Here is a 288,358-nt window from a genome sequence, read left to right on the forward strand (position 1 = left end):
TACTCCCTCCTCAAAATATATTACCTCCTCCACACTACTACACCCTCCTCCTTGCTACTACTCCCTCCTCCAAACATAGTACCTCCTCCACACTACCACACCCTCCTCCATGATACTACTCCCTCCTCCAAATATATTACCTTCTCCACACTACTACACCCTCCTCCATGCTACTGCCCCCTCCTCCAAATATATTACCTCCTCCCCACTACCACACCCTCCTCCATGATACTACTCTCTCCTCCAAACATATTACCTCCTCCACACTACTACACCCTCCTTCATGCTACTAATACCTCCGCCAAACATAGTACCTCCTCCACACTACCACACCCTCCTCCATGATACTGTTCACTCCTCCAAATATATTGCCTTCTCCACACTACCACACCCTCCTCCATGCTACTACTCTCTCCTCCAAATATATTACCTCCTCCACACTACTACACCCTCCCTCATGCTACTAATCCCTTCTCCAAATATATGACCTCTTCCACACTACCACACCCTCCTCCATGCTACTACTCCCTCCTCCAAATATATTACCTCTTCCACACTACTACACCCTCCTTAATGCTATTACCCCCTCCTCCAAATATATTACCTCCTCCACACTACTACACCCTCCTTAATGCTACTACCTCTCCTCCAAATATATTACCTCCTCCACACTACTACACCCTCCTTAATGCTACTACTCCCTCCTCAAAATATATTACCTTGTCCACACTACCACACCCTCCTCCATGCTACTGCTCCCTCCTCCAAATATATTACCTCCTCCCCACTACTACACCCTCCTCCTTGCTACTACTCCCTCCTCCAAATATATTACCTCCTCCACACTACCACACCCTCCTCCATGCTACTACTCCCTCCGCCAAACATATTACCTCCTCCACACTACCACAACCTCCTTTCTGCTACTACTCCCTCCTCCAAATATATTACCTCCTGCACACTACTACACCCTCCTTCATGCTACTAATCCCTCTGCCAAATATATTACCTCCTCCACACTACTACACCCTCCTCCATGCTACTGCTCCCTCCTCCAAATATATTACCTCCTGCACACTACCACAACCTCTTTCATGCTACTAATCCCTCCGCCAAATATATTACCTCCTCCACACTACTACACCCTCCTTCATGCTACTAATCCCTCCGCCAAACATATTACCTCCTCCACACTACCACACCCTCTTTCATGCTACTAATCCCTTCTCCAAATATATGTCCTCCTCCACACTACCACACCCTCCTCCATGCTACTGCTCCCCCTCCAAATATATTACCTCCTCCACAGTCCTACACTCTCCTCCACACTACTACTCTCTCCTCTATGCTACTACTCCCTCCTCAAAATATATTACCTCGTCCACACTACCACACCCTCCTCCATGCTACTGCTCCCTCCTCCAAATATATTACCTCCTCACCACTACTACACCCTCCTCCTTGCTACTACTCCCTCCTCCAAATATATTACCTCCTCCACACTACCACACCCTCCTCCATGCTACTACTCCCTCCTCAAAATATATTACCTCCTCCACACTACTACACCCTCCTTAATGCTACTACTCTCTCCTCAAAATATATTACCTCGTCCACACTACCACACCCTCCTCCATGCTACTGCCCCCTCCTCCAAATATATTACCTCCTCCCCACTACCACACCCTCCTCCATGATACTACTCTCTCCTCCAAACATATTACCTCCTCCACACTACTACACCCTCCTTCATGCTACTAATACCTCCGCCAAACATAGTACCTCCTCCACACTACCACACCCTCCTCCATGATACTGTTCACTCCTCCAAATATATTGCCTTCTCCACACTACCACACCCTCCTCCATGCTACTACTCTCTCCTCCAAATATATTACCTCCTCCACACTACTACACCCTCCCTCATGCTACTAATCCCTTCTCCAAATATATGACCTCTTCCACACTACCACACCCTCCTCCATGCTACTACTCCCTCCTCCAAATATATTACCTCTTCCACACTACTACACCCTCCTTAATGCTATTACCCCCTCCTCCAAATATATTACCTCCTCCACACTACTACACCCTCCTTAATGCTACTACCTCTCCTCCAAATATATTACCTCCTCCACACTACTACACCCTCCTTAATGCTACTACTCCCTCCTCAAAATATATTACCTCGTCCACACTACCACACCCTCCTCCATGCTACTGCTCCCTCCTCCAAATATATTACCTCCTCCCCACTACTACACCCTCCTCCTTGCTACTACTCCCTCCTCCAAATATATTACCTCCTCCACACTACCACACCCTCCTCCATGCTACTACTCCCTCCGCCAAACATATTACCTCCTCCACACTACCACAACCTCCTTTCTGCTACTACTCCCTCCTCCAAATATATTACCTCCTGCACACTACTACACCCTCCTTCATGCTACTAATCCCTCTGCCAAATATATTACCTCCTCCACACTACTACACCCTCCTCCATGCTACTGCTCCCTCCTCCAAATATATTACCTCCTGCACACTACCACAACCTCTTTCATGCTACTAATCCCTCCGCCAAATATATTACCTCCTCCACACTACTACACCCTCCTTCATGCTACTAATCCCTCCGCCAAACATATTACCTCCTCCACACTACCACACCCTCTTTCATGCTACTAATCCCTTCTCCAAATATATGTCCTCCTCCACACTACCACACCCTCCTCCATGCTACTGCTCCCCCTCCAAATATATTACCTCCTCCACAGTCCTACACTCTCCTCCACACTACTACTCTCTCCTCTATGCTACTACTCCCTCCTCAAAATATATTACCTCGTCCACACTACCACACCCTCCTCCATGCTACTGCTCCCTCCTCCAAATATATTACCTCCTCCCCACTACTACACCCTCCTCCTTGCTACTACTCCCTCCTCCAAATATATTACCTCCTCCACACTACCACACCCTCCTCCATGCTACTACTCCCTCCTCAAAATATATTACCTCCTCCCCACTACTACACCCTCCTCCTTGCTACTACTCCCTCCTCCAAATATATTACCTCCTCCACACTATCACACCCTCCTCCATGCTACTACTCCCTCCTCAAAATATATTACCTCCTCCACACTACTACACCCTCCTTAATGCTACTACTCCCTCCTCAAAATATATTACCTCCTCCACACTACCACACCCTCCTCCATGCTACTACTCCCTCCTCAAAATATATTACCTCCTCCACACTACTACACCCTCCTTAATGCTACTACTCCCTCCTCAAAATATATTACCTCGTCCACACTACCACACCCTCCTCCATGCTACTGCTCCCTCCTCCAAATATATTACCTCCTCCCCACTACTACACCCTCCTCCTTGCTACTACTCCCTCCTCCAAATATATTACCTCCTCCACACTACCACACCCTCCTCCAAATATATGAACACCTCCAAACTACTATTCCTCACCTCGTTCTTCCCAAATCACACCCCATTCACTCCCACAACCACTTCACATTCACTCCCTACACTTCCTCCAATAAGTTCACTCGCTAGTCTCTCACACACACAGACTTGCAATGCAGTACCACTTCACTCATCAACCAATATCGCACTTGCTCTAAAATTCCCCTCTGCACTCTTGTCCAGCATGCTTTCTATTGCGGGTCTCTTGGTCCACCAACCCTTCATCCTCTGGCCTCATCCTAACAACCCACAACTTCCTGGTTACTGGGATTTCGTTTAACCCATCCCTGTCTTCTTGTTGCTTGTATGGTCCTGGCCAATCCTGCTCTTTCTTCCAGACCTAGGAGGTGCTACATACAACAAGTGGTTTATATGGCTTGTTCCGCCCTTCCACCTTTCTCTGCGCAGCGCCACTGAGGAACAACAATGGGGGTTAATGTTGTACAGTGTGCAAGTTCATAATAGGGAAGCCTGACCTTGCTTCCCCCAAGGTAAGTACAGTTTTTGTGGGTGATGGGCCGCCTGGTCTTAGTTCCTTGTCTAGGGGGGTTTCAGCATCTTCTCTGCACTTCTCTTCAGTCCTGGGGATCCGCGTGCGGCATGCAGAGTGTATAGCGTGGCCAATTGCTGCGTTGTTTCTTCTGTTGGTATCTTGCTCAGGGGGCCATGTTCCTTTTAGTTCTGAAAGGGAGAGAAAGAACCCGGTGAGAATGTATAATAAGTGGTATGGAGCGATGCATTTGAGTACTGCCCAAATATAAACAGGTACATGAGGAGGGCAATAGGAGCTGGGACTCTCTCAAAAGCAATTGTCACCCTCAGCGGTAGGACTGGCTCTGGCTCTGACCCTGGTAGGTGTCCCACCCCAGGCTGAGAGGGGTTCCTGTCCCTTCTAGACAGGGCCAGGTTACTGACCTTGTCACATAAGTGAGACAGCGATGTCTTCAGAAGCAGCTGTTTCTGCAGAGCGTGAGCCAGCAAGAGATGTATTTACAATGTGCAGACTGAATGCAAACAAGACCACCTGAAACCAAGCTCAATGGCACCGACATACAAAATGTGCAGCGTCCCATGAGTTTTTGCTTGTGGCAGTTGCACTTCCATAACCCAACCACCCGAGATCAGGCATCTTTTGGTCATGCCTGCGACTTTGACCATGCCTTTTTTTAGTGCACCCTCTTGATTTCCCATCCCATTTAAAAAAACTGAACACACAGACATACTCAAACGCGCAGGCGCGCGCGCTCACAAACACATACGCACACTCTAGCGGCAGGATAGATGAGAAATGTACATGTACATTTATATTAAAATGGAGATTCACGTTGTGCTCAAGTTTGGGTTTTGTTCAAAACCAAACTAAAAGCCTTCCTCCGAGATACCCTGTTAACCTGCCTCCGATCTGCCTGCTAGCTAACAATTTTCCTTCGCTTCTACCCTGCCTCTGTCCCTCACTTCCTCTGCCTCCGCCCTAGCATGTCAACCATCATGGTCGCATCCTGAGCACAGCTGACCGTACCGCCTACCTGCACTTAAAAATGTCCAATGTTGGTTGTCCTTAATCTATGGATGGCCACGTATGTATTGTCCCGGGTGACTATTCCATTTACTCCCCTCCACAACCTGGTCAGAATGTCCCTGAAACTTGCCCTATTCTAAGAAGCTCATTGCTTTCTGTCAAATATTATTTCTTATCTATTGTACCTAGTTTTGTGATCAAAAGAGCATTGTTCCTTCTGTATACAAATAAATACATAGTATTGGGGTTAGGTTGGAGGTTAGGGTTGCTGTTAGGGTTGAAGATAGGGGTAGACCTTATGGCAGGATTCATGTTAGAGTTAGGGTTTGTGTTAGGGTTGGCGTTAGTCTTATGGTTAGAGATGGGGCAGTCTACATGGAAGGGGTAGGTTGATAGCTAAGGTAGGGGCAGTGTACCCAGAGAACTGGCCTTGTCCCCTGGTAGTCACATTAAGCTTTCGGTTGCTTCTTTGAGTTAGGGCAAAGGGTACGATTAGGCTTGGAATTGGACTTGGGGCTGGGGACGAAGTTAGGGTTCGAGTTAGAGTCACAGTTATGGTCAAGTTTATAGTCAATATCAGAGCTTGGGGAAGGGCCATCTACACTTGCAATGAACATCTGCATTGGATCACTCGAATGTGGCGAACAGTACTGATGGGCAATGTTTGATCGGCCGGTCTGTGGTGGCAAAGTTCAGCCCATTCTGTGCCCAATCTGTCCTTAATGGAGCACTAAGGACAGGCATGTGCCTAATTGGTTTCTAAGACTTCTGAAGTTTTGTGGTAAATATAGGCCAATGAACGCTTGCAGAAGCACCAGTTTCCCCAGGAAGTGCAGGTGCTCTGCTGCCCTGCCTTTGGGGCGGGGCACCCAGAATGGACCCAAGCCTCAGCCTTGTCGAGTCCATGTTGCTCGATAACATTTTATTTCTTTCAGTGCTGTTGGGCCTCTATTTTGTGGACCAGGGAAAAGCATGTAGAGGAAAAGAGGCAAACAGCATTAGAAAAAAAGGTGGCCTCGTGACAAGGCCATTAACCGTGCCCAGAGCAGAAGTTCCGCGGCGAGGAGGAATTGAAATGAGGAAGAAGCAAATGGGCCTGAAACATGTGCATGGGAGCTTGGCTAGGGAGGCAGATGCATAAAAGCCCTACAGGTCAATTCAGTTCCAGTGAAAGCCCTACGGGTCAATTCAGTTCCAGTTAAAGCCCTACGGGTCAATTCAGTTCCAGTGAAAGCCCTACGGGTCAATTCATTTCCAGTTAAAGCACTACGGGTCAATTCATTTCCAGTTAAAGTCCTACAGGTCAATTCAGTTCCAGTGAAAGCCCTACGGGTCAATTTATTCCCAGTTAAAGCCCTACGGGTCAATTTGCACTTCCAGTTAAAGCCCTATGGGTCAATTTCCAGTTCCAGTTAAAGCCCTATGGGCAGGGTCAGAATGGGCAATAAAACTTCTCGGGCACCAATGAAAAAGTGTCCCACAGATGCAAATGGCTATTCATTCCTTTTGTGACACTGTTTCAAGGGTATCAAAGGGAGAGTTTTTTGATAAATTGCGATGCAAATTGTGCATTTTAAAGAATATTTATTCAGCAACACTGGTAAAATCTATTAGCAGCAAGGCGAAGTAACTCATCAAACTGGCGCACAGTGGGCAAAAACGTGGCCCACGTTGACCAAAAAATAAACGGGATCACGCTAGCATTTTGTGTTTTTGGTTCGGCCAAAGGCCTATTGCACTATGAGCCAGTCCGAACGCGCCTAGGGTTCCATTCAGTTCCAGTTAAATCCGTACTGGCCCATTCAGTTTCAGTTAAAGCCCTACGGGTCAATTTCCAGTTCCAGTTAAAGCCCTACTGCTACGGGTCCATCCAGTTCCAGTTAAAGCCCTACGGCTACGGGTCCATCCAGTTCAGGTTAAAGCCCTACGTGTCTATTCAGTTCCAGTTAAAGCCATACGGGTCAATTTCCAGTTCCAGTTAAAGCCCTACGGCTGCGGGTCCATTCAGTTTCAGTTAAAGCCCTATGGTTACGGGTCCATTCAGCTCCAGTTAAAGCCCTACGGATCCATTCAGTTACGGTTACGGGTCCATTCAGCTCCAGTTAAAGCCCTACTGCTACGGGTCCATTCAGTTCCTGTTAAAGCCCTACGGGTCCATTTCCAGTTCCATCCACTCAATAGTTGGGAATAGACAGGAAACAGACACAGAGATGTCGACACCTGCTGCGCTTTCTTCATTCTCCGGCACACCCACCCTTCCGATTAATGTACCCTGTGCGAGTCAGTGTAACTTCCTTTAGTACAAACAATGAACGCACATCAATAAGAAATCACGAATTACAGGTTCTTTGTGAACCGGAGACTCTTAACAGAACGGGTTGTGTGCGTGGTGCATGTGTGTGGCTGTGTGCATGTCTTTGCATGCGTGTCTGACTAGGTGGAGTCACAGTTCGAGGGCGCTCCATCACTGTGACAGCTGTCCTAGACACCTTGCAACGTGTCCTGTCCAGCTAAGAACATGTGAAGGGTCGAAATGAGCAACCACAAGAACTATTTCCAAATTGGTAAGGACAATTCACTACAGCGAGGAGGCTTAGGGTTACCTAAAGCAGAGCTTAATTCGTGAAAAAATAAAGTGCCAGGGCCAAAATTATTTGCAGCATGCCAGGGACGGGAGCTCCTGTCTACTGTTGCCACCAGCACGGATGGGAGATCCTGCCCACTGTTGCCACCAGCAGGGATGGGAGCTCCTGCACCCTGTTGCCACCAGCAGGGATGAAAGCTCCTGCCCACTGTTGCCACCAGCAGAGATAGGAGCTCCTGCCCCCTGTTGCCACAAGCAGGGATGGGAGATCCTGCCCACTGTTGCCCCCAGTAGGGATGGAAGCTCCTGCCCCCTGTTGCCACCAGCAGGGATGGGAGCTCCTGCCCACTGTTGCCCCCAGCAGGGAAGGGAGCTCATGCCCACTGTTGCCACCAGCAGAGATAGGAGATCCTGCCCCCTGTTGCCACAAGTAGGGATGGGAGCTCCTGCCCACTGTTGCCACCAGCAGGGAAGGGAGCTCATGCCCACTATTGCCACCAGCAGGGATGGGAGCTCCTGCCCACTATTGCCACCTACCAAGGGTCCTAAATTAAAAGACCTTTTCACTAAAACAATGGGGGAGTCGAAGGGTGCAACTCCCTGAATATTTTTTTTTCAAACGCATTTTAAAGGTCTCAAGAGAAAAAGACCTTTACAATACTGTTTTTACGACGAATAGAAAATCGGGCATTGTAAATTGGTCTTTTTCTCTTGAGACCTTTAAAGTCACGTTGTTTTAGATAGAACCCACCCAGGACCTCTCCGCACATGGGTAGCAGCCTCCCACTGGCCTATTGGGGGTGATGGATGCACTGACTATGGCAGGTGTGTGATTTCGAAATATCCACTCGACATCATTTACTTGTGTCATGATATGAGACAAATGTTTAAATGATTCTAACACAGTCATCGTTCCATTTTGCTGTGGTTCTATAGGTGGCTATGGGTGTCGAGTGGAACGTATTGAGATGAAGCCACAGAACAAAGAGCAAGAATGCTTTTATCCTAGGGTAAATTGATGTACACGTACAGGCACATTCATTACCAAACCGATGAACTCCTGCCAAACTCTGCAGAAAAATCATCTTAAATAGGTTGGCACTCAGGACAGAGACGCCCTCGGCAATGGCCAAACCATGGCTTTGCCCCTGAAATAGTGCTGCTGGCCGGTGACTGCCTGGTTTTGCCATCCCACCCTGCCATAGATTGCTTCTGATTATTACAGTAACGGAGCTGCAGCCACCAGGCAAGCAGGCTGACTGGAGCAGTGTCCCGGCATGGCCTGCAGGAGCACCCAGCATGGTCCCCTTCCAAATCATTACTATTTATGAAAATGTGCAACTAGCCCTGCCATGTGAGAGTGGGTCATGCAGTTTAAAAACCACAATGAGCTGAGCCAGGATGCAGAAGCACGTGGCAACTGCACAGGGTTGTTGGTTGCTGTGTGACTGACTGTTAAATACATTTGACAAAACAAAACATTACAATCAAACTGAGTCTGAGATAATAAGTGCCGGGGCTCAGAAATAAGTGCCAGGGCTGAGCACTGGTAAGCACCCCCACAAATGAAGCACTGCCTAAAGCTGAGACACTGAGAGGAACACAGCCTATATGCAATCCAGTATAGATGAATGCATTGTTAGAAGATTTGCGCAGACATGCGCTAGTTTGCAGGCGATGGGTTCTCTTTCAAACTGAAGGGTTAGTTTATGCATCAGACAATACAAAGAGTGCATCAGTTCTTTACTCCTTTTAGTCACATAAGGGATATCATGTTGATTGTTTCCATCTTCTTAAAAAAGACCTTATAGAGCCTGAAGGGAAATGACATCATGATGTGAGTGTCAGTCACACATTCGTCATGTAAAATAAATCAAAGGTTCATGTTAGTCCGTAAATGAATCACACATCCTCACATGTAGTTTAGTTTCAGATGTATTGTTGTCTCAGTTTGTCTGTGTATCTTGAGTTCATTGATTGATCTTGTCGTTTCAATTGGTTGCCTCTACTCGTGGGTCATCACACTGATATTCTGTGCCGTTCACTGTGATTTGATTGCAGAAATAAAAGTGACGTACAACTACAAAGTGTGATAAATATTGCATGAACAAATATCGAAATGCCTTTTAATGTGCACATTGTAAACATACCTATTTTCTGCAGGGACCCCTTGACCCCTGTTTACCTCTCCTACTCCTAATTTCTCCTTGTCTCCCTCCCCTTTATCACAATGTTAACCTAAATCTGTTTTTGTACACCCAAAACCCACCCTTGTCGTTTCATTTTCTTTTCTTTATTTCAGTAGTTTTTCTGCTTTGATGTATTTCTTACCCACCCTGTTATTTCATGCAATGTTTTTTCCTCTTTGTAAATTCATTCTTTATTATTGTGTGCAATATTATCACTGTAGACCATTCTGTGGGTCATCAGGAGGTTCTTTACTGACTCCATTGAAGACTAAAAGAAGGAGGAAAGGATAAAAAATGCTGTAGCTATTCAGCGTTTGTATCATTTTAGTTTTATTATCATAGACTGTTTGATATAATATATAGAGTGTATGCTTGCGCTTATCCACTTACCACAATACTGAAGCCTTTAATACATCCGGTCATTAGCACAGGTATTTCCCCTAATTGCCTGGAAGGGTGCATGTCTACTTAGACCTTTAACATGGAAAAAGGGTGTGAGTTCATCCAGGTCTCAAATATGCATTTTAGATCAAAGTCAATGGTGGAATTTCAGGTGCAGGTAAGTGTTTGTATGTTATTAATCTATAAAGCACTTTGGCCAAAGTGCTGATCAAAACAAATTCAACAAACATTACAAAATTCAAGTATTTTTTATTTATTTATTTATCCATTTATACAGCGCTCCAAGCCCGAAGACATTTAGGTGCATTTGTTGACAGACAACAAGCAGTGTGAGTTGCCATAGTTACACAGATTCATGAATGATTGGGTAGTGTATACAGTAAAATACAGTTCAAGGTGATCATGAAATGTCAAGTTATTCTGGTCATTATTATAATACAAAAAGAACACTGTGAAGAGAATAGAAAGGAGCAATGAGTGATAGCTAAGAGTCAGAAATTATTTGAGGTGAGAAACCGAGACAGAGTGTTCAGGAAGACAAGAGGAAAACCAGTGAAGGGCGGAGTCAGAAAACCCAAACGAAGATAGAGTAGAGAGAAGGCCAGGATGATCTTCAGTGTCAAATGCTGCAGGTAGATCGAGAAGGATAAGGATAGAGGGAAGCTTTGACTGGAGGACAGAGAGAAGAGAGTTGAAAGACTTAATGTGGTTGCCATAGAATGCTGAGGTCGAAGGCCAGATTGCTAGGGAGAAAGTGGTGAATTAGAGTCGAGATAGGAGGACATTTGCGTATAGAACACCCGTTCAATTATCTTTCCGAGGAAAGGGAGGAGAGAGATGGGACGAAATGGAGAGGGGGATGTGGGATCGAGGGAAGGGCTGACAGTAGCCTTCTTGAAAGTGGATGGAAAAATAGAGTAGAGGAAGGAAATAATAAGGGAGTTCAAGTAAGGTCATAGGAAAGGGTACATTTTTACGATCAGAATGGAGTGAATAGGATCAGCGGGGGAAGCAGTAGGATGAGCATGAATAAGGAAGTGAGAAGTGTTGGAGAAAAGGATAAAGCAAGAGAAGGAATGGTTGGGGGCTGGAAGAGCAGGTTTGGAGACCTTGTCGAAGAAGAATGTGGCGAAGTCTGATGGGGAGAGTATTGATTTATGAAAATTACAGGGAAGGCAATGTATTTTTCCCCAAAAAAACACATGCAGAATGTGCTATTGATAACAGAGCAGAGGACATAGGCCCTTGACAATGGGGTGAGAGAATGTGACGTGAAGACCAGATGTTGCGGGGGAGCTTGGAAACTTAAACCAGGGTCGAGGACAGGACAGAATGACATAGGAATGGGTAGGTGGAGAAAGTGATGTATTACGGATTGAGGGGTGACGGAAAAGTGGGCATACAGTCTTTATAATGAAAATTATATGTAGACATGCACATGTAACAAATCTTTTATAACGAAAATGTATGTGGGGGTGTGGTAAAGGGTGATATCTAGTGGGGAAATTCTAGTCTGGCCGAAGGGAGACATGGCGAACGTTGACAGGACCTCTAGGATTGAGAACAGTTTTCGAAACGAGAGGGATGACAGTAGCTGTCCTATAGGATGAGGGAAAACTGTCATTATCAAGAGAAGAGTTGAAGAGGAACACAAGATGTGGAGCAACACTGGAGATATGTGCTTCACGGTGTGCAGGGACAGTGGATCAGCAGGGGCACAGGAGGGGATAGCCCTGAGGAGTAGGGCAATAATCTCATCAAGGTTGGTGGGGACAAAGGAAGACATAGTAGTGGCAGATGAGGGTAGGCGTGGTGGAGAAAAGTGAGCACGAGCATGGGAAATAAGGGAGGGTTCAGGGGAGCAGAAAGGATTTGATTAAGCAGGCAGAAAAGTCGCAGAGGGTGTGGAGAGTGTGAAAGGATGGGATCATAATAGTAAGCTTTTTTGACAATTAGAGTGAGGAGTCATAGGAGGAGTGCAGAGAGGAGAGAGATTGCTGGCAAGGGTTTTGTTTCCACTTACATTCTGCTTGGTGCAGAGTAGAGCGGCGTGACAGACGTTCAGCAGAGAGCCAAGCTTGAGGGGACTGTCACGAGTGTTGAAAACACTTCGAAGGATGGAATTTACAATGTTAGTGTTCAGGGAGGGTACTGCTTGATCAGGAGAAAGAAGAGAAAAATGTGTACGTCAGGGAAAGAGTAGGATTAAAGGCAGAAAGATTGTGACGCTAGCAGAGAAGGTTAAGGGAAGAGAGCAGAATAGGTGAGGAGGGAAAAGGAAAAAGAGAGAAGCAAATGGTTGGAAGGGAGAGATATTGAATCAGAGAGAAGATGAATAGAAGAAATAGAAAGGGGAACCAAAACTATGTGATGGGGAGAAGAAAGCTGAGAGAGATAGTAGGAATGCCACAGAAGGAGAAATGGTGAGGATGATTGGGAGGGTGAAAGATGAAGATTAAAGTCTCCTAGGAGATAAAAAGGATGAGAAGAAGGGAGACGGGCAGATAAGAGTTGAGATCATTGCAGAAGGAGGCAAGAGGCCCGGGAGGACAATGGTTGATAAGAAATGTCAAAGAATGAGGTTTAAAGAAGGAAAGGAAGAAAGAAAAAAAAAAGGAAGAAAGAAAGATTCAAATGAGGGAAACCGAGGTAAAGACAGAGAGCCATGGATTGGTTTGTATGAACTGTTGCATAATATACCAGTCCTGCGGCCTTGAGCAGAGGTCCGAGGGGAAAGCGAACATTTGGTGGCAGAAGACAAAACCTAGGCAGGAGTAGTGGGGTCTGAAGGGAGAATCCACATTTCGGGGGGGAGTTGGGCATAGAGATGGGTGTTAAGTCAGAAGAAGGGATCAAGTATTGAGTATTAAGTAGACATTTGAGCTCGAGAACAATGATGGTAGTGCGGTGTGTTGTAATGTGCTTGGTGTGAATGCAGGTGCTTGAGAATGTTTGGCTGTGAGTGTAGGAATGCTTGCAGTGAACGTTCCACTGCTTGTCAGTTGGAGAGCCCCAGCCTGGGTGATGGGACCCAGTGGTTCATACTTGCCATCTTAAAGGGACTTTGTGTAACATGGAATAAAGCTGGCTAATGGAACCCACCCAAGATGTCTAAGGCTCTTTGATTATTACATAGATGAATGCTTAAAAAACAATTTGTCCATATTACAATTAAATGACACTTCTTTGTTTCCTACTTTCCAATCTCTGCACATGTAGCAGGCTGTAAATATCTATCCTAAACTTGTTTTCTCTGCCTAGTCGCCAGCTCTGTTTTTTCTCTTACAGTGTATCACCCACCAGCGGGTGGATTCTACATGTTTTTTTCAGTTCCCTACAGCTTGGCAGAGATGAAGGGAGAGGCAGACTTCGATCTTAGGAGCATTCAGGATTCAAGTGTTGCACTTCTCTTATCTCTACATAAGTATATACCCATGTTTACTAAAATAATTAAATACAACTGATGTTTTCATTTCTTTTCCATTTTACACGCAGGTCTTTGGAAACATATGGTTACATTTATGATGTTACTACTGAAGGCGAGCGTCCCCCAGATAGCACGATCCTCCCCACAATGAGACACAATAATGGACTCTCCCAAGATGGGAAAAAGGCTAAGACAAAGTGCAGGTGAGCTTAAATGGGAGTTTATCAATCAGAATAGGGCATGCAAAGGACTCTGCAAACTCCGAGAGCGCTCTGTCTGACAATAGGAAAGACAGGCGTATATATTTACAAAAAACGTCATGCTATAGGGGGCACAAGTTCGTGGGGATTGGGTGGCGATGTCTAACTATAGGTGCTGCTGCGATGTGGTATGCCGTGGTCGGTGGACGTCACTGGTTACCCTCGTGGGCTGGGCCAGGCAGGTCAGCTGGGTTCATCCGGACGGTGTTGTTGTGCCAGCCGTGACCAGTGTCAGTGATGAACGTCTTCCCTGGCTTTCTGCCCTAAGGCCACGCACACCGCAGTCATTCAACATTGCAATATTATCTTCCCCGATAAATCTTCCAATAGGTTATTCTACAGGTTAATGCAACACAGGAGGAATGCACCTAGAGTGGGGTATTTTAGTGATACATCAATACCTGGTTACCATCGTCCTGTTGACCAGGTATCATAGGTCGTGAGGTTGGGTTTCAGGGCAAGGGATGGGCTGCCCGAGTTATCATGTCTCATTAGAAGTCATTATGAATGTGTTCCTGTAGTGTTGCTATAATATTGGGTGTCCTAATTTTACAGGGGCCATTAACCTAAGGTGAGCCGGTGGGTCGTGGAGCCCAAGAAAGGACGCCTTCGGATCTGTGTTTTAAGGCCGGGGTTTACTGCTTGGTTGTAAATAATTCAGGTGGCAGGCCGTGGCCTTGGGTGCTGCAGGGGGAATGTGAATGTTTGAAGCAGCTCCAGCCGAATTGGGGGAGGTGGAGCAGAGCAGCACAGGCCTCTGCTTTTTCGTCTGGCAGGCTTCACTGGGGGGAAGGGGGAATGGCCTTGCATGTGCTCACAAAGGTATTTTCCTCGTGTGTTGCAGATTTAAGTGGAAGAGCCATAAACATTCATATAATATACAATACTCATTGAGTCTTTTCAAAGCTTATGTTTTTGACATTGTTAGTGCCTTTTACATGGCCATTTCAAATGCGTTACCTATATGCTAATTATGTAACAACCACAACATTTTGTTACATTTCTATACATGCGCGGTAAGCGAAATAGTAGTAAGGTTGGTGGAGCACGCAGGAACAACCCGCTAATAAGACTGATGGCAGTGACACATGGTGAGCTTGGACATACATATTGTTCATTTTCGTGCACCACTTACATGAGCTCCCAATAGGGCTGTATTTGTCTTCCTTTGCACTCTAGCAGCATTAGTTCAGTTATGGCATGGGACCTTGGGGTGCAGTCTTCTCGGCGAAACATAGAACTTGAAAACCCCGGGACACTTTTACCATTTGCGCATAGCTACGGGGATGTGGGTACTTCACCCCGAATGTCATATAAGCACACATTCTGCCATCTTCATGGATTTTACAGGTTTTTAGTCAGAAAGGTCATGGAGAGAAGGGTTTCATTGCTCATTAGTTTTTGGGGGCTCTGCATTTGTCAGGGGACCATTTTACAGTTCTTTTCCACCCCGGGCCGCTGGCCGGGTCATACTGAGAACAGTGATACACTGCGGAAGGTGAATGTTACAATGTTTGCATCTAGCTCTAGCTCATGTCCGTCTGTTCGTGGGAACGGGCTCTCAGCGGATCTGCCAGAGAGCTGCGGCCACCGGGATAAGTGACACTCTCCAAGGGTGGGGGCCGCGCTGTGGTGCACAGGGCTCAAACCATCTTGATTTCACAAAATGATTTCCAGGGCCTAGCTAAATACAGCATGTTTGGTCAATGTCTTCAGCCAGTGGCCCACCCACCACCTGGGCCCTGGTGGCAGGGGGAATCCCCGACGAGCCATGGACTTCACAAGGGGCAGGGGCTGCAGGGGAAGGGGGCCTCTTGGACCAATCCTCCCATACACTACTTTTAAAATGTTTTTCAACAAATTGTTATTTTTGTGAAAAGTTTATTATGAACTAACTATAACACAGTTAAACCTTTTTTTTTTTAAACAGCATTTTGTTCTAAATTGGCAAAAGCGTCAAATGCAGGTGAAATATACATGGATTTCTATAACACAAGGACTGGCAACTGGTTAGTGCTTCCACATTGATCATGTCCAGGACTTATAGCATGTGCAGCTCATCACACATGGTGCATGAACCCCAATGCCCCCAAAGAAACAGCTTGCATGGGAATTCCAGGGTAAATTATTATTATTTTTTTTTTCAAACTTTATTTCTTATTTTCAACAAGAAAGAAACATATCAAGTACAACGCAAATGTTACAAGGACAGCAGGCTATCATCCAGGTATCAACATAAACCTGAATCAAAGAATACAATAAACAATAACCTCGAAATACATATTAACCCCAACACATTTAAAAAGTAGCCATGAGCGGTGGCCTGACATTCCCAAACATAACAGACAACACAAAACAAGAGAACATAACACCACAAGCACCCTCTCCCCAAAACGTATCCATTAGACGTGATGCAAACCCATTCTATTACACAATTCCGATCAAGATGGTTTACCCATAAAAATCATTGAAATTCCCCCATTGTTCATCATAACATGCCTCTTTGCATTGCTTATAAAACATAGTCTTCTCATATTTAGATAGGGGAAATTATTATTCAAATTAGGAAACTAAGAATGAAGCAGCAGAGACATTCACTGGAGCCAACTGCTGATATGGTGACCAGTTTAGGGTAAGTGGACTCATCCACTCGATCATAGAATGGTTAAAGGCGTAATAGACTCCTTGGGACTTGACAGATACTGAGGACGTGTGATCCAATGGTCAAGTTGCTAACTTTATCCAGAAGATCTTTGCCCAAATCCCAGCTCCCCTGCTTCAGCACCATTGGTGTGATCCCGCTGGTGGAACTTAAACTGCTCTGTGGTACGCATCATCCTCCCCCAAAAAGTGGAAAAGGGTGCTTTTTTGAAGTGTAAAAACGGAGGTTTGCCTCTTTGAAAACCTAACAAAAGTGTTGTTTTTAGGTGCATGCTGGAGGTTGGGAATAACCAGGGCTTTGAACTTGCAAGATGTATAAACTCCATAGCTGGGCTTCACAGGCCCCAGGTCATCCACCAAGAGAGTGGAGGCTAGCTCAGGGGCAACGTGCTCGCCTTGGAAGACGACACAGAGCAACACAGGTCCCATCCCGGATCCGTGCTTAGAAACCTCTTGGTTTTAAGCACGTTATAAATAACCCATCATATCATATCAATGGCCCCTTTCCCTGACAAGTCACTGGGAAAGGGCCATTAGCATCCCAAAGCCCCTCAGATAGATTATTCTCCACAGTAAATGCCTGCATCACATACACCTGAAACAGTGTAATACCTGCACCGTTACATATTCTGTTCAGAAGATGCTTGCGTGAAATATGGCAATACACAGAGATGTCTGGTTGTCTTATACAGGTAAGATATTTTAATGCATCAGGGTGTTGTAATTATTTACACACTCCTTGATTTCGGCAATGTGGGGTGTTTCAAATGAATGTTGAAAACAAGGAAAGGGGTTGTTTTATACAAATGGGGATGAGCATGGGTTATCCTTAACCTCTAACCCATTTCCCCAGGCTCAGTTCCTCCATTTTCCAGAAGCGTGAGCACTTAGATATTGATTGAATGCTAAGGTTCTGCACGGTTTAAGAACCTGAGGGTTCGGTTCTGGATGGGAGAACTAAAGAGCGATGTTTAGCTATGCATGTCTCTTCACAAACTCATTAACACACATCTCAGCAGCAAGTAACTTACCCACCTGGGATGCCTCAATCAGCCAGTGCCACCTAACATTATGCACCTTCGACATATTTTAACATTTTGTTTTATTCTGTTATGGTTAAAAAGTGACCTTCCACAAAAAAAAAATATCAATAAACAACAATAACACTGAAGAGGTATACAGTAAAAACACATATAGATCATATTAGAAGAAACACCATTAATTCAAGCTATCCAACCCTATTAAAAATTCTTCAAACGCTAATTTGAATCATTATTTGAAGTTGGAAACAATTCATGAATAAATCTCACTCCAGCTCTGTTCAATGAGACTAAATCTCTCCTAAAGATTTGATTGCAAAAACCTTAAGCACTAAGAAAAAAGGAATTGTAAAAAAATGTATCAAAAATGCAATTTTCTGGGCATGTAAACAAGGACCTCAAAGCAATAAATGCTCCATAGTTTCCAGAGACTCAAGAGCTTTACATGACCTACATGCATGATGGATGTGGCCCAAACCTCTTCGTAGACCAACAATTTTAAAGGTCACACAAGTATTGAATTGAAAACGCAGAAATCTTCCCGTAAAATACTAGTTAGGACATTTGATTAAGTACTAAGGTAGGGCATTTTGCTTTCCCGTACTCACAAAAGATTTAAAGAAGCTGTGTTTTTGAGTCAGAACTGGGGTATGTAACCAATCAAGCACCCATAAGACGTTCTTGATAATTTGAGGGCTCATTATAAGAAGGGATTCGTCCACACCAAGATCTGATAGGATCAGGTTACAACCAGCAATGAACTGTGATCATCTATTTAATTATTTGTATACTTGTAGAGCATAGGCATCGAGGCCCTGATTACTTACGGAGAGGGAAAGGGAAGGGAGAGGAAGGGGAGGAGCAGTGAGGCAAAAGGGTAGGACTGGTACAGTAGGTACCAACCTTTTATGAAATTATAATAATGTGGACAATGTACACATTAAAGTCCTACTAAAATTGATATGCAGTGAATTCAGGACCAACACAAATATCTTCGAGGGGATAAAAAAGTAGCTGCCACCTGCACAGAGGAAAAGACCTAATACGCACCTTATTATAACAGTATGTACACTGGCAAGTTTAGGACTTTTCTCCAAAGAATTCCTTCTAACTTAATAAGTGAATGCTTAGTAATAGATCAGTTGTATCAAATCATTGTATACATCACAAATGCAAGGAAACGCAAACAGACAAAGTATTCTTGAGGCTAGCTATGTAGTGAATAGATTGCGGCATGCACCAACATATACATATATAGGAGCAAGTAAAGAATGGATGTTTCCACGACGTGTCATAGCAGAGCTGGACCAAAGAAGGAAGGCTTTTTCCAGTGTGTCACAGTTGAAAAACAACAGAATTACAGAAGTGAATCTCAGACAGGCGAGGCTGGATTAGCCCCAAGAAACCAAGGTCTTATCGGACTGGGATGAGCAGCCATTAGTTAAAATCATGTGAAAGAATGAAACTCATGTTCAGAAGGCATGGATGAAAACAAGGAAGACATCAGAGTTTCATTAAATAGTAGTATTTAAATGCACCAGAGCTCAGATTTGTGGTCTTCAGTCACGTGGATGGATGGAACTGGATAAACATGATGAACCACACCTACGCAGAGAGGCAGAGTGTGCCTCTACTCCCCTGTATTCTCCAGAGCAAAGAACATTTCCAAGGCCAAGTTCAAAGCCTTAATTGACGTACAGACTACTGAGGTGATGATAGATGATATGATAATTGGTGGGAAGCTATGGTTAGGACCAGCTCACCAGCACCTGGAAGTCCAGCCTGTGGGCTGCTAACATGGGTGGAAAAGTACTGACGGATGTAATGGTGCCAACCAATTGTAGGGGGCCGCGTAATTAAGAGCCATATCATTTGTATAACCAATAGGACGTTGTGTATTTAGTGACTTTCATAGTGACTTGTTTGAAGGATGGGGTTAGTAGTCCCACCTGATGTTGAAGATCCTATCACTTTCTAGAACGTATACCTAGATGTTCCCTCTAAGCCTATCACGTTTGCCACTAGGTTTTTGTAGTTTGCCACATAGGATAACGTTAGTAATTATGTAGGTTGATGACATCAATGATGAGTTTTTGCTATAAGGATCATGTTTCTTGTTAAAAGCACTGAGAGACCATGCTTTGAGATGTCCGTTGACGTCCGTTGTACTCCCTGTTTTAGATAATTGATAATAAAACAGTCAACTTTGCCAACCTCCTGAGTTGTTTTGATTATTGATGTTTGAGTAACTTCTGCATCCCCATTCATCTCAAGGTATAGCTACCTCGTCTTAAAGGGCTGGGTCAGCTGTCCTGGTTCAGATTCTCTTTCATTTGTATGCTGTTTCTCACTAAGACCGTTTTTTTCTTATTGCTCTTTCGTCTTTCGGCAATACTAGCAATTCCTCATCACAGTTTATAGATTTACCCCATTCTTAGTAACATGGGAACAGAGATTCCCTAAACATTTCTTAGATTACTTTTCATTCCACCACAACGACTTAATAATTCGATTTAGACTTGTATTCCTTATTAGGAAGACCTGCACAACACAGTCATGTTGTATTAGACCATCTTTGATGAACACAGGCTCTTGTGATTTTTCATCCACAGTAAGTTTATAGACAAGTGTGTTTGAAGCTGAGTTGTTTCCATCTCATTAAAGCTATTTTTGGAGGAAAATCCCTCTGCACCATCTTGATCAGTTACATTTAATGTACTCGATGAATGCCGGCCCAATTGCGTATTTCTTGGACCGATGCGAAGTTGGCATTTAAGGAAATTGTATGAGGCTCTGTGTCCTCGCCCATGGTTTTATAGAGGATTATCGAGGAATTAAGAACAAAATTCAATGCACAAATGGAAGCCGAGTCCAACTCACCCTATTTGGACTTAAGATCTGTAAGTGTATCCAAAGATCAAATTGAATGATCACATGGTGGTGTATGGTGCTGGAATCACACTGGTAACCTTGAAAGAGGGGAGGACGCCTCACCAGTTACTTGAATTCAGCCGGCTAAAGCCTCTTCATAATGGAGACCAGAGTCAAGCTCATTAGTTGGATGGAGTTGCGGTGGGGTTGTGTTTGACGCAAACAAGCGCACAGGACTATGGGAGGGAATATCATTTGGAACACAGTGAGAATGAGAATCCTGATTGTCAGGAAGAAAACTCGATGAAGGAGTGGGGAGAAAAATATCTGTGATTAAAGATTTTAGTTTTTTGTTTGTCACTGAGACGAATTCCCTTTCTTCTCGAGCAGGACTGGTTACACACTTGGGTTCATTTGTGTGACATAAACATTGAGAGTATTGTAATTTTGATATGTCTGTCTTGCTCCATAGGTTGTATGAACTATAGCGCTTACGGGTCATCCTGAGAGTGATAAATAATAAGGTATAAAAATACTCACCACTCCAAACACTGACAACTGCTACAACTGCGCTTTGCCTTGCACTTGTCCGCATCCGCGCTCTGCGACGCCATGCACATTTCTATAGGCAGAGTTCTGCTAGCAGATGTAACCAATCAGAATAAGACCAGCAACTGCATTTCTCCCACAAGAAATCAGCAGACTGCAAACAACAACTGCACTTGCTTTGCACTTGTCCTCATCCGCGCTCTGCGACGCCATGCACATTTCTAGAGGCAGAGTTCTGGTAGCAGGTGTAACCAATCAGAAAAAGACCAGCAACTGCGTTTCTCCCACAAGAAATCAGCAGACTGCAAACAACAACTGCACTTGCTTTGCACTTGTTTGTGAGACAATTATTCTATCTCATTCCATTCCCCTTAGTTTTCATTTGAAACACGTTCGTGGTATAAAGAATTATATTTTGACCACCTCCTTACTGACAAGTTATCTTAAAGTGCCCTTCGCTTCTTAGTCCATGATAATTTACATTTTGCTGGGTTTATTACACTGTGAATATATAGAGGTGAGACCTGAACAGCTAATGCGTCCCTTGGCACAATGTTACATTTTTTCCCTGCACTTTGTTTGCATAGGCACAACCAGTAACAACCACCATGTAAGGGATGTGGCTGTTATTTTCCATGCACCCGGCCCTGACCCATAAAGCAGCTAGAACTTTTTTTTTTTTATCTGTTCATTGTTAATAATACAGTGAGGACCAGTAACAAAATTACGGAAAAACATGTGGTCTATTCAAAGAGATGTTGATGTTAATTTATATAGGAGGTAACATTTCTATTCTTTCGTTAGTAACAATTTTTAAATAATCAGTAAAAATGTACATCATTCCAGTGCAAGATATGAACACATATCATTTCTCCTCTTTGTGCTGAGAAATCTCATGGTTTATTTGGCTGAAATAATGCCATTTATATCCACTTCATGTATGCATTTAGCATTTTCAGAGGTGGGCAGTTTAAACTATGGTACCCAGTTCTGGATGGGGCGTTTTACGTCACTGTGACATGTGAGTACACTCATATTTTCTTTCTGCCATGGGCACCCATGCTACATATTCTATCTGAACGATACTGTGAGGAATTCGTCCATCCGCAAAGGGAGTGTGTGCTCGCCTGTTTTTTTTTTTTTTATTGTGTAATGAAATGTTTGATGAGAGATCAACCTCAGAAACAGTGTGGGGCTAATCTGCACACCTTTTTCTATGCTCGCTGCACAACAAACACATACTCACGTGTACTCTGGGTGGACACAGCTTACAGGTGCAGTACACCTGTCATGTTCAGTTGGAATGTGACAGCCAGTAGTACATGAAAGCAGCAAGCGGAAGAGGGCAACACATTCCTTCTGCCATGGCCAGACTATTTAAATATCAATGGCTCCATGGATCCACACTAACCTTTGTCCGCCTGCTGGTGGCAGTGAATACTGATGAGACTTAATTGAAGCAGGCCTGGGGGAGGGCTGGTTACAGGACTAACAAAGGACTGAATACCCATGTAGGGTGCATTTAAAGGCCCCAAACAGAAATCCCTTCCACAAGAATGGCAGGCATTTAAACCCTGCAACAAAAATTGCCTGACTTTTTCTTTTGCCTTTCACCTGAATGGCAGGCATTTAAACACTGCAACACAAATGGCCTGGCTTTTACTTTTGCCTTTCACATGAATAGCAGGCATTTAAACACTGCAACAAAAAAGGTCAGGCTTTTGCTTTTGTTTAATGTAAAGCTAAAGAGCCATGTGGAACGGGGTGTACCTGTCATTATCAAAGGACAAGCATCCATTTGATTTACAAAAGAAGGGGGAATCAAAGAATCCTGTAACATGGAAAACAGGATTTTTAAACATTGAAAGCAAAAATGGCCTGCACATCTGTTTGCAAATAAAACGGCTTTTAAAAGCCAAAATGGGAAAAATATCACTGCTGACAGAAAAATGTCAGGAAAGCAAAACATGATGTGTGGGCTGACCAAAGCAATGCATATTATGTTTCATCCACCAAACTCCAGTGACATTTGAAGAGACACTTGGTGCAGGAAAAAACCTGTTTCTGGCTGAGGGCAGAAACTTCACAAAGGAAACTCCACTTCTAGCTGGATGTCACATATCCCATCTAATTACCCCACAATAAAATCTGGTGCTGTTAAAAGCATCAACATTCAGTATGCTCCAGACCTACTGACTAGGGAAGCAAGGCCTTCAAGAGAAAGCCATCGTTGGCTGGAGCATGACTAAAAGGTGTGAATCCTTGCTGCAACCACTTCAAAGAGACTCATAAAAACCTCTGATCACAGGTTCACCCAGGGGGAGAGATGGTGGTGTGGGAAGGAGCAGCCTACCCCTTTGCAGCACAGAAACACTCACAATTAATTTAATAGACTATTTTCATTTTAGACATTTTTGCGCAGCAACCATACTGTGGATTAATTTCAGTTTTGGAGGTATAAAATACATCTACCTGTAAATCTTGGTACTGTAATGGCCATTTAGACTAGGTTTCTGGCTGATCTGAACATGTTACAAATGTGAGCAGTGTTGAAAAGGTGGAAAATGAAATTAGGAGTATGCTTGATAACTTACATATTCATAACTGTTGTACAATTTATGAAAATGACAAAAATGTGACACATGGCCATGCTACATCATACACATTTGGCGATCAGCTTATCTAATTCCCCATGATCAGATACAACAGAAAATATGTTTCCTTGGGCAGTTGCTAGTACAATTATGAAGTTGTGATACATAATACGTTTTTGCCAAAAAGTTGAAAGGAGAACAAAGGATGATGACAAATGGAAAAAGACAAATGTTGCTCCAAACCCCTAAACCAATCCTGACTGGGGGCAGAGAGAGAGGGTAACTGTCCGATCCTAGTGGCAGGGAATATTGCAGGGTACTTCCCCTAGATTGTAATATTGGTGGTGTCATTTCTGCTATATAAGGGGGACTGCACTAGGACTGGGACACGCAATAACTGGGAGACAGAAAAAGGAGGACAACGGAGAGAAGGCTGCTGAAACTTATCATCTTTGAGAGTGGAGTGACCAGACCCCCGTCCTATATTTCCAGAATGTCTTGAGAGGCAGCTGGCTTTCCTGAACTTTAAACAAAGGCTTGTTATCTAATTAGCAATAACTCCAGCCCTAAATTGATTAAGCCCTTCATTCTTGGAGTATTTCATTCGATATTTCCCCATTGAAAATTCCCCATTGAAAACCCCAATTGCCGGTGCATTTCAGTCATCTGCCCATTGAAGAATATTTTGTTTGCCCATGTATTTCAATTATCTACCCATAGAATAATCTCTTGTATGCCTGTGTATGTTAGCATATACCCATTGAAATATCACTCATTTGTCTGTGTATATCCTTAGTATTTTTGTAAGTAAAGTAATTACTACCCCCATTGAATTTCACGGAATCAGGATTGCTGTAATTTGAAACTAGCAATCTTTTTCCCAGTGTTTTGATTAATTGTTATAGTTATAAAGTGTTGCCCAAAAGAAGTAATCCCATAGTGGCCTGAGAAACAAATATGTCCCTGTGTTTAAATTGGGCCATGATAAACGAATTTCCATTTGCAACTGTATTTTCTCTTTGCATCTCTCATCCTGAACCAAACCCGATTCGCCTTCTGTGAGCTACCCCCTTTCCCAGAGCCTAACTGTCATTTGCAGCCTCAGTAAAAACGAATTCCATTTGCATTTTTTTTTCTCATTGAAACTAAGCTTAACATCCCAAAACTCATTTTCCGCTTTTGTTCCTCTTTTCTGTTGTGTGGTCAAAACTATTTTTTATTTGCATTCCCTTTCCATTACACATGTGTTGCATATTCTAAAAATCGATTTCTGCATTGTATGCTGATTGCTATTTCTGAAAAGCTCTGCCTGTCTTTCTTAACATAAGCAAGCAAATTCCCTGTTTTTCCATCTCTTTCCCCTAGCAGTTGTGAGAAAAAATAGAAAACCCCATTCTTCCATTGGCACTCCAAAAACTGATTTTCCCCTGCTTTGCTGGCTGCCACGCAGCAGTATTCCTACTCCATGCCACGGCCTTCCATTCAAAGGAATCAAGTCCAATTGATGTTTGGGTGTTGAGTGTCACACGCGGAGTGCTTAACCTTCATGCAATCATTTTGAGTTGAATTGGTTTTGTCTTGCTTTGTCATTAAAAAAGAAAGTAGTATCCCAGCATCATAATTTAGTTGCCTTCTAAAAGCCTTTGTATTTGTGTGGCCACAACATTGGGGGCTGATGTAATTGGTTGATTTTCCTTTGACCTTATATAATAAATTAATAAATATCTTATTGGTACACAACGGCCTGGGTCCTAGTCCATTATCACACGGGGTGTTTGTGGAGGTCGGGTGCGAGACGGGTTGGAGGCCTACTCAAAAGAATTCATAGTTTACCAAAATAAAAAAGAAAGCGTTTTATTGTGTGCCATATTCATTTCAGAAGATGGAGTTCCCTGGATTGCGTGTGCTGTGTAATAGACTGTGACACCCAACACCCTTTTCATATGCATCTGTGTCAACTTGAAGTCAGCTCCCACCGCTTAGTATGAAGGGCAGTGTATGTCACGACCAGGACAACTGTTTACAGTGGCCATCCTCACATGGGGACACCATTCAGGAAGGTACGAGTATGTGATTTGATGGAGGCAGAAAGTCTGTTCTCGCCATAACTTCAAGGGAGACCTGTGCTTTGAGCAGGAGCCACAGAGAGCTCAATTAACCAGGGAGACACTTTGATCCACAACAGACAGGAAGATGGGTGGGCCTTAGTAGTACATGTTGTCACCACTTTACCTTTCTTGTTGCAAAGCATTCTGGTTATGACCTTACATATGAAAGAAGTTTGTTAGTGGGGACCCTGGATGGTTCATTAAGGTAGGCTTAGCCTGCACCAATCACTGGGGCGGGCCCATTTGGCTTTAAAAGAGGGTTGAGCCCCTCTTTTGGTAGATCATCTGAAGACTTTGCAAGGAGTAAAAAGAAAGAAACATTTTGGACCCTTGCTAAAGGTACTGTCTGCCTTACGATTTCCGCCAGTGAACGAAGGCCAGGATTTCCAAAAGGGAAGCAAGATCCCTCCCCTAAACATCTCCCAGGGAACAGAGGGAGATACCGGACTCAGAGGTCCCGTCCAGCAGCTCCAGAACCGGTGCCCAGCCAGCATACAGCCTCCCTTGCTGGTTCTGCCTGCCAGCTTCCTGGGTGGGAAGTGCCAGAGAGTCTATGAAGAAAGGACAAGGGCGTTGCTTGCAACACTCTCCTTAGCTTTGGGCTGTCCACCTTAAGGGACGACACGAGCCAGAAAAGAAGCTGGGATGAGTGCACCGATAAGCACCAACTAGTATCAACTTTAAAGGACATTGTAAAGGCAGTCAAGCCCCTCGACCTGCAACCAACTGCACAGCTGACTGTTGTCATGCTGCAGTCAGTCACACTGTCCTAGATACCTTGACCAGTGATTCAGACCCACCAACCAGCACTGAGACAATGATTCCTGACCATGAGCCGCTGTGTAGGCCAGCCTGCAGCCATTTATCCAGCCTCAATCGCCAAACTGCCTGCCGTCTGATACCCGCAGCTGTCTCCTGTCTTGAACTCTGTTGCAGAACCCTCAAAGTGCCCTGAAACTGACTCAATGCTGTTGAGCGCCAAGAACATCTACAAACACTAGTGACATTTTACGACCCATTGCTCCCTTTATGCTGAGACCAAGTATCCTTGAACATTGTGATTAATTACTTTACCAACTACGTTCCTTTCAGTATCCAGAGTGCATCCCCTTTCCTTCCTGAAATGTTCTGTCCTCTGCATTCCTTTACAGGGTGGGTTGTATTTTGTAGTGTGCTAGAACTGTCTGTTGTGATAACAATAAAGTAGATATTTTCATACAACCTTAACTGGACAGTTGCACTAATCAACAATCCACAACCTTGCTGAGATAAACCTGCCATTCCATCTACGTTACCAAAATTGGACCAGGACAGTGGCCGAATTGGATGGGATCGGTCGGAAGGTGTGCTCCTCTACTTCTTTTAATTAAGTTTTACAGTTCCTATACTTTTATTTTTAAAAAGAAACCGTTCCAGAATGGTTTTGTTTTTTAAAATAATAGTGTAGGAAGAAGTTGAAACTTTCACATTCAGTGCACTGCACTGAGCATTCCTCTAAACAGCAGGAGCATGTGTTTTGGGGTTTGCATTGTACGTGGCAGGGTGTGTGGCGATGGGGTTTGTGGGGAGTAGTGCAGGCCAGTAGGGAACACAGTTCCACTAATTCTTTTCGTACACTTCGACCACTGGACCAGGAGGTTTATAATTTACTTGTGTTTACAATCTGTTCTGATCCCTTCTGGTGTACAAGAGGTGTGGGGCTGATTGATGGCTTAGAAACCGATATTCACTCCTGGACCACTAGTGCCCTGGAAGTTGATTTGTCACATTGGTGGCAAGCATTTGGATCAGCTGGAGCCTTGTGCACTGCGTAGTCACCCAACGATAAAAGTACTGTTGCAGGCAACATTTAGTCACTGCTAGTTAACAGTAATAGTCATGGATCTTGACATGGAGACTGTAAAAGGCATGACCAAGGATGTCTTGCGCATTTTATGTGAAGAGAGGAGACTTCCCCACAGGACTAAGGTTAAAAACCCTGAGTTGCTGACCAGCCTCCAAGCTTAGTTAGAAGCAAGGGCGGTTGGGGAGAAGACCCCAGGTGACGTAGAAGACTTTCCGAAGGGGGAAAAGGATGAGGATGACCGTATGAACAGTTTTTCTCGACAATCAGCCCACCGGGGGCAAGTGTGGTTTCTCAACACTTGAGAGTGTCAGTGAGGACAGCGGCTAGTGTGGCATACCTCATGGCCCAGACCTCAGCACAGTCTCTAAGTGGCCCAGTAATTGTTCCAGCTGCTAATATGGAGAGGAGACTAGCGCTAGAGGAACAGAAACAGCAGGACAAGGTCACCATAGAGTGGGACCGGGCCGCCATAGAGCTGCACAAGCAGGTGCTTGATGAAAAGAAGGAGGGCAACAGATCCACCTCTAGCGAAAGCAACAGGAGTGGCTCAAACCAGAGTGCCCGGGAAAAGCTCCGGCAGCACATCCCCAATGACTTAGTGCAGGCTTACGAAATGGGGAAGGATATTTTCTGACTGGTTTGAAGCGCTCAAGCTTGCTTTTCAGCTACAGAAGGTAGATGAGGTAATGTGGGGTGCAACCTGATGAGTCGCTTACCGACACAAGTGACAGATGCAATTCTTCAGTTTACTCATGAGGAAAGGCCCATAACAGTATTCCAAGAGATTCAGAGAGCTCAGAAAGAAAAGTGGGCAGACATTTGAAGCGTTAACATGCTTGTTGAAATATCTGAGCGGGTGGGTGGCTGACAACAAGTTGACACATTTAAAGGGATGAACAATTTGATTGCATGTGTTGAAAAATTGCAAAGTTGACCTACACCAGCATCTAGTGTACAGGACTATCACAGAACCTAAGGAGCTTGCAAAGGTTCCCGACAGGTTTGTAAGTACTCGAGTCTGGAAAAAGGCTCAGGCGAGCACACCCAAACTGGAAGAGAAATCGGTGGACAAAAAAGTAAACAAGGATGGGAAGGACAAAGGTCCAACCAAATCCTATTCAAAGTCAGGTCCCCAAAAGAACGAATGAAACCTCCAAGCTCTAGTTCAGCCGTGCACACCGAAAATAATAACGCAGGCACACTAACACTGGGACACCTGCATTCTCACCACCAAAAGGTTGTTTTGTGTGTAGGAAGCTGGGCCATATGAAAGGGGATTAGACTCATGGAGGAGGCCATCATTAGTGTGGGCCTCTTAGAGGAGGACTTCCCACTAGACTAGGGAGTGGCTGAATGGGGATTGGTTACATTGAGTGGGAATGGTACCAGGTCTCCAGAAGAGATGCCAGTTCCCAAACATACTCAACTCTATCTAGAAAATGTGTATATTTAATCGACACAAAACTCCTGCCGTCGAGACACCGCAGCTAGCGTCACTGCTGTCACTCAGAAGTGGGTACAGCCAGGCCAGTATACTGATGGGCCTGATTATAGCGTAAGTGGGTTTGATGGAAAGAGTATGTGCTCCTTGACGATAGTAGAGTTCAGCTGGTGAGGTGAAACAACCCAGCTCTGTGCAGCAGTGAAAGACTCCATCCCTGTCCCATGTCTGTTGGGTAATAATCTTCCTGATCCCGAAATAGTCACAACGGAATTACAATCAAAGCCATATTTGCCAGGTATGTGGTCATTCATATGTTCCCAAAATGCACTTGGATTTCATGCAAAGCAGCCAGTAACCCACAGTCAGGGCTGGCCTTCTTGAGTAATTGGCTCATCCAGGGCCCGCGGTCAGAGAGGCCACATGTAGGAGTGTGTTTTGTAGAGGAGATGTGCAGCTTCTAGATAGGCTATGTTTTCTGCCTATCCCTGGCAAGCTCGTGATGTCGCCTCCCAAGCCCAGTGAGGCTGGCTGATAAATCATCTCCTCTGCAATACAGCAGACAATGCACAGCGGGGGCTCCCTTAAGACTCTCTCTGCTTTCTTTCAATGGGATGCTTTTTATAAAAGAGGGCTCATTCCAGTAACCATTATTTTATGCTGAAAGTACACAAAAAGCACCAGTTATGTACTCAAATCTATGTCTTCTTTCAAGACAATGACAATACGTTACACACAACTTCTAAACTCACCTACTTTCATGCAGGTTTAATTGAAACACCAAAGTGTTTTTTGTTTTTTTTTTTGTAGAATGCCACATTTTCCTCACCTCATGCATGAAGCACGCCTTTGTCATGCAACGAAAAACAACCAGGTTCCCCTTTTCACAAATTATGTTTTGTTGTCTATCTCAAAACTGCATTTACAAAAACCACTGTGGTTTTTTTAGCCCCGTGCTGAATTCATTTCTGGTATTTGTGGTCTTCCAGTCACGACTGAACAATAACACCACAGTTGTACTCTTTTTGTTTAGCATATTTCTACAGGGAATGTACATATTTGTAAAGTAACATATTATGAATTGTGTACTTTTCAAGTCCTGTTCGTGATTGTTTGTTGAACCCCAATATGAGGGTGAGGCGGAGAACAGAGGAGAGAGCAAATGACCACGATGCTTCGTCAAGGATGTGTGATTAGTGGCCACTGGCCTGGAGACGTTGTTGCTCTGGTCATGGCCATGTGCTGATTTTATTAACCTTTGACGAGCTGTGACATTGCTTACTCTCACTGCCTCAAGAGCTCACAGGTAAATAGCTTCCACGTCAATCACACTATTAGGCAGTTCTCCAATAGAGTCACTGCTCACCGTCTGCCCCAGGTCCTGTGCCTGCCCTGCTGTTCTTGCGATCTGTGGTCGCAGGGAGAGACATTAGGTATTTAACTCACCATAGGTTTTAGACATAATAAAAGTATAACTTGGGGACTAATTTGACTGTCAAAATAATCCTCATCTGTACGTTCTGAAGTAAAAGCCTATTGCTAGTTTCGACAATATGGTCAAATGGATACAGCATAAACCTTAAAGCAATAAAGACACTTCTGCAAACCACCTGCAGTCAGCAAAACACTATCCTTGTGTTTTTTCTTCACTGCACTGTAAGGACAAATGGTATTATAAGCCAAATTTGTAAAAAAAAACCTGGGGCAATCAATATTTCTACCAACTACAGTTGGGAAGATATGTGTTTAAGTGGAGTGTTCTCCAGTCTTGGCTTTGCCACTTAACCGAAGTGGGTGTTCCTCGGTGCCTTTTCTGCCAAAATTGGAAATCCATATGAATGGTTCAGCCCACACCCTCCAATACTCCATGAAACCCTCACTCATGATAGTGCACTCTAAATTATAATACCAGTGACCATTCATATTTTGAACACCGCAAAGATTTGTCACGTGGCTTACTCCGGGCAGCGTCTTTTGATGTAACTTGCCATTATCCCCTCTCAAGTATCAGACTCATTCTGTGGCATCATTTTCTGTGATGTCACTGATTTTCCTATATCTGAAATCTAGGGGGCCCCGAAGAGGTCCCTCCCACACTGGAGTGCTTTTTTTTATCAACGATGTCTCATTCCAGCAGCCATTGTTTACTACAGGGCCTTTGGCTTTGGTGATATGAACTGCAATCAGGGCATTGTGTGCTGAAAGCACACATGCTGAGTGAGCCAAATTGAACCAGAGAGAGTTACTTACAATGTTCAGAATGGATTTAAATAGAACAACCAGAGATGCTGACTGACCCAAAATACATATTGGAACATCCCATGATATTCCAGTATGCCTGCTGGCCTATAGGGCAGGCCCAGTGAGAGCAGGCAGCCCTTGTCAAAGCTGTATCGTCCTGCCCCCGATAGGCCACATCCATCACTCTTTAGGCAACACCTAGTTCGTAGGGTAAACCCTCTCGTTAGAGCCCCCCCCCCCTCACTTAAAGCTCTATAAGCCACCATTCAGCTGAGAAGTATGAAAAACAAGGACTAAGCCCTGGGTGGAGGGGGGCACTAAACTCCTGCACTTCAGAGTCAGCAATGTGAATCTGTGCATTCATGATTCCTGTTCCCAAATGGATTACTTGTACGAGTGCTGACATCCCGACTCACTGTACAAACTGTCCTGCGGGCAAAGATTCTTCCTCGGGAACTTCCACCATCAGTCGTCTGCATCCCCTCCTCTCTCTTCGCCACTCATCACGTGCTCCCGAGCATGCGCTCTCTATAAAGAACTTAGAATAAACCTGTGGCCATTGGTACCTCCGGCTTTTGCCCTGTAATAACTCTTCCTTCCATAACATGTTACTGAGAATGGTGTGATCCTCCGACTTTGTCCCCAACATGCATTATCTGATCATGCTTACATGATAACGTGTCTTGCACATTTCGGTGCAAAGTTCAACGGCTGTACAGCAACAGTCCCACGCACCCTGAAAATAACTCACCTCTCCTCTTCGAATGCAAGACTTACTTCCATGTTCTCCTTCACTCGCCTTCCACGAGGTTCTCCTCGAAACATCACTGTCACAGTCCAAAAAAGGAAAGATCACTTGAGTCTCAGTGATGATCATTCTGTGTACTTTTGAAGAAGAAATATTAAAAAGCATTACATCATAATACACGGTATAAGGAATGTTTGGAAGACTGTGTCCCCTTTAAATTGTCAGTGAATATAAATGTTGCCATTTAAGACAAACATGAGTCTGTCTGAAGACTGGTCATTCATAAAAGGAAAAGAGCTGTCACCAGTAGACCAGTAAAGACCCTCATACTTTGACCTTTGCAGGACAGGGTACACACAATGATGACCTAATTCACAGGTAGGTGGGGCATGCACAGAAAGGATTCCACTTGACCCGCATGACAGGACCTGCATGCCACCAAAAAAGTAATCAGCTATAACTCATGGGTACATATCACACTCCATCTAAATGTAAGATAGCCGTATGCCCCAGCAAGGCACGACCTCCCACCCACACTCATCTGCAACCATCCGCTACTCAATCTCATATCACACACCACATGTTCCCACTAGAATGCAGCTAAATCCCACGACACAAATTCGGTCTAGCTGGACACATAATCAGTCTCCTGGACTCGCATACTCTCCCACAGGCCAGTTCTACATGGGTCGCTAGCCAGGAATTAGCCACCCTGACTCAGCTTTATTCTGACTAAAATGCACACACACATTCTAAAGTCCTCTAACCATGTTCTCATACCTCGGACTTCGGTCTTCCAAGGGTGTTCAACTACAGCGCCTTGAGGCCATAACAGTGGCACTAGGCGCTATGCAAATGACATATTACATTACATGCAATAATAATGTAATACGATAAGAGGAGTTGCTACACCCAAAAAGGTACATGAATGCTATACATACTTCTGTAGGTGCAGGAGACAAATGCCCCTGGGGGATGTGGCGCATTGCTTCATCAGCAGCCCTCTACAAGGTTCTGTAAAACCTATCAATTATTGTCCAATATAGTTTGAACAATATGGTTGTAAGATGCATTCTAGGGCTCTATTTTTAAAATAATTCTTGGGAAGGTTTAGCCCATAGCTGCCCTTTTAAAGAGTGACCTGCTAGGGGCGATCACTTGATCCTTGCCAGAGCACATTTTCACGACTCCCATAATTTAAGTGAAAAGACACTAGTGAGTGACTGTGACGGGAGCCCATTTCATGAGATGTGCCAATTATTTTACATTGGTTATCTGGCCCTGCTGAATGGCAAGCCTCACCCAGTAACGCCGGCAGAGGATAACAGCTAGGACTGTCGTATTTATGGGTTCACTTTCACTGAAGGCCATTATGTACTCTCAGGCTAGCAAAAGGCACTGGAGAACATGTAATCGTGGAGGCCACTCCTGACACATTTCGTCAGGCTTTTTTAATAAGAGAGTCTGGGGTGTGTTGAGCAAAGTGTCAGGCAGTGCCGCACACACCCTGCACGTACATTGAGGAAAGTCAACTTTCGATTATGGGGCGCACGAACAGGGAGAATTGGAACCTCCCTAGAGAAGACACTCCCTGAGCGGTGCTTAATTGACACAAGCAAACACAGCTCTGTCTTCCAAGGGCAGGGACTGACTCAGGTGACCTTCGTCTAACCCTACTAAAAACTCTCCAACACTCCGTATACCCTCCTTCCAAAACTGAAGAAACCAGACACACACCTCTACACAAAAACTGCAAACTGCAAACTACAAGCACTCTACTGATTCTCTACAACACCCAAGACGCACATAAACCACCCATATACAACACGCGCCAACCACACAGCAACATGGACCAACTCAAAACAAACCAGACACACACCTCTGCCACAAAAACAAAAACTGCAAACTACAAGCACTCTACTGACTCTCTACAACACCCAAGACGCGCATAAACCACCCATATACAACACGCGACAAACACAAAGCAACATGGACCAACTCAAAACAAACCAGACACACACCTCTGCCACAAAAACAAAAACTGCAAACTACAAGCACTCTACTGACTCTCTACAACACCCAAGACGCGCATAAACCACCCATATACAACACGTGCCAACCACAAAACAACGTAGACGAACTAAAAACAAACCAGCACACAGTGACTGGTTTTTCCGAACGGAAGCTACCAACATCACATACAAGCTCTGTAGCGCTTTTCCCTCTCTATCCCACTAACACATAGCAACCCCTCCCCTTTACACATCCCCCCGGGTCGGCTGGAGGCCATAAAAATGGCAACGGTGCATGGTAGAAATCATACTAACATCAAATATTGCCCCGCAGCAATTTAGCATAGTTCATTTGCGAGTTGGGGCCACTCAGATCTTACCTTATTGCAGAGTAGGAGTCACACAAACAGTTTGGTCTGGATGCACTCATAACCACACTAGTTTATTGATTGGTTCCTGGTACTGGCCCTCCTTGGAAACCAGGTGTCTGGCTGCATTAATCAATGCCACGCAGAGTCCAGTGGGATCTTAGTGAGCCTACCAATTTATTAAGTTTACAATATAATCCCTGGAAAAATAACACATATGTCCCTTTAACTAAAATACTTAAGTGCTTAACTAGCTACTGTGAGGTCTAATGAAGAGGTGTGTATGATACTGTTTGATATACATTTCTCCATTTATAACTTAAAACAGTGGTCTTCAAAGTCTTTTGGCCTGGGCCCCCCTGAGCAAAATTTGTGCTCGCCAGGCCCCTCCAAAAAGGCCAAATGGACAGTAAATCCAAATGGCTATGAACTATTGCGTGCTGTCACTGCACCCTAATCCCAGTAGGGTGCCTGGGCTCCCCCACCTGCTCCCATCATAAGCTCTGGGCTCCCTCATCCCACTCCTAGCCCAGTCGCTGGGCTCTTCCCACCACACCACAGACCCTGGCCTCTCCCGACCCTGCTCCCACCAATTCCCCTTGGCTCACCCTGCTCCCACCACTCTGCCATGGCTCCCCCCATCCTCCTCCCAGCACAGTCTCTGGGTTCGCCCAACCGACTCCCAGCACAGTCCCAGGGCCAGTGGTGGCTGGTGAATTATTTAAGTGGAGGGGCATAATTATTTTTCCCAGATATGCCACAGCATCCAAGTATAACGAGACAGCCCGAGCCAAACAAGGGAAATTCAGGGCGGTTCTCCCCCATGACATTTTTTTAAATAATGGGTTAAAGTGTTGCATTTTAGAGCATACTTTTAAAAAACATTCTGCAAAAAGCCAAACAGTTTGCAATTGGTACTGGGGGGCACAGGGTGGAAGCATTGTATTTTTTACTGGACATCTATGATAGATGTACAGTAAAATAAAATACCATCCCTGTCCCCTGGGCTCCACAGCACCCCAGAAGGAGAGCTGATTTAAGCAGGTGGGCAGGGAATTGTGCAACAAAGGCATTTTTAAAAGGCCTTTGTTGTACAATCCCCCCCACTCTTCAAAATCAGCTCCACGGACCAACACAAATGCACACACACACATTCACACACAGCATTCACACAGCAAGCACTCTATCATTCACACAAGCAATCATCATCACATACTCCCTCATAACACAAGCATACACGCATCCATACACATACATAAATACAAAATAAATTAACATAAACGTACCTTTTGCCCCTGTCCGGAAGTTTCCTCCCCAGCACTCCAGCTCCTGCATCATGAACAGGAATCGGGAAGCAAAAGCCGTAATGCCCAGTCACACATGGGGTACAAGAGGTCACGTGCATGTGGGTGCTGAAATGCCTTGATCCAGACTGCCCTGTCTGTATGTGCACCGAGACGCATGAGCTCCCCCTTGCACATACAGACATACAGCTCCCCAGCCTGCATTTCCAATGAACTATACAAGGCTGACAAAGCAAAGTGCCCGAGCCTTGCATGGCTCAGTGAGTATGTACGGCTGGGGAACCGAACTGTCAAAGAGAAACAGTGTTTCCTTTTGACAGTTCAGCCAGCCCAGGAGCACTCCCTCAGCTGGAAAAAGCAGCATAGGGAGCACTCACTCGGTTCCTCCATAATAGGCGAGGGGGCCACTGGGTCGATGCCGCCTCACCCATTATGGACGAGCCGCACCTGACCAGGACTTCCCCCAGCCCCACTTTTCTTTCCTCCATTTCTTTTCAGGCTGGGTCTCGTAACCCCCACCCCTGGGAATGCGGCCACACTCCCTCCCCAGGTGATCTCTCCACAATCTGAATACCTCTGACTTAAAAGCATTAGGTCCCATGTTTCCAAGTAAAAGCACAAAAAGTGCATTTCGAGGATTGAAATTTCAGCAACTCACTCACTAGGTGAGCAATTCACAGCAGCAAAGACTGCTACTAAACAGACTCACACTCACTATAGAAGTGTAAATTACACAAATGCACAAATTGCTCCAATGTCCCTGCACCTTAATGAATGAACAGTAGGTTGGTTCCTGGATAAGGTGATTTTTATTTTGTTTTTCTATTTGTTTGGGACCTGGTGTTTTCACTAGAAATACATTTGTAAGTTAAATAACAGTATTTTTTATATTTTAAAAAAACTGTATAGTGCATTTGGTTAACAAAACCTTAGGCACATCGCACATTCATAATAACACACTTAATTAAATCACCCATTATACAACATTTAAATCAAAGTAAATCATTTCATAGGATTACATTACATAATCACACATTTCATAAAATCAGTTCTGATAAACATTATGCATCTCATGATGACATTTCTTAAAATGGTTCTTTAAAACCAATATATTATTTACTTATGTCCTGTGTTAATGTTAAAAGCCGTTATACTTTATGTAATTCTAACAGGGCAGGGTGTGTTTGATGTCAGCTAAATGAGTATATTCAAAAACGTGATCCATAACTGGTCTGCTGCTGCTGTAATCACAATGGATTCTGTGCAGTACAGTGTATTCCAAAGTGGGTCCGTTTCTATGCATTCTATACGGTCCACACATTTCCCATAGGCCTTATAATATTGTGCCTTTATCCTTATGCAACATGTTAATATGTGCCTGTCAGTTTCGATCTCCATACGGCATAATCTACATTTGCTTTCCATTAATTGTATGTTTGTCCAAGTAGCCCGGTATTCAACTGTGGCGAGTAAGTGAAGCCGGAGATGTATAATGAATCGTTTTCGTGCCAGGATGGAGAATTTAGGTACAGAGTGATTTCGGTGGAACCCCTTGTGAGACAAAGGTCCCATATATTTTCTTTTGTGCTACTTCATCCACGGTCTTGCTTCTATCCCAGTCTCTTGCCTGTAGCTTTAGGATTTGGTCTCTGTTCAGCTGATCACACATGCAGTCCCTGGATATGTCCAGGGAATGTAATAGCAGATCAGCCATACGTTCTAATTCCTGCATGAATAAGTTGATTCGATTAGCAGGAGGTTTGCTGGCTATAAAGCTCAAAGGTTTGTTAGTGTTTGTTAATGGATGTTTCAGTTGGAATTATATCCAGGTGGTTACAAGTGAGCAGAGACCAATCTCTTCTCTCAGTGCTTCCACCAGGACCGCGCTGGGTAAGTACAGAATTGATCGCAGGTCCCTTGCCTCAGATTTTTGTTCCATTCAATCTGTTTCCCAGGGACAGCATGCAATCCGTATAGAACAGCAGGTACTATACTCATACGATATATATGGTCAGAAGACTTTCAATGCTGTTCGCCCCTCACAGCTCATGTATCTTTTAATTACCATCAATTATTTCCAATTCTTAAGACTGATGATGTGTTTATAAAAATGGTTGGCTTTGAGCGGAAAGCCCAGGTAGATGTAACTTTCCACAACCATAAGCTTATCTTTCCCGAGCCTCCAAGTAAATGTGGGCTTGCTAGAGAGTTTCCCTGCTAGACACATGATTTATTTTTTGGTGCTAATTACCATATGATTTGCACCAGTGTACACTGCAGACCTAAGGCGGTTTGGCCAATATGGTCATATCGTCCGCATATTCGAGCCACGAGACTGATACCCCATTAATCCTTGGTGAAAAATATCTAACATTCTGGGGGGGCGTTGCCATATCCGAAGTATAAATATTGGAAAGAAGGGGTGCTAAAACACACCCCTGTTTCAATCCTTGGTTCATGAGAATTAAACTGGTAAATTCTCCCTCACGAGTGAGTGGGACAGTAACTGTGGTTTTTGTGTTTAGCAATTTCAAGAAATGGAGTCATTGTGGATTGATTCCCTAACCAGTTAGCTTATCCCACAATCTCTGTCAAGGTACTAAATTGAAAGCCTTACTATATTCAATGAAGCAGGCATAGATGTTAGAATTTGGGGTGCTTCTTGCTTCTGCCATTACATATTTTATTTTATACATGTGTTGTCAAGTGTTCCGTGCGTCTTCCTGAATCCGGTCTGGAGTAGCTTCAGTAATTCCTATGTCAGGGCCCATGCATTCAGTTGTCTAAGTAGAACACTTGTCTGTCGCGCGCCTGTCTCCAATATTGTGAATTGGGATCAATAGCGATTGTGTCCAGCTATCAGGAAGCCCACCACGTTTTTCTTTTTGGATAAACAGCTCATATAACACCATAGCCCAAAAGTCGGGGTTTGCCTTCATGACTGCATTTGCCAGTCCGTCTGGACCTGGGGCGCAGGAAGATTTCAATTTTTCAATTATATTTATTAGTGTATCTACATCAAAATATGGATCAACAATTTTGGTGGTAAATATGTTTTCATCCCTAAGAGGTTTAACTGCGTTGTCTTTGAAGCATAAGGTTGCAACATAATTAGCCCAGCCGCTCTCAGATACCCCCTGTAATTCAATGGGCTAATTCCTTGCCAACTGTTCCCTATACTTGCCCAGAATCTTCTGTTGTCATTACTTTTTAGTATTTTATAGAGAGTTAAACAATTTGCATTATTCAGAGAGTGTTTATGATTTCTCACCCAATGTTTGTATTGGGTAGTTATCAGGGTGAGTCTGCAGTTAAGTACGCTTGTCTACGAAGAAGAGCTCTGGCTTGTCGATATTTGATGTTAGTTTGTGAAATGAGAGGATCCTATTTTTCCCTATTAGGTTTAAGGTTATTGTTATTTATTTTATGTATTACGTTGGGTGTAAAATCAATAACACAGGACATCATCAGTTCTATGTCCCAACTTGTCTTTCTAACCAGGCATAAAGAAGGATACTGTTTTTAGTCATTGATTACACTTAAGGTCCTTTCGGTCCATATTATCCTGTTACCAGTGGCATTATTTGTTTATTTATTTATTACATTCATAAAGCGCGTAAGGCGGCCCGGAGTCATCGTGGCACTGTTACAGCAGTGCTTACTGGGTTACAAAGAGGAGACATTAGCACCTGTCTGTGGCTTTTAGTTACATTGAGCCAGATACCAGACAGGCCAAGGTTATATTAACAAAGAAACGGAAAAGTGTGCAGAGGTACAGACAAAATGGTTCAGGGCATTGATACTAACATTAGGAAAAAGAAATGCCTTCTCAAATACGGATTCCAGCCTTGTATTCCAAGCGAGCGTTGTGTGATCACTTTCCGTATTGTGGGCTATATGCATATATATGCTCACTACTTCTGTACATTTCTGGATTTACAAACACATAGTCAAGTGTTGACCTAGCCTGACCGATAGTCCAAGTATAATTACATTCAGGTAGGCTACTGCTGGTTCTTGGTAGACAAATGAGATCATTGGCCTCCAAAACGTTCTGCCACCCTCAGTCTCGGATGTCAAAGTCCCGGACTGGGCCAGTTTCGTACTTATCCTTGTTAGGGTTGTACTGCATGACGATGTGTAGATCATGTATGTTAAAATCCACTGCTATTACTGCTTTGACAATAGGTTGTCTAGTGTACTACTCTAAAGGTATAATTGTCCTGGGAGGATAGCTCAGCGGCAACGTGCACGCCTTGGAAGCAAAACGACACGCAGCAACACAGGTTTGATACCCGCAGCAACACAGGTTTGATACCCGGTCCGTTCTTAGAAACCTCTGGGTGTTTAAGCGCGTAATAAATACGCAACTAAGACAAAATATAGATATATATATATAAATAAAAAAAAACGATTACTCAACTAAATAAACAAAACCAATTCCTGTAACAACGCCTCGATGCCTGCGGGCTGTGTGAGTGCTTTAAAAATGTAAAATAAGAAAATAAATAAATATAATCCCAACCAGCTGTTGGATTTGTTTTGAGGCTAAACTGTTTGGCGGGTCATAGATGTTTATACTTATTACTCGTTGTTTAGTCTGATGATCGAGCAAAGAAGCAGATAATACCTGTGGAAGACAGGTCCAAGGAGAATCTGCTGCGTGCACCTAATGCTGAACCTCCTGATGGCCGATCTCTAGATGATCTGTGTGCATGCTTACAGAATATACTCTATCCATCTATGTTAACATCTGTGGTGAGCCAGGTTTCCTGTAATAGCAAAGCATCAGATTTAGGCAAGTGAGCAAGGCCCATAGCTTGGGTCAGGAACGATCTGTGCCCACTTGTATTCCAGCTTAGCCATGTCAGATGTAAAGGAACCTTTCACTGTCAGACTGCGGTAGTGGGTACAATCTAACAAAACCATGTCCCTACCCTAGGCTTGGTGTATACATTTTTAACCATATGGGAAGACACCACCAGTAAGGAGTTGCGCTCCGAATAATGATTAATACGAGTAGGTAAGGGTTGAAATGACACTCTTAATCGATCATTCGGTACGGGTTCCACCTGCTACCTACATATAATTAGTCTAATATGATATGTATATGGTTCTGCAATTGATATGTAAGAATGTATTCTTGTGTATCTGATATTTGAAAGGTTGATTTAATTCAACTGATACAAATTTTAGAAAAATGAGTCTAAAACCCAACGCCTCCAGTTCAGCAGAGTGTGCTTTTATCAAAGCAACACTTAGAGGAGATACCAGTTCCAGTGACACCCAATTAGTCATGCTGTTATGCTTTGGGATTCTGAGTTATGTCCGTGGGACAAATTAATGTCAGGTGACTGATTTGAGATAACATTTCCAATGTAATTTTTCATTTTAACAAACGGCTGCAGTTCGTTGGGTATATCTCCTCTATCTTGACCCATTTTCCCAGTGACTTCACATCTTCGCCCGTGATGTTTTTTCTACTAGCCATTTGGGCTAGTGCCGGATGTTCCCCCAATCACGTCTGGGATGATGACTGCAGATGATCAAGACACCCATGCTGGACCTGGATCTCTTGTTGTTGTAAGAGGATCCGGTGAATAATTTCGGATATGGGAGCAGCAGGAGGTGCGGCAAAAATGGGGCGATTAAGATGAACATTAGACGTATGTATCCATTCATCGATTGGTCCATATTGGTGTACCTTCTGTGGCATTGCATTTCCAGCTTTATGAGTCTTGGGCTTAGAGGTGTGCATGGGTGGCACGAGTAACCCCCTCGGCATCCCGTGTTCTTTCGCAGCGACATTTGATACCATTTTTCCTTTTTTAGCTCTTGCGCGTTTGGCAATTAGGCTCTTATTGCAAATAGGTAATGTTGGAAGGGAAATCGGAATAGGGATGTTGGCGTGTGAGATTTCTTTTGCTGAATAAGGTGTCAGCGAGACTTCCTCCTAGTCCCAATCAGTTTCCGCCATTTTCCGGCATTGTTTCTTTGTATGTCCTATGCGTGTCCAGGTCCAATATAGATAGATTTCTGCTCCCTATATTTGTGTTTCCATGGTCAGTTTCATTCAGAAGCAGTGAATCTTTCAAGATTAGGCCTACTACCCTAGTAAATATCTGTTTAAATTCACGTTGTTCTTTTGCAAGGGTTGCACATAATGCCATTACAGCCTCGACACTGGCACAATTGCATTTATCTTTGATGTCCAATTTCTGTTGTTATTCAAAGGTGCCACTCTCTGTGCCACTTGAAAAGCAGTCCGATGACTGTGAAGGGGATGCCATTGTGGTCACATCTGGAGTGGCACATCGATTCGTGCCTGTGAGGGTATCAAGACCCTCAGAGGTCTGTGTAGGTCTATTTGCATTTCCCAGGGAGTTGCGTTTGAGTCCGATGGACATTCTCAGCAAGGAGTTGTTGTTGTGGATTAGAGGTGGAGAACCAGAGACTGAGAAGTGGGAGGGGAAGGAGACAACTACTTGGTTGTTCGAGGCAGAAACTGGCAGCATAGTTTCCAAAAAGGAAGTCATTACTGGTTGATTTCCTGAGATCTCTGCCACTTTCTTCCTTTTACCATCTTTGGTGTTTGGCTCAGGGCTGCGTGTTCACTTGCCGACACGGGCAGTGGCGCTGCGTGATCCATATTTGCACGCCTTCGCTCAGATGATGTTTTAAACAAGATCAAATGTCTGTCAGTTCGATGTTCGTGTCACTGACTGCTCTGGACATCACTGAGTGTAATGAACCCCTTAAGTGCCAGGAGGAGTATGCTTAAGGATGTGTCGAGTAATAGCAGTAAGCCCAATCAGCCACACTGGTGGTTCAGCAGGCTACCTCCGACTACAGGCAGAAGGGCCTCTTGCTCAAACTGATACTCAGTAGATTGCCACTCTGACTGAAATCCACTTTATATTAGCTTGCAACCAGCTCAAAGGGTTAGACCCCAGAGTTGCTGGTCATGAGCTTATCTATAGCTTGCTTACAACTTATATAGGGTGACCAAATTTTCTTCTTTTTTAAAACCGGGAAAGCCCATAGACATAGAAGTGGGACTAAAGTAAACACAAATAAAACTGTAGTCCTACTTTATTGTCGCTGGCCTATTGTAGGGGTGTGCTCACAGGTACACTCCTATCATTGGAGGAGAGTGGCCGTGGAGAGAAAGGGGGAGGAAATAGAGGCGTGAAAAGCATTCACACCCCCATTCACGCGCAGGACGAGTTGGCCCGGACCGATTTCGGGATTTCGAAATCGGGACCTGGCAAAAACCGGAACCGTAGCCCCCCACCCTTACAATCCCGGGATGGGGTTTATAAAATGAAAAAAAACTCACAGGACACAGGGACGGAGGGCGATTTCCCGGGACTGTCCCGAGAAAACCGAGATGTCTGGTCCCCCTAAGCTTAAATAGTATCAGAAGCAAGACTGGGGAGAAAAAAGCACATAGTAATGTAACCAAACAGGCTATACAATTATTGCAGCGCTGTGTTTTGAAATAGTTGAGGTCTCTTCGACATGCAAGTTCTGCCAGGTTTTCCCGTATTGCCTACGCAAAGTAAAGCAGTGTGCACACGAAACAGAAATATCGACACTAAATTGCTAGATTCTCTAGTATGCCGACTGCAATCACTCAGTTGAGCTCCTCAAGCTCTTCACACCGGCTGTCGGTAGACAGTGTTCCAGCTCACATCTCCACTCCTGCGGGAAGGTGTAGGCTCCCCATTTCCATCCACCGGCCATCCGTGCATCGCTTGGCTCTTACTTGCATTACTTTTGCTTCATTCATGCAGGACAACGGGAGCCGGGAGCCGGTAAGCACCAGGCAGCAGATACCAGGCACTAGAGGAATGAACCTAGCAGCGTTAGTGTGTGTCAAGCCGCATTGATGCCGTGTCTCTGTAACACTGTATCAGCCACTTCCAACACACCTCCTCCTCCTTGCCTACACACCTCCTGTCTATTTCCCTTGCATGCATTACAAATGCATAGACACATTACAATAGAGTGGGTTTTGTGGGCTTGGGCCGGAAGATATTTGAGTTGAGGATAGATATGAGTTGGGGACAATACGCATCTACAGGGGAGAAGGAATGAGAATATACATGCGGGAGAGCGGGCGAAGTAGGGGGAGTGTCAAGGTAATGTGGGCTCATTTAAGGAGATGGAGCTTGAAGCCCTGAATGAATGAAGCTTAAATGAAAATGATTATTCAGATGTAAATATACACTCCGTGATCATGTAAAACAAGTCCCTGAAACAGGAGTAGAAATACAAGTGAGGCTGTTATGACAAATAGCAGCAAAAGTAACCTGGACAAACAAAAAAATGGAAGTCAATATGCGTAGAAAAATACCTGATAACATTGTGGCATCTAAAAATAGCAATAGAGGGCGGATGACCCTCTCAAACTCACCAAATCTGCAGTCTGAATACACACAAATGAGATACATGCGACTGCGTAGAGCATTCTGTAATCTCCGCAAAGTAGAAAGGACCCACCTGCACGATCTGCCATGCAATGGTGGCGTGCACGTTTCACGTGATGATGTCATCTACAATAACCTGTAATCCAGACCCAATCACAGTAGTGAAAACTTAAAAGCCATATCGTTTTTCTATGGAGGCACACAAGACTACAAAGATGTCATGAGTATATCTTCCCCAATATCTCAAACACGTATGCCATAGTGATCATAAGATCAGATTTAAATTTGAACATGAAACAACTTGCACATGGATGCACCTTGATTAGTCCCGTCAAGGCGCCTGTAAACTACAAGTAGTCCTGATTCTTAAACCTAAAAACATCTACGGCAGAATTAATCATGACAAAAATTGACCAAATGACGGAGTTAATATGTGAGCACCCAGACGTGGTCAAAGAGTGCCTACGTAGAAAGGACTGCAATGCGTAAAACTCCAGCTTCTCTATTCTTAATGCGCTCCTTGGTAAGCGACCCCATTATATGGAGAAATTCCCTCAATCTTTTTAGAGGGAGCAGTTTCTAAGGTTTCAGTTAAATCTGATCCCCACGGGGCAAATTAGTTTCATAAGAGAAGGTTGTCCCAGAATTTTGCACATAATGCAGCGATAAGTCCGCCCAAACATTAGAACATCTTTTAATGGAATGCTTTGCGCTCCAATCTTTAAGAGTATATTGTTTTGGGAAATGTGTACCTCATGGTAAGTGGAATAGCACCAGAGAGCTTTGGTATAGGCTGTTGGATGGAAATTAAAACACTCAGTCAATCTCTGTTTTAAAAATGTTAGCAACTATGAATTTGATCACATTGAAATTATGATTATTTTAAGAATTGTTTAACTGCTTTGAATCATGTTTGTTATGTGAAATATATGAGATGATATTATATATGTGATATTTGTGAATGTTTTATAATGGACAACTGTTATTTGCTTAATTGTGTAAGGGTACTACTTTAATCAATTCAAAAAAATAAATAAAAAAATAACTAAAGCATGAATTCTGTGAGATCAATTCTAACAGTGTCCTAATTACTGAGATGCCCCTGCATATTCTTCCAGACGTGGCATCCACTTAACTGCCCCCAGGACAAGGTTTTGTGGTAAGGAGGTGCAAAGAGTATTAACATTCACTGTGAACAAAATATCTACCCATGCCCAAATGAATGGATTTTATGATATGCCAGAAATTACTGGTGTCCTTAATCTGTGGTCATGCCTTTTTTTTAATCACTGGCTGTACAAAATCGTATCTATTTCAAGAGGTAGGTAGTATATCCTAGTGACTGCAACAACTGGTCCACTCACTGGAAGAGTGGGATTTTAGGCACTTAGATAACAACAAAAAAATTCGTCACAGTACGCTGTGTTGTAAACAATAATCTCCTGGACATGTCAAGAATCCAACCTTGTCTCTCGGCAAACTCTAACTTTTTGGTAGGTTTGTATTGTATTTCAAATGTAGGATTTAGAGCCCATTGAGCATAAATCCTATTAGCTCTCTGCGGTCTCATCTTCATAGTCACCGGTGTTGAGTGCTCCGCCCTTGCCTGCAGGGTGTATAGTGATATTGCTGTATAATGATGTATTCAAGGCTATCACACCTCTTTTCAAATTGTTATGTCTGGGGTATTTAAATGAAATGTTAAGGCCCTTCAATATAGCCTTCTGAAACATGTCAATAGAGGGAATGGTTACAGGCGGCATACATTTGCTGTCAGGTGTAAACTCTACATAAGTCTAATTTTCAAGAGAAGAGGATTCATTTATATCAAGAGTGGTTTCTTCAACAAATAAATGTATTTTTAGTATACGATTAAATCGAAATAGATCTACCTTCGATTCAAATAAGTTGCTACTATAGGTAGGAACAACACTAAGCCCCTTTGAGAGTGTGGCGATGTTTTGCTAATTGAGCCTGCTTATTTGTATATCCCACCCGTTTTTGACCTTCAAAATCCTGCACCCTAAAAGTCCTCCTCAGATTCTACTTTCAAATAATCTTTGGTGCTCTCTGCACGCCAGCAGCTACGATGATAGGTTTGATGGAAGGTTTACTTGCAAACATGAGACTGATACTTCCCAACTATATGGTGTCATCCGCAGAAGAAGTGAACCACCAAAAGTAGTGCAGCTGTGACCCCGGAGGGGGAAAGCGTACGCACGAGCAGAGCAACGTGCAACCCATTTTTCAAGGGTTGTGGCCATGCTCTTTGAGAGCTAATTGGGTTGAAAGAGATTTCAGTTTAGCTGTATGATATGATATGATAGGTTATGTATAACGTGCTTAATAGCCAGAGGTTTCTAAGCGCGGAGGTGCTCCGTGTCGTCTTGCTTCCAAGGCGATCATGTTGCCACTGAGCTATCCTCCCAAGACTGTAACTGCTATTGGGTGCCATTGGGTGGGAAACTGGAGAAATGTGCTTTAACTCTTACAAAGATCAGTTCTGAAATGGTGAAAAAGGTTGCAAAAAGTTGTGTGAACTCTGCTCCCGACCGTTCCCGCTCACTTCGACCACTGGTTGTCATCAATGATTCTCTGTATAGGCTGCCCTGGCCGCATTGTACTTTGTTTTCTCTCTGACTGCATACTTTCCGCAGACTTTCTTAGGAAGTATTTTAATGATCACTTGTGCTTGTTTCATTGAGTGAGTCATGGCTTTTTGTGGGCAGCTCTTTAGTGTGTGAGTCATGAACTCCAGATGTTGTTTAATACGTTGCTGCCAGCTGAAATGTTAAATATTTCCTAAAGAAAAAGAAAATCCTGTTGTTTTCGAGTGCATCTGGATGCTCAAAAACATGCAAAAAGCGGTGGCCTATGTAGCAACCTTTCGCGCCTAGAAACACTTGTGCACAGGCGCTTTATTTTTTGATTTTTTTTTTATTCTACAAAAGTAGGCTTTTCACAAATAAGAAACAAATACAGAGGAGATAAAAAAAAGAAAAAAAGGATACAATCTTATCATAATTAAAAAGAAAAGGAAATTATTGCATTTGTTATCACTTAATCATGAGAGTAATAAAAAGGAAAAACAAAAAAGAAAAGCAAATAGCAATGATCCTATTAATCCTTAAAAACGCATGAGAAAGCATACAACCGTAAAATCAGTTTGACCGAGTTGCCCCACATAAGACTAAGCCAAAACATTTCCGTCAGAGTCGCTTCGCCCAAGTACCTCAGCCTCGGCTGCCTACAGCCCGAGCAAGTCATGTGTTTTAGTGTTTCAACAGAGTTCGTCTTGTTATGTTATGTTATTATACTTATACCGCGCCAAAGCCCGTAGGCATCCAGGCGCTGAGAGACGGATAGATGGGTGAGTAAGATTACACAGGAAACATTTGTACTAGTCGAAGAGGGTCGTTTTCAACTGCTTCTGAAAAATCATGTTGCGTCTTGCAAAATCTACAATGATTGTCTGCAATTGATTTGTCCCACTTTGATCTTCTTTCCAGGGTTGCAAACTGATTAAGGCGAAATCGCATATGGGTACCCCAGATCTTTGGGCAAGGAAATAGAGAGATATGCGCCAGGATATCCCCCCCCCCCCCCGCTTTCTTCTAAACCTTGCATGCTGCCTATATAATGTTACATTTCCTAATAAATCAGCGGTTTCAGCCCAATCAGCAGTGCCTAATAAATCAGCGGTTTCAGCCCAATCAGCAGTGCCTAATAAATCAGCGGTTTCAGCCCAATCAGCAGTATATAGTTTACGCTTGACTACACCCGGCACACCCCTCAGCTCTTCCTGTGAAGAGCCAATCCTAGCGAGTATGCCACACATGCTATGCTTAAACTGTGTAAGGGTTATAGCTGATTGCGTTGTTGACAATTCACCCAGGGGTTGATAGAGAGAATTAGTCAGGGGTGATGCTTCATTTTCGCATACTCTGCCAATTTCTACCATAAGGCCCCCGCCGCTAAGGAGGTGCGGCCCAGCTCGTATCTAACGACAACGTTTGGCAAACGGTTACCCAGGAGGCTGTTCCAGAGGGAGGCCCCAGCTGAAGGAAGAGATCTACCACCATCTCGTTGCTTGGAGAGTCGACTGACCCTGAGGAGTTGGAGGCGGATGAGGGAAGAGCACGAGAAGGAAGATATTTAGGAAGCGAGAGTTGAAGGTATTGAGGCCCCGAGCCCTAGAAGGCCTTGTGGACAATGCATAGGGTTTTAAACTTAATCCTCGCAGCCACTGGGAGCAATTTCAGAGATTTCAGTCCTGGGGAGATACGATCCCTGTACTTGAGGCCAAGGACAAGTCTTGCAGTCCTGTTCTGGATGAGTTGCAAAGGGCAGAGAGAAGAGGCAGGCAGATTTAGAAAGAGGCTGTTGCAGTAATCCAGCCTAGAGAGAACCAGCGCTCTGGAGACAGTGAGATTCTGGGGGAAGGAGAGGAAAGTAAGAATACCTCTGAGGAGGTGCAGCTGGTAGTGTGACTTCTTAGAGACGTCAGAGATGGTGCAATATTTTGTAGGTAAAACCTAATCAGGGGTACCAGGGAGAAGCGACACAGTTGGGAATAGACCTTCTGCATCTTCGCCAGTAGGGTAGTGAAACCCTCTTTGAAAAGGGTAATGCACACCCTCCCTGGAAAGATTGTTGGCAAGATTGATACCCAGGTACCTCATTGCCGTCACCCTTGGAATAGGTTGCTCTCCAACCCTCCAGCAGTAAGTCTTGGGATTCCTCGTAGAAGAGAAGAAGACCCCCCTAGATTTCTGGCCGTTGACCTGGAGATTGTTCTGTACTGCATATTGAAAAAAATAATTACAGTTTTCTGTGAAGGCCAATCAGTGTTTTGCCGAAAAGAATACTCTCATTGGCAAAAGCGAGCCAGTCTAGAACCAAGTTACCCATCTTAACAGCGTTGGTAGTGCCCAACTCCCACTAAGCTGCGATGTTGGACACATACAGATTGAGGGTTGGCGCAACCACACAGCCCAGCCTCAGCCCCACAAATGTGAGGACAGGGGCAGAGGTTGACCCGTCTCTCGTCAACCTGACTCTCAGTGATGACTCCCTGTTTAATGCTGCCAAAATCTGCACAATTCTCAGTGGGACCTTCCCCTCGATAATCTTCCTCCAAAGCAACTCTCTGCCGACCGCATCGAAGGCACTGGACATGTCAATGGATGCCATATAGACAGTGCCCACTGCCCCCATTTCTACGGCCTCAGAGAGGTGCGATATGTTTGTACCATTTAGGGAGGTGCCCATACCCGAACGGAAGCCCACCTGGTACTCAGACAAAAGCTTGAGGTTCTTAACAGGCGCGTTATTAATGTCATATCATATCATGACCTCAGAAAGATGAACTACTGGGAAGGAGGTTCCCTGGAAAAGAAGAGGTGATCCTGAAAGGACAGAGCTCTGGCAACACGTGATCAACCTACTGAGCCACCTGCACCCAGTTGAATATCAGTAATCAACCAACATTGGGTATCCAATTTAAGCCACAATAAATATTATTTTGTATTCACGCATACCACACTCCTAGTTCCCTCTAAGTGCATTTCAAATGCAGGGGGAATAGCTATCACTCGGGATATGCAGACACAGCATGTGTGCATAGGGTGATGTGAAAAGCAGATGGGGTTTAAGCATGATGCCTCAATATAAGGGTGGCACAAGCACTATGGGCAGAGTGTGTTGCATGAACAAATGTCAGAGAAGGGTGTGTGCACTGAGAAAGTGTCCCACATTGTGCACTTGGGTAACATGTTTCTAATTTGCTCAATTCAAGAGACATGTGGATGTTTGCGTGTCACACACCTTCTAGGCAGCGCAAGCTCCAATGCTGTCAGACCCGTCCATGGTTCTACCAGGAAGGGATTTACTAATACAGCACATCTGTACAACAGACAGAGGCCAGAATGCACCGGTGCACTGGGAGATGGTGACCCTGCGATTAGTGGGACTTGCAGGAATCGCACTCTTAATATGTGGTGTCCTCCAGCCGAGGTGAGAACTCACGAAGCACAAAGTTACCAAATGCCTCCTGTTCTGCAGAGAGCACAAGGATTGGTAGTGATAAAGCACCTCTATTACTAAACCAGCAGTGATCCCGATCATAAAGGCGAAACAGGCACGGTCCGACAGGCATACGGCCTTCACCATTTAGGACAGCACAGGCTGAGGGCAGGCTCTGCGCATCAAGAGGCATGTGAGCTGGTACGGGGGCCACCCCAACCACAATAGTACTCTGTCACCAAAATAAAAGAAGGCCCACTCAAAGTTTTACAATAATAGGATATTTAAACTACCACAAATGCACACAACTAATAAAACACCGCTGAGCCACCTCTGTTAGGGAAAACACCGAGAAAGCAGACTTTTAGAATAACGGGGCACTCTCAGTTTGTAGACAGGGATTCCAGCGTCGAAATGTCTAAGGTAGGAAAGGGTACTGAAAAGTCGCTAAGAGCATTTAAGGAGGTGCAGGTGGACATGACCTTTTGAAATTCCTTTAGTTTCTTGTGGCTCAACAGCGTCAAGCCAGGCTTCTAGGAGCTTTCTGAGGCAGTGATTCAGCATCAGGGTGGAGAACTGAGTAACTGGGTCCAACACATGGTATGGTAGAACTTTCAGCAACGCCACGCGGCATGAAGAGGTTTGGGAGGGGCATGTGATGTCTGCATCGGTGTAGCTCTCAAGCGGTTCGAAGCAGGAAACTCATCCAGGGCTGTTGCTTGGCTTCTGGGTTGCTGGGAGGCCCTGTCGACAGTCGGCAGCCACAATGTGGACCCTTGGTTCTGCTCTTCCATGCCACGAAGGTGATCAGAGAGCACCTGCAGGAACTGCGACTTCCAGAGGGTTGGATCTTGGCTCCAGTGTTAAGGAAACATGTAAGGCCATGGTCCTCAAGTCACCCTGAATATGCCTCTGGCATGAATGGGGGAAAGAGCTGGGCAAGGGCCTGACTCTTGCTTTCAAGTCTCTGGTCTTCACTTCTGTGGCAATGGCCTTTGGGGCAGACTGCACTCCAAACCAGTTTCCACGTGTCTCCTTCCTCTTCAAGTGCCCAAAGATGAATCCATTAAGCTAAGATCCACTCCTATATAAGCAAAATTCTGCATCAGATGGGTCCACGGGAAGCCTGGCATTAATGGTCCAATTCTGGCTGCTATTACAAGTGCCCTGTGCCTGTTTATGTCATACCCATAGGGAATTGTCTGCAGGAAGTGAGAGGGGTAGAACGTTTGAGTGCCCTACCAAAATCATAGATGGTGAGGTCCCTCTGTAGTCTGGCCCTCTCCTCTGGGCTATTCTACTTCTGTTCCTTCCTCTATCTACCAACATCGAAAGGAATCCAGTAATATTCAGGCTGATGTCAGAGGGCTTTCATGATAACAGTACCGTCTTTGAAGCATTGCTTCCCAGAGGACCTCCCACTGAGTGTTGCAGTCCCTTGGAGTCAGGTGAGAACCCTTTTCAGGAAGATCAAATAGAGGGCTTCCTGGGCTGGACCCAGCATGGTTGTTGTGGGTACACCGACCCAGACTGGTTAACACATGCCAGGCCCTGTCATGACTGAGTCACTGTTCATCAAACCTACAATGAATAACATCAAATGCCTTTGGGTTTATAGTTGTGTAATCTCAGAAGGCACCATGTCAAAACTAGATATGTGTATATTTGGAATTTATTAGCTTGCACCATGCTGCTGGGGTAGACAACTGTGCTATTATGAAGCAGAGGGGCAAAGAGGTAAAAATCCACATCTGCCGGTTGAAACGTTGTCCTCTTACCAGCAGTGTTCAGTAATCCAAATTCGGCCTTTGAACCTGCCCTGAATCCACTGCAGGGCAGCTGCTGGGAATGTCAGGTAACAGCAAGGTGCATGTGTGCATTATGCTTTCTGGCATGGAACATTATCAAAGTGGAGTCTGATTAGCAGATCTCACTTTCAGAAACAGAATTTCCTGCATCATTTTATTCATAAACATTACAGAAGCTCAGGTTATCCGATCTTACCAATGGCTTTTATGTTGTGCTAATATGCGTATATGCTGCACCAAATCCCCACTGTAGTAGTGTCAGAGTGCCTACGTGTGTCCATGAGTGGACTTCCTGTGCCCCCACAAGGCGTCTCCAGACCTTAGTCTGCCTGAGGAAAGAAAATGATGTAGGGATGGATGGGGAGATAAGTGGGTGTGAAAGCAGGATATACATGCTACAAACACAGGGGGGAGGAATACAGCAGGGAATGAAAAAGAGAAGGCGGTAATGGGGGGAAAACGATTGAATAAGAATTTAGAAAAATGACATGGGGAACATTCCGTCTATGCACGAGGATGTGCAAGAGCTATTTTGTAATTCCCCTTCTCCTGGGAAAGAGTAATTAACCTAAGGGGGTGATGAGCAGGTGCGTACTGTGTGTGGCATGGAAGCAAGTCACCCTAGGCATGATTAGCTGTGAAATAGGGTCTGCTATCCTCTGCCACTCAGAATGGTGTCTGCATGGGCAGCTCACGAGTAAAGTACTGGTGTCTTACACAGCGGCAGTCTGCGCTTCTCAAATTCCAATTCTGAAACAGGGTCCACTGAAACTATTACTCTGCTTCCTGATATCATATAATGCACCTCTACTATTTTTGGGCAGCCTTGCAGTTTATTATTTGGACAAAATGCAGATGGAGGGGGCCTAATGGGGTAGAGGGAGAGGCAGGGGTTGAATCATGTTGTATTGGTAGTGCAAGCCTGTAGGGTATCTCTACATATTATCCCCACCAAAAATATCGCCGTATATTTGGTCATCTGGAACGCAATAGGCAATATTTTTGGGGGGGATAATTTGGGGGAGCAGGGTTTGCAGGGGTGTCCCCCGCAGGGTCCATGCCTCAATATCGCTGCAAAAATATGGCGATGTTTTGTATCGCGATATTCTTTCAGGGATATTAACACATGGAACAAGCCTGAAGTACACAGGTCCTGAGTGCTAGAATGTTTCTATGTGGGTTCTGGCAGTTGTTATTCCCCTCCATATTGATATGGAGGGGAATAAACCAAGATGTGTTATGTGACAGTTCTAGGACCCCGTGGGAAGCGCTAATCTGGAGGGGGCTCACAGGGTGAGGGATATGTTATGGAATTATAGTCGCAGCAGGCATTGCAGAGGGTTCTGAATCGCTTCCAAAGAAGTTAAGGTGGTCGAGGTCTTGCTTTCAGGCATAACGTTTCCATGTGTTTGGGGTTCCATGTGAGTAGTGGAAGGTTGCTGAAAGGTGGAGCATTACATCGGGAAGGCAGAGCGGTTGCAGGCTCTCAGTGAGTCCTGCCATTGGAGTGTAAGGCTTAGCTGAGCCAGTACCGTTCGAGTTTGTCCTTGTGGTGGAAAGAAAGATGTCCCAGCCTTTTGTTATCTATTCGGATGAGATGATCTCACTGTTTAGGGTTTCAAATTACATCATATGGTGATCATGGGGTGTGGATGGGGTCGTCAATCTGATGGGGAGAACATCTTTTTGGAACTGACTCAACTAAGTACATTCTCCAAATGTTCTTGATTAAGGATTGTGTTTAGGTGTTCTGGATGTGTCAGCAAGGTTGGTCCAAAAGGGTCTTATCTTGATTCTGTCATGGTCTGTGAGGTTTGTGCTTTGGGTGGACTTTGAGTGCAAGCTTGTGAGGGTTCTTTTTTTGCTTTATTGTGTTTTAATCAATCAATGATCTTTCATAAACATATACAAAGAATTATAATTTCAAATATAAAATATCATTAGTATAACATCGCAATAATATTAAATGAAAACGTATTCGTATCCACATTAAAAACATAAGAAGGAAGCACAATAAATTCACACTGAGGTTTTCTTTAAAAAAATCATCCATCCTCACTAACACCTAATTCATCCAGCATTCTTATGACTTCAGCAGTTAAAAAGGATCCATTACCAGTATTCAATCGATTTCAAATGTCATCAGTTGAACTCTCTTCTCTAAGTAACATGAAGCAGCTCAGGTATCACGTCCTGATTTCCAAAAGCATAGGACATTCACTCACATGCCTTAGCGTTTGTATCGCTCAATGATCTCCACAATAGCTACAGGCAGGCATCAATGGGTTGCGTCATTTATCTCGTGCATATAAGATTATAAGATTTCCCCAGTATAGAAGAGATTATGGAACTGCAGAAACTGTGCTCTCATTTTAGAACAAGGAAATTGCACCAAACATTCGGCAGCGTACCTAGAGGTTTATCTGTTGTAGAGAAAATAGAAGGTACCTTTAAACTCCTGAACCTTGATATAGTATGGATCCTGTCTAGTTCCTTCATCCTTTTCTAAGTCCTAGAGGATTGGTAATCATATCATCTTGTTGTTTATCACCGTTATACAAGACATCATCTACATACCTCCCTAATGTCCCCAACATGCTCTGGGGATTGGCAAACATGTCCTTATAAAAATCACTGTAAAGAGAAATCTTGTCAGGTGACCAGATTGTCCCCAGTAGAGTTACCACTCGCCATTGAAACCAGAATTGTAAGGAGGGCAGGCCTAATTCATACTTACAGAGGCAATGGACACTGAAGGGAGACGATTGAGCAACTTTTTCCGGGTGCGACCTTCAAACATGTGTCATGGCAATTCCAATGAAGATATATCTATTTCCTAACCATACAACATCTTAGGTACTTTCCAATATAGTATTGCAGTAATGTTTTGATAGAGACCTTGCAATACTTGCAATACAGTATGTTCTTCATTTGATACGGTAGTTGGTCAATCTTACTATTGATTTGCTTAATAATTCTCTCCTTATTTGTATACATGGGGAGATGAAAACCCAAATATATGGTCTCCTATACTACTTGAATTTCAAAACCACTGATAGTCCTTTTGAATGTACCTTTGTGTATTTTAAATGTATTTAAAGGTTTTTAGAAATGTATTGATTACGAATTGATTATGGATTGATTATGAATTGTAATATTATGTGAAAAATGTTTTAACTAATGTCATTTAACCAATGTGTTTTTTTTTACAAAGGTTTGAATTAACTCAATGCAAATAAACAAATACATAAATAAATAAATAAATAAATAAATAACCTATTTTCATTGTATTCCTTCCAAACTGGATTGTGTTAGATTTCTTGTGATTAATTGCTAAATCATTCAGTCTTGCATAATCACTCAGGGCATATAGTAGCCATTGGACACCAATTGGAGTTGCATCGAGATGGACAACATCATCGGCATATGCCAGCCAATGAACACATAATCCTCACATTTTCAGACTAATCTACCCCACACCTTGCATGGCTTCCTTCAGGTCTGCCAACTATAGATTAACGAGGCAGGGCGCAAGATTGCAGCCCTTCCTCAAGCCTATTGAAATTCTGATATTTTCCAATAGATTACCACAAGAATCCAGCCTTATTTATATTGAGGTATCAGTGTGGATAGATTCCAATATTGACAGGAGTGAGGAAGTGATCCCCCAATTTTTCAATGGTTTGGACTTTAGACTTTGGCCACTTTTCCTTTTAAGAGAGAAGTTGATAGGCCATTTAAAATGGTTGACATTCCTTTCTTAAAGCCTTTTTGTACTTTTGACAAGATTCCTCTATCCAGGGCCTAAGATTCTACATGTTCCAAGACTTACCTTCCTACACACCCTGCTATAGTGTGCACACTTTCTTTTACTATTGTACAGTTGGTCCCTTCCTTGATGAGTCTGAGGTTTTTTGATCTTCTTAGTAGGCTGTGGAGAGGTTCTCCATTTGCTCAGGACAAAGAATTAGTGGACCTTCGACTGTAGTGACACTGAAAACCATAAGTTCATTTTGATTGGGTGTAGTTTATGTGACACGTGGATAACAAGCACTGGTGGGGGTGCGGTTGACTCGTGGGTGAGAATGTACACAATGAAGGTATTATGCACGTAGTTCCCACATGAGAGCCGAATTTCTGATGATCTCCAAGAGGAGGGTGTGGTTCCCTCTAGTCCGACGGTCGATGAATATTTAGCAAGGATTTTGTAGCTGATAGTGTGGGAATTGTTTGGAAATGTCCAGACTCATGAATGCACTTGGTCTGTTTGTGTCTGCCTTGTTTTTTATTGTGCCTCGTGTGGAAGAGGGGTGTGGATTATGTTCCCCAGTCACTTCTGAACTTGTGTTGTGATTTGTGTAAGATGTCGATTCCCACGTGGTCCCGAAGTTTTTGGTAGATGAATTATTTTCCGACGTTTTGGCGTTTGGGGGGTGCGTTAGTGATGGGGTAATACCTTACAGAGTCAGCAAGGTTAGCTGTGATTCTTTCATGAAGCTGATCACTGCTCATAGTTTTGAAGATTCAGGAAGACGCCTTGTTCTATTGATGAGTTGAGGAGTGGTTGGACTTGTGCAGGGCAAGCCCCGGCTGTTTGCTTATGGCCTTGCTGATATTTGGGGAGCATTTTGGCTTTGAGTTATACCTCTGGGTTGCTGGGGTGACATGCGTATGAATTCTTGCCTCAAGAAGGGGTGAAAACTGTGCCATGCACTTCCCATAGCTGGCTCCCCCGGCTGCAATTACTCAGAACAATTGCTGCCCCCCCCCCCCTGGCACTTCTCCTTCTCCCACCCATGCATTTGCACGATCTGAACGACAGAAGGCCTAGTAAGATCGTTGTTTCGTCCTCCCTACCTTGTCTTGTTGCACCTAGAAACACTTGTGTACAGGCGTGTTATAAATTACTCATCATATCATATCATATCATGTAAGAATTGGCAAGGAAACACCAGAGCACACAAGGTGGTATAGAGTGATAAAGTCACCCAGGAAATGGTCGCCACCAAACATGCACTCTCAAGCAACTCAAGCACTTTCCCCAAAGATTCTAGGACGGGAGTATATAATAGTAAACTATGCCCATCCTAGAATGGTATTACCCAAATTGATCGTTTATATCGTTTATAAATGATCGTAGGGTAAATCTGGCTGAATTTGGCCAGTACCATTCGTTCATTTGTCAACAATCAGTCTAGGTAATCACTACCAAACATGAGAAGCGGGGGCTGTGGGGGTGTCCCCCGCTCCACAGGTTTGGTAGTGATGGATTTTTGGGGTACGAGGCGTGTCCACCACTTCCGGAAGTTTGGAGGCGGGGGACGGGAAGAAAAAAAAAGCAGACCCTGCAGCGTCGGATCCAACCTGCGTAGGAGGGATGGATCTGACGCCGCAGGATTAGAAGATGAGCAGACGGTGAAAAGGTAAGTAGGGGGTTGGTGGGAGAGTGTATGGAGGTGGGTGTTTTTTTTTTAGTTTGGGCCGATTCGGCCACGACCAAACTGTATACATCCCCTAAAATATGTGCGGGAAGGCTTTTAGAGATGCAGGAAAAAAGGTTGTCTACCAGGCGACTTTTTCCCTCGGTGACATTATCACATGGAACCCACAAGGTGTGCATGAATTCGGGCCTTCCTTGGTTAATCTTCACCAGTTCATTTTATACAATCATTTCCCATTTTTTGCCCAGGATACTCGTTCGTTCTTTTCACGTGAGCATGAGTGTTTCTGGAGAGTGCATTCAGGCGTCCCGGATATATGGCACTTCTAGTGGCAGATACTCAGGGCGGTATTCATGGCTGAGTCACTGTTTATTCTGGCATGTTCTCTGCAGTGTTGGGAACATTCACAGACATCTAGACTCTGTTCATGACAACACTGTTGCAAATAACTACTAAACATTTATCACAAAATGCATACTGCTTTTGTCTAGGGGATCCAGTCGATCATTAAAGATTTACTTCAGGGCACATACCAAATAAACGTTTTTATCACTCTTTCCTGTGAAAGTGTCCTGAATCCTTCCTTTTGATGATGAATTGTAAGGTCAGAATATTCCAAGAGTAAAAAAAACACAACCACCGACGAGAACTTGAAAATTACACTGAACAACTGACAATACTCAGCCTCGGGACTTATGCTAATGGACGCAAAGAAATTGTCATAAGCAAACACGTGCCTGAATGCATTTCGTTGTATTCTGTATTGAACAATCTTTGCTCAGTTTCATCAAGCTCATTGCAGGATGATGCCAGATCTTCTGTCAGCAGAGCGCAAACTTTTCAGCACACGCCAGCAGCTCCTCTTCTTTGGCACGGATGTGGACAGGGTCCTTTCTTCTTTCTTGCTCACCCGCAGCTCCAGCTGCTCTCCCACCACAACGGAGGCTCCCACAGTTGTGACAGCCTAACAGTTCAACTCGCCCTGGGCTTCACAGGTCCAACAGGACATAAGCCGGCGGCCCAGCTTCCTCTCAGGTCCCACCACGTCTGCCTCCTCACAAGAAGGGTCCCGTGCTGATCTGTCGGCCTGCCTGTTGCTCTCTTTGCTGTTCCTTTAGTCTCCATTTATACGCCTACAACCACTTGACAGTTGCAGATGTGGAGTCTCATTTGTGATTGCCTGACTGTAGTTAAAGGGATATGCCTCGCCTTTAAAACACTCTACAGACATCTTCCTTGTCCCGGTACTAGAGTGGTGAAATTATGTTTTAGTGTTCATCACCCCTAGTCGCCTCTTGCTCATCCCAGTACTTGGGTAGTGAAATAAGGTTTAGTGCTCAATACTCTCAGTCGTCGACTCTTCCTCGTTCCAGTACTGTCAGATGTCAAATGTGGCAAAATGAGGTGAGTTGTATTACAATGGTCTAAAAAGGCCGGGAGAGGGTTATGGTGGTCATCACTAGGGAAAGGGGATCCATGTCTCGCCTACCTCACCCTTAACCTTTTCTTCTTCACCCTCTTTCTGGTGCTTCTGGATTGGTAAGGTTTCCTGTCATTTTCTTGGTCAGTGGGACCAGAATAACAAAACCCCATGACTGCATCTGGGATAGAGGGTTCTTCAAGTCGGAATCTTAATCAACACACCAATTGCAAAATCAAAATGGTGGTGTACATCCTTCAATGCCCTTGCGGCCCTCGCAGTCTTCTATATGTGGGTAAAACCATAAGGCCAGTGAAACTGAGAATATCGGAACATCGTTCCTGCATCCACAATCAGGTCACAGATAAACCACTGGTGGACCACTACAAATGGATGCAACATACTGACAAGGACCTGTTTTGGTTCATGCTACAAGGAATCAACCTCAATCAAAGAGGAGGCGATCTGGAAAAAAGGTTGAGATGTCTGGAACAAAAATGGATCTACAGATTGGACATTGTCCAACGAGGTCTAAATGTAGCCATTGAATGGAGTGGGATTCTAAGCAGATAAAGATTTCAAACCAAGATAAACTGAGCCAGGGATTTCCTGCATTTGCACAGCTTCACACAGCTCTAAACGGTGTGACACCCGTTAGACATGGGGAAATTGACTTATGTCTAGAAACAGTAACGATGAACATCACTAATATTCACACGTTATGCGGGAAATAAATATCAGCACTTGCAGAAAAAAAGGGTTTTCCAAAGACTATACTATGCTTAGATCTGTACAGAAACTATGTTTCAAAGACTTTAAAAGTAATGTTGAACATCGCAAAGATCGACACATGAAACAGTGAGATACATTGCACCAGTCAAATGGGGATACTCCAAATTCTGTGATGAGATGTGTAAATGTTTTCAATGATTATACCATACATAGGTGTGTACTCAGATAATATGTTAATGCTTTCAAAATTAGATTGTACCAAACATTGAAACAGACACTCTTGACGAGTGCGTTTCGCTGGGTTTTGCCTCAAGGTTACTGGGCACCAATCGAGAATGGGCGGTATTCTCCTTATAAACATAAAAAATCAAAATATATTGATGAAGGTTCCACACATGCACAGACGCCGCCAATAAACGCTTTACGCTGAGGCCATTCACTGGGGGCCAGAACCAGGGTATTGGTCCCTCACTCACCTTCTGTGTAGAGTTTAGGACTAAAAACCGAATATGGCATTGTGTACATCGATTGGGCCGTACATACATTATGGATCGTCGACCTCCGATAGCTCTACAACATACATATTCCATAGTTGTATGTTATATATGCACATTAATGACCCAACAAATAATGATGATCGCAGTGCGAAAAATAAAAATTAAAATAAATGAAACTAAAATTAGATGTAGAATGGTCTGCCACCCCTTAATTCACTTGGACATTTTGTAGGCATATTGATAATAAATACTCTGGACACAGAGCACAAACCCCATCCACTATCTAACTGTTGTAATTACAGAGCACAGGCAGTGAGGAATCGCTCTGAGCACTCCCGTCCTGATGAAGGCCATTATGATTCAAGCCGATGAAATCCAATAGGCCGAAACACTTCCGTGTCGACAATTATTTTGTTGTTTAAATGTGCTAAAAAATTGACAAAAAGAAACTGGATGTTCTTTGTACATTGTGTCATTGTTACCCCTGACAGTGCAAGGGAGATCTGTTATAAATCATCAAATGTTTCAAAAAGCATGATTTGTCAAAATTGTCGATGTTTTATAGGATTGGTTTTAGGCACACTATAATCTGTGGATATGGTATGGCATGTATATGTCTTAAAAAATTACACTGCTATATAAGAAATACACAATAACTGTTCTTAAATAAATTGTTGGAGTTAATGTATTCTCCCTAAACATGTGGTCTTGTCCAGATTTGCCCTGACTACCTGTTTTCTGACATATTGTAATATACCTGGAATAGTTAGGGAATAGCCAGGGGCCTCCCCTTTTTCTAGACATTCTTCATGAAAGGGAAATGCAGAGTACCGCGTCTCGTCTGAGGACATCTCATCCCCATTCCCCGAGGACCCTCTACGCAGGTGATCCTGCCTCACTTCTCCACCCCCAGGATCCAAAAGCAATGGCCTTTCCCTGGCCACCTGAGAAGGCGATCCCAGGGAAATAGATGTGAATATGCCCTCAGGATTCCCACAGTACACAACACTGCTAGGGAAATGCAGAAATGAAGTCATTTGTACAGCAAATTGAAATAATATATTCTTGTAAGACTAGCCTTTGCACTCATACAGATCAAACCTGCTTCAATCAAGTTGCTTGCAAAGCAAATCAGCAGAGCTTTGCACAGAAAGGGCATTGTCCGTCTGTAATTGGATTCAAGGCAAAGGAAAGGGAAGTAATTTTAGACGCGTTGTTTTATGGAAGCTCGATAACACTCTGTGCCTCACTGTGTCTCACCAAACTGAAGCCTCTGGGATACTTTCTAGTCTGCTTTGCGGCACAAAGAGATGGGTCCCGCTCCTTTTGTAAATCCTTTGGATAATGACGAGTGCTATGAAGCTTAATTACCATCACTGAGAAGCCCCTGACCTCAGAGCAGTTTACTATTAAGAAGGGTCTTTGGAGGAGAAGGCAGCCGATTTGCTGGAAATTAAAATTATTAACTGTGTTATCCAACCAACTGCTGGAGCAAGGAGGTGTGAAGAGGTCAGGAGCATGTTTGTAAGTTAAGGTGAGGAAGAACTCAAGAGATTTTTCTCAGCACCCTTTACCCACCCTCCCCCATAATTAAGCATTTACATTTCAGGAGATTAATACATTATTAAAGAAAGGAGGAGTTTCCTGTAATGTTGCAAGCAAATTTCGCAAAGGTGCACATGTTTTAAAAGTGCAGTATTTTCTGCAGAGTACAGTCCTGACACGAATATTCACATGTGTTCTAAACAGAAGTTGCTGTAGTCTAGTGTGTAATTACTCCGCTTTGGTCCTGGCAATCCGAGTTCCAATCTTGGTTTTAGGGACAGACGCAGAACGGTTAATGGGCACGAGTAGATATACCCGGATCCGAGACCCAGGGAGATATTTTTTGCCGGATCTCGGATCCGGGAAGATCCGGTCCAATGACCAGTGCTGGCTGCACTCCAGTTTGGATACATAATGTGCTCAAATGCGTGTACACTTTTTGAAACCCGTAGTCAACCTCTTTTAAGATAAAATATGATTGCATTTGTATTTCATGAGTGGACACTGAACATAGTCCGCAATTACTCTTAACCCATGTGGACTCAATGAAGATATGAACATTTCTTGCAAAACGTGTTTTTTCTCTTCTCTTTCTCTGGTCTAAAGACACTCGGCAAACCCTTTTTTCGAGGCAAGCCTCAACAGCAGCGCATTCCTCAGGGCATCAAACTCCCCAATCTAAAGAAATAATACCCACACCTTGTTTGTTCTCGAGCCCGAATTCGGGGAAAGGCTTTCACGGTGAGGCATAAAGAGACAATCAAAAGTCAGCTCCCACGCACGCACGTGCACACCTGTCTGGGCTGCTTGTGTTATGAAACCTCTCCTCCAAAACAAAGAGGGGGCTGCAGGCAAACTCCAGGAGGGCCAAGCACTGCCCCGGATCATGCAGTATTAAGGCAGGCTTGGGCTCGCTCTGCAGGGCGCCTGGCTGACAGGTTATTTATTTCAGAAAATGCCCTTTTTACCTCTCAAGTTCTTCCAGGCATGCTTTGGCAAAAGGCAGGCGAACCGCTCACAGTGGGATGTCTCTGCATGTTCCAACACACGCTGCTGGAGTGAGTCCACTGTTTAGGTGCAGAGGTTGGCATTCTGCATTGTTGGTGTACCTTAGCTCACCACAGGGCAGGGTTTCTCCAACTCCAGGACAAGAGGGGTGGACTCCTGACGGGTTTTTAGGACGTCCATCATTAATATTCATGAGATACATTTGCATACATGGATTTTTAATGTGCGCACCTTTTGCCACATGATTATTAATGAGGCCTGGAGCTGGGCCACCCTGTTATAGGGCAATAGCCTTCGGGAGAGATGAGACACCTGCAATAGAATGTGCCCTGATTGGTGTGAAAGTGCACTGGAGCGATCGGTGCCCTCGGTTTATGGTGGCAACTCCCACATCGGCAAGGCCTATGCAATCAGTGTCTGTTAGTGTGGCATGCATCATGCTGCGTGCAACACGTATTACCTAACAAAGGCACGGCACTATTACATCAGAGCAGGAGTAACTTTGAACTCGTGGAATTGCCTCTTACTTATCTCCTTTCATTAGATGTTGCTATTTTTCCAAACTTTGCTCCATTCTAGCATTCCACATGGGCGGCATTCGTAAACGCTGCATTTAATTTGCACTTTGCATTTACACCTAGGGTGAAAATTGCATTGATGAAAAAAAAGCATTCTTTCGATGTGTTTTTGCACCAGACAATGTTTGCACTGGCGCAACAATGCACTGAAAGAGTATGTCTTTAGCACGAGGAAAGGACAAGTGCAAAGTGTCTGTAATAGCACCCCCAATATGAATGCCTCTTCAGAGCTGACCTGACCGATCGAGCCCCGGGGAAAGCTTGCCAAGAGCTGGTCCCATAGAACATGAGAGACTCTTCCCCAGCTCTTCCTTTCTATCAAAGGCATGAGCTCTCCTGAAAATTGCCCTGTTTTCCAAAAGGACAGTCGGTTTTGAGAAAGGATTGTATTACAGCAACTTTACACCACCGCAAATGCAATTGCCACCAGAGCAAATTAGCACTTGTGAAAAAAACATATTCTTTCAATGCATGTTTGCACCAGAACATTACTTGCCCTAGTCCCAGTCCTTTGCCCACCTATAGTTTCGTTCATACTGGTGAAGGCCCTCTCTCAAGACCCATGATGCCTGAGTGGACTCATTCCCCTGCACTCACCCCAGCTTCAACAAACTCAAAGCTAAACAGAGAGAAAGCTCTGTCCTTTGCCGCTGACACTCCCTCTGCAGGAAGCACAGCGCGACTTCCCCTCACTGTCATGGAGCTGCTGCTCCAGTCCAATATGGCCGCCACCATCACCGACACCAGAGACCTACACGACCTGAGCTGTTCCAGTCCAGCATCACAGCCAAATCTCTCCCATGCCGCTCCTGATTGGTCCCAACTCCATCTTAATCTGGCCTGCGATCCAATCCGGCAGGCAAAGCCGACCCTTTCTAAAGGCCCTCTTTGAAGTCCCATGATGCTTGTCTGGGTCTGTCTGAACATGGACGGTACCACCGACTACACGATCATGCCACGCATGTATGTGTCTGACCTGACTGTGCTTCCCCCTTCCTTGCGCTTCTTACCCAGACTCATACTGCACTCCCTCTTCATATTACCAACTACTTTCCTTCCACCCCTGATGCTGGTACTTACCCCTCCTCCCATTTGCACTAGACCATGCGCTGACACTGCTTCTTCACTCGCTAGTGTCACACGACCCATCTTACTGCCATGTCTAGGACCTACCAGACTCTACAGGCTTGCCACCCATACCCACACCCCTTCAGCTCCCATCTCCCTGCCTCCCCTATTGAATACTAGAAAAGCACACCTTCGCTCTCACACTACCACTCCCCTATTGCCTGACTGCATGATTATTCCTTCCATCAGGAACCCACCCTCCCCATCACCCTCCTTAAAATATTCATTAATCAATGCAAGATCCGTCATGGCGCATGCCGCTGACATTCACAACCACATCACCTCGAAAAACCTAGATATCCTCGCCATCACAGAAATCTGGCTTCATGCAGCTGCAGGCCCACTCTCTGTTGCCATCCCCCGAGGATACTCTATTCTTAATTGATCGATTGATTGATAGTTTATTTGTATAGCGCCTATACACTGTCATGATCTCTGCTTCCAAAAGGTCAGGGTTTTCCCAACTCCCTTGGAAGCAGATCCATAACCCAGGTTCCGAGTGCCAACCAGTCCCAATTGGGACCTTTTGGACCCAGTCCTGGCGCCAGTGGCACCAGGCTCATAAATATGCCCAGTCCCAGCGCTGGAAGCGCCGGGCTCATAATGCTTGGGTGGACTTACCTGCAGCAGACCATGCTGCTTACTTGCCTGCCAGTTGAGCCTCTGATCCTCTTCTGTTTGGAACTACTTTTCCTGTTGGGTGGGGCAGGAGCCACTCCCTAGATTCAGAACACTGGAACTCTTCTGGAAAGCAGGAACTCTTTTCTTACCTAGGCGTGGCTGTGGAAGGAGACACCTAAGCACTACAGGAGGCTATTTAAACCACACCCGATGGATGAATCTTGCTTTGCGTTATTCTGCATCCTCTGCAGCAGAACGCTCATCGTGTCTTCTGCATCTGATCCTGGGCCTAAGGGAAAAGGTTTACCATCCTGAATCCAGTCTTCAGCAACACCTATAAAGACAAGAAAGAACAGGTTAGCATTACGGTCTTCAGTGACAGCTCTTCACTTACCTGGTCCATCGGCTGTCACCAACGCCTCGCGCTGCATTCCGGCATCTGAAAGACAAAGGCTTACCTACTCTTCGTGCGCTCCGGAGGCCTTCGGCGCTGCATCCCGCATCTGAAAGACAAAACAAGGTGCGTTTAAAGACATTGGGGAACTTTAATACTCACGTGCCATTACTCCTTTCCACATCTAACCCAGTGGGTATTCCGACACCCTGCAGCCGCTCCGAACTTGTACCTGCAAAATAAAAAAACAGAGCGCATCGTGAAGCAGGCAACAAGCGCTTACTTACGTGCTTCCAGGCGCTTCTATTCATCACACGGGCTCCATTTTCAACTCACTTCAGCCCGTCATCCGCCATCGCCGGAACTCTGCAAAACAAGAAGACATCATTACTAAAGACTTTAAAGACATTAGAATTACTCGAAACTTACCGTTCGTGCAGTAAACGACGGACAACAGTCCTCTGAAGTCAAGAGGCCTGCTCCCCTTATCCAGTGAAGAAACTGGTCACAGCACCCTGCCCCGAGGCAGATGGAGAGCACGGCGTTCACTTACCTAAGGTGAGAGCGTTAACCTTTGGGGTTCTACAGGAGAAGAGAAAGGGAGGAAGAGAGAGACACTCAATAACCCAGTTCCTTAATCCCATATTTTCTATCTGCAGACATCTTACCCTTAGAGTCAGACATACAGTGCACAGAGGTCCAGCCCAAAGAGCCAGCCGTGTGTTACACATCACCTTTGAAGATACGGTATACGCCCAGTCAAGACCGGCGCCTCTACGGGAATCAGGTGAGCGTTACAGAACGCAAAGCCTACCACAAATCTCCCGTCCAGGCGCTATGGAAACCTCGGATACCGACCAGCTAGCCCAGTTACTTGGGGAACTAAGGGCAGAAGTGCATGCAGCCCGTCAGGAAACAAACGCTCTAAGAAGGGAACTGATTATTTCCAAGGAGCGAACAGATGATCTCGCTAGACAATTGCTACAGTCACAAGCCGGACAGACCCCGTTACCCGCATCTGGGGGAAATCTTCCTTCTACATCCTCTATGAATCCAGTGCAGATCAACCTACCTGGGAATGTACCTCAGGCTCCGCCCGAACGATTTTCTGGTGACCCAAAGAGGTTTGCAGTATTTATCAATCAGTGCCGGTTGCATTTCTTATGCCGGCCAGCAGCCTTTCCAACTGATCAAGCTAAAGTAGCTTTCGTGCTTTCGTACCTTAGTGGCAATGCGGCAGACTGGTCGATCCCTCTAGTAAATCAAGATGATCCGGTCCTCCATGATTTTCAAGCTTTTCAGCTCAGTATGGAAAAACTGTTCGCAAGACATTCACAGGGGCAGGCCTTGGACAATGAGCTTCTTTCGTTGCAACAAGGTAATCAAGACCTTTTGGCTTATATTGCGTCTTTCAACAGACTGATAGTGGAAACTCAATGGCCTGAGGACAAAAGGATTACGCTGTTTTATAGAGGTCTACGTGGAGAGCTCAAAGATGTGTTAGCCCAAGTAGTGAATCCCCCACAAGATTGTTCGGACTATATAGACTTAGTCGTTCAAATAGATCACAGACTGCAGAACAGGAAGGCCGATCATTCCAAGTTTGATGCTCGAGTATTTTCCAAACCGCCAACTCCTTCCAAAGGAGTAGACTCCGGGGAACCCATGCAAATAGGGGGTCTGAAAGGTCCTCTAACACAAAAGGAGCGGGAAAGGAGAAAACAGTTGCAATTATGCCTCTATTGCGGAAACTCAGGGCACTTTCTTCGGGACTGTCCGGTGAAACCGGCCAAGAAGGCAGTAGGAGCTGCAGTTACCAAAGTTACAAACTCTGAGCAGGGAAACGACCTTGCCCGACAAGAATAGAGGTCCTCTTGCCGAGCGTGAAAACCAGTTCCGTGACCTCGCATTTCGTGATACCTATGGTCCTCATTAGCCCTGATAATCCGGATCGATTACATGCAATTGAAGCTTACGTCGACAGCGGTGCCATCGGCAATTATGTGGATCATGAAATGGTTTTGAGGATGAATCTAACTCTTTGTCCCAAGGCTGTAAAGGACGTCATTACTACGGTGGATGGTACGGAGATAGCCTCCGGGCCAGTAACGCATACCACTCAAGAAGTGACGCTAGTAAGTCAAGATGGACACCATGAGAATATCGTGTTCGATGTGATCAAGGCCCCTCAGTTTCAGATTATTCTAGGAATACCTTGGTTAGAAAAACACAATCCTCTGATCGATTGGCGAGCAAGAACGGTCCAGTTTCCAGAATGTGTCTCTACTTGTCACCCTCCACCTGGTGTTGCACTGGCAGCAATTTCTTCAGAGACTCCCCAGTTACCTCCCGAATACCTAGAATACCAAGATGTTTTCCGGAAGGATCAGGCTAACTCTCTACCTACTCATAGGTCTTATGACTGCCAGATAGACCTGATACCTGGATCTACTCCTCCTTGTAGTAGAATTTATGCCCTCACCGAGCCTGAGAACCTTCACCTTCGACAATACCTGGATCAATACCTGGCAAATGGGTTTATTCGTCCTTCCAAGTCCCCTGCTTCTTCAGCTTTGTTCTTCGTTCCAAAAAAGGAAGGAGACCTTAGAACTTGTATAGATTATCGCTCCCTGAACCAGATCACCGTTAAGAATAGATATCCGTTACCTTTGATCCCTGAACTCCTGGACCAAGTCAGAAAAGCATGCATATATACAAAGCTGGATCTTAGAGGAGCTTACCACTTGGTAAGAGTAAAAGAGGGCAATGAATGGAAGACGGCCTTCCGCACCAAGTATGGGCTATTTGAATATCAGGTCATGCCCTTCGGACTTTGCAATGCCCCGGCCGCCTTTCAATATTTTATGAACGATGTCCTCAGAGAGCTCATAGATGTGTGTGTTGTTGTTTACATTGACGACATCCTCGTTTATTCTTCATCGGAATCTGAACATCGGAAACACGTGAAAATGGTCCTCGAAAGATTGCGTCAACACAAACTTTTCGCTAAGTTGGAAAAATGTGTTTTCAACGTGACTGAAGTTGAATTCTTGGGATTCATATTATCACCTGGCGGAGTGCGTATGGATTCAAAGAAGGTCGATGCAGTTCTCAAGTGGCCATCACCATCCTCCGTAAAAGGTGTGCAAAGCATGTTAGGCTTCGCTAACTTTTACCGCAGGTTTATCCCCGAATTCTCTCGAATAGTCCAGCCCATCACTGCCTTGTTAAAGAAAAACAAACGTTTTGAATGGTCTACCGAGGCGGAACAAGCTTTCCAGGATTTGAAGACTAAATTTATCTCTGCACCAATCTTAAAACACCCTCGCCCCGAACTCCCCTACATCGTGGAAACTGATGCTTCAAGCCTTGCCATGGGGGCAGTTCTATCACAAAAGGACCCGGTAACCAATCAGTTGCATCCCGTGGGATTTTGGTCCCGCAAATTCTCGCCTCCTGAAATCAATTACACGATTACTGACAAGGAACTTCTGGCTATCAAGTCTGCCTTTAAGGCTTGGCGGCATTATCTGCTGGGGGCCCGACACACCGTTACTGTGATTACGGATCACCGAAACCTGCAATATTTGAAAACCGCAAAAGCCCAATCCTCTAGACAACTCCGTTGGGCATTATTCTTTGCCGAGTTTGACTTCATAATTACCTATCGACCTGGTACAAAGAACGGTAAAGCTGATGCCCTTTCTCGGATGGGAGTGGAAGAACACTTGATCAACCCTAAACCTGTACCAATCATTCCCGAACAAAGAATTCTGGGTGTAATCGCCACAGAATCCATAGAGGAAGTTAAGGATAAAGCCAGGCAACTTGTAACTCCAGCAGACATACATAATTGGCATCTGCAGGGAAAGGACTTTGCAGTAAAGGACAACTTATTGTATTTCCAAGAACGATTATACCTACCCAGCACAGATTTACAGAAAAAAGTAATCTCTTGTTATCACGATTCTTTAATGGAAGGACATCCCGGTATGGCCAAGACCTCAGAAAAGATCAAGCGCTACTTCTGGTGGCCGTCTTGGAAAAAAGATATCAGAGACTTTATAATGTCCTGTGGAGTATGCGCCCAAAACAAGAGTCAAAAGGAAAGACCAGCAGGCCTCTTACGCCCTATTGACATCCCACCTCGCCCTTGCCATACGCTTTCTATGGACTTCATCACCGATCTACCTCCATGCTCCGGATACAATACGATTCTAGTAATCGTGGACTTATTCTCCAAGATGGCGCATTTCATTCCGCTCAAAGGCTTGCCAACAGCAGCAACTCTGGCCCGAGAATTTCTCGAAAACATCGTCCGACTGCACAGTTTTCCTTCGGTTCCAAATTCGGATCGAGGTAGTCAATTTATTTCTCATTTTTGGCGAAGTTGCTGTCGGTCGGCTCAAATTGATGTGAGACTATCAACCAGTCACCACCCTCAGACTGACGGACAAACCGAGAGGACCAATCAAACTCTGGAACAGTATTTACGCTGCATGCTGCAACAAACTGAAAAAACTTGGAAAGACATCCTTTGGATAGCCGAATATGCCTACAATAACTCTGTCCATTCGGGAACTGGGAAAACCCTGTTTTTTCTTTTGTACGGCAGCCACCCTCGAACCTCGGAGTTGGATCCCCTCCAAGATCTTGAAACACCAGCAGTAGACTACCTGCATTCTACAATCACCCAAGCCTTTAAGGAAGCTGTTTCTCACCTTCAAAGGGCTAAAGAACAATACAAGAAAGGAGCAGATCAACATCGGAAGGAAGCCCCTCAATATCAAGTAGGGGATCAAGTCTGGTTATCCACCAAGTATCTACCTCTAAAAGGGCCACGCACATTCAACCCAAGATACCTTGGTCCCTATTCCATCACTACCATAGTAAACCCAGTAGCGGTCAATTTGGACTTGCCCCCGCACATGAAGATACATCCGGTCTTCCACGTCTCTCTATTAAAACCCGTGCAACCTCAAACCCGACTAACTAAATCTCCAAAACCTATCCTAGTTGATGGAGAACTCGAGTTTGAAGTCAAAAGCATTCTGGACTCCAAGATCTCCAAATCTAAACTATTTTACCTAATTGACTGGAAAGGCTACGGCCCCCAAGAGAGATCCTGGGAACCTGCTGAATATGTCCACGCTCCTCGCCTAATCAAAAGATTTCACTGAACATTTCCTGACAAGCCAAAACCCCCGGAGAAGCCCGGTTTGGGAGGGGCCTTGAGGGGGGGTACTGTCATGATCTCTGCTTCCAAAAGGTCAGGGTTTTCCCAACTCCCTTGGAAGCAGATCCATAACCCAGGTTCCGAGTGCCAACCAGTCCCAATTGGGACCTTTTGGACCAAGTCCTGGCGCCAGTGGCACCAGGCTCATAAATATGCCCAGTCCCAGCGCTGGAAGCGCCGGGCTCATAATGCTTGGGTGGACTTACCTGCAGCAGACCATGCTGCTTACTTGCCTGCCAGTTGAGCCTCTGATCCTCTTCTGTTTGGAACTACTTTTCCTGTTGGGTGGGGCAGGAGCCACTCCCTAGATTCAGAACACTGGAACTCTTCTGGAAAGCAGGAACTCTTTTCTTACCTAGGCGTGGCTGTGGAAGGAGACACCTAAGCACTACAGGAGGCTATTTAAACCACACCCGATGGATGAATCTTGCTTTGCGTTATTCTGCATCCTCTGCAGCAGAACGCTCATCGTGTCTTCTGCATCTGATCCTGGGCCTAAGGGAAAAGGTTTACCATCCTGAATCCAGTCTTCAGCAACACCTATAAAGACAAGAAAGAACAGGTTAGCATTACGGTCTTCAGTGACAGCTCTTAACTTACCTGGTCCATCGGCTGTCACCAACGCCTCGCGCTGCATTCCGGCATCTGAAAGACAAAGGCTTACCTACTCTTCGTGCGCTCCGGAGGTCTTCACACTGCATTCCGGCATCTGAAAGACAAAAGCTTACCAACTCTTTGCACGCTCCGGAGGCCTTCGGAGCTGCATCCCGCATCTGAAAGACAAAACAAGGTGCGTTTAAAGACATTGGGGAACTTTAATACTCACGTGCCATTACTCCTTTCCACATCTAACCCAGTGGGTATTCCGGCACCCTGCAGCCGCTCCGAACTTGTACCTGCAAAATAAAAAGACAGTTAGAGCGCATCGTGAAGCAGGCAACAAGCGCTTACTTACGTGCTTCCAGGCGCTTCTATTCATCACACGGGCTCCATTTTCAACTCACTTCAGCCCGTCATCCGCCATCGCCGGAACTCTGCAAAACAAGAAGACATCATTACTAAAGACTTTAAAGACATTAGAATTACTCTAAACTTACCGTTCGTGCAGTAAACGACGGACAACAGTCCTCTGAAGTCAAGAGGCCTGCTCCCCTTATCCAGTGAAGAAACTGGTTACAGCACCCTGCCCCGAGGCAGATGGAGAGCACGGCGTTCACTTACCTAAGGTGAGAGTGTTAACCTTTGGGGTTCTACAGGAGAAGAGAAAGGGAGGAAGAGAGAGACACTCAATAACCCAGTTCCTTAATCCCATATTTTCTATCTGCAGACATCTTACCCTTAGAGTCAGACATACAGTGCACAGAGGTCCAGCCCAAAGAGCCAGCCGTGTGTTACACATCACCTTTGAAGATACGGTATACGCCCAGTCAAGACCGGCGCCTCTACGGGAATCAGGTGAGCGTTACATACACAATGTGTTTCAAAGCAAGGGAAGGAGCAAGGGAAAGTACAATGACATTCTTGCAAGGCCTTGATACATTAAGAATGTAAAAAATTACTATTGTACTAGGCCTGGTGACATTTCTGGTAGAAACGGAGAGTTGACAAGAGGTGGGGGAAGGGGGCAAGAGGGAGGAGGGAGGAGTAGGAGAACAAAACAAGCAAGTATTGTACTAGGCCTGATGACATTTCTGGTAGTGCTGGAAGGGGAGGGGAGGAAAAAAAGCAGGGGGGGGAGACCAGACAAGCAACTATCATACTAGGTCAGAGGACATTTCAGATAGAGTAAGTGCAAAGAATATAGTAATGGGGAAGGGGGAGAGGGGAGTGGATAGAGAGAGGAAGAGAAGTCTGAGAAAAGGTGGGTGTGGTGAAAGAGAAGTAGAGTCAAGCAGGAGGGTCAGGGGGGAACAAGTACAAAAGGCAGGCAAACAGACATGCAGGGTGGGCAACTCAAATGGCACAGAAGTTTTGCATATAAAATATCCAGATTTGAAACTAAGTTCAGTGCATAAACACAGGTTCGAATAGCAACCAGGATCAGAAGCAAGCATCATGTGAAATAACGCAGTGCAATCAGAAGTGCAGACATGGGAGAAAGCAGAGAAGGAAACTGAGAGTCACAAGAGGGTGAAGTGTGTCCGGAAGGAGGGAATAATGGAGGGGTGTTATGGAAGTCCGAATTTCATAGTGAAGTGAGGTAGCCGCATCATGGAAGTCCAAGTGCAGGGGTGGCAAGAAAATACCTTGAGCAGCATTCTGGTAGCAGACAGGGAGCAGACAGGGGCCTTAGGAGTGGGCCTTTAGCGGGGGCCGACCAAGCCTACTGGCTCTCGATAGGCTGATGAAATGGGAGCCTCACCCAATCAGGCAGCAGATATAGGCACCACCACTGCAGTGCTCGAGGTGCGGGCCGGGCCTCCATCTTGGAATGGCCTCCTCAATGAGCAGGTGTACAAAGAGAAGAACAATGTGCTCCAAACAGGTGATCGACAGATGTAAAAAAATGTTATTGTGGAGCGCATTGCAACAAGAACGCTCATTTAGGCCTGACAAGTATTTGATATAAAAGAAACAGCACGAAAGTGTGCACAGCTGACAAAGCCTGAGGGGCTTACCTTCGTTTCATGATGATTCATAGTGCATCAGCTGCCTCCCGGTGTAGACGGAGAGGCAATGCTTCAGGCCAACGTGCTATGGTCTTGCTGGGGGAATAGGGGAGGGAGAAAAATGGTGAGGGATGCAGGGGCCAGAAGTAGGTGTTCGCTGAGGAGGCGGCCAAGCCTACCGGCTCCCAATAGGCTGATGAAATGGGGGCCTCACCCAATCAGGCAGCAGCTACAGGCACCAGCACTCCGGTGCTCAAGGCGTGGTCCGAGCCGCAATCTTGGAATGGCCTCCTCAATGAGCAGGTGTTGAAAGCGATGAACAATGTGCTCCAAAAAGGTGATCCCCACGTGTAAAAACTATTTTCTTGTGGAGGGCATTGCAACAAGAATGCTCATTTAGACCCAACAAGGAGTTGATATAAAAGAAACAGCGCAAACGTATGCACAGCTGACAAAGCCCCAAAGGGGTTTACCTTCATTTCATGATGATTCGTAGTGCATCAGCTGGGTCCCGGTGTAGAGGGAGAGGCGATGCTGAAGGCCAACGTGCTACGGTCTTGCTGGGGGAAGAGGGGATGTCGTAGTGCATGTCTAATGCACAGAGGTGGTGGCGTAGCACACATCTATAAATATTCTATCCCCATCCAAGCACTCGCCTACAGCCCCAACCCAACTATGACTTCCTATTGACTAAACTCTGGCTCTCCCCTACAACCACTATCTCCATCCACCTACTCTACCACCCACCAAGGCCCTCCCACTCCTTGAAGAGGAGTTCCTACAGCTCCTCACCATGGATCTCAAGCCCACCTCTGAGCTCCTCCTCCTGGGATATTTCAACCTTGGCTTCTATGATCCCTCTGACAAAGATGCTCTCTCCTTAGTCAACACCCTGAGCTCCCTGCGGTGCACTCAGCACATTCACTCATACTCCTGCTCATTAGGTCGCACACTCCACTGGTTAGTAGACCTCAAGGGCAACAGCCTTATTACCTCCAACACACTTTGTCCTTGGTCAGACCAGCACATCATCTCCTTCACCATTCCTTCCGAATCTCAAACAAACAGTACCCATATTGCATTACCCCCTGCACTATCAGGTTGCACTCGCAACCTTACCAGAAGCCGCCTCCTCCCATTATTAGCCACCAATATCACTGCCTCCCACCTCCACATGGCCAAGCTAGCCCTGCTCATCAATCACTATAACAAGCTATCCGCATTGAAACAGCGCACAGCCAAAACTTCCACCCACAAACATGGTTCACCCAGACGTCCAATCCAACAACAAAAGTAGCGGGCCGTCAAAGCTGAATGAAAAAGAAAACTTCCACCACCAACAAAATATGATTCGTCTCCATCGCCAAAAATACAAACAAGCCATTCACATTGCCACAGCTTCTGCCTATAACGACAGAATCTTCAAAGCTAATTCTGACTCACACGAACTCCTTGCCATCCTGCATGAGCTTGAAACCCCTTCTAACCCACCTGCTACAAGCCAAAATCCAAAGTTAACAATTCAACATCTGCACCAAGACCCTGTTAACTGCACCCCCACTACCCAATACATCCCCACCTTCAGTCCCTCCTTTCAAATTTTGCCTCGCTACTGAATCAGAAACAGCCCACCTCATTAAGTCTCAAACCCTCACGATGCATAGGCAATGTCATCCCTGCCCCTCTCATCCAGCACTGCGCTGAAGCCCTAGTTCCTATTATCACTGCCATTATTAACATATCCTTTGCATCTGGATCCGTCCCCGTTAGTCTCAAAGAAGCTTGGATTTCACCCCTTCTCAAAAAGCCCTTGCTCGATTCATCTATCCCATCGTTTGCGCCTCGAAACACATTGTGCATAGGTGCATTATAAATGCCCAAGAAATAAATAAATAAATACACCCTACCAACTACCGTCCAGTCACTGCAGTGCCCTTCCTATGAAAGGTACTGGATAGAGCTGCTTATCTCCAGATCCAACACTATCTAGAGCAACAGAGCATCCTTAGCCTCAACCAGTCTGTCTTCCGCCCTGGAGTTGGCACTGAATCATCGTTGTTAGACTTAAAAACCCAACTTGATGACATCAGAGATGCTGGAAAATCTGCCCTCCTCCTTGTAGACCTATACAGTGCCTTTGACTTAGTTAACCACCAAACCCTCTGCCATCACCTGCCTAACGGTGCTAACTTCTCCCCTGAAGCAACCAAGTGTATCGCCTCATTTCTCGCAGACAGATGTGCTTGCGTCTTCGCTGAGAATACCGTTGCCCCTCCAGCCCCAGTCTCCTGTGGGGTCCTTCTCCATGCTCTATTACATCTACACAAGACCCCTCTTTGACCTTCTGGATTCTATCAGTATCACTGTTGCCAACTAAGCTGACCACACGCAAATCGACATCCCCCTTACTGGCAACTATCTCCAAGACACTGTCGTACTGAGATCCATTTACGACACCATCCAAACCTGGATGGCATCACACCAACTCTGCCCAAATGTTGACTAGACGGAAATCCTCATTTTTTTAGCTCTCAGTCTTTTCTTTCTAAACTCGATTCAGCCTAATTAGCCTTCCAAATTGACAAATTCAACATTCTGGTCTCACCAGCAGTTAATTCCGTGGATGTCTACCTTAACCGCTCCCTCAATATGACTCAAAGTCAACGCCATTGCTTGTCTGCAGCCCACACCATTAAGCTACTAAACACCAGCAAACCCTTCCTCTCTGCAAACCATCACCCACGCCTTTATTGGATCAAGACTCGACTACTATAATGCACTCTTCATGGGCACCACAGAAAGAAACCTTTGTAAACAACACCCTCCGTGCTGCCCTCAATCTCTCCAAATGTGACCACATCGCAGCAACCAGAAAAAAGGTTCATTGGCTCCCGATCTGGGAACGGATCAAATTTAAAGTTCTTAACATCAGAGACAGATACTTTACAAACTCTGCTCCCTCATACCGGGTTCGAAGACTCTAACGCAAGCCCCATTCGTCCTGTATGGCCTCCCTACAGCCATCTTCTATCCAGCCCAAATTCAAGCGGAGTAGAGCAGGAGGAGCCAGCTTCCCAGTTATCGCTGCAAGGCCTTGGAACTCACTACTTTTGCACCCACGTGCCATATCCTTTGATTGGCCCTCCAGAAAACAGCTAAAAACCTGGCTGTTCAAGCAATCACTCTCAGCTAAACTCTTGGGTTCATGTGCTCCTGGAACACTCTGCTTTGAATCAGCATACCTTTCAATACGGCTTTCTTGAAGGACTTTTCTTTCCTATTGTACCCTGTTCTGTAACCAGTGCCTTGATGCCCTTGGGTTTAGAGCGCTGCTACAAATGCATAAATAAATAAATAAATAAATAAATAGATAAATTGATTAATAAATAAATAAGATGTGGTGTGCTTGAACTAGTAGTGCGGCAAGGGGCAAAGACAAAACACACGTTAGGTCTAATGGTAAAAAGGGGGCCTGTCAAAAGACTAGAGGAGAGGAGAAGATTGTGAGTGAGTCGCTTGGAGCTTGGACGATGGCCTGATTCGCTATTATCCTGCAGGGCACACTTTTTTCATTTTTGTTCTTTTTTATTCAAACCTCTTGGTGACCTGCCTGGTGCCATTCAAAGCAATTTCCCTTTCATGTACATCAGCAAGCATTAAAACCCTTGGCTCTTAAATGCTAGTTGCTAATATTACCCAACCTAATATCACTCATTATATTAACCTAGGAATGGATACACGAATGAGGCAGCCAAAGTGGGATTTAAAGTCGCCAACTGTGGGCTAAAAAATGATCTCTGCCTCCAGGACTTAACCCTGCAAACTATCTCTTAACCGACAGGACTATTTTTACTAATAATTTCTTTTGTCGCTCTCCATTTTTTAAAAGTATTTTGCAATGAAGGGGCAAAGAAACAATGTTCTTTTCCCCACAGCTCTGTATGTTCGATAACATCGCAGGAATGGGCTTCCATCCTGGAAGGACTCAGTAAGGGAAACCGCAGTTGAGGGTAGCTACATCAGCGCCTAGAGGCCTCTTTTCACAATAGTGCTAACATAAATAAAGGCAAGCAAGAAGTGAAATTTAAAAATATAGAATGCTTGCTCTTCCGGTAGTCACTAGGGGCGGGCCTTCGAGTGTTTCAACTGAAAGGACATTCGGTCAATCAAATCTTTATTTCATTCGGATTCCTCCCTTAAACAGACAACGGCCCATCCTTTGGGGGGCCTGCACACTTATTCCTGGTGGCCCTCCCCACCTCCAATTAGATGGAGGTCCACCTCATGTACACCTGCCTGGGGCAGCAATCTGCCCGCAGGGAGGGCTACAAGGGGTGCCCCCCCTTTCCACCTGGTGTGGGAGGGGGAGGGCCACCACCCTTTCAGCCAACTGCCCCCAGGGGTCTGCACATATGTGCCCCCATGCTTTGGGGGCCAGGGGGGAGAGGGCTGCTTACTGTAAGCAGCCTCCACCTCCCCCCCGCATTCAAAGACATCCCTGGTGTCTAGTGGGCATTGCTGGGTGCGGATCGAGCGCTCTGCGCCAGATCCGCGCCCGATCCGCACCCGATCCGCACCCAGCAATGCCCTCACAAAAGATGTTGTTGGAAAGGTGAGAATCTCCCCTTTACAATGACACCTCCCTTGATCTCCGGCTTGAAATACAGAAGGAGATCGAGGAGGAGAAAGGTGGAGACTCACCTTTCATTTTCACTGCAGCAGCCTGAAATGGCTGCTGCGGTGAAAATTACGTTCACGTCGGCGTGCTTTACGCACGCTGCCGTGAAACTGAAGGTAATCCAGCCCCCTGGCAGTGAGGTGGGACCTACCCCTCACATAGCCCGGGGGTTGGATTGCTGTTTTCAGCGATCCCTGCTTTGCAGGGATCGCTCAAAATGGAGTGCCAAAAAGGACGAGCTATCTCATCCTTGGCACCATGGAGGGAATTCCAAGGACAAAATACCTCGTCCTTGGCACTTGAGGGGTTAAATACAAAAATCAACATTACGCATGCACAAAGTGCTGCAGAGAATCAACCGTTCAATAATTGTACAGACGCTGAAACGTAAGTAGACTAAGTCATCATAGAAGCTGGCTATACGTAGTGAATAGAATGCAGGCAAAGCCGCCACTGTATAGAAGCTGGACATTGGTATCATGAATTTTAGTAAGTCAGGATTCATGAAGAGGGAAGAGAAAATCTATGTTGCAGCAAGAATAAGCAGAATCGTAGAGCTGCATGGCAAGCCTCTTTGGCCTGAAGTCAAGACTGAAGCAACTAAGGTCGGTTATATATTCTGGAAAGGAGCGAACGTGCAAGGATGAAACATCTCTTGTTAAGATGCAAAGAAAGAACACCAAGAGTGCCAAGTTCAAGTCATTTAAGACATTTAAAACCTGCAAAAGGGATCAAATCGTGGTCTCCTATCATGTGAGCCAAGGATGAAAATAGAGTTCGAACTTGGGGTCCTAGAACACGATAGTGAGTGCCCGCACTCCCATGTACTCTCAGAGGCAAGGATACTTTGCAAGGCCAATTTCAAAGACTTTCTTCATTGCAGAAGGCTTGGGTGATGAGAGATGCTGGGCTAATTGGGTGGGAAGGTAGAGTCTGGCCCATCTCCTTGCACCTGGTCCTGGGCTTATGTGCTGCTAAGTGAACCGAATGTTCCAGACTGGCACAAGCAAGTCAACCAATTATAGTGGTCCATATAACAAAGGACCTTATAGTTTTAGAACCAATGAGAAACTGTGTATCTAATGTTTCTGAAGATGACATTTTTTAGAGGTAGACATATGTAGTCCAACGGACACTGGGCAGCCAATCATAATCCCAGTTCCTATAGATGATATACTTAGATGTTCCCCTTAAGCCAATTCCGATCCCCAGTAGGTTTTTCATTATTTGCCACGTAGTATGACGTCACCTCTGATGTATTTTTAGTATAACATCTATGTTGTGTGAAAAGATCGCTGAGAGAAATTGAGCTTAAGTCAGTTGATGTTTGTTGTAACTCCCTGTTTTAGATAATTGTTAATAAAACAGTACTTTGCCGTCTTCCTGAATTGGTTTAGTTATTTGGACTTGGACTTAATCTGTGTGATCTCATCCATTAGTTGCACGTTCCTAAAGCGCCTTAAGTGTATGTGGTAGCAGAGGAGGGTTCAAAAGATCTAAACTAGTTCCTCACCAGATTTTTTTGGACGATCGGGCATCCTCCAGCATTAGCTGAAAGATCGCTGAGTTTCCTGTGGAGAGCGGGCGTATAGAAATAAACTTGCAAGAAGAACCGAGACGGTGGGCCGGTCCCCCTTTGAAGAAATCCCTGCCCGGTTTCCATGGCGCTCTGCAGATGGAAGGCAAAGTGGTCAGAATGGAGGAGGAGACGATACCGAAGGCCTCGAGTCGATTAACGAATGGTGAGTAGACTAAAGGGAATGGCAAATAAGAGGACGAGAGTGTGATCATTTTGAGTAATGGGAAATAATTTTAGAGAAAAGATAGACTGCCTAGAGATTCCTAATTCAAGGGAATTAGAAGGAGACATTTCAAATCCCAAACGGGTTAGGGCGAAATATAAAACGCATTGTCAGGACTATGTAAGGTGATGTCTCAAACCCTGTACAGTGTAAAAAAGTAAAGGTGAGGGAAGAACTGGACACCGTGTTTTATAAAGTGTAAATGTCTGACTAGTCTAGAGATTGGGAAGAATTGAAAAAGTAACAGTGAGTAAAGATAAAGTGTAGTAAAACGATCTGCACCAAACAAAAGAATAGATAGGCCATTCAAACAAAAGGATTGAGAAGCGATTGATGGTGCTTGCTCATATTAGTTGTATTAAAACCATTGAAAATCGGTGATTTAAGCCAAGGTAAAAGGTTTATTTAATGATCTGATAAGTATCAACAGCCAATTGAGACTTGTCATTATGGGGGATACTCCTCTCATGCACCTATGCCAGGCACTACCTAAACATAGGCCCAAGCTCAAACAGTACAGTGCAGAAGGGGTAAAGGGCACAGCAGTTAAATGTTCATGTCGTGGCTACAAGGGGGATTGTTGTCAAGAGCGGTATTGCAACACATGACCACATACTTGCACGCTGCATAAACAGGGATGAAATGAGAGAAAAGAGTTGCAATTTTAGAGTTCTGGAAGATGTATCAAGAGGAAAGAGAAGACCCACCACCTGAGGAGTGGATGCCTAATCAGCATAAGGAGGAAGGCGTTGAGCCCTCAGCTCCTCTTACCTTGCCTGAAGCAAATAGTGTTGCTATGGAAGAGATAGGAGTGTATCCTTTAAGGGAACTAAGAGCAGTGACGGGGTACAATAATCCGATATATGAAACCCCCGCTTACAGTAGCAATGATAGTCCGGAAGAGAATTAAAGAAATGAAGATATTTTTAAATACATACAAGACAGGAAGGAAGAAGTGAGTGATCAAACTTGTCGGCAATAATAGACAGGGAAATCAAGTGATGGAAAGAAGAAACCGATAGGCTGAGGAGGTGGTGCTCGTACAAAACGAATGGATGGGAGGACAATATTACTCAAGATAGATGCGAATAGTATCGAGGAAGTTAGGCGAAGAGAAGATAATGGTGAACAAGAAAGGAAGCATAAAGAATGGGAGAAAAGATTTTAAGAGCAGAAAAGAAAAAGCAGGGAGCGACAAGAGCAGATATATCAAGAAGAGCAAGAGAAAATCGAAGAACGGGCAGAAGAACAAAGACAGTATGAAAACAGACAAAGAGCGATAGAAGAAAGGGATAGAAAGTAAAGAGAGAAAGAGCAAGCACAAAGACTAAGGGACAAAAGATTGCAGAGGGTAAGCGAAGAAGAGGAAAGAAGGGAAGGAGTAAGGAGAGCAAAAGAACAGAGGCAACCGGAAGAAAGAATTAGAAGGGATGCAAGAAAGCAAAGGGAAGTAGATGACAAAATAGAACGACAGAGGAGACAGCACGGTTTTGACACCAGTCTCATTCGCAAAGAACAAAAGAGGCTCAGTCCAGAAATATGATGGGACAGAGTGGAAGAGATTCTCCCGATAAAGAAAGTAATGCCAGCAGCAGCTAGAGTAGCATTAGAAGAAAAAAGATTTGATGCAGAAAGCATTGTAGAAAGGATTGATAAGGTCTATCAAGAGTTAAGATGAGGTGTATGGAGCTCGAGGAAATGATGATCGATCCCCAGTACCTCAATCAGGAAGTGAGGAGGGAAACCTGTTTGGTGATGAACGTCTGGCATTGTCTTTGAGCAGACTGAACTTAGACAAGGGTGAGGGGGATGATAGTCACACTAGTTGGGGACTAGACATGTCAGGTGAGGAAAGAGAGAAAGGTCTTGCGTCAGGAGGAGGGAACGCATGCACCCCTGAAGGAAGCTTGCAAATGGATAAGGCTGTATATGGAACAACCTAATGATAGAATACCAGCTCCCACAGCATATCCTGAGTGTCCCGAGGACGATCAAATAGTGAGGATGGAGAGTCGTCACTATATGTAAGCAGGTTAAGGTCATTACCGACTAAGAGACAGACAGGGATGATTATCCCTGCCATGGATAGACTAATAGTGGGATATAACTATGGGATGGGATTCACACAGTTCCCCTTATTGGAGAAAGGGGGAGTATGGCTGCAATACATTACATGGCCACAGATGGACAAGGATAACTTAAGATGTAAGCTGCCTAGTTTGACTTCGGGGGCTGGGAAATGGATATATGAATTAGAGAAAATGACAGGAGATAATACACTCACCATAGGGAACATAAAAGCTCTCCTGGCAGCTATTCTTGGAGAGAGAGCTGATGACACATGGAGAAGAGCGGGATATTCTAGTGTAACTGCACAAAACACAGCTCACAATGGAGCCTCATTTAATAATTGTAGAGCAGACGTTTGGAGGGCTCTCGGGGTACAGTACCCTGATACATCAAATATGGGTGCAATTATGACATGTAAAATGAAAGAAGATGAAGACCCTATTGCTTAAATTCAGGATATTTAGGAGAAATGGCAGCTTGAAACTCGTGAGCCATGGGAAAAGACAGTGGTGTTATTTTATAATTTTTTATGTCAAAGGTTGCCTGAGCCACTACAGATGCAGATGAAAAAACAAGTGGGGATGGAAGTGAAGCCATGGGCTGGGATACAGTTGACAATAGTACATCATTGTCGGTTATTACAAGAGAAAAACAAGAAGAAAGATGGGAATTGGAAAATTGAGGAAGCCAAGTTAGTTCAGAAAAAATGGACACAATTTGCAATAGATTGGGCAGTACTGACAAGCGGAGAATGATTGGGAATGCAGAAAGCAATAGGTACATTGCAGGCAAATAATTCACGCCCGTTGGACCAAGGTGGGTATGGGTTTATGCCACGAGGCAGAGTTATGGGTTAAAGAGGAAGAGGAGGCAGATTTCAGAATAACCAAGGTGGATTTCAAAATATACAGAATGAGAACCAGAGGACTCAGGAAGGATATAATCAAGGAGGGTAATCAGAAGCGTTCCTCCAGTATGTTGGAATTGTGGAATGACGGGACATATTGCTTGCATTTGTGGGAGCCAAAGGAGTGTACAAAATGGCCAATTTTCCAGAGTGGGACAGCTTATTCTCCACCATACAGCACACAGACGAGAGGGTTTTGCCCAGGATCACACATCTTATCAGGGACAAGCACTGCAGGTACAGCATGTACAACAGCAGGGACAAGTACAAATGAATCCACCACAAGGACAGTCACAACAAGCCCCTATGCAGACACAGCAGTATGCAAACACAGGACAAGTATTGACACCCAGAGTTGTGGAAACATAAAAATTGACATGAGGCCGGGAAGCCCAAATGGAAAACACACCAACACAGGTTACAAAGGACCATATAAAGCGCTTTATTTCAAAGTATCAAGTATCAAAGTATCAAAGTCAATTGACATGCGAATAGCTATTCGGCTCTCTGACTCACATACGAACCTTCAACGATAAGGTTCGTACCGCAAGTGGGAGAGACCGAATATCTGGATGCTCTGTCTTTTATACATCTTGTACCACATTGGCCGGCCCTCTTGCAGATTAATCATTCCTGGAACTGTGGCTAGGGTTCGTAGCCAGGTCGAACATACGTTTTAGATCAGTTCCGCTGATACAGTTACAGATTTACAAGAGGTTGAACAGGGGACAGAGTCTTAGTTCATGACCCTAATAAATAGCCTGCGGACATATTGTTTATTCATGTGTGCGGAGGTCACCATGGCCGAAGTCTTTACTCGCAATGTCATTCGGCCTCCATTTTGTGGTTCGGGGTGACTTCCACACTGCAAGGATACCTAAAATGGCGGCTAGATCCAAGATGGCGGCTTACACAATACATTGAGGTCAAGACCTTGCCGCGGAACCTATGTTCACAGTGTTCTTTTAGACAGCTTGGCGTAGGCCAACATACATTTAAACAATGCGATTGGGGTCACAATATTATACCGATTTCCACAGACCCTCCTTTTGGCCTATGCCAAGTGCTAAAACACAATTTCTCTAGTACTTTTGAAAATACTTAAAGGCCTTATCATTTATAGGTTCCGCATCATTGTCCGAAACATCAATAGCCATAAGGTCGTTCACGAGAACTTCTTGCAACATAAACTCTTTAGAGGCTGTCTTCGGGGTGTATATTTTACGCCCTATTGCACTCATTACCTGAGCACAACATCCCCCCATCATTCCGCATATACTTGGGAGGCATTGAAAACAACAACAAAGGAATAACAGAGTCCCTAAAATACCTAAAATAACGGAAAGCACCTTCCACCCCCAAGATCGCAGAGAATCCCAAAACCAAGTACTAAGGCTCCAGTCTCCTACAGGGATATGGACTTCAGAACTGAGAGTGTGTAAGTTCTGAATTGCTTTGAATATGGTTGGTGAAGAATCTGGTACGAAAACGCAGCAAGCGGACCCCACTAATTTGCATACTCCACCTCGTTCAGCTAAAATGACATCTAATGCCATTCGATTTTGTAATGCTACCAATCTTATCGCCTTTTGCTCTAAGGTCATATTGTAGAGTATGTCTGTGGTCCGGTTGATCGTTTTCTCCAATACCCTCGCTAGTCCCCTAATGTTTTCCGAATTTGCTATTTGCCCCCAGAAAGGGACTACTGATTTGGCTATATCCCCGAACACTTGTCCGGGGGTATCTCCATCGCTATCTCGCCGTGGGCGAGCCTTAGATACCTCTAAGGTACTGACCACAAATACACCTGGTAATAATATCCCTAAGTAACAAGTTCCCTGCCAATCTTTAGGCAACCAGGGAAAAGCTAAACTACCACAAACAAAATAAACGGGTCCCCCTACATACAAAGGCCTATTTTCCCCAGTCAAGTTTACAATATTTACACAAAGCTCAAAATCTCCCATTGGCCTAGTGCCATTTCGTTGTACACAGAAAGGGACAGAATCAGGATTGTGATTTATAGAATAAGAAGGAGGCATGGCATCCTTATTGCCTATCGGAGCCATCTTGAAAGATATTAGATTTTGAAAAGGAAAAGAAAGTTTATCAGACGGCCTAATAGAAGCGATGTTAGGTCTACTCCTATTTGCGAAAAGCGAGCATCCCAGGGGAGTCAATTCACGTCTCTCAAATTCGTTCAAATTAGTGCCATCGAAGTTCCCTGAGATGCTATCATTCCATCGGCCAAAGAAAAGTGCTCTAAGAGAAGCATAGCAGGAGGTCGTCAGAGGTAAGGGGTGTATATTCCATCCCAGTCCCTTGTTCCCATGTTGTGGCAAATGCGTGCAAACCCAACAATTGCTCTTATTAAGTATTGCATGCGTAGCATTCATCACTATCATCAGAGTGTTATTATGATATTTCTGTCTATGCCGAGAGTCCCTAGGGGACAGAGTATGAAGGTGTACAGAGGGAGTCAAAACAGTTGGTACAATTTCGGTCGGTAGCAAAGGCTTCAAAGGATAAATGTCTTCAAAGTACCATAGTCCCACGGCAGCAGTTGCAAAACTAACAATTATAAAAACAAGGACACAACAGTACGTTTTCAGGGCCCAGGAGCATTGTCCATTGTTCGAATTGGTCACCTCTTTGTTAGAAAGTTCGATACGAGGAGCAGTGGCGAAAGCGGCAGGCATCGTGCTTGTCCCGATTGTCGGCCCCAAATGTTCGTTTGCTGGCGGCACTTCGGCCGAGCGACTTCTTAGTCCTTCCCAACCCTAGCCAACAGAACCCTCCTTTTTTCTTTGTTCACAAAAAGAAAAAGATATCAGTATTTCAATCACTTTTTCCCTTCCGATGCACGACGGTCGTGCAACAACTTTTCCCGTGATCGAAGATTGTACCTGATGGTACCCAAGTTTGCTGAATCCAGAGGCAAAGTATCGTCGCTCCCTGAGGGGAGCGTCACGTTAGTGGCGACGGAAGTCGCAGAACTTGAAACAAAACTTTCCGGAAGTGATTGATCCAAAGAGTGTGGAGACAAGATGGACGGTTCCCCGAGCTTCTCGGGCTCAGAGGACTTCTCCGATGCACTCACAGCGCTGACTGCTACTCCGAGATCAGAGATCGTAGCATCAGCGAGGGGTTCTGTTTCTTCTGTAGCGTGTGGCGTCGGGTGAGGAATCTTCTTCAGATGCGTTGCATGTATCCAATGTTTCTTGCCCGCCACTCGGACTGCCGTTCGGGTGACCAATAGGACCTGGTAGGGTCCACGCCAGCGAGGCGCGAGACAGGAAGACCTTTCGTAGGCCTTGACCAAGACCCAGCTGCCCGGCAATATATCGTGTCCTGGGCCCGAAACCGTACAGGTAAGGCAGCATTCACCTGGTGGTAAATGAAATACAGATTTTTAGTCAATTGGTTACAGTAGTCTACGAATAATACATTTTCCACATCCCTCAGGGCTTTAGGTTTAGGGAGACCCCAAATATTGGCGGGTCTTCCCATCACTATTTCAAATGGAGAGAGCCCAGTTCTAGTCTGGGGTGTGGTGCGCATTGCTAACAAAACAATAGGTAAGGCATCTGGCCATTTCAATTTAGTATCAGCACATGTTTTTGCAAGTTTATTCTTTAGTATACCATTGTGTCTTTCTACCAACCCCGCACTTTGAGGGTGCCTAGCTGAATGAAAACGTTTCTCTATTCCCAAGGCAACACATATTTGCAACATTACGGCTGCGATGAAGTGGGGCCCATTGTCCGACCAGATTATCCTCGGGAGCCCAAAACGAGGAAAATATTCTTTGACCAAGATCTTTGCGGTCGTCATGGCGGTGGCATCTTTGACGGGGAAAGCCTCGACCCATTTGCTAAAAGCACAAATAATAATGAGAACATATTTCAAGTTGTTACAACGCTCCATTTCAATAAAATCAAGGTGAATGGTTTCGAAGGGAACAGAGGGAGGTCCGAAACTTCCCCTTGGAGCCACTGTCCCTTTACCCACATTATGCTGCAAGCAGATTATACAATTCTGGACATATCTTTTTGCTATTTCCAAAATCTTATCATTCACCCAAACCTGCTGCAGTATTTTCACAATCTGTTGAGCACACACATGTGTTGGGCCGTGTGCCATCGTAATCATTGCAATCACATAAGAATCTGGAAGCAACCATTTCCCGTTAGATGCGTCCACCCAACACCCTTCGTTATCCAATTTCCCCATGCCTTCAGCCCACTTCCTAGATTCATCATCAGTGGCATCAGTCTGAATATCCCGTACAGACCCAATGCCTTCATCTATTATACAACCATCTCTCACTTCCCTCGTGATATACATGTCTGTGCTAAGGTCTGTGGCTGTTTGTCTAGCTATCGAATCTGCAAAAGCATTTCCTTTGCCCACATCGTCTATGACCTTTCGATGAGCTGCACATTTCATAATCGCTAGCTGTTTAGGGAGTGAGAGTGCCGAGAGTAACTGTACTATTAGGGGACCATGCTGAATCTTGGTCCCATGTGAGGTCAGAAACCCTCTTTCCGACCACAATTTTCCGAAGTTGTGAGCCACCCCAAAGGCGTACTGACTATCCGTATAAATATTAACTCTAAGCCCTTGGGAGAGTTCACAAGCACGGGTCAGTGCTATAATCTCTGCGGCCTGCGCAGAGTTGTGCAGAATCCTTTTAGTCTCTATGACCTTATTCAAGGTCGTAACCGCATAGGCAGCTGTGGATGTGCCATTCGGAAGTTTAAAGCAGGAGCCATCACAAAACAGCTCCCCTTCCGCATTTTCCAAAGAAATATCTGAGAGATCTATTCTGCCCTTCGTTTCTTGTTCGGTGGCATATAGGCAGTCATGTGATCCATCATCACCGCAAGCAGTAGTTTGCGGGAGAGGCAAAAGTTCAGCCGGATTAAGAACACAACACCTTTTAATTTGAATATGAGGAGCAAATAGAACTAATTCATACCTGGTCAACCGGGCAGAAGTAAGGTGTTGTGTTTGAGTTTTGTTCAGTAGAATATCAACAGAGTGAGGTACCATCAAAATCAAATCGTGGCCTAGAACCATCCCCTCACTCTGTTTTACAGACGCAGCAGCAGCAGCAACAGCGCGCAGACATCGCGGCAAAGCACATGCAACAGGATCAAGGGCGGAGGAATAATAGCCGCACGGCCTATTCTTCCCTCCATGTTCCTGTGTTAACACAGACAAAGCACATCCATTACACTCATGCACAAACAAAACAAAGGCCTTATCGTAATTTGGTGTACCCAGAACCGGTGCTGAACACAGCGCGGCTTTGAGAAGCTCAAATGATCGTTGTTGTTCCGATTCCCATGGCAGTGGCAGAGAAATGCCCTTCTTCGTCAAAGCCAACATCGGTTTTACCACTAGGGCAAAGTTTGGGATCCACATTCTACAGTAGGACGCCATCCCTATCAGGGCTCTGACTTCCTTCTGCGTTTTTGGGACAGACATGCCAGAAATGTGTTTGATTCGTTCAGGTGTCAATCTTCTCCCCTCCTTTGACAGGAGGTAGCCTAAATAGGCAACCTCCTGGCAACAATATTGAAATTTTTTAAGAGAAGCTTTGTGACCATTTTCAGCTAAATGAACAAGCAACAATATGGTGCCTTCTCTACAAGTTTCCTCAGAGTCTGCAGCCAGGAGCAAATCATCTACATATTGAAGCAGCGTACAAGTAGGTGGCAATTCAAGGGTGTCGAGCTGCTCTTTTAAAGCCCTACTATAGATACTAGGACTTTCAGTATACCCTTGAGGCGCCCTAGTGAATGTAAACGAGCGTCCCCCCAAGGTGAACGCGAACAAATACCTGCTCTCCTCATGTATCGGAATACTAAAGAAGGCGTTTTTTAAATCCACGACACTAAAGTGCGTAGCCGTAGCAGGGATCATTGTTAAAATCGTCGTTACATCAGGCACGATTGGAAATTGTGGGGCCACTACCCGGTTAATAGCGCGAAGATCTATTATAAACCGGTACGGAATATCATTGTCGCCTTTTTTATATACTGGCAAGATCGGGCTGTTACATAAGCTACCTGTAATCTCTTCGATCACTCCACGATGTACAAAATCGGAGACAATGCATTTCAAGGCGCGCTCGCCTTCAATTGAAATCCTATATTGCGGAATGCGCGGTAGCTTGACCCCATGTTTTAATACTATTCTTACAGGGTCAATGTGTAAAATCCCGACATCATTGTCGTCTATTGCCCACAAGCATTCTGGGACAATATCAAATTCAGGAGGTAGAGGTCGGGTCAAATATTGGGAGTTAAAGGGTTGCTGAGGTGAAACTGTCAATCTTATTCCATCAGGGGAACAATGAATCACTGCATTCAGTTTCTTCAACAAATTCAACCCCAGCAAATTTTCTCCACAGTTTGAAGTAAGAAGAAAAGGGCACTGGTCAGTAAAAGGACCCAAAGAGACAGACACCGGCGCAGAGACCGGACAAACAGTTGGTATGCCAGAAAACCCTATAGAAACATTTGATTGCCCTGACAGGGGAATGTTTGGAACCCGAGAATGGTCAATGGAGCACTTCTGTGCTCCAGTGTCGATCAAGAATTGGTGTTTCCTATTCCCTACCAACAGTTCAACATAGGGGCCCTTCTGAATAACAGGAATAGGTCGTGGTTCCAAACGCTGCTTCGGGCAATCCTAGTAAGGCAGAACTTCATCAAAGGGAAGTTCCTCAGAAAGATAGACGGCAGAAGGGTGATCAAATATATTTCTCGAGTCCATACTCGGAGTCTGATTTTCCTGTGAAAAAGGTTGCTGGGGATTTCGTAGAAGCTGACCCCTATCAGGGCCCCCTGCTCCAGGCCGGCCCCGTGGTCGCCTACCCATACCTCCAAATGTGCCTCCTGACCTCTGGCTGAGGGCAGGGCATTGTGCTCGCCAGTGACCTTCCTGGCGGCAATAAGCACACTGATTAATGTTTGGAGGAGTATTTCCTCTCGGAATGTACTGACCTCTGGTTTGCGTCGTACCTCCTCTAGGGTTTCTAACTATTTGTTGCAATAATACCTTAGTTTTCAGGTCACCCCTTCTTTTTTCGATTTTCTCTTTTTCGTTATTAACCCGATTCTCATAATACTGAGCCATGTGCAAAACCTCTGACTGAGATTTTGCCTGCCAAGCGCTCTCCGAGGACATAATCTGTGACTGGATGTCAGGCAACAATCCACGCACGAATTTGTCCACAAACAACCTCTTCCCCGACTCGGTACCCAAATCCTGTCCACTAAAGTCGGAGAATATTCGTTCGAACCTATTAAAGAACTCGGTGGTACCTTCGGTTTTCCCTTGGACACAGGCAGTAAGCTTGTCCCAAATAATCCTTTTTTCTGGAATTATAGTTTTTAATTTGGCAACTATTCTATCGGGTAAAGTGAGTATTACCTGGGGTGGTTTCTCACCAGCTGGTCGTTCCCCATCTAGTCTAGTTAGATTTACCCATGTATCCCCTAACCCCGGCACATCATCTACTGTCCGTATCTGTTTCCATACATCGACAGGCAAAAGTACTGGAAACAATAAATCCATGTCACTTAAGGTGAACACAGAAGACTGCAAAACGGATTCGATTTCCTTATAAAACCCTGTCGGGTTCTTCCTAATATCTGGTACCGATTGTCTGATCGTGTTCACTTCCTGTCGAGAGAACGGGACGTGAACAAACTGTGATACATAGTGTGCTGGGATATCCACCGCGGGAGTACCAGTCGCCGCGTTGGCGGGGATTTCTACTTTTGGGACAAGGGTCGGAGGGACCTCTCTCATAGGCAACTGAGATACCGGGACCTCCGACCGCTTACTGAGTAATAAGGCCAAATCGAGCGCTAAGGCAGCTGTAGAGGTGTCGGGCGAAAAAGCTCTTTTACAAATACCAACTAATTCTATGGGGCAACCAACCTTCTTTCTTGTACATTCTTCCTGTAAGTGCTGTACCATCACTTGAATTACCTTCCTTTGCATATCTACTGTATATTGGCTGTAGGTATCGTATACCTCATCCAACGGTATCGATGAATCCGAGATCCATCTGACCGCATCTCTAGTACAAATTCGTACTTCCTCGGGTGCTGATCTTCGGCACGAAAGGAACCGTTTCTGCATATATATTCTATCGTCTTCATCATCCTCATTTCGCAATCTTTCAAAATCCTGTCTAAATTCAAACAGTCTATCGACATGTCCATGTACTTTCTGTTCGGTATCCCTCGAGAGTGCTAGATCGTTCAGATCTCTCACTCCTTGTGGGAGATCCGAAGTCTGCAATCTACCCCACATTACACCTAAGTGAATCCCCAGCCCTTCAATAAAAACGTTTTTCTCGGGAAAATCGTGCAAATTAGACAATGTTGAAAATGCATCGTTTTGATCACCCTTTTCCATGCAATGTTTAGCCCAAGCAAATAGTTCCTGTTTCCTGCCCGCAGGAACAGTACTACGGGTCACAATTTTCGACCTTGCACCAAGGTCTAATTCAGTAGATACGGGACTCCCCGAAATCGGAAGGATAGGGGGGCCTAACTGAGGTACAGAGGAAAGAGGTAGTGTAGCAGACGGAATAGACGGAGAAGCGACAGCCAAAGAACCGGAAACAGCAGGCTGCGCAGAGGGAGTAAGAATAGCAACGGGAGCAATAACAGGGACGGGCAAAGCGCCCGCACCAGGAGCATATGGAGGTGGCGCTGAAGAGTCAGGCCTCCGTTCATTTAATATCTTTTCAATAAACTCCTCAGAAACATGAAAATCTTTAGAAGGGTAAATTTTCTGGACTCCGAGCGAGAAAGCTCTATCCATTCTCTGGGTTTCATCTAATCGTTTTTCCTTGTCATATAATAATGCCTTTTCGGCATTCGTTTTATGACGTCGTGCATGCTTATCCCTACTCTTAAGCTGCTGTAATGCTTCCTTTTTCCAATTTTGTAACACATCGAAGGCCGCTGGCCTAGCCTTCTTTTTAAGCAGAATCGACTCTAAGTATTCAATACGGGGGATCTCAAAACTACCGTTGATTGGCCACTGAAATTCGGAGGCATTTCTGGTCTGTCTGTGCCAAATATCATTAAATAAAATACTACCAATGCCATACTTACAGTACATAGTACACGCCGGCGACCCCTCCTGTGGTGCCGGACGGCTAAATTCAAAGGATTGTCGATCGCTGCGGAATAGAGCCCTAAAGCAGCTAGACAATTTCCCAGGCATTTCTCAAAGACTTGGTGTTACCTGGTTCAATAATTGTGTCTGCAGATACAATACTTCAAATTCAAATGTCAGGGTTAAATTAAGAGCCGGGTCACGACTACACCTGACCAAATTCAAATGTCAGGGTTAAATTAAGAGCCTTACGACTGCACCTGACCAAACCTAAGGAGGACCGTACGGTTTACAAAGGACTTCAACTAACGAATTTTACCTGCGTTTAGTGGTTTTCGGCAAATCTGCCCACCTCGGATTTGGACCCTCGTCAAGATGCCGTGTCAGACCGCACGACTATCGCCCAAGGATCGGATCGTGCAGCGCTGCCGAGGTATCGCGTCTCGATCGGTCGGGCCCGCAGAATCACACCGTCCGATCCCGATTCGATAGTCTGCGTCAACCTTCAATGATCCGGCATCAATCTTGAGGGTCCCTATTCGGGCGCCAACTGTGGAAACATAAAAATTGACATGAGGCCGGGAAGCCCAAATGGAAAACACACCAACACAGGTTACAAAGGACCATATAAAGCGCTTTATTTCAAAGTATCAAGTATCAAAGTATCAAAGTCAATTGACATGCGAATAGCTATTCGGCTCTCTGACTCACATACGAACCTTCAACGATAAGGTTCGTACCGCAAGTGGGAGAGACCGAATATCTGGATGCTCTGTCTTTTATACATCTTGTACCACATTGGCCGGCCCTCTTGCAGATTAATCATTCCTGGAACTGTGGCTAGGGTTCGTAGCCAGGTCGAACATACGTTTTAGATCAGTTCCGCTGATACAGTTACAGATTTACAAGAGGTTGAACAGGGGACAGAGTCTTAGTTCATGACCCTAATAAATAGCCTGCGGACATATTGTTTATTCATGTGTGCGGAGGTCACCATGGCCGAAGTCTTTACTCGCAATGTCATTCGGCCTCCATTTTGTGGTTCGGGGTGACTTCCACACAGCAAGGATACCTAAAATGGCGGCTAGATCCAAGATGGCGGCTTACACAATACATTGAGGTCAAGACCTTGCCGCGGAACCTATGTTCACAGTGTTCTTTTAGACAGCTTGGCGTAGGCCAACATACATTTAAACAATGCGATTGGGGTCACAATATTATACCGATTTCCACAGAGTAGGAGGTGTCACTGTGGAAGTGGACATCCTTTCACAGGGATGCGGATGAGCTTGAATCCACAATAGGACAGCTCACAGGGTGACTTGATATGTTCAGTACTATCTGTGATACCAGACCCCCAAGATGAACCAAGGGTTAATGTGACGATAGGAGGCAAATCCTTTTCTTTTCTTGTAGACACTGGAGCAACTTGTTTGTGTATACGAGAGAGAAAATATCCAATGGCATATATTGCCATGAATGCTCAACGGTGCTCTGGAGCTATGAGTCGAGTTCCTTTTACTGATATATTACCAGTCCCCATAGGAGAATGTGACATGTCCATTCCCCTGTTATACTCACGACAGACACTGGTAAAATTTTGGGAGGAGATTTAATGATGAAACTTAACATGACGATTTCATTTACTGATCAAGGAATAGTGTGCTCAACTCCAGGAATACACCATTTAAACATGGGAGAGTTCATACTGGCGTTCACAGGGCAAGTGGCTATGCGAGGCATTCCAGTAGATCCAGAGATTTTTCTATATTGGGTGAGCACTTTACTGACGTGGCTACCTGGCCTGGTGGGAAAGATTGTGAGAATACCTGATGAGTTTAAATTTAGACCGCAAATACCCATGGATAAGGAGGATGGACTAATTATTCCTATACAGTTGGAAGCAGCTATAGTACGAAATGAAATGGCAATGCTTAAAGGAGTAGATAATGAGGGTAAACCATGGACAACAGTGATAGCTCTTCAAGAGGGGTACAGATTGACTGACATAACTGATGACGATATGTTCAGGGAAGACCGAAGCGATGATGAAGTAGTGTTCTTCATGAACATTATGTACTGGATAAGGATAGAGAAAAGAGAAGTCCCACAGCAAATGGCGATAATGCGGCAGCGACCAGTATTCTTTCAGGAGGATCTTGAAAAGGTACCGAGTGCCCTATGAACCACAGGCCCTTATGACATAGGTTTATTGAAGGGGGTAGGGGAGGTTAAAATTAAGCATAAGCGAGGGGCAATTTTATCCCAAACAAAACAGTACCCCATGTCACAAGGAGCTGATGAAGGTATATTTCAGACTATTTCAGCACTGATGAATCAAGGTATTCTGTTGCCATCAGAGACATCATGTAATATTGCGGTATAACTGATTAAAAAATCTAAAGGAGGGTCGTGGAGATTTATCCAGGAATTTAGAACTCTTAACCAGATTGCAGATGCTGAGTTTCATTTAGTTCCTAATCCGGTGACAATATTATGTAGTATCCCAGTAGAAGCTCAATACTTCATGGTGATCATTTTGGAAAATGCGTTTTTCTCGATCCTGCTGCATCAGGACTCCAAGATTTGACTTAATTTAGGTTTTTCCAAAAAAGACTAAAACATACTACGCTGCCTCAAGGGTACTGTGAGTCCCCATTAATCTTTAACCGAGTCCTTCAGATGGATTTAGGCAATATTGATCTTCAAATTGAGGTGATACAATATGTAGATGATCTATTGATTTGCAGCAAAACAGAGGACGAGTGCAGACAGAACTCTATCCGATTAATGAATATTCTAGCAGACAATCATTATAAGGTCAATAAGGAGAAGTTACACTACTGTCAAGAAGAGGTGTTATACATAGGTCAGTTGGTTTTGCATAGGGGAAAGAAAGTGACACCTGAGAGAGCTGAGGCAATCATGTAAACATCAAAATCGAACACAGTGAGACAAATGCAACAGTTTCAGGGTTGGTGTAATTACGTTAGAGCTTGGGTGTTTGATTATAGCATGTAAACGAGGCCACTTCTACAAGCATTAAAGAAAGCACAAGTTGGTAAAACAAAGCTAGAGTGGACTGGAGAAATGGAGAAAGGATTTGAAGAATTGAAAAAAGCAATTTGTGTAGCCCCAGTTTTAGGGATTCCCAATTATGCTGAGGACTTATATTTGTTTTCACACACAGATGGGTCAGTAATGAGAGCAGTGCTTACATAAAGAACCAAAATAAGGTAAAAACCTTTGGCATATTACAGTGGGATTTTAGACCCAGTTATGAGAGGACACTTCCCTTGCGAACAGTCTTTGGCAGCTGCCGCATTTGCAATTATAAGTACACAAATATTGGCATGGGCTGCTCTATGACCCTCTTCATTGTTGGCATCCCAAAGAGCTTCTGTTTCTGAGGTAATGATTTCCAACACAGCGATTAAAATTTTAAGATGTAAAATAGTGAACCCAGCCACATTCATAGCTGAGTCAGTAGAAGAAGATGATCGTGTGCATGACTGTGCCAATTATCCTGAATTTTATGATGATATACCCCGTGTGAAGGAAAATGCTTTGGCGGCAGGGAAGATTGTTTTTATTGGTGGTTCTTCTAAAATTGATCAGACTAGTGGGGAAAGACATTCAGGCGCAGCAGTAGTAAGACACAGATTAAATGGAGAATTCGAAGTAGTAGCAAGTGCAAGGCTATCGTCCCATTTTTCAGCGCAAGCAGCAGAATTAGTAGCGCTTATTGTTGCACTTGAGAAAACATGAGGGCAGGAAGTGACGGTGTACAGTGACTCTGCCTATGTATATACAGGGATGGCACATTGGAAAAGGAGGGGCTACCTTTGCACAGACGGCACCGTGGTGCAACATGCTTCTTTATTGGAGAGACTCATCAATGCACTACAACTCCAAGTAGCCATAGCAGTTGTAAAATGCGCAGCACATACTAAGCAAACAGATTTGATATTTTGTGGGAACAAAGCTGCAGATATAGAAGCCACAAGGGTTGCATATTCCCCAGAAATGTCTAGTTTTGATACCAAAGATATTAAAGAAAATGTAGTTAAAACCATGTTATTACAGGAAGGGTTTAACAGGTTGTCAATAGCCCAATTAATAGAGATTCAGGGAATTTTTGAGAGATTCTTGAACCACAGAAAGAGCAAGAACTGTAGAAACGAAGGGGTGTTCTTTATTCCCCACAGAAGTTTTATGGCAGCAGGATAGCACTGGAAAGACAGTGATGCCAGTAACTTTATTAAAGGTTGCACTTGAAACATTACCATGCGCATGTAATTAGAGAAAGTCTTGCTGCTAGTATTGCCGAAGACTGGTTTATTCCTAATTTATTGGAACACGTTGCCCTTTGGAATCAGCCAGGATCAGACCACTATCTCACCGTGCATGAACTAGAGACAGGGCAACACATGAATAAGAGTGATGCTCAGAGCATAGCAAAACCTTCAGGTGGTGAGATGCATGAATATTTGACATGTATGACCACTAGTATTTCTTTCATTTCAGACCAAGTCAAGCATCAGGGGGATCGGTCTAAGAGCACGGAGGAAGATATTTTATTTTGGCAACCAATCCAAGTAAACTATTACCACCACCTAAGTTATATGCTGAGGACCTAGTGTTGATTCAAATGTTTACCAGGAAGTGGAATGAGACACGTTTTCATGGCCATTTCATTGTTGAAGTGTCCCCTTCTGTAGTTAAAATACAAGGAAGAAGAGCTTGGTTGCACCTGAGCAGTGTGAAGATTTATGAATGCAAAACCTTCCCTCCCACCGTTACCGATCCAGAAGCAAGACAAGAAGAAGAATTTCTGTGTGTGCAGACCTGATCAATGACGAAGAAGAAGGACAATAAAACAATAAGTGATTAATGTGTACTTTATTTGGACTGGAATTCAATAGACACCCCTTATACTTATTTTAGCAGGGAGTGCGGGGACTTGCAGAGAATTCCAGGAAATTTGAAATGAACTTTTAGAAATATATTGAAGCAGAAAATAATGCATCAGAGTTCTGTATAAATGTCAGTTCTTGATCAGAAATTGGAAACAAGACCAATATCCAGATTAATTTAGTGGAGAATATTTGTTTTAAGTAATCAAACAAATGATGCCTGCCGATAGTGACATTCATCAGCTTGTGGATGCTGTCTTTTTGTTCAAACCTCAATCTTAGACTGCTCTTGTTAGAAGCAATGTTAATACTCACATTTTTTACAGGATCCTAAAAACAGTCCAGTGATAAGAAGACTCCTTAGTTATTTTGTTAATTTGAATTTATCAAGTGCACAACAGCCCTGGGGCATCATGGCACTGTTACAGAATCCTTGCGTGGTACAGTCAATGAAAAAAAGTGCATGTTACAGTATACATGGAGCAATAATACATATTATAACAATAATTATTGGTATAATTGAACACATTTTACAGTTGCAAATAAAAAGGAATTTGATAATTGTATTAAAAATGATTAATGGAGAAGATGACATGATTAAAGAGAATGAACAAACTCAGCAAGCAGTAGGTTGGCGCGAGAAATGGATGCCCAGATTTGTATGTATGATACACATTTGCATCATTGTTCTCATTGGGCTTCATTCTGAGGTGGGCGCAAAGGGATACCTGGCACCGCTAATGACATTGGTGCCGGTAATCCCTTTGCGCCCTATTCCGAGGTCCTTTAGCGGGCCCCTCCCTTAACACCTGGTTTTACCAGGTGTTATGGACGGGACCCGTTAAGGGATATCGGGGTCAATAACGGTACCGCAATTTGCAGTACCATTATTGACGCCTTCCCCCTTCCCATTGAGCCCTATGGGGACTCAAATGGGAATGGGGAATGGCATTTACAATGGGGACTTACCGGTCCCGTCAAGGTCGGACTGGACCGGTAAGTCCCCATTGAACGAGGGTGGACACGGTCCCGTTATTGGTGCTAGTCATGGCGCTAATAGCGCTAATAGCGCCATGACTAGCACCAACCTCGTAATGAGGCCCTTTGTCTTTCTGCTCCTCATCTTTCACAGTCTCTATCATCTTAGTACTTCAGCTGAAGATGCAGTTCCTATGGTTCTCCCCACTGTGAAAACAAATAAGGACAGACTTTTTGATTTCTATATGTATATTGGGAGACACAAAAGAGATGCAGAAGAAGATAGTGCAGTGATGAATACCTATCTAGATAATAAAGCTCACCTAGGGAATAACATGTGGTATCAACACATGAAAAAGGTGGGTGCAAAAGCATCTAATGAGGGTTGCTATGTCTGCTTTCTCATCCCTTATGCCATGAATACAGTAAGGACTTTCATTGCAAAGGAGGTTCCAGAGCACGATGTGAAGTGCCTCAGCCATCTTTCAACATGTACTACTGAAGGACAGTTCCAAGGAAGTCAGGTGACTTTGCTACGTAGATCAAAATGGTTGTTTCCATACCAGGATGACTACATCAAGACTCTACAAATGGAGATGGAGCCTGGATGGAAAAGCAATATGCTTGTGTATCCTGCCACCAGGACAGGATGAGGTGATCATTGAAGAAATGAAGAGGATGAATTGCCCTGATGTGACAGAAGTAGCTGGATCACCTGGATGTTGGCAAGGAACTCAATTATTGATCTATGGATGAGTGAATTCCATGAAGGGATGGGAAGAAGGAATGATGTCCTGTGCAGCTCATCTGCTCAAAACAGATTACATACAAGAAGTACAGAAGGTGTATGATGGATGCTTAAAGTCATGGGCCAAGCACTCCAAACTGTTGACATGGGTAGAAGACGAATCATGCCCAGTAGTTGTAATCCCATTGGTTAATGCAACACTATGTTACAAAGACTGAAATAACCATGTGGGATATAACAAAGAATGCAAGACTATAATTGACATTTCTAAGATAGGAGATGGGGCAGCCGTACTTATGGATCGATATTGGGCTTCTAGATCTAGAGCCTATATGAGGTTGCCCAAGGATTGCGGCGGAGTATGTTCCTTGGCGCTCATCCACGTTCTAGCATTAGTGATTCCTCAAAGCGATCTGAACATTGGTGAATTTCCAAAGGTGGATGCCTACTTGGGGAAAAGAAGATCTCTTGAACTTCTCACAATGAACAAAATGGAACACTGACAGAGGCCATTACGTTGTTGAAAAACCTGCATAACAAGATGGAAGATCAGATGGATGACATTGAAGATGACAGTTAGTTTGCCTCCCTGTTCTCGTGGACTCCACAGTTGTTGGAAAACATATTCAAAATTCTTGGAGTAATATTGGTTCTGGTGAAGTGTGGATTCTCTGTAGTCAGGATAGTGATCGCCCAATGCAAGAAAATGGCAAAGAAAATAGTAGGGATGAAGATCATGATCGATGTCAAACCTTAACCAAACGCCAAGGAGCTTACTGATGACGCTGTCAGGAAATACATCGAGGCCAGCACTGTAGCACCTGAGGGAGCGAAGTTCCTGTAACCAAAGAATAATAAGAATCAAGTGGGATGAGGGGTGTATTGTACCCTGAGTGGACAATGTAATTACATGACCTGGACTGTAGAAGAACCTGCCAAATCAGCAGGCACCCGGAGGGGGGTGATCAAGATATGGACACCAAAAAACACTTCTTCAAGAGAAAATATCAGGATGTGGAAGCAATTGTGGAGGTGGTCGAGGACTAAACCAGAGGAGGGGAATGTAGAGGGGCAGCAGCATACCTCTGCAGGAAACCCAACTCCCCTAGCTCAGGGGAAGCCTGAGATCATGCCGTGTTTGACACCAGCACTTATGCCAATACTGCAACGTATGTTTGAAAGAAGATACCCATTGAGACAACCCTATCGAATGTATCCCCGAAGGGACGACAATTTGAGGGAGGAACTCCCTGAAGGAATATAAAAAAGAGCAAAGAATGAAGCCTGTGACGTCATCAGAGAGTATGAACAACATCTCAGGATACTGGCTGAAGAGGATGTATGGATCCTACAGAAACTAATGACGAAGTAATGATTTAAGAGAACCTTTAAATATTAAGAAAGAAGATTTCATGTGTACAATGTGCTGCAGAGAATCAACCGTTCACTATTTGTACAGATGCTGAAACGCAAGTAGACTAAGTTATCATAAAAGCTGCCTATATGTAGTGAATAGAATGCAGGCAAACCTGCCATTGTATTGAAGCTGGACATCGGTATCACGAATTTAAGTAAGCCAGGACCCATGAAGTGTGAAGAAATAAAACTATGTTGCAGCAAGTATAAGCTGAACCATAGAGCTGCATGGCAAGGCTGTTTGGCATGAAGTTAAGCAAGAAGCAACCAAGGTTGGTTATCTATTCTGGAAAGGAGCGAATGTGCGAAGGATGAATCATCTCTTGTTAAGGTGCAAAGAAAGAACACCAAGAGTGCCAAGTTTAATTCATTTAAGACATTTAAAACCTGCAAAATCACCAAATCGTTGACTCCTTTTCACGGGAGCAAAGGATGAAAATGGAGTTCCAACCTGGAGTCCTAGAACACGATAGTGAGTGCTTGCATTCCCATGTATTCTCAGAGACAAGGATACTTTGCAAGGCCAAGTTCAAAGACAATCTTCATGTCAGAAGGCTTGGGCGATGAGAGATGTTGGGCTAATTGGGTGGGGAAGTAGAGTCCGACCCATCTCCTTGCACCTGGGTGTGGGCTTACGTGCTGGTAAGTGAACCGAATGTTCCCGACTGACACAAGCATGCCAACCAATTGTAGTGGTCCATATAACAAAGGACCTTATAGTTTGAGAACCAATGAGAAACTGTGTATCTAATGTTTCATAAGATGACATGTTTAAGAGGTAGGCATATGTAGTCCACCTGACAGTGGCAGCCAATTACAATCCTAGTTCCTATAGATGGTATACTTAGATGTTTCCCTTAAGCCAATCCCGATCCCCAGTAGGTTTTTCATTATTTGCCACGTAGTATGACGTCACCTCTGATGTATTTTTAGTATAAAGTCTATGTTGTGTGAAAAGATCACTGAGCGAAATCGAGTGTACGTCCGTTGTTGTTCGTTGTAACTCCCTGTTTTAGATCATTTTTAATAAAACAGTACTTTGCCATCTTCCTGAGTTGGTTTGATTATTTGGACCACTTGAAGTTAATCTGTGTGATCCCATCCATTACATGCACATTCCTAAAGGGCCCTAAACTCAGTGGGGACAGGCCAGCAGGGAGCATAGTTCCACTACTTCTTTTCGTACACTTCCGACCACTGGGGCTGTTGACCCACACACCCTTTCTCTGAGGCATGGAGGCTTAATGTCTGTTATGGATTCCTTGGGCCCATTAGACCAATCCACAGGGTATTTTGTATCACAAAGAGATGCTAATGATCGGGAGTTGTTAGTCACTAAATGCTGAGCGGAGTAGGTAAGACTTTGACCTTGTCATGACGGTGGTATTGATCTGGGCAGGGCAGGCTTTTGTCCTCTGTCACTGCAGTTTGTTGGTGCTGGCTCGTAATGATTGTTTAAACTTAGACAATTCGCCCTCATAGGTGAGAAATTTTACGGGCTTTCACTGTAGCACCTCTTTCCCAGGGGTGCCACGGGCTGAGCATCATGCCAAAATGTTACACTCTGCCTTTAAATTCCACAATTTGGGAGGGTATATGCCCTCCCAAGCCAGTGGTTGGCTCCACCACTGCTGAACAGGCTTATTTCACGTGTGCTCAAATGCTTGTCTGAAATGAACATTAGCGATCCATTAAAATTATATATATATACACACATAAATGATACATACGTGATCACGCACTCAGTGCCGCGTGAAACACGTGGTGCCGTAGGACTTATCCCATGGCGTCCTGCCACTGTTGTCTTTTTTGTTGCTATCCTTTTTTTAAATAACTTTAATAAACTCGTGTCAATTGTGATGTGAGTTGCACATTTCTTTGGGACTGCTTTGGAGATGTCTGTTGTCCCACTGGGAGTGCGGTTTTCTTTCCTCTTTGTTTGTTGATATATATATATATATATGGTAAAACGAGGAGAGGGGCGCACTCCAGTTCCCTGTACAACCTTCTCAGCCACTGGTGTTCTCCTCCGACCGGTTTCTGTGCTCTTACACGTCATCAGGGAGGCAGTTTTAACTTGCAGCTCACAGCAAGTGCGGGTGATGATAATCAATGATGATGTCTGCTGCAAGGGCTTCTGGTAGATGCAGTCATCAGGTTATCAAGGAAAAAGCTCACATACATACAGTAAGTAGCAGCTTTGAAACAGAGCAATCATTTGTCTGCATAAAGATAATCAGTTAGGTTATGAACTCTTTCTGCTACTACTTCTGCTTTTTGCTTACTTCTCTGTCCCTGTATATGTTCATATTTGTATGTGTTGTTGTCTCTTTGTGTTTTGTCTGTATTAAGTAGAATTATGTATTAAGTGGGTTTTATTAGCTACTTATTACATGTTAGATTATGAATATTGCACCTTCATCATGTATACTGCACACACTGCCTAAGTTTCTGCATGAGTTGCTTAGTATACTGGATAGAACTTCATAATAGAATGCTATTTATATCAATGCATTGCTTAATGCACTAATTAGCTCATGATATTTATTCAAATGATCCTTGACACTTTTTGGTCAACATTATAAGAATCCCTCCTACAGAGTTTTCATGAAAAGTAAATGCACATGTGATGTCATCAGTGATGTCATCAATGACATTTGTGATGTCATCTTTGATGTCCTGGGTGCTAGTGTTAGCAGTGCACGGTGGCGCGAGTTATGGTTGCTTAGCTTACCATAACTGGCGAATTTCTGGGGTTTTTCGGTTTTACTTGGAACCATAATGTCCCTTTAACAAAGTTTTTTTACAGAATTTGATAGGTTTTTAGTAGCACAACTTAACCATAACGTCCCTTTAACAAAGTTTTTTCACTGAATTTCATGGGTTTTTAGTAGCGCAACTTAACCATAATGTCCCTTTAACAAAGTTTTTTTATTAGCACGCAAACAATATGCAAAGATAGAGTGTAAAAAGTAATTTCTCAGAGATGGCTGTACACAGAATGTTGAAAACTAAGAATTTATGGTCGTTTACAGTGAAGGTCAGCTGCTTCCATTTTTTGCTCGCGTGCCGGAGAGGCTATAAGGCTCTATTGTTTTTTTACCTTGACAGACAGGGATCGTGCTAAAAGACTTATTTTGAAGGAGTGTTGCAAAAACGTAAGACAAGATAAGGATGAAATTTCTGAAACGAAACCACTTTTATATATTATATCACTATGAGAAAGATCGTTGGCACAGACGGAGTCGTATTTTGGGACTGCACTACGCTTAGACATTGGAAAATGCCAATATAATGTAAGTAACCCTTTAGATTATTTTATACCGAAATATAACAATAGCGTGGCGTTAAAGCCCGGTTAACTTGTACTTGTTCGTTCAATGTGGCATAGTGTTTTCTACCGCACACTGTCACTGCCGAATTGGTCCCCTGTCGCTTAGAGGGCTCTGAAAAAGGCACAGGACAGAGGGTGGGTTAATGGGAATAAGTTAACATACTCCATTGCACTATCCTCGCTAACAAATAGTTTCACACCCGAATAAATAAAATGAAAATTTTTAATGAAGATCGGCTGGTGAGACTAATTTATGTTTTTTAAAACAGGTACGTCCTTCTGTACTGTCAATGCCACGATTTTCAGACCCCGGCCAACGCATTTTTTAACTGCCAGGTGCAGCTACTTCTAAACCACTTCATGACCCTCACCATTTTAAGGGACAATCGCCGAGGACCAATATGCCCTTACGCAGGACTAGCGGCTAGAAGCAACATACCAACCATTATGGTGGTCTAATGCCTCGTTGTTGGAACAGCCTTCCGATTATCAGTGCGACCATAGTGCTTCTTTTATCATAAACCAGCACCCTGTGTACCGCAAAGGAACAGCGTGTGACTCAAGATGAACTTTTGCGGATCGACAGCAAAGACAAATGCAAATCGTTGAATATTCTCTAAACATTTGATGTCAAATAAAAGTACTTTACGAAATGTACAATCTTGCTGTTTGCTTTTAAATCACAGTTTCATATTCCGAATTGTTGCGCGCTGTGTTGTGAGATGATCTGAGTTGTTTTCCGGGTTCTGTGTTAAGTCGCATAGGACTGGAGACGACTGGGCACGTTTGGCTACGCACCCTGTACCATCACGGAGAGAGACGGGTAATATGAATGCTTTGATAATGTCAGGCTTAGGGGCGGGAGATATGATTTAGTGTTGCAAAAGCTGGTCAGCCAGGTCGGTGGGGCAAGTGATAGGATTTTCACATAATGTCGGCGCACAGCAGACTGATTTATCGTTTGTTTAGTGGACAAAAAGTCGGGTAAGGCCCATAGGAAATTGTAATGTCAACGGACAAAAGGGGTTCATAGAACACTTTCAACCTGACAATGAACAATACGAACAGCGTTCTCAGAACACCCACATTTTGTTTAATTGCAAACATTACCTCCACGTCCACTCTTCCTCGTCCCAGTACTTACTTCATGAGGCCCCTGCCTCCGACACAGGACCTTCTTCTATTTCTTTAAATTCCTATAACTCCTCCCCCACATCCACATCACTCAGTTTCATATTACCAAGCCGGAGCATGGGACCTTCCCCGCAGGGAGGGTGAGGAGGGTCGTCAGTACTGTGACAAGGCAGAGTAGGACTAGGAGTAATGAAGATTACCGGTAAGTAATCAGAGCATTTCAGGACACCGCGAGTGTTCTTAGAACACATTCAACTTGCCAGAGTACAATACGGACAGCGTCCTCAGGACACCCCCATTTTGTTTATGTACGAACATTTAAGGACACTGCGAGTGTTCTTAGCTCAATTTTAGCTTACTTGCGAACAAAACGGACACATACTCCGTACTCAGAACACCCCACCATTTAGTTTATATAGAACATTTCAGAACAGCCGTGTTGTCCGCAGACAAATCGAACACAACAAAAATGTCTAGCATATAAAAAAAAGAACATTGAACCTATCTCATACTCCCCCACCCTCCCCAAACACTCTTACACACCAACACACTCCACTAAATACAATTTTGTCCGCGAATGCGATGCCGGGCGCCACAGAAAATCTGACGCGCTTCACGCACCACACCGTCCAATCAGCGAACACGTCACATGTCCACTCGGCCAATCAGGGCACTGTCCGCGGAGCGAACCGGGAAGTCCGTCCGTGGAGCGAACGGAGATATCACTAATTTTTTTGCCTTACATTTTGATCATTTAAAAAAAAACTACTGGATGGATTTACACCAAATTTGCAAAAGCACGCTTTCGGGACCAAACCCCCGCTCCTGCCGCACATTTGGTGTAAATCCGTCCAGCGGTTTGGGCTGTAGGCGTGCGCAAAGTTTTTTCCCATTATGTCCATGGGAAAAAACAAAAGTTTTGGGAGCCCCCCTATAACTTTGCCCCCCCTGGACCAAACCTCTCCAAACTTTGCAAGAAAAATCAGAGTGGGCCATATACTTTTTTTGCAAAGTCTGGTGAGGATTCGTCTAGAGGGAGCGAAGTTATAAGCCACCCAAAAAATGACCTTCCCACGGAAACACCAACTTAACCATAACTACATGGACGCTAACGCGTCCATGTAATATTCACTGAAAAACTTTTGTTAAAGGGAAGTTATGGTTAAGTTGTGCTACTAAAAACATGTGAAATTCAGTAAAAAAAACTTTGTTAAAGGGACGTTATGGTTCAAAGTAAAACCGAAAAAACCCTGAAGCAGCCTTGATGGTGCATGTTATAACTAGTGTTTCTGGGGTACATGATGGCAAAAGCCAGAGCACTGCTGATTGTGTCACGTGTGCTCAGTGACCCTATTGGGAGTCTAATGCAACCGTAGAGCACTAGGTCAGGAGTGGATCAGTCCCAGAAATGTTTCCACTCTACGGTGATATTTAGGCTGGTTACAAGGCTGCCTGCTTGTGATATATTCATTCTGATTTCTGGCACTTATGTACCTTGTAAAGACAAACTGCAACATTTATATGTCACTGATCGACTATACGTTATATGTGTTTTAGTCATTGGCTTTTGTCACCTATATTTATCACAGAACAATGACGTGATTACCACCCAGTGACATCATGTTGTTCCTTTATATTTATTGGTGTTTTGTTTGCAACATGCATATTTGAAAACGTCCACATTCTGGCTTATCACCATAGGGTGAGTAGAGCCTTATCTGTAACCTTGCCACCATCAATCGGGTTGGATGTCCCCCCTCAGTGCCCACTTGGGGTTGTCGCCAACTTTGTACACCCACATGCTTCTGTTATCCATCATTGAAGCTATGTTGCCACTCGCAGGGGCCACACACATACGGGTTATATTCACTCTTGATGTGTCCATTTGCTATTGGTCGAACACTCCCAACCAATAGCCATGGGTGTCACTCACCCTTGAGCTACACACTCACCCCTGCACTCAGCCGGCACCCCATTGGCTGGATGTCTCACTGGGTAAGTGCTTTTAACAAATGGCAGTTACACTCCTCGGCAGAACCCATTGCCGCGAGGAGTGCAGTCACCATTGATGGGCACGGCTAAGTCACGCTGCTATTCTTGCCCTTTTTATGGGTGTTTCTCTCAACAAAGCAGATGGTCCAAGTACCTCCAGCTCTCCCTACTTTCCTCACCGGCATTTTCTTAAATGACTCGAGGGGCTCTTAATGCACTTTAGATGTATTTATGCATTTCCGCCACGATAGTGTGGCTGCGCACCGCTGCAGCACTTCTTTAGGTAAAAACTGTAGTTTTGAGACCACGTTGTGGGCAGCATGTGATACTTCCATACTCACCTCGCATAGATGATTTAGATACTATGTCATGAGTAGACATTCTCTGCATTGGCGAACTCCATGGCCACACGGGACACCCGCACGTGTTACTGCCTCTCCCACTACGCTTGCTTTGCAAGCATTTTTAACCACCTATTAAAACCCCGTTCTTAACACTTTGGACTATAGTAAGAGGCACCTCCCAGCCTATAGTTCACCTCAGTGTTCACACTTGATCCCTGCAGTCAGCAGGGTAGTCTGACAGATAGCCCAAATAATAGGAGGCTATGACCATTTCACCGTGCTTAGTAGACACCCACACCACTGGTGTCCCTAGTTTTTGGTCTAACACGTACCACACCCGCACAATCCCATGCTGGATGTGATTTGGACCATGCTTTTTACAGACACGGTCCCCCCCCCCGAGTTTGAAGATAACGGTTTGTTAACCTTTTTCTCTCACAGCTCCTAGAGACTCAAGGCTGTTTTTATTTGCCTTTGTGACCCGATTTTATGAGTCCCTCCATGTCACGTGCTGACATGCATCTCGGAGTCCGGTACCCATAACAGGACTCCCAGCACAGCGTCCCCGCTGCACCACAGCAGACGGTAAGCTGTTCCTTTGAAATACACGACTGGTATATTTTAGGCACTAATCAGTCATTATTCATTAATATTTGAATTAATCATTGATTCCCTGAGATCCTGACAGCTATCCCTTCCCCCACAGATTACCCTTGCAGACAGCACCACTACCAGTGATTATCCTGATGAAGGCCACCACCACCTCGGGCTCTCACCCAGCCTAGTTTGGCCGAACACTTCCGTGTCGATGTTTTATGGCACAACTCCTGTGTATATGTGTTTATAGATAGTGTTGTGTACACTATTGTGTTTAGTACCCCGGACCTACCACAGTCCTGGGCTGCACCCTGTAAAAATGCTATGTCACTACTCACCTGTACTGCATACTCGTGCATCACTGTGGAAACTGTTCCTCGACAATAGAAGAGGACGATACTCACCTGTATTTCCCTTGTAAAATAAACGTCTGTCCAAAAACGTTTGTGCTTATTGAAAGTCTTGTAAATGTTTAAATATATTAATCGGTGCAAAATTGTTTTGGAGGCAAAATAAAATAGCTTCAAAACTAGACAGCTGTCCACGGATCTCTCACCCTGATTTCTAGCATTTTGCAACAGGTTCCCTCCTGGGCATATCAGGACTCCGCCAGGCGCCCTTTATGTATTCTTCAGTAAAATGCATAGACGCAATAAGATTTTCCAACATTTCTATTTGCATTTTTTGTTATAGTAATGGGAATCTTGCAGCGTTCATGCACCGTTCCAGGCACTGGAACGGTTGATAACAGCCCAGTAGCCCTAGTAATCAGCCCAAGCGAAGCGAGGGTGGATAACGAGGTCTCTGGACCTTTGCCCTCCATTTCAGCCTCTAAAATGGGGGATGAATGCCATTACCAGCCTAGGTTTGCAAAGTGGTAACCCATGCTACTAAAAAATAGGATTTCTCGTCCTATATCGGGACGCAGCGTGCCGGTTTAGGAATAAAATCCTTTTCCAAGATGGCCACCATGGAAAGTGAAAGCACCAGTTCCATACAGGGCCGATCTTCCCTTTCCATGGCAGCCTCCAAAAGGCAAAAGAAATCCCTCTAACCATATTAACACAAGCATATTTTTCTTCCCTTTCAAATCTGTCCTAATTGCGAATAACTTTACGACAAAGCCAGTCCCAGGTGGACATGACCACTTTAATACTATGTTTTGTCCCTTCTGGTCATGGCCAGTAGCCCCATTGTCCGGATCATGACCTTATACCATGACCCCAACATTCGGGCCACTGCCCATGACTACAGCCTACCCCTCAGGCACTAAAAAATAAAGATGCTTCTCGATCCTTGTCATTGAGCCTTATGCAAATTTGCTGTAAATCCACCCACGTTTTATTTTTTCAAAACTGTCAAAATAATACACAAATCATTTGTCATATGAGCTGTGTACAAAATTCCAACAAACTTTGTAAACTCATTCGAATTTACGTCTGAAATATTCCAACCATGATCATCACCCCTCACCTCCCCAAACATTATTACATAAGTTTCACAAGTGCAATGCTCACAAAATATTATTGTCCCGAGGGTTTGACCATGTATTTTTGTACATACGTTGATTTATCGCAAACATTTCCACATCAGTTTACCGCATTTCTCCTCTTTGAGAAACGTACAAAATCAGGAAACAGGGCGCGTCCATCTTGTGCTATTGTTAACCATTGCTGCATCGGCCTAGGGTAAACTGGCCGGACGTCACTAAATCATATGCCCCGCCCCTGACCCTCACATAACCAACCCTAGTGATAATGAACACCTTTTTCAGTGACGTTCCTCTTCAGCATAGCCAAATGCGCCCATAACCACCTACGCGACATGACGCAGAACCCAAAAATCAACACACAGTGACTAACAACATACCACGTCACAATTCAAATTATTAAACCACTCTTTAAAAGAAAACAATAACAGTATACAATTTGTAACATACTTTTATTTCACAATAAACTCTCTGAGAAAATCCGACTGTTCCCACATTCAATCAAATTGCAAATTTGTTTCTTCGCACGTGATCAAAAATGTTTATTGTGAGACACACGTTCTTCTTTTTCCATACACAAAGTGTTCGTTTTTGATGAAGGAACTGCTTCGGTCCCACAGTGAATTCCAGGGCGTCTGCATCAATTTACGCCTAGACCACCATTAAAGATGTTATGTTACTCCTAATCGCTAGTGCAGCCTATGGCCACATGGACGCTGGCCGATCTTCCCACAAAACAGTCACAGTAATCCAGCCGTTGACGACTATGTGCACCTGACGAATGAAGAACCCATCAGTTGGCCCCTGGAATCCATGTCAATCGCAGTAAGGCAGCATGTAGCTATTTGGAAAACATAACAGAAAATGTGTATCAATAACTGACCTTTATTACACTTTATTGCAATATATGTATTATTTTCTTAATTCGGTATAGAGTTTAAACAAACGATTAGCACACACATCAAACAATCTCATAAAAGACAAAAAGAACCTAGAAACTGATTCACAACTGCATATAGTCATACGTGACTTTTTAAAGAAATATTAGCGTTGAACCTGGGTGAATCTAGTTATAGTCGACATACACCTACATTCTGCACTTCCCATAACCACATAAAAAAGACAACCACACAGAAAAGTAGTACTTGAGTTACATTGCCAAAATTAATCTTCAGATAATAATAGGTTAAAGCTCGTTCCGGTATACAGTCGTCAAAAGCAAACTTACATAATATTCACCGTCTGCATTGTATTTGCTATAATCAGTCCGTAATGCTCAATCTGCTTGCATCAAAGAATCTTCATGAACTGAATTCACATGTTCCGTACACACTTTGGAATGCATAACCTTATCAAATGTTCTTTATTACAAACCTCCTCTCACTGACTCTTCACGGAAAAATCCCTTTCTCTCAAGGTCAAAAAACAATTGACACTTCTACTTTCTGTCCCATGCGTGGGCTGCCTTAGCTCGCAACCAAAAAATCAAAGTTGCTTACCTTCACTCAGAATCTAAATACATTCTCACTTTGCAACAACACGACTCAACGCACCCATGAGAACTCGTATTGTCATACACGTGCACGGCCGCTGTTTCCATCAAACACTGCAGGTGGCTGCCTCAGATGCCTAACTCTAGGGGGCACCAATCTGACTCCAATATTATTTTACCTACATTGTAACACAGACACATTACTCCTTCACTGGTATTTTACGCACAATATATTGAGGAATACCTCCAAATAGGGTGGCCAACTTTGTCACATCCCTTTGCGGAACAAAAGGTGGTGATGATGTCACGGCGTCATTCACCTGGCAGAATCCATGCATTGCACCCGAAGCTACTGACATGACTGGCCTGCAAGCCTGTCACGTCAGTAGCTGCAGTTGCAATGCAATACAATAGGACTCTTATTTACAGATTAGCTGCCACTTGCCAGCCACTGTTATTCCCATTCGAGGGAAATGTATGTATATGACCCCCTCCCCACTCGGCCCCAACCCCCAGCATGACTAATTGTGACTCCTAACTTACTCTGTTAGATAACAAATTGTGCTCGAACAGAGCAAGTCGGGACAACCTGCGTCCCGCAGAGCCACTCGGCAAACTGTGCAACACAGGCACCAATTGTGGGACCATCCCGCAAATTACGGGACAGTTGCCCACCCTACCTCCAAATATACCGTATGACTTTCATGACAAAAAAACACCACTTTTTTTGCTTTTTGCTGCCACATCCCGTCCCATCCTCATCAACCCTCATCTCCCAGACAGTATTTGATAAATTTAACAAGTGCAATGTTGTGTTTTTTTATATGTTTTTGCAGCGATGTCCGCGGACACCAAAACACGGATCAAAGATGGCGGGCGCATCGGAACAATCTGCCGCACTTGACGCCCTTCACCATCCAATAAGCAAATGCGTCACATGTCCGCGGACATGACACACACGATTACCCAATCGGTGTCCTGCCTGCGGAGCGAACAGGGAAGTGTGTCTGCGGAGCGGACATAGATATCACACATTTCTTTAGACCTACTTTTTGATAGTTTAAAAAAAACTACTGATGTATTTTCACCAAATTTAGAAAAGCACGCGTTCGGGACCAAACCACTGCTCCTGCCGCAAATTTAGTGAAAATCCGTCCAGCGGTTTGATCTGTAGCCGTGCGCAAAGTTTTTCCCCCATTCAGTCTATGGGAAAAAATAAGTTTTGGGACCTCCCCTATAACTTCACCCCCACTAGACCAAACCTCACCAAACTTTGCAATTAAATTCAGAGTGGGCCAAAGTTTGGTGAGGATTCGTTCAGGGGGAGCGGAGATAAAGCCACCCAAAAAGTGCTCTTCCTATGGAAACAGCAACTTAACCATAATTACACGGCCACTACCGTGGCCCCTTCGGCCATGCACCCAAGACTCTAGGCCCTGGCCACAACCTCCGCAGCATGACATACCCATAGAATCAAACATCTATCAAATATCCGCAAATCTACAGTTTGTGTACTGTTTGATTTGTATAGTTTGTATGTGAAGTTTTGGCTACGTCATGTAATTAAGATTGTAGAGTTTGGTAACAAGCACTGCATTATAACATATCCATGGAAGTAAACATTTTGGATTGTGGTGTATGGTTAGATGTTTGTTTCAATGGTTGTGTTATGGAGCAGAATGTGTGAGTTGAATTATAATATACTTACTCTTTGATTTTATGTAATTGGATATATTTTTGTTATGACTTGGGTAACTGGAGCAGATAGTCTTTTTCAATTTCTGTGATAAAAGAAAAGATCATGTTAGTGTAGGTAGTTTATAACGAGTTATTGCATTGCATAATAGACATTTCTGCTTTATTTCGACCCTCATATTTAGTACTTTACAAACCAGTGTACTGTGCAATTTGCTCAGTTACTGTGTTTGTTTCTTAAATCATTGGGTCTGTGGGAAAATAATCCATGTTGGATTAAAAAAAACCTTTTTTTGTTATGGTACAAAACATTTCTTTCTTTGTTTTCAGTGTTTATTTGTTGTTTTTTTCAGTGTTTATTTGTTGTTTCTGGCTAATGTTTTATCTGTTGGGTTGTTGCAGATTGTTAGATACCTGTTGGCGAATTCTAACTGTTTATTTCTTCTTATATTTTACTGGTATTAATTTATCTGTATGGTTGTTGCAGAGTCTTGGGGCAGTTAGATATCTGTTGGTGTATTCTAACTGGTTATAGTTTTTTATTTATATTTTCAAGTTACTCATCTATCTGTTGGGTTGTTGCAGATTTTTGGGGCAGTTAGATACCTGTTTGCGTATTCTAACTGTTTATTTCTTCTTATATTTTAGTGGCATTGATTTATCTGTTTGGTTGTTGCAGAATCTTGGGGCAGTTAGATACCTGTTGGCGTATTCTAACTGTTTATAGTTTTCTAATTTAAGTTTTATTAATGCTTATGCACAGATTAGTTATTAGATTTTGGTTATAAGAATATTAAATAAACGTTTACAAGATTTGCTGGTAATCTCTGCTTTAAAGTAATGGTACTATCATTACATTCAAACCATCCACAATTTTTTTTAAATATATGCAGTGTAGTGACCTGCATTGGTTGTGGCTCCTACGTGGTAGATTATACCTATTGTTGTGAAGGTTTCTTGCAGTTGCTTTTGGTACCATCTGCTTTGTAACTTAAAAGCATTAGTATTACGTATTTACTATGTGTTTGTATTTGTAAGATGGAGCTATTACCTGAATTGCAGGTAGTACATAATCTGCCATGGTTTGCATTTTGTATAAGTTGTTGAAATGGAATCGATTCACAGTTAGGTAAGGATACATACACGAAGCGTTCATTAGGGATTTGTTCCTGTGCCACATTGTTGCAGAGAGTGCATGTATGTTTCCACATGTATGAAATCTTGAAGATTTCATTTATAGGTATGTTTTTATTTTCCCGTACTTGTAGTAAGTACATTAAAAATTCTTGTGGATCTTCTTGTGAGTTTATAGTAAATTTCACCATTCCAGCACAGTAGTCCAATTCTTGTCTTATTCCATGAACACTGTATGTGTTGTCAGGATTGTTGCTTGCATTTCTATGAAGGACTAACATTTGCAAAAACAATTGGTATGTATTGTGTAGGTAAATGTTGTCAGCAATTGGTGGCCGCACCGTGGAACGACCTTAAGTGCGCTTCATGGATGTCATACCAAAGCTGTAAGAACCAGGCTTCCCACGACTCAGCACCATTTTGCACTGGTTGCAGGTCACCTTATTCACACGTGCTTTTGGCACTCCACCATGAATGGTAAACAACCGTCACACCCAAGACTCACGGCGAGTGCTGGTTGTAGGGACTTCCACTACCTCATCCTCTTCATCCTCTTCATCCTCCTCCTCCACATCCTCACGCCTTTTCCCCTCTGCAGGCCCTTGGGAAGTGGTGGTGGTGGAGGGGGTGGGGGTGCTGATGCCGAGGCTGAAGCAATTTGAGATGCCATCAAGAACCAGGAAGCAAAAGCAGCAAAAGCAGCAAAAACAGGTGACTCTGCCAGGTTAATCTGCAATTCTGGAAAGACAATGCTCTGTCAGGTAGCCAGAAGCACAATGAGGATCAGCTCTTGGGTGTGGCCTTTTAAAGGGGTGATGGTGCGCGCTTCGCGGACAGCCAGGACGCCCGCGGACACTTCGAACACCCCAAAAAGGCTCAAAAGTTCCAGAAAGTATGTAGAATACCAGGGTCATTGTCTGGGACATGTGCAATGGTGATTTTTTACTGTAAAATACTTTGGATTGTCCAACAAAGTACTTTTAGAATGTTTGGGGACCCAGACAGTGACCACAAATCAGGACACATGCTCAGCGTGGGTGCGGTCACATGATAATGTCACGAACACGTCCACGAATAGGACGGGTGTCCGCAGGACACCAAATGCATAGGAACGGTCATGCACATGTGTGCGGGTGTTCTACGGACAGTGTTCGCGTCCTCAAATTAATTAAAAGTGCAACACACATGAGATGGACAGTTACGGACAGGCGTGATGTTCGTAGGACTTATGGGTGTGTTGTGCATGTGCGTAGATGTTCTACGGACAGCACGGACAGGTATAGTGTCCTTAGGACACCTCCATTTTGGTTAATTGAGGACATTCCGCACACCGAGTGTGTTCTAAGAACAGTTCCATGTTGCTTGTGGACAGCACAGACAGGTATAGTGTCCTTAGGACACCTCCGTTTTGGTTAATTGCAGACATTCAGGACACTGAGTATGTTCTAGGAACAGTTCCATGTTGATTGCGGAAAGTACGGACAGGTATAGTGTCCTTAGGACACCCCCATTTTGGTTAATTGCAGACATCCCGGACACCCACGCTGTCCGCGGACACCCCAACAGCCTTTTTTTAAAAAAATAAGGCACAAAGGACTGAATTAGAACAAACATAATATTTTTTTATTACATACAGATATAAAATGTATGCAAGAGACGGGAAGCAGAAACTGACACAAATACATGAGAATTAGGGGTTTGGAGAAGATTGATGGGAGGGGATGAAGCGATGGAAGTCTCATCATAACATTTTTCTTGGTGGTGAGGGTTTGGGGATAGTTGACTGGGACATGGAGAGGGGAAACAGGTGCACGTGGGACAATGATATTTATTTTTTTCTTTTATGTGGTCCTCCACAAAATGTTTTAAAAGATTGAAATTTTCCATAAGCATATCCATTTTTTGTTCCATGCACTGCAGAATATTTTCTAATGTCTCCTTTGCTATATTATTTTCAATGTTTGTATGGTCTGTTGAAAGAAATATATATATGTTAAGTACACATAAAGTAATAATTATTAATTTGCTTATATAGAGAAGTGTCTACCATTAGTATCACTGTCTTCAGTCATTTCCTCACGTGGGAAATTTTCTTCAAGCCATTCCAAAGTACTGGACATTTCTGTGTAAAAAAAAATTAATATTACTTTTAGTGTACCTAATACAGAAAGTTTAGAAATATATAAGAAAAATGAGCTTTACTTACTAGTTTCTGGTAAGTTTTGTTGTTACTGTTGTGTAGGTCTGCTGTTGCTTCTTGCTGTGCAGTTTCTGTGAGGTATTTATTTTGGAGGCATATCTTTTTTGTTTTGGTATATTCCATTTTAGTGTATATGCTATTTAAATGGACGGTTGATGTGTTACATGAATAGGTCCCACTTCTTCTTATTATTGCATATAATGTGTTTATGTGCTGCCTTTTGAACTTGTTCAGTGTTTATATGGCATGAAAGAACAATTTAAGATACCCCCTGAGTTTATGAGTAGTGTGATGTTGTCTGCGTCCATCCGCGGGCATACGCACAGTCCGAGGACATCTAATCACTAGCAGGGGGTTCAGTATATTCTATGTTACATGTATATAAAGGGAATCCTAGTAACAGCTATCAAATTCAGACTATCAATATGTATATTGAGTAAAAAAAATGTTTATAAACGGAGGTTATGGTTAAGTTGGTTAAGTTGTTAGTGGACCCTAAGTGAATTATTGTAAGAACATATTTGAAGTATAAGTCTACAAATACAGTACTTTTTGAATTTTTTGTTCCTAACTATTACTGGCCAAGATATATCACTAAACGAAAAAAGAGTGAGTCAGACATGTGATGTCATCCGTGATGTCATCAATGGCATTTGTGATGTCATCTTTGATGTCCTGGGTGTTAGTCTTAGCAATGCACGGTGGTGGCATGAGTTATGGTTGCTTAGCTTACCATAACTAGTGACTTTCAGGGGTTTTTCGGTTTTACTTTGAACCATAACGTCCCTTTAACAACGTATTTTTACTGAATATATATTTTTTTTTTTGAAGAGGGCTGGAGAAGCCTACCACCTCCTGCCCCTCCTATGACATTCATGACACGCAGGTCCGGGAAGCAACGTAATCACCCATTCTATTTTGGACCGATTCCTCACTGCCCCATGATTAACAAGTATGTCGAGAGATACCCCTTCAGCCAAGCATATCCTGTCAACCAGCCCTACACACCAAGTGCGGTGCAAATTTACCCCAGCATGGATGAAGAGCAACACGCCATGATCACAGACACCTCCATTAACAATCTCGATTAAAAGCACTGAAAAGCCATGCTGCTGACGTCGTTAGAGACACCCCAACATAGCAGCATTAGACATGAAGCACACGGGCCATCCGCAGTTTGGGACACAAACCTGCACTCGAATACAAGAAGAAAATGAGCGTACAGTTCTTTAGTTAGAGGACAGACACAAATACATACTCTCACTGCTTTTATTATTTTGCTGTTAGCCAAATGCAGCCACACAGAAACTGCAAGCAAGAGATCCTGAGCAAATCTTGCAGATGCTTACATGTGAATAAACCTATGGAACTGCAGGAGCACCTATGGGACATGACTGAACCAAGTGTGACTAACCTATGGAGTATGTAGTTTAGCAGGGATACTGAATAATCTGCTTTACAGTGGTTTAGGAAAATTACAGCAGATGGTAGACCCCTCAGCTAGAGCCATGCTGAGCTGAATTCAGGCTGGACAGAGAGCCAGGCATTTGAGACAGGACCCGCTGCCAATGCCAAAAGATACCAATGACATTCTGATCCACAGACGACAAAGGCACGAGCTGCAATAAATGCGAATCATTCCTCATAATTCAGAGCTGCACAGCTCAAATTCGTGGTCTCTGAACACGTGACGCAGCAAAAGCAGAAAATGGACAGTTACCAATGCTGGGAAAGAGAGCTTGTCTCAGGCTGCTGTGGGATGTTTTTACCCATGCATCCAAGGCCTACCATAAAACTGTGCAGTACTGGCATTGAAAACATCATGATGGCCAGAACTCCCCAGAGAGTGCACAGGGAAAACATGAAGAATAGGCTGCCACCCATTTTTGCCTATGTTGTGAGCACAGGAGGGCACTGCCTAAAACCACCATTGGGCTACACACACAGTAGCCTGAAACCATTGGGAATGGCAATGCTGATTGCCAAAAGCAACCCAGAACTGTGGGGAATTCATTTTCTTAATGTCAAAAATTGATGCAATACTGGTGCTCACCACTATCAGAAAGCCAGCGTTTTAAAACCACCAGACTTTTGTGTAAAACTGAACAAATGAACCCAAACCAGGCCAAGGAAAGACTTGCTAAGAGGTGGATACAATGTAAAACTATATTCTGAAATGACTTGAATGAAGTAATTATTTAATGTATATATAAAAAATAGCTGGGGATGTCAGCAGCTTAATTGAAATTGGATTTAAAACCACTAAAATCGAAATGTTTAAATTAAATGAGTGGCCTACTTTTGAGTGTCACATAGTTTGCAACTGTTAAATGTCATGGATTTAAACTTAGAATCAGCATTCTAGCTGCATGTGTAAAAATTGTAAGTTTGATTTCAACTGGGAACAAACAGGACATTTAGCTGAAGCTTGGCTTAAAGAAACTAAATTCTGCCTGACAACTACCCCCGACAGGAGTTGAACTGGCTCAACAACTCTTCCCAGGCCTGGCTGCATCCTGCTGCCCCCACCAAAAGGAGATCACACCTCTCTGATTGAATTAAGGGAGGGGTACCTGCAGACTGCAGGAAATTGAAGAAAGCCCTGTCCTGGACTCAGGCAAATGTTATATTGGGGGGGGGTCGTAAATGGCTTCCTCTTGGGAGAAACTGGGAGGGGCAGTGCCTCTGCTAGCAAGCTGAGCTTGGGGGAAGTGGACAAACCAGAAACTCCACCATGTGCTTGGGGGAAACCTCACCTCTTTGGGCCAGAGCATAATTTAAAACAAGATGGATAATTCATAGTACGGACTTGTCAGAATTATATAAGTAATATCATTATTCTTTTGATTTTTCTGGGCACGTTTTAAGAGGTGTTAGGACCCTGTGGTGTATTCTGGGGGGTTGCTAGCGGAAAATAGGGTCTTACTCCAAATGTCTGCATGTTAAAAATCTGACACTTCATCAATTAATGTCCATACTCCTTGCGCACATTTGTGTAATTTTTGGTAAATGTCCGATATTGGTAAACCGACCAAAAAGCACAAAATGTTGTCATTTCTGAATCCCAGCTCGCAGGAACATGGGGCTTGAACAGAGACCTGTCTTAATTCTTCTGTAATATGTACATGTAATGTAAACCACTTGTGTATCTGGGAAATATGTAGTTGAATCAAATATAGATTTGTGGGCAAATTGACCAGGGGAGGATCCTCTGACCCATAAACAGACCTCATCAGGATGACAATCCATTTCCTTCCCCCAATCACGGGAGAGGGGAGAATTGGGCCAATGACAAGTAGAGAGGGGCAAGCTCAGTTATGCCACGCACACACCCACTTTCTAAACACATAAAAGCAGGCAGTGCAGGACAGGTGGGGACATTCACTTTCCACTTTCTTGCGAGACGCTTTGCCGGGAGACTTCAGACTTCACATCCAGAGATCCAGACTTCAAATCCATCAATCTCCAGAACCTGTACCAGAAATTAACTCCAGAATTTGTAGCAGAGAGGCCTGAATCCACAAGCTGAATCCTCTTCAGCAGGCCTCAGAACCAACCAAACTATTCAACAGCCAGGCGAGCTGTTTGAATTTTTTGCCAAGAACTTTTGCAAGAACCTGTAGCAGTATCCAGAAAGCAGTGCTGTATCCGGAACCAGAGAGAACCACAAACCAGACCGTTGTGAGCAGAACCGGTGCTTGACAGACCCAGAGAGCAGAGCTGACCCAGATAGCCGGGACTTCAGAACCACCCGCCGGAAGTCTTGACGGCTTATTTCAAAAATATAGTGTGAGTACTCACTGTGCAAAACCAATCTCTTAGTTTAAAATAATCTAATCCAAACTATTTTAGCCTATTAGAACTGCCTCGTGTCATTCTGTCATTTTTAAAGCTGAAAACTGTCACCTGTCATTTTGAACTTTTACATTTCTAATCCGAAAAACTACCTTCACAAAATTGTCCGTATCTCCGGACCCGTTTGTGCTAGGAGCGAAATAGAAGATTCTAAGCTTTCCAACGAACCTAGAACCAACTTGCTACTCCTTATAGGGCCTCCGGAATTACGCTCGACGCACGTGATTAAATTTGCCGCGATTTGACATTTTGCACAATTTCAGCCACGTGTAAAAATCAGCAGCTCCTTGCTTTCCTTTGCTAAAATTCGTTTTAACCTGCTAGTTACTCATAGAGTATTGCTAAATGAAGCCTGAACTAATATAAACTAGATATCGCCCACTCTGAACCTCTAGAGGGAATTAAAAGCATTTTTAGCACATTTCTCACTTCATTGTCTTCACATTCAAAGCATTTTGGGCCTGTGTTTCAAACTCATACCTGTTTTCCTCTAAGCGTGCTAGGGGGGAACTGAATTATATTTGATTGCATTCCTGAGACCTGTGTGTCTCCTTTCCATCTCCCTATATTGCATAAAGGGGGGGGGGAGTGAATTGTCAAGGAAAAGTGATTACACTGTCTTTTGTTGAAGCCATATCAAGTTATTTTCTGTACTGCATTTCATTCATCATTGTGTTTCCTTGAACCATATAAAGCATTCTTTCCCACCTTATTCTTCTGTTCCTATTCATAAGTAACCAATAACTGTGCTACTGTAGGATTACCTCTTGCTGATTACTGCTCATATTCACAATTGTACTATCCATTATCAATTTATTTATAGAAGTGTGATATCTATATATATTGTTTAATTTTTCAAATAAACCTTTTCAATTTGCAAAACAAGCCTACTTCTTGGCTCAGTGGGGTCAAGGGGGATTCTAAGAGAGGGATTTTATACAAGGGTTCATCATCCAGATTATAACTTGCCATAAAAATACATACATAAGGGCTTCCCTTGGGCATCCCAGACAAGGCACTGACTTAGTGGGATTGCTTGATTGGAGTCACTTACACTACTAGACAGAAGACCGCAACAAATATGTTACAATACGAGAAAGTGTTGCACTGAGCAGAGGAGCACTCTAATAGACTAAGGTGGTACACGCAAGTTACAATGCTGACACATAGGCACTTTTATTACCTTGAAAAGGTACACCAAGAGCTGAGAACCTTTGCGGTTATCAGGCCTGGGGATGTCAGCTCTAGCCAAGCACAGTTCACTATCCTAGGGGTGGGTAGCAGCGGGCAAGAACCAATGGTATGTCCACCACACTGCAACAATGTTATAGTTCTATTTTGGGAATGGACAAGGCCAGACACCTGACATGCGCGGGCCAGTAGAATAACATATATAGTGTCCACTATAGGTGGTAAAGTACTGAATTGGGAGGGCCGACAGGTTTTCTGGAGAAGTGCCCAAATGGTGACGTGGTGCTGATGCCACATTAGAGTAAAACCGGACTGCGCGCCAAGAACAAACGAGACGTACATGGATTTCTCCTGTTCGTGTGATGATCCCTGTTGGTTTTGTCTGTATTAAACCGCAGTTTAAGCTTGCCATTGACTGAGTCCTCTGTTTATCCTGGGGAAGGTGTCGGGACTTCCAAGAGTCCACGGACTCCCAGTGGCTCTCTGGCATACCTGGGCGTTCTTAGCATGTTCAATAAGTAATTGTATTAATCTTATGGACAATCATGATACTGGTGAAGCGCAAAGTGCACATTTTTTCACCAAACTCATCTTGTTTAGCCACATAAGGGTTAACCACATACCACTCGACCCGCAGCTGGCACGTTTTATATACTTTGCCCCAGTGCAATAGGACACAGTTCACCCTTAACCATATTTTCTTGCTAACAATAACTGTCCTAAGGCTTTTAACTTTCAGTGTGATTGCACATGGCCCGCTTACGTAATTTAGCAAATAGAGGATGGTCCAAATAAACAGGATCTTCTTTGAACTACTGATTGTGACCTACATTCCCCTGATGCCTGCCTCCCTAAAAGACCTACTAATTGATGCAGCCACATACAGACCTGTGCCTCAGGCCTCATGTTCATTACCACCTAACAAATGACTAACCCCCCTCTAACGATTTCAATACAAAGAGCGAGATAACATCTGCTCCCTTGCGGGACTGTAAACCTTGTCCTGTTCATACGCTGAACCTTCTAGGTAACTCATTCTTCTTTGCGTCAAGAATGTCCCTGCTACTTAGAATTCATGTGCAGCAGCTAACCACGGAACAAAGCACCCCATTGTGTGGTTTGTGTTTGTGTTGCATTTGCTGCTTTAATATTGTATCCTTCTACGTGCGTGAAGATCTAATATGTATAAATTCTAAACAATTGTAACACTAAAAGTAACATATCCCATCCATAATTGACTCCCGTCGATACATATGGATTTTGGACATTGTACCAGTTTGCTGCCATTCGCCAGTCATCAATTTGGTGTGAGCATTATCCCTCGTATTAATGGGGACTCTCCTTGACCACCCCGACAGCTTCCCACATAGCTCTCTATTTCCTTAAACACAATGGGGGTCATTACGAGTATGGAGGTAGCCATGGTGCTATTAGCGCCATGGCTGCCTCCATACCGCAATCCGGGCCCGGGTTCCTCGAATGAGGAATTACCGGGCCATCGCAACCTTGGCGGACCCAGTAATTCCCCGTCCGAGGAACCCGGACCCGGTCCATCCCCACTCCCATTCGAGCCCCCATAGGGCTCAATGGGAATGGGGATGGAGCTAACAACGGGCCCGTTGATGATGGGCCCGTTGTTAGCTCCCAGGTCCCCTCGCGGGACCCGGTAAGGACGCCTGGTTTTTGCAGGCGCCCATTGCGGGTCCCGCGAGGAGACCTTGTAGTAGGGCGGAACGGGTTTACCGGCACCGGCACCTTTACTGGTGCCGGTAAACCCGTTCCGCCAACCTTATAGTGAGCCCCAATCCCTCAATTAATTCATAGTATACCTCTGCTGCACCCATACACACTCCATTTAGACAAGAGTGACTAGCAGGGTCTTAACCACCCTCCCATATATATGTACATATATTATTATTAATTTTTGTATAGTGCCCGGCGGCCCTGGGGCATCGTAGCGCTTGTTACAGAAGGCTTGTTGATTACATTCTTTAGTTACAAAGTTACAGATGTGCAGGCACGATTACAGGTTCCTTACAAGGTTACAGTAGAACAATGACTTGGTTTGGCATGAGTTCAAGTAGTTATGCAGAGTACTTAATTAAACAGTTTAGTTTTGAGCATGTTTCTAAAGACAGTATATGATTGTAAAGGATGAAATACACACACATATAATAGCACCTCCAAAATTCTCCCACATTTTTGGACTACGGTCTTTCAAGGGCATCCAACCAAAAGCAGGGTGAGACCATAATCCTAATGAAAAGCATTACAACACATGATAAAATGAATGAATGAATGACAATAAAAATGCCAACCCCTCCCCCTTCGCCCCATCCCTTCTCGCTCCAACCTCGTCCGTCTCCCCACTGTCCATCCCTCCAGCATCATGAACATTGCCCTATGGAATGCCCGTTCCATCTGCAATAAAGCCACCGTGGCTCTTGACCTTTTCTTCCGACTCAACCTCCACTTCCTCTGCATCACTGAGACCTGGATCCCCCCTTCAACTCCACTGTTCCTGCATCTCTCTCCACCCCTTCTTCCTCCTCCTCTCACATCCCACGCCCCTCCGGTCGCGGAGGCAGTGTCGGCCTCCTCTTTCACCCTAAATATATCTCCTCATCTCCCACCATTCCTCTTCCCACCTTCTCCTCCTTCGAATTTCTCCATAAATCCTTTACTCACCCCCACGCTATCTCCTTCTTAATCATCTACAAACCCCCTGGCCCCTCTCTTCCTTCTATGATGACCTTGACCATCTTCTCTCCCTCATTCCTCCCTCCCCTACTCCTCTCTCTGTCCTTGGCGACTTCAACCTCCCTCTCTCTACCTCATCTCATCCCTCCCCTCTCCTTACTCGACTCCTACCTCCTCTCTCCACTTCCAACCCCCCCCCCACGCACTCCTCTGGCTGCACTCTCGATCTCATCTTACTCTCATCTCACTCTTCCTCCCCTGTTTCGTCCCTCCCCAACTATCTCTCTGATCACGCCCTTCTCTCCTTCACCCTCACCCCTCGTTCCTCCTCTCTGTCCTCCACCACTCCCTCATCTCCCTCCTTCTCACGTCGCGATCTTCGCAATTTTAACCCTTCTCTCTTCCTCGACTCCTGCACCTCATCCCTCCCCCTCTCCCTCACTTCTCACCCCTCTCCGCTGATGACGCCCTTTCCTCCCTGTCCTCCTCTATATCCTCCAGCCTCGACCAACTCTATCCTCTCACTTCCTTCTCACCCTCTCGCAAACCTTCCCAACCCTGGCTCTCCTCTCACCTTCAGTTAATGCATCGCCTCCTCTGTCACCTTGAAAGACGCTGGCTCAAATCCCCTTCTCTAGCTAACCAATCCTCATACTTCTCTTATCACTCTCTCTACGACTCTTGCCTTACATCTGCCAAGCACTCCTTTTACTCTAACCTCCTCCACTCACAAGCTTCTCACCCCCGCTGTATCTTCCAGACCCTCTCTTGTCTTCTCTCCCCTCCTACTTCTGACCCTTCAACTAACTCCCCCCTCTCTCCCTCTGACTTTGCCAACTTCTTCTCTTCCAAAATTCTCTCTCTTCGCCAGACCATCCTCACCTCTCCTTCTTTTCCCCCTCCCCCCAACCCTCCCTTACCACCTCTGCTATTATATCCACTTTCTCTCCTATCACCCCAGCCTGTGTCTCCCATCTCCTGTCCTAAACTCACCCCACTGCTGACCCCTCTGATCCTATCCCCACCTTCCTCATCCCCAAAGTCTACCCTCTCCTACCTAACCGCCTTCTTTAACATCTGTCTCTCCTCTGCCTCCTTTCCCTCAGCTTTCAAACATGCCACCATCATCCCTATTCTGAAAAAGCCCTCTGCTAACCCTCTTCTCACCTCCACCTTGCGACCAATCTCCCTTCTCCCCTTCATCTCTAAGCTCCTCAAGCACCTAGCATACTCTCAACTCTCATCTTTCACCTCCTCCCACGCCCTCCTCCCCCCCTCTCAGTCTGGGTTCCGCCCTAAACACTCCACTGAGACTGCCTTCACTCACATACTTAATTCCCTCCTCTCTGCACGCTACGCCAAACAATGTTCACTTCTAATCCTCCTTGAACTCTCTGCTGCTTTTGACACTGTTGACCACCCCTTACTTCTCAGCACTCTGTCCTCCTTTGGCTTCAAAGGCACTGCCCTCTCCTGGCTCTCCTCTTACCTCTCCAACCGATCTTTCGCGGTCTCCTGGGGTGGCCGTACCTCTGACAGCCTCCCCCTGAGCTATGGAGTCCTTCAGAGTTCTGTACTTGGACCCTTTCTCTTCTCTCTCTATACCTCCCTTCTCGCCACTGTCATCACTTCCTTCGGCATCTCTCACCACTTCTACGCCGATGACACCCAACTCTTCCTCTCCTTCTCTTCCTTCACCTCTGACCTCCACCACACTCTTTCTTCCTGCCTCACCGCCATAAAAAACTGGATGTCTTCCCACTTTCTTTCCCTCAACACTGACAAGACTGAAGTACTTTTCTTCCCTCCTAACACTACCTCCCCACCCCCCCTTCATCTACTTTCCCCCTTCCAATCTCCCCATCTCGTCCCACGCCCGCAATCTTGGCCTCCACCTGGACTCCTCTCTCTCCTTTTCTAACCATATCTCCCTAACGTCTCGCGCCTGTCGGCACCACCTGTTCAACATCTGTAAGATCCGCTCCTCCCTCACCTTCCACGCTTCTAAACTCCTAATTTCCTCCCTTATTTTCTCCCGCCTTTTCTACTGCTCCTCTCTTCTTTTTGGTCTCCCCGCCTCTCACCTGACTCCGCTAAAATCCATCCACCACTCCTCCATCCGTACTCTATGTCTTCTCGGTCCTCGTGACTCCATCTCTGCCTCTCTCTCTCAACTCGGCTGGCTTCCCTTCCTCTCACAACTGAAATTTCAATTCCTCTGTCTTGTCTACAAATCTCTCCATGACCTCACCCCCCACCATCTCTCTTCCCTCCTCTCATTTTACCATCCCTCCCGTTCTCTCCAGTCCACTGATCTCTACCTTCTCACAGTTCCCCCTGCCCCTTGCGCTCCTTCCAACTCCTGGCCCCCCTCCACTGGAACTCCCTACCTCTCTCCATCCGCTCCTCCACCCCCTACTCATCCTTCCGTTCCTCCCTGAAATCCCTTCTTCTCCAATCCCCTCCCTGACTCTCTCCTTACCCCCCTCTCCCCTCCCCAAACCCCTACCCGCCTCCACTCACCTCCCCCTCCTCCCACTGACCTCACTGGACACTGCCACCTAGAGGGCAAGAGGCCACCTGGGATTCTCCCCCCTCTTCCCTCCCCGTCTCCCACTCTGCTAGCATGGAACCTGATTCTCATACCCTTAACCTTCCCCCTCCCCCTCCTCCTCCCCTCCCCTTGAGTAAATTGTTCCATATACTGTACTTCTGGTTTGTTTCACGTTTGTAATAAGCTTCTTTAAATTATGTATCTTGTTGTTACTCTGTAAAGCGCTTTGGCGTAAAGCGCTATATACATTCAATAAACATAAACATACCTGGCTCCTGCATTTCCTCCACTCCACCCCCCACCACTGTGTTTTACAAGTGTACTACAAAGACTGAAAGAACATGCTTTTTAGACTATCGCCATTACTTCCAGTTATTGTCCGCCACAGCATGCAGCTTTGTGCGCCCCTTTGTAATCAACCACCATTTGCACCTCTTGAGGGGCATGCAAAAGACTGAAACCTCCCTTCCTGCTCACCCATTACAAACATACAGCTGTGCCTGCAGCAATTTAACATCAACCGGTTGCCTGCTGATCACTGCAGGAGCAGTAGGGCAATGTGGTGGTTACTGACATAAACAACAGCAAACCAGAGGCAGCAAGGTAGCTCAGTGTGCTGCACATTACAGCAGATCGAGCAGGGCCGAGGGTTCAATCCTCAATGAGGGGGCATCAAAAACAAACGTGGCCTTAGCCTGCTATCCAGGAACGGTTCTCAGATGACAATAAGTAAGAGAACGATGGCTCTTTACCAAAAGGTAGAAGAAGAACGTTGTACCCGTTCCTGCTCACTTCGACCTCTACATCCACTGCGATGGATGATAGGATTATTGTCCTGGGTTGTGCACGGGGTGGTTTAGTGGATTGGGGCAATTGCTAGAGTTGATATGTATTTGCAGTTGGGCTGCCATAGACTTCTTTTGGAAATTCGATGCAGTGTAGAAATGAGAGATGGGTCCGAAGTTGCAGCCCATTTTAAGGTTCCGATGCATTATCTGAGAAGGGGCGAGATAATGGGGGAAGAGTTTTAACCAAACTTCAGCAATCTAATCCTGGCGGACTCAAGGCGCATAAGGGTTATAGGTCACAGCCGCAAGTGCCCAGAGTTTGTGCAGAGGAGGCTCTGCTGAGATCGCGGCTAGTCTTGAGAAAATAAAACGGACCCTTTAAACAAATAGCAAAGACCTCCCGCAATGTGTGTACATAGCACTGTCCACAAGGGGCTTAACTTGTTAACAAACCTGAAACGCGGACCACTGGGGAAATGACATCCGCCGTAAAGTCGTGTTTACACCGTTTAAACCGCTGTCATCAAACCCAGCGCATTGCACGAAAAAGTGTGCACGGGTGGGGTGGCTCGAGGGGAAAAGATAACCAGCAAAAAAACAACACTCAGGAACTTGGCCATTCAAAGGTCTCCTAGAGAAAGCAGTCAACAGAATAAGTGAGGGTGCTGGTAGTGGGGAACATAGTTTAAATGTCTATTATTTGTAAAGTGCCCCCTAATTGCAAGTTGGGAGATACTCCTTAGGTAAGTACTGCATTTGGGTAAATGTTGGTTGGCACCTTACACAAAATTTTCTGAGTTCTTGAGCGGGGAGACCAAGAAAGTCGCAGCGGTGCGGTAACATATCATTCCCCATGCAGTAAATACCCTCTTGCAATTCTACCTTATAAGGAGGTGGTATTTCAGGATTGAAAATACCACTGCTCTCATGATGAGTGGTTGGGGAGCTGTGAGGAATTCGACCATTCGCACAGGGGTGTGAGCTCGTTCGGGACTTTTTGAAATGTTAAATGAAATTGAATGATGGTAGCTCAACCTCCAGAAAATGTGTGGGGCTAAACCGCACACATTTTCCTATGCTCAAGTGATGACATACACATAGACCCGTGTGCTCTGGGTGGACACAGCCTACAGGTGCAGTCCCCCCTGTCATATTTAGTTGGGATCTGACATCTAAGAAGGGGGAGGGCCAAAACCTTCCTCCTGCCATGGCCAGCCTAATTAACTATCAAAGGCTCCATGGATCCACCCTGTCAGTTGGTTTACCCTCTGCAGATGGTGGCAGCAATTAGTATAATTACCATACTAATAGATTATACTTCAAACAGACCTACAGGGGACCTGGTTGCAGAGACTAAAACAAAAGAGACAAGAAACCCCACCACCCCTTTCATATGTACTGTGTCAACCTGAAGTCAGCTCCGGCCCCTCAGTATCAAGGGCAGTGAAGTGTCATGTCTGGGACTGCATGTTTACAGTAGTCATCCCCAGAAGGGGACCCCATTCAGAATGTATGAGTATGTGGATTGATGGAGACAGAAAGTTTGTTCTCGCCGCAGCTTCAAGGGAGACTTGCTGCTTTAATCAGGAACTACAGAAAGCTGCATTAACTAGAGAAACCCTTTGATCCAGAACAGACGGGAAGATGAGTCGGACTTAGTATTACATGTTTTCACCCCTTTACCTTTTCTGTTGCAAAACACTATGGTTATGACGTCAGGCATACAGGAGATTGTTGGTGGGGACCCAGGATTGGTTCATTGAGGTAGGCTTAGCCTAAACCAATCACTGTGGCCCATTTGTCTTTTAAGGAGGGCTGTGCTCCTCTTTTGGGCAGATCATCTGACAACTTCACAAGGAGTAACAAGAACTCATTTAGACCTGGGCTGAAGGTACAGTCGGCCCTACAGCTTCGGCCCATGAAGGAAGTCCCAGATTTCCAAGATGGAAGCACGATCACTGCCCTAAAGATCTCCCAGGGAATGAAGGGAGATATTGAACCCAGAGGACCCTCCAAGTAGTTCCAGAACCGGTACACCCAGCCAGCACACAGCATGCTCTGCTAGGTTCTGCAGCAAACTTCCAAGGTGGGAAGTGCTGGAGAGTCACTAGACCAAACCAAGGACAAGGCCATTGCCTGCAACACTCTCCTCAGCTTTGGGACGTCCGCCTTAAAGGACGACACTAGCCCAGTGAAGAAGCTAGGCGGAGTGCAACGACAAACATCAACCATCTTCTGCCTTAAAGAACATTTTTGAGCCATTTGAGCCCCTGAAGCTGCAACCAACTGCACTGCTGACTGTTCTCACACCACAGTCACTCACGTTGTCTGAGACGCTTCAACCAGTGCTTCAGACCCACCAACGCGCACTGAGTCAATGATACCTGACCCAGAGCCGCCGTGTAGGACAGCCTGCAGCCGTCCGGAAAGCCTCGCTCGCCGAACTGACTGCCGCCTGATACCCGCAGCTGTCTCCCACTTTGAACTCTGTCGCAGAAGCTGCAAAACGCCCTGAAACAGACTCTACACTGTTGAGCTCCAAGAACTTCTACAAGCAGAAGGCACATTGTGATTCTGTCCGCCTGATGACATTTTATGACCCATTGCTATATTTGTGTTAAAATCAAGTACCTTGAACTTTTGGGATTAATTACTTTACCAACTACCCTCCTGTCAGTATCCAGAGTGTATCCCTTTTCCTTTCATGAAACTGTCTGTCCTCTGCATTCCTTTACAGGGTGGCCTGTATTTTGTAGTGTTGCTAGAACTGTCCGTTGGATGATAATACAATAGATATGTGTATACAACTTTGACTGGACAGTCCCTTTTATCATTGGGTAAACATTTATTTTTGCTGTGTTGCAACTAACCAACGATCCACGACCTTGCAGAGATAAGCCTGCCAGTCTGTCCATGTTACCAAATCTGGTTTCCAATCTGTTCTGATCCCTTCTAGTGTACAAGAGGTGTGGGTCTAATTGATGGTTTAGAAACCGATATGCATCCCTGGACCACGGTTACCCCAGATGTTGATTCGTCACATGGGCCATCTGTAAGTAAGTAATGCAGGGGGTGTGGAGGTCCCAAGCTTTGGCAGTCTGGGCCCCACCAACTCCCCACAGTTCAGAAAACTCCTGAAAGCCAATCAATGATAGAGTGTTAAGAAGAGCAGAGAAGACAAGCACCAGGTACACACCACTGCCATTCCTCAGGCTGGCCTCGTACTCACACTCGCTCGAAGCTCAACTCCTACCTACTATAGTGATAGTGTCACTCATGATGTTATCTCTAAACATCCTAAGTCTGCTACCCTCGAATTGGCTTCGGCATCTTCTCTGCCTAAAGACTCCACTGATGACGACCAACGAGGCTGAAACATGTCGGGCGCTGTGTGGTGCAGAAGTGGTGTGACCTAAGAGTTTTAGAGGGACTGCTTTGCAAATGGCCTGTTCCTTTTTGTAATAGCACGGCAGGCTGAAAAAACAGTGGGCTGGGCGGTTGCCCTGACACATGCCAGTGATTATGAATAATTAAAATCCTTGCAGCCATCAAACTTCCGTTTTTAACATCTCCTTCTGGCCAGCGCGCCCGTGAAATGGTTGGGAGTGATTTAAACTCCAACCTGGGTCGCTGTGAGTCGTGCTCTGGCGCGGAAAGGCTGCCAGGCACTCTGCCAGTCCCTTGCCCATCCGCGTTCCTCGCGGTGGCATTTTTAATTAAATCTCCCTGGCGCTGCTCTTGAAGAGGCTGGTTAGTGGATTCAGTCCCTGCATCGAGTGAAGGAGCAGTTCGGGAGGTAGGGGGTTAACTCCTCCAAGACAGAGGTTCTGTTTGATGTTCCTCGCCGAGAGCACGAGCTCGTAATTGGGACCTTTCACTCGGCTTTTACTGCTCAGATGTTGCGCTTCAGAACAACACAAGGTAAACAGATTGTCAAAAAAGGGCATTTCCGCTGCCCACAGCAGGCGTGCCAGGACACGCAATGTTTTCCGATGCGAGGCAGGGAGACAGGGTGACTCAGGGGCAACCACGGCGGGGTGGGGGAGCCCCGGTAGAGGGGACCTGGAGGACTCAGGAGCAGCACTGCGGGGGAGGAGCCGCCCCAGCACAGGGGCCCCGCAGGACTCAGGAGCAGCCACTGTGGGGTGAGGGAGGAGCCCCGGTAGAGGCGGGTCACTGGGGGACTCAGGGCAACCACGACGGGGTGGGGGAGCCCCGGTGGAGGGGCCCCGGGGGACTCAGGAGAGGCCACTCCCGTGGTAGGGGAAGAACCCCAGCAGAAGGGACCCACATGACTCAGGAGCAGCAACTGCGGGGGAGGAGCCGCCCCAGCACAGGGGCCCCTCAGGAGCAACTGCGGTGGGGTGGAGGAGCCCCGGTAGAGGCGGGGCACTGGGGGACTCAGGGCAACCACGGCGGGGTGGGGGAGCCCCGGTAGAGGGGCCCCGGGGGACTCAGGAGAGGCCACTGCGTGGTGGGGGAGGAACCCCAGCAAAAGGGCCCCGCAGGACTCAGGAGCAACCATGGCGGGGTGGAGGAGCACCCGTAAAGGGGACATGGAGGACTCAGGAGCAGCCACTGCGGGGGAGGAGCCCCAGCAGAGGGGCCCCGCAGGACTCAGGAGCAACTGCGGTGGGGTGGAGGCGCCCCGGTAGAGGAGCACTGGGGGACTCAGGAGCAGCCATGTCAGGGTGGGGTAGGAGCCCCAGCAGAGGGGCCCTGGAGAACTGAGGAGCAGCCACTGCGGGGTGGGGGAGGAGCCCCAGCAGAGGGGCCCTGGAGGACGCAGGAGCAGCCACTGCTGGGCGGGGGAGGGGCCCCAGCAGAGGGGCCCTGGAGAACTGAGGAGCAGCCACTGCAGGGTGGGGGAGGAGCCCCAGCAGAGGGGCCCTGGAGGACGCAGGAGCAGCCACTGCTGGGGGGGGAGGAGCCCCCGCAGAGGTGCCCTGGAGGACGCAGGAACAGCCAGGGGGGGAGGAGCCCCGGCAGAGGGGTCCTGGAGGACTCAGGAGCAACTGCGGCGGCGTGGAGGAGCCCCGGTAGAGGGTCACTGGGGGACTCAGGAGCAGCCATGTCAGGGTGGGGTAGGAGCCCCAGCAGAGGGGCCCTGGAGAACTGAGGAGCAGCCACTGCGGGGTGGGGGAGGAGCCCCAGCAGAGGGGCCCTGGAGGACGCAGGAGCAGCCACTGCTGGGCGGGGGAGGGGCCCCAGCAGAGGGGCCCTGGAGAACTGAGGAGCAGCCACTGCAGGGTGGGGGAGGAGCCCCAGCAGAGGGGCCCTGGAGGACGCAGGAGCAGCCACTGCTGGGGGGGGAGGAGCCCCCGCAGAGGTGCCCTGGAGGACTCACGAGCAGCCACGGCAGGGTGGGGGAGGAGCCCCAGCAGAGGGGCCCTGGAGGACTCAGGAGCAGCCACTGCGGGGTGGGGGAGGAGCCCCAGCAGAGGGGCCCTGGAGGACGCAGGAGCAGCCACTGCTGGGGGGGGGGAGGAGCCCCAGCAGAGGGGCCCTGGAGAACTGAGGAGCAGCCACTGCGGGGTGGGGGAGGAGCCCCAGCAGAGGGGCCCTGGAGGACGCAGGAGCAGCCACTGCTGGGGGGGGGGAGGAGCCCCCGCAGAGGGGCCCTGGAGGACTCACGAGCAGCCACGGCAGGGTGGGGGAGGAGCCCCAGCAGAGGGGCCCTGGAGGACTCAGGAGCAGCCACTGCGGGAGAGGAGGAGCCCCGGCAGAGGGGCCCTGGAGGACTCAGGAGCAGCCACTGGGGGGTGGGGGAGGAACCCCAGCAGAGGGGCCCTGGAGGACTCAGGAGCAGCCACGGCTGGGTGGGGAAACAGCCCCAGCAGAGGGGCCCTGGAGGACTTAGGAGCAGCCACTGCGGGGGAGAAGGAGCCCCAGCAGAGGGGCCCTGGAGGACGCAGGAGCAGCCACTGGGGGGGGGAGCCCCGGCAGAGGGGCCCTGGAGGTCTCAGGAGCAGCCACGGCGGGATGGGGGAGGAGCCCCAGCATAGGGGCCCGGGAGAACGCAGGAGCAGCCACTGCTGTGGGGGGAGGAACCCCAGCCGAGGGGCCCCGTAGGACTCAGGAGCAGCCACTGCAGGGTGGAGGAGCCCCAGCAGAGGGGCCCCGCAGGACACAGGAGCAACCGCAGCGGGGTGGAGGAGGAGCCCCTGTAGAGGGGCCCTGGGTGGCTCAGGATCAGCCACTGTGGGGTGGGGGAGGAGCCCCAGCAGAGGGGCCCAGTAGGAGTCAGGAGCAGCCACTGCGGGGTGGAGGAGCCCCAGCAGAGGGGCCCTGGAGGACTCAGAAGCTGCCACTGCAGGGCGGAGGAGAACCCAGCAGAGGAGGCCTGTTTGGCTCAGGATTGGCCACTACAGGGTGGAGGAGCCCCAAGTATGGGGCCTTGGTTGTCTCAAGAGTGGCCAGTTCAGGGAGGAGGAGTCCCACGTAGGGGGGGCCTTGGTGACTCAAGAGTGGCCACTGCAGGGTGGAGGAGGTGCCCCAGTAGAGTCAGGCCCGGCTGATGCAGGAGTGGCTACTGCAGGGTGTAGGAGCCCCAAGTAGGGGGCTCTGGGTGACTGAGAGTGGCCACTGCGGGGTGGAGGAGTCCCAAATAGGGGTGCCCTGGGTGACTCAGGAGTGGCCACTGTAGGGTGGAGGAGCCTGAAGTAGGGGGCCCTGGGTGGCTCAGGATTGGCCACTGCGGGATGGAGGAGGTGCCCCAGTGAATTGGGCCTGTGTGACGCAGGAGTGGTCACAGCGGGGTGGAGGAGGTGCCCCAGTATAGTCGGGCCCGAGTTACGCAGGAGTGGCTAGTGCGGGGTGGAGGAGCCCCACTTAGGGGGCATTGGGTGACTCAGGAATGGCCACTGCAGATGGTAGAGTCAGGCCTGGGTGACTCAGGAGTGGCCACTGCGGGGCGGAGGAGCCCCAAGTATGGGGCCTTGGGTGACTCAGGAGTGGCCACTGCGGCGTGGATGAGCCCCACGTAGGGGGCATTGGGTGACTCAGGAATGGCCACTGCAGATGGTAGAGTCAGGCCTGGGTGACTCAGGAGTGGCCACTGCGGGGCAGAGGAGCCCCAAGTAGGGGGCCTTGGGTGACTCGGGAGTGGCCACTCCGTGGTGGAGGAGTCCCAAATAGTGGTGCCCTGGGTGACTCAGGAGTGGCCACTGCGGGGTGGAGGAGCCCCAAGTAGGGGGCTATTGGTGACTCAGGAATGGCCACTGCGGGGTGGACGAGGTGCCCCAGTCGAGCTGGCCCCGGGTGACGCAGAAGTGGCCACTGTGGGGTGGAGGAGGGGCCACAGTAGAGTCAGGCCAGAGTGACGCAGAAGTGGCTAGTGCCAGGTAGAGGAGGTGCCCCAGTGGCTTCGGGCACGGCTGACTCAGGAGTGGCTACTGCAGGGTGTAGGAGCCCCAAGTAGGGGCCTCTGGGCGATTCAGGAGTGGCCACTGCAGGGTGAAGGAGGCTGAGGTAGGGGGACCCCTGGTGACTCGGGATTGGCCACTGCGGGGTGGAGGAGGTGCCCCAGTAGAGTTGGGCCCGGGTGACTCAGGATTGGCCACTGCGGGGTGGAGGAGGTGCCCCAGTAGAGTCAGGCCCTGGTGACTCAGAAGTGGCCACTGTGTGGTGGAGGAGCACCAGTATATGGGGCCTGGGTGGAACAGGAGTTCCCACTGTGGGTTGGAGGAGATGCCCCACTAGAGTCAGGCCTGGGTTACTCAGGAGTGGCCCCTGCGGGGTGGAGGAGGTGCCCCAGTAGAGTCTGGCCCGGTTGACTCAGGATTAACCACTGCAGGGTGGAGGAGACCCAAGTAGGGGGCCCTGGGTGACTCAGGAATGGCCACTGCAGGGTGGAAGAGGTGTCCCAGTAGAGTCAGGCCCGAGTGACGCAGGAGTGGCCCGTGCAGGGTGGAGGAGCCCAACGTAGGTGGGCCTGGGTGACTCAGGAGTGGCCACTGCGGGTTGGAGGAGTTGCTGGACAAACAGCTGAAGGCTGGCCTACAAGGCGGCTCAGGGTCAGATATTGTTGTCTCAGTGATGATCGGTGCTTCTGAAGCACTTTTCAATACGTCTCGGATGTCTTTATGCTCTGGCGGTTTGACAATAGCATTGCCATCGGTTGCAGATCGAGAAACTCGACTGGCTCGAAAATGTCCTTTAATGTGGACGTCGGTAGATGCTCGCCGAGGCCCTTCTCCCAGCTTCTTCAATGGGCTTGTTTCGTCCTTCAAGGTGGACGGCCCAAAGTTGAGTAGTGTGTTCCAAGTTGGTTGTAGGTTCCGAGACCTTCTGGCACTTCCTATCCAGGAAACTTGCTGCAGAGCCTAGCAGGGCGCTCTGTGGGCTGGCTGGTTACTGGTTCTGAAGTGGCTGAAGGGTCCTCGGAGTTCTGCATCTCCCTCTGTTCCCTGGGAGATGTTTAGGGGATGGATCTTGCTTCCCTCTTTGCATCCCCTGGCCTTCCTTCACTGGCGAAAGCTGTAAGGCAGACTGTACCCACAGCCAGGGTCCAAGGATGAGTTCTTCTTGCTGCTTCTTGTGAAGCCTTCAGATGATAGGGGGCTTAGCCCTCTTTGAAAGCATAGTGGGCCATAGTGATTGGTGTAGGCTAAGCCTACCTTAAAGAACCAATCCTGTGCTCCCTATCACAATCTCCCGTATGCGTGAGGCCATTGCAACAGGAAAGTTAAGGGGGTGAAAACAGGAACAAGGTGTGCCCCAGAACTAAAATGGCAGAAACGTTCTCTCAGCAGAAAGATCTCTGGCCACACTCCCTTGTGATACTAAGCTCCATCCATATTCCTGTTTGTTGTTAATCATAGCGTCTCTCTGGTTAATGGTCCTCTCTGTGGTCCCTGTTAAAGTGGCAGGTCTCCCTTGAAGCTGCGGCAAGAAAAGACTCTCTGGCTCCTGCCACCCACATTCTTCTACCTTATGAATAGAGTCACCCTAGCAGGGTTGCTTACTGTAAACAGCAGTCCTAGAAATAACAAATCACTGTCATTGATACTGAGTGCAGGAGCTGGCTTCAGGTTGGCAAAGTTACATATGAAAGGTTGTTGGGTTTCCTGTCTCCTTTGTTAACCTCTGCATCCAGGCCCAATGAGAACCTGTTAGAAGTACCCTTTATTGGTATGTTAATTGCTGCCACCAGCTGCAGGGCCTTACAAAAAAAGCAGTGTGGATCCATAGAGCCTTTGGTAGTTAGGCTGCCCGTGGCAGTGGGAAGCTTGGTCGTTCCCCTTCCTGGAGATGACATAGTGCAATCCTGGCTGTCACATTCCAACTAAATATGACAGGGTGGGCTGTGCCTGTTGGTTGTGTCGACCCAGAATACATGGGTCTATGCATGTGTCCTGGAGTGAGTTTAGAGATTGGTCTGACGTCATTCCATTTTATTACAAATTTCAAAAAGGCCAGGTGAGCACACGCCCACCATGCGGATGGTTGAATACTTCACAGTGGGTAACAAAGGAGTGGCCACTGAGGAAGTGGGATAGAGAGAGACTGCACTGGGGATGGGGGGTGACTTAGGAGTGGCCACTGCAGGGTGGAAGGCCCTCCATTAAAGGGGCATGGGTCAACACTAGAGTGCCTGCTACTGAGTGGAGGATCCCCCAGTAGAGGGGGCCCTGGGTGACTCAGGAGTGGCCACTGCAGGGTGGAGGAACCCCCAGTAGGGTGGGGTGGAGGAGCCCCCAGTAGAGGGTGCTCTCAGTGACACAGGAGTGGGATCTGTGTTGTGGAGGAGCCCCCAGTAGAGGGTGCCTGGGCGATTCAGGAGTGGCCACTGTGGGATGGAAGAACTCCCAGTAGAGGTGCCCTGGGTGATGCAGGAGTGGCCACTGTGGGGCAGAGGAGCCCCCAGTAGAGGGTGCCTGGGCGATTCAGGAGTGGCCAGTGTGGGATGGAAGAACTCCCCGTAGAGGGGCCCTGGGTGATGCAGGAGTGGCCACTGTGGGGTGGAGGAGCACCCAGTAGACGGTGCCTGGGCGACTCAGGAGTGGCTACTGTGGGGTGGAGGAGCCCCCAGTAGAGGGGGCCTGGGTAACTCAGGAGTGGCGACTGTGGGGTGGAGGAGCCCTCAGGAGAGGGTGCCTGGGTGACTCGGGAGTGGCCACTTTGGGGTGGAGGAGCCCCCAGTAGAGGGTGCCTGGGCGATTCAGGAGTGGCCAGTGTGGGATGGAAGAACTCCCAGTAGAGGGACCCTGGGTGATGCAGGAGTGGTCACTGAGGGGTCGAGGAGCCCCCAGTAGAGGGTGCCTGGGCAACTCAGGAGTGGCCACTGTGGGGTGGAGGAGCCCCCAGTAGAGGGGCCCTGACTGATGCAGGAGTGGCCACTGTGGGGTGGAGGAGCCCCAAGTAGAGCGTGCCTGGGCGACTCAGGAGTGGCCACTGTGGAGTGGAGAAGTCCCCAGTAGAGGGGGCCTGGGTGACTCAGGAGTGGCGACTGTGGGGTGGAGGAGCCCCCAGTAGCGGGGCCCTGGGTGACACAGGAGTGGTATCTGTGGGATGGAGGAGCCCCCAGTAGAGGGGGCCTGGGTGACTCAGGAGTGGCCACTGTGGGGTGGAGGAGCCCCCAGTAGAGGGTGCCTGGGCGACTCAGGAGTGGCCACTGTGGGATGGAAGAACTCCCAGTAGAGGGTCCCTGGGTGATGCAGGAGTGGCCACTGTGGGGTGGAGGAGCCCCCAGTAGAGGGTGCCTGGGCAACTCAGGAGTGGCCACTGTGGGGTGGAGGAGCCCCCAGTAGAGGGGCCCTGGGTGATACAGGAGTGGCCACTGTGGGGTGGAGGAGATCCCAGTAGAGGGTGCCTGGGAGACTCAGGAGTGGCCACTGTGGGGTGTGGGAGCCCCCAGTAGAGGGGGCCTGGGTGACTCAGGAGTGGTGACTGTGGGGTGGAGGAGCCCCCGGTAGAGGGTGCCTGGGGGACTCAGGAGTGGCCACTGTGGGATGGACAAACTCCCAGTAGAGGGGCCCTGGGTGATGCAGGAGTGGCCACTGCAGGGGGGAGGAGCCCCCAGTAGAGGGGCCCTGGGTGATGCAGGAGTGGCCACTGTGGGGTGGAGGAGCCCCCAGTAGAGGGGCCCTGACTGATGCAGGAGTGGCCACTGTGGGGTGGAGGAGCCCCAAGTAGAGCGTGCCTGGGCGACTCAGGAGTGGCCACTGTGGAGTGGAGAAGTCCCCAGTAGAGGGGGCCTGGGTGACTCAGGAGTGGCGACTGTGGGATGGAGGAGCCCCCAGTAGAGGGGGCCTGGGTGACTCAGGAGTGGCCACTGTGGGGTGGAGGAGCCCCCAGTAGAGGGTGCCTGGGCGACTCAGGAGTGGCCACTGTGGGATGGAAGAACTCCCAGTAGAGGGTCCCTGGGTGATGCAGGAGTGGCCACTGTGGGGTGGAGGAGCCCCCAGTAGAGGGTGCCTGGGCAACTCAGGAGTGGCCACTGTGGGGTGGAGGAGCCCCCAGTAGAGGGGGCCTGGGTGACTCAGGAGTGGCCACTGTGGGGTGGATGAGCCCCCAGTAGAGGGTGCCTGGGCGACTCAGGAGTGGCCACTGTGGGATGGTAGAACTCCCAGTAGAGGGGCCCTGGGTGATACAGGAGTGGCCACTGTGGGGTGGAGGAGATCCCAGTAGAGGGTGCCTGGGAGACTCAGGAGTGGCCACTGTGGGGTGTGGGAGCCCCCAGTAGAGGGGGCCTGGGTGACTCAGGAGTGGTGACTGTGGGGTGGAGGAGCCCCCGGTAGAGGGTGCCTGGGGGACTCAGGAGTGGCCACTGTGGGATGGACAAACTCCCAGTAGAGGGGCCCTGGGTGATGCAGGAGTGGCCACTGCAGGGGGGAGGAGCCCCCAGTAGCGGGGCCCTGGGTGACTCAGGAGTGGCCACTGTGGGGTGGAGGAGCCCCCAGTAGAGGGGGCCTCGGTGACTCAGGGTGGCAACTGTGGGATCGAAGAACTCCCAGTAGAGGGGCCCTGGGTGATGCAGGAGTGGCCACTGTGGGGTGGAGGAGCCCCCAGTAGCGGGCCCGAGGTTGACGCAGGAGTGGCCACTGCAGAGTGGATGCGCCCTCAGTAGGGGGCCCTGGGTGACACAGGAGTGACTACTGAGGAGGGGGGTAGAGAGAGCCTGCACAGGGGGGTGACTCAGGAGTGGCAATTGCGGAGGTGAGGGATCCCCCATTCGTGGGGAAAAGGGTGACTCAGGAGTGGCCATTGCAGGGTGGAAGAGCCCGCCAGAGGGGTGGGGCAGCATGGGTGACTCAGGAGTGGCCAATGCAGGGTGGAGGAGCCCCCAGTAGTGACCCATGAGTGGCATGTGGGGTAGAGGAGCCCCCAATAGGGGGACAGTGGGTGACAAAGGAGTGGCCACTGAGGAAGGGGGATACAGGGAGCCTGCACTGGGGGTGGGCTCAGTGGCGTCGCTAGGGTGGGACTGGGGGGCCGAGGACTAACACAAACATTTTCCATATGTAGAAATGACACCCTAATCCAACCCCACACCTCGATAGGTTTTTGAAGTTTACCACATATGATGATGTCATAGATTATGCATCAAGCATTATATAAACTATGCAGGACTAAAACACATTGTGATCCTGCATGAGTTGAGTTGATGAGTGTATATTTGCCCTGCTTTACTTATTTCAATTAAAGCAGTGTTTTACCATCTCCTTTGAGACTGTCCGGTTATTGAGTCTGAAGTATTTACTTGGTAATTTCATCCAACACAACAAATGCTTCAAGGTGCTAAAGCACAGCACCTTCAGCCAGGGACCAATTCTGAGCTCTTCTTGCTACTCCTTGCAAAGTCTTCAGATGGTCTGCCCAAAAGAGGGGCTCAGCCCACTTTTAATGCCAAATGTGCCACAGTGATTGGTGGAGGTTAAGCCTCCCTTATTTAATCAATCCTGGGTCTCCAGCAACAATCTCCTGTATGCATGAGGTCATAACCAGGATGCTTTGCAACAGAAAAGATGAAGGGGTGAAAACATGCAACACTAAGTCCCACCCATCTTCCTGTCTGTTGTGGATCAAAGGGTCTCTCTGGTTAATTGATATTTCTGTGATTCCTGATTAAAGTGGCAGATCCCCCCTGAAGCTGTGGCGTAACCAGACTTTCTGGCTTCAGCAAACCACATTCTCGTACCGTCTGAATGCGGTCCCTCTGCAGGGATGACTACTGTAAACAGCTTAAGATTTAGAAGAAATTAGTATAAGATAGTATGCAGTCCCTGTCATTCTATGGTGGTCAAATAATCCAGTGAAGAACCTCGCCCAGCAGCAGGTCTTGGCTTGGACTGACACTCACCAGTCAGTCAAGTTTTCAAGGGTTTCGGGGAGATACGCCAAGTTAGACTCCTGAGCCATGGCCTTGTTTTTTTCCAGAGAACAATAAGTTACTTTTACTCATTATTTGTATAGTTTGAAAAAAATATATATTTTTCTTTTATTGTTCATTTGACCTTGCCATGTATTATAAAAGGTGCCAACTGTTCTCCAATTAGAAGGCACATGCTTTAGTACCACCCCTTCTTGGGCTTTCTCAAGGCACCATGGCAGTATGCAGTTTGGTCTGGCTGAGTGCGTCTATTTGGATTTGGTACATCTGTGCCACATTGATTCTATTCACATTATTATCAGTGAAACACTTTAGTGACCTCATTCAAGGTTTGATAATCACATGTGGGTATCCAGTTATAATTTTGAAAAAAAAAGTTTCTAAACACAAAACTTTCTAATACAAAGTTTCGAGAAAAAAACATTTCAAATGCATTTTTTTTTAATGTTAAAGGGTTTAGTTTAGTTTCGTATAGTAAAATAAGTGGGTTTTTTTGTTAAAAAACGGTGGTTTGGGGGCCCCGCCCCATAACAAAATGCATTCAAACATTGTTTTTTTCGATGCTTTGTTGTCGAAACTTTTGTATTTTGAAACTTTGACTGTCGAAAAAGTCACTATAAACCTTACATGAGGTACATAGAAATGAGTACATCACATTTTCTGACTGATCATTTCATTGCATTGTATCAGGGTTTACAATTATTATATAACATTCCTCAAATGATGTCCACATTGGAATAGCATTTGTTAATTTGCAATAAAATACCCCCTGGCCTAAATGCCAAGGACATTTAGGCCAAGCCACGATGCAGTATAGATCTGCACTCTCAGCTTGTCCCAGCCAGCTCACCCGATCAGGCCCAGCTTCTTTGCATTCTGAGACTTGTAGTCCAGCTGTAAAATGGGCAGGGCAAAACTACAAGTTTAGGGCCTACTTGACATAAGTCTACTGCAGACCTCTGCTGTGCATTAACCCCGGGCTACTAATATGAGACACTGGTCAATCAATAAGAAGGGTGCTTTAACAACCATTAAAGGCCTCATGGCGTATTATGCTGTTTGACATTTTAATGAAAACAAGTAGCGAAGGGAAGTTAACAGTAGCTAAGAAAAGTGTGCAATCCTAGGCAATAACACCCCAGGGCGTGCAGTAGAGGATATTTATCCAACACATTCATTTATACAATGGCTTTTTTTCTCATATTGCACTGAATGCAGGCATTAAGCACAGCCCACTCACACAGTTCGTTCAAGGGGTGAAGCCAGGATTCAACAATCGGTCGGTATCAACAGTTGGCATGAAACTTCAAAACTCTCTTCGGCAGTGGTCTAAGTGAGCGGGAACTGTGCGGAACAGCTTTCTGCTACTATTATAGCTTTATAGACCTGCAGCGAGGGCCGTACCGGGTGTTATGGGCCCTGAAGACCGAGTTAATGGCCAGAAGGAAGTGAGGGCCTTTAACGAGGTATGAGGGAGCATAACGCCCGGTACGGCCCGAGCTGCAGGTCTATAAATCTATTAGAACACCCTCAGGGCCCGATTCTGAACTTGGCGCAGTAAATGTGCTAAAGAGCAGGATTCACGGCGCCAAATCAGTACGCCCAGGCTCCACCAGTATTTTCAAGTGGACCTGGGCGGCCTCGTAGCGCACGACAGTGCGCCTTCAGGATTGCGCCTGTTTGTCATAACGGGCACAATCCTGAAATCTTAGCAGCATTTTTGTAAAATAACGACATATTCGTTATTTTACAAAAATGCTCCTGAGAACATGGGTGTATATGAACACCTTCATATACACCAAAGCAAGCAGCTTCCACGTTGTATCCTGCAATGTTGAAGCTGCTTACTTTGGGGTGTATTGAAGTGTTCATATGCACCGCGGGTGTATATACACCAAAGCAAGCAGCTTCCACGTTGCAAAATACAACGTTGAAGCTGCTTTCTTTGCAAACACCCGATTTGCGGGCTGTAATCAATCTGCAGGCTTTATCAGTCCGTATAGCCCGCAGATGGACCAATCAGCTTCCCAGAAACACTGCTAGGGTGTTCTAATAGTTGTTACTGTTAAGAGTTCCACTACTTTTTGCAACGACTTTCACCACTCTTCTTTGTAAAGTTAAAGCCCACTTCTCCACTTTACCACCATTGGCTGTCAACCAGCATGACTGCAACCCTTGAAAAATGTTTGGACATTTCTCCCTTCCTGCCTAATCTGTACCCCACCGGCCATTTTTTGGTACACTTCTACCCAGGGGTCAAGTCCTAAAAAGAAAAGTGGGAGGACTCATTAACATACCATTTGAATCTGGGGTCACCAGAAATTAGCACATCAAGATGCCTTCTGAAAAAAAGAGGGGCGGCTCCCGAAAAAAGTGGGGGAACTCCGTCCACACGCGTCTACCCTCCACTTGAGCTCTGCTTCTACCCCTGCTCTTGGGGCGTAAAAGTTTTTAGAGGAAGCCCACCAACTAGTTTGCAAGGCATCAATTTCAGACGGACGCTGGGCAAAATCTGCACAATTAAACTGATTTAGAAGGCGCTTAATACCGTAGAGGTTTCTAAGCGCGACAGGGTTTCGAACCTGTGTTGCTCTGGGTTCTCTTGCTTCTAAGAGGAGCGCGTGGTCACTGAGCTATAGTAGCCATGCCAAGCCACAGTAACTGACACTAGACCAACTGAGCTACCCTATATCCGTCGGCCCAAGAACCAACCAAACCAGTTGCATGTTGATGTGGCCCTGTAAAGCTGAAATGCGTATGGGGGTGCTTTGGTTGCCAAGATGAAATGTTATGGTTTGTTAACAGTCTTTCATCCGCCATATCACCCCTGTGGCAGTTTCAGGGTAACTAGGCTTGTCTGTTCTAAAGGAGTGGAACATTCTGTAATAGCGCCTAGAGGACAGGACAACACAGTACGCGGCTTGGGCGCACTGGTTTTCACAGTAAGTCTCCATTAATTGTAGGGTTATACAAAGAGTTTCGGCCAAGAAAAACGGTGATTAGGGCCTTAGGCCGCACGCGCCTTTGAAGGCCGAACAAGCGTGACTGGGACTGCTTGAGGAGCTGGGGGTTGCCTCACAGAAGGCCGGGCACGTCCAGCGCAACTAGGGCGGGTGCAAGAGGGGAGACGAAAGAGCGAGTTGAACGTGTTTGCCACCCTTTTGCAAAGGCCAAAAGAAGGGTCGTGAGTTCCTTCGCGATGCAGAGGGGCGGGGATCCCAGAAGTCTCAGGCTCTGCAGTAAACCTTCTGCCCCGGGGCCAGGGATAACTTGTTTTTGCTTTATCCGCCTTTTGCGTTTTCTCTTATAAGGGTGAAATGCGAGTTTTGACCTCAATTCAGGTACTTAAAAGTGTTGCAGGTCCAGGGTGGCGAAAGGTCACTTGGCTTTAGTGACCTGGTGACGTGCGTCAGACTGAGGGCACCGGGCGCCAATCACAGTGCTTCAGGAGAACCATGCTGACCAATAGCGAGCAAGGGCCTGGATGGCTGATGTTGCAGAGCCCGCCTATTTCGGTCGTTATTATCTAATAATGGTCCAGTGGCAGGAAATTGTTTAAGTGCCAACGGAAGTGGGGAGGGGAACAAGTGCACAGGTACACAACCCATTACATAAACAACAATATCGTGAGGCAAACCACGAACTACAGACAGGCTGTCTTTCCTTCTGTCTCCTGTAACTAAGTAAGCCTTGCTTGTAAAAGTGCCACGATGGAAAAAGGCTGATTTGTGCGATTTATAGATGTAAATAATAAATAAATAAATGAATTAAACAAACACAACAGCTTGGGGGTTACATTTTATCCAGATATTCTTCCATGTTGTCAAGGTCAGAGTTGAAGCCGGCCTTTTATGTTTCAAAGACTTTGGACAACAGGGGCCAAAGCGTCCATGGCGTTTTGCCATGAAGGGTAGCAGGACTGGCGTTGGGAATGGAGGCCAGAGGGTCGCTGACCAGAGAATCTGGAGTAAAGTGGGGAAAAAGCAGACAGAGCCACCAGCTTCATTATTTTATTTTATTTATTTATTCCCATTTGTTCAGCCCGCAACAGCCCGGAGGCATCGTGGCGCTTGTTACAGACAGATTTTCTTAGTTACCGGTAAATTTGACTTCTGCATTCTTCATTACAGACCATAAAGGGAGCAATGCATGCAGTAGGCTAGGTGAAGAGGGAGATTTTGAGGGGTTTTTTCCGGAAGGCAAGGAGAGAGTTTCCAGCTCTGATGTCTGCGGGTAGAGAGTTCCATAACTTAGTGACTATGTAGGGGAAGCCCAGCCCTCCAGCTTTAGCCTTGTTGCTGTGTGGGGTGTGTAGTTGGTTGGCATCTGCCTAAGCTAAAGGATTCCACATCCTGTGGGGGAGATGGGCGGAGCCTTAGCAGGTGTGCTGATGGGCGCAGCCAGGAGTCAGTGGTCCGTCCAGGAAGAGCGTGTGGTGAGGATGTGCAAAGCAGCAGGTGTCTGGAGACGGAGGCACCCAAGGTATTGCCACCAATGTGGGTCAAAGTCCAGAAAAAGACAGGTGCATCTGCTAGCTGGGGGACCCAAACACATGTTGAAAGAACCCAAGAAGAGGGGGATGTCAGAGAAGGTGCAGGAAGCAGGACCACCGTCACCTGGGGGCCTGTGCAATGTACTGAAGTGTTGGGGTCCAGGTGGCGGCTGCAGGGCGCTTTCTCAAACGCTTCTTATGCATCTCACACCGACTGATGGAGGCCTGGGCGTGCAGACAGCATGTGCCCGCAATGCTCGCCGCTGCTGTTGGCGGTCTCCGGTGGCCGCCGCCCGTGAGCCCCCCACCCCCGTGCTACAGAGACACAGAGACAGCAGTGTTGCCAGTGTGGGCTCCCCGGTGATTGTGATGTCACCGGGAACGCCCCGTTTATTTAACAGCGCACGCGACGGAGTGAACGTCACCCGTCGCGTGCGTGCCCTTAAAGGGCCAACGCCACACTCCTCCTTTTCCATAACAACAAATTGGAAACAGGAGGGACTAACTATCACACATCTATAAAGCACACAACTCTGTCAGTTTCAGCAAAAAAAACCATTTATTCACCGTCACCCTGGATCCCCCCCGGGTACCTGTCCTGGCCTGACCATTAACCCCCGGTCAGCCACCCCAGCTCAGTCCGTAACATAGTCTGTGAGACGGGCAGGTTTCCCACGCCCTGTTCTCAGGGGGTACCTCCTGCCAGCGTCCCTGGCCGGTGTCTCTGGACCGGGTCTGCCTCAAGCCGGAGATTCCACTGCGGGACTTTCTCCCCCACCTTCATCCAGAGCGCCTTCCCCCTCTCGGCTGTCCGGGCTGTCCACTCTGGGGTCGCCGATTCTCCTGAAGAATGAAGCATTCCTGATTACCGACGACGTCCCGTCCGAGGCTGTTACCATAGAACCCTTGACTGCCACAACATCTAAGGGAGCGGGTTCATACGTGAGGGACAGCTTTCCATGTGGGTGGCGATTCCTCACCAGCACCTCATCTCCCAGCGCGATGTGTGGGGGTCTAAGGCCCCTCCGGATGTTTTCCATCTGTGTCCTGATTTGTCTGTCCTCTTCGACCTGTTCATTGTCAATGACGGCAGGGTCCCTGTCCCCTACCTCCGGTATGACGTCTCTCGGGCATCTCTGGAAAAGTGCCTCTGCCGGGGCCACACCCGTTGAAGAGTGAGGTGTGGTCCGATATCCCCGCAGGAAGACGTATAAGGCCCTCCGCAAGCACTCTCCTTTTCCATGGGCGATCCTGAACACTTTGTTGAGGGTGGGCCATCATGCGCTCGGCCTCCCCGTTGGCCCGAGGCCACAGTGGGGTGACCCGCCAGTGTTGAATTCCATACTCCCTCATGAGCTCGGCAAAGCTCTCGCCTTGGAATGGTGCCCCGTTGTCGGAGCACAACACAGAGGGTAGGCCATGGGTGGCAAAGATCTTCTCCAGCGCCACCACCACGTTCTCAAATGCTACGGACTCTATGACCTCGACCTCCGGGTATCGAGACCACTCGTCCACCACAACTAGGAAGTGAGTACCTCTCGACGTGGACCCGGAGTCGGCGTGCACCACTTCCCATGGCCAGGTCCCTCTGGGCATTGCTTCAATGGATGGTTCTTTCTGGGCCGGTGCTGCAGCCTGGCACCATACGCACGACGCCACAAACGCTTCCACCTTCCGCTCGAGTTCAGGAAACCACACCTTCTGACGGAGGCGAGCTTTGGTTTTGGGGGCCCCTTGGTGACCCTGGTGCGCCAAGGCGATGACCTGTGCCACTTTGGCCTGGGGCACCACGATCCTTTCCCCTCTCAGCAGCAGCCCCGACTCTGAGAATGTCAGTTCTTCTCTTACTCTCCACAACTGCTCGAGAGCCATTCTGGCATCAAATGTCCTGCGTTCCACAGCCTCCAGCACTGTCTTCCAGGTCCCCTTTTGCATGGCTTCCTTCAGGATGGCGAAACATTTGTCGCTTTTTGACGCAACCTCAAGCTCCTCCACCTGCATGGAGTTTGGGGTGGCAGTCTCCACGACCAGGCGGACGTGCTCGTCGGCCTCCTCCGCTGATGCCGACTCCTGCGAGTCCCCTCTGGGGTGTCGAGAGAGGTAGTCTGCCGCGTTGTTAGCCCCTGGACGATATATCAACGACACTCCATACTCGAGCAAAGCGAGCATCCAGCGCTCTATTCTCACTGGTGGACGGGATGACGAGCCCGCCATGATCGGCAACAACGGCTTGTGGTCCGTGACCACAGTCACTGGGCGCCCCAGAATGTAGAGGCGGAAATGTCGGCTTCCCTCTCAATCTGGGAGTATCTTTGCTCGGTGTCGGAGAGGGCCTTACTGGCATATGCTATGGGTCGAATCTCCTGGTCATTCCCCACTTGCGTAAGCACTGCCCCCAGTCCATATGGGCTGGCGTCCACCACGATCTCTGTCTGCAGGCTCGGGTCGAAGAACGCCATGGTGTCGTCCGCCGCCAAAGCCCCTCTGATATCGTCAAATGCCGCCTGCTCCAGGGGGCCCCACTGCCAGGTGATGTCCTTCTTGGTGAGCGATCTCAACGGCTCTGAGCGGGATGCCAGGTTCCTGATGAAACGGCCACAGTAAGTAACCATGCCCAAGATGCTCCTCACCTCTGCGACATTCTCTGGCAGACGCGCCTCTTTGATGTCCCTCACTTTGCGGGGATCTGGCGACACCCCATCCGCCTTAAATACGAACCCAAAGAATTCGATCGTTGTTTTCAGAAATTCACACTTGTCCTTGTGCAGGGTGAGGCCCAGCGAGCGCAGTCGTTCAAAGGTCTTGGCCAGGCGTGCCAGATGCTCCGTCTCCGATCTGGCATACACCAAGATGTCGTCGCTAATATTAAGGACTCCATCGAGATCCGCTAATGCCCCTCTTATGATGTTTTGAAAGACCTCCGCTGCGGAGGACACCCCAAAGCTCAATCTCTTGTATCGGTAAAGACCTCGATGGGTGGTAAATTTTGTTATATAGCGGGACTCGGGGTGCAGGACCACCTGATGATAGCCTGCTCTCAGGTCGAGCTTGGAAAAGAACTTCGCCCCTTGCAGTTCCGCTATAATGTCATCGATGGTAGGGGTTAGGTGTCGCTCCCTCTTTATGGCCTTATTGGGAAGCCGCATGTCCACACAGATCCTCACCGCATCTGGCTGTTTAGGCTTGCGTGCGATGACAATGGTAGACACCCACGGGGTGGGGCCCTCAACCTTGTCAATGATGTCCAACCCCACTAGATTGTCTAGTTCTCGATCCACCAGATCCCTGAGATGAAAAGGAACTCGTCGGTGCTTCAGCGCCACTGGCTGGATTGACTCATCGATGTGGAGCCGGACCGGCTCACCCACCAGCTGTCCAATGCCCTCAAACAGGGAGCCATGTTTGGCCAGGAGCACCTGAATGTCGTCTAAGTACACTGAGTAAGCGAATGTGACGATTCCCAGTGCCTCAGCCGCGGCACAGCAAAGCAGGGTGTTGTCGCTCACCGGTGTGACATAGAACCTGGCCCGGATGTATGAGTCACCATATAGTACATCAGCCACGAATACTCCGTCCAGAGGCAGGGGCCGATCCCCGCCGAAGGCGAATATGCGTGCTCTCGGCGCAGTCAGCATGGGCGGGGCCTGCATGGTATCATAATGCTGTCGGGCCATCACATTCACGGATGCGCTGGTGTCTACTAGCATCGGCACAGAGTCACCATTAACAAGCACGTTGCACCTGGGCTGTCTCTTGGAGCGGGATTTTAGCATGCTCACACTGGACACAAAGAACACGTTTTCCTCGTCCTCTTCCTCCTCCTCCTCGTCCTGAGGGGCCCCTTCGTCACCTTGGTCTACCTGGGCAACGTTGGACGTCCTTTGGGGCCGGAAGAAGCCGGCTCGAACTGGCCCCCTCGGCACAACCTTGGGAGCTGCAGACCTGCACATCCTGGCGAAGTGGTCAGCGCCTCCGCATCTACCGCACTTAACCCCACTTGCAGGGCATTCCGCGGGGTGCGGGAGATCGTATCCACACTTCGGGCACGAGGAATTAGTCCCCGGCGGGCGCGGGCTCTGAGTGTTCATGGGGCGCCTCGATCCGCGGCCTCTTCCGACCGCGCAGACCTCCTCCATCTTGCCTGGGCGGGCACCAGCTTCCATCCTGGTCGCCCGCAATTCCGACACTTCGTGGCACCTTCCCAATTCTAGGATGCGAGGAAGGGTGATGCCAGGCTCGCGCAATATCTGGCGCCTCAGTTTCCCAGAGCTACACCCTTGAATGAGTTGGTTGCGAATCATTACTTCAGGGTTGTTCCACGCACATGGCTCTGCCAATCTCCGCAGCCGCCCATAGAACACATCCAGAGTCTCGTCATCCTTTTGTCGAGCCGTTCCCATGAGAAAACGTTCATAGTCCGCATTGGCCATTGGCAGAAAGTGATTATGTAGTGCCTCCTTCGCCGCCGCAAACGACCCATCCACCGGCTGCAGGGACAGGAATACCTCATGCACTGCTGGACCAGCGGAGTACAGGAGAGTGGCCAGCTTGCCGTCGTCACTTGTCTCCATCGTGGCCCTGAAATACATCTCCAGCCTATCCATCCACATCTTCCACCTCTGTCCCAGGCTTGATGGAGCACCCGAGGTATCAAACTCAGGCATTGGCTGTAGGGACCCAGGTGGTTTCGGCGGGGGAACAGGCGGAGGCACAGGAGCAGCAGCAGGAGCCGCAGCAGCAGCAGCTTGATCCATGGTGGACAGCGCACAGGCACCCCAGAGGTTAAAATGGATGGGGCCGCAACTCACCACCAGCCGTCAGCCTCCAGGAGTAGTACGAATTCTGCCCCACGCCAGGCGTGTTCCTCTCAGAAGTGTCACTCCAGCCAGCAAGCAGACAATGAAGTGTCCAAAAAGTGAGCAGGGGAAGAGACCCCTAGTATAATCAGCAGGTTTCCCATAGAGTCTCATCCATCTGCTCGGTAAAAGCAGTGAAAATGTCAATGATTCCTTCTGAAACCGACATGTGCTGTCTCCAGCGACCATCCGCCGCTGAAGTTTCCAAAAATTGTGTCCGGATGGCTCACCGACGCTCCGTTGTGAAGCCGTGAATCTCCGAGGCCTACTGATCAAAATGGCCGCCGGCCGCATGTGTCGCTTCCTTCTCCGCGGTCAGAATTCGTCGGAGCGTTCACGTAAGATCATCTACGCTCCAGACGAATATCCCCGCCTGTTCCAGGAAGTGATCCCGCCTTCGTCGCCACTGTTGGCGGTCTCCGGTGTCCGCCTCCCGTGAGCCCCCCACCCCCGTGCTACAGAGACACGGAGACAGCAGTGTTGCCAGTGTGGGCTCCCCAGTGATTGTGATGTCACCGGGAACGCCCCATTTATTTAACAGCGCACGCGGCGGAGTGAACGTCACCCCGTCGCGTGCGTGCCCTTAAAGGGCCAACGCCACAGCTGCCACCACCACAGGAGGCTGCACTGCTAGTGGAGGCAGAGTGGCCCTGCTAGGCAACGGTGCCACTGGACTCCTTGAACACATCAACGTGCCGCAGCCTAAAGTGCTTGCACGTGGAGGAGGAGCCACAGCAGTCTTACTGGTGTTACCCAATTAATTGCGCCCTGGAAGAGGTTGCATATAGCACTGCCTGCCGCTGCCCTGACAGGACCTTCCTGCGTCCACCTCCTGAGGCAGTCCCACACCCATGAACAGAATGCCAGCGATGTCGTGGGTGGGGAATTCTTCAGACCTGACTTCACCCACTTGAGCAAAGCCTGAGCCTGCCTTGCCCACTCCACACAGGCAGGCAATGGTGCAGTGGCCTCAGTCTTGGCCTCGTGACCCACCTGCTGGGGGCCGCCGCCCGGAGTTAATTGGACATCTGTGTCACACCACTACCACCGCCTCTTCATGCCTCGGCCCTTTGTCTCCCAGTAACTCGGGCTATCTCTCCCAGTGGCTCCTGGAACATTCGCTCCTCCTCGAAACCTTCAAAGTCAAAGCACTCGCCAACCTTCGGCAGGTACTCCTCAAATGCTCTGAAAACAACACAACCTGCTCTCCTCAACCACTATCTGTCTACCCTCCTCAAACGATGTCTCCCCCCACAGCATCCACCCTCTTCCCCAGCTCGACCACTGCCTTCTCCTCCTGCAGCTCCCTCTCCAACACAATCTGCCCTGCTCCTCTGGCTCCCACTCTAGCTTAGCCATGGGCACAGAAGAGGAGGAGTGGAAGCTGTCCAGCTCCTCGTCTTTTCCCATTCCCCATAAATAAACGGATACACTTCCTAGAGATTTCAAGGTGCCCGAGGAGTCCAGTGGGGCGTAAAGCCGCAAAGTGCAGCGCCCCCGCATGTGCCCAAGGTGTCCACATGCAGAAAACAAAATAAGCGACAGCGGTAAACAAAGGGACTCTCACATGATGGATAGCTGGGAAAGGCCTCTTGGACACTCAAACATTAGGAAAGCTGACCGACCTCAGCGCAGTAAGACACATCAGGTCCACACACATAGGCTTCTCTGTAAAAACAGGAAAGGGAAGGTGTACACCTCAGGTCCACAAACACAGATTTCTCTGTAAACACTCGAAAGGGAAGGTGTACAACTCAGGTCCACACACAAAGGTTTCTCGGTAAACACAGGAAAGGGAAGATGTACACCTCAGTTCCACACACAAAGGTTTCTCTGTAAACACAGCAGAGGGAAGGTGTACACCTCAGGCCCTCACACAAAGGTTTCTCTGTTACACCTCAGGTCCACACACAAAGGTTTCTCTGTAAACAGAGGAGAGGGAAGGTGTACACCTCAGGCCCACACACAAAGGTTTCTCTGTTACACCTCAGGTCCACATACAAAGGTTTCTCTGTAAACACAGGAAAGGGAAGGTGTACACCGCAGGTCCACACACACAGGCTTCTCTGTAAACACAGGAAAGGGAAGGTGTACAGCTCAGGTCCACAAACACATATTACTCTGTAAAAACTCGAAAGGGAAGGCTTACAACTCAGGTCCACACACAAAGGTTTCTCTTCAAACACAGGAGAGGGAAGGTGTACAACTCAGGTCCACACACAAAGGTTTCTCGGTAAACACAGGAAAGGGAATGTGTCACCTCAGGTCCACACACAACGGTTTCTCTGCAAACACAGGAGAGGGAAGGTGTACACCTCAGGCCCACACACAAAGGTTTCTCTGTTACACCTCAGGTCCACATACAAAGGTTTCTCAGTAAACAAAGGAAAGGGAAGGTGTACACCTCAGGTCCACACACAAAGGTTTCTCTGTAAACACAGGAGAGGGAAGGTGTACACCTCAGGTCCACACACAAAAGTTTCTCGGTAAACACAGGAAAGGGAAGGTGTACACCTGAGGTCCACACACCAAGGTTTCTCTGTAAACACAGGAGAGGGAAGGTGTACACCTCAGGCCCACACACAAAGGTTTCTCTGTTACACCTCAGGTTCACACACAAAGGTTTCTCTGTAAACACAGGAAAGGGAAGGTGTACACCTCAGGTCCACACACAAAGTTTCCTCGGTAAACACAGGAGAGGCAAGGTGTACACCTCAGGTCCACACACAAAGGTTTCTCTGTAAACACAGGAGAGAGCAGGTGTACACCTCAGGTCCACACACAAAGGTTTCTCGCTAAACACAGGAAAGGGAAGGTGTACACCTCAGGTCTACACACACAGGTTTCACGGCAAACACAGGAAAGGGAAGGTGTAGACCTCAGGTACACACACACACAGGTTTCTCTGTAAACACAGGAGAGGCAAGGTGTACACCTCAGGTCCACACACAAAGGTTTCTCTGTAAACACAGGAGAGAGAAGGTGTACACCTCAGGTCCACACACAAAGGTTTCTCGCTAAACACAGGAAAGGGAAGGTGTACACCTCAGGTCTACACACACAGGTTTCTCGGTAAGCACAGGAGAGGGAAGGTGTACACCTCAGGTCCACACACAAAGGTTTTTCGGTAAACACAGGATAGGGAAGGTGTACACCTCAGGTCCACACACCAAGGTTTCTCTGTAAACACAGGAGAGGGAAGGTGTACACCTCAGGCCCACACACAAAGGTTTCTCTGTTACACCTCAGGTCCACACACAAAGGTTTCTCTGTAAACACAGGAAAGGGAAGGTGTACACCGCAGGTCCACACACAAAGTTTCCTCGGTAAACACAGGAGAGGCAAGGTGTACACCTCAGGTCCACACACAAAGGTTTCTCTGTAAACACAGGAGAGAGAAGGTGTACACCTCATGTCCACACACAAAGGTTTCTCTGTAAACACAGGAGAGAGAAGGTGTACACCTCAGGTCTACACACACAGGTTTCTCGGTAAACACAGGAAAGGCAAGGTGTAGACCTCAGGTACACACACACAGGTTTCTCTGTAAACACAGGAGAGAGAATGTGTACACCTCAGGTCCACACACAAAGGTTTCTCGGTAAACACAGGAAAGGGAAGGTGTACACCTCAGGTCCACACACCAAAGTTTCTCTGTAAACACAGGAGAGGGAAGGTGTACACCTCAGGCCCACACACAAAGGTTTCTCTGCTACACCTCGGGTCCACACACAAAGGTTTCTCTGTAAACACAGGAAATGGAAGGTGTACACCTCAGGTCCACACACAAAGTTTCCTCGGTAAACAGAGGAGAGGCAAGGTGTACACCTCAGGTCCACACACAAAGGTTTCTCTGTAAACACAGGAGAGAGAAGGTGTACACCTCAGGTCTACACACACAGGTTTCTCTGTAAACACAGGAAAGGCAAGGTGTAGACCTCAGGTACACACACACAGGTTTCTCTGTAAACACAGCAGAGGGAAGGTGTACACCTCAGGCCCTCACACAAAGGTTTCTCTGTTACACCTCAGGTCCACACACAAAGGTTTCTCTGTAAACAGAGGAGAGGGAAGGTGTACACCTCAGGCCCACACACAAAGGTTTCTCTGTTACACCTCAGGTCCACATACAAAGGTTTCTCTGTAAACACAGGAAAGGGAAGGTGTACACCGCAGGTCCACACACACAGGCTTCTCTGTAAACACAGGAAAGGGAAGGTGTACAGCTCAGGTCCACAAACACATATTACTCTGTAAAAACTCGAAAGGGAAGGCTTACAACTCAGGTCCACACACAAAGGTTTCTCTTCAAACACAGGAGAGGGAAGGTGTACAACTCAGGTCCACACACAAAGGTTTCTCGGTAAACACAGGAAAGGGAATGTGTCACCTCAGGTCCACACACAACGGTTTCTCTGCAAACACAGGAGAGGGAAGGTGTACACCTCAGGCCCACACACAAAGGTTTCTCTGTTACACCTCAGGTCCACATACAAAGGTTTCTCAGTAAACAAAGGAAAGGGAAGGTGTACACCTCAGGTCCACACACAAAGGTTTCTCTGTAAACACAGGAGAGGGAAGGTGTACACCTCAGGTCCACACACAAAAGTTTCTCGGTAAACACAGGAAAGGGAAGGTGTACACCTGAGGTCCACACACCAAGGTTTCTCTGTAAACATAGGAGAGGGAAGGTGTACACCTCAGGCCCACACACAAAGGTTTCTCTGTTACACCTCAGGTTCACACACAAAGGTTTTTCTGTAAACACAGGAAAGGGAAGGTGTACACCTCAGGTCCACACACAAAGTTTCCTCGGTAAACACAGGAGAGGCAAGGTGTACACCTCAGGTCCACACACAAAGGTTTCTCTGTAAACACAGGAGAGAGCAGGTGTACACCTCAGGTCCACACACAAAGGTTTCTCGCTAAACACAGGAAAGGGAAGGTGTACACCTCAGGTCTACACACACAGGTTTCACGGCAAACACAGGAAAGGGAAGGTGTAGACCTCAGGTACACACACACACAGGTTTCTCTGTAAACACAGGAGATGCAAGGTGTACACCTCAGGTCCACACACAAAGGTTTCTCTGGAAACACAGGAGAGAGAAGCTGTACACCTCAGGTCCACACACAAAGGTTTCTCGCTAAACACAGGAAAGGGAAGGTGTACACCTCAGGTCTACACACACAGGTTTCTCGGTAAGCACAGGAGAGGGAAGGTGTACACCTCAGGTCCACACACAAAGGTTTTTCGGTAAACACAGGATAGGGAAGGTGTACACCTCAGGTCCACACACCAAGGTTTCTCTGTAAACACAGGAGAGGGAAGGTGTACACCTCAGGCCCACACACAAAGGTTTCTCTGTTACACCTCAGGTCCACACACAAAGGTTTCTCTGTAAACACAGGAAAGGGAAGGTGTACACCGCAGGTCCACACACAAAGTTTCCTCGGTAAACACAGGAGAGGCAAGGTGTACACCTCAGGTCCACACACAAAGGTTTCTCTGTAAACACAGGAGAGAGAAGGTGTACACCTCATGTCCACACACAAAGGTTTCTCTGTAAACACAGGAGAGAGAAGGTGTACACCTCAGGTCTACACACACAGGTTTCTCGGTAAACACAGGAAAGGCAAGGTGTAGACCTCAGGTACACACACACAGGTTTCTCTGTAAACACAGGAGAGAGAATGTGTACACCTCAGGTCCACACACAAAGGTTTCTCGGTAAACACAGGAAAGGGAAGGTGTACACCTCAGGTCCACACACCAAAGTTTCTCTGTAAACACAGGAGAGGGAAGGTGTACACCTCAGGCCCACACACAAAGGTTTCTCTGCTACACCTCGGGTCCACACACAAAGGTTTCTCTGTAAACACAGGAAATGGAAGGTGTACACCTCAGGTCCACACACAAAGTTTCCTCGGTAAACAGAGGAGAGGCAAGGTGTACACCTCAGGTCCACACACAAAGGTTTCTCTGTAAACACAGGAGAGAGAAGGTGTACACCTCAGGTCTACACACACAGGTTTCTCTGTAAACACAGGAAAGGCAAGGTGTAGACCTCAGGTACACACACACAGGTTTCTCTGTAAACACAGGAAAGGGAAGGTGTACACCTCAGGTCCACACACAAAGGTTTCTCTGTAAACACAGGAGAGAGAAGGTGTACACTTCAGGTCCACACACAAAGGTTTCTCGCTAAACACAGGAAAGGGAAGGTGTACACCTCAGGTCTACACACACAGGTTTCTCGGTAAACACAGGAAAGGGAAGGTGGACACCTCAGGCCCACACACAAAGGTTTCTCTGTAAACACAGGAAAGGCAAGGTGTAGCCCTCAGGTACACACACACAGGTTTTTCTGTAAACACAGGAAAGGGAAGGTGTACACCTCAGGTCCACACATAAAGGTTTCTCTATAAACACAGGAAAGGCAAGGTGTAGACCTCAGGTACACACACAAAGGTTTCTTTGTTACACCTCATGTCCACACACAAATGTGTCTTGTTAAACACAGGAAAAGGGAAGGTGTACACCTCAGGTCCACACACAAAGGTTTCTCGCTAAACACAAGAAAGGGAAGGTGCACACCTCAGGTCCACACACAAAGGTTTCTCTGTTACACCTCAGGTCCACACACAAAGGTTTCTCGCTAAACACAGGAAAGGGAAGGTGTACACCTCAGGTACACACACACACAGGTTTCTCTGTAAACACAGGAAAGGGAAGGTGTACACCTCAGGTCCACACACAAAGGTTTCTCTGTAAACACAGGAAAGGCAAGGTGTAGACCTCAGGTACACACACACACACAGGTTTCTCTGTAAACACAGGAAAGGGAAGGTGTACACCTCAGGTCCACACACAAAAGTTTCTCTGTAAACACAGGAAAGGCAAGGTGTAGACCTCAGGTACACACACAAAGCTTTCTTTGTTACACCTCATGTCCACACACAAAGGTTTCTTGTTAAACACAGGAAAAAGGAAGGTGTACACCTCAGGTCCAGACACAAAGGTTTCTCTGTAAACATACGAAAGGCAAGGTGTACACCTCAGTTCCACACACAAAGGTTTCTCGCTAAACACAGGAAAGGGAAGGTGTACACCTCAGGTCCACACACAAAGGTTTCTCTGTAAACTCAGGAAAGGCAAGGTGTACACCTCAGGTCCACACACAAAGGTTTCTCGCTAAACATAGGAAAGGGAAGGTGTACACCTCAGGTCCACACACAAGGGTTTCTCTGTAAACACAGGAAAGGGAAGGTGTTGGGAAGTCTGTTCTATTTTTGTTTTTACATTTTTGGGGTGATACAAAAGAAACGAGAAAGAATAAGGTGAACTTTTTGTTATATACAAAGGGTGTAAGTATGAAAAGGGAAGCTTAGACAGCAAGCCTAAAGAACGCTCACAAATAGACAAAAGTGGATAAAACGGACCAAGAAACACCAAACACCCATCCACTAACAAACTCTTCCAAAAGACTCCTAAAGTTTCCTAAACTTGCCAGGAGCAGGCAAATTACCTCTGAAACCACCAATTTGTGAGCCTGCCCTGTCCACCTCATAACTTAATAGCCAAACAAAATGCACAAATGAAGGAACAAACAGCCTGGGCCGTTGAAAGTTCCTCTCACCTGTTTCAGAATGACTCAGAGCCTCTGATTGGCTGGTCGAACTCCCCCTCTTCAATCTTGGGCGTTGCAATTGAATGATGGGCCTTGGGACCGGCGTTAGGGTTCGATCCTTGTCAAATCCAGTGTGAATTGCACTCAAACCCACCAAGAATAGCTGAAATGCCGTCAAGTTCCATCACTGCTATCTCCAATGATGCCTTGTATATTAGGAACTCCAATACTTCTTGACACACAACCAAGATGGTGGCATGGCTTGACCGGGTCGCCCTTTGCTAACTAATTGACGCCGCTGATAGAAGTTAAGATTGCGTTCCTGTTGCACCATCGCAACATTGTTAGGTAGTTGGGAACAACACTCAGGATGGACGTGCCAGCTAAAGAAAGACATTTTAGGGTGAGGATGTGTGTAGCTTGCCCATCCCACCCCTCAATCGCTCAATGCACTGGGCTTCATTGCGACTATGGCAGTGCAGCAGAGAATGGACCTAAAGTGGGGGTTACTCATGCACCCGCCACTTTAACGCAACACTGTATTACAAGATTTGGTGCTAAAGTGGGGGTTGTACCTCCAGCAAAAAATCATCAGAACCACTGCAGCAGAATTACCGCTCTCGGTAATTCCATAAAATTCCTTATAGAGTCCTATGGAGTTAGAACATGATGACTGACACCACTCTGAGGGGATATCGTCTGGGTTGATGCTACCCAGGCGTCTAGAAGGACCTTATGTGGATATCTCACATGTGTTCGTAGTCATTCGTTATCCCGTTTCAGTTTTCAGATTTATTTGATAAAATGATGGGAAACCAAGCAACCAAGTAACAGGGTTCATCTATTTAACAATAGATACTGAGAAAAGATTTAAGGAACTCCCAGACCAATATATTTACTAATCCTTTCCCGCCAGATCATCCTCAGAACAACAGGCAAAGGCAACTGATGTGGGCAACCACCTTGTCAATGCAAGCTATGTTTTTTTAAAGAAACTTAAGCAATGTATACATCATAGAGCCTAGGAAAAATAAATATTGTGTGTACCGTGGAGCTTAGGAGGACAGAATCAAACAACAATACATATGCTCTACATTCTAGGTCACCCAAACACTCTCAGGGGTTTCCCATATAGATCTCAGAACCAGGGGTGGACTTTGAACCAAAAGAGGGCCTGAAAAAAATGTTCAAAGTGGCTCCATATAACACATTTTCAGCAGACCTAACCCTTTTCCTATGAGAAAATGTGACAATAAAATAGGTTACCACACAAGAGGCCCAGGGTGCAGAGGCCTAGCGGGAAATCTCCAGAGTCCCCTTTAGGCCAGCCTGCCCCCTGCCCAGGGTGCAGAGGCCTAGCGGGAAATCTCCAGAGTCCACTTTAGACCAGTCCATCCCCTGCCCAGGGTGCAGATGCCTACCAGGAAATCTCCAGAGTCCCCTTTAGGCCAGTCCATCCCCTGCCCAGGGTGCAGATGCCTACCAGGAAATCTCCAGAGTCCCCTTTAGGCCAGTCCATCCCCTGCCCAGGGTGCAGATGCCTACCGGGAAATCTCCAGAGTCCCCTATAGGCCAGTCCACCCCCTGCCCAGGGTGCAGAGGCCTACCAGGAAATCTCTAGAGTCCCCTATAGGCCAGTCCACCCCCTGCCCAGGGTGCAGAGGCCTACCAGGAAATCTCCAGAGTCCCCTTTAGGCCAGTCCGCCCCTGGCCAGGGTGCAGAGGCCTAGCAGGCAGAACAGCCTAGCAGTGCCCCCGAAAACACAAAGATATGGAGCACATATAAGAGCAATAGACCTACGGGCAGGGGAATACACACATATATAAAATAACCTAATATGATATGATAAGAATATCCAAAAACACTTGCAATTGCGGTTGTTTTTTTGGTAGAAACTGGTCCCTGAAGATGGGCCACCAGAACAAAATCATCGGATAACACAAAAATGCCCATGTCTAAAGAATAAATGCTTCACTTTTATTAAATACGAAGATGTGTTCTAATTTTAAGATTTAATGGATGAATTGAAAAAAATTAAAACTGAAAAGGTATAAGGAGTGACTGCAAACACATGTGAGATATCCACGCAAGGTCCTTCCAGGCACCTGGGTAGCACCAACCTAGGCCACATCCTCTAGCACATTACTCACCCCCACAGTGCAAGTGGGGCCACTCTGGCTACAGGCCCAACACATATCCACCATAGCAGTAGAGTTCAGAGGTTATTTGAGAACACAATCAAACAGCTGTGCCCACTCAACCAGAATTATCCAGCTAACACCACTGTGCCCCCACTCGTAATCCTGTGATAACTCCAGGGGACAGTGCGGCCATAGTGGTAATCGATTGTGGCTGCAATTTCGCACATGTGGTGCCTGATTACTGCCAAACCCATAAAGAGCCTCACTGTCCTTAATACATATTTTCTTTGAATGCAGACACCAAACTCTGAAAGCAACACAAGAGTGGGGCACAAAGAGTACGGCATCAACACAAGGAATGTTTGGGTGCTTAGACCCTGAGACCACCTCCCAGGACGTTATTCCTCGGCCGAACAGGAGTGTAGGCGCTGCTTACGGATTTTAACATACTGAAAATGACATTTGTGACAAAATACCGAACACTTTCTCATGAATGCCAGCAACAATATATTGCTGCACTTGGCATTAGTCACACATTTGAAGACAAGGGCATGGGCCCTTAGTTGGGCAGGCTCAGTGTCAGGTCATATGTTGCAGCCCAGCCTGCATTTGTGGAGTGCCTGGGTCTAACGACGCTGGCCCCGCCTCAGGTTCACTCCTGTTCCAACCCCATTATGGGAGTACATTTGGGTGTACACAAGGCGTAAAATAAATGCAAAAGTGGTCTATGCAAGGTTTAATGCCTCGTTTACAGCTCTGGGCTATCCTGTAGAATTTGTGAGGCAGAGCTGGGCGTGGAGTGCGGGCGGAATCCCCGATTGAGAATCCTATGGAACATGTCAGCTTTTTACACCTGATCCGCGCAGGTGGATTCCATAGGAGTCCCTATGGATGCCTCGCAATACGCTCAGACGTGGCGGGATGCATTGACGGTTGATTGTGTTGCAATGTTATGCACACCTGCAAAGCAAACAATCAAAATTGCACGGTGGGGACTGCATGCACGGAAGTGCTTTCGTGTGCGGCCCATTTCGGGGTACAACCAAATTGCCTCCTAGGGGTTTGCACTAGGCCACACCAGAATGCATGTGCAACAATGGTAGAGTTCTATTATCAACTCTGTTAATGCTTATTTCATTAACCACATAAAATGCACAGAACAGGTTAGGGATTTTGTTTAATAATGAGAAAAGGCTGGATGAATGCCAGCAATCCACACAGCACCTTGAAAATATGATATTACGATCTACACACCTGTCACCGCTCCGCATCCCACCATCCTGCCGCGAGGCCCGCAATTTCACATTCTGGAAATACCGCACAGACAGTAAAGGTCAAAAGTGATCGATGGCTTCTCCCTTGCATTCGCTGCAATCAGTTGATCAGTATTGATTTCTAAACCAAGGAAGCAAAAGATTAAGTATTATCGATCGGCTAAATTAGGTTTGTGCACCATCAGGCATCGTCCCCTGGAAAGGAGGGAAATGGGGGGTGGGGGGGGGGGTAAAGGGATTCTATGATTCAAAGTTATGTCTGCACTCTGTGCAAAGTTTTCTGCTGGTGTTGCAGTTCCAGGAAAGTCCACATTTCAGTATGTTAACAGAAGGACCCCGTTAGCAACTTTGCAAGTCGATTTCTAAAGTTAAAATAAGCAGACATCCGCTGCTAGCGGCTACGTTGGCAATGGCTCGACTTTGGTAACACATCGATGGCCCCTCGGTCCCACTGTGGTGGTCTAAGTGTTGGGAAATCGTGGTGGCTGAAAAAGTAACAGCCATTCGCACAGGAAACCTGAACTACTTCCTGAATATAAGGGCAGCCTTTATAGATTATTCCGAACAATTCCCGGGCCTCACCAGAAGACCCCCGTTAACCCGTTGGCTACAAGGCTAAGCCGAATGGAAGGGGGAGAGGAGGGACAAGAGTACAATAAATTATACCATGTACTTCTGTCGCTGGCCATGTTAATGTGACCGTACTGTTACAAATTGCTTTGATGTTGACAATGTGTATTCATTTAATACAATTCCAATAAAACGTTTAATAGAAAAATAAACAAAAACAAACCTCATACGTTTACATTTGAATTTTATTGGAGGGAGCGAAATTATTTTCACAAATATTCCAGAGCGACTGAGCATAACGCCGGTGCCCACACCAACCAGGGGAGGTTCGGTGGGGTTCTCCCCCAAGAAAATCTTTTGAATAATGGGTTACAATGGTGAATTTTACAGCACATTTTAAGTGAAAAGTTGGGGAAAAGCCAGACAGTTTGTAATTGGTTTTGTAGGATAACAAAATCCAATAGATGCAAGTCACCAACAGTGCACAGGAACATTTGTCAATGCATTTACATGATGCCGCTTCCCACAGTATATCCCAGTATGATTATAAATGTTCACGCTGGATGTGCCCATACATTTCCATGCTGGCTGCACAACTATAGGCCAGTAATTATGCTATAAGAAAACATGTCCATGCTGTATCTGCCAATGTATGGCGGCATCCCCATGTAAGAACATACTCCTGTTGGCTTTGCCAATAAAAAGGCCATTCCACTGTATGAAAACATGTCCAAACTGGCATCACCAAAATTCCAGTCTAGCCTCATAATAACATTTATTATGTTTGCTTTATCATAGATGCCCAATATAAAATGCCATGACATAGTAACATATTATAGGTAGACTTGCTGCACCAAAATGCAGTCTAGCCTCATAATACACTTATCATGCTTGTTTTGATCATAGATGGTGTGACAAATCAACTTCCAGGGCACCAGTTGTCCAAGGATGAATATCGGTTTCTAAACCATCATTCAACCCCACACCTCTAGTACAGCAGAAAGGATCCGAACAGATTGGAATACAAGTGAATTATAAGACCTCCTTGTCCAATGTTGGTAACGTGGACGAAACGGCAGGCTTATCTTCGCAAGGTCGTGGATCATTGGTTAGTTGCAACACAGCGAAAATACAATTATTACCCAATGATAAAAGGGACTGTCCAGTCAAGGTTGTATACAAATATCTACTTTATTAATACTACAACAGACAGTTCTAGCACACTACAAATAGAACCCACCCTGTAAAGGAACAAAGAGAACTGACAGTTTCACGAAGTAAAGGGAAGCACTCTGGATACTGACAGGATGGTAGCTGGTAAAATAGTCAGTCTTACTGTTCAAGGTTATTTGGTTTCAGCACCAAGAGGACAAAGGGTTGTAATTCTCTCTAGGGGCCTTCAGAGAAGGACCAGGCAGGCAGAACCACAATGTACCTGGTGCTGAAGACATTTTTGGTGCTCGGCAGTGTAGAGGGGGTTCCAGGGAGCTTTGCGGCCTTTGAGACAGTGTTAGTGGTGGGAGATAGCTGCGGGTACCAGGTGGCAGGCAGTTCGGCAAGCAGGACTGGACGGATGTCTGCAGGCTGTCCGGCGCAGTGGCTCGGGCCAATAATCGTTATCTCTGTGCTGGTTGGCAGATCTGGAATGCTGGTCGAGGCATCTCGGATGGCTCTGGTGACTGCGACGTGACCACAGTCAAATGTGCAGCCAGATGCGGTTCGAGGACTCGACTGTCTTGAAAATATCCTTAAAAGATGGACGCTGGATAATGCTTGTGTGGCACCCCTAGCTTCTTCGCAGGGCTCGTGTCCTTTCAAGGCAGATGGGCCAAAGCTCAGGAGAGTGTTTGCAGGAAACGGCCTTATCCTTAGTTCAGATACTCTCTGGCACTTCCCACCTAGGAAGCTGCTGGCAGAACCTAGGAGGGCACGCTGTGCTCTAGCTGGGTGCCAGTTCTGGAGCTGTTGGACTGGTCTCTGAGTCTGGTATCTCCCTCTGTTCCCTGGGAGATGTTTAGGGGAGGGATTTTGCTTCCCTCTTAGAACTCCTGGCCTTCCTTCCCTGGCAGTAGATGCAAGGTAGACTGTACATTCAGCTCGGGTCCCCACCAACAATCATCTGTTATGCATGAGGTCGGTCAGGATCAGAGTGCTCTGCAACAGGACAAACAAGGGGGTGATAACCTATACCTAAATCCCACCCATATCCCTTTGGTTGTAGATCAAAGTGTCTCTCTGGTTAACTGAGCCCCCGAGACTCTTGATTAAAGTGCAGGGTTCCCTTGAAGTTTGTGCTGGGAGCAGACTTCCTGTCTCCCCCAAACCACAGACTTCTCCCCTCTGAAAGGGGTCAGCTCTGCAGGGAATTTCCTACGGTAAATAGTGGACCCAGACATGCATTTCACTGTCTTCCATACAGAGGGGTGGGAACTAGCCTCAAGTTGACACATTGAATACCAAAGGTTTGAGCATATGGCCCTTTAGTAACGTGCATGCAATTGCAATAGAGGGGATCGCAGAGTAATTCTGAGTATAAATAATAAAACCAACTCAGGAAGATGGCAAAGGTACTGCTTTATTAACAGTGATCTAAAACAGGGAGGTTACAACAGACATCACGGACGTTCGCTCAGGCTCTCGATGATTTTCTCTTAAAAACATCCTTATGTGCAAAAAATACGTCAGAATGGACATCATACTACGTGGCAAATAATAGAAAACCTATCAAAGGATGTGATAGGTTTAAGGAGAACATCTAAGTATACATTGCATAGGGACCAGGATTGTGATTGACTGCCCTCTGTCAGGTGGACAACATATGCCTATCTCTAATAACATGTCATCTTTAACACTATTAGCTACACAGTTTATCATTGGTCTTCACACTATAAGGCCATTCATTATACGGCCCTCTACAATTGGTTGGTAGACTCGTGCCATGTCTAGACCATTTGGTTTACTTAGCAGCACGTAAACTCAAACCCAGGTGCCAGGAGGTGGACTTGACTTGCATCTCCCTACCCAATTAGCCCAACATCTCTCATCGCCCAAGCCTTCTGCCATAAAGATTGTCTTTGAACTTGGCCTTGCAAAGTATCCTTGTCTGTGGGAATATATGGGAGTGCAGGCTCTCACTATCGTTGTTCTAGGACTTCAAGCTCAACTCTATTTCTATCCTTGGCTCACGTGACAGGAGACCACAATTTGGTCCATTTTGCAGCCTTTAAATGTCTTAAATGAAAAAAAACTTGGCACTCTTGGTGTTCTTTCTTTGCACCTTAACAGGGGATGTTTCATCCTTCGCACATTCACTGCTTTCAAGAATAAATAACCGACCTTGGCTGCTCCAGTTTTAATACCAGGTCAGGCTTCCTCGTCAGGCGCTTCCACGATGTAGGCTATCTTGCTGCGACACAATTCTCGACCTTTCCTCTGCACCGGTCTGGGATTACTAAATTCATGACACTGATGTCCATCTCCTATACAATGGCGGTTTTACCTGCAGTCTATTCACTACATATAGCCAGCTTCTATGATGACTTACTCTACTTGCTTTTCAGCGTCTGTCCAATTATTGAACAGTTGATTTTCTGCACCACTTCGCACACATGCAATATTCTTTTTGCATATGAAACTTTACTCGATTCTTAATTTAGTTTCAATTTCTGTAAGATCCATGCATTCGTTTCAGCCAGTATTCTCGTGGCATCACACATGTCTCTTGTGACGTCAATAGCTTCTCTTGTCGCTCCATTTCATATTCCTTCAGGGAGTGCCTCCCCAGATTGTCTTCTCTTCGGGGATAGATTTGATAGGGTTTCCTCAGTGGGTACCATCTTTAGTATATCCGCTGCGGTATTGGCACAACTGCTGATGTCAAACATGGTATGATCTCAGACTTGAAACATATAGGAGGCAGGGGCGGGATATCCTGCAGAGGCATGTAACTGCTCCTCTACAGGGTGTTAACCCCGCCTTTCCTGTTATCTATTTCGGCAACTAAGCCCCTTCAGGCTTGCTTCAATTACCTCTCATTAGTATGCACTGCCACCAGCAGGAGGACAAAGGAAAGCAGATCCATGAGCCCTTTGGTATTTAAATTAGGCTGCCCATGCTGGAGGAAGGTGTGCCTTCACCATCCTTGCGATGCTTTTATGTACCCGGGCCTGTCACATTCCAGCTGAATATGACAGGGGAAGGCAGGGCGTGTAGGTTGTGTGTTCCCGGAGTACATGTGACTATACGTTTTGCGCGGAAATTAGATGGGCTGTCTGTGGAATGGCCTCACACAGTCCTCGCAGGTTGATATCCCATCATTCATTTTAATTTATCAAAAAATTAAATAGCCCAGGTGAGCGCACTCCCCCCATCCGGATGGTCGAATTGATCACAGATGGCCTTTAAGTAAATGTAATGCTACGGTAAGAAATAGCAAGACTGGCTGCACCAAAATGCCAGTCAAGTTACATAATACTGCTTGCCTTATCATAGTTGCCCAGTACAAATTGTCATGTCACAATAAGAAGTGGCTAGACTGGTTGCCCCAGAAATCCACTATAGCCATGTAATAATGTTTATTATGCTTACTTTTTCATTGATTCTCAGTAAAACAATGTCATGTAGTAAGAAATGGCTAGACTGCCTGCACCAAAATGCCAGTCTAGACCTGTAATTACACTTATCACGCAAAAAAATGTCATGCCACAGTAAGTAATTTGTTTTGCTTTTTATTCTGTATTTATTTATAACACACTCCAGGCAGGGTGAGCTGCATTTAGGAGCATATCTTAATTTATAGGGTTAATAGTTTAATAGGTACATACGCAAGGCTAGGTCACTGGAACAGATGGGGTTTGAGAGCTTTCCTGAATAGAATTAAAGAGGGTGTGTTTCTTATTTCAAGGGGCAGTGAATTCCAAAGACGTGGGTCATATACTGAAAATTGCTTATCGCCCCTAAAAACACACTGAGATTGTGGGGCAACAAGTAATTTCATGTCATCCGATCTAAGTGATCTGGTGGTGCGGTAGTAAGACATCTTATCAACCAAATAGAAAGGTGCCAATCCATTTAGATATTTATAGACCAAGCATGCAATCTTAAAACCCATCCTTGGATCCACTGCTAACCAGTGTAATGAGCAACAAAGGTTACAGACAGGAGTACATTTGGATGTTCCTAAAACCAGCGAACTGCTGCATTTTGTGCAACCTGTAGTCTCTGCGGCTGGTTCTTCAGGATACCTAACAGAATAGCACTGGCATAATCCAACTTTGAGTTTACAACTGATCCCACCGCTCCTGGGATATCTGGTGGGGCCAGATAGGGAAGGACTGGTTGCGACCCCAGGCCCATACACGCAGTACAAACCACTTCCCTCTAGCTAACAGCGGCTCCATCCATGCTAAAACACCAGCGTGGGGGCTACACCTTAGCACGCCCCTCACTGCACCATCAAGACACACAGGCCCTAGCCAAGAACCGAAGGGATCAGCCCTCAACGGAAATTGATGCACATGGCAACCAACCGCGGGCCAATCCACGCGGTCAAACACCGCTCCTCACCCGCTTCAGGGTGTTCCCTACCTGCATGCTGAGCAGTCATGGATGGACACTAGGGGGACCATCCATGGCCGCCCTGCGCTACCCGCCCATCCCAACCCAGAGCCCACACAATGGTCAATTCACACCACAATGAGACCTACCAGGCCACTCATAGCCCCCTTGACCTTTGGGGTCAAGGGGGTTATGAAATAAAACACTTGGGTTATTAACGCCTTACTGATACAGCCCAATACATGCCTTCAATTCTAATCTGGAGACTCACCTGGGCACCAACAGTCCCAACCATACAGACATTCTGCTCCAACCCAGCTCGCTAGCGCAACTGCCCCTAACGCATTCCCCCTCCTTTTTCAATACAGAGGCTAACCAGAACGCCATACTCAGGACCCAACAGGCCCCTGTAGCACAAGGCCAACTGGCCACCCGCAATCAGGACCACCTTGGCCCTGCTGCACCAGGCAAACCTGCCACTCGCACCTTGGACCTATCAGGACCCTGCTCTACGGTAAGCACCTATACGGACGACCTAACATATAACTGCCAGTAAGACTGCCCCTATATTAACGCATACACTTTCTTCTCCACTCCTTGTGTGCAATTTCTTGACATCCACTGTTATATGATGCATTATTTTATGATTGTAGCATTAGTTGTTGGTTCCTTGACCATGTCACTAACACGGCTCACATTTCACGCTCCACTCACGGCTCACCACACATTGTGTCATACCTATATTTCTAACTGAATACTATTATACCATGTGTTAACTATAATGCAAAACCTTGTTTCTTTGAAAAATGAACCTCTGTAACCACCAAAACCTAACTTGTATTAATACCAATTATTGATTCACGTATACCACTGTACTTGCACTTGATACTTGAAAAACCCTCACCACTACACACATTGCACAGCCTTGAGAAAGACCGTAGGTCGAAACACGTCTTGGCTTTCTAGACATGCAAACAGCATAATGTGTATATTCTGATGTGCACAACCATATCTGCCAATCCTTGGCAAAATATCATAACTAAACCAACAAACCATTAAAATCGACCAAGATCAAGCCTGCCACAGTGTCTTGTCTTATTGGAGACCCAACTAAGATATTAATATACCATCTTGCATCCACCTTATCCAGCGGCCAAGGTAACAGGGATTCCACAAACAAACCTTTAAATTACCAAACCGTTGGCACGGTGGGAGCACCGTCACACAGGAAACCCAACTACAGGCTGCTGGAAATATAGTGTTCGGGGACAATGTCAAAAGATCAGCGCGGTGGTCCACAGTTCCCCCAAGCTCCCAAACTTCTGAATTGCCTTGTGGAGATAAGCCTGCTGTTCCGTCCACGTTACCAAAATTTGACAAGGAAATTTATAATTAACTTGTGTTTCCAATCTGTTTGGATCCCTTTTGGTGTACTACAGGTGTGGGGCTGATTGATGGATTAGATACTGATATTCATCCCTGGACCACTGGTGCCCCGGAAGTTAATTCGTCATATCGGTGGCAAGCAGTCAAATCAGTTGGAGCCTTGTGCACAGCTTAGTCACGCAACGATAAAAGTACTGTTGCAGGCAATGTTTAATCACTGCTAGGTATTAGTACTAGTCATGGATCTCGATATGGAGATTGTAAATGGCAGAAGCAAGGATCCCCTGCATGTCTTATGTCAAGAGAGGGGCTTCCACACAGCACTAAGGTTAATACACCTGAGTTGCTGACCAGCCTCCAAGCTTGGGTAGAAGTAAGGGCAGTTGGGGAGAAGTCCCCAGGGGACGGGCTATGCACTTGTACCCAAATGGACAAGATATTCCGGAGGAGGAAAATGACGAGAAGGACCGCTGTAGAGGAGGTCCCAGATATGGCCTGCACCCCAGCCACCCATTTTGAAGTACCAGGAACGTACACACCAAGATATGTGACGTATGATGAGCAAATAAATCAGCAGAGAGCCGCACTAGGGCTCTGCCCAGTGCCCGTCAGAAGAGCAACACCTTTTGAAGTGCCAATAACCAGACAACCATGGGCAGTAAGGTATCCATTGAGACAACCGTATCAGCAGCTGACACGAACTGGAGACTACTTACAAACTGTCCCAGAAGAGACCCAAAGGGCCTTAATTGAAGGCAAATGGTGATGACACAAGGGCCCGGACAGACTCACTGATGAAAGAAACAGTAACCAAAAGGATGACACACAAAGACGAAATGTATGAAAATAACGTAGTAGACATAGAAGAAGAGACAATGTTGAAATACAAAGAAACGTAACTGTAATGCAGGATTCAGGTTCCAGCCAAAGGCAAGACAGGAGGCCAGAATCTAAACTCAGCAAGAGGCAGCTCATGCCTGGGAAGTCGAGGTCAAACCAAGTGAGGGAGGCAGACAGTAACTTCGGAGAATCGAAACTTAAAAACAGAGCAGCCTGCCTCGCGAAGGTCGAGATAAGGCGGCCCAGGCAGGTGGCAGGCCTAAACGAGAATTAAATGCACAAATAGAAGGAAAAAGAAGCAGATTCACGGTGTACTAACAGATGACCAGCCGAGAGCAAAGAGGTACCAACGTCTGATGTCACCCAAAAGCAGAAGATACCATAACTTTTCGTGACAAGAAGCTACAGTTTCGAGGCCATCCTCAGCCAACTAATTGACACATAGCCCTAAAGTACTGATTGATGGAAGGGAGGCAGGGTGAACTATGGGGCATGCCACATCTGGGTGACCATTCTACATGCTGCTAATTAAAGTGGAGATTTATGCTTAGGGTTGTAGCCAGCCCAATCACAGTGGGACAAATAATCTAAGGTCCTATACATAGTACAACCAATGAGACGTTGTACTCTTAGTGACGTCTACAAGAGTAGTGTTAGAAGTAAGGGCTTAGACACCCACCTGATAGTGTCTATCCAATCCCCTCAATCCGTTACAATATACAGATATATCACCTATACTTAAGTTACCTTTTCCAACCAATAGAATTGCATGACAAACTTATGAGTGTTACACGTCAATGAAGACAAATTGTTGCTATAACTATTGCTTTTGAATGAAGATTGGGGGGAGTTGAAGCGAGATGGGCGATCGAATCACTGTCGATTTCCATGTTTCCCCATTTTTTCTACTTATCATTAAACGGACTTCCCTTGGCCAAACCATTGAGTTGTCCTTATTGATTGGTATTGGAGTAAGAGAATCCCGCACCCCATCCACCTCAAGGTGCAGCTATCTCGTCTTAAAATACTCGAGGGTGAGCTCTGATCCTATGGGCCGGTCAGAGGTCACTCCGCCTGCCTGTACACTTGGTAGCAGAGAGGATGGTTATGACCATCAATTATTGATTATTGATTATTTATTAAAATAAGACACCTATTGACCGTCGACACGAAGTAACTCTAGGTCTTCGGCAATATGACGAGTCCTTGGCCATTTTGCTGAGTAGACTGTGAAGTTTCCCGTGGACAATGGTAGTATGAATTGATCCAAAACTGCAGTGGGCCTGAAGGGTCCCGTTTTAAAAACATAGCCCTTCCCATTCCTACGGGCAGCGGATCAGGCGAAAGACTGAAGGAAGCGGTAACAAAGGCAGTGATCTCGAGGATCCAGAGAGGAACGATGCTAACGGTGAGTGAAACAAAAATTGAATGTTTTGGCAAATGTCATATGCTTTAGAACAAGTAAAAAGAAAAAGTAACGGAGGGAGGTGGAGAAAACAAAATAGTCAGAAGTAGAGAAGACTGTATATATGTAATGGGATAATGACTCAAGAATAATTGAATAAACAGAGGTTACCGGGGTAGACACCCGAGAAGAGATAGGATACCGGGGCAGACACCTGAGAAGAGAGAGGATACCAGGGCGGACACCTGAGAAAGAGAGAGGATACGGCTTATTCCTGCACTTTAATATAGCGGTCAGAAGAAACGTGAACTCAGAGCCCCACATATTAGGGGACGACTAGGCTACCACCATGTTTAAAGACTTTGTGAACGGGGTTCGTTTAAACTCCATGTCGGGGTAAAAATTAGAGGCAGAGATATTTGTGTCCAGCTGGTGTCTGTCTAGTCTGTTAAATGTCTGTCGTACATGTTCTGTTATGTGTCACATGTAAGGAATTGTGTCTCTTTGTTGTTTAGAACTGATTAGGATTACATGTGATTCTATAGTTGAGAGGGAATCGCACACAAATGTATGTTTTTGAGTAAATTGGTGAGTTAAAAAAAGAAAGTTTTGGCGGGAAAAAATTGGTTTGGAGCTTGCAGTGTTTGGTGCTGGCTCATATTGTTGGCAGTGTTAAAGTTGCATGAAAGCATTGAAAAGTGGCGTATAAGAGGAAAATAGAACAGATCTAAGCATGGAAGACATTACTCCGTTAGCGCACTTATGTAAGCAACTGCCGAAACATGCACCCAAGCTTAAAAAATATAGCACCGAGTGGGTTAAGTGTACCGCCCACAAGATGTTTATGCCGTGGCCACTAAATGGGTCCTTATCAAAAGCCGTCTGTCTTACAGCATATGACGACTTACTTGCATGCCACATATACAGGCAAGAAGCTAGAAAAACGCCTTGTTGTTATAGAACTTTGGAAATTGTTCGAAAAGTCAAAGGAGGAAGAGTCACCTACAGACTGGATATTAAATGTATGCACGGAGGGGGATGAGACGACTACCGGGCCACCTGCCCCGCCTGAAACAGAACCCGAGGGAAGTAAGCCTGAGGAACTTTACCCATTGAGAGAGTTTAAAGCAGTCACAGGGTATAGCAACCCTGCCTATGAGTCACCTACTTACAGTAGTGATGAAAATCGAGGGAAGGATCAGGATAAGAATCTTACCTCTGCGGTCCTGAGGGACAAGGAGAGACGCGATGATGAAAGAAAGGATCAGGCACAGACTAGTGCATCTCTCGATAAGGAGAGAGAGGGAAAGAAGTGCAAAGGAAGTAAAAGCAGAACCGATGAGATAGCATTTCCAAAAGACGAATGGATGGGAGGACAAATATTATTGAAACTCGATGGAAAAGGAAGTGATGATGTGAGACCTAAAGAGAGGTTTGATGAGGCACAGAGAAGGGAGAAACAGAAGGAGTTAAGGGATGAAAGGATAAGAAGGAAAGATAGGCTGAGGCGAGAACAGCTATATCGCGAAGAGCAAGAAAAGCAGCTCGATCGCAAACCGAGAGCAGCCGATGACCACGACAGACAGAAACAACAAAGGTTAGAAGAAGAGCAAAGGTTACGTGAAAAGAGGATAAGGAGACGAAGAGATGAGGAAGTTCGAAGGCAGATGAACGTAGAAATTAAAGGAGAAGGGAAGAAGATGATGTTAGAGAAGAGGCGAGGAAACGCAAAGAATTTGATGATGATATTGAACCTAAGCGCAGTCAGAGGGCACGCGATCTCGAATATTTGGAGAGGGAAGTTAAAAAACCCAATTCCGTTGTAGACTGGGAAGTCATTGAAGAATTCTTTCCTGCGTACGATTCAGTACCAGGCACAGCTAGGGCAAATATCGAAGATGACTTTGACACCAGAAGCATTGGGGATATGATCGATAAAATATATGATGAAATGGGGCTAGAACAAATATCTTAAGGAGAGGCGGAAGACGAGCACTTGGAAAGCACTCAGCTGTACGACACTGAGGATGTTACCCAAAGTAGTGGGAGTAGGAAGCTGTCCCTGGACAGATTAGAAATCAGTAAAAATGATGATGACACAAGGAGTTGCGTGAATTGGGAACAATCAATGTCTGACTCCGAAGAGGAGATGGATCGCGAACCAAATGAAGAAGGGAGACGGCGCGAAAAATGGCTCCCAAGGGATAAAGGGGTACGATGGTCAGACGCTAGCGAGTCTGCCTCGAGGACATCAGAGTCTGCCGCACAGTCCTACCGACATGAAGGAACACCCCATGGTCAGAGGGGGGTGTCGTCACCAGCCTATGTAGACAGATTGAGGACATTGCCAGGTAGACGGCGAGGCAGGAATATCATCCCTGCGATAGACAGGAGAGCTATGAGAGAATGAAGGCTGCGCATTCCAATTTCCGCTACTAGAAAAGGGGGGAGCAAGGCAACAAAATATTCCATGGCCATACATGGATCGAGAAAACCTGAAAAACAAGCTTCCAATGATGACATGGGGAGCCGAGAAGTGGATACATGAGAAAATGAGGGGGGGGGAGTCATGCTCACAATAGGGGACATTAAAGGTCTCCTGATAGCCATACTTGGTGAGAGAGCAGACGATGTGCCATTTAACAATTGCAGAGCAGCAGTATGGAAAGCGCTACGAGTGCTTTACCCAGAAACTTCCGAGATGGGAGCTATAATGACTCGAAAAATGAAGGAGTCAGAAGATCCGTTAATTTATATCCAGAATTTCCAAGACGCGTGGATACTCGAAACGCATGAATCTTGGACGAAATCTATACCAGTGTTTTACCACATATTGTGCCAAGGGTTGCCAGAACCGGTGCAGAAACAGCTCAAGAAATTGGTAGGAGTTGAGGTTGTCCCTTGTGCTAAAATAAGTTAACTATCGCACATTACTGTAGATTGTTGCAAGAAAAGAATCGGAAAAAGGAGGCAACTCGAAAGGGTGAGGAAGCGAAGCTGGTGCAAAATAAATTATCAAAGTATTCTCTCGAAGGAGCCATGCTAACTAACCCAGCTGAACAAAACATGCAGCAAGTGGCTAATCCACAACAGAACAACCAGAGTAACGTAGCACTGTAACCGAGGGGAAGAGGATTTACAGGAAGAGGATGGCAGAGCAATCAGGGAGGTTTCCAAGGTAATCAAAGAGGCTTTCAAAACGTGCAATGGGTAACCCAGATATGTCAAGTGGAAAAATAATCCGAACACCGCCAGTATGTTGGCTATGTGGAATGACAGGGCATTTGGCCCGCACGTGCAGAAGTCAAGGCGCGTGGCAAAATTGCCAAGGAATGGGAGCAGGCACGGCGAATCCACCTGCAGTCTCACAACAGGGAGGTGAACAGAATCACACGGTGCAGCAGCAGCGCCAGGCGTGCAGCAAGGTGTGCAACAAGGGGTTCAACAACCGAACATGGGAAATTTGCCACAAGGGCAATCCCAACAGGCACCCCTGCAACCTTTTCAGGGCACAAACTCTGGAAGGGGAGGCAACCCTGGGAATGGAGAAAATCCACAAGTGTACATATGGCCGAACTTATATATGAACTAGGACAGCTCACTGGGAACCCTGATGTGCTCTATCCTATCAGTGACACCAGACCCTAATAGGGAACCTAGGGTGAATGTCGTCATAGGGGTAAAGAATATTCCATCCTAGTTGACACGGGTGCAACACGCTTGTGCATACGAGAAGGCAAGTTTTCCATGTCCAGCTGTGAAAACAAAATCAAAATATTGAGTCTAAGTACCCCAAAAAGGAAATACACCGAACACAGGTTACAAAGGAACATACAAAGTACTTTATTTTATACTGAATCCAGTTATGAAGAACAGAGCAAAATCAGATAGCTATCGGCCCTCAGTGCAACACAACGAACTCCAGCGTGGTTCAGTGTGTTCAGTGAGAGACGCTGTACATTAGAATGCATTGGTCTTTTATATTCTTCATGAGCACGATGTCCAGCCCTACTTCGGGTTAATATTCCGCTAATACATCACCGATCTAGGGTTCATGCCGAGTTTCGCACATCCACATATAACTGGTTTGCTTTTAACACGTATATCAACAAGCCTATATGGCAACTGTGTATTCTAGGATTTTCCATGCAGGTCTTCTCAAACATTAATACAATGTAGTTAAACAAGTGTTCTACGTTCAGTATTTGAATACATTGTTCTTAACATATGCTCGCGGATTAGTTTCATTGCACGAGTAATCCTTTACACACAGGTCAACGAAGGACAAGGTCTCATTTCACGACCTCAACAAGTGGCCTGGAGGCAAGTTACATATTAGCTACATACAGAGGTCAAGACAGCCATGTTGTATTTCGGAATGACATCGTCCACCATTTTAACTCACAGGGTGACTTTACAAAGCAAACCTAAAATGGCGGATTGACCTAAAATGGCGGTTTACATTGATTTTAAGGTCAGGACCTTGCAACACAGATTTCTTCGCAAGCGATTTACGAGCAGCTTGGCGTAGGCCAATATACATATATTTATTGCAATAGGAGGCACAATATAATTTCTCTTTTGACATGGCGAGCCCATAGATACTCAGAGTTTCACAGGAGCTCCCAGTCGAGTTCCCTCTACAGACGCACTCCCAGTCTCCGTAGGAGAGTGCGAAATGAATGTACCTTTGTTGTATTCACGTCAGACCCCAGTAAACATTTTGGGTCGAGACTTAATGACAAAATTGAACATGACAATCTCGTTCATGGAGGAGGGCATAGTATGCTCCACTCCAGGAATGCATTATTCAAATTTGTGCGAAATGATTAGAGCATATTCAGGACACAGAGAGCTATAGCGCTGGAGCCAGAAATGTTCGCATATGGCATGCGTGTACGTATGGCGGGATGCCAGGTCTTGCAGACAAGGTCATGAGAACCCCTGATGAGTCTTTATTCAGACCTAGAATACCTATGCATGAAGAGGAGGCACAAGTATTTCCCTTGATGATACATGCTGCAGCAGTGCAAGGGGAAAGTATCATTGGTCGAAGGCTACGATGATGAAGGCAGACAATGGTGCGCGATTATCGCCATTGAAGAAGGGTATCGAGTGACTGACATCACTGATGACGATCTGTTTGAAGAGCAACCAGACTCAGAAGAGACAAGGGTGGAAGTGAGTGTCATCTTCTGGGTAAAAATGATCAAAAGAGAAGTGCCTCAGAGAATGATGTTGGCACTGACACGTCCGGAATACTTTGATGACGACATGGCCCAGGTGCCTGTCTCAGTATGGACTACAGGACCCTATGACATAGGCCTCCTGAAGGGGGTGGGAGAAGTGAAAATTAAACTGAGAGGCGGATGAAGGGATTGCAAAGACAATTTCTGCCATGATGGACCAGGGCATCTTAGTGACGTCAGAGTCTCCATGTAATACAGTGATTTATCCTATCAAAAAATCAAAGGGAGGGTCTTGGCGTTTAATCCAGGATTAATGAGCATGAAATGACATTGTTGAGGCCAAGTTCCCTCTATCCCTAACCCGTCTACAATCCTATGTAATATAGCCATCGAGGCAAAATATTTCATGTTGATTGACTTGAAAAATGCCTTTTTCTCAAACCCGTTGCACCGTGACTCACAAGATCTGATGTCATTTACATTCAGACAAATGCGTCTGAAAAGCACGAGGTTGCCACAGGGGTACTGTGAGTCCCCGTCCATTTTCAACAGAGTCCTACAGATGGACCTAAGCAATATTGGATTAGAAAGTGTTGTCTTGCAGTATGTGGACGACATCTTAATATGCAGCACCACAGAGGAGCAATGCAGGCGCAATTCTGTACAGCTATTGAATATACTGGCTGAGAAAGGTTATGAGGTTGACAAGGAAAAGTTACAATATTGTCAACAAGAGGTGCTATACATAGGCCAGCTAATCTCACATGAAGGAAAAAAGGTGACCCCAGAAAGGGCTGAAGCCATTTTGAACACGGCTAAGCCACACACGCTAAAGCAAATGCAGAGCTTTCTAAGCCTGTGTAACTATGTTAGAGTGTGGGTTTTCGATTACAGCTCGTATACCAAGCCCTTGCTTCAGGCCCTAAAGAAGGCCCAGGTGACAAAGGAAAAGATCGAATGGTCTGAGTCGATGGAAAAGGGGTTTGCGGAACTCAAGAGAGCGATTTGTACGGCTCCAGTTCTCTGAATTCCTAATTATGCAGAGGAATTCTACCTGTTCTCGCACACAGATGGCAGCGTTATGATGGTAGTGCTCACTCAAAAAACCTCATTGGGGTACAAGCCCCAGGCATATTACAGTGGGAACCTGGACCCAGTAATGAAAGACCAATTCCCATGCAAACAAAGTTTAGCTGCCTCAGCGTTCGCCATAGAGAAGGCGACAACCATTGTAATGGGATGTTCCATGACGTTATGCGTCGAACACTCATTATTTGCCATTTTAGAGAAACCAAAGGGCACATTGACATCTCAGAGAGCTTCTGCTTATGAAGTGATCATATCAAATCCATCGATCAAAATAATTCGATGTAAAATAGTGAACCCAACTACATTCATAGCAGAGCCAGTCACTGAAGGGGAGCCGATACATGACTGTGCAAACTATGAAGAATTCTATGATGAAATCCCCAGGGTAAAAGAAAATGCCCTGGCAGGAGGAGAGATCATTTTTATTGACGGTTCTTCAAGAATCTTTCAAGAAGACGGACAAAGATATACAGGCGTTGCTGTAATGAAACACATAGCAAACGGAGTATTTTGTGTACTCATCAGTGCACGAATACCATCTCAATACTCAGCACAGGCTGCAGAATTATTGGCGTTGATACTCACCATTGAGAATCACTCAGACCAGGACGTAACGGTGTACAGTGACTCCGCCTATGTGACGTCGACAGTGCATGCGGGTTTAGCTCGCTGGAAAAGGAGGGGCTATCTCCGAGCAGACGGCACACCAGTGCAGCACACAGCCTTATTGGACAGGCTGATTAAGGCACTACAGCTCCAAGTGGGCATAGCGGTCGTGAAATGCGCCACCCATACAAAAAGGACAGATTTTGTGTCACCCGGAAATCACGCAGCAGACACGGACTGAATTATCTGTCAGCAATTCACCGCTGGGCACATATTAAAAGTAATGAGAGGAGTTATTCCCAGGCCAAATGGGCCCTTTCAGCATCTGTATGTTGATTACGTCGACATGATTCAAGTATGCAACGGGTACAGATACTTAATTGTTGTGGTGTGTCCATTCTCTAGGTGCATAGAAGCAGGTCCATGTACACACCCAGACTCTACCTGTGCGGCCAAATTCCCAGTGAGGGCAGTGTTCCCTAGATGGGGGGTGTGTGAAGTGATGAGATCAGATAATGGGGCTCATTTTGTAAATGCAGTCTTTGAACAGATTAGCTTGCTGCATGGTATAAAGCACAAGTTCTCATCAGCGTATCATCCAGAAGGTAATGGGATTAGTGAGAGGCTCAATGGCTTGTTAAAGGAAAGGATAGCCAAGTTGAAGCTTACTCTAAAGAAGGGATGATTGCACTGTCTTCCATTGGCATTGTATGCTCTTCGGAACCAACCAGGCTCCACCATCCGCTTACGCCGCACGAGATAGTCACAGGAAGGTGAATGAATACTCCCCTAACCCCTTGAGACAGAGTTAGATGTGATGCACATCCAACCTGAGAGGTCCTGGGATCCGAAATGCAAAAGTACCTGAACTGCATGACAACAGGCCTTGCTGTAATTTCAGACCAGCTGCAGCGACAACAAAAAGGGTTAAGCACAACACAAAACACAGAGGGGGATGCTGCAACAGACCCAGCTCAAGGTTTACGTGTTCCACACGTCTTCCCTGGAGATGCTGTGTTGGTGAAGAACCATATGAGGAAAAGGTGGGACAAGCCAAGATTCAATGGTCCTTTCATCGTGGAGGACTGCACTCTGTCAGCTGTGAAACTATTGGGCAGAAGAGCATGAATTTTTCTCAATGACATTAAGCCCTATATTGGAGAAAGCCCCCTACCTGCACCCCACTGCGAAGAGACCACAGACAACGGGGAAGAACCACAGCTAGTGCAGACGAGATCCATGACGAGGAAGAAGGATGCATGAGCAGTAAAGCAAGACAAAGACCCTTGCGCAAATTGTAGCTTAAATTGGACATTTCCTCTAAGCACAAAAGAGTACAAGGACATAAAAATGGACACTCTGTGCATCCTAGTTGCAGGGTGAAGAAGATAATTGTGCATGTAAGCCACAGCACGTTGATGACACAAACTTTTGAACCAAATCACACTTAAGCCTTGTTGAAGAAAAAAAATATAACAAACTTTGACCAAGGACCTTTACATTGAAAGCGAAATACAGTATCCTGATTCATGCTCTACCAAGACTTTGTTTGGCAGCACTTAGGGTGTCCCCCAGCAGAGACATCACAAAGGACGTACTCACCTACTTTCACATAGTATTGGCATCGCATCCGTCGCTTGTGGGAAGGGTCACCAGTGTCACAGACTTTATAGAAGATCCTGCCAATGAGAAGGTAAACTGGCACCTGCTTACTGTCATTACGGAAGCCTTCATTTTACTCCCGGCGTACAGTGAAAAGGACACAAATGCTTCCACCGCAGACGATTCTAGATGAACTCATCAATACACTTTTCTTTCGCATAATCGAAGACTGTCCCTCTATTGTCAGAAGAACAACAGACACTCTGACCTTCATTCAAGATCCAGCAAACGCTGAACATTTGAGCCAATTGCTGAACATAATTAGTTATTTAGTTGCACTCCACGCAGCAGGACAGTGCAAGCATTGTTCCCAACAAGAGAAGAGCCTATAATCCTGAACCCAGCAAGGCAGGGCAAATGTCCCTGTCACTCGAAGACAGCAGACTGGTACATAATGTCCTTTTTCGCCTAGTCACTGACTTTCCAGACAGGGTGGGGAGACCTATCGAGGTTGACGTCCTCATCTTCATCAGACATCCAGCTAATATCGCACAGATGGGAATGCTCCTCCATGGCATAATGTTACAAGTGGAGCTTTCTAACTTTTGGAGAGAGTATCTGAGGAGATTCTGAAGAAACTTTCCGCCGAGGGACAGATTGAGGAAGCAGAATCAAAACCTTTGTTTGTTGTATTTGTTGATTTGTTGATATTTTCCCCATTTCTTCACATTGATCATTGTCCAGCATGTCCTCGGACTGAAGCAGATTCAGGGGGGTGGACTGGGAACTCACTTATTTTGAACATGCACAGTAAAAGTGACTTATCGAGGAAACCCGGAGACAAGGTCGGCACGAAAGATATTAAGACAAAGCACTGACACATACACGCGCACACACACTGAATATACACGAATATACACCAACCAGGCCTAGTGTCCATAACAACAGAACCTCAAACGAAAGCTACAGAAAAGACGAGACTGCCTATCCAAAAGGTCTTCACAGGAGATGGTGAAAAAAAACGAAATGAAGTAAGAGGAGAGTCAACAGAAGCAGTACTGACAGACGCCCTGCGGAAAACAGAAGTGGCCGCAGCAGGACTCTCCGCAAGGACACAAATGTTTGTAGATCTTCTACTAGTAAACATAGCCAGAGTAAGAAAACTACAAGAGGAACTGAAGAACAAAACAACAGAGGCTGTACTATCCAGCACGCATATTCCAACGCAAGGGACAAGTACCAGGCCTACCATACAGCCATACACCGGACCAGTGTTAGGCTGGTTAGCATGGGCACTTGCATGCAGCAGAGAAAAGATGCATGAGGACCAGGAAAGAGCAGCCAGACTCTTGTCCACTCAAGTGGTGCAGATGAATAGACCTGCACTGTGGACCAGGACATCTGAGAAACCTCCAACAAGAAAAAAACACACAGATGCATTTGGGGATGTAGTTATAGCAAATTACAGGAAGACACTAAGACTCAAGACAAACCTGCATGACGATAACAATGAACTGAATGACTACCTAGACAGCACAGCACATCTAGGGAACAACATTTGGTACCAGCACATGAAAGAAGTTGGAAGGCAGACTTCAGAAGAAGAATGCTTCGTTTGTGCACTTCGACCATACAGCATGGGGAAATCCAAGATCTTCGTGGCTGTAGAAATTCATTTCCCGACAGCCCATTGTCTGTCACATATAGCAATGTGCAACACCAGAGGCCAGCTCATGGGGAAGGATGCCACATTGATGTGTGCAACTGAAACAGATTACCCCGATGAAGATGATTATGTTCAAGACATTAAGACGAGAAATAGAGCCCATACTAGGAATCACGTGATCAGGTATGAAAAGCCTGAAGTTAAAGGAACAGGAACGAGATGGGAAATAAACCCAAGACTGAACGTCCAAGGAAAGACCCCAGAAGAGGCTCAAATTTGGAAGAACAGAGGCCAAATGCAGATTTGGGGAACAGTGCTTTCCCCCAACGGATGGGAAGAAGGAGTGGTAATCTGCCGAGCATGGATGGTCCTTGGAGCACGCAAAGAAGCAATAGAAAACTCACAGAGGTTGTGCAAACCTCTATGGCCGAGACTCACAAGATCACTGACATGGGTCGAAGACAGAGGAGGACCCTTGCAGATAGTGCCACTGGAAAGCCCAAAATTGTGCTTCAGGAACAATGGCACAAGGAAGATGGGACAGAATCAGAACTGTGGATGAATATTTAAAGCTCCAGGAATGACTCACGGAATTGCAGTAATTATGGATCATTATTGCGCGTGTGGATCCAAAACATACATAAGACTGCCGAGAAACTGGGGAGGCATATGCACAATAGTGAACGTCCATGTCAACCACTAGTGATCCCGAAAAGCTACCTGAATATTGACAGTTTCCAGAAAGCAGATGCTGACCTGAGGAAAAGGAGATCTGTGTAACTGGTATTCCGATTGAAGAGAGAGAATTACTTCTCTGCCAAATCAGAAGAAGCATTCCATGCAATCCCATATGAACACAGGCTGTTCAGCCTCACCTCATCAGTGTTCACAACAATCCTCATGCCAAGATTCAAGGTTGGAGCTGTTAAGTGACTTCAATTCAGCACTCCAACTAAGTCAATGCCTAGTCTGGGATGCCCAAGGGAAGCCCTTATTTATATATTTTTATGACAAGTTCATAGATCTGGATGATAAACCCTTGTATAACACCCCTCTCTTTGAATCCCCCTGACCTCACTGAGCCAAGAAGTAGGTTTGTTTTACAATTTAAAAGATTTATTTGAAAAATTAAACAATATATTTATCACACTTTTATTTGATAGCACACTTATGAATATAATGGTGATCAACAATGGGTAATGTTACAATAGCACACTCTTTTCAATCAGTGAGGAGTTAGTATAGAAAGGATAAGGTAGCAGAGAATACTTTTATGGTTTCAAGGAAAAGCAATGATGGAAAGAATACAGCACAGAAATAAACTGATATGGTTTCAACAAGAGATAATATGATCACTTTTTCTCTTGACAATTCAGTCCCCCCTATGCAATATAAAGAGATGGAAAAGAAAGCACACAGTTTTCAGGATTGCAAACAAAATGCAATACAATTCAGTTCCCCCCTAGCAAGCTTAGAGCAACAGGAATGATTTTAAAACACAGGCAAAAATACTTCTAAATGTGATTTGCAAAGAAGTGAAATATGCTAAAAATGATTTTAATTCCCGATAGGAGATTCAGGGTAGGTGACAGCATTTTTTTTTAAAATTAGTTCAGGTCAACACTAGCAAGGATACATGAGGGATTATCAGGTTGAAAACAAATTTCAGCAATGCAAGCAAGGGACAGCCATTTTTTAACGTGTGGTGAGATTGATCTAGTTTGCAATTCCCGGCACTTTTTTCGAGTGCGTAAAGCGTGATTATGGAAAAACAAAAACTGGAAAGTCTGTGCTGTGCTTGTTGGAAAGCTTAGGTTCTTAGCTTTAAAATGAAAGTTAAATCTCGCTTCTAGGACGTGCGGTTCAAAAGATACGGACAATTTAGTGGAGGTAGTTTCTCAAATTAAAGTAAAGCTCAGAATGACAAATGACACTTTCACAGATTTGAAATCATAGAATGGACACACGATTTCTATGATGCAGTTCTAGATAGGTGGAAATGGTTTAAATTTGATTATTTTAAACTAAGAGATTGGTTCTGCACAGTTCTGCCTGGATACTCACACTATAAATTTGAAATAGGCCATCAAGATCTGGTCAGGTGTGGGCTGGACTCCTGGCGGGTGGTTCTGAAGTCACAGCTATTTGGGTCAGCTCTGCTCTGCTGGTCTGGATCTCTGGTTCTGGCAAAAGTTCTTGGCTAGAATCAAACAGCACAGCCCGGCTGTTCTATTCTGATGTGCCCCTTGGAAGTCTTGGGTAAATCAGTTTGCATAATTGTAAGGCAAGCTGAGAATATTTTAGCTTGCAGTAGGCCTTCTGCTTCAAAGTTCTGGAGTCTGGAGTCTGGTTTTCTAAGTTCTGGTCTCTGGATAGTGCCTGAATTTGGATGTCGTCCGTCAAAGTGCTTCGCAAGAAAGTGGAAAGTGAATGTGTCTACCTGGGTCTCAGTGGCTCTTTTTATGTCTTTTGAAAATGGGTGGGAAGGCTGACTTTCTATGCCCAACCCACTGAGGATTCTGATAGGTTAGAGTATTTTCTGTCGCCTGACTGGGGAACTGAGTTGTGAGTCATCCCGTGTCATGAGACATCATTTTTATGGCATACAGAAAGAACACTCCCCTTGTCACTTTGCACACAAATTTATTTCGGACTTAAATGCATATTTATCTATGTACAATGTTTCTAATATTATGTGTCCAGTTAACATATTTTCTGTAGCGCCAAACCATCCGATCCCTGTCTTTGTAACATGTTGCGTTCATTTCTGACAGAATTCTGCCCTTTTCATCCAGAACACAATCTCTAAACTTTTCCAGAATTTACACAAATGTGCGCAAGGAATATGGGCATCAGATGATGAAGTGTCAGATTTTTAACATACAGACATTTGGAGTAATACCCTATTTTCCGCTACTACCCCCCAGAACATACCACAGAGTCCTAACACCTCTTAAAATGTGCACAGAAAAATCACAGGAATAATGATATTATTGATATAATTTTGACAATTATGTACTATGAATTATCCATCTTTCTAAAATTATGCTCTGGCCCAGAGGGGTGTGGTTTCCCAAAGCACATGGGGAATTTCTGGTTTGTCCACTTCCTCCAAGCTCAGCTGGCTCACAGAGGCAGTGACCCTCCCATTTCCTTCCAAGAGGAAGCCATTTACGACCCCCTGATTTAGCAATTGCTTGGAGCAAAGGGAAGTTCATTGTTCTTTTTTCCTGCAGTCCCCCTCCCCTGATTCAATCAGAGAGGTGTAATCTCCTTTTGGTGGTGCAGCAGAAGGCAGGCCAGACCTGTGGATGCAGTTGCTGGGTAAGTTTCAACTCCTGTCGGGGGTAGTTGCCGGGCTGAATTCAATCTCCTTAAGCCAGGCTTCAGCCAAAGGTCACTTTTGTTCCCATTTTTCTTCATTCAAATCAAACTTACAATTTTGACACATGCAGCTAGAACGCTGATTCTAAGTTCAAAACTATGACATTTAAACAGTTGCAACCTATGTGACACTCAAAAGTAGGTCACTCATTTATTTTAAACATTTCAATTTTAGTGGCTTTAAATCCCATTTCACTTAAGCTGCTGACATCCAGAGCTCAGCCAGTTTTGTTATGAACGTTATTTTACGCTCTTCATCTTTCCAGATTTGGTATGCACACAAGACTTCATTCTACCAGACGTCTGCTGGTGTTCAGTAAGATTTTTGAATATCTTGCAATGTTTGAAATAGGCATTTTGAGCTTGCATTCAGAGAAACAAAGGTGATTTCAAAGCGCTTTTTGAGCTAACAGGCACTGCTGGTTTTCCCTTGGCACCACGTTTCACTCATGGTGCTTCTGGCCCATCACGCTCGCACTGGTGGCTGGCGACCATTTTGGTGTGCGCAAAAACTGCACGGTTTTTCTGGATTCTGGCGCAATTGCTTTTCGGCCATCTTGGATTTTCTAAGCCCACAGCACCAAATGTTGCAGCATAATAACTTGAACGTGGGTCGATACACCTGACAGAGCCAACACCAAATGGTTGCAAATAACCAGATGGGAGTTATTACAGACCATCAACACAACCATAAAAGGATTCAATGCAATCAAGGAAGAGCGATCCGACTGATGACTCTCCAGAACAGATATGTACTTGACATGATCACAGTGATGGATGGAGGTGTTTGTGCAAAAACAGGAGAATCATGTTGCACATTGAAACCTTCTCATGACGAAGAAAATGGAACTCTAACACAAGCCATAGGCATGCTAACAAACCTGCAGAACCAGATGATCGACGAAACTGACAAGGTTAATGACGACAGCTGGTTTGGATCACTATTCTCATGGGTCCCACAATGGATGGCAGACATATTCAAGTTCCTGGGAGCCCTGCTATTGATGATACTACTAGGATTTTGTATTATCAAAACAAGAATGCCAGAAAACTGCGAAAAAAAATCCATAGGGATGAAGATCATGATCGATGTCAAACCAGGATGGAAGCCCAGAGACCTGACTGATGATGAAATAAGAGACTTTGTGAAGGCCAGCGAGTATGCGCCAGAAGGAACAAAGTTTATGTATCCCAGGAAACGAAGAAAGTATGAAGGAAAATGGATTTATTTCAGCCCGAATGGACAGCGCCAGCTAATGACCTGGAACAAAGACGAACATGTAAAAACAGCAGAAGTTTGAAAGGAGTGATAACAATATGGAATACAAAGACACACTCCTTCACACCATCATGTGCAAACAGAGAAGACGAAGAAATGGATACAGAAGAATCAAGTAAGACAAATCCAAAGGAGGAAGCAGAAGTGGTTGATGAACCGACCAGAGGGGGGAGTGTAGAGGAGGTCCCAGATATGGCCTGCACTCCAGCCACCCATTTTGAAGTACCAGGAACGTACACACCAAGATATGTGATGTATGATGAGCAAATAAATCAGCAGAGAGCCGCACTAGGGCTCTGCCATGTGCCCGTCAGAAGACCAACACCTATTGAAGTGCCAATAACCAGACAACCATGGGCAGTAAGGTATCCATTGAGACAACCGTATCAGCAGCTGACACAAACTGGAGACTACTTACAAACTGTCCCAGAATAGACCAAAAGGGCCTTAATTGAAGGCGAATGGCGACGACACAAGGGCCCGGACAGACTCACTGATGAAAGAAACAGTAACCAAAAGGGTGACACACAAAGATGAAATGTATGAAAATAACGTAGTAGACATAGAAGAAAAGACAATGTTGAAATACAAAGAAACGTAACTATAATGCAGGATGAAAGTATGCAACTAGCTAACGCCTGTCCATAGGCTTGTAACCCAAGAAGCTAAGGAAACGGTGCGGCTTGCTATGCTTAGTAGAAGAATAGAGCAGCAACCACCAACCATATATCTACCTCAAAGAAGCAAATTATATAAGTGTGAGTCCGCTTTATACAATAGCAGAAGTAACCCAAGTTACTAAGGGTCAAAACAGGCCAGGATTCAGGTTCCAGCCAAAGGCAAGATGGGAGGCCAGAATCAAAACTCAGAAAGAGGCAGCTCGGGCCTGGGAATTTGAGGTCAAACCAAGTGAGGGAAGCAGACAGTAACTTCGGAGAATCGAAACTTAAGAACAGAGTAGCCTGCCCTGCAAAGGTTGAGATAAGGAGGCCCAGGCAGGTGGCGGGCCTAAAGGAGAATTAAATGCACAAATAGAAGGAAAAAGAAGCAGATTCACGGTGTACTAACAGATGACCAGCCGAGAGCAAAGAGGTACCAACATCTGGTGTCACCCAAAAGCAGAAGATACCATAACTTTTCCTGACAAGAAGCTACAGTTTCGAGGCCATCCTCAGCCAACTAATTGACACATAGCCCTAAAGTACTGATTGATGGAAGGGAGGCAGGGCGATTCTTGGGGCATACTGCATATGGGTGACCATTCTGCATGCTGCTAATTAAAGTGGAGATTTATGCTTAGGGTTGTAGCCAGCCCAATCACAGTGGGACAAATAATCTAAGGTCCTATACATAGTAGAACCAATGAGACGTTGTACTCTTAGTGACGTCTACAAGAGTAGTGTTAGAAGTAAGGGCTTAGACGCCCACCTGATAGTGTCTATCCAATCCCCTCAATACGTTACAATATACAGATATAGCACCTATACTTAAGTTACTTTTTCCAACCAATAGAATTGCATGACAAACCTATGAGGGTTACATGTCAATGATGACAAATCTTTGCTATAACTATTGCTGTTGAATGAAGATTGGGGGGAGTTGAAGCGACACAGGTGATCGCATCACTGTTGATTTCCATGTTTCCCTGTTTTTTGTACTTGTCATTAAACTGACTTCCCTTTGCCAAAACATTGAGTTGTCCTTATTGATTGGTGTTGGAATCAGAGAATCCCGCACCCCATCCACCTCAATGTGCAACTATCTCATCTTAAAGTACTTGAGGGTGAGCTCTGATCCTATGGGCCCATCAGAGGTCACTCCGCCCTCCTGTACACCGCATGAGCAGAGTTTCTCGCCAATCATCTGGCCGGGGGACAAGTGTGGTTTCTCAACACTCAAGAGTGTCAGTGAAGACAGGGGCTAGTACGACATCCTGCAGGTCTCAGTCCTCAGCACAGTCTCTAAGTGGTCCAGTAATTAATGCAGCTGTTAACAAGGTAGCAGCTAGAAAGCTCCTGCTTTAGGAGAGAAGCTAACACCAGAGGACCAGAAAAAGCAGGACAAGGTCACCATAGAGCGGGACAGAGTCACCATAGAGCTGCGCAAGCTGGTGCTTGAAGAGAAGAAGGAGGCCAACAGATCCACTTCTAGCGAAACCAGCAATAGTGGCTCAAACCAGAGTGCCCGGGATAAGCTCCGACTGCACATCCCCAAAGACTTACTGCAGGCTTACGAAGCGGGGAAGGATATTTGTAACCACTTTGAAGCACTGAAGCTGGCATTGCAGCTACAGGGTGGGTGAGGTACTGTGGGGTACAGCCCTGAGGAGTCACTTACAGACACCAGGGACTGATGCAATTCTTCAGTTAACTTCTGAGGAAAGGCACGTTTATGAGAGCATGAAGGCAGCCCTCCTCAGGAAATTCTGTAAAACCCCAGAACAGTATCTCAAGAGATTCAGAGAGCTCGGAAATAAAAGTGGGCAGACATTTGAAGCATTAACACACTTGTTGAAATAGCTGAGCGTGTGGGTGGCTGGTAACAAAGTTGACACAGTTAAAGGGATTTACAATTTGATTGCGTGCGAGCATGTATGGAAAAATCGTGAGGTTGACCTACACCAACATCTGGTGGACAAGACTATCACATACCCTATGGAGCTAGTTCAGCCGTGCACACTGAAAAGAAGAGCGCAGGCACCCCTAACACTGGGACACCTGCGTTCTCACCACCCAAAGGTTGTTTCGTGTGTAAGGAGCTGGGCTATAGGAAAGGGGATCTTGCTTGCAAGTGCTTGCCCAAGAAAGCCATAGTGAATGTTGGACTTGTTGAAGTGGCCATCATTAGTGTGGGTATCTTAGAGGAGGACTTCCCACTAGGCCAAGGAGTGGCTGAATGTGGTTTGGTTACAGTAAGTGGGAACGATACCAGATCTCCAGAAGAGACCCCAGTTTCCAATAATACTCAACTCTATCTAGAGCATGTGTACATCAATGGACACAAAACTCCTGCTGTCTGAGACTATGCGACGAGCGTCACTACTGTCACCCGGCAGTGGGTACAGCCAGGCCACTGTATTGATGGGCCTGATTTGTGCATCAGTGAGTTTGATGGAAAGAGTAAGTGACCCTTGGAGATAGTAGAGTTCAGATAGCGAGGTGAAACAACCCAGCGCTGTGTAGCAGTGAAAGACTCCACCCCTGTCCTATGTCTTTGGGTAATGATTTTCCTGATCCCCAAATAGTCACAGCGGCTACCCGATTGAGGGTCAAAGAGAGCGCCAGATTAAGCACTCTGAGAACCCTAGGGTGTGGAGTGCTTCCAGAGAGCTTGTTGGAAGGACCAGCGTAGCCGGTCACCCCTAGTCCAGTTCCACAAAGTAATGAGTCGCCTACTCCTGCGGGAGAGGGGCTAGTACCCACTGAGGACCCTACTTTGGTAGCAGGGGACTCAGTGACCTCAGAGTTGCCTGTCACAGTGCAGGAACCCGAGGTGGAGGACCAAGTGGGTGCAGATCTGAAAGACCTGCCCAAGCTGGATGAGTTCGCATCAGCTGGAGGCCCAGGTCAGACTGACTTCTTCACAGCTCAGAAACAGTGTCCGGTCTGTGGAAGCAGGTAGAGGAGCAGGTTAAGTGCGAGGCCGCTGAACTGTTCAAAGTATACTGGTAAGATGGACTACTGTACAGTGAGCCAAAAGATTATTAGGGCAAGGGCACCACAAGGTTGGTGATCCCTCAAAGTCACAGAAAGTTCCTTTTGAATTTGGCTCACCAAATTCCTTTAGCGGGTCACTTGGGAGTGACTAAGACATCACACTGGTTGTCTGCACACTTTTACAGGCCGCAGTTCGGAGTGAAGGTTAAGGAATGTGTCTGGTTCTGCCCAACTTGTTAAGTGTCTGACAAGTAAGGTGGTGCCAAAAAGGCCCCCTTAATTCCACTACCCGTGGTTGGGCGGCCTTTCGAGAGAATAGGCGTGGCTATTGTGGGTCCTTTGGATCCTCAAACCAGCTCAGAGAACAGATATATCTTGGAGGTGGCAGACCATGCCACCAGATACCCTGAGGGTGTCCCTCTGAGGGGCATCAAAGCCCCCATGGGTGTGAAGGCTCTGATTGGGATATTCTCTCGTGTTGTATTCCCTAAGGAAGTTGTTTCTGACAGGGTATCAAACTTCATATCAGCGTATATGAAGGCTATGTGGGAAGAGTGTATAGTCACCTACCGGTTCTCTACCTCCTTCATCCACAAACCAATGGGCTTGTTGAGCAATTCAACAAGACCTTGAAAAACATGATAGGTGACTTGGAAGAGCACCTGAGGAGAAAATGAGAAATTTTCCTGCCATGCCTTCTGTTCGCCTACAGGGAAGTGCCACAGAATTAAGTAGGGTTAAACCCCTTTGAGCTTCTGCCTGTACACCCTGTACAAGGTCCACCCAGTATAGCGAAAGAGGGATGGGAAAGCAAACCTTCATCCCCTACACAAGATGTGGTGGACTCTGTACTTGTTCTTCGGTCTAGAATGGCAAACTACATGGAATAGTCGACAAAGAACGTAAAGGCCAGTCAGGAGCTGATGAAGCACTGGCACAACCAGAAGGCCACAGTGACAGTCTATTCTCCGTGGCAGTGGGTGTGGATTATGGAGCCTGTCAAACCCAGTGCCCTTCAGGAGAAGTGCACTGGGCATTACTGTGTGCTAGAGAAGGTCAGTGAAGTGAATAATCTCATTGCCGTGAAAGGACCTAAACCGGTGTGCAGGGTCTTTCACGTCAACCGGCTAAAACCCAATTATAGCTGGGATGACTTGGTCATGGCATTAGCGACTGACGGAAAGACTTAGGAGGAGATCAATACACTCCCAGACCTCTTGTTCACTGAAGCCACAGATGGCTCAGTTGAAGGTGTCAACCTTGCAATTGACCTATCAGATCAGATGAGCAACTGACAGACTGCCGCCGTTTACTGTGACAGTTTGCCTGTCTGTTTTCTCTGACTTCTGGTCACGCAGATTGCTGCACCCATGATGTGGACACTGGAGACAGTAACCCGGTGAAGAGTAGGATTCACTGGATGTCTGATAAGTTCAGGGACACCATCAAAGAAGACGGTTTTTCAAGATGTCCTCCCTAGGAGTGATAGAGCCATCCCACAGCCCCAGACTAGCCCAGTGTTACTGGTCCCTAAAAAAAAGAGTGGTGGGAAGACTCAAGTTCACTTTTGGGTGGACTAGAGGAGGCTCAATTCTTTCACAAAGACAGATGATCACCCCATTCCTCAGAAAGATGAGCTCATTGACAATCTCAGCACTGCCAAGTACATGAGTACCTTCGACCTCACAGCAGGGCATTGGCAGGTGGGCTTGACAGATGCAGCAAGAGAGAGGTCAGCATTCTCAACCCCAGAAGGACATTATCAGTTCACAGTGATGCCCTTCGGATTGAAGAATGCCCCTGCTACCTTTCAGCAGATGGTTAACCAGGTTTTGTTGGGTCTGAAAAACTTCAGTGTTACCTAATTAGACGACATTGCTGTTTTCAGCCACACCTGTGAGGATCACTTATCCCACCTGAAACAAGTGTTTCAGGCACTGCAGGTCTGACTATCAAGGCCACAAATTGCCAGATTGTGCAGGGCACAGTGACTTGCCTAGGCCACCTGGTCGGTGGAGGTAAGAAACAACCTCTTGAAGCAAAGGTACAGGCTGTGAAGCTTTGGGGCATCCTCACCACACAGACACAGGTGAGAGTCTTTTTAGTTTAGTTTAGTTTAGTTTAGTTTAGTTTAGTTTAGTTTTGTTTAGTTTATTTATTTGTATAGCGCTCCTGACCCAGGGGTATATGGGCGCTTAACATCGAGTTACAGGCAAAGGTGAGGAACATTTGTACAATTGTGCAGCATATGTATAGTTGACAAGAAAGCAGTTTGTGCAGAGATAGTAACCAGAAGACATAGTAAAGGATACATTCATACATTAGGCATACATACATAGTTGGTTATTTATTGAGTAACCAAGTGATGACCTTAGTTCTGAAAGGTTGGAAGGTGGGGGTAGATTTGATATCCAGTGGAATGGTGTTCCACAGTTTTGAGGCTAGAACTGGGAAGCTGGAAGGTCTCACCGGGAAATACAGTTCATTCATTAGAGGGTATGGGACCATTACCATGCCCCTGAATGATGTAACCTCCAAAATGAATGCTGAAGAAGGTAACTTGGAACCCCGCCTTTCAAACATCCTTTCAGAATTTAAAGGATGGATTGTGCAGGGCCCCAGTTCTGAAAGTGCCAGACAATGGTCAGGAGTACATTATCCAGACAGAGCCCTGTGATTTTGTGATTGGTGCAGTGTTAGTGCAGCTGAACTCTGCAGGAGTAGAGCAACCTGTCACCTACATTAGTAGGGGCTGACAAAAAAGGGAAGGAAACTGGGCTGTCATAGAACAAGAGGCATATGTGGTCATGTGGGCTATAAAGAAGCTGAAAGCCTACATCTTTGGGTCTCACTTTACGATCCAGAGATACCACCGGCCTCTGCAATGGTTAATGTCCATGCAAGGGGAGAACCCTAAGCGTTTGTGTTGGGCATATCCCTACAGGTATTAGATATGGACATCCAGCACAGGCCAGGCTCCCAGCATGAAACTGCAGATGGCCGCGCTGGTACTTTCATCTTGATGACAAACCAGGCCCTCAGTAGGGTGGTGGTTCACATATTGAGGCTGGGGGGCATGTGAGGAATTAGAGCATCCACACACGGAGTGTGTGGTCACATGTGCTTTTTTAAAATTGTGTAAGAAATAGAATGATGGGATATCAACCTCAGAAAATGTGTGGGGCTAATCCGCACACATTTTCCTATGCTCGCTGCACAATACATAGTCAAGTGTTCTCTGGGGGTAGACAGTCTACAGGTGCAGTCCTCCTTGTCACATTTAGCTGGAATGTGATAGCCACGGGTACACCAAAACATCTCAGGAAGGGGGAAGGCAACACCTTTCAACTGCCATGGCCAACCTAATTAAATATCAAAGGCTCCATGGATCCACCCTGTTCCATTGTCAATGTTCTGTGTGATGGAAGCGCATACTGATGACAGGAAACTAACACCTCTTTGATATGCAATGTGTCAACTTGAAGCCAGCTCCCACCCCTCTATATGAAGGGCAGTAAAAGGCATGTCTGGGACAATTGTTTACAGTAGGCAACTCCTGCAGGGAACGGGAACCCCCTTTCAGAGGTATGATGTATGTGATTCGATGGAACAGAAACTCTGTTCTTGCCAGGAACGTCAAGGGAGGCATGCACTTTGATTAGGAGTCGCAGAGAGCTACATTAACCAGAGATACTTTGATCCACAACAGACAGGAAGATGGGTGGGACTTAGTAGTACATGTTGTCACCCCTTACCTTTCCTGTTGCATAGCGCTCTGGTTATGACCTCACACATAACAGAAGATTGTTGGTGGGGACCCAGGATTGGTTCATTGAGGTAGGCTTAGCTTGCACCAATCACTGGGGCCCATTTGGCTTTAAAAGAATGCTGAGCCCCTCACTTATCAGATCATATGACGACTTCGAAAGGAGTAAGAAGAAGGACTCATTTGGAAACTGGCTGAAGGCACAGTCTGCCCTATAGCTTCCGCCAGTGAAGGAAGGCCAGTATTTCCAAGAGGGAAGCAAGATCCCTCCCCTAAAAATCTTCCATGGAACAGAGGGAGATACCGGACTCAGAGGAGCCATCCAGCAGCTCCAGAACCAGCACCCAGCCAGCACAAAGCATGCCTTGCTATGTTCTGCCAGCAAGCTTCCTAGGTGGGAAGTACCAGAGAGTCTCTTCACAAAGGACAAGGCTGTTGCATGCAAACACTCTCCCAGCTTTGGGCCATCCACCTTAAAGGATGGCACAAGCCCTGCGAAGAAGCTAGGATGAGTGCCACAACAAGCATCAACCAGCGTCCATCTTTTAATATTTTCGAGGTAGTCGAGCCCTCGAACCATGACCGGCTGAACCACTGACTGTTGTCACGTTACAGTCACTAAAGCCATCGGAGACACTATGAACAGCTTTCCAGATCTGGCAACCAGCACAGAAACAACGTTTCTTACCTCTGAGCCGCCTTGTAGGCCAGCCTGCAGCCGCCCGTCCAGCCTTGCTTGTCAGCCTTGCTTGCGAACTGCCTGCTGCCTGATACCCGCAGCTGTCTCCCGTCTTGCACTCTATTGCAGGAGCTGCAAAGCATCCTGGAACCGACTTGACGCTGTCGAGCATCAAGATCATCTCAAGCACCAGGTACATTGTGGTTCTGTTCCTCCTGGTCCTTCTCCGAAGGCCCCCAGTGACATTTATGACCCATTGCTCCCTTGGTACTGAAACCAAATAACCTTGACAGTTAAGACTGATTGCTTTACCGACTAGTCTCCTTTCAGCTCCCAGAGCACCAGGGTTGTATATCAGATTCTAAACCCTCAATCAGTCCCAGACCTCTGGACACCAGAAGGGATTCGAACAGATTGGAGACAGAGGCAAATTATAATACTACTTGTCCAATTTTGCTAACATGGATGCAATGGCCGCCATATCGCCGAAAGATCGTGGATCATTGGTTAGTTGCATCACAGCTAAAATACAATTATTATCCAATGATAATAGGAACTCTCCAGTCAAGGTTGTATCAAAAATAATGCCTTTTTTATATCACAACAAACAGTTCTAGCAACACTACGAAATGCAACCAACCCAGTAAAGGAATGCAGAGGACAGACAGTTTCAAAGAAGGAAAAGGGATGCACTCTGGATACTGACAGGAGGGTAGTCAGTATGGTTAATAATATAAACAGTTTAAGGTTACTTGGATTCAGTACAAAGTGAGCAATGGGTCTTAATATATTTCTATGGGCCATCCGGGAAGGACCAGGGGGACTGAACCACAATGTACCTTGTACTGTAGGTGTTCTTGGTGCTCAACAAGGTTGAGTCGGTTTCAGGATGCTTTGCAGCTTCTGTGACAGATTTCAAGATGCATGTCAGCTGCAGGTATCAGGCGGCAAGACAGGTGCAGTGAGCAAAGCTGGATAAACGGCTGCAGGCTGGCTTACACGGCTCAGGAATTGTTGTCTCAGTGCTGACCGGCAGTTTCTGAAGCACTGGTCAAGACGTCTCAGATATCTTTAAGCGACTGATGCTTGACAATGGTCAGCATTGCATATGGTTGCAGCTCGAGGAACTCGACGTGCTCGAAAATGTCCATTAAGACGGACTTCAGCAGATGCTCGTCGAGGCACTTCTCCCAACTTCTTCAATGTGCTTGTGTCGTCCTTTGATGCAGATGGCCCAAAGCTGAGGAGTGTGTTGCAGGTAACTGCCTTGTCCTTGGTTTCGAGTACAAACGTTCTCTGGCACTTCCCAGCCCGTAAGCCTGTTTCAGAGCCTAGCAGGGCATGCTGTGTTCTTGCTGGGCACTGAGTCTGGAGCTGCTGGAGGGTAATCTGGATTTGGTATCACCCTCTGTTTCCTGGAAGATGTTTAGGGGAGGGATCTTGCTTCCCTCTTGGAAGTCCTTGCATTCCTTCACTTGTGGAAGATGTAAGGCAGACTGTACCTTCATCCAGGGTCCAATGATGAGTTCCTCTTCCTACTCCTTGCAAAGTATTCAGATGATCTCCCAAAAGAGGGGCTCTGCCCTCTTTTAAAGCACAATTAATCACACTTATTGGTGTAGGCTAAGCCTACATGAATGAACCAATCCTGGGTCACCAACCAACAATCTCCTTTATGCGCGAGATCAAAACCACAGTGCTTTGCAGGAGAAAAGGCAAATGGGTGAAAACATTTAATACTAAGTCCCACCCATCTTCCTGTCTGTTGTGGATCAAGTGGTCCCTCTGGTTATTGGAGCTTTCTGTGGTTCCTGATCATACCATCTGAATGGGGATGACTACTGTAAACACGCAGTCCCAAACATGACTTTTCACTGAGAAACGATACTGAGGGTGGTATCTGGCTTCAGGTTGACACAGTTGCATGTGAAACGTTGTTGGGGTTTCCTGTCTTCTTTGTTGGCCTCTGCAGCCAGGCCCTGTGTGGCCATGGCAGAGGAAGGTTTGGTCTTCCCCCTTTTGGAGAGGAATTGTTTACTCCTCCAGTCATATCCCAACAAATATCACAGGGGGGACTGCGCCTGTAGGCGGTGTCCACCCAGAGTAAACAGGTCTATGAGTACGTCATGTGGTGAGCATAATTAAATGTGTGTGGATTAGCCAAGCACATTTTCTGGAGGTTCATCTACCATCAATCAATTTCATTTAAAATTTCAAAAAAAGGCCCAGGTGAGCGCACCCCCACCGTGCGGATGGTCTAATTCCTCACAGGATCACAAGATCAAAGAATATGCTCTTATCTCCTCAGCCCTAAGAGAACTGCACTGGTTATCTGCCCACTCATATTACTCTTCAAGCTAGCCAGCATCACAAACAAGGCAGCAAAAACTGTACCCCCACCTACATCACCCCAACCCATAGCGGCTCAGGTGGCATGAACCACTAAATTGGTACACAAATGGAAAGAGCAGGAACTAAAATACTTCATGCTTCACAGTATCCTGCTCGAAAACTATCCTGGTCTCAATATCCTGGACTCCCGAGGTTCAGGAAGCACCTAAAATCCCTGAAATTCAAGGAGTTCACAGGAAACACCCAAGAGCCTACACCTGCCAGGAGAAAACCACGACTGTGAGATCCCAGATCCACAGCTGGAATTTGTCTCCTCCCAGGCCACCTTACTCCTTTGTTGTAATCCTTAAAGAACATTGTATAGTGCTCTTTTGTTTCCAAGGTAGGCGTGTGCTATATAAGCTGAAATACAAATACAAATACTGAAGCTTACTCGCCAGCCCCCAGAAGTGATTTGTAAGAGGATTCAATTCAGCACTACAGCTAAGTCTATGCCTAGTCTAGAATACAGAATGAAAACCCTTATTGATATATCTCTATGTCCAGTTCATGCGTTCTGGATGACTACCCCTGTATAACACCCCTCTCTTGGAATCCCCCTGACCCCACTGAGCCAAGAAGTAGTTCTGTTTTGCAAGTTAAAAAGGTTTATTTGATAATTTAAAATATATATATATCACACTTTATAATAAATTAATAATTGAATAGCACACTTAATCTGATATGATAAAGATCAACAACAGAGAATCTGGCACTAGCACACTTCTTATAATCACTAATGAGTTGACATGAAATGGATACGGTAGCACACTGGTAAATAGGAACAAAAGTATAATGTGGTAGAGGATGCTTTATGTAAGCTCAGGTGGATGCAATATTCACTGAATGCAGTACAGAAAATACTCAATATGATTTCAACCCAACAATGTAATCACTTTTCTCTGGCTATTCACTCCCCCCCTCTTTATGCAATGCAAGGAAATGGGAGGAAACACACAGTTCTCAGAAATGCAATCAATGTAATTCAGTTCACCCCAGCAAGCTTAGACAACAGAAAACAGATAGGAGTTTTGAAATAGCAATGGATGAGAAATATGCTAAATTTGCTTTTAATTCCCTTTCAGAGGTTCAGGGTGAGTGGTATCTAGTTAATATTAGTCCAGGCTCACACTAACAATGATGCAGGGATAGTTAGCAGGTTAAACGAATTTCTTGGCAAGGAAAAGCAAAACTGATGTCTTTTTACACGTGAAGAAATTTGCAAATCGCGGCAAAATTCGCGGATGCGCCGAGCGCTATTACAGAGGAACAGCAAGGACTATCTCTATCGTTGTGGGGTCCTAGGAAAGCCTAGGATCTCAGCTTCCAAATGAAAGTTACTGCAAGTCTCTAGCCCAAACGGTTACAGAGTTATGACTGATTTAATAGAGGTCGTTTTTGGTTTTGCGAATTTTAAAAGCTCAAAATGACAGGTGGCAGATTTTGCAGCTAAAATGACAGGTGACAGATTTGGATCTATCAGGCAGTTCTACTTAGGTTAAATAGATTGAATTGGATGAATTTAAACTAAGAGATTGGTTCTACACAGTTCTGCTGGGTACTCACACTATATTCTTGAATTAAATGGGCCTCGTCACGGATCTGGTCAGGGTTTTAAACTGGACTCTGGTCTGGTCTCTGCACTTCACAGTGATCTGGGTCAGCTCTCTCTGCTGGGTACAGCACTGCTTTCTCTCTCTGGTCTGGTCTCTAGTTTGGCTTTCTGGAGGTTGATGAATTTGAAGTCTGGATCTCAGGATGTTGTATGGTCCAACAGAGTGCATTGCAGCAAATGGAATTGAAGGTCTCCACCTAAGTTTCAGTGGTCCATTTATATGTTCTGCAAGTGGGCGTGTGTGTTTGGTCATAACTAAACTCGCCCCTCTCACTTGTCATTGGTCAAGCTTTCATTCGTCCCCTGATTGGTGAACTAAGTTGTGTCAGAGTGATGTCAGCCATTTATGATCTCTTGAAGAACCTCCCTTATCATCTGTGCACCCAAATCTATATATGATCAAAATACATACTTCAGAGTTACACAGTTGTTTGAAATTACATATACATGGTGTGGCTGAATTTAGCCATGTCTCTGTCCAAATCTGCTTTTTCTAGGAGCTTGCATTCAGAGATGGTACATAATTGACTTTTTAACTGCTTTTTCAATTTCTGACATGGACCCAACTTTACATACATGTGTGCAGGGAGTAGGGACATTAACTGATGAAGTTTCAGATTTTTAACATGCACACATTTAGAGTAATATCCACTTTTCCGCTAAAACCCCCCCGAACATACCACCGGTTCCTACCACGTCTTAAACTGTGGGCAGAAAAATCACAAGAATTATGGTATCATTTATAAAATTTTCACATGTCTGCACCATGAGTTATTAATCTTTTTCTAAACAATATTCTGGCTACAAAGGGGTGTGGTTTTCTCTCAGCACAAGGTAGAAATACTGGTTTATCCAGTTCTGCCAAGCCAGCTTGCTCTCACAGGCAGTGCCCCTCCCAGCTCCTGCCAAGAGGAAGCTACATTTTACGACTGCGGTAATAAAACCTTTGCCTGAGTGAAGAGGGCTTTGTTCACTCTCCTGCAGAGCACAGGTAATCCAATTATCAGATAGATGGCATATCCTTAGTGTGGGCAGCAAAAGGAAGATTGGCCTGGGAACACAGTGGTGACTCAAGTTTCACTCCTGATGGGGGTAGCTGTCAAGCAAAATCAAGTTCCTTAAGCCAGACCTTCAGCTAACTGTCATGTTATTTTTGTTGCTTTTTAACTTAACTTGCAATTTTACACATGCAGCTAGAATGCTGATTCTAAGTGCAAAACTATGACATTTCAACAGTTACAAAGGCATGTGACACCAAACATAGGTCACTCATTTAATCTAAACATTTTCGATTTTAGTGTCTTTAAATCCAGTGCAACTTAAACTGCTGCAATCCACAGCTCAGCCAGTCTGGTTATAAACCTTGTCTTATGATCTTCATTTCCCAGATTTTGTAGGCACACAAAACTCCATTCTGCCAAATGTCTGCTGGTGTTCAGTAAATATTTTGCACATGTTGCAATGTTTGAAAATAGGCATTTTGACTTGCCTTCAGGAAAACACAGAGTGGTTTTAAAACGCCGGCTTTTGGATAGTGGTGAGTACTGGTACTGCACCCATTTTTGGGATTTAAGAAATGAATTCCCCACAATTCTAGGTTGCATTTGGCAATCAGCATTGCCATTCCCAATGGTTTCAGACTACTGTGCGGGTAGTCCAATGGTGGTTTTAAAGCGCTTTGAAGCTAACCGGCGCTACTGTTTTTCCTTTGGCAACCCATTTCCCTCATGGCAACCCGGCCTTTCATTCTCGCACTGGTGGGTGGCAAGTGAGGCAACCATTTTAGTGTGCGCACAAACTGCACAGCTTTCCTGGATTTCGGCGCACATGTGGGTTTTCCGCCATCTTGAATTTTCTAAGCCCACAGCACCAAATGTAGCAGGCTAGCTTAAAAGTGGGTCAGGACACCCAAACCCCCCCCCCCACGTGACTGCCCCTTGACTTTGAGTCGATGGGGAGTCGCGTGCACAAGGGTTTTGACCCATGCACCGGTCTGTCCGCATAATCTTCTTCCTCTTCTGTAGATGGCACAGTTCAGCATCTTCTTCTCCATCCGGTACTGATCGATGGGTTCTCCTCGCCGGTCCTGATGTGAATATTGGGCGGTCCACTGGGCCCATTGGATCTTCGTTCCCGGTCTCCGGATCGTCCTTCTTGGTCATTCTCAAGGTCTTCTTTCTCCTAGGACGACAAAGGAAGAGCGGCAATACCTACTCATAGACGATTTTTTTCCACCACTGTTGAGATAGTGGGGCAGCATATGCATTTTATCATAACGAAACATTACATTCTTATTTTAATAAAAACAGTATGACTAAGAGACAGTTTCATACAAATCACAGTATGTTAGAGACTAGATGTGGTATGTTTTATGATTGGAACTGAATTAGTCTGATACAGTACCCGCTAGGATTCCAGAGGATTCCTCCAGTTGTTGCAGAGTGTGCCTGGGATGGCAACATTTCAACTGGTTTATGTGGACCCACTTGTCTTCCCCTGCTGCCAAAGGACCTTTGGGGATGTGGATTTTGTAGGCCACAGGGGAGATTTTATCGACAATCTCAAAGGGTCCCTTCCAGGTAGGCAAAAATTTGCGCTGCTTGGCCTGGTTCCTTTGGAAGTTGTATAGATAGACCCGGTCTCCCACCTGATATTCCTTCCTGGAAGTTTTCAGGTCATAATGGGTCTTCATGCTATCAGCCGATCTTTCTAGATTCCGCTGAGCATAAGCAAAAGCATGTTGGAGGTGTTTCCTTAAATTCTCTACATACTCATGAGTAGTGGAGGCATTTATCAGTGTCTGCTCTTGGGTCCTATAGAGCAAATGCTGAGGAAGCACCATCTTGCGCCCAGTCATCAACTCAAATGGTGACATTTTGGTTGCAGATGAAGGGGTAGATCTGATGGCCATTAGGACCAGAGGTAATCGGATATCCCAACTTGGCCCAGAATCTGCCACAAACTTCTTTAATATGCTCACAATTGTCCGGTTATATCTCTCTACTGCCCCAGAAGAAGCTGGTCTGTAAGCAATATGCAGCTTTCTCTTGACCCCCAGTATCTCCCACATCTTTGTCATTACTTCACTGGTGAAGTGGCTACCTCTGTCTGACTCAATCCTTTGAGGTAGACCAAAACGGGAAAAGATGTGGTTAATCATCAAGGCAGCTGCAGTTTCTGCCTTGCAATTTGGGGCTGGGAGACATTCCACCCACTTGGTAAACAAGCATGTCACAGTCAACATGTACTTATTCCCCCTAGCCGAGCGAATCACAGGGCCTACAAAGTCGATTTGTAAATCCGACCATGGCAGGGTCATCCCTCTCTTTTGTAAAGGCGCCCGGTGCGTGAGGGATGATGGCTGAAATTGTGCACACACAAGACAACCCTTCAGGTACTGGTCGAGGTCCTGCCCCATGTGTGGCCAGTATGCAACCTCTCTTAAGATTTCCAATGTTGTGTGAAACCCCCTATGACCGGTGGTGGCCGCATCATGGGCGTGACTTAACATCAGGCTTCGGAATGAGGTAGGAACCACCCACTGATCGTGGCCAGCTTTGGATTTCCTTACCAACAAACCGTCTTGGATCCGGAACATTTTTGGACATTTCATCAACACTCTTAGGTCCTCTTTCCCGATGTAATCGGTATCCGTCAGGGGAAAGTTCTCAGGGTCCTCAAGGTGCTGGTAAAATTTACCAATTATTGGATCCCCCTTCTGAGCGGTGATCAAATCAGCATCAGGGGTCTCCTTACTCCATTGTGCCATTGAGAGGTCGTTGTGAGCATTTGTCTGGGACCTAGTGATAGCAGTGACCTGGATTTCCCCCAACAGGGACTCAATCTCAATTAGATCCCCTTGGAGGGCCCCGGTTTTGGCCAGCTGATCAGCTAAGTCATTTCCAGTTTTGTCTGGTCCCTCTACTTTGGAATGACCCTTGATCTTTTTCCAGTAGATGGTCATCCCATTCGATGTGACCAGATCATCAATGTTTTGGATCAACTTCCCATGTTTCAAGGGTTTGTTGTTAGCACATAACATGCCTCTGGTTTTCCAATTAACCAGGTGTTCCACGAACCCGTTCCGTACATAATCCGAATCTGTGATTATGACCAGTTCGTGGAGTTGATGCTGGACAGCAGTGAGGATGGCCTGATGCACAGCCATCAATTCTGCCACCTGACTACTTCGGGGACCAATTTTGTATCCAGCGGAGGGTTCTGGGGACTCATTCACCCATGCATTCCCTACGCCGGCCACCAGTTCTTTCTCCCCGTCGTTGTCAACATGGTAAGAGCATCCATCCACATACACAGTGGGCATTCCCTCACACTTGTCTTCTTCAAAGACTTTGTGGGGGGAATTAAGGTATGCCTCCATGTTGTCCTTTATTTTTAGACTTTCGTCCTCGAGACAGTTTTCTCTGGCACAATCATGCAAGTCAGCCAGACCTTGCGCGAGGGGACTCTTCTTGTTTTGGCCATATCTGACCTCCACAGGAAAGCCTTGCATTGACAGAATCCAGGAAGTAATTCGGGAATTACTCACATTTCCGGCCCGGATTCTGTCACTTTGGAGATATTGCAGAGGCTGGTGTGGAGTCTCCACTATGATGTGTTCCCCCTGGATGAACGGGCGGTAATTCTTCAATGCCCACACCGTTGCCAGGAGTGCCTTCTCACAATCGTTGAATTTTTCCTCCACAGAGGATAAAGTTTTGCTCGCATAGGAGATTACTTTCTTGACCTTGTCATGCTTTTGATATAATACTGCCGTCAAGCACGTATTAGAGAACCCCGTCTCCAGGAAGAACTCCTTGTTTCTGACAGGGTAAGCTAGGCAAGGCGCTTGTGAGAGGCTTCTTTTGAGTTGTTTTACTGCCTCGGCTTGTTCTGGACCCCATTCCCACTTGACCCCCCCCTTCAGGAGATGAATCAGGGGTCTGGTGATCTCTGCGTAGCCCTCAATGAACTTTCTGCTGTAATTAGTCAGTCCAAGGAGGCTCCTTAGTTCTCGCAGAGTTGTGGGGTCTTTCAGTTTCTGAAGTGCTTCCACTTTCTTTTCCTGGGGACAGAGACCCTGAGGAGTAATCTCATGCCCCAAGAAATTAACATGGGTTCTACACCACTGTGCTTTCTGAAAGGAAAGTTTTGCTCCGGCGGCCCTCAACTGTGTCAGAACATAACGGATCTCCGCTATGTGTTCCTCCACAGATGAACTTTTGATGAGGACATCATCTACATAAGCCAGGTTACCCCTTGCACCCAGGTCGGGCATGGCCTTATGTAGGAAAATGTTGAATTCATTGCCGGAGTTGAGGTATCCGAAGGGAGTCCGGGTCCATGTGTACTGCTGGCCCCCAAAGGTAAAAGCCAGCTTGTATTGGTCCTCCCTACTGACAGGCACAGTCCAGTATCCATTGGTCAGGTCTATTGCAGTGAATACCTGTGACCCCTGAATCTGGGCCAGCCCTTGGTCAATGTAGGGAAGAGGCCATCGGGAAGTATGGACCCGTTTGTTGAGCTCCCTGAGGTCGGCGCAGAGTCTCCACTGGCCGTTTGGCTTCAATATTCCCAGCACCGGATTATTGAAGGTGCTGTGGACTGGACGGATTATTCCCCGGGACTCAAGGTTCTTAATTATTTCAGTAAGGGACTCCATTGATGCGAGAGGCAAGCGATATTGCTTCACAAACACAGGAGTCATGCCAGGGTCCGTGGGGATTGTTGTTGTGTGGATGTCAGTGCGACCACAGTCATATGAGTCTACCGCAAAGAGATCTTGGAAATCCAAGAAAACTTGTTTCAACTTTTGCTTTTGTTCCAGAGTTACACAGGCATCAGCTAGGCTGACTCTCTCTTCCACCATCTGCCTGAAGCCTGGAAAGACTTCTGGTTTGGCTATCTCCGCGGCCTCCTCCAGCTGGGTGGAGAAGTCCCTGGTCAGAGTGCTGATTTGGACCGGAGGCTTCAGGTGGGAAAGGCAGCCCTCATGGACCTGGAAAATCACCTCATCCCTCCTGAAGTCACAAGTCACATCTTCCTTACCATAGGGGCAGGAAGTGTACACCAGGAAGTTCCCCCCATGCCGGGTAAAAATCCTGTCTGGTGTTGTATTGTCCTCACTGTCACTGTCAAAACAGTCCTTGGGGATGGGTCCTAACAGTTCGTTACCTAAATCCATGGAAAAATGTCGGTCATCAACCGCCATTCCAATAATGGTGCCTGCGGCTAGAGTAATACTCTTTAAGTCGCTGTTATCCACCTCTATTAGAATGGTGTCATGTTCTATGTTGACTAATGGAGTTGGGTTTACCCCCAACCCTTGCTGTTGGAGAGAAGCATTTAGATGTATGTAAGCATCAGGGTTTTTCAACTCTTGTCCCCTTTTAACTTTCACTTCCAGGGAGAATTGTCGGGTCCTTTCTGGGATGGTGACTTCCTCTTTAACCTGAATTTCAACTGCATAAGGTAGCAATTGAGCTGACCTAAATGCTTTTTCTGGATCATCAAAGCCCATGGGATTATCCGCTAATCGGGACCAAGCTTTGAAGTTTATTAGGTCCAAACTAATGGCAAAGCGATTGAGAATGTCACTGCCTAAGTAAAAGGCGGCAGGGACGTCTCGCACGACCCAACAATTATGGACTATGCTCTTGTTGCCAATGGAGATTTTGAGCATACACCTGTTTGGCAGGAGATGTTTGGAGTCAGGTGCTTCCAGGTCCATTTCCCATTTGTCTATCAGTTTGAAGGTGGGAATGGCTGGATCTTTTGGGAGTTGGCGAAACATGGCTTCGCTGATGAAGCTCTTACCGTTGTTCACACACACTCGAGCGAGAACAGAGTCCTTCCCATCATTTAACTGAACAGGGATGAACAACTGCTCTCCAATTTGCTGAACATCAGCCAGGCTCTGAGCTGATTTCACATCTTTCTGGACTATAGGAGTGGGAGTTTCTGATTGTGGATTTGTAAAGAATTTCAGAGTGTTTCCTTCCAGCGCGGAACACCACCTTAAACTGGAAGGAAGGTTGATTTTCAGAAATAGAGAGGACCCCCCATCGCCAGTCTGTTGTCCTACTGCTATTACTGTCACGTCTGGAATTTGGTTGTTCTGGAAGTGAAATTCTACTTGGTCAGATTTTTGTTCAACCATGTGGCATGTGCCGTTTAAACTAACATGGTTGACACTCTGTTTTAATTTTATGGGTCGGCTAGTCTGAGTCCAGAGGACCTTGTTTACGCAGTCTATTAGGGGTGACAACCTTCTCAGGAGGTCATTCCCTATTAAACAAGTGGTGCCCTCTGGGGTCACAACTATGACCGGGTGTTTCAACTTATGTCGCCCGATCTTAATATCCAAGTCTGCAGTCCCCTCAACGGGAATTTCCTTCCCGTCAAAGTTCTGCAGTTGTCCAGGAAGAGAGGTGAGAGGAATTTGGTAATTCTCTCCCCTTCCTGCATTCAGTTCGTCAAAGGACCTTCTGGACAGGAGGGTAGCTTGAGATCCAGTGTCCACCAGTGCCGAGATTGTACCCTGCCCCTGTACTTGTACCGGGGCATAATATCTTCCCTCCTTCTCCTCAAGGGGGCACAGATAATGTACATTTTTGGACAACTGGTGGGCTAATTTTCTGGTTTTGGACATCGCTAGCGAAGAGATTTGGGCAGAATTCTGTGGAGAGCCTTGGGAATCTGAAAGAAAAATTTGGCAACTGGAGATCAGAGCCATTGTGGGTTCCCCTGGCTCCGGTTCTGGGCCGCCCCCCCCTTTTTGGAGGCAGTCACCAGGATGGGTTTGACCCAGGGGATTTTCTTGCTGTTGGTTCTGGGATGAGATGGTGGGCGGCGGTAGCTCAGTCTCCACATCTCCCCAGTCTGGATTTGCATCCCTAGGGACCCATTTTTCTTTGGGAGGAGTTCCCCCCTCTCTGAAGGAGAAGATCCTTTTCCCAGGATCCTCTGAGGATCCCTCACCCTCAAATTGGAAGATCTGTACCTCCTCCTCAAACTGAGTCTGTTTGGGTCTTTTGTTTCTCCTACCCCCCCTCTGCTCCTTAGGAGGCAGACTTTCAGGGGCAAGAGATTTCGTTTCCGGTTCCTGGGTTTCCAGGGGCTGTTTACAAGTGAGGAAGGAAGCTTCCTCCAAGGCTTTACACCCCCCTTCCCTTTGTGCCTCCTCCCTGGGAACCGGTGAGTTATCGGGGTGCTGCCCCCGTCATTGTTCTGGAGCACCAGGTCCAGAGTTGGGTGCGTTCTGCGCCGGCACGCCCATCTGAGGGTTCTGCTGAGCCCTCAGTATGTGACCCAGATCCCGCGCCATGTTTTGAACCTGGCGCTCTAACTGGGAAACCCGCTCAGGCTGATACGGGGCCCTGTTTTCTCCCCTGGGCTGATCCCGGGAAGGGTAGCTGTCCCTTCTTTGGTAGTACCCCTGGTTGGGAAGATTTGGGTACCCCTCCACCCTTGGCCTCCCCTCTCCCGGATTCAGTGGTCTGGGCTCAGGGAATTGGGGAAAGAAGGATGGATGGTTTTGGGGCTGGAAGTCGGGTGGATATCTGGGAAAAAAGTTCTGCCCAGGGTTTGGTAAATTTCTGCCCTCCGGTGGGAAGTTTGGAGGGAAGTTCCCTGGGTTAGGTGCTTGGCTGGATCCCCCCCCGTGAGCTGGAGGAGTCCACACATAACCCAGGATGGGTCTGTTACCTTTGTAGCGAGGACTTACATAGTCAGGAGAGCGAGGGACCCCATTTGTGGGGCTGCCTCCCTGGCTCCCTGTCTGTGACTGGCCCGAGGACCTTCTGGGCCTAGCATTATTAGGTGCAGGTAGGTTTTTAGGCCCCCCCATCTCCAAATCCAAAACGGGGGTGACCTTTACCTCTGCCACCTTGGCAGCAGCAGGGGTGCTGTTGGCTTTGGGGTTTTTCTGGGCATTGCTTTTATTTTCTATGGGCTTCTGCACCTCATAGATGCGGGTAGCCTGTTCAATGACCCAGTCTAAAGATCTTTTCTCGTGAAAATCCCTCACGAGCTGGGTCATGATATATTTGGGCAAGGCATGGAAAAACGTGTTTATAAATTCTCAGCTATCCGTGCGCACCCTTCTTGTGGTCTGTGCAAAAGCCCGCTTTAACTCCTGCACAAATTCTTGTGGGGCCTGATCCTCCCCACATTGCAAATTGTAGGCTGCCTTGCGAGCCTCTTGAGGATTTCTGTGAACAGAAAAATGTTTCAAGATGGCCGCCTTATAGGTGGACCATCTTGAATGATTTTGGTCCTCCAGCCCCGCAAAGAAACTGGAGTATTCCGGGGAGAAGGTCCACTTTACATATTGAATACAGCTTTGGCTGTCCTTCAAATGGAAAGTCTCCATCATTTGTTCAAACAACTCTAAGTGCTCCCAAACAGAATACTTAGCGTTCTTATGGTAAGGCGTGATGACGCTCCTGATCGCCTTAATCTGCTTTAAGGGGTCCTTAAGCAAGGCCCTTTTTGCCTTATTGGCCTTTTTGGTTCGGGTAACCCTTGTCCATTCTTCCTCGGACTCAGAGGCACTGCTCCCAGAGGTTCCCGTCTGTTCTTCCAGGTTTTCCCGGATTATGCGAGCCTGGGAATGGCTGGCAGAATGTGGGGACCTGGTCTCCTGTGTCCTGCGCAGTTCAGAGGAGTCTTCAGATTCCTCCTTGCTGCCAGGATTTGATGGGTACCCCCTCCACTGACCTAACTGGGCAGAGGTTTTCAGGATGCCCTTAATGGGCCTACTCTCCTGGGGTTCCCCATTGAACTGTACTGTACTTGGGTGCCCATACTCGGATGCCCACCCATCCATTCCTGAGTGGTACTGGCCTATGAGCCCCATACTCTTAGCTGGATAGTAATCTGCCATCCCTGTGGCCCTGTGCTCATGTGCGCCAGGGGACATGGGGGTGGTAGAGTCCAGGGACTGGGGGAGATGAAGGCCCCTGGTGTTAGGGCTCCTGCGGTTATGGTCAGGAGTCTCTCTTTCCCAGCGGACCTCATCTCTATCCGCCCCTGCTCCCTGTTGCAATGCAAGAGCCTGCATTTGTGTTTTCAGTTCCTCTGTTAAGGCCTTACTCGACTCTATCAGTTTCTCCTGCATCGCTACCTGTTGCTGGAGCCTCTCATTGTGCTGGCAGAGAGCCTCATTTTCCCTCTGTGCTTCCTGGTTGGTCCTGGAGAACTGGGCCAGTCTTTGCTGCAGGAGGGTTACCTCCTGGGCAATGTCCCTCTTGGCCTGCTCCTTTCTTGCTAGAGCATCCTCCACCCTCCTGGTGTGCTCTAGCAAGTTCTGGTTTTCTTTTTGGAGGTCACCCAGCCCCTGGTGGGCCAGGTGATTTTCTTCCATTTTTCTTTTTAAGTGGCAGACTTCCTGGCCTAAGGTATCCCTTTCCTGACTAAGAGCCTGCATCTGTGCCGCCAGGTCGTCCCTTTGCCTTTGGAAGGCACCAGCATTCTGGCGCTCCTGATCAAATTCTGCCTGGGTATCCAGGTCTTTCAGAATTAGTTTGTTGTTCTCTGCCTTCACTCTATCTAGGTGGCCTTGCAGGGTGACTACCTGCTCAGCACATGCCCTATTGAAGTCTAGCTGTTGCTCCAGCTTTTTCTGGCTTTGCAGTAGGGAGTCCAAACCTTCTTGGTGTTCCTTCTGCAAGGCCAGAAATCTGGTATCCTGTTCTGACGTTTCCTTTTGCAGCACATCCATATCCTCATTTATTTTAGTGATGTACTGTCTGCTGTCATTTTCTGACTCCTGGCTCCTCTGCAGCCTCTGCTCAGAAGAGACCAGGTCAGATTGGACCTTCTCTAACGCCATCTGTTGCCTTTTTGCCAGATCATGGCCTTCAGCACATTTATTCTGTATGGCTCCCATATATAAATATAAATATGCCGCTATCCTAACAATCTTGTCGTGTTCATCTTTGGCCTTAGGAGCCATATATAGTTCACTCAGGGCCACATGTAAGGGACCCTGATCTCTATATATATCTGACCCTGTTTCAGTGACCTGTTGCGTGATGGCCTGCAACCAGACTGTTTGGTCCTGGTGAGTCCATTCACCTCTCACAAATAGTTTATGTAAGAAGTGCTCTCTGGCTATTTTCATATCTACCAAGGTCGTCATTCTAGAGATTGGTCTCTGTCCTGACTTACAGAAGTTAGTATTTTATTTTTGCAGAACAGAACTTTTCTTGGAGTGTCCCTTTTGAGGAATGCTTCACAGCGTAATGCAGCGTGGTGATCCGACTGGATGTATGTATCTGGTCAGCTGGCACGCTGTATTAATCTGCACAAATGGTAAATCTAACCCAACGTCTCGGCTCGAGCCCCCACTTTGTAAGAGGATTCAATTCAGCACTACAGCTAAGTCTATGCCTAGTCTAGAATACAGAATGAAAACCCTTATTGATATATCTCTATGTCCAGTTCATGCGTTCTGGATGACTACCCCTGTATAACACCCCTCTCTTGGAATCCCCCTGACCCCACTGAGCCAAGAAGTAGTTCTGTTTTGCAAGTTAAAAAGGTTTATTTGATAATTTAAAATATATATATATATATCACACTTTATAATAAATTAATAATTGAATAGCACACTTAATCTGATATGATAAAGATCAACAACGGAGAATCTGGCACTAGCACACTTCTTATAATCACTAATGAGTTGACATGAAATGGATACGGTAGCACACTGGTAAATAGGAACAAAAGTATAATGTGGTAGAGGATGCTTTATGTAAGCTCAGGTGGATGCAATATTCACTGAATGCAGTACAGAAAATACTCAATATGATTTCAACCCAACAATGTAATCACTTTTCTCTGGCTATTCACTCCCCCCCTCTTTATGCAATGCAAGGAAATGGGAGGAAACACACAGTTCTCAGAAATGCAATCAATGTAATTCAGTTCACCCCAGCAAGCTTAGACAACAGAAAACAGATAGGAGTTTTGAAATAGCAATGGATGAGAAATATGCTAAATTTGCTTTTAATTCCCTTTCAGAGGTTCAGGGTGAGTGGTATCTAGTTAATATTAGTCCAGGCTCACACTAACAATGATGCAGGGATAGTTAGCAGGTTAAACGAATTTCTTGGCAAGGAAAAGCAAAACTGCTGTCTTTTTACACGTGAAGAAATTTGCAAATCGCGGCAAAATTCGCGGATGCGCCGAGCGCTATTACAGAGGAACCGCAAGGACTATCTCTATCTGTGGGGTCCTAGGAAAGCCTAGGATCTCAGCTTCCAAATGAAAGTTACTGCAAGTCTCTAGCCCAAACGGTTACAGAGTTATGACTGATTTAATAGAGGTCGTTTTTGGTTTTGCGAATTTTAAAAGCTCAAAATGACAGGTGGCAGATTTTGCAGCTAAAATGACAGGTGACAGATTTGGATCTATCAGGCAGTTCTACTTAGGTTAAATAGATTGAATTGGATGAATTTAAACTAAGAGATTGGTTCTACACAGTTCTGCTGGGTACTCACACTATATTCTTGAATTAAATGGGCCTCGTCACGGATCTGGTCAGGGTTTTAAACTGGACTCTGGTCTGGTCTCTGCACTTCACAGTGATCTGGGTCAGCTCTCTCTGCTGGGTACAGCACTGCTTTCTCTCTCTGGTCTGGTCTCTAGTTTGGCTTTCTGGAGGTTGATGAATTTGAAGTCTGGATCTCAGGATGTTGTATGGTCCAACAGAGTGCGTTGCAGCAAATGGAATTGAAGGTCTCCACCTAAGTTTCAGTGGTCCATTTATATGTTCTGCAAGTGGGCGTGTGTGTTTGGTCATAACTAAACTCGCCCCTCTCACTTGTCATTGGTCAAGCTTTCATTCGTCCCCTGATTGGTGAACTAAGTTGTGTCAGAGTGATGTCAGCCATTTATGATCTCTTGAAGAACCTCCCTTATCATCTGTGCACCCAAATCTATATATGATCAAAATACATACTTCAGAGTTACACAGTTGTTTGAAATTACATATACATGGTGTGGCTGAATTTAGCCATGTCTCTGTCCAAATCTGCTTTTTCTAGGAGCTTGCATTCAGAGATGGTACATAATTGACTTTTTAACTGCTTTTTCAATTTCTGACATGGACCCAACTTTACATACATGTCTGCAGGGAGTAGGGACATTAACTGATGAAGTTTCAGATTTTTAACATGCACACATTTAGAGTAATATCCACTTTTCCGCTAAAACCCCCCCGAACATACCACCGGTTCCTACCACGTCTTAAACTGTGGGCAGAAAAATCACAAGAATTATGGTATCATTTATAAAATTTTCACATGTCCGCACCATGAGTTATTAATCTTTTTCTAAACAATATTCTGGCTACAAAGGGGTGTGGTTTTCTCTCAGCACAAGGTAGAAATACTGGTTTATCCAGTTCTGCCAAGCCAGCTTGCTCTCACAGGCAGTGCCCCTCCCAGCTCCTGCCAAGAGGAAGCTACATTTTACGACTGCGGTAATAAAACCTTTGCCTGGGTGAAGAGGGCTTTGTTCACTCTCCTGCAGAGCACAGGTAATCCAATTATCAGATAGATGGCATATCCTTAGTGTGGGCAGCAAAAGGAAGATTGGCCTGGGAACACAGTGGTGACTCAAGTTTCACTCCTGATGGGGGTAGCTGTCAAGCAAAATCAAGTTCCTTAAGCCAGACCTTCAGCTAACTGTCATGTTATTTTTGTTGCTTTTTAACTTAACTTGCAATTTTACACATGCAGCTAGAATGCTGATTCTAAGTGCAAAACTATGACATTTCAACAGTTACAAAGGCATGTGACACCAAACATAGGTCACTCATTTAATCTAAACATTTTCGATTTTAGTGTCTTTAAATCCAGTGCAACTTAAACTGCTGCAATCCACAGCTCAGCCAGTCTGGTTATAAACCTTGTCTTATGATCTTCATTTCCCAGATTTTGTAGGCACACAAAACTCCATTCTGCCAAATGTCTGCTGGTGTTCAGTAAATATTTTGCACATGTTGCAATGTTTGAAAATAGGCATTTTGACTTGCCTTCAGGAAAACACAGAGTGGTTTTAAAACGCCGGCTTTTGGATAGTGGTGAGTACTGGTACTGCACCCATTTTTGGGATTTAAGAAATGAATTCCCCACAATTCTAGGTTGCATTTGGCAATCAGCATTGCCATTCCCAATGGTTTCAGACTACTGTGCGGGTAGTCCAATGGTGGTTTTAAAGCGCTTTGAAGCTAACCGGCGCTACTGTTTTTCCTTTGGCAACCCATTTCCCTCATGACAACCCGGCCTTTCATTCTCGCACTGGTGGGTGGCAAGTGAGGCAACCATTTTAGTGTGCGCACAAACTGCACAGCTTTCCTGGATTTCGGCGCACATGTGGGTTTTCCGCCATCTTGAATTTTCTAAGCCCACAGCACCAAATGTAGCAGGCTAGCTTAAACGTGGGTCAGGACACCCAATAGATTAGAGACTTTGAATACCTCTTTTGTGTAGTGGAGGCTGCTGGGTGGGTGAACCTGGCTTTAATTGTGCAGATGTCAAACAGATCTATAAATAGAGATTTAAGTCTTGGCCCAGGTGGGGCTAAAACGTGACCTCACATTAGATTTCAAAAGGGTTTTAATCCCCTTATTGCTGGATGCTGTTGCTGCATAGTAAGCATGCTTCTTAAAGAGACGGTTACTACACTTTGGTCAGAATCAGATTGGAGTTTCCTAACCAAAAGTTCATCTTGTACTTTAAATATCTATTGAAATGTCATCAACACCCCAAAATCTTCTTCCCCTGATATTTTTGGTCAGAGAAAGGTTTACCGGGTTTTCTGAGTATTGACATTTCCCAGTCATAGGATCTTCTCCTTAAATAGTTATTCCATCTATAAGTGGTTCATCTTCATGCCACTTGCAACTAAAAGATCACGGTCAGCACAGGATTGTGAGCTTGTCAGCACTTGGATAGTTCCAGAAGATGTTCATTAACCATAAAGGCCCTTGTAGAGCTCCAGTTTCGATTAACTGATGGGACAATCATTTCCTGCTTTGTTGGGAGTATCTTCTCTGTTGTACCACCAAAATACTCCTTGGACCAATTACGGAACTGGCAGAGAGTTCTGTAATATTACCCAACCAATAATTTCCAATGCCAGCCACTCTTTCCTTCTCACCATTTTCAGTAATAGGGTATGAACACCTATCCACAAAAGCTGTGGGCGTGCCCTGACAGTTGCTTCTTCGGACATCTTGTGCAGCGAAGCCAGGTGTTTCTATGTTTTCAGTTATTGTTAAATCATTTCCTTTTCCTCAGCACAATAGTGTAGATCTGCCAAACCTGTCCCCATCTGATTCTTTCTATTTTGGACCATCCCAGATCTCTGCCGGGCAGCTTGCCTAAGAAGACTCCAGAAAGTTAGTCTCGATTAGCACCCTCGGCGGGTGGAGCAACCAAACAGGTAGATCCAAACCCGGGCTGAATTTGCTGATGCAAGATCGGGTTCGCAGCTAACTGAGTGATCACTGCACCTAGCACTATTGTTTTCCCTCCTCCCCTGCCCCCAAATCCAGTCCCTACAAACCCCCCCGAATTCACCTCCATCCAAATCTCCTTCCCGCTTAAGGGCTCCTGCGCCTTGGTCACATGGCTACCTCTTGAAGCCATGGAAATGGAAGAGGGGCTCTGAGCTCAGTCCCACCCTCCCTTTCTATGGCAACCCTGATTCTCCCCGGCCGCTACTGCGAACAAAGCAGTGCAGGTGTTTCTTTTTTTCTATTGCTATTAGCACCTCAAGGGCTTGCATTTCACTGCTAATAGCACTAATAGCACGTTCTGCCAGCTTCACCAGTCTGGTAAACGTCACCCGGGCCGAGCATTAAGGCCCTCACTTTGCTCAGGCCTGTCATTTGGACCCTGGGCCATTACCGGCCATTGACACCCACAGAATTCTGGATTATGGCTTAATTGGGAGACATTCCCAGTTTATTTCCAGTCACTCAGCAGATGATGGGGCGGTTGATGGGAGGTGTCCACCATGATGTGTTCCCCCCCCCAGGGTAATTTTTTTGATGCCCATACCTTTGCCAGTAGAGCCTTTGCACAACACAATCATGATGTATTTCTTCTACGCGTAACCCTGCTTTACTTTCATTAGAGGTCCCCTTATTGAACTGTTAATGGTTCTGATACAACAGGTGTAGGACAATAACGTTTCCGGGAAAAATGTTCTTTCTGGGATAAGCCAAACATGGAGCTGGAGAAATACGTATTTTTTGTTTTGTGTGCCTCTGTTTGTGAATCACCTCCTCCCAATTCACTGCTGCCTCTAATCAATGGACAAGGGACTTATTGATCTCTGTTGTTTTCCCCTGTGAATGTGTGGCTATAATTTATCAGACCTAAGAGTATTTGTAAATCTTGTAGAAATGTTGAATTTTTTTAACTCCACAAGGCTTCAAATCTAATTTTCAGAAGGTTAAGGCCTTCAGCTGAGATTAAGTGTCCCAGAAAGTTTGCTTTGGTTATGCTGTGGTTATGCTTTGGTTATGCATCAATTGGTTTTCTGGATTAATAATTTGGCACCTACTTCCTGTGATTGTATCAAAGCTTGAAGTATTTCCAAAAAGGATTCCCACTGTGTAACTTTTGATCAGTAGATCATCAACACAGGCCACATGTCCTCTTCCACATGGGTCAAGCATGGCCTTACATAGGAAGACATGAAATGTATTCCCACTGTCGATGTATTCAAAGGGTGTATGAGTCCACACATATTGTTGCCATTAAAGGGAAAGGCAAGTTGATATTGATATTTGTGAATTACAGAAACTGTCAAATATCTATTTTTCAAAGCAAGGGCTGAATGAACTTTTGAATCTTGGATTTGTGCAAGTCCTTGATCGTTATAAAGAAGATTTCTCCTTGATACGTGACACTCTTATTCAATTCTCTAAGCTTGGCATAGAGTCTCCATTGTCGATTTGGCTTCAATAGTACTGTGTCAACGAAGGAATTGTGAAAGGACAAATGAACCCACAGGATTCCAAGTTATTGATAATCTCAGCGAGTGATTGCGTGGATGTGAGAGGCAACCAGTACTATCCCTCAAACACTAAAGCCCGTTCACGGTACATGGATATTGTCATTTAATGTGTATTTCCACAATCATACCACTCAGTGGAGCAGATGCTCTGGAAATCCCAAAACACCTGTCCCAGTTTCCATATGTGCTCAGCAGTCCCATACACATGAGCCAAACCAATCTCCTTTTCAACCATCTGAAGAAAGCCTGGAGAAACCTCTGGTGCACCAATCTCTTCGAGTTGGGTGGACATTCGCTGTTAATGGTGCCTGCCTGGATGATGACTCATTGGCATCGAGAGAGTGATTTGTAACTTGGAATGCCATTTAATCCTCAATACTGTTACTCCAAGTGGCAGAGGGAGTCCACAAATACATTCTCCTCTTGTAGAGATTTTCAGAGATTTCCAGGTTGAACACCACCTGTATTATCATCAGATATTACACCAACAATAGGATTTCCTAGATCCATCGATAAATATTGTCAGTCAATATCCATTGACAAAATGATACTTTGGATCATTAATCTTAACCAATAATTGTATGGTTTCATATCTCAGTCCACCAATGGTGACCAAAGTAGCAAAAGTCCTTGTTGCTGGAGAACACTAGTCAAATTTAAAAAAGCTTCTTCATTAGAGATGTTTTGACCTTTCCAAATGTTCCTGACAGCCGGTGAGATAGCACAGCGAGTTGAGCACTCCCTCTGACACCCGTGTTTAGCCTGCCTTCCGAGGTCTATAAATTGAGTACCACGCAGTGGGATAACAATAACAACTGTTATTGCAGCGCTTAGATACCTGTGGGTGTGTAGCACTATATAAAAATGAGTTATTATTATTATTATTATTTATATGAATTGTCGGGAACAGAATTTGGCAGCAGCTGAGCAGTATTGCTGCATTCCATTGAGTTACCCCCATCCTATATCTGACCTTCCTGTGTAAGGTTAGTCAACTCTTTTTCCAGTTTGTCATACATATCATATTTTTCATCTACAATTCCGGCCAGTTTCTTGTACAGACACCCTGAGTTAATCTCCTTGGGCCTGCGCCCGTGTCAAATTGCAAATGAAATTGATTTTGTTAATCTTTGTACATTTGTAGATCTGCAACATTTATTTATATCATAATACAGCTGTTCAAAGTCTCCCTGCAGGTCGACATCTTTAATAATTGCTGTGCAAAAAGTAGGGCTCAGCGAAGCTTACCACAAAACGAGCGACAATCGTGCACATTTGTGAGGATTTTTGCATTCCACTGGTAATTGTATTTAAGTACACATATGTAATTATTAGCGTGATGGATGGTGATTTGTTTCCCTTCACAAACAGTAACAGAAAATGAAAATCAATCTAACTTATAACCATTGAAAGAAGGAGGTTTGTGAGGAGAAATATTCCTGCAGAAGACTGCTTTCTGAAATTATTTTTGTATTGCTTATAGTGTGAATTTAGCGCAGCAGCGCACACTACAGCAGGAGGATGCCAGAATTGGGCTTTCAAAAGAAGTGCACAAGTACTGGTGGGAGGAAGGGTAGGATTTTTATTTGTCCAGCAGGTATTGTTGAAAGAGCCATGTTGTTCGGTTTTTTTACAGAACTATTTTTCACAAACCAATTTCTGCCAGGTCTCTAAAGGAAGAGAGAGCACTCCATGCACTGCAGGCAGCAGGCCACGCATCACACTACTTCCATTACCTGTTTTTCTCTTGTGACTTCCCTGGAAATATCGTTTGACTGCATCCTCATGAATGGTGCAACCAAGATGCATAATATCTTCTGATATGTGATCATCACATTTGTACATACTGAAGCACTAGTAATACGGATTACATGTATTAGAACCAATCATTTATTTTTAGTTGAACATTCAATTGCATTTTTTATAGAGGGTATGGAAATGTGTAAATTAGGTGCAAGTATTGGGTATGACGTCCTTTCATCAATACCCGTTTTTACGACAGGAGTTTTTCCCTGAAATATTTGCTGAAAAACATTACTAAATGTTTTTGGGGGGGGGGGGGGTGGGAAAGGGCATATAAAGGGTTGGTGGGGTTAGGAATAAATAAATAGATAGATGATAGGGGGCTTTGAGGAGAACTCACCCAAAAATAATTTTAAAACAATTTTGAAGACTTGTTTTGGCCAAAAGTTGTTTTCTACAGAAAAACACCTGTCATAAAAACAGAAGTCGATGAAATGACATAGAACCAAATATTGTTATGCACATAGTTGTTATACAAAGTAGTGGAAACCTCAGCAAATGTAATTATGCATGTTGTCTCTTCTGCGAAATGTGCTTCTGCCAGCAATAAGAATCCGAAAATAGGGAAAGCTTCTTTGAACCATGTGTTTTATGAACACCACACACATGAGCTTTGTTTATTTATGTGGGTGCGTGAAATGATATTTAGCCACAATGCGAATTGATGGGAAATGTGATCCTACAAATGAGTGGTGCTACAAAATGTTGCATCTGTTTTATGATTTTCTCAATAATGCTTCTTCTATTCATGAAAAACATTGTACCCAGTATGTAGCAACTTTCAATTTAGAGGGACTTTATTCAGGGAAAATGTAACAACTAACCCAAAAACATATTTGCACAATGTGTTAGAGTTGGTCTTTTATAAAGACCTGGATAACCTCAGTAATATTGCACACCCCTGTACTCCCACCCTCCTGGAGAAGAAACAAGCTGTGCTGTAACAGGGATTCATTTTATTTAAGATATATCATAAGGCAAGTGGCAGCCCACTCTTAATAGAAGAGAAATATACCCGAAACTATTGACATAGACAAGCAGAATAGACAGTAATCCACAATAAAACAGTGTGCCCGCTTCTAGCTTTCAAATAAATAAGAACACATGCATTTAGTTTGCATTTCCTATTCAGCACAATGAATTGATGGATGTTTGCCCTGAATAATGCTTTCCTTAACTTTGTGTACGTTAGATACAAGGAATCAAGTCTCCTCGTGGCCAGTAACTCAAATGGCTCCCACTGGCAAACCTTTCCTCCCTGCGTCAACATTAGCAGGGTCTCTAGATGTTCCAAGCAGCCAACTTCAACAGATGCAATCTGGTTCCTGCTTCTAAAAGTGGATTCCCTTCTGGTGGATTCCTCGTTTGGATAGTGTCTTCCCAGAAAAGATTTTGGATCCCTGCTCCAGCATTACTCCTTCCCATCTTCTGTTGGAACCAGTGTGTCTCTCTCTGCTCCCTGGTGTTCTTTCTGCATCTATCCTTAACTCCTTAGGGATAGTCAATACCCACAAGAGTACCTGGGGGCACACATGACAGTGTTGCGTGGGATAGATTCCTGGAATATAACATAACATGAAAACCTGTGCTAATCCTGCAATGAGCAATCACTAATGTAAGGTTGGCAAATGGATTGGTGGCTTGGACTGTATGATACCACAATAATTAAACACCTAACATCTGATTAGCTTGGAGCGTGACAATGATTGTCATGTGTGTATTTAGTTTCATCTCAGATTTCATCACATATTAAATGTGTCCATCCACTCAATAAAATTACATCATCAAATATATATTTTCTCCCAATAAATATGAAATGATTACCACGTGCATTGCATGCACTTTATCTTCTAAAACAAATACAAGCACCAGACATCAAAATAAGGTGTTTTCTAGATGTGTCTAAGGTGAGCAGGAATTTACATGTTCAAATGCTTATCATATGTCAAAATATAGCAAGATCCATAAGACTAGCATCTTTTCAAAGTCCTTCTTCTGCTGGCGACTGCCATATATTTGTTTTATTTCTGGTTATAATGGTTAAACCAACAGGAACAAGGGTAACTCTTGGGAGAATATCTCAGGGGCAACGCATTTATCTTGGAAGCAAGACAATGCAGAGCAACACCCGTTCGAATCCCGGTCCCATGCTTAGAGTCTGGTCTCCGATATTAAGCGCTATAAAACAATAATGAATTAATTAACCATGTTAAAGTGTCTGTTCCAGGGACGTCATTTAGGGGTCGCCAGAGGTCGCAACTGCGACCTCTGAGGTCTCCCTTGCGACCTCTGTGGTCTCCCTTGCGACCTCTAAAATAAAAATAAAAAGTTTTTTTTTTTTTTATGATGGAAGCTCCTGGGCTGTGGCTCTTTACTTCTGGGGTGGCTGACTTTCTTGTTCAGGCCCCGTAAACAAAAAGAAGAAAAATAAGAACAGGAGTGCCACAAGTCTAACAGTTTCAGCACTGACGCTAAATAAGAAACAATAGGAATACCAAATCATGCGTCTTTCTGGAATTCTATACAATAATTGCTAGGCTCATTAAATGTTTATTTCAGGCACACTTCTGGGGGTGAGTCTGTTCTTAAACACCTCACTCAGCCTTTCACCCTTCTGAGGTCGATAAATGAGTACCAACACAGGTTGGATGATATTGGGTGTATATTATTTCTATATAAAGCGCTTAAGCGTAAGTGCTATATAATAACACATCATTATCATTTGGTCATGGACGTCTGCTTGCATACACAGTAATTTGGTAATATGGGCCTATACACATTTGTCTTAATGATACATATGGTGATCCATTCTTGCATGAAATGTTCATCACATTATAGCGATACTGTAACCATATTTTTCGTAGTGTACAATGCTGTGTGATGCCACTTCCTGTTTTGTCAACGGGTGAAATGTTGTGTTCCATCGCTACTCGCGATATCACTTTGGGGCAGGATCGAATGACATCACTTCCTTTGATGTCATCAGGGGGTCAAGGGTCGTGTGATGTCACTTCCACTATCCCTGGCGTTTTGGTGAAATGACGTCCCTAGTCTGTCCATAGGTGTCCTGTATTTCTGCTTTCTTTTCCTCAAATTTCAACTTCAAGGCTGGAATCTTTTGTAAATGGCCCAAGTCGCAAGTCTGTTTCTTTGAAGATAAGAGTCATTCAATAACATATGTATCTTTTACTCGGGTGTTAGCATTTGGGAAGTAAGAGCTGACGAACAGCACCTGCTGTTTTTTTGTGGTCATTAATATTGATATTACACCTGGCTTCCCTCGCCAATGTCTGGCAGGCTTTGCATGCTGTTCCTGGAGTGGTCAGCCACCGGAGGAGGCCAGCCTATCTGCTCCCCCTGGGTGGGTAATGCAGCTTTTTACAGCACATAACTCACACCTCACCTCCTACCACAAAACGGGATGCGGGGCCTTTCTGCGAACATCAAGGCATCCAAACATGTGTTTGAGGTTTTAACCAAGTACACGTGTGGCTGGCTGATTACAGTGATCTGTTGTGTTCCTTGGGGAAATATCCTGCTTTGGGTATAATCTGTTGATTTCATAAGACATACACACAATTAGCATTCATTTCACTTCATATAAATGGCTTTTCTGTTAAGTGCAAAATAATGACTTTCTCCTTTAGCCTGCAATGTGTACCCACACAGAGCAAGGAAAAGCAATCTTTAAATGGAGAGCTTGCATGAAAAAATAACCTCTTGTTTTCAGATTTTGAAACATTTTCTTGTGAGGTAAGTGAAATGCTATATTATGGATTAATTGGGCTAGTTAAATGTGCTGGAACATTAGAGAAAGATTTGGTCAATTGCCAGAAAATTCTAATGTATTGGAATGCTGTGCTTTTTATTAACAAAGTGTATCTTATTTTATTTTTTAGAAGTGTGGGCTAAAGAAATCCTACATTACTTTATAAGTAATCCCCATTGTCATCGCAAATCGTTGCTCCTACTGTCATTGCATAAACAACTATAATATAATACACCCAGGAACTGAATTCCCTGGGATGCAACCCATCCAAGAATGACATTGAATCCTGCTAAACTAAGCAAGTGAAGATGTCTGCCCAAAAGTGCTGGAAGGAAGGACAGCTCAGGGGCAACACATTTGCCTTAGAAACAAAACAGGACTTGCAACGCAGGTTCGAATCCCGAGCCCCGAACAAATGCAAATAACGGATAGACTTAATTAATGCCTAATTTCTGTGTTATTTCAGGGTTTGATCTAATAATGTGATCTGGGAATTCTTTTAAAAAGATGCTTAACATTTCAGAGTAGATTATACGTTCTTTATCTTCATTAAACTGGATGCCTGGAAAGGGTCCATGTAGAGAAATCCTTATTTTTAAACTGGTAGGTTCACGTTTATTTCTGGAAATAATGTCCTGTTGCTTTGTTAAACTAATAAGGAGTCCAGTTTAGGGAACTCTGGAGCGATTGGTGGCATTGAAAGGAAGGATGTTCTTGATTTCTCTAATATGTATGAGGTTGAGGTGAACCGACTTTTTAACACAGGCCTGATATATATATATTTTTTAAAATAAAAAGCATACAGTCCGAATACATTGTGTGATCCGTGGTGTGTGAAGACAGCGAGGCTATTGATTGGTGCTAGGGCTGGGTTTTGTGGGTGTTCATTAGAGCACTTGACCTTAGTCACGGAATGGAGGTGCATATTGGGTGGAACACGTGAAGGACCGCTACGCTTACAGCAAGCAGCAGTCTTGGGCTAGTGGTAGCATCCAACCAACCCAGCAATGTGTATTTCCGCATCTCCTGACATAGCAAATAACGTTCAGGCACACAGTGTGGAATTTAAAAGCACAGTGTCTGCGCTGTGTAGGCATCTTGGAACTGGGACCTGATTGCCGCTTGATGACAGTGGCAGATGGCCCCTCTGTGGGTAGCTGGATTCCCTATGGTCAGGTACCACAGGAGGGTTGGGCCATGCAGCATGCACCAAAACCCAAGACTACCAGCTATGTTATGTAAAGCAGCATTTGTAAAGTGCAATTCACAGAGGGGCCGATTCATGGAACAAACGTGCGCCGAAAATCCCGGCGCAAGCAGGCGCAAGGAGGCACAAGCGTGAGAAAGCAAGCGCACATGCACGCGTGCTATTCAAGGAAGGCGCTGCGCTGCTTTCCCACTGGTTGTGCGCCAAATCTGTGCATGGCGCACGCTGGCGCACACGTCTCCAAACAGCGTGCGCTAAGCGCACAGCGAAAGCGCACATAGCGCAGCGCATACAACAAAAGTAGGCGGAACAAGGGGCGTAACACGCGGAATGGGGAATAACGTGTGAAAAAGAAGGCGTAACGGGGGAAGTACTGCTGGGAAGTACACGGAACGTCCACACGCACACAAACCACACGTATTCATGGAATCGAATAGGGCAAACCCGTGCACGGGCAAAGACACGCACAGGCCTAAACACGTCCGCCACACGAAGGAAGGCGGTAGCGTCCCTGCGCATTACAAAAGTGTGCACAAATAAAAAGCACGCATATACTGAGTGGGGTATGTGTATTCCTTGGGTTCGTGTTAAGTTTTAAACGCGAAAGGGCCCTGTGCGAGTGGGGTACGTGTATTCCTGGGGTTCGCATGAAGTTTTACACGCGAAAGGGCCCTATGCGAGTGGGGTACGTGTATTCCTGGTGTTCGCGTGAAGTTTTACACGCGAAAGGGCCCTGTGTGAGTGGGGTACGTGTATTCCTGAGGTTCGCGGGAAGTTTTACACGGACAACACCCGTGTGCGATACATCACAGACACGCTGACGCGCTAAGGGCCTTTGGTCCAATGAAATCGTGTACGTGTGCTGACGTGCTTACACGCTAAGGGCCTTTCCTCGAATTACACGGTGACGTGCAATTTTTTCACGTGCCAAATCACTCCGTATCAAGCTGGCCACGCGAAAACACACAGAACACCACGCTCCTGCCCTGAAGGCCATTTTCCTGCCCCCAAGAACCCCGAGCACGCTCCCACCTGCCATCTGCTGCTGCCTGACTGCCTGCTGCCCACGTGCCCTGCTATTTGGTGCCTGCACATCAGCCATCTGCAGGGATCCAGTTGCTGTGTCCACCCCTGCTGGAACAGAAGACTCCCGACTGGGATACCATCGCTCCACAGCCCAGCCCCAGGACTCAGTTGCCCACCCACGCCTGCCTCGGGGGTTGCCATGTCGGGCCAAATACCATCTTAGACCACTTGCGACCCCCCGCCAGAGGGGCAGAGGGCCACCAGCTTCAGTCAGAAGGAAGTTGGTGTCCTGGTGGAGCATGTCCTGGGGCATTATGATGCCCTCTTCGGAACATCACGCGCCAACAAGGAAGGACGGGATAAGATCTGGGACGACTTTGTGGTTGCCATCAACGCGGAGGGGGTGGCAACCCGCAACATCAAGCAAGTCAAGAAGCGCTGGGAGGACTTGAGATCCAGGACCTTCATAAAGGCCCGGCGCCTCATGGAGGGGGGCCGGGGCAGCATGAGTACCATCCAGATGAGGGTCCTGTAATGTGTAGGCCCAGCGCTCCACGCCCAGATCCTTCGGAGGCAGACCCGTCTGGAGTTCAGCAGTAAGTGGCCAAGCATTGCTGTGTGAGACAGGGCATGTTGCAGGGTGCTGGTTGTCTGATACTTGCCTGTATTTGTGACATAGGCCATGTACGTATGTGTGTGTGTGCAGGGACATCATGGTCATGCATGGGAGACCAGTAATGTGTGAACCACATGGTAGGTGCATGTGTTACAATGCAACATGCGGAGCAGCATGCAGAATGCACACATTAATGCATGCCTGTCTCTGTTATTGGACATGGATGGGGTGTTAGAGATGGGTGCTGCGGTCATGGACATGTATGTTGTCCATGTCTGTGTGTCTGACTTGCGTGTCTGTGACTTGTAAATGCCATGGATGCATGACACATGTCTGTGACAATGTGCAGATTCACTGATGCAGCCTACTCATCCTTGTATCCACTGTGTCTGGGGTGTACGAGGCCAGATGGATGAAACTACGGTGAGGTTTGTGCATGTGATAGGCATGACCCATGATGCATGTGAGTTTCAAACCAGCATTGTATGTTTTAAGAGTCCCTTGGACATGTATGCTAATGTTCATAGCATGCGCCATGCCTGTTACTGCATGTGTTTTGCCTGCACTGACCCATGTGTTGTGGAGGGACATGATGGAAGTGATGTTTGACAGTGCCACTCATCTGCTATTGCTTCCTGTCTAGGGGACCATTGTACAGTAACCTGATGCTTGTGTTCTATGTCTCCCTCTACACAGCGGCAAGTGATGAAGAGGGCGGAGACAGCGCTGTGGAGCAAAGCGGCGGGGATGCCCCCACCGGCCGGTGACGCAAGGCCCAGTCACCCTCCCAGAAATTACCATCGTCCGGGAGTGAGTGGACTGGTGCTGCGTCTGCCACTACGGCTGCAGCGGAAGGGGTGGGTGAGCCCCCACAGGGGCTTGCAATGGCGGAAGACGGTGTGGAGCCATCCAGGTTGGTGGTTTCCGCAGAGGAGGAGGAGGCCGCTACTGAGCCACACATGGGGCCTGGTGGGGGTGGTACCACTGGTGCAAGTGGTGCAGTCCAGGGGCAGGGGCAGGAGGCAGCACAGGTTGCTGTGGAGGGGCCTGTGCATGTCACTGTCCCTGACACTGTGACTGCACCACCATGCACCAGCAGGGACACCCCATCCCAGGCCTATCCGCAGGTAGGGGGGATGTCTATGTCATCTGACACTCCTCTACCTGCGGACGAGGGGACCCCTGGCCGTATGGAGAAGGTCCTGATTGGTGTGGCTTTGCGCACACGTGACATTCGTGATGACGTGCGTGCTTCCTGGGGGGAGCAGGCACGTCATCACGAAGAGCAGCGTGCCAACGTGGCCCAGTTGGGAGTGTCCATGGTCGGGGGTTTTGTACATGTGTCGGCCACTCTGGCGACCCTCTCCTCCTCTGTGGAGACTATGCGCCAGTCGTTCTCCATGCTGTCTTCCGGCCCAGATGCCACCAGGGCCCCCTGTGGACCTGCCCTGACCAACGCAGCCAACTCGGTCGGGATCCCATCCCTGTCACAGTCGGGAGTCGGAGGTCCAGCAGGGGTGGACACCCCAGCAACTGGACCCCAGCAGATGGAGGATGTGCCGGCATCATCGGGCAAGGCACGTCGGTGGATTCCATCAGCCTGGATACCGTCGTGCTGGCAGAGGCAGTTGCGTCGGAGGCAGAGGCAGGCTCAACGTGGGAGGCATCATGGCTCGGGGCCATCTACATCAGAGGGGCAGGCATCGGCCAGAGGGCAGGAGGACCCTGGAATGGGAGTGTCTTCTGTGTGGCAGCGCTTGGGCCAGCAGATAGGTGCGGAGCGGCGGCGGGCGGAGGAGGCACGGCTCACAATGGTCAGGGCAGAGAACTCCATGCGCAGGGCCCTGAGGCGGGCTGAGTGCCTCGAGGGAATTCGCAGGGAGTTGGAGGTGGACATGGGGTTATCCCTGCGAGACCTCGGGGCCAGAGAACAGGCCCGCCTCCAAGACATTGAACAGGAGTTCGATGATGCCCTGGCCCATGACATCAACAAGTGAGCCGTTGGACTTGCCCGCCTCCACTGTATATAGTTCATTAGTGTTAAGTTTCATTTATTTTTTCTTTCATTTGGGGCGCATGGACTATGCCCCACATTTTTGTATATAGTTAGTAATTAGGTAGGTTTCATTGTAGGTTTCATTTATGTCGTTGGGCTCATGGACCCTGGATTTGCTATTTGTACACTGTTTTACAGTGGATTTTTCTCCTTCGTCTTTTTTTTTTCACCATGGAGCAATGGATATTACGCTTTTCTTTCCCTTTGGATTTGCTTTGTTGGACGGTGACTTTGGACACATTTTCATTTGGATTAATTTGGATTCTCATTTTATTTAGTTATCTTTTTTTGGGACATGCTGCATTTTGATTATTATTGGCATTATTGTGTGTTTTGATTTCATTCCCTTCATTTTGACTTGAATACATTTTTGTTTCTTATTTCAATGTGTGGTCTTCTCTCATTGGTTTCATGCATGTCACAATGTGGGTTTTCTCAGTCATGTGTTGCCATTGTGTGGATCTGACAGACTTGTACTCATGCACATATTGCTTATTTGTGCTCTATCATGTAATGGGGATTTCAATTTGGAGTGGATGTAAAGCTTGGTTGGGTGTTTGGACTGGGGTGGCGTGGGGTGGGATTTGGGTGGCCATAAGAGCCAGGGGTCTAGATTGTGATGACGTGTTGGCTGGGGGACATGTGTCGGGGCCTGCTGGCAGGTGCCCCTCACTGCTGGGGGGTAGGGGTGTTGGGGGACATGTGTTGGGGCCTGCTGGCAGGTGCCTGTCAGGTGCCTCTCAGTGATGGGGGGGTGGGGGTGTTGGGGGACATGAGTGGTGGCCTGCTGGCAGGTGCCCCTCACTGCTGGGGGTGTGGGGGTGCTGGGGGTCATGTGGCGGGGCCTGCTGGCAGGTGCCTGTCAATGATGGGGGGCTGGGAGGGCTGGGGGACATGTGTCAGGGCCTGCTGGCAGGTGCCTGTTAATGATGGGAGGGTGGGGGTGCTGGGAGACATGAGTTGGTGATCATATTGCAACGTGACATGTGGCTTGGCTGGGGGGCATGCCCATGGTGGATGGGCTGCCTGCGGGACATGACCAGGGGTGCAGGGTAGTCCCCTGTGGTGTGGGCTGCCTGCAGGGGCCGTGGAGGGGGTAGAGGCGCCACCTGGGAGGACCCACACTGCCAATTCACGTGTAGGACCCCTGGGCACCCCCGAAATATGCGTTCCCCGCTCTGACAGCAAAATTGCATGTGAAACTTCATGCGCAGCCCAGTAATACATGTACCCTGCTCCAATCGCATGTAAAACTTCCTGCGCAACCCTGAAATACACGTACCCAGGCCAATCGCGTCTAAAACTTCCTGCGCACCCCTGAAATACATGTACCCAGGCCAATCGCGATAGGAACGAAGCTGCCACTTCCCTGCCGTAGTTCACCCTGTTCACCGTCGGACGTTCAACGACCCGTTACTCCCGCCTTAAAGGGAGGGCACTCAAGAAGGGCCGTCGATTCCCCGACACCGAACGCCGAGTTCCTCGACACCTCTCGACGATCCGTGACTCCTGCCTGAAAGGGAGTCACTCAAGAAGGATCGGTCGACGCATCGTCAGAGAACTCTACTCCACCAGGTACATTGGGGGGGTAAAACCTTAATAGGAAGAAGTGAGACTATTGAACATAAGGACTGGGCTTGTGCTATATATCTTTATTTACAGGTTGCCCAGGTGGGGGGATCTCCCCACAGAACTGTGCCTCGTGGTAGGGGTCAGTATTCGGCCTACTGTTTCAACCATCTTGCGTTCCTTCCTATCTCTATTGCTGGTTTCCTCGTTATTAATCTGTGTGACATTTTAACTGTGCAGTTGATGCACTTCAATGAGATTTGATAACATTGGTGGTACCACTTTAGAATTGTATATATTTATCATTATTGACTTCCGAGTACAAAGTGCGTTATTGTGATCATGTACATACCTTTGAATATTAATTATATAAAGTCTGTGTTTTCAGTAATACAGTGTGTGGACATTCGTTGGTGGGGGTTCGGGGACTACACTGTACTTAAGAACCAGCCTGCATCACCTCCTGAGAAGCTAGGCCTTGATTGCTCGTCCATTGCTTCCTCATAGAGAATCTTGGCTGGGGTCTTCTGTGCCTCTCCTCTACCATATAGAGAGCAGAAGTACAGACACCCCCTACCAGTCTTTACACGTGGCTGATGCAGAGATTCGCACGCGCACACTGTGCGCCAGCCGTGTGCACCACTTGTGCGCTAAATTCTATGAATTACCCCCTGAGTCTTTTCTAAAGGTGTGTTTGATCTCTTCCATCGAGGAATTTGAAGTTTGGCTGAGTATCTTAAATGCTACTTTTTCTCTGGTGGGCAGCCATTGCTTATTTTCCTGGATAGGTCCGAAGGTATTTGGGGTCACCTGTGGTTCGTCTTTCACCCTACATCTTGCACAATGTGGATGGTGTCACACTGTTATTGGAACTGTGAGAATCCGATTTTACAATAAGGAAGGAGTTTACGATATGGTATTGTTTATTTATAGGCGCCAAGGGAAGTGTTTCAAAGTGCTCAAGGAGGGTAGGTGGAAACAGGGGAGAAAACCACCAGTCACTCAGCGGCCTTGAAATTCTGAGGCGATAATAGTCTGCACAGGCAGAGTAAGGGCTTATTATACATTTCAAATGCAGAGCCCGGTCAGAATGCATGGCAGGATCAATGTTGAATGAAGGTGACAAAGCTGCACGTTGTCACAGTACTGCGTGTAAGCAAGCCTGGGCGGACATATGCGTTCACATCACCCAAACAGTGGGTTTTTTGTAGAATCAGGTTTTCCTGAATGTTGTCCGAGGAACCAGCCGTCTCTTTTCAGTGTTTGAGGCTAAAAAGAAAATAAATAGATCGTGTTTATGTGAAATTCATAATCTGTCATTTTGGCCGAGGCAGGAAATTGCAAGAGAAGTTGATGGAATAGGCTGTAGATGAGGGAAATGTAAAACAATAGAACTAGGATTAAGTTCAGAGAACAGTAGAAAAATGAAAAAGGATTTATTTTTCATTTATTTATTAAACGTGATACAGTTCTTAAAAAATAAAGAACTGTACACATATAAATAAAAACAAAGAATTACAAAAGAATTGCAAAATACAAAAATAGAAAAAAGTCAAAAAAGAAAAAGGACCAATCATAACATATATTTAAAAATATACAATGCAGCAAATTCATATGCCATGTAAAATACAATAATTGTTTACAGGGATGACTTACTCCTTATGTCGTTGCTACTGTCCTTTCGGAGAGGCCCGCCACAGCTTTGTAATTGCTATCATCAAGGAAGTATTCCGCCCTGAGACACAGTACCTCCAGAATGAATCGCTACATGTAGTCCATCAATATATTTAGTATAAAATCTAACATCATATGTGAACCGTCGGTAAGTACGTGGCGCACACTTTCCATCGCCCCCCCTGTCCTTGCATAACCCACATCTTGGTTTATCTTTCGAGATGCCTTGCCAGGAGCCCTTAACGTCCAAGACCGAGAGTTTGTTTAATCGTAAAAGCAGGAAAGTCCTTGTTAGGACTGGGCAGGGGACTGCTTCATATATATATATATTTTTGTGGTTTACCGGAAGGAAAATACCTTCTCGAGGCCGTAACCCAAAACAGATAATTTGGCAACACGATTGCAGTTCGCTGCCCACTTCCGTTCCTTATTTCTCTTCTTGAGACATCTCAGGAGTACTCCTTCACCGGTGGTCAGTCATAATTTCGAAAAAATAATGTCGAATGACAACAATGTTGAAAAAAAAATGTGGAAAAAAAATTTCGAATTCCGTTTTTTTAAATTATATATTTATTTTGTGGTCCTGGAGTAAAAAAAAGAGGTAAAACAAAAAAAAATCCCCAAAAAGTGGGGTTGGGGGGAACCCCCCATTTCGAAAAAAAAACATTGAAAAGAAAATTTGACATTTTTTTTTCGACATTTTTTTTCTCGAAATAATGACTTGACATTATTGTTTTCGAAATTATCACTATAAACCCTCCTTCACCATCGGGCCATTTCAGACTCTGCCTAATTTCATCAAACCTGAATAGTTTTCCCTGTTCATTCTTATAGTTTCTACCAAGGATGGTAGGTGTCCAGTCATTTTCCCGAAAGAAATTCAGAGTGGTAAAAAAATACTGAAAAAATACCGAACATTTTAAATAAATATATATATGGTAGTGGGGCAAGGTAGGAAAACGGGGTATTGGTGGGGGAACCCCAAATTAAAAACTTAGCACTGTGAATTTTACTTCAGTAAAATCACATATAACTGGATAGTAGACCCAGCTCAAGGTGTTCTGCTTCAACCGGTGTCGATTTAGTAAGACCTAATATGTGTCTCCATTTCCTGCATTTCACACATTTAGCCCTTTATCACATTCTGGGAAAGAGAATTCAAGGGCGTGCACAACACAAGCGAGGAGCTTTTGCTCATAGAAGCAAACTATGCAACTTAAATGATAGCCTGAGTTGCTTGATACAAAGTTCTTAACTAATAGCATGGAGGCAGTAGCCTTTATGTGACGATTTTCCCACAGCTCACTTTCCCATATAATCCAAATAGGATTTATTTAAGGAAGACACAGAACATTAAAACAGGAAATAGTGCAGGCAGAGGAAGAACATATATTACAATAGAACTCAATTCAGCGAAGGTTTGGAAATGTGTGATTACCATGGAAACCACATTGGATAATTTACACGCACATGAAATGACAGAAGAGTGGGAAGAAAATTCTAGAATCATTTGGAGGCAGGATATTGTATCCATGGGTTGTAAAATAGTGTGCCTTTTTGTGATGGGACAAAACACTGCATACATTGCAATATTCTTGGCAGGCAGGAGAATATTGTATTGCATAGGTGCAAACTAAAAGCATTATTCTTGTGTGAGAATGATAGAAATGCCTAGGTTCAGAGAATAATGTTCAGGGGGGCTTCGAGGCACTTTGAGATCATATTCAGGGGCTGTAACTCTGTGCATTATTTATTTGTGACGAGAAAGAAAATGCTAGTAGTGAGTACAAAAAAGCCATAACATTGCTTGGGGACACGAGGATATTCTGTTTGGTTGAAGTAACTCAGTGGGCCAGTTTCTGTGAAAAATGAGAGAAAATACTGTTGCAGAGAAAAGGTCTATGAATTCTTTGGAGGCAGGAGGAGATTGTATTCATTGGCTCTAACTCACATGTGCCATGTTCATGGGAGTACATAGAAGTGATTATGTTGAGATTAAAGTTTTCCAGAGCACCCAACAGTGCAAGGGAGAGAAGAAGACATGTGGCAAGAGGGCATTTTACATCCATTATAGCAGTTTCGGTTTGCACTGGGTATGCCAGAAGTGTGTGTAGTAAATTGACAACATCATTTTGCATTCAGAGGAAGCTTATTTGGCTAGACATCACAGAGTGTGCAAGGTAAAAGAGTACATGCTTAAGAATTGGAGCCGGAGGAGGAGGCGGGTTGGTGTATTGTCTTTGGGGCAGAAGATGGAGTTGAGTTAGGGATTATATCTACTGATGAGCTTGGAGAAACTATGAACCGTGTACAGGCACACAATATTGGGATTTCCCCGCCATTCTCTCCTCTCCTCCACATTCACTGGCGAGTCTGGCAAAATTGATGATGAGCAAGATAATGGTGACTCATCTGAATGCAGGTTTCTATCATGACTTTGGAAATCAGAGATACAGATGAGAATATTGAGGTACAGTACACGAAAGCTACAGAAATGAGAGGAAAAGACGTAACAAGCTTGTCACACTTGCATGGGGGACTTTCCAAGATAACCTGGCATACATGAAAGGGCAAAATATTAGCAGATGCTCGACCATCACCTTCATGGCTAGCTGGGTATATGGGGAAATATCTTCTTGAGCAAGCAATAACATCCATGGTATATCATTTCTTCATAGAGGACAAAGAATGACAGATGCATTCTGTGCAATCAATGCTGTGCCAGAGAAAAGCTTGGACCAAGGTAGGTAATTAAGCTCTGCAGTGCTATATGATACAACATCATGCCCTGGACTGGGATGAACTCATGAGGCCTCTGCTGCAGTGCTCCCTTTACACGTTCTAGTCACCATGCCACCTACAACTCATACTACTACTACAGAAAAGTATTCTGCTAGGCCATACCTCTAGTGACTGGATGCAGTGGTAAATTACTGTAATAGTATGAGATGCCATTAACACTACCCTCCTCATCTGGAATCTTGCTCCTGCTATTTTACAACCACAGTCATACACAGAGAGCCACCTTGATTTTTTTTAGTTCTCCCTCTTAAACAAGATTTTCAAATATGAACATTCGTTAAGTACTCCAGTCCATGCTACATGATAGCTAGAACCATACAAACCAAACACAGTATAATGTTCAAGCCGTTTTACTGAACTAGCTAGTAATCTGTAAAATTACGTTGCATCTTTTTTAAAAATGTTTAATCATTGTTGGCTTCCTTATTTAGCCCAAGTTACATTGATGTTGGATTTGGTGATTGCTTTAAACAGTTTCCATAACTCTGCAGCATGTGATATGCACATTGTTGTTTCTTTGATCCTTGACAGAATAATGATGCAAGAGGGGGGGTGTTGTATGGAGAGACCTTTGGACATCGGAAAGGGGCGCCCAGTACCGCAACACATTCACCTTTACCGCGTGGGGTAGAATACACTACGCTGTATTATCCATTGAAGCATGGCTCACTCCATCTGCAGACAAAGTTACTAATATATAGAGTGTCTCCAGGCAGTAGCTGCAGCGGTGGCAAGCTCTCAATTTCTGGCATTGCGCCATCTTCCACTTCTGCTTTTCTTGGAACTATCTGGCAAGAAGGAATCTTTATGCTTTTTGATAACTGACTCAAATATACAGTAAACTCTTTTCCTAACACAGTCATAGCCCTGTGAGCATCAGATGCACTACATATAGGCGAAAGTGGTTTGTGCATTTTCCTACCTGTCACTACTTCGTGAGGTGAGAGGTGATGGTCCTTGCATGGCTGCATCCTCAAACTGAATGAGGCCAGGGGTAAACAGTGCACCCAAATATTTTAGCGGGTAAGACACCAATTTGACAGTTTTCCTTTAAAAGGGCATTCATTCTCAACAATGCCGTTGGCTTGAGGGTGATAGATGGAACACATCTTGCGTCGAATGACTAACAGAGCAGCTATTTCTTCGAACAGCTCATTAAAGAAGTGTGTGCCATCATGTAGCCAGTCAAATAGCACAGCGAGTTGAGCACTCACTTTGATATCCGTGCAGAGCCCGCCGATGTACATTTGAATCACAGCAGGGCCAAACTCAGAATTTCATCCATCCTAGGTTGATAAATGAGCACCACACACCGTGGGTAAGAATAAGCAGCGCTCAGATATCTGAGGGTTCATAGCAGTATATAAATGCAAAATTATTATTATTTTCTGATTTTACTACTTCGCACAACACCCACTGGGATAACACTTCTCGCGCTGAGAATTTGGCCGCTCATTTAGCATCTGGATGTGCACATGGCCCAGCCTCAGTTCAATGGGTGAACGGGCAGAAAACAATGATAAGGTATCAATAGGTGTTGCACCCTTCTCCCATGTCAGCAAAGTGGATGTGTACCTCTCTAAATGGTCCACTATGGCATGGTATTGTGCATCGCTGTGTCCTCAGTATTTGTGCCATGTTTTACATATGGCAGGCTGTGCAATTGGCAACATAAACATTCAGCAACTCCTTTATACTTTATGTTAAGCAGAAACCAATCCTCTTGTAGGTCTGCAGTGATGTGCTGTTTTGACATATGCGAGGGGAAGAGCAATGTTTTAAAGGCAACCATCACAGACTCTTGGGGCATCACTACTTTACCTGTGATGACCTGCCTCCATATCAGGTCAGTGAGGGATTGCATACACCCTCTCATTTGCCATAACGGTAGCTATTCCTGTGGTGCTTGGCCCTGTGATTCAATTATCTGGGTAATGGGAAGTGATGTGTATGGCACCTCTATTTGTACTTGCACACTCGCTACCACAGGGTAGGCCCCAACATCTGGCACTGGGAGATAGTGTACAGGAGGGCAGAGCATCCTGTGACGGGCCCATAGATCAGAACTCACCCTCTAGTACCTGGAAGACAAGATATCTGCACCTTGAGGAGGTTAGGGTGCAGGATTCACTTACTCCGACACACTTCAATAAGGACAATTTAATCTTTTGGCAAAGGGAAGTCCGTTTAATGACAAGTACAAAAAACGGGGAAACAAATGGTAATCATCAATGATGCGATCGCCTGTCTCGCTTCAACTCCCAACTCCTTCATGCTGACAGTAACGTTTATAGATAATTTGCATCATCATTGACGTGTAAAACTCCTAAGTTTGACATGCCATTCTATTGGTTGGAAAAGGTCATTTAAGTATAGGTTTTATATCTATATATAGTAACAGTGTGTGCGGATTGGATAACTCTTATCGGGCGGGCGTCTAGGCCCATCCCACTACATCACTTGTGATAGACATCACTACAACTACGACGTCTTATTGGTTCTACAAACTATAGGATCCTAGATTATTTGGTCCATTGTGATTGGGTGGGTTACACCCCTAGGCATAAATCTCCACTTTAATTAGCAGTATGCAGAATGGGCACTCAGATACGGAGTGCCCCAAGATTCACCCTGCCTCACTTCCATCAATAAGTACCTCTAGGGCTATGTGTCAATTAAATGGCTGAGGATGGCCTCGAAACGGTAGCTTCTGGTCAGGAAAAGTTATGGCATCCTCGGGTTCTGGGTGACATCAGACGTTGGTACCTCTTTGCCCTTGTCTAGTCACATGTCTGTTCACCGTGAATCTGCTTCATTTTCCTTTTTGTATATTTGATTCTTTGTTCAGCCTAGTCACATGCCTGGGGCCTCTTTATCTCGACCTTCAATGGCTGGCAGTCATGCTCTGAAGTTTCAAGTCTTTATGGTTGCCACTCTCCTCCCTTCCTGGAGTTGACCTCGAATTCCCAAGCATGAGCTACTTCTTGCTGAGTTTCAATTCCGCTTTTCCCTCCTGGCTTTAGCTGGAATATGAATCTTTGCCTTGATGGCCCCTTGTAGCCTGGGCTTAGTTCTTCTTCACAACATAGAGTTGCACTTGTATCGCGTGCTTCATTGAGGTAGATATATAATTGGTGCATGCCGCTCTAAGCTTCTACTAAGCATTTGCAGTACCATTTACTGAGCTTCTTGCGTTCCGAGTCTATTTACATGCATTCAGTCAGTTGCACAATTCGATCCTGGATACGTTCTTTGTGCTGCAATGTTGTATCTTCTTATACGTCTGTCATATCATTATTCTTTACAGTTCGTCTTTGCGTACCTTCTTTTGCTCATCATTTTATGTTTATCTGTACGTCAAGTCTGGGCTCTGCTGGTATGGTTGTCTCAGTGGATACCTTGCAGCCCACGGTTGTCTGGTTATTGGCGCTTCAATAGGTATGCATGTCCTTCTGATGGGTACTGGACAGGGCCCCATTGTGGCTCTCTGTTGGTTCATTTGCCCCTTATACGTCACATATCTTGGAGAGTATGCTTCTGGCAAGTTGACATGGGTGCCTGGAGTGCAGGCCAAATTTTGGACCTCCTCTACACAACCCCCTTTGGTCAGTTTATCGACCACCTTTTCTTCCTCCTTTAGATTATTCTTACTTGGTTCTTCTATGTCCAATTCTTCGTCTTCTTGGTTTGTACATGATGGTGTGAAAGTGTGCATCTTTGGAGTCCATATTTTTATCACTCCTTTCAAACTTCCTGTTGTTTTTATGCGTTCTTCTTTATTCCAGGTCATTAGTTGGCATTGCCCATTTGGGCTGCAGTAAATCAATTTCCCTTTATACCTCTTCGTTGTCTGGGGTATGCAAACTTTGTTCCTTCTGGCGCAAATTCGATGGCCTTCACGAAGTTTGTTATTTCTTCATCTGTTAGGTCTCTGGGCTTCCATCCTGGTTTGACATCGACCATAATTTTCATCCCAATGGCTTTCTTCGCGGTTTTCTGGCATTGTGTTATGATTATCTGGATAACACAAAATCCTAGTAGTGTCATTACCAACAGGGCTCCCAGAATTTTGAATATCTCTGCCATCCATTGTGGGACCCATAGAAACAGTGTTCCAAACCAGCTGTCGTCATCCACTTCGTCAGTTTCCTTGATCATCTGATTCTGCAGATCTGCCAGCATAATTATGGCTTCTGTTAAGGTTCCATTTTCTTCATCATGTGAAGGTATAAACGTGCAACATGATTCTCTGATTTTTGTGCAAACACCTCCATCCATTGCTGTAATCATGTCAAGTACATATCTGTTCTGGAGGGTCATCAATCGGATTGCTCTCAGTTCTTCTTTGATTGCATTGAATCCTTTTATGGTAGTGTTAATGGTCTGCAATAACACCCATCTGGTTATCTACAACCATTTCATATTTACTCCTATTTGGATGTGCGGCAAGAGCAGTGTTGTGAATACGGATGAAGTGAGGCTAAACAGCCTGTGTTCATATGGTATTGCATGAAATGCTTCTTCCGATTTGGCAGAAAAGTAATTCTCTCTCTTCATCCAGGTAACCAGTTCCACAGACCTCCTCTTTCTCATGTGAGCATCTGCCTTTGGGAAACTGTCAATGCCAAGTCACTTTTTGGGATCATTAGTGCTGGAACGTGGACGTTCACTATCGTGCACATGCCTCCCCAATTTTTTGGCAACCTTATGTATGCTTTGGATCCACACGCCCAGTAATGATCCATAATTACTGCAGTTTTGTGAGTCATACCTGGAGCTTCAAAGATCCGTCCGCAGCTCCGATGCTCTCCCATCTTCCTTGTGCCATTATTCCTAAACGCATAATTTCGGGCTTTCCAGTGGCACTATCTGCAGGGGTCCCCCTCTATCTTCGACCCATGTTAGTAACTTCACCAATTTTGGCCCTAGGGGTTTGCACAATTTTTGAGAGTTTTCTATTGCTTCCTTGCAGGCTCCAAGGACCATCCATGCTCGGCATATCACTACTCCTGCTTCCCATCCGTCTGGGGAAAGCACTGTTCCCCAAATCTGCATCTGGCCTCTATTTCTCCATATTTGCGCTTCTTTTGGAGTTTTCCCTTGGACATTCAGTCTTGGGTATGTCTCCCATCTTGTTCCTGCTCCTTGTGCTTCTGGCTTTGCATACCTAATCACGTGATTCCTGGTGTGAGCTCTGTTTCTTGTCTTGATGTCTTGGATATAGTCGTCTTCATCAGGGTATGCTGTTTCTGTTGCCCATATCAGTGAGGCATCTCTCCCCATGAATTGTCCTCTGGTGTTGCACATTGCTACGTGTGACAAACAGTGTGCTGTCGGGACATCAATTTCTACAGCCACGAAGATGGACTTTCCCATGCTGTACGGTAGGAGTGCGCAGACATAGTATTCTCCTGCAGCTTTTCTTCTTCCGACCTCTTTCATGTGTTGGTACCAAATGTTTTTTCCTAGATGTGCTGTGCTGTCTAGGTAATCGTTTAGTTCATTGTTGTATTCATGTGGGTTTCTCTTGATTCTTAATGTCCTTTTATATTTAGCGATAACTACGTCTCTAAATGCGTCTATGTGACTTTTTCTTGCTGGAGGATTGCTGGAGGATTCTCAGGCATGCTTGCTGGAGGAGCAGGCTTCATTACCTGTATAGAGGTTCATTACCTTCATTACCTGTGGTAGGAGAAGGTTTTATGTGTCTCTTCTTCTCCTCTTGCATTCTCCCGTAGGGCTCCTTTAAGCACCATCTGTGTATTGTCTGTCCTACGTCTGGCCTCATCGTGGACCTGGTGCCTGTAGGAACTGATGTGCTTGCTGCAACAGTCACTGTGGTTCTATTTTTCAGTTCCTCATGCAGTTTCTTCGCTTTAGTTATAAACGGGAACAAATGGTCTATCAGTATTTGTGTCTTTGCAGTGAATTCTTTTGTAGCAGTCACTGCCTTCTTGAGTGCTTTGGTTATATCTTTTTCAGTTGGCCTTTCGCTTGCTTCCTCTTGGTCACTTCCAACATTTTCTGGAACTGGTTATTCGGTAGGCAGTCTTTTACTTTCTGTTGCCATCATTCGAGGTTCTGTAGCCATTGACACTTGCCCTTGCTCGTGTGCATTTGGTGTGTGGGTGCGTGTAGTTGTCAGTGCTATGTTTTCATTCATTCCGTGCTGACCCTGTCTCCAGATTTTCTCTTAATTCGTTACCTCAAATGTGTATGAATCACTGCTAATTACATTTAGGGTCTGGGTGCTTTCGTGGGATTTGTACGTACATTATCTGGTGGGTGCACTGAAATTGGGGTGCTTCGTGCACCAATAAAGAATGCATTTCTGATTGTTAACTACAGAAAAACAATAATGAGAACTATACATATGCACATTATCGTTCGATAAGACAATTTGCAGCATTTTCTTCCAGGGAAGTGGGGCCGCCCCTCCGGTTGTGGGAGGACTAGGTTACTGTTCTGGGCCCCCATTTCAATCATATCAATAGTTAAAGTTCTATAAAGATCTCTCCTTTTCATTTACTTCATTATGGTCTTTCAGGAGGTCTTGGACGTAAAGTGTCTTGTGCTTCGTAAGAGTCCCCCCTCTCGAGGGTGACGATTGTCTCTGGTTGCGAGATGTAGTTCCCTTGCTAGACTATGGAAAATGATTAGACTAGCCTTTTTGGTGAGTCACACTTATTGAGCATATTCAAAATAGGTAAATTCCCAGTCCATCCCCCGAATTTGCCTTAGTCCGGAAGACATGCTGGAATCTGTTTAAATGCGACAAAGATGGAAAAAATTGGAAACAATAGAAAAAATTGAAAAAATGGTAAAAAATGGTATCGTTCAAAATCAAATCAAAATGGGGGTCAAATAACTATAAAAATGAAAAAATAAAAATAAAAACAAGCGGTGAAGTTCTTTTCCCTGTTTTTCTCGATAAGTTTCACTGGAATATCCTCAGGTATTCTCGCTGAACGTTGGACAGCTCCACCTGGAGCATGATACCGTGGAGGAGTGTGCCAATATTTGAGACATTAGCTGGGTTTCTGAGGAAGGTGATGACGTCAACCTCTGCAGGCCTTCCTACCATTTCTGGATAGTCAGTGACTAGACAAAACAAGACATTATGTGCCAGGCGGCTGTCCTCGGGTTGACACGGACATTTGTCCTGCTTGGCTGGGTTCTGGATCACAGGCCTTTCTGTTGACGAGAACAGTCTCTGCACTTTCCTGCTGCGTGGATTGCAATCACATAATTTAGCTTGATCCACACTTGGTTCAGGTATTCATTGTTTCTTGGGTCTCTAATGAATGTTAGGGTATCCGTGGTTCTCCCGATGAGTCCTGGGCACTCCTCTATGATGAGAAAGTAAAGTGTGTATGTCAGCTCATCAATGATCACTTGTGGTGGAAGCATTTGTGTCCTTATCACGTATTCTGGCAACACAGCGAAGGCTTCAGCAATGACAGTCAGTAGTTGCCAGATTACCTTCTTGTTGGCAGGATTTTGGACAAAGTCATTGATGCTGGTAACTCTCTCTACAAGCGATGGATATGTCTCTAGTATTAACTGAAAACAGGAAATCACATCTCTTGTGATATTCCTGTTGGGGGATGTCATGCATTTCTGCAAAACAAAGTCTGGGTGTTGGTTCATTCAGGTGACTGTGTGATGTTCACAACTTTTGCTCTTAGTTCATCAAAGTCTCGTTACTAATAATGCTTGGATATGGCTTGATTCAAAAGTTTGTATCATCAGTGTGTTGTGGCTTAGATGTGCGATTCTCTTCTTTATCCTGCAACTAGAATGCACAGAGTGTTCGTTATGTCCTTATCCCCCTTTGCTTGGAGGAACTGTCCAGTTTTAAGCCACAACTTGCATCCAGGTTCTTTGTCTTAGTTTTCCTGCTCATGCGTCCTTGTTCCTCATCATAGCTCTCGTCTGCACGTGCTGAGGTTCTTCCCCGTTGTCTCTAGGTTCTTCGCGGTGGGGTGCAGCTAAGGGGATCTCACCGATATAAAGTTTAATGTCATTTAGGAAGATCCAAGATCTCCTGTCTTGCAGTGTCACGGCTGAGGGAGTGCAGTCATCTACGATGAATGGCCCGTTGAATCTCGGCTCATCCCACCTTTGCTTTGTGTGATTTCTCACTAGCACTGTATCACCAGGGAAGATGATTGGCGTACGTAGCCCTTGAGCTGTGTCTGTTTCAGCATCTCCCTCTGGGTCTGGTGTTGTGCTGCACCGTTTTCGTCATCACTGCAGTTGGTCTGAAATGACAGCAAGGCTTGATGTCATGCAGTTCAGATATTCCGAAAACTCGGTTCCCAGGACGTCTCGGGTAGACTGGACATCACATCATGCTCTATCTTGAGGGGTAAAGGGGTCCTCATTATCCTTCCTGTGACTATTCGTGCGGCGTGAGATGATGGTCAGAACCTGGTTGGTTCCGAAGTGCATACAATGCCAGTGGTAAACAGTGCAGCCATCCCTTTTTTAGAGTAAGCTTCAACTTGGCTATCCTTTCCTTCAACAAGCCGTTGAGCCTCTCACATATACCATTTCCCTCTGGATGATACGCCGATGAGAACCTGTGCTTTATACCAAGCAACAAGCTAATCTGTTCAAAAACTGTATTTACAAAATGAGCCCCATTATCTGATCTCATCACCTCACACACCCCCCATCTAGGGAATACTTCCCTCACCAGGAATTTAGCAGCACAGGTCGAGTCTGGGTGTGTACAGGGACCTGTTCTGTCCATCTAGAGAATGGACACACCACTACAATTAAGTACCTGTGCCCGTTACATACTTGAATCATGTTGACATAATCGACATTTAAGTGCTGAAATGGCCCATTTGGCCGGGGGATGACTCCTCTCACTACTTTTAATGTGTGCCCAGCTGTGAACTGCTGGCAAATTATGCAGTTCACTATAAAAAATGCAACCTGCTCTGCTAAATTCGGTATGAACCAGTCTTTTGCAAGCGTTGCGGCTAGATTTACTTTTGTCATATGGAACGGGTACTGTAATTGTTCTAGTGATAACTTTAGTAGGGCTACAGGCATTACTGGTTTGCCAGTGCTGTCTTGCCTCCACAATCCATCTGAGGGGTTCAAAGAACACCCTCATCATTTCCACAGGTTCTTTTCATCCTGTGGTGCCTCCCCTTGTAGCTCCATCAATTGAGTTTGCCCCATATTACTATAAGCCTCTAGTGTGGCTCAAGCTATCATCATACGCTCATGGGTGCGTGCCACTTCTACTTCCATGATTGTCTCATTTTTGGATGCCATACTCTTGGCTTCCGTGTCTGCTACGTGATTTCCACGTGACACGAAATCTGTCCCGTGAGTATAAGCGGCGCATTTCACGACCACTATGCCCACTGGGAGCTGTAGTGCCTTGATCAACCTGTCCAATAAGGCCGTCTACTCGGAGGTAGCCCCTCCTCTTCCAGTGCGCTAGTCCTGCGTGCACTGTGGACGTCACATAGGCGGAGTAACTGTACACCGTTACTTCCTGGTCTGCATGATTCTCAATGGCGAGTATCAACGCCAATAATTCTCCAGTCTGTGCTGACTAATGAGATGGTATTCGTGCACTCAAGAGTACTTGGAATTCTCTGTTCGCTATATGTTTTATTACGGCAACGCCCGTATATCTTTGTCCATCTTCTTGGTCAATTCTCGAAGATACGTCAATGAAAATGATCTCACCTCCCGCCAGGGCATTTTCCTTCACCCTGGGGATTTCATCATAGAATTCTTCGTAGTTTTCACAGTCATGTATCGGCTCGCCTTCAGTGACTGGTTCAACTATGAACGCGGCTTGATTAACTGTTTTACATCAAACTATTTTGATCGATGGATTTGATATGATCACCTCATAGGCAGAGGCCCTCTGAGATGTCAATGTGCCCTTTGGTTTGTCTAAAAAGGCAAATAATGAGTGTTCAACATATAACGTAATGGAGCATCCCATTACAATGGTTGTCGCCTTCTTTATGGTGAACGCTGCGGCAGCTAAGCTTTGTTCGCATGGGAACTGGCCTCTCATTACTGGATCTGGATTCCCACTGTAATACGCCAGGGGCTTTTACCCCAACAAAAATAAATAAATAAATAAATAACAAGGTTTTTTGAGCCAGTACTGCCGTCATAACATTGCCATTCGTGTGCGAGAATAGGTAGAATTCCTCTACATAATTAGGAATCCCGAGAACTGGAGCTGCACAAATTGCTCTCTTTAGTTTTGTGAACCCCTCTTCCATCACTTCAGTCCATTCAATTTTTTCTTTTGTCGCTCGGGCCTTCTTCAGGGCCTGGAGCAAGGGATTGGTATATGAGCTGTAATCGAAGACCCATGCCCTAACATAGTTGCACAGGCCTAGGAAGCTCTGGATTTGTTTTATCGTGAGCGGTTTAGCCATGTTCATGATAGCTTCAGCCCTTTCTGGGGTGACCCCTTTGGCAATATTTTAACTTTTCTTTGTCAACCTTATATTCTTTCTCAGCCAATATAGTCAGAAGCTGGATAGAATCGCACCTGCATTGTTCTTCAGTGGTGCTGCAGATCAGAATGTCATCCACATACTGCAAAACAACACTGTCTACTGTAATGATGCCCAGGTCCATTTGCAAGACTCGGTTGAAAATGGATGGGGACTCACAGTACCCCTGTGGCAACCTCGTATTTTTTAGCCGCATTTGTCTGAACGTGAAGGACGTCAGATCTTGTGAGTCACGGTGCAGTGGGATTGAGAAAAAAGCATTTTTCAAATCAATCACTGTGAAGTATTTCGCCTCAATCGGTATGTTACACAAGATCGTAGATGGATTAGGGACTATAGGGAACTTGGCTTCTACAATATTGTTTAATGCTCTTAAATCTTGGATTAAACACCACAACCCTCCCTTTGATTTCTTGATGGGGTAAATAACTGTATTGCATGGTGATTCTGACGTCACGAGGATACCTTGCTCCATCATGGTGGAAATTGTCTTTGCAATCCCTTCATCCGCTTCTCTGGACATGGGATATTGTTGTGCCCTTGGTAAAATTTCTCCTGGTTTCAATTTTCACTTCTCCTGCTCCTTTCAGGAGGCCTACGTCAAAGGGTCCTGTAGGCCATACTGAGACAGGCACTTGGGCCATATCGTCATCAAAGTATGTGGGGTGGATCAGTGTCAACATCATTCTCTGTGGCACTTCTCGTTTGATCATTTTGACCCAAAATATGAGACTTAATTCCACCCTTGTCTCTCCTGAGTCAGGGTGTTCTTCGAACAGATCATCATCAGTGACGTCAGTCAGCCGGTACTTCGACCATTACTACCTTCCCTCATACTGCTGCAATATGTATCGATAAGGGAAATGCTTGTCCCTCTTCTTCATGCATAGGTATTTTTGGACTGAATAGAAACTCATCAGGGGTTCTCATAGTTCTATCTGCGAGGCCTGGCAATCCTGCCATAAGCACACGCATGCCATGTGAGAAGACTTCCGGTTCTAATGGTATAGCTCTCATTGCTATAAGTCCGGAGTATGCTCTGACCATTTCGCATACGTTAGAATAATGCATTCCTGGAGTGGAGCACACTATGCCCTCTTCTGTGAACAATATAGTCATATTCAACTTTGTCATTAAATCTCGACCCAAAATATTTACTGGGGTCTGGCATGAATATAACAAGGGGACATTCATCTCACATTCCCCCACAGAGACTGGGAAATTGTCTGTAAAGGGAACTTTACTGTGAGCTCCTGTAAAACTCTGAGTGTCTATGGCCTGGCCGGACAAGGAAAACTTGCCTTCTCGTATGCACAAGCGTGTTGCACCCGTGTCAACTAAGAAGGAATATTCTTTCCCCCCTATGATGACATTTACCCTAGGTTCCCAGTTAGGGTCTTGTGTCACTGATAGGATAGAGCATATCAGAGTTTCCCGTGAGCTGTCCTATTGTATATATTGGTTTGGTCCACTGTATACTTGTGGATTTCCCCCATTTCCAGGGTTGACTCCCCCTCCGGAGTTAGTGCCATGTGACATTTGCGTCGGTGCGTGTTGGGATTGCCCCTGTGGCAAATTTCTCATATTCGAGGGTTGAATCCCTTGCGGCGTACCTTGATGCAAGCCTGGCGCCTGCTGCTGCACTGTGTGATTCTGTGTACCGTCTTGTTGTGGGATGGCAGGCTGATTCACCATGCCTGTTCCCATCCCTGGGCCATTTTGCCACATGCCTTGGCCACACGCGCGTCACATGTCCTGTCATTCCACACAGCCAACACACTGGCTGTGGTCGGGCCATCTGTCCATCTGGCCTAGCTGGACTGCCCATCTGTGCGCTCTGAAAGCCATCTTGATTATTCTGATAACCTCCCTGTTTACTTTGAAATCCTCCCTGATTACTCTGCCATCCTCTTCCTCTAAATCCTCTACCCATCTGGTAGAAACCCGCGCTACCCTGGTTATTCTGCAACGGGTTAGTTACTTGTTGCACCCTTGGCTCAGCTGGGTTTGTCAGCATGGCTCCCTCGAGAGCATACTTTGAGAGTTTCTTTTGCACCAGCTTCGCTCCCCCACCTTTACGATTTGCCTCCTTTTTTCGGTTCTTTTCTTGCAACAATCTACAGTAGTGTGCAATTGTCAACTGTATTTCGGCCCATGGTTTAGCTTCTACTCCTACCAATTTCTTGAGTTGTTTCTGCACGGTTCTGGCAACCCTTGGCACAATATATGGTAGAATACAGGGATAGATTTCGTCCAAGATTAATGCGTTTCGAGCACCCACGCGTCTTGAAAATTCTGGATATAAATCAAGGGATCGTCTGACTCTTTCATTTTTCAAGTCATTATAGCTCCCATATCAGAAATGTCTGGGTACAGCACTCGTAGTGCTTTCCACACTGCTCTACAATTATTAAATGGTGCTCCATCATGGGTAGTGTTAGTTATGGTTACCCCAGGGTACCCAGCCCGCTTGCTCTCTCACCCAGTATGGTGATCAGGAGACCTTTAATGTCCCCTGTAGCCAACGTGACACCCCCTGTCACTTTTTCTAACTCGTGTATCCATTTCCCGGCTCCCGAATTCAGCATTGGAAGCTTGTTTTTCAAGTTCTCTCGATCCATATGTGGCCATGGGATATATTGTGGTCTTGTGCCCCCCTTTTCTAGCAGCGGGAACTGAAATGCGCAGTCTTCCTTCTCTTTCCCCATAACTCTCCTGTCTATCGCTGGGGTAGCATTCCCGCATCGCCGTCTACCTGGCAATGTCCTCAATCTGTCTGTCACACCACTTACCTGGAGACCAGGGTTATTCACACCCTCTCGCCCTGCTCCCTCTTGGCGGATCGACCCGCGCTTCCGCGCTTGGGGTTCCACCTTTCAGAGGCCGCCCGGGGACCGTGTTGACATGCCTCTGTGCATGCGCGGACAACGGCATTCTCAATTCCGAGCATGCGCAGTAGGCTGGGCCCTCACTGCCTTGAAGGCTTGCTCTCCAAGCCTCGTTTTGGGCTCGTCAGCACCTGGAGACGAGGTGGCTTGCGTCTTAAGCCTCGCAGGTGCTGGCAGCCCCATAAAGGGAGCAGAGATCGGAACCTAATCATGTCTCAACGCGGTTTGGTCCGGATCGTGTTTCTCACTCCGCTTGGGTTCACCTGAGCTTATCCTGCTTCCTGGTCCTGCTTCCCTTCTGCCAGCCTGTGGTTCCCCAGCTCCTTGGATCTGCTCTCCTCAGTTTGTCTGTGGCTACCCTGCTCCTGCGCCAGTCCCCTCTTCTGTCTGCCTGGGGTTACCCTCTACCTTGTGCTTGTCCTCTATTACTGCGAGCCTGTGGTTACCCTGTTTCCTAGGCCTGTTTCCCTTTTCAGTCAGCCTAAGATCCTCCAGCTCCCTGAGTTTCCTCCCACTCCAGCCTGTCAGAAGTTTCCCCGTAACCTGGGTCAGGTGCCATACCCACCTGCCTGGATTGCTACCTCCTGCTCCATCCTGAACCTGCACTGACTTCTTGTTTGTGTGCCTCTGTCTGGCCCGCCATCTCTTCACCAGCTACTTCTTGCCTGCATCGGATCTCCAGTTTGTCACAGCTTCAGTTGCCTTTTCTCCATGGACTTTCTCATCCAGAACTTCCTCCTTGTCAAATCATCATCTGGTTCACCCACGCCAATTGGAGGACTGCATTACATAATGCCTCACCTGACAGTGCTAGCACTGTCCTGATGTCTGGAAATCAGGTGAGAGCGCATCGTGACGTTGGGAGTTGGTCCATCTTCCACCCAGTACCTATCTTGGGTTGAGGAAGGGCTTGTTCCCCGCGTCATACGTCCATCTGAATACAGCAGACAGCCTGGCTGCCAATTCAAGATCTTCAGTTAAACCAGCAGGTACGCAGCATTCCCATGATACTCACCTTAACACTGTCTACATAGGCAGGTGCTGACTTCTCCTCTGACCGCGGGGTATTCCCTCATGTCGGCCAGGCTGTGCGGTGAACCCCGATAACCTAGGTGCAGACTCGCTAGTGTCTGACCATCGTACCCCTTGGTCCCTTGGGAGCCGCTTCTCGCGTTGTCTCCCTTCTTCGTGTGTCTCGTCCTCCGTTTCCCCACCAGAGTCGGACGCTGATTGTTCCCAGTTCACGCAACTCCTTACATCTTCTTCATTCTTACTAATTTCTAGCCTGTCCAGGGACAGTCCCCTGCTCCCACTACTTCGGGTGACATCCTCAGTGTCATACAGCTGAGTGCTTTCCAAGCGCTCATCTTCCCTTTGCCCTTGGGAAATTTGTTCCAGCCCCATTTCATCGTATATTTATCAATCGTTTCCCTGATGCTTCTGGTGTCGAAGTCATCTTCAATGTTTGACCCATTCGTGCCTGATATTGACTCATTTGCAGGCAAGAATTCTTCAATGTCTTCCCATTCTACAACAGGATTGGGTTTTTTAACTTCCCGCTCCAAATATTCAGGATCGCGTGCTCTCTGTCTACATTTGCGTTCTATATCATCATCGACTTCCTTGCACTTCCTCGCTTCTTCTCTAGTCTTATCTTCTTCCCTTCTCCTTTCATTTCTACGTTCCTTTGCCCTTCTTATTTCCTCATCTTCCCGTCTCTTTACTCTCCTTTCACGTACTCTTTGCTCTTCTTCCAACCTTTGCTGATTCTGTCTGTACTGGTCATAGGCTGCCTTCTGTTTGCGATCGAGCTGTTTTTCTTGCTCCTCGCGATAAAGCTGTTCTCGCCTCAGCCCATCTCTCTTTCTTATTCTCTCGTCCCTTACTTCTTTTTCCTTCTCCTTTTCCCTTCTTTGTGCCTCATCAGACTTCTCTCTCGGCCTTATACTATCACTTCCTTTACTATCAAGTTTCAACAATATCTGTCCTCCCATCCATTCGTCTTTTACGAATGCTATCTCATCAATTCTGCCTTCGTTTCCCTTCCATTTCTTTCGCTCTCTCTCCTTAACGAGAGGTGCACTAATCTGTGCCTTGTCTCTCCTTTCCTCATCATGTCTCTCCTGGTCCCTCGGGACTGCAGAGGTAAGATTAATTTCCTGCTCCTTCTCCATGATTTCGTCACTACTGTACGTGGGTGACTCATACGCAGGGTTGCTGTAACCCTGTAGCTGCCTTAAGCTCTCTTAACGGGTAGAGTCCCTCTGACTTACTCCCCTCAATTTCTGGCTCAGGCGGGGATGGTGGCACGGTAGGAATCTCACCCCTCTCTGTGCATATGTTTAGTATCCAATCTGCAGGAGGCTCTTCCTCCTTTGGCTGTTTAAACATTTTCCACAGTTCTAGAACAGAAAGACGTTTCTCTAGTTTCTTGCCTGTGTATGTGGCATGCAGATAAGTCGTCATATGCTGTAAGACGGCTTTAGATAAAGACCCGTTCTGTGGCCACGACATAATCATTTTGTGGGCGGTACCCTTAACCCACTCCGCACTATACTTCTTAAGCTTGAGTGCGTGCTTGGGTAATTGCTTGCACAAATGGGCAAGTGGGGTAACCTCCTCCATTCTCAAATTTCGTTACCAACAATATTTATGCACTTTTCACACGTCCAACAGTATGAGCGAGCACCAAATACGTAAGCTCCAATCCAATCTTTCCCACGAAAATTCTATATCATCAATTTACTCAAGAACATCAATCCATTGGCGATTCCCTCTTAGTTATGGAATTGCGTAAAGCCTAAACTTCATTTCAAACAATCAACGATACAGTTCTTTGCTTTTGACATATAACAGGACATGCATGACACACATTTGACAGACTAGACGGAGACCAGCTGGACACACATATACCTGCCTACTAATCAATACCCCGACATGGGGTTTAAACAAACCCTTTTAGTGCCGTCATTAATCGTCACTGTAGTCTAATCGTCCCCAATTATGTGCGCTTTGAGTTCACGTTTGTTCTGCCCGCTGTATTAAAGCGCAGGAACAAGGTGAATCCTCTTACTTTTTTCTCTCGGGTGCCCTCCCGGGAACCTTACTTTTTCTCTCGGGTGTCCTCCCTGTAACCTTACTTTTTCCTCTTGGGTGTCCTCTCGGTAACCTTACTTTTTCCTTATACCTCGAGTCATTAACCCCTTTGACTCACCGCTCTCATCTTTTCCTCTCTGGAACTTCGGGATCACCGCTCCTCCTTTTTCCCACCTCCTGTGGTCTTTTCGTCTGATCCACCGCCCGTGGGAATGAGAAGGATTAATCTTGGAAAGGCAGGTTCCTTCAGACCTACTGCAGATTTGATGGACTTACTCTATCATTGTCCACAGGAAGCTTCTCAGTCTACTCAGCCGAATGGCGAAGGACTCGTGATATTGCCGAAGGCCTAGAGTTACTTCATGCCGTCGGTCTATGGGCGTCTTAGTATTAATCAATCAATAGTTGATGGTCAAACCGTCCTCACGCTACCAAGTGTACAGGAGGGCGGATCATCCTCTGATGGGCCCATAGGTCAGAACTCACCCTCTAGTACCTGTAAGACAAGATAGCTGCACCTTGAGGAGGTTAGGGTGCAGAATTCACTTACTCCGACACACTTCAATAAGGACAACTCAATAGTTTGGGAAAGGGAGGTCCGTTTAATGACAAGTACAAAAAACGGGGAAACAAATGGTAATCATCAATGATGCGATCGCCTGTCTCGCTTCAACTCCCAATTCCTTCATGCTGACAGTAACTTTTATTGCAAATTTGCATCATCATTGACGTGTAAAACTCATAAATTTGACATGCAATTCTATTGGTTGGAAAAGGTAACTTAATAAAGGTGCTATATCTATATATGGTAACAGTGTGTGCGTATTGGATAACTCTTATCGGGCGGTGTCTATGCCCATCCCACTACATCACTCGTGATAGACGTCACTACAACTACAACGTCTTATTGGTTATACAAACTATAGGATCCTAGATTATTTGGTCCACTGTGATTGGGTGGGTTACACCCCTAAGCATAAATCTCCACTTTAATTAGCAGCATGCAGAATGGACACCCAGATGCAGAGTGCCCCAAGATTCACCCTGCCTCCCTTCCATCAATCAGTACCTCTAGGGCTATGTGTCAATTAGTTGGCTGAGGATGGCCTTGAAACTGTAGCTCTTTGCCCTTGGCTAGTCACGTGTCTGTTCACCATGAATCTGCTTCATTTCCTTCTTTTTGTATATTTGATTCTTTGTTCAGCCTAGCCACCTGCCTGGGGTCTCTTTATCTCGACCTTCACTGGATGGCAGTGATGCTCTGAAGTTTTGAGTCTTTATGGTTGCTGCTCCCCTCCCTTCCTGGTGTTGACCTCGAATTCCCAAGCATGAGCTACGTCTTGCTGAGTTTCGATTCCGCTTTTCCCTCCTGGCTTTAGCTGGAATATGAATCTCGGCTTTGAGAGCCTCTTGTAGCCTGGGCTTAGTTCTGCTTCACAAAATGGAGTCGCACTTGTATAGCGTGCTTCATTGAGGTAGATATATAATTGGCGCATGCCGCTCTAAGCTTCTACTAAGCATTGCAAGCAGTACCGTTTACTGAGCTTCTTGCGGTCCGAGCCTATTTACATGCATTCAGTCAGTTGCACAATTTGATCCTGGATACGTTCTTTGTTCTGCAACGTGGTATCTTCTTATAAGTCTGTCATCATTATTCTGTACAGTTCGTCCTTGCGTACCTTCTTTTGCTCATCATTTTATGTTTATCTGTACGTCATGTCTGGGCTCTTATGTCGTCACCAATTGCCTTCCATTAAGGCTCTGTGGGCCTCTTTGGGGACAGTCTGTAAGTAATCTTCATTTCGTGTCAGCTGCTGGTATGGTTGTCTCAATGGATGCCTTGCAGCCCACGGTTGTCTGGTTATTGGCGCTTCAATAGGTATACATGTCCTTCTGATGGGTACTGGACAGGGCCCCACCGTGGCTCTCTGTTGGTTCATTTGCCCCTTATATGTCACATATCTTGGCGAGTATGCTTCTGTCATCTCGACATGGGTGGCTGGAGTGCAGGCCATATTTGGGAACTCCTCTACAATAGACAGCTAATTGGGCTGCTTGATCTGCTGCCTTGTTAGTAAGAGAAATTGGGTCAGTGTTGTTGGTATGTGTGGAGCACTTGATGACAGTGACAAGTGTAGGTAAGAGAGAGCCTAAATCAATCTGTCTAAAAGTGCTCCGTGCTGCACGGGGACCTATCAGTTCTTCGGAAACCCGTATTCTTCAATTGTGATAATCCAGAATGCACAGGGGTGGTGAAATATGCTGAATCTGAGTATATTGTAACCAGACATCCTTAGGATGCCTCCAGTGCCTCAATCAGGGCAATAAGTTCTGCAGCTTGGGCAGAATAATGCATGGGCAATCTCTTCTGCACCAATACCTCGTACTCTCCATCTACCAGATGGTCCACCCCTGTGCATGTGTGCCTCTTGCCCATCCCATGGTCAATAGTTGCTGAACCATCAATGAAATATACTAACCGGTCCTCGAGAGCTCAGTACCTTACCTTGGGTATGGCATCTTCTGGACCCTTGTAAGTGACACAGTCATGTACGTCATTATCCTCAGTGATTAGTATATGGCTGGGTTCACTGTCTTACACAGTGCCTTACACCTGCCAGTGGGAATGGACGGGCTAGATAGTATTACCTCATATGCCAAGGCCCTGTGTGTAGTCAGTGTGGATTTAGACTTTGACCAATATTGCAAATACTGCATGTTCAAAGGGGAATTGAACCTGCATTACTGAGTCCAGCATGCAACTGTAATAGGCCACAGGCTTGTGACCCATGGTACTCTTTTGTGTCAGTACATCTGTCATCGTCTGTACGCCTGAATGAGAAAACAAATAAATCTCTTGTGTGTAGTCAAGGGTTCCTAAAACAGGGGCAGTGCTAATGATGTCCTTGAGCTTCTGGAAGCTTGTGAGCATCTCTTCTGTCCACATAATGGTTCCTTTTGTCTTTTTTGCTTCCATGAGTGCTTGTAATAATGGCCTTGTGTATGGGGTGTAGTTAAGAATCCAAGCGTTGCATTAATTGCACAACTCTAGGAACTTCTGCATGTCTTTTACTGTGACTGGTGAAGGGCGCCACACACTGCATTTGCACACTCAGGCATTACATTCGTACCATCAACGGAAATCAGTTGACGTAAGTGTGGCACTTCCTGTTGACACTACTGCATATTCACCCCACTTACCTTATACCACTTGTCTGCAAACAGTTGCAATAGCATGTTGGAGTCTTCCCTGAGCTGCTGCTCATTGGCACTACATGCCAACAAATCATCAGCATATTGAATGATGGTACTGAGCACATGTATATTACCTAAATCTGCATGGAGCACACTGTTGAAGGTACTGAGGTGCTCACAGTACACCTCTGGGAGCCTCGTATGTCAGAACTACATCCCGCATGAGCAAACACAGTGAGGTACTGAGAATCAGGATGTAACAGGATAGAAAATAGGGCAGTCTTTTAAATCAGTGATAGTTAAGTGGGTTGCTGTGTTGGATATATTACAAAGTATAATAGCTGGGTTTGGTACAACAGGGATCTCATCCTGCACTATGCTGTTTAGGGGTCATAAATCCTGAATCATCCTTCAACTTTATCCCTTTGCTTTCTTGACGTGGTATATAGCCGCATTGCCGGGGGAGTTGGATGGTACTAAAATACCCTAATATAGCAATGCCGTAATGGTGTCATGTATATCTTCCTCTGCCTCCTTGGACCATGGGTACTGTCTTACTCTGGGCAACACTGTGCCTGGTGTAAGGATAATGCACACTGGTGCCACACTCTTTAAGAGTCCCACGTCATCGGGGTTACTTGTCCACAAACCGTCAGGCACCTGTGTTAAATCATTTTGGGCAAATTGCGAGACATTACCTGCTGACAGCATAGAGCATGGGAAATTTCGATACTGGATCATTATCTCTCATGGGACACACACTGCCAATATAATCTCTCCATGATTGTACATATCTTCAAACAACTGATTGTCTGACACCTCCCTTAATGCCTGGGCTGGTTCAAAGCACAGAACAGTGTGCCGTTCTCCTCCCTCTGCATCTGTCCCTATCAGCACAATCTTGTCCACCACCCCTTCCAAATCAAGTGTGATCATCGTCCTCGCTACATGGTCTTGGGACTCGGCTGGTCTGAATAAAAATGATGATGTGTGTGACTGTTCAGCCACACCTGGAAACGTGTTGAGCAATACGGTAGTCCATGCATGAACAAGTCCAGGTGCACAGGTACTCCTCTGGGCCCCCCTTCACTCCCCAATGCGTGCACAATAAGCATTGCTCTTACATAACATATACATGGGGTGGAGCACACAACTCCTTCCGCCATAAATGAGATTGTCATGTTCAATTTGCTTAACATGTCTCTTCCCAACAGATTTACTTGGGACGCTGTTGAGAACAACAGTGGGGCTCGTATAACTCCATCACCCACCATGATGGGTAGTTTTTCTGTGAATGGAACCAATTTAATTGCCTCAGAGAACCCTTGTGTATCCATTACCTGACCCGATAAGGGGAAATACCCCTACCTAATACATGATTTTGTTGCATCTGTGTCTACTATGAAAACAAATAGTTTATTTCCTATCTCCATGTCCAACAATGGTTCCTCTTGTGGGTTGGCAGTGACTGACAGGACTGAGCAGGTTGAAGTTCCCTGTGGGCTGTCCTAGTCTGGATAAGTGTGTGTGCCTGGGAAGATGAAGGAATTTCCCCTTACTACACTGTCCCCCTCGTCATTCGTTAAAGTGCCATGGGATACCATGTTACTGTTTTGTCCTTGAGGGGCCTGTGGCCACGCTGTATGTATCGCATAAGCTGGTATGCCATTGTGCACTGGGGCTGTCAGCTGGGGGAACTGTTGGGGTGCCTGGGAGGGACCATAGGTGGTGGTGCATTGAACTAAGCATTCTAGGGTGCCATGGCATAAGGCTGTGGGTAAGGGGTTGGTGAACCTTGCGCATATGGGGACATTTGTGGGCTATATGCAGCCCCTGGTCTGCTCCTACACTTCTGTGAGAAGGGGCCCATCCTCCCACACATCCAACGTTGCCCCACATCCCCCCTGGGCCGTCCCTCCAAATCCACCCCTGCAACCACAAGATCCTGTGTATCATTCTCCCCTTCCCCTGGGTTACCCTCCTGGGGGTCCACACTGGTATGGAGCTTGATAGACACCTTTCCAATCATATCCTCCTCCCAATATGGCAGGGGGGTGCTGATATCTCTCGCAGGATAGCTCTCTGCTCCATCTGCCCTCCTTGTGACACAGTTACTACTGCTCCCTCCACCAATACATTTGCCAGCGTCTTCTACACTAGTTTCACTTCCTCAGTCTGAACTCTCTCTGTAGTTTTCTTTGCTTTCTCTTTCAACTGTTTACAATGAAGTACAATTATAGAGACTGTATCTCCACCCACCCCTTTGCTTCAATCACCACAACCTTATCTAGTGCCTTCAGCACCTCTTTGGGGAGGCCTTTCTTAACAATAAAGAAAAAAAATACTATGGACTTGTCCAATGGTTTCTCCATTTCTGCCCTCCACATCTCCTGTATCTGTAATATATACTGGGTTGGGTACTCATCATCCCACATAGATTTTGCCATTATCGACTGAAGATCAGGAGGTGTGTCTGGGTACGTGCACTGTAGCACTGCCAACACGGCTCAGTCATGGCTGTCATCTCCTATCTGCACTCCGGTACACCCTGCGTTGAATCAAATGTCATATGCCTGATCCCCAAACACTGCGGCTAACATGCTCTTCATGTCGCCCACAGCCAGAGTGATGTCTGCTGTTTGCTTCTAAAATGAGTATATTCACTTACCCACACCCGCAGTGAGGAATGGTCATGATTTTATTACATTATTTCTGTCCATGGGGGCAAGGGTAGATATTGTGCCCTCCCAGGACCCTTGTGTAACAATGGAAACATGTACCCCACTGGCCGTATCATCTTATTTTTCACTCCTTGCTTTCCATTTACTACCACCATGCACTCATGATGCATTCTCAATATGGTCCCAGAAAACTCTCCACCCATGGAAATATTATGGGTGGGGTCTCCTCCTCTCCCAGCTCATCCACTGTGTTCCACTTTTCTTCTTTTGCATCTGCGTCCCTTTTCAGCGTAGCACCAAATGACCATAATCCAGACATTTGGCCAGCAGCCTTCCCCCATGCTGCCCTTCAGAATACTGCCCATCACATTCTTTCTCTGGATGCACATCACTGTACTGTCAATTCTGAACAAAATGTCCCCCGGACTCCACTCATCAGTTCTGTACTCTAGCAACTTGAATTGTCTTTGTGCTAGTTGAAATTACCAATAAAATGTCTCAGACCAAATAACTGGACAGACTCAAAGAAGGAGGTAAAATACTCCTTTTATCTCAAAGAAGGAAATCAGGGTTAATCGTCATTCATCAAATCGATGCATGCAGAATCACCACGTCTTCTTGATTATACTTAGTTTATATAATGTCAGGTGCATCATCTATGATGTCATCCTACGTGGGCATATTACAAAAACGTATTGTGGGGTGGCATTGGATTAAGGGAACATGTTTACATATAGAATGCATGAGTTTTAGTCTCTCATTGGCGGCCCATTGTCTGTAGGACATGCCCTGAGCTACCTCAACATACTGATTAAAGCAGAGAATATGGCAGCGTAATAGTAATTTGCAACATTGTATGTAAAATTGCATAGTAGGCAGTTCTGATTGGTTGACAAACCAAATCCAACCGTGGACATTCAGCTCGCTAGCAGCACGTACATAGAAAGGAAACCCAGGTGCTTTGAGCTGCATCAGCTCTCCCATTGTTTTCCTAATTAGTCTACTATCTCTAATCAGTAGGCCCCATGCCAGTGTGCACTGTTTGAAGATTGACCTTGCCTGTCGGCCCTGTCCCAGAACATTGAAGGGAGTGTAGGCACACCATAATCTTAGTTTCGAGCCTAATGAATAGCCCTTGTTTCCAAGCTCTTCGTCACATCTTCAGAGACCACAAATGTGTCAATTTTGACAATTTATTTAACACTATTTGATTCAATTATCCTAGGTGCAGTTGCCCTTCTTGGACTTTATACACTTTTAATTGTCTAATACTTGGCATATGTAAATGTTCTTGTTCCTCCTAATCTTGAGACATATTTCCTTCGCACATGATGTGCTTGTTGGACTCCCTTTGTACTTTGCCTTCATCGAAATAGCGTCCTGGGTCCCAGGCCAATGTACTACTTGATTTTTGCCAGGGAAAAACAGATTTCTCATCGTCTTTTCAATTCATAATGGGATGTATTTTGAAGGAGCTGGGTTGATTGACATAAGCCATCGTCCAGCTTCTTCTAACGGCCATCCTAAACTTTGAATATGTATCTTTTACAAGCAAGCTTCTACATGTTCTTTCTACCTTTTAAGGCATAAAATAGATTACAAAAATATCCAACCTTGTGATATTTTGTGCTAAGAGATCTTCGTGCTGTATTGTCTTAACAAATAGGGATAGTAGATAGGTCACAGGCGCTTCATGTAGGGAAGTCCAATTCACCATAACCAATTTACTTGTCTACTTGACAGAAAATTGGTCGTGGTGAATTGGACTTCCCTACATGAAGCGCCTGTGACCTATCTTCTATCCCTATTGCTTAAGACAATACAGCACGAAGATTTCTTAGAATGAAATTATGCACAAGACTTATAGGCATACATCAGATAATTGCACTTATCAGTGACCCTCTGTTTTGGATCTAGGTAAATCAGATTTACTTTCTGGGAACTATTCCTCTTTCACTACTACTCATTGTACAGAGAATGGCCATAATTTTGAGATTCCTTGGAAAGATGTATCAGTTAGATGTGTATATATTAAGTTTGTACTTAATGATAAATGTCGAGTTCATAATAATGTATGTATTTTTGTACTATATTAATTCCTAATGTCATGTTATATGTACTTCCTCTATAGAATTGCACATGCCCCTGATGAAGAGTGAGTGTCACTCGAAACGCGCTGGGCCCTCTTGGCATCATCACCATGAATAAAAAAGAAGATTGTTGTGACAAACTACTGACTGAACTGTCATTTTGAATTTTGCTTTTTCTCAAAGAACACACATTATAGTGTGGGTGTCACTTAATATTTACTACTTGAAGGCATAACCACTAAAAGATTATTAATTATTGGCCTGGTCATCCAGACACAGGATAGTGTGCAGGGGATGTGAGTTCCCAAATTGGGAACTTTTTCTTTGTTCTCTTATGCTGTACAATTTAGGTGTCAAGGTTGTCTTTCTCTCCTCTGCAACTCTAACTCTATCTTAATACACCACACGAGAATTTCCAAGCCTTACCCAATTATTATTTGAACTATCACCGTTCGTAAAAAGGGTGTGCAAAGTGTGTTTATCATTTGTTTGGGAGCATTCCTCCACTATATCAGCTTGTGAGTGCACTCTAAATGGTTGCCTGAGTACAGATCGTCTCTCATATACTTGACATGGTACAGGAATGTTTCAAGGATTCATGAATGGGTTCCCAATCGTGGCTCTTTGTCTGCCATTCAAATAGGATGATACTAAGGGGTTGGAGACCGGGGAGAAGGTGTTCACCTGCTCCTCTACAGTTCCTATAAATGCTCTCTGCCCATCTCTTCTATCCAATTTAAATCTTGCAAAAGGTTGTTCTGTTCTCTTTAACGCCTCCTCTAACTCCTTCTATGGCCTCCGCTCTGACTCTTGACGCACTTGAGCTCGAGCAGCTTCAGAGGCTACGGAGTTCAGAAGGTGGCGGACAGTGGGACATAGGTGGAATTTGTTTATCCTGACGTTGCGCCTGTGGGATATCACCCTGCTGGAGGGGGCAGCACTTTTTATAACAAAATGGACAGCCTGTAGTCGGGCAGGACAAAAAGGCTGGGTAAATACTTTGTACAGGGGGGTACTCCTGTCCTCAAACGTTTGCACTACAGTGAGTTATTGCAGTGATAGTTCAAACAGACCTCCATATTAGTGATAATACATGTAAACAAGTATGCATTATTGGAAGAAGGTTCTGATCCAAATACTGGAGAAAAACTACTGTGTCCTTTATTTTAATTAGGTCACACATGTAGGAGTAGAAAGTAGAGAGTAAACCATATCACCAATTATACATGTTAGGTTAGATAAATAACATATCATTTAATGTTCAGTACACATTCATTAAAGTAGCATGTTCATTGGTGACAAGTGGGCATTGAAATTAGCCTTTTTGCAGCAATAGAAAACCAAGTTCTAAAGTGTCTTATAGAAATGCACTGACATTTCAACAGGTACATAAAAAGTTCATGTGGTGTGCTACCAACGCACCTATACAATAGGGCGGTATTGTTTTTCCTGTGTAAAGTTTTGCAAAATATTACTTCATATTTGCCAAACACACAATGTAAATCACTAGTAGAAACAATATAGTGTGGTAATCCAAGCAAGTCGCTTGATAACCAAGAAACCTAAAAAATAGGGTCTGCTGTAGGCTGGTTTGAAAGGGATAACCAAGAAACTGGTCGACGTCAACATAAAGGTAGTGGTGGTAATTTGGGTCATAGTTCAAAAGGTTTCAGTCAGAACATAATGACACTGGACGTTTCGGCTGGTAAGCTGTTGCAGCCTTCTTCTGGGGCCGGGTAAAGCAGGTCTCCCTATAGATAAAAAACAATATAATTACATATTGTTACATGGTCCAGGAAGTGGATCACTCCTAAAAAGTTAAGAGTAAAAGCCTGTGAGTGGCTATTCTTGGGGGTCAACTTCAGAACCCATGCACTGACCTTGCAAGTAGGTAAAAGGCTCCAAATCTGGTGTGTGTTGGACCGTGGCCGGGGGTGAATATCCAGGCACCGGAAGGTTTTAGGTGGGTCACTCGGGCTGATCTGTGAGTCCAAAAGGAAAAGGAATGGGTCAGCTGAGGCGTAAAAGAATAACTACAGTTGTGTAATAAAAACGGAGCGCAAAGAGTACCTTAGGGTTTAGATGGCGCAGTATCGATTTCTGCGGTGCCTCTTTGATGGAAGTTCTCAATAAGAGGCGTAATTCAGTGCCAGCCAGAAGGTCTGGGATCTGGGAGTTTGCATGTGGGGAATGGAGGAGAGGAACAAGAGCCAGATGGCCCCGTTAGCAGACGCCGTGAAGGGGCTGCAAAGCAACAAAGCAAGGAAATAGAAGTCCAGGTTGGGCTAATCACTAACCTGGTACTCCGTGCAAGCTTTTCGCGCTTGATTCGTACGGTAGAGACACTTGCGTTCGTGTGAAATGCGAGCTGTGTGCGAGAATGCTTGGGCGCATGCGTGAGGGACTAGTGTATCGGGATCGTGCATGCGTACGGACGTCTGGGCAGGGTTGCCATGGCATCAAGGACGCATGTAAGTGTACGGTCGGAGGGGGCGTTGCGCAGGCTGCTCATTCAATGTGGTAAGATGGAACTGCGAGCAATAAGGGCTGAAGCGAGCAGAAAAGAAGAATTCTGCCACTGAGTGAGTAATGAAGCCCATAACAGTGCTAGGTGAAGCGGCCCAGAACGTGGTATCTAATGTATGTGTCCTGCAAACACTAAACATTGGTGTATTGCTGTGTGCAGAGAAGGCAGCAGTCCAGGAGGCACCTTAAGGAGCTGCATGTGCCTCAGGATGGGAGAGTGTGGGTATATGTTTACAAATATTCAAAGGGTGTGAGCTCGTAAAGACCTTTGGAAGTGGTCTGTAATTTGAATATTCACCACGCCTCTTTAAAGTTCAGGGCATTGGTGATATTGGAAGAGTCTGACACCTTGTCGACTACCCACCACTTGAAGGAGAATGCGAAACCAGTGGTGCATTATGTGTTTTGCTCCCAATCCATGACTTATGTTCACCGATCCTTTTGTGAACTGGTCTTGAAGTTTGCCCTATGTATCTTATCTGGCATGGGCATTCGATGAGGTATATGACATTCAGTGTTTTGCAGTTTGAAAAATGGCGGATTTCCCATTCTTTGTCATCTATGGGGAAGGATCTTATTATCCGAGTCTGGTTACAGACAGAGCAACTGCCGCAAGGATGGTGGCCATGTATTTCCCGCTTGGGCGTGTTTGGTGGGTGGGGCACCCCTGGACATTTGGGGCAGTTGTTGTGGACAGGCCAGGCACATCACAGGTGGCCCGCTTGCTGTCATTGCAGCGTCAGGTGGCATATTCTAAATCCTCCACCATCTTCAATAATTCTAACACCTCCTTTCTGTTCTTCAATTGTTTCACCTTTTACTTTGGTGCTAGGAACATATAAAGGTGACCCAAAATCTCCCTGTTTTTTTTTTTATTTCCTGATCCGGCCACAGTTTGTACCCCCACACTCCCTTGTTTCAGCCACCCACTCCTGATGGTAATTTGTTATTTTTTCTCTATACACATATACTCCAATGGGTTTGGCAGATCCATGTTAACTACCCTTCTTCAATTATAATGTTCTTAATTAATCCAGTCTCTGGTCCAGTGGTGCCTTTACTTCCCCTTACCCACATCTTTCCCATTTCCGATTCCCCACCCTCCCCCTTCGGCACGCCTCACACCCACACCTCACTTTCACCTCAAACCATTACACCCCACACACCATCACTCAATCCATACACACTTTTCTCCTCACTTCACCACAATATATACAACAAAACCTTACCCCACCTCGGTCCAAATCACCACAATAAAAACACCAAAAACACAAAATATGCCCCTTTATCCTCATGCCCTCTTTATATTGGGTTGAGGGGTCCAAGGGCCTCTCAATATATGGAGTCTCTACCCTCATCAATTTTTTTCCGTTTTTCCTTTTTAATCATACAGCACTGTCTTCTTCCACCAATCAGAGCGGATCCTGTTACTCCTTTACTCTTTTACCCAACACACTCCCACACTCCACACCTGTATTGCTTTGTCTCGCAAAAGGTGCACATACATCTACATGCTCTCCCAGGTTCCTCCTTCATGGGGTCCCCTCAACGCCTGCACAATCCATGAGCGGCGCCCCACTCCAAGGAGCAGACAGGAATTCAGGCAACACGGATCCTTTAAACCTCTCCAGCTTGTGCATAGGAGACTGGTCACTGCAGGTGGGTGCGGCCCCTTCGATGTGTGACCAGGAATCCTTTCTCACCGCGGAGAATCTGAGATCACGTCTGGGTTACCAAATTTGTAAGGCAGACCGCCAGACAACCAGACAATAAAAAACACTCCTATAAGGAAAAAAGCTTGGTGTACCTCTTTGCAAAGAAAACACATTTATTTTGTACACAAAAAAGAAAAAGGTGACAGAGGGTCCCGCAGAACCAAAATACCACAGAGCTCTCAGTTAGTTCAAAGCAGACGTGGAGTTATAAGGAAGGAAGCATCATTCATGATGCACACAATATATAGTATTCAACCCTACCCTCATTAGCTACCACTCATATACATACTACCAGTCCCCTAAAGTCCCTCAACTGATTGGTCACATCCTAATCTAACACTACCCTCTAACATGTGGTCCCCTACTCTGTCATTTTGGGTTCCTGCTACCTGATTGTTGAGCCAACTGGAATGTTAGCCTCCCCATGGGCCTAGTCGCCTGGTTGTTAACATGAGCTCAGTGGATACCTCTGAGGTAAAATTAGCGCTCTAGAATAACAGTGTGCTTCTCTTGACACCAGACAAGCAGCCACCCCACCATGCTTCCCTGTCGTGGGACTACATTTGCTGTCTTCACCTCTTGCTCCTCGTATCACAAATTACGGGTTGCTTTGCTCCTTGCGCCCCCTTATCAGCTGGCCCTCCCCAGAGCTTTTCCTGGGACCCTCGATGACCACACTAATCACCCAAATGGTGATGGACTTACATTTTCTGTTTCATGGGCATCTGGCAGTTCAAGTGGGATGGGGATTGTTCTGGGGTGCACTAGTGCCCTAAATTTAGGCCAGGCTTTTGGGCAGCTTGAGACCTCTACCCCGGCTCCTACGAGTTTGTCCTTCAGGATGGGTGCAGCCCTGTTCATGCTCGGCCATTCACATTCCTTTCTGGTTTTGCAACCTATGGCTTGATAAAATTACTTTTTTTGTGTTCAGTCTGACGGCCTCTTTGTGCAGTTCCACTGGTGCGGCTTGGGTTGCGAAGGTGATTCAAACTCTTTATTGCACTCGGCTACCACTTTCAAAAGGGCCTGCAACATACTCGGCCTTACTTCCAATATGGCTGTGCTTCGGTATTTCTCGTGTCTGGGACCAAGGTCTACGCCTTCATCATTGTACACTATATTTTACCCACTGTAATTCAACATCGCTTGTGCCCTCTGCCCGGCCCTACCTATATTTTCATGACTGCTATAAAACAACTATATTGTTATTCCCACTTTGCACTTTCCACTCCCCCCTGCAGTTGTGCACGTTCATTTTGTCATGCACTAAAATATTTTCCACAGCCTGAATCGTTTGGGAGGACATGGTAGCTGGACATGCATCTCAAGAACTCTTAAACTCAAGTCTCCTTTTCAACTCTGCAGGCAGTGGTACAACTTCCAGTGTTAAGTATGTTTTGTGGTGAACCAGAAGAAGGAGTCAAACAAATTAGTGACTTGTTCAAAAAGAGTTTTATTTGAATTGAGCGAAAACTCCTAACTTTCCCTATCACTACGAGGAAAGCTCAATACCGAACAAAACTAAAACTAAGGGTGCACGTCACGTCCAAACAAAAAGACTTCTGTCCAAAGCCTAAGTACCTAACTGGCCCCACCACTTCAAAAAATACCTGGCTAAAAAGAAAAGGGAGGTTTGCATAATAGCTTGGAAAAGGACTTTTGTCTAGCCCACTTCGTCTTGTTCTCAGTCTCACAGTACCTGTAGATTGTGTTCACAGCTTTAGTATCAAATTCTTTTGGAACATTATTTGGGTTTTCCTCTCTCTTTGAAAGGGAAACAGTTTCCGATTTGTAAATGTTACACTCCCTCCATGATGCCTTGAAGTTGCATTTCTTCCTTGTCTATCTCGAAGCGGTAGCTCTGTGGTTAAATGGCTTATTGACTGGATGAAAAATTAACTTAGGGCCTCTGCCCAGACGGTGAATGCAGCCTCCAGTGTTTTCATGTACTTTGCGGTCAGGGTTACAGAGTATTCACCTTCTCTTTACTCTGTTTCAACAAAGGCCCCTTGTCTGTGCTTCCTTGATACTCTCAGTAGTTGTTTCAGCTTGAATACACTGTGTCTGTATCTTGTTCACTCTCATTTATTAGTACCCGTCTCCTTTACTTGTCTTCTCATTCTTTTGGCAGCTTTTCTAGCCTAGCAGTACAGTATTCCTATCCCTTTTCTCTGGATTTGAGGGGCCAGTGCCCGTTACATAGTCATGACTTTTCATACATTTGGCGGCTATTCAAGCCATGGGCATAGGACATGGGGGGGACAGGGAGGACAAACCCCGCACAATTTTAAGTGGGGGGGGGGATAAAATGGCATTCATCACCCCCCCCCCCCAGAACAAAAGTGTTTGTTGGGTTGGATCGTGCACAAACCCAGTGCAGTGCACTGCTTGTCTGCAGTTGCGTACGTCTGCAGGCAGGCTGCTGCAGCCGTCTTCGTGCGTGCAAAAGTAAAGGTTCTTCTGCAAGGCTCAAGGTACATTTATTTGCCATGTGCCTGCGCATTTGGAATGTGCTTGCGCATTTGGAATGTGCCCGGGCTGCAGCGCCGGGGAACAAACTGCACGTGCCCTAGATGCGCAGGGCACTGCTGCGCAGCAGCCGCAGCCTACATTTTTTTTTCAGAACGAAGGGAGCAGCCAGGCAGCGGCGCGTGCTCTCATCGTGCTGACTGAGAACTTGAAGGCTTGGCCGGCCACCGCTGACAGAGACTCTACTCAACAGCTACCTAAGGTAAATCAAGTGTCTTGTGTGTGTGTGTGATGTTGTGTCGGCAGTCGGGCCCTGCTGGGCAGATACAACAGTTGTTTCTTAACTTTCTTGTTTGAGAAGCATGTGTGTGCTTCTCAAACAGGAAAGTTAGGAAAACGGCTGTTGTATCTGCATAGCAGGACCTGCCACACGACATAACACACACACAGAGTATGTGTGTGTGTGTGATGTCCGTGTTGGACCATGCTGGCAGATACAGTCGTGACGTACTGCGCACCCTAATGCATGGACCTGATGATTTGTTTTTTATATAGCGCTTTCATCTAAGCGCTTTACATAGCACATATTAAGATGCATTACTATTGTTATCCAATCGAAGTTGGTACTTTATTGATCTCAACAGGATTAAATCTATCTAAGTGGGCTGTTGCCATGCACAAGGTTAGATGCTGATTTGCCTGGGGTACTAGTGTTTCAGAACATAAGAGTGTATATTGTCTGATATATATGTGAGGAGTGTGTGCTGTTTGGTGCGTTTGACTGAAGATTAGTGTTCTTGACAAACGTTTCCTTAAGATGAAATCTGACCTTCCCCATTCCAATATGGATGGAGGGCCTAGAAGGGTGAAGGTGTTGTTACTCATAAGTCTAGTATCATAGGATGTTGTATTTTATAACTGTCTTTCATCAGCTGTAAGAGAGGGGAGCGGGTATTTGCCTACAATCAAAAAGTTGCCAAAGGGACAGTTTATGGTTTCATGGTGGGACACAGTGTAGTAATTTCGGTCCACGTGCCCAAGCATTAACCCTTCATTGACTGGGCGAAATTGGTTCTGGAGGGGTGCTAGATACATTGGTGCAAGTGAACTTTGAGCATGCATGGGATTCCAGTCAGCACTCCCAAGCCTGCATGGATTCAATTTAAGGGGCACTGGGACCATTGGCCTGGCTGAGGGTGAAGCAGTGCTCGTGGCTGGGGGTAGGGGCCGGGTGGTTTGAGGTGATGAGCGCTTAGTGGGTGAAATGCTCCGGTCCAGCTGAGGATAGTTTGTGAAGACTGAGGAGGGGTTGTGGACAACCTTAGGGTGGGTTCAGAGGGTCTCTGTGTATTTCTGTTACCAGAGAGAGCAGCGCCGGGGCCCATAGACCATGCAATGGTAGGTTAGGGTGGAGTCAAGAGTCCTGGCTCGGTCAAGGTTGTGTTATGGAGGGAGGGGCCCGTTGAACTAAGATGGCAGGATGCGCTGCCGCCTGCCAAGAGATGGCATCACCAGCCCATGGCGTCGCTCATGCCCTGTGCAATGCGGAATGATAGACTGGAGGATTTATATCCCAGCTAAGGTTGTGGCAGATAGGCTGGCAGGAGTCAAGACACGACTCAGGAGGGTCAGAGGCTGTGAACAGCATACAGCCAAGCTGAGGGTGGGCTGAGTGATGGCATATAGTGAGGAGTAAGGCGGCTTGTTGAGGGGCTAGTAACCTGGGTGGCGGCCCGGCTCCAGAGCAGACCTGGAGAGATTTGGTTTGAAGGAGCGCTGCGCCTGATCAGGATTCTCGTCTCTTCTCCCAACCACGAACACATTAGAAAACACAAAACGTTTCTCTGTCTCTTTCTCGGTCAGGGAACGCTGCCTCTAGCTGTGGGAGTAGTGCCTCACTGGGGGACTCGAGCAGGTAGCTTCCTCGTGTCACCCTATGCATCAATATTGTATTTGAGAACTTGTTAGAATGAGGGGATGAGCATGAAGCTGAACTTAATTATTATTTTTTTTTATTTCATTCCATACAGTTTATACAAACCTTTGAAATATATACCTCAATGAAAAATAAAAAATAAAAGGGAACTGTTTGTTAGAATACAAAACTCAAGCTAATCTACATGAATATTTACACATTATTGTTTTACACAAGCCCCTTTCTCCATCATCTTGTGTAGCTGATCTAAAATCCTCATGAGTGCTAATGTCACGTTTTTACATTCACTGTTGTGCATTTGACGCCACCACTCATCTGCACTATATGTCAAGCATTTGTCCATCTCTTTTCCCAAGTGAATTGTTCTTAGCTTTCTTAAACCCGGGCAGAAGAGGACCAGATGTTTTAGATTTTCCTCTTTGTAATTGCAGAATCTGCAGTTTAGATTTTCTGGTTGAATCATTCTACTTTGTCTCAAAATTTCTTTCATTTCATATAGGTTTAATCTGAATTTCAAATACAGATTCCTCAGACGTTTGCGTGGCCAAATGACCATGTATTTCAGGATGCTGTTGATACTTTTAGCTTCAGCAGGTGAATTTTCCATACATTTGTGTTTTGATCTTTTTTCTGAAGTTTCGATCCAATCAAGTTGAAGCCGTTTTTTCTTTACTGCATTAGGGTTGGACCATGATGTTTTTTCATCCGTTGCCAGTTGATTCAAGATATCATTATATTGTTGTCTCCACATTGTTAGTGAGGTCTTGCTCTCTTGTTTTTAAAATCAATTAGTACTTCAAATGGTGGTAAATCAGCGTCCTCCAAGGTCTTCCTATATAGGGTTAATTTATTCCACATTATTATAGCATTTAATGGGGATAAACCCACTTCATAAAGTACACATGCAGTAGGGCAGCCTTGCGGCAACTGTAGGATTCGCTTCCAGAACATGCTTTCACACCTGGCCCAAATCTGTGACGAACATCCAAACATACTTTCCGCTCCAAAGACCAGAATTGGAGTCACCTTGCTCTTGCAAAAGTTTATTATAGGTATATATGAGAATTTCTGTAAGATCGTGCCTTGTGCTGATAACTGTTTGCAATTACATGCAATCTTTTTCATCACTGGGTCGTCATTTATGATCGAATTTATTAGCGTACCCAAGTATCAAGTATATGGGACTGTACTCAGAGCCTCGGCTCCCAATGTCCATCTCGTCTGATTTATCTTTGGACGACCACCTCTTTTGTTTTCAAAGACTAATATTTCTGATTTGGCTACGTTGATCTCTAGCCCTAGATCTCCAATATAGGTGTTTAAAGCATTAAGCTTTCTTTGGAGTCCAATGGGTGTCAGGTCCAATAGGACCATATCGTCAGCATAGAGGATCCAACTGATGTGTCTCCCGGTCAACTTTTTGCAGAAACGACACTACGCCATCCAGTGCCGTTCCAACCTCTGTTATGTAGAAATTAAAGAGTGTCGCTCCTATGGGGCACCCTTGCTTTACCCCTCTTTCTGTTTGAATGGGCTTGGTTAGGTGACCATAGCTATCTAAGCAAATCTGTATCTGTGTCTCAGAATGCATTTCTTTTATGGCCTGAATAAGGCTATGAGAGCAGCCTCTCGATTTTAGCTTCCACCACAATGGTCTCGGTCGACTCCGTCAAAGGCATTGGCCAGATCCATAAATGCCAGGTAGACTTTATGGCCTGATTTAATAGCGTCTATTTTGAGCAAGTTCAAGATGAGAAGGTTTAGGCTGAATCCCATGCCTTTAATGAAGCCTGTCTGTCATGCATCAAAGATCTTATTTGTTCTTATCCAACTCGTTAATCGTATTAAGAGTAGACTTACGAAAACTTTCCCTACCACATCCAAAAGGGCTATAGGCCGATAGTTTGCTGGATTAGTACGGATGCCCTTTTTGAAGATTGGAACAATGAGTTGATGGTACATGGCCTTCTTTTATTATGTTCTGGAAAAGGATATCGCAGAAGTCTGTCCATTCTTCAATGTTGTTTTTGAGCATGGCATTCGAAAGCCCATTTGGGCCAACTGCCCGTGGAGAGCTGCTCTTTTGTATACAGTTCCGAATGTCATCTCGCTCAATGGATAAGTCCCATGGTTGATTTACATTCAGTCTAGGACATGATGTTTCTATTTTTTTCTTAAATAGCTGTCTATAATGCCTTGTCCATTGATTTTCATTCAACATGTTTGTTAGTTCAGCATTTTGGGGATTCTCTAGTTTCTCTAGAATTACTTCTGTGTCTCTTTGTTCCAGCAGCGATCTGTGTACTTTAATCAAGTTATTATATGTATTCTTCACTTTTCTAATTTCACACCTTTTTTCAAGATTATCTGTACGAGCAATTCTTCTTAAATCTGTCCCCAAATCTCTTTTTTTTGGCAAAACGTGGATCAAAGTTGTGACACTGATAAATTGGTTTATTGCAGGAACTTATTTTTGTTCTATAGAGTTTCAACAAAAGTTGGTATTCTATTGGGTCAACATTATTCAATCCAACTTTTGGTCTTATATGTTCCGCTAAGGAGGTTATGCCGCTAGTTCTTAGGCGAAGACGATTGTGGCCTTGTTGCAGCAATATTTGATGTTTTTAGAGTACTATCAATGGTGTCCAGAAGTTCCTCTTCAAACTTTAGATGATTATCTGTATTTGTGTTCCAGTAAACATTTAACATATGTATTGTTTTTTTTTTTCTAGTACATTCTGTTGCTTCTAACCTTGCATATTGTATATAATCTGCAAAGTTTTTATACTGAACCCACATTTTCGTTTCACAAGAATTAATTGGCCAGACATTGGTCTCCCCTTACGTTGGACAATTGGCGGATTTATAGCCACTTCGAATCCGTCCACACATTTAATTTTGTCCAGCCACGTCTCCTGGAGACATATTATGTTGGCCATCTTCAGAACTTTTGGGAAAGACTTAACAAGATGTGAAAACCCTCTCATGTTCCAGGTGGGCCAACACAATAATGTTTTCTCGTTCATGGCATTAGCTTTCTGATGTTTTGTTTAATGCTTTAGCTACTCATGCACAACATTTTTTTTCTTCAAATGAGTGATCAATTTTATCAATTTCAGTCTTCTCTGGTTTGTTACCTTTAGGGTTATCTACTGTGATTTTCATGTTCTTCTTTTTCAATTCTTCGCTTAATGCAACAGATTGTTGCGCTGAAACTTCTGTCATCCTCTCAATTACTTTATGTTGTTCATTTATTGATGTCTTTAAGGATGGGTCGATCTTCGTTAACAGCCTTGCACTTATTTTTTGAACACTTGCTTCTACTGACTCTGTTGACTCCTTGTCCGATAGAGTGTTATCGACCTCATATACTTGGAAGCCGGCATCAATCAGCTGCCTCGCACACATCATCACAGTTTGAGCAAGTTTCCGGTCTCCAATATGTAGCAAGGCACACTTACGATTTGAATCATCCAAAATTTCCACACTTTCAATTCCTGCACTTTTTATCGATCTTAATACAGGAATGAAGTGAAAGAGCTGTAATATCATATGTCTATTTATCGGTAAATCCCCCTTTTTGTACTCCATTAGTTCGATCAATATTCTGTACGATTGGGTCACACGAATAGACTCTTGCGTCCAAGCCCTTTGCTTATCAATCAGAGACTCAGCCAAATTCATCTTATTTAGTTCACAGGCTTTCCTCTCTCTCGCCTGATCGATTGTCCACTCCTTGCGAATGCCATCATTTTTGCAATCACTTGATGCCAAATCTCTTGGCAGCTGCTGTTCAGGATTGTTCAGAAGGTGAGTCATGGTACTGTTCTGAATGCTTTGCATGCATTTCTCTTCAATGGTCAGGAATAATTTTTTTCTTTTCTTCCTTCAGAGACCATGTTATCACCCGTTTCTTGGTTTGGGTCCACCCATTTATACCACGAGGTTCGCTGTGGGCGTCACGCTCAGCCCGTCTTAACAATCTTCCAGCTCGAGGCGGGCATTTCTTTCAACTTTCTTCAACTGACTCCTCATCACCTTCCTCCTCAGATATACTGTATGTCAACATATTCAGCAGCTCCTCGTTCACATTTGCCTCGTCGGTGTTCACCACTACAGCTGTATTTCCATTCACGTTACCACCTCCTCCATTCCTGCTCAGAGACTGACCTTTTCTTTTAGGATCTAATGTCTCCTTTCCGACCTCTTGATTGGATATCTCAGAATTATTAAATGTAACATTCAATGCTTTTATGTTTCTAAAGAAGTTAGCTGAGTTTCGAGAATTTCAGTTTTTTGGCATTGGGATGTTTGTTTTTTCTTACACTTTCCCTGTTTCAATACTGCTTCAGTTACTTTGTTCGTTTTTTGTGCTTTTGTTAACGTTTGCGGTTTTTCAAATATGTCAAACCATTCCACTTATTTCTGACTAGGGGAGGTTACAGGTGGCTTAGTTTTCAGTTGTTCCATTTGGGCGACCTCCGTCACCTGGCTAGTCGAAGCGACTACTTCAGGCCTTTGGGTCGCCACGGGCTCATTACTCGAAGGCAAAGCCTTCGTTAGATCTATAGTTACCGGCGCGTCCATCTTCCCAGCGGCCACCAATGCTTTCTCTGTCCGTTCAGCATCATCTTTCGAACTATTATCTATATCTTTGTTCACTAGGTAAGGGATTTTTGCAGACTCCTTCACTTTCTCTATGTTCTGTGGAGTTTTCTGATTCTCATTGCCACCTCCTTTGTCTTGACTATTATCACTTTTTAGTTGGCCTGGAGCAAGTCCAGAATCTTCAAATTGCATATCAGGGCAAGGAGATGATTGTCTCTCATTCGATGTTTGCTTTGATTCTGACCAAGCCCTTCCATCTTGTTCTTTCTGTAGTAAATTGAGTGCCTGTCTAGTGACTTCTGCCAAGAGTCTTTTGTCCTCCGAATAGTTTTTCAAGAAGTCCTTCAGTACTGTTAACGAGATATTATTACCTCGCCTTGTCACTGAAACTTTGAGTCATCATATCAACCAAATCCGCTTCTAGTTTTATTATTTTTTAATTTAACAGGGCTATCAGTGTCTTCTGGTCACGATAGTTCTCATTCAGGTTTTCAAATAACTTAGTTAAAGGAACCACTGCTATTGTGCTTGCTGACATCAATATTGGTCGTAATCCGCTTATTAATTTTGCACCGATCATTACCAGTGAATGTTGATCACTTTGAACTTTTGGCAATTGGGGCTTGGATTTAGAGGGCATCCAATTTCTTTCATTTGGAGCACTATATTCTTCTTCTGAGGATGAAGAGGAGGTGGCCTCTTCCGATTCTCCTTGATTCTGTATCAAAGCAGGCGCAATCCGGGACACACTAGGCTTATTGAGCGTCAGCTTTGCTCCCCTGGCCCTTAAAGCATTTTTACAAACAACTATCTTTGCTTTCTGGACTTAAATCATATCTAGTCCTTTTTTGTGATGCCACAATTTCATCATTCCTTTTGTCGAATGAAGGAGTGTTCGACTCTAAGCTGACTAGAAATCTCATGTCTTTGTCCTGATAATGGCTGCAAGCTGCAGGTATTGTTGGCATTTTTTTATCTGCTCTCATTGTGCCAGCTAACTTAGGGTTCAGGGCTGCTTAGTCTCGAAGGACCTGGCCAGCAATTACTAATGAATTGCGTGGGTCAGTATGCTGGCTAAGATTTGAGGGCTCTTCTTGTACCCTGTGATTTCCTGAAGGTTCCCATACGTCTTCCACTACCTCTTCCTCGAGCCAATTGGATGGAGATACCATGAGTATTGGCTGCAACTGGACATCTAGCAGACTCAATCCACTGCTGGACGTGAACAGACCAGCTGTTTCTTTAGCATCGTTCTTTTTTGAGGGGTCTCGCTTATTCACATTACCCACTATCTTCCATGCCATTCATTTTAATGGCGGAATAATTACTGTGATTTCATCTTTCATTGAAGGTTGTAATCGGGACGGTGCATAGGTATTACCTCTCCATGCGTCTTCTTTGTCCATTGGAGTGTAATCGTCGGATTTTCTATAGCCCAACCGCCTCTTCTCTTTTTTATTGCTCTCCACCATGTGTTCTGTACAATTATAGCCGTTACTGGGTGTGGTGAGCACTCGAACGTGAGATTCGCATTCACTTTGATCAAACCGAGGAGCCTTCAGGGGAATTCCATTCACCTCTTCATCAACCACCCCCTCCATCTCCTCTGCGGGGTGAATGCACTTGCTACTTTGTGCAAAATGCTGCGCTCTCCTCTCTAGCGGCATCACTTTCTCCCGCAGATGACAACCGGCACTATCTCTATCGCTACAAATGGGAGGGAGGGAGGAGTCAGATCCAAGAGCAGCGGTCCGAACGATGTAAAGGGCGTGTAATGTGTCTTTAGATCTGTGTGAGGACTTCCCAATGTGATGCACGGAATCTTGCGCGATATCTTGCGTGATATTGATGAATGTCACACCCGCGCCTTCTACTCCTCCCTCCCCTCTCGTCCCAATGTCACTTACTTGTTGGTCTGTGATTAAGGGTTCCGCTGCCGCCATAGCAACTGCCTTTAAATGTGATTTCGCAGCGGCCAGGGCATCGCCTTGCATTTCCTACATTTCCTGCGTCACTCCGAGTTTAGGGGGCATTGTTGTCCTTAACGCACGTTTAGTCTGGGCACGTGTAGCAGGGATTCCTGTTCTTGAACTCATATTAACTTCATGAGCCTCGTGGCCACCACGGCCCCCAGGGAACACAGGCAACACACTCCCGCCACACTCCGTGACGCTCCGCGTAGAGCAGGGTGTTTTATGGTAGAGGCTCCGACTTTTGGTAAAAGTGGAAAAAATACTGCAACTCAATGCACACAGCTCCGGAGCTCCTCACAGGCAACACACTCCTGCCACACTCTGCGACGCTCCGCATAGAGCAGGGTGGTTTATGGTAGTTGCTCCACCTTTTGGTAAAAATGGAAAAAATACTGCAACTCAATGCACACAGCTCCAGAACTCCTCACAGGCACCACACTCCTGCCACACTCAGCGACGCTCCGCGTAGAGCAGGGTGTTTTATGGTAGTGGCTCCACCTTTTGGTAAAAATGGAAAAAATACTGCAACTCAATGCACACAGCTCCAGAACTCCTCACAGGCAACACACTCCTGCCACACTCTGCGACGCTCCGCATAGAGCAGGGTGTTTTATGGTAGTGGCTCCACCTTTTGGTAAAAATGGAAAAAATACTGCAACTCAATGCACACAGCTCCAGAACGCCTCACAGGCAACACACTCCTGCCACACTCCGCTGAACTTTATTCAGAATAGACTTGCAAAAGATTTGTTAAAGGATCCTACTGGCCAGTTTGGAAGAGTATCTACATTATTTTTTTAGACTGAAAATAACCTCTTTCCCTGCTCCCCGTGTGAAGCCCCTGCTGGGAGAGCTGCCTCGATACTTTATATTGGCTTTGGTTTCAGCAACTGAAAGGTAATGGGAAGCTATTTGTAACTAATAGACTATCGAAGAGACACAAGTGTGAGGCAACTAGGGATGTAACGGTATAACGGTATACCGTTAAAGATACCGTGAACCACTTAATTGAACAATAATAACTGTCACATTGTTTATACCGGTATACTGTTTATACCGTTAAGTGTCCTTTTCAATCTGATTTGGAAAGGCTGCAGTGTCCAGACTTGCCACATAGTGAAGAGTATTGAACCTCTGTCCACAAATCACCCACAGAGAGAGAAAGATAAACACTCCCTGTGCGAGCTTTGAGGCCACAGGTGGTTGTTGGTTGTAGAATCAGATGGCGCCAAGGACTCCAGAGACTGTTGGAAAGAAGTTGGGTTAGTACAGGCAAAGACAGTGCTTTCAGATAAATGTGAATAACGGATACTTTCTTACCTATTGTCAGTGGAAGGGAGCCTGAGGAATTGGTGCAAGGGAGCGCCGATGATTCATAACAGTCAAGTACCTGGAGACAGGTACGGGCTGACCACCCGTAACTCGTGATGTTTGCAAGAAAGAACAGCAGAAAGGTCGTAAACAATCCAGGGGTCAAAATCCAGGTTGTAACAAGTGAACAGATAGGGAAAATCCAAAGCAGTCCGTTATGCGTTTAGCCAAATGTCCAAAATACCAGTATCCGTGCAGAGTGTTAACAACCGTATCCAAGGAGCAAGAGTGATTCAAATCCGTGATGCTTAAGCCTGAGGTCGAAGTCCGATGAGATCATAAACAAGGTTCAAGAACGCCGAACAGTGTTAGAAACAGCTGTGAAGCGGCGAGTGATTCAAAGCTCCCGGCTTTTATGAGAGCCGCCTCTTGATCACGTGAGTGGCGTTCCGTGCACGTGATCGGGAAGTTGACGTGAAGCCAGGGAGCAATCGTGATCGTCTGTTCCAGCCCGATCGCAATCTCCATGGTAGTTGCCATTGGAAACGAGGAAACAGACCACACCGTCCTCTGCGTGTGAATCGAAACCCACGATGCTGGCGACTCCCTTGCACCCTAGGTGATTGGACAATTTGAGGATTGGACTGGGAACCGGGGAGTCTGATGGTACTGTGTATCGGAGTGTTATGCAAAGTGTTGTATGGGGGTGTAACTGACCTATTGTGCATAACATGCAGTAAGCAAGTGCTGTGCAGTCGTGGTCTTGCACTGTTGGATGTGCCGTCTGCCAAGCAGTTTCAGTTGGCGCAGTTTTTAATACCATGCCATGAACCACACGTGCATGTTTATACTACCATCAGCCTCCATTGATCTGTGGCATGCAGGTTATCAAGATGGCAACATGTTCATGTTCACCAGTAGCCAGAGGGGGAGCTAAAACCCTAACTGACCACTTAAGAAAAGCTATTCAGTTTGCTATGCCAGTTGCAGCAGAGCTCCCCCGTCCTCTTCCACCTCCTCTCCACACGTGTGTTTGTGTTTGGTGGAAGCAAGTTTTGACATTTCTGTGGAAAGTATGTTGAAAAGCCCAATTCTGACCCTGGGTGCCTAGTTTTGTTTGTGATGATAAATCTGACAATTTATGACCTTTTAGAAAATATTTGTTAAGATTAGTTAACTCCACCTGCTATACTGCGATAACCATGATATACCGTCATTTGGCAAGAAGGTTATCGTACCGTCATAAAACTAATACCGTGACACCCCTAGAGGCAACAGGATGGGAAGTGTCTCTATTTTAGCCATCAAACTGGGATTGGCAGATTTCTATTTTGTGAGAAATATTTTGTGAGATTTCTAGTTTGTGAGATTTGTAGACGAGAAATGGTGGGTGGACACCCAATCTTTTTGGGACCAGCTATGCTCAGGCCATGAAAGCCTTTCGTCCTGGGAAGTTGTACAATTTTTACGTGAACTGAGCCTTCTGAAGTGAGATGCAAAATTGAAGGATTTTATACTCTGAGCTGCTTTTCTTTTTCTTAGTTTTCTTTTGTTCTTTTCTCTTGTTTTATTCAGTGATGTTTTATGTAATTGAATACATACTGGTATTTTAATTTTGGGAAAAGTCGAGTTCTTTGACTAAAAAGCAATAAATAAATTAAAAAAGCAAAGTTCCCTGTGCCGCCCAGATTTTATGTGTCTCCTACGCCCTTGATTCCAGCCTTCAATCACATTGTTCGTAAGCCTTTCTCTCTGCCTTAGTGGGGCTGGTGCTTGTTACACTCACTTTGTCTTTCATTCTGTGTTGGTTTCGCTCCTCCTGGAAACCCACAGTCATACGTCTTGTTTGCCGCCAAACATCCGCAGCATTTCTTTCTCCATCTGTACCTCTTGCAGTGGGAAAGACACCTGTTGGCAGGAGGACTGGGCCTCTGGCTCCTCTCTTCTATCGGGTCTCAGAGTTGGTTGACGGGCGCCGGGTCCACCACTACTCTTCAGTTGTCCCGCCAGCCAGGAATACAGTTGATTTTCTGTCCTCTCCTTCCTCTTGACTGGAGCTCTTGCTCGGTCAAGGAACCCACCTTCCAGTCTCCAGCTAGCGGGTTTCTCACTCGGCTACATGGCTCGACGTGGCTCTGCCCCTCCAGGACATTGGAGCTCTAGGGGCTCTGCTCGGCATAACACTTGCTATCCTCCCAGCGTGGTGAGTTCCTCTTCCATTCACAGTTAATTTTCCTTTCGAATCAATGAAATGAAGTCCGTCTTCCTTGATCACGTCACTTAGGCAAGGTTCACCATTACCTGAGGCCAATAGAGTCAGCGAAGAATCTTTGTGTGTTGTAGTTGTAACAGGGAATGCACCCATTTCTCCGACATGCATACATGAAGAAAGGGTGGTTTGGACAGGAGGTTTCATGCAGGAATGGGAGTCCTTATCCCCAAGAGGAGAGTCACTCATAGTGAGGTACCACTTGCCCAGGCCCCTATGGAAGGTTTTGCATAAGCGGGGTCTCCTCCCTAGCCGCAAAGAGGGTGGCTCCCATCTGGGAAAAAGGGATGAATTGACCAGATTCTTCACAGTTTGTATAGTTTTCCAAAAATAATAGTCTTGGGCACTATTTATCCTGCTTGAAGTCTGAGGGCAGTCACCGGACCTGCCTTTTTCCTATATTCTTACCAAAGGTTCATTAATTCACCTTACGTGGGTATGATTGTGCCTCTCCAGTCTTCCTTCACCGCTGGTGAGTTGTGTGCCCCTGTATGATGGTCAATGGCAATTATTATAGGACATAAGACCAGGTAAGAGTGGGCACCACTGTAATATCAAAACATTATAACTCTAGTCCTATTGATTGTTCTAGCGCCAGCCAATCAACCATCTATGCAAATAGATGGCAGCAAATTTAGACCATAAGTCAGAGGGAGTTTAACTCTGAAGATAGTTGCGTCTAGTAGTAAAAACTACAATGCCTTCAAGTAAATGAACAATGAGATTCATATAATAAAGATGTATAATGCAAAACGCCTCATTTTCATCTTGACAAACATCGTTCTTATTCAGTGAAGCAGACAAAGACAGGCTGGTGCATTTCGGACTTAATCTGGTCCATCATCAAGGCAGTGTTTGTAGACAGAGAAAACAGACTACAGTCAATGGCAATACCAAGACAGTGACAACGTGTTGTGATAGGCGTTTCTTAACGATATCAAAGAGAAATGTACACAATAACATAGCTGCCTAGAAGATATATCTCATAATACTGAATATGGCATGGAAAAATCTGAAAAACAATATTAATAATTCAATAGGAAATTGAAAAGAAAGCATGCCATGCAAAACATTCTAAATAATCAATGCAAATACAAATAAACATGACAAAAACAGAAATAAATGGTGAGAGTGATGTCCACGTCTCTTACCTGAATAAAATGTCACTTCCAGTGATTGAAAACCAATCACAAATCAGACTCTGTAAAAACAAAAAGAAAGAGAACTAAAAAAAACCAGAAACAATTGCACAAAAAAAAGCAGAAGGTCCTATCAAATATATAGGATCAAGTACAATGCAGCAAATCATATTCCCAGCAATCTGATGAAGCAGCACAAGCTGAAGCGTAAATAGCACAACAATATCTGAGGTACGGTTGGTGTCAGACTCTGAACAGGGCTGAAAGACTGAAGAGCCTGCAAGTCGCTCCAGCAGAGTCTGGACATCATGACAACATCACGTCAGACGTGATGACGCCATCATGGAAAAACAGGGTGTCAATGCATAGTAGGTATAAAGAAAGAGCACGGATGCCCATAATGTCTAAATTATACAAAAACCAAAGATTGACGAATAGCAGCGCCAGGAAGAAACCAAGAAAGAAAATCACAAAATGAGGTTTAAGAAGTGAAAGAAAGAAATTAAAAAAATTAATTGAAAATCACGTTAATAATAATAAAAATTACTGAAAAGTGAAAGCAAAAAATGCAAAACAGAACAAATAGAAAAAATTAAAAACAAAGAATAAACAATTCTAAAAATCAAGGGTCGTGAAGAAATGGACAAAATAAAATACGGAATGAAAAACTCCAAAATTGTAAAAACGTATAATACTAATAGTAATCATTTGAAAAAATCAATAAGAATAGAAAATATAAGAAAACGTTTATTTTATTTAATTTTATTGGCCATTTGTAAGGTGCTTATACATCAAGAAAAGTGTGTGTCAAAGTGCCCACAGGGCAAAGGGAAGTGAACAAGGGAAACAGCAAGAAAATGAAATATACAAAATCTTATTCAAATCTTTGTGCATCATTTTCAAATGCTTCCATGAAAATGCTCCCATCTAATTAAACCATGTAATAACAAAAAAACAACAAGTACAAGATCCCTAAGATCTAACAACCGCTCACTATTGGCTATTCTCAATTTCAAAAAGACTAGAGCAGCGGGCGCCAGTTCCCAATACTTAGCCCCCAAACACTGGAACTCTCGTCCGTTCTACACAAAAAATGAGGAAACCCTCAAGGGGTTCAAAAAACTGTTGAAAACTTGGCAATTTAACCAATACTAATAACATAGCCATCTCACTATTTTGTAAATATGTCTTCCCCTATGTATATACTTTTGTGATATAAACATTGTCCGCTGCTTTTCTATGTATTGTTTGTCAATATAACTGTGCCCTGCCGGCCATTGTGATGTATGCATCTTCAAGCTGTCTGTAACCTCGTCGTGATACCCAAGCGTCTGGCTGAGTAACAAATGTAATCAAATAAAATAAATTTAAAAAAACAAAAATGCGGTCCTGCTAGGCCTTGTGAACATTTGGATTGTGCAAGTGCAGAGAGAGAGAAGGGACAGTGAAAGGGGGTAAGTGCTGGAGGGTCCACAGAGGTGTGAAGTGCCAGGGAGGCAGTTGCAAGGCAACAGGTAAATGCCAGGCAGTGACTGCTAGATGGAGGATCAGTCACCGCCCATACACTAAGTGCAGGCCTGTGAGGCAGCACAGGCCAAGTGGTGCCCGAACGCAAGTGCAGGCGGAGGGCGGATGCTGTGGGCTATCTGACAGAAGGCCAGGACCCAGAAGGACACATAAGGGCCCAGGCCACCAATCTCAGCTACAGTGGGGTTTAACATGGGAGGGAGAGAGGGAAGAAGGAGGAGAAGAGGAAAGTCTTGAGGTGTTTGCGGAACCTGAGGAGATCCGGCTCAAGACAGAAATAAAGGGGGTGACTGTTCCAGAGGAGGGAGCCAGCTGAGGAGAGGGAGCAGCCGCCCACTCTGTTCTGAGAGAAGCAATTGATAAGCAGAGATTTGGAGGCAGAGGGACCTGGAAGGAGAGTATTTGGTGGGTGGAAGTTGCAGATAGCATGGTCCATTGCTCCAGACAGCCTTATGGATGACGCAGAAGGATTTAAAGCCAGTGGGGAGATTTTAAGACTGGAAAGACATGGTCCCTGGGCTTGAAGTCAATGATAAGTCTTGCAGACGTATTTTGGATTAGCTGGAGGAGGGCGGATAGAAGAAGGCAGATTAAGGAAGAGGTGTTGCACTCGTCCAGCCTGGAGAGGATCAGAGCTCTGGAGACATTGAGCTTCTTTGAGAAAGTGACGAAAGGGAGGATAGCCCTGAGGAGGTAGAATTGAAAATGGGCCTTCTTGAACCTTCTTAAGGTAAAAAAACAGAAACCGAATCACAGAAAGTAGTGAGGTGAGAGGGTTTGTGAAATTGACAAATACAAATGTTAAAGTAAAGAAGTAGACATTGAAAAAAGTAAAACAATATGACTAAATGATCAAGTAAGAAAAGAGAAAGTATAAAGCATCAAACTGTACGTTATCGAACAGGAACTCTGTTTGTTTTAGGTCTGATGTAGTGAGCTCATTTGGGGAGTTTGCCACCATGGTGGACACATAAGAAATGTGTCTTCTGACTGGGCAAATGTGATTGGCTGGCTAAAGAATGTGGGTGAGCTGTGGTGATAAATCGGATTGCTCCTCTGGTCACGTACCTAATTTGCAGGGTTTATAGTTTGTTTATTTTCAATATAATTTCACTTTGCGCTGTCCCAGGTTCTCAGGCAAGACATTGGGCTTCATTAGGAGTTTGCCGGTGCAGTGATAACGTGACGGTACTTCTGTTTACCGGCATGTTACTGCACCAGCAAACTCCAAGCTTGCCGGTGGGGTGGTCAGAATTAGATCCACCCATAATCTGGGGGTAATTCCATCACCCTAACAGCAATAATAGCTGGTATTACGGTGCTGGTAATACCGGCGAATCCCCCAATGGAGTCCTATGGGACTCCATGGAATGCGGATTTACCATCCTTACTGCCTCTTGTAATCCGCCGGTAATTCCGGTGTAGAGTTGTCCCAAATAAAGCCTGCACTCTAGTCGCCCATTTTGAAGTACCAGGAACGTTCACACCAAGATATGTGACGTATGATGAGCAAATAAACCAGCAGAGAGCACAGTATTATAAGCGTGATTCCACTTTGCACTAAAATCAGAATCAACTCAGGTTACTAAAGGCCAAACAAGACTAGATTCATATTCTAGCTAAACGAGAAGAGACGGCTGAATCGAAACTCGGCAGATGCAACTCGTGCCAGGAGAGCCAAGGTCATACCAATTGAAGGAGCGAACAGTAGCTACATATAATTGAAACTTAAGAACAGAATATCCTGTCTTTGAAAGGTCGAGATAAGGAGGCATAGGCAGGTGGCAAGCTGAATAAGAATTAAATGCACAAAATGAGAGAAACTCGGCAAATTCACGGTGTGGGTAGCACGTGACCAGCCGAGTGAGAAGGAGCGCGGTTCACACCTATGCTTGGCATCCGCACAGGCAGAGATATAAGAACTTTTGCAGACAGAAGATACAGTTTCGAAGCCAACCACAGTAAAATAATTGACACATAGTTGCTGAAGTGATGATTGATTATAGCCTTAATTGGAGGAAGGCCGGGTACCTGAGGGGCACCCTGCACCTGGCGGACTGTTCTGCGTGCTGCTAAGCAAAGTGGAAATGTATGTATGGGGTTGATGCCAACCCAATCACAATGGACCAAATAATCTAGGGTCCTATAGTTAGTAGAAATAATGAGACGTCGTACTTTTAGAGACATCTACAGTAGTCCTTTTTGAAGGAATGGCTTAGACGCCCACCTGACATTGTTTACCTAAGCCCTCACTCCGTTACCATATACAGATATAGTACCTATATTAAAGTTACCTTTTCCTAACCAATAGAATTGCATGTTAACTTTTAAGTGTCACACGTCAATTATGACGAGTTTTGAGTATAAATGTCACTGCATTTATGAAGTTCTTGGGAGTTGAAGCGAGACGGGCTATCGCATCACTGCTGATTTCCATGACTCCCTCTTTTCTGTACTTGTCATTAAACGGACTCCCTTTGCCAAACCAATGAGTTGTCCTCATTGATTGGTGTTGGAGTAATAAATCTGCATCCCCATCCTTCTCAAAGGTGCAGCTATCTCGTCTTAAAGTACTTCGGAGCAAATCTCGGCTCTATGGGCCGGCCGGGGGTCTCCGGAGTACACCGGCAGACCAAGTGGTGGTTACAGTGCTACCGGTTGCTGGTATCCTGGAAGTAATACCAGCAGGATACCTGCAACCTTGTAATGAGGCTGATTGTCTTGCAGCTAGATGAGTCCAAGATCAATTTAGGAGGCATCGCTAAAGAAGTGAAATGAGGCCGTGGGACCCGGGAATAATTCCAAGAATACCATCTTCTACAGATTTAAAGATTGCTGGTGTGAGCCGTGAGTGACTGCTGGTGAGAGGGAAGAACCCGGGCTGAATGATGTGGAGAGTCGAGAGTCCTGCATGACTTATGATGAGAGAGGAGAGCATTGACCGAATGATGGTGAGAGGCGAGAGTCCTGAGTGACTTTTGATGAGATTGGACAGCCCTGAACGAATGGTGATGAGAGACAAGAGTCCTGAGTGTCTGGTGTTGAGAGGCTGATGCCATATGCAACTGGTGGTGAGATGGGAGAGCCCTGAGTGACTGGAGGTGAGAGGTGGGAGACATGAGAGACTGGTGCTGAGATGGGAGAGTTCATAGCAACTCGAGCTGAGAGTTCTGAGTGACTGGTGGTGAGAGAGGAGACCCGTGAGGTACTGGTGGTGGGAGGTTAGGTTCCTGAAAGCTGATGGTGGGAGTCATGAGTGACTGGGGGTATCCCTGAGGGACTAGAGGTGAGAGGCAAGAGTCCTCAGTAACTGATAGTGACAGCTGAGTACCCTGAAAGAGTGGTGTTGAGAGCGTTAAGCCCTGAGTAACCGAGTGGTGACAGCCCTTGTGTACTGGTGGTGAGATGAGATGGTCCTGGGTAACTGATGGTGAAAGGGGAGAGCTCTGATTGACTGGAGGTGATAGGTGGGTGGTGGGAGACCTGAAAGACTGGTGTTCAAGATGGGAGAGTCCATGGCAACTCGCAATGAGAGGTGAGAGTTGTGAGTGACTGTTGGTGAGAGGGAAGGGCCCTAAACAACAGTTGATAAGAAGGGAAAGCATTGTGAGACAGGTGGTGAAAGGGTAGAACCCTGCTCAACCGTTGGCATGAAGGGAATTCCTGGAGGTGCTGGTGGTGAGAGAGGAGATCCCAGAGGAAATGGTGATGAAAGGGGAGAGCCCTGAGGTGCTGGTGGTGAGAGGGGAGAGTCCAGAGGCGCTTGTGGTGGGAGAGGAGATCTCGGAGGTGTTGGTGGTGAGAGAGGAGAGCCCATAGGTGCTGGTGGTGAGAGAGGAGAGCCCAGAAGTGCTGGTGGTGAGAGAGGAGAGCCCAGAGGAAATGGTGATGAAAGGGGAGAGCCCTGAGGTGCTGGTGGTGAGAGGGGAGAGTCCAGAGGCGCTTGTGGTGGGAGAGGAGATCTCGGAGGTGTTGGTGGTGAGAGAGGAGAGCCCAGAGGTGCTGGTGGTGAGAGAGGAGAGCCCAGAAGTGCTGGTGGTGAGAGAGGAGAGCCCAGAAGTGCTGGTGGTGAGAGAGGAGAGCCCAGACGTGCTGGTGGTGAGAGAGGAGAGCCCAGAAGTGCTGGTGGTGAGAGAGAGGAGAGCCCAGAGATGCTGGTTCTGGTGGTGAGAGAGGAGAGCCCGGAGGTGCTGGTGGTGAGAGAGGAGAGCCCTGAGATGCTGGTGGTGAGAGAGGAGAGCCTGGAGGTGCTGGTGGTGAGACAGGAGAGCCCTTAGGTGCTGGTGGTGAGAGGGGAGAACCCGGAGGTGCTGGTGGTGAGAGGGGAGAGCCTGGAGGTGCTGGTGGTGAGAGAGGAGAGTCTGGAGGTGCTGGTGGTGAGAGGAGAGAGCCCGGAGGTTCTGGTGGTAAGAGAGGAGAGCCCTGAGGTGCTGGTGGTGAGAGAGGAGATGCCTGAGGTGCTGGTCGTGAGAGGGGAGAGCCCTGAGGTGCTGGTGGTGTGAAGGGAAAGCCCGAAGGTGCTGGTGGTGAGAGAGTGGAGGAGAGCCTGGAGGTGCTGGTGGTGAGAGAGGAGAGCCCTGAGGTGCTGGTGGTGAGAGGGGAGAGCCCAGGGGTGCTGGTGGTGAGAGAGGAGAGCCCTGGGGTGCTGGTGGTGAGAGAGGAGAGCCCAGAGGTTCTGGTGGTGAGAGAGGAGAGCCCAGAGGTGCTGGTGGTGAGAGAGGAGAGCCCTGAGGTGCTGGTGGTGAGAGAGGAGATGCCTGAGGTGCTGGTCGTGAGAGGGGAGAGCCCTGAGGTGCTGCTGGTGAGAGAGGAGGAGAGCCCAGAGGTTCTGGTGGTGAGAGAGGAGAGTCCAGAGGTGCTGGTGGTGAGAGAGGAGAGCACGGAGGTGCTGATGAGTAGAGCCCTGAGGTGCTGGTAGTGAGAGAGGAGAGCCCAGAGGTGCTGGTGGTAAGAGAGTAGAGCCCTGAGGTGCTGGTGGTGAGAGAGGAGAACCCAGAGGTGCTGGTTTGTTGAACGAGGAGAGCCCTTAGGTGCTGGTGGTGAGAGAGTAGAGCTCTGAGGTGCTGGTGGTGAGAGAGGACAGCCCAGAGTTCTGGTGGTGGCAGGGGAGAGTCAAGAGGTGCTGGTGGTAATAGAGGAGAGCCCTGAGGTACTTCTGGTGAGAGAGGAGAGCCCTGAGGCACTGGTGGTGAGCGAGGAGAGCTCTGGGGTGCTGGTGGTGAGAGAGGAGAGCCCTGAGGTGCTGGTGGTGAGAGAGGAGAGCCCTGGGGTGCTGGTGGTGAGAGAGGAGAGCCCTGAGGTGCTGCTGGTGAGAGAGGAGAGCCCGGAGGTGCTGGTGGTGAGAGAGGAGAGCCCTGAGGTGCTGGTGGTGAGAGAGGAGAGCCCTGAGGTGCTGCTGGTGAGAGAGGAGAGCCCGGAGGTGCTGGTGGTGAGAGAGGAGATCCAGGAGGTGCTGGTGGTGAGAGGGGAGAGATCAGAGGTGCTGGTGGTGAGAAAGGAGAGCCCTGAGGTGCTGGTGGTGAGAAAGGAGAGCCCTGAGGTGCTGGTGGTGAGAGAGGAGAGCCCGGAGGTGCTGGTGGTGAGAGAGGAGAACGCAGAGGTGCTGGTAGAGAGAGAGGAGAGCCCTGAGGTGCTGGTGGTGAGAGAGGACAGCCCAGAGGTGCTGGTTGTGAGAGGGGAGAGCCCGGAGGTGAGGGTGGTGAGAGGGGAGAGCCTGGAGGTGCGGGTGGTGAGAGGGGAGAGCCCTGAGGTTCTGGTGGTGAGAGAGGAGAGCCCGGAGGTGAGGGTGGTGAGAGGGGAGAGCCTGGAGGTGCGGGTGGTGAGAGGGGAGTGCCCTTAGGTTCTGGTGGTGAGAGAGGAGAGCCCGGAGGTGAGGGTGGTGAGAGGGGAGAGCCCAGAGGTGCTGGCGGTGAGAGAGGAGAGCCTGGCGGTGCGGATGGTGAGAGGGGACAGCCCTGAGGTTCTGGTGGCGAGAGAGGAGAGTCCGGAGGTGCGGGTGGTGAGAGGGGAGAGCCCTGAGGTTCTGGTGGTGAGAGAGGAGAGCCTGGAGGTGCTGGTGGTGAGAGGGGAGATCCCAGGGGTGCTGGTGGTGAGAGAGGAGAGTCCAGAGGTGCTGGTGGTGAGAGGGGAGAACCCAGAGGTAATGGTGATGAAAGGGGAGAGCCCAGAGGTGCTGGTGGTGAGAGAGGAGAGCCCAGAGGTGCTGGTGGTGAGAGGGGAGAGCCCAGAGGTGCTGGGGGTGAGAGGGGAGAGTCCTGAGGTGCTGGGGATGAGAGGGGAGAGCCCTGAGGTGCTGGTGGTGAGAGAGGAGAGCCCGGAGGTGCTGGTGGTGAGAGGGGAGAGCCCGGAGGTGCTTGTGGTGAGAGAGGAGAGCCCGGAGGTGCTTGCGGTGAGAGAAGAGAGCCTGGAGGTGCTGGTGGTGAGACAGGAGTGCCCTGAAGTGCCAATGGTGAGAGGGGAGTGCCCGGAGGTGCTGGTGGTGAGAGGGGAGAGCCTGGAGGTGCTGGTGGTGAGAGAGGAGAGCCTGGAGGTGCTGGTGGTGTGAAGGGAAAGCCCGAAGGTGCTGGTGGTGAGAGAGGGGAGCACGGAGGTGCTGATGAGTAGAGCCCTGAGGTGCTGGTTGTGAGAGAGGAGAACCCAGAGGTGCTGGTGGTTAGAGAGTAGAGCCCTGAGGTGCTGGTGGTGAGAGAGGAGAACCCAGAGGTGCTGGTAGTGAACGAGGAGAGCCCTTAGGTGCTGGTGGTGAGAGAGTAGAGCCCTGAGGTGCTGGTGGTGAGAGAGGACAGCCCAGAGTTCTGGTGGTGGCAGGGGAGAGTCATGAGGTGCTGGTTGTAATAGAGGAGACCCCTGAGGTACTTCTGGTGAGAGAGGAGAGCCCTGAGGCACTGGTGGTGAGCGAGGAGAGCTCTGAGGTGCTGGTGGTGAGAGAGGAGAGTCCTGAGGTGCTGGTGGTGAGAGAGGACAGCCCTGGGGGGCTGGTGGTGAGAGAGGAGAGTCCGGAGGTGCTGGTGGTGAGAGAGGAGAGTCCCGAGGTGCTGGTGGTGAAAGAGGAGAGCCCTAGGGTGCTGGTGGTGAGAGAGGAGAGCCCGGAGGTGCTGGTGGTGAGAGAGGAGATCCAGGAGATGCTGGTGGTGAGAGGGGAGAGACCAGAGGTGCTGGTGGTGATAGATGAGAGCCCTGAGGTGCTGGTGGTGAGAGAGGAGAGCCCTGAGGTGCTGGTGGTGAGAGCGGAGAGCCCGGAGGTGCTGGTGGTGAGAGAGGAGAACGCAGAGGTGCTGGTAGCGAGAGAGGAGAGCCCTGAGGGGGTGGTGGTGAGAGAGGACAGCCCAGAGGTGCTGGTGGTGAGAGAGGAGAGCCCAGAGGTTCTGGTGGTGAGAGAGGAGAGCCCGGAGGTGCTGGTGGTGAGAGAGGAGAGCCTTGAGGTGCTGGTGGTGAGAGAGGAGATGCCTGAGGTGCTGGTCGTGAGAGGGGAGAGCCCTGAGGTGCTGGTGGTGAGAGAGGAGAGCCCAGAGGTTCTGGTGGTGAGAGAGGAGAGTCCAGAGGTGCTGGTGGTGAGAGAGGGGAGCACGGAGGTGCTGATGAGTAGAGCCCTGAGGTGCTGGTAGTGAGAGAGGAGAACCCAGAGGTGCTGGTGGTTAGAGAGTAGAGCCCTGAGGTGCTGGTGGTGAGAGAGGAGAACCCAGAGGTGCTGGTAGTGAACGAGGAGAGCCCTTAGGTGCTGGTGGTGAGAGAGTAGAGCCCTGAGGTGCTGGTGGTGAGAGAGGACAGCCCAGAGTTCTGGTGGTGGCAGGGGAGAGTCATGAGGTGCTGGTTGTAATAGAGGAGACCCCTGAGGTACTTCTGGTGAGAGAGGAGAGCCCTGAGGCACTGGTGGTGAGCGAGGAGAGCTCTGAGGTGCTGGTGGTGAGAGAGGAGAGCTCTGAGGTGCTGGTGGTGAGAGAGGACAGCCCTGGGGGGCTGGTGGTGAGAGAGGAGAGTCCGGAGGTGCTGGTGGTGAGAGAGGAGAGTCCTCAGGTGCTGGTGGTGAAAGAGGAGAGCCCTAGGGTGCTGGTGGTGAGAGAGGAGAGCCCGGAGGTGCTGGTGGTGAGAGAGGAGATCCAGGAGATGCTGGTGGTGAGAGGGGAGAGACCAGAGGTGCTGGTGGTGATAGATGAGAGCCCTGAGGTGCTGGTGGTGAGAGAGGAGAGCCCTGAGGTGCTGGTGGTGAGAGCGGAGAGCCCGGAGGTGCTGGTGGTGAGAGAGGAGAACGCAGAGGTGCTGGTAGCGAGAGAGGAGAGCCCTGAGGGGGTGGTGGTGAGAGAGGTCAGCCCAGAGGTGCTGGTGGTGAGAGGGGCGAGCCCGGAGGTGAGGGTGGTGAGAGGGGAGAGCCTGGAGGTGCGGGTGGTGAGAGGGGAGAGCCCTGAGGTTCTGGTGGTGAGAGAGGAGAGCCCGGAGGTGAGGGTGGTGAGAGGGGAGAGTCTGGAGGTGCGGGTGGTGAGAGGGGAGTGCCCTGAGGTTCTGGTGGTGAGAGAGGAGAGCCCAGATGTGAGGGTGGTGAGAGGGGAGAGCCCAGAGGTGCTGGCGGTGAGAGAGGAGAGCCTGGAGGTGCGGGTGGTGAGAGGGGACAGCCCTGAGGTTCTGTTGGCGGGAGAGGAGAGCCCTGAGGTGAGGGTGGTGAGAGGGGAGATCCCAGAGGTGTTGGTGGTGAGAGAGGAGAGTCCGGAGGTGCTGGTGGTGAGAGAGGAGAGCCCTGCGGTTCTGGTGGTGAGAGAGGAGAGCCCGGAGGTGCTGGTGGTGAGAGGGGAGATCCCAGGGGTGCTGGTGGTGAGAGAGGAGAGTCCGGAGGTGCTGGTGGTGAGAGGAGAGATCCCAGAGGTAATGGTGATGAAAGGGGAGAGCCCAGAGGTGCTGGTGGTGAGAGAGGAGAGCCCGGAGGTGCTGGTGGTGAGAGGGGAGAGCCCGGAGGTGCTGGGGGTGAGAGGGGAGAGTCCTGAGGTGCTGGGGGTGAGAGGGGAGAGCCCGGAGGTGCTGGTGGTGAGAGGGGAGATCCCAGGGGTGCCTGTGGTGAGAGAGGAGAGTCCGGAGGTGCTGGTGGTGAGAAGGGAGATCCCAGAGGTAATGGTGATGAAAGGGGAGAGCCCGGAGGTGCGGGTGGTGAGAGGGGAGAGCCCTGAGGTTCTGGTGGTGAGAGAGGAGAGTCCGGAGGTGCTGGTGGTGAGAGAGGAGAGCCCTGAGGTTCTGGTGGTGAGAGAGGAGAGCCCAGAGGTGCGGGTGGTGAGAGGGGAGAGCCCTGAGGTTCTGGTGGTGAGAGAGGAGAGCCCGGAGGTGCTGGTGGTGAGAGGGGAGATCCCAGGGGTGCTGGTGGTGAGAGAGGAGAGTCCGGAGGTGCTGGTGGTGAGAGGGGAGATCCCAGAGGTAATGGTGATGAAAGGGGAGAGCCCAGAGGTGCTGGTGGTGAGAGAGGAGAGCCTGGAGGTGCTGGTGGTGAGAGGGGAGAGCCCGGAGGTGCTGGGGGTGAGAGGGGAGAGTCCTGAGGTGCTGGGGGTGAGTGAGAGAGGAGAGCCCTGAGGTGCTGGTGGTGAGAGGGGAGAGCCCGGAGGTGCTGGTGGTGAAAGGGGAAAGCCTGGAGGTGCTTGTGGTGAGAGAGGACAGCCCAGAGTTCTGGTGGTGAGAGAGGAGAGTCCAGAGGTGCTGGTGGTGAGAGAGGGGAGCACGGAGGTGCTGATGAGTAGAGCCCTGAGGTGCTGGTAGTGAGAGAGGAGAACCCAGAGGTGCTGGTGGTTAGAGAGTAGAGCCCTGAGGTGCTGGTGGTGAGAGAGGAGAACCCAGAGGTGCTGGTAGTGAACGAGGAGAGCCCTTAGGTGCTGGTGGTGAGAGAGTAGAGCCCTGAGGTGCTGGTGGTGAGAGAGGACAGCCCAGAGTTCTGGTGGTGGCAGGGGAGAGTCATGAGGTGCTGGTTGTAATAGAGGAGACCCCTGAGGTACTTCTGGTGAGAGAGGAGAGCCCTGAGGCACTGGTGGTGAGCGAGGAGAGCTCTGAGGTGCTGGTGGTGAGAGAGGAGAGCTCTGAGGTGCTGGTGGTGAGAGAGGACAGCCCTGGGGGGCTGGTGGTGAGAGAGGAGAGTCCGGAGGTGCTGGTGGTGAGAGAGGAGAGTCCTCAGGTGCTGGTGGTGAAAGAGGAGAGCCCTAGGGTGCTGGTGGTGAGAGAGGAGAGCCCGGAGGTGCTGGTGGTGAGAGAGGAGATCCAGGAGATGCTGGTGGTGAGAGCGGAGAGACCAGAGGTGCTGGTGGTGATAGATGAGAGCCCGGAGGTGCTGGTGGTGAGAGAGGAGAACGCAGAGGTGCTGGTAGCGAGAGAGGAGAGCCCTGAGGGGGTGGTGGTGAGAGAGGTCAGCCCAGAGGTGCTGGTGGTGAGAGGGGCGAGCCCGGAGGTGAGGGTGGTGAGAGGGGAGAGCCTGGAGGTGCGGGTGGTGAGAGGGGAGAGCCCTGAGGTTCTGGTGGTGAGAGAGGAGAGCCCGGAGGTGAGGGTGGTGAGAGGGGAGAGTCTGGAGGTGCGGGTGGTGAGAGGGGAGTGCCCTGAGGTTCTGGTGGTGAGAGAGGAGAGCCCAGATGTGAGGGTGGTGAGAGGGGAGAGCCCAGAGGTGCTGGCGGTGAGAGAGGAGAGCCTGGAGGTGCGGGTGGTGAGAGGGGACAGCCCTGAGGTTCTGTTGGCGGGAGAGGAGAGCCCTGAGGTGAGGGTGGTGAGAGGGGAGATCCCAGAGGTGTTGGTGGTGAGAGAGGAGAGTCCGGAGGTGCTGGTGGTGAGAGAGGAGAGCCCTGCGGTTCTGGTGGTGAGAGAGGAGAGCCCGGAGGTGCTGGTGGTGAGAGGGGAGATCCCAGGGGTGCTGGTGGTGAGAGAGGAGAGTCCGGAGGTGCTGGTGGTGAGAGGAGAGATCCCAGAGGTAATGGTGATGAAAGGGGAGAGCCCAGAGGTGCTGGTGGTGAGAGAGGAGAGCCCGGAGGTGCTGGTGGTGAGAGGGGAGAGCCCGGAGGTGCTGGGGGTGAGAGGGGAGAGTCCTGAGGTGCTGGGGGTGAGAGGGGAGAGCCCGGAGGTGCTGGTGGTGAGAGGGGAGATCCCAGGGGTGCCTGTGGTGAGAGAGGAGAGTCCGGAGGTGCTGGTGGTGAGAAGGGAGATCCCAGAGGTAATGGTGATGAAAGGGGAGAGCCCGGAGGTGCGGGTGGTGAGAGGGGAGAGCCCTGAGGTTCTGGTGGTGAGAGAGGAGAGTCCGGAGGTGCTGGTGGTGAGAGAGGAGAGCCCTGAGGTTCTGGTGGTGAGAGAGGAGAGCCCAGAGGTGCGGGTGGTGAGAGGGGAGAGCCCTGAGGTTCTGGTGGTGAGAGAGGAGAGCCCGGAGGTGCTGGTGGTGAGAGGGGAGATCCCAGGGGTGCTGGTGGTGAGAGAGGAGAGTCCGGAGGTGCTGGTGGTGAGAGGGGAGATCCCAGAGGTAATGGTGATGAAAGGGGAGAGCCCAGAGGTGCTGGTGGTGAGAGAGGAGAGCCTGGAGGTGCTGGTGGTGAGAGGGGAGAGCCCGGAGGTGCTGGGGGTGAGAGGGGAGAGTCCTGAGGTGCTGGGGGTGAGTGAGAGAGGAGAGCCCTGAGGTGCTGGTGGTGAGAGGGGAGAGCCCGGAGGTGCTGGTGGTGAAAGGGGAAAGCCTGGAGGTGCTTGTGGTGAGAGAGGACAGCCCAGAGTTCTGGTGGTGGCAGGGGAGAGTCATGAGGTGATGGTTGTAATAGAGGAGACCCCTGAGGTACTTCTGGTGAGAGAGGAGAGCCCTGAGGCACTGGTGGTGAGCGAGGAGAGCTCTGAGGTGCTGGTGGTGAGAGAGGAGAGCCCTGAGGTGCTGGTGGTGAGAGAGGAGAGCCCTGGGGGGCTGGTGGTGAGAGAGGAGAGTCCGGAGGTGCTGGTGGTGAGAGAGGAGAGTCCTGAGGTGCTGGTGGTGAGAGAGGAGAGCCCTAGGGTGCTGGTGGTGAGAGAGGAGAGCCCGGAGGTGCTGGTGGTGAGAGAGGAGATCCAGGAGGTGCTGGTGGTGAGAGGGGAGAGACCAGAGGTGCTGGTGGTGAGAGATGAGAGCCCTGAGGTGCTGGTGGTGAGAGATTAGAGCCCTGAGGTGCTGGTGGTGAGAGAGGAGAGCCCGGGGGTGCTGGTGGTGAGAGA

The sequence above is a fragment of the Ambystoma mexicanum genome, chromosome 11 (genome assembly GCF_040938575.1).
Source record: "Ambystoma mexicanum isolate Mex_15411 chromosome 11, UKY_AmexF1_1, whole genome shotgun sequence".
NCBI lineage: Eukaryota > Metazoa > Chordata > Amphibia > Caudata > Ambystomatidae > Ambystoma > Ambystoma mexicanum.